The following is a 286,973-nucleotide window of genomic DNA, read 5'->3' as shown; positions in this document are numbered from 1 at the left end:
CATAGAAGAGTTTCCTTGTTCTAAAACTCCTTTGGGCTCCTGACCTAGTCATCCCTCCTTCCAACTCCTGTGTTTTTTAGCTTTTAGTGAAATTCATTCGAGTGGGTTGTACATGCTGACATGGCTTAGCAAGGATGGCAGTATTGGACATTATATTTCCTCTGTTCACTATCAACTTTTGCACTATCAAATATCTTTTTCACTAAAACTTGTTTGAAGCTCTGTCCAATCTGGGACCATCAATTTAAATCTCATGATATAACCCAGGAGGTAGACAAATGGTTTCCAACTAGAGAAAAAAAATTCAATTTAGCAGAATGCATGTGTTTAAATTTGGAATATCCCCCAAAAGCTCATGTGTCAAACACTTGATCCCCAAATGCGCAACGTCTAGAGGTGGGGCTTTGGGGAAAACATGGGACGATGAGGGCTACATTTTTTTATTTTATTTATTTATTTAAAATATGCTGAGGATCAAACCCAGTGCCTCACATGTGCTAGGTAAGTGCTGTACCACTGAGCCACAACCCCAACCTACCATGAGGTCTCTAACCTCATCGGTGAATTAACCTACTAATGGATTAATAATTTGAATGAAGTCCTGGAAGGAGATGAAAACTATAGGCAAGCAGGAGAACATTGGAGGAAGTAGATCACTGGGGTAGTCCCACAGGGACTCTATCTTGTCCCTGGCCCCTTCCTTCCTTCTCTCTCTCTCTCTCTCTCTCTCTCTCTCTCTCTCTCACACACACACACACACACACACACAATCGTTTCCCAACTGCCAAGAACAGAAGAGAAGAGGGTAAGAATGAGAATGAAAGCTCAGAAATGTTGACAAGTGCTAATAATGAAAATTGAAAAATCCCTCAAAAGGACTGATAATAATAGATTTCTCTGAATCATCTTTTAGTTTTTTATCTGCATAGAATATCATCAATAGGGGTCACATAACCCAAAAAAAAAAAAAAAAGAAAGAGTAATCACTTTTTATAATTTTCTTTTTATAGATAAATTTCTAATTCAGTCTCCAATGTGATAATTCAACATCATCTAGACTTGAGATAAATGCTTCTGTATAGGCTAAAGCTCACTAGAAAATTTAAATTTAAAATAAATAAAAAGATTTTTTCAAAAGTGTTACCAAATTTAGAATTTTTTTAAAAAAAAGTTAAAGACTTTCAAAACTATATGTTACTAAAAATAGCACTGACCCTTGATATTTATCTAATGAGTCCCCTGGGGTTGGGGGGAGGGGTTTCCTCCTTTGGAGAAAGACTAGGCCAACTCATCTGCAGCCTTTGGTTTAATTAGCTAAACTCTTCCAGATGGAAAACATTCAAAGCAAAGGAAGATTTCTGAGTCCCTTGGAATTGTTACTAAACACAACAATATGTTACACGTAAAAGAAAATGTCCGTTTTCTTTGCCTTTAAAGAGCAAATGAGGAAGTGTTTGGTAGCATTATGATCTTCAATTTGACCACTGAAAAAGATGCTTTCATCTTATCCAATATTCAACAAGCAAATATCCATTGGTCAATTTTCCCCTGTGCTAATCCCTGGAGATAAAAATAAGACAGGATGCTTGCCCTTGCAGATCTCACAGTGCCTGGCAGATTGCAATGATTGGATATCAGTTTATCAAATCCATGAGTGAATGATACAGACTCTAGAATAAGGAACTACATTCATAAAGGCCTGAACAAATTACTATAGTCAGAGGGACGCTTGGGCCTCAAGCTAGGTCTGGGTAGGCCTTGCAAAGACGTTTGTCAGGTAGGAGCAGGAAAGACTTACAAACACAGAAAATAGCCTTTGTAAAGGCTTGGAGAGAAGAAAGAGTCATGTGTTTTTAGACCAGAACTAGTAATTTGGTGTGACTGGAGAGTAATGTATATATGGAATGTGCCGGAAGGTAGTGAGACCACAAAGATTGGTTGGGGCCCATTGGAGAGGGTTCCTGAAAGCCTGCTAAGTTTAGGTTTGATCCTTTTCTATGTGTCAGTGTTTTAGAAAAGACAACAAGAGACACGATATTAGAGGATGCATAAAAGGAGAGAAGGAAGCAAAGATACCGAAGGTTAAGTGCATCATCTGTGCCAAGCACCAGGATAGATCCTTTACACATTTACATCAAATCTCACTTAATCCTCGCAGCACTCCCACTGGGTACATAATAGTGTCCTCATTTTCAGAGGAGGCACTCAGAGAAGCTGTGGAATTTTACCCAGATCACACAGCTCATAAAAGACAAAAGTAGGATTTGAAACCAAGGATTCTAAAAATCTCACTGGAGAATGAAAATACTGTTGGACCCATAAATTAGTATTGGGAAAAATGTGCCATGGAAGATAGAGAAAGTTAGTGACTATCAAGAAAGACACACAAGCAAGACACAAGGAAAGAAAAATATGACTCTACAAAAGGATATTTACAGTAAGGGAGAGACAACACAGGAAGTGGAAAGATAATCATAGAAAACCACAACATGTGTTTTTAAAATGCAAAGCCCCAGGGAGGAGAGCTCCAAGGATACAATACTGCCATTCACTCTGGCATCCTGTGCATTTGGTTTTGCTCTTTTACTTCTTTTTTTTTTTAAACTTTAAACAATTTGTTATGAGAGTTAACAAAGATACAGCTCATGATCTTGCAACGCTAATGCTCTAAATCAGAAACAGATGGTGCTTAGTTTCCTAGAAACTGCAGAATTTTGAGGACAACACTCTCTCTGCACCACACCACTGATTTCAGTTCCTTCACAGATACTAATACACGGCTAAATAATGCAGTTGCTGAGCATGGTATTGGAACATCTGCTTTTCTTGCTCGAGAATCTTTTTGAAGGTTAAAACTTTTCTCCATTTTTATTGCATTTTTTTTTCTGTTTTCAAAAGCAATTCCTTTTTGTTGTTAAAAAATTTTTAAATCCGGGTCTGGGGTTGTGGCTCAGTGGTACAGCACTTGCCTCACAAATGCGAGACCATGGTTCGATCCTCAGCACCACATAAAAATAAATAAGTGAGATAAAGGTATTGTGTCCAACTGCAACTAAAAAATAAATATTAAAAAAATTAAAAAATTTAAAATCCCAAACAGGGTGGTGGTAGAGCACATACTTTGCATATGCTAGACCTTGGGTTCAGTTCCCAGCACCACTAAATAAATAAGTAAGACACTGAACACAGAAGAAAATAAAAATCCCCTCTAATCCGTCTACCCAACAATAACCAATGTCTGGGGTTAACATCATGACAAGTCTTCTAGTTCTTTTTCTACACACACACACACATCATCATCATCATCATCATCATCATCATCATCTTAGGAAATGGGATGTACAGCCCAGTGTGGTGGGGTTGTCCTATAATCCCAACTACTCTGGAGGCTGAGGCAGGAGGATCACAAGTTCAAGGCTAGCCTTAGCAACTTAGTGAGACCCCTTCTAAAAATAAAGAACAAAAGGGGTTGGGGATGTAGCTCAGTGGTAAAGCACCTCTGAGTTAAATCTGCAGAACCCAAAGAAAGAAAGAAAATGAAGGAAGGAAGAAAGGAAGAAAGGAAGGACGGAAGGGGGGGAGGGACGGAGGGAGGGAGAGAAAGAAAGAAACAGCTTAGTACAATCTGGCAAACACTGCTTCAGCTATGTGATAAGCTTAACATCATCCATGAGAAGTCATGTAGACAGTACATACCCCTGATGTGATGGGACAAGGTGGCACAATACCTCTGTGGTCATCCTTCCATAACACCAGTCTAATCATGATTTTAAAACCTTAGACAAGGATTGGGGTATAGTTCAGTGGTAGAGTTCTTGCCCCGCTTGTATGAGGCCCTGGATTCCATCACCAGTACCAGAACATCAAAACATTAGCCGGACACAGTGGAGCACGCCTATCATCCTAGCTTCTCAGGAGGCTGAGGCAGGAGATGGCAAATTCAAGGTTAGTTTGGGCAACTTAACAAGAGCTTGACTCAACCCTTTAAAAATAAGGACTGGGGATATAGCTCAGTTGCAGAGTACTTGCCTAACATTGCAAAGTCCTGGGTTCAATCCCTAGTACCACAAAAAAAAAAAAAAAAAAAAAAGCCAGACAAACCCAATTTGAGAGGCAATCTACAAAATACCCAACCAGCAATTTTGAGAACCTCTCACGGTCTTGCAGAAGCAAAGGAGACATAATAGCTAAATGTAAACTGGAATCCTGGATAGAATCCTGGAATCAAAAAAGGACAGTAGGTTAAAAAGCAAGACAACAAGTACAAAACTCGAACTTTAGTTAATAATAGCGTATTAACATTGGCTTACAAATTGTAACAAATTTATCCTGATAATATAAGCTGTTAACCATAGGGGAAATGAGAAGTGGGGGGGGGGGGTAGATGAAGCAGCATATGGGAACTCTGCTATCTTTGCAACCACATAAACCTAAAATTATTCTAAAATTCAGAGCTTATTTTAAAACAAACACCATGATAGTCATTTTTTTTTGTCTAACGTTTGTCTTTGATTCTTTCCTTAGATTAAAATCCTGAGGGTGAAATGGCTGAGTCAAACCGTATACACATCTTTATCCACCAGAGATTATTCTTTACTGTTCTAGGGGTTTTGCCGACTCTTAAAAGATAGTTCCACCTACGTCTGTATCTCTGCATTTTCTTTGTTGTAGATTCCTGAAGGTGGAAGGAAACCTAGGAGATCATGGAGCCTAGATGCCTTGTTCTACAGTTCAGGAAACTGAAGCCCAAGAAGTGAAGTGAGTTGCCCAAGGCCACACAGCTAATTACCAGAGAGAAGTAGAACTCATCTCTGCTGAAACGTCTCTGGGTGTGGCCAATTTCCTGGCTCACAGTGGAATCAGTGATCAACAACCAATCTAGTGTCTTTTTTCTGGAGGTAGACGCTAGGGTTTACTTCCTGTGTTTTGGACACGGTTGATAGGAATTGAAAGGATATTTAAGTACATTTAAAGAATGGATTGAGATACAACTAAGAACTGCTTTACTAAGTGCTGGGGCCAGTCATTTTTCCTTTCTTTCCAATCAGAAAATTTAGAATTCCAGTACCTACTTCTGTCGGAGACCTTGGAGAAATTAGTAGCTAGTGCAGATATATCTGCGGAAGCTTTAGACAGCAATGTCATTTAAGGAAAAGGCATTTGAGTGAGAACAAAGGGCACATTTTCTGTTAAGTGGTCTGTCTTATCCCCAGAAAGTTCGTTTCCTTGCTTGTATGGTCCCTAGACAAGGAAAATCCCAGACTTGGCATGGGTAAGGAAGAAGAGGGCAATGGAAAGGAAGGGAGAGGATTGTTAGACTTCTTGGCTGGAATTCAGAAACAAATAGTTCCCGAGCCTGGCATTGTTGGGCCAGCGTCAGAACCAGCCCAAGAAGGCAGACAAGGAACATTACCGTTACTGCCTTGGCTCCACGCGCTGTTACCCTAGAGAAACTGGTGCGTAAGCAGGATCCTGGAGGGTGCAGAGAAATGTAAACAATCGTTGGGTGTGGACCTGCGATTGCCTACAGAAGCTTTGCCAGGCTTAAAATTGCTGTCATACATTTTGACTTTTTTAACTCCCAGACATTTTTGCAGGATTTGGGCATAACAAAGGCAAACTGAGACCAAACTAAAGTCTGGGATTTAGGAGAGCATTGGCCTCTGACCTCTGACCAAAGTCCTAAACCCTGCTCAGGCCAATGAGCATGTTTGCTCTGAGGTATGGAAGTGTCTTATTTTATTTTTCTGTAAACATCTTTCAGCACCTGTACCAAATTGAAACTTAGCAGGGAAAATGAGGACAGAGTAATACTTCTAGAATCTTTATTTTTAAAAATCTGTTCATTTTTATTGGTGCATTTTCATTATACATGATAGTGGGATTCATTATGTTACATTAATGCATGCATATAACAGAATTTTGATCAATCTCATTCCCCAGTATCTTCTCTTTCCCTCCTCTCCTATGCATCCTATTTTTATGATCTGAACCTTTTTACTCTTTGAAGGGTTAGAAGTGGAGAAAGATGTTAAAGAACTTTCAGGAACAGAAGAAAAATGAAAAAACTTAAACAGATCGCAAAAATCTTTCTGATATTTATTGCCATCATTATTTTGCAGAGGACAACACAGATGCGGCAGGTTGATTGGCACTGTCCATGACGGTGCAATAACAAAGAAAGTGATAGCCCTTCTGGGCACGGTGGCAAACGTCTATAATCCCAGCAGCTCTGGAGGCTGAGGCAGGAGGATTGCTAGTTCAAAGCCAGCCTCAGCAAAATCGAGGCTCTAAGTAACTCAGTGAGACCCTGTCTGTATATAAAATACAAAATAGTGGGGCTGGAGTTGCGGCTCAGTGGCAGAGTGCTTGCCTCACACACATGGGGCACTGGGTTCGATCCTCAGCTCCACATAAAAATAAGTAAATATAATAAAGATATTTTAAAAAAAGAACTTGCTTAAAAAAAATACAAAATAGGGCTGGGGACGGGGCTCAGTGGTTGAATGTCCTTGAGCTCAATCCCCAGTAGCCCCCCACCCCACCAAAAAAAGAAAATGACAGCCCTGAAGTTTTAAGATTGATCAGGATGAGAAGGGAGTGTTTAAAGTAGATGCAACCTCTGAAAGTCTGGATCTAAATGAGAATCTCTAGCTCCTTGATTGTGTGCTTTGACATGAAAGAGAAATTCTAATCTCTATACATACAAATAAAACTTTCTTACTGGATTGCTTTGATCTTGGTCTTTAAGGTTAATATTAATCCTATTTTACTGAAACAGCCTAATTGCCCCTAGTGAGGCGACCCACACATCTATTTCCTTATTGCCTCCAATTCCATCCTCGGAGTTCTTTCCACTCCTTTGAATTAAATGGTAAATGCCTTATATGTATCACATGCTGGTTCCAGTCAACTGATAGCAGCTGTCTGAATCACTGTGTTGAAATGATACCAACACTCAGTAGGAAAGGATCAGGCAACTGATTAGCAAGATGAGTAAGAGAAGCAGTGCTTTATTGCTTAAGACTATGTGTGTGCCACATTTTTATATGTCATCAGCACCTCGGTGTGAATTAATGTCAGGTCATTTCCAATGATACAAGATCTCAGTTTGATGGGTACAGCATTTATATTTTTAGAAGAAAACTCAGGACATATGATTCAAGCAAGGACTTTTTTTCTGATTTTGTGAATTAAATTATGTGCAAGCTTTTTCAAAGATACAAAAGTAACATTTAGTTAATCACGTAATAAATCACAACATGTAGAAATTTATGGAAAATATTATATGAAAGGTGAAAAAATAGTAATACTACTACTACATCTAGAATCCCAGCTGCTCAGAAGGCTGAGGCGAGAGGATCTCAGGAAAAGGCCAGCCCACTTCAGTGAGATCCTGTATTAAAATTAATAATATAAGGGGCTGGAAATGTAGCTCAGTGGTCAAGTGCCCTTGTAGTGAATCCCTAGTACCACACCACCTACACACAGACACACACACACACACTCATACACACACACACACACACACACACACAAACTCTTGGTGAAAAAATACTGAAAAGGGAAGTGAGAAGTCACTGACATGCTTCACTTAATTTACAACCTTGCTTTTTAAAGAAGCTCCTTTTGCAAGGCGCTGCTCTAGGGGTTTCTTGGAGATATTTTGAAAATGCTAGACACCATGAAAATGCCAGACACCATGTAAGGGCAACTATGAAGTTCCTTCAGTGTCATGCTGGCTTCCCCATCACTTATCAACCTTGTTGTGAAGTCTATTAAAACAACATTCTCCCAAGTTCACAAACGTTGAGGGCTTCTATATTGAGGTAGGAGAGCTTTACCCCCCGCCCCCCCAAATTTTTTTTTTGGCAGTACTAGGGGTTGAACCCAGAAGTGCTCTACTACTGAACTACATCCCCAGCCCTTTTTATTTTTTATTTTGAGACAGGGTCTCATGAGGTTGCGTACAGCTGTGCTAAATTGCTGAGGCTGACTGAACTCGAAATCCTCCTACCCCAACCTCCTGACCCTTTGGGATTACAGGCATGAACCACCAAGCCAACCCTAAAATAAAATTCTTATATGAAATATACAAAAAGAATTTATTTAGTACTCTAAGCGCGGAGTTGTAAGAAAAAAACAGTTAAGTAAATTGAACTTGTCAGCAAGAAAGGAAAAGCTCTGTAACATGACCTCAACTTTCTCCACTACTCCTGGCCCTGTTATCTCTTTTCTGCTTAAAGTCTTTGTGCTTGGATGCTCATTCACCCTTTGCATATACCTTTCATAACAATTACCATACATTACTATTATCTCTATTTCTTCTTTGTCTCCCCATTAAACTGGGAGGACCTCACAGGCAGGAAATATGAAATTTTTATTCTGTCAACAGATATTTAGACAGGTGCAGCTACTCCAAGGCTGAAGCAGAAGGATCACAAGTTAGAGGCCAACCTCTGAAACTTAGAGAGATGCTATCTCAAAATAAAAAATACAAAGGGCTGGGGGTGTAGCTCAATAGAGTACCAATGGGTTTAATACCCACACCCCCCCCCAAAAAAAAATATATATATATAAACTAAAAATACTGGTAAATACTAACCTCCCTCTCAGGCACCAGAGATAGAACAGAGAACAAGGAAGAGAAGGTCCCTGGCTGCATAGAGCCTCTGAGGGATCTTTAAAACCCAGTGCCTTGCATGTAGGAGGTGTGTAATCAAGACTGAAAGAGTAAATATGGGATAAATTAAGATCCTGCCAGGAATTTGAAATTTAGTTGCTAAGATTTTTGTTTCTTAGTACTACAGATTGAACCTAAGAGCACTTTACGCCTGAGCCATATCCTCAGCCCTTTTTATTCTGAAGCAGGGTCTCAGTTTCATGAAGTTGCCCAGACTGGCCTCAAACTTGCAATCCTCCTGCCTCAGCCTCCTGCGTAGCTGGGATTACAAGCATGTGTCATCACAACTGGTCAAGTTGCTATGTCTAATAGAGCAACACATAGGTAAAGATCAATATTAAAAAAAAAAAAAAAAGAAAATCTTAGACTGGGACATGGCTCAGTGGTAGAATGCTTGTCTAGCATATATGAGGTCCTGGTTTTGGTCCACAGCATCACCTAAAAATAAAAAATTGAAAAAAGAAACAGAAAATCTTAACTCTTGCATTATGCCTGTATCTCAAGTCATTGCTGCTATCACTAATTATTAAAAGTCACTATCAGGGGCTGGGGTTGTGGCTCAGTGGTAGAGCACTTGCCTAGCATGTGCAAGGCACTGGGTTCGATTCTCAGCCCACATATAAATAAATGAATAAAAAAATCCATCAACATCTTGAAAAAAAGTCATTGTCACTGGGCTCAGTGGCCCATGCCTATAATTCCAGCAGCTTGGGAGGCTGAGGCAGGAGGATTGTGAATTCGAAGTCAGCTTCAGCAAAATTGAGGCTCTAAAAAACTCAGTGAGACCCTGTCTCTAGATAAAATATAAAATAGGACTGGGGATGTGGCTCAGTGGTGGAGTGCCCCCGAGTTCAATCCATGGAACCAAAAAAAAAAAAAAAAAAAAGACTCAATGTCAAAATGGCAAGAGATCACATTTCCAAACACAAAGGAAATTAGATTATATAGAAGTAGAAGATGTTCACTGTGAAATAACCTTAATTTCAATGAAACGAATTATCACCTAAAAATTAACTAAGCTTCATATCAATATAAGATTGTACTACTGAGTTATTACAATGCTCCTTGAATTCAATGTTTCTAGAAAAGGGATATAAAGTCAAAGAAGGCTCAGTAGTCAGAAAAACATTGTGCTTTAATTGATATTTTTAAGAAATGGGGAAAGTGACATTAAAGCCATTTTCCCAAAATGTATGCCCATAGAATCATGGTCCAATGAGAAGAGTATTCAGCATATCATCCTATCAGCTGGACACAGTGGCGCACACCTGTAATCCCAGTGGCCCGGGAGGCTAAGGCAGGAGGATCACAATTGCTAAAGCCAGCCTTAGCAATTTAATGAGGCCTAGACAACTCAGCAAGACCCTGTCTCAAAATTTAAAATATCTAAAAAGGGGTGGGGATGTGGCTCAGTGGTTAAATGGCTCTAGGTTCAATCAGAAAAAAAAAAAGCATAGTATTCTATTAACATGTTTTCAAAGTTCTTCAGGAAATATGTTTAACTTTATTCGTCATCATTTCCATAGTTATTTAAATTACCAATTTCTTCTTTTAAGGAGTAGTTATTAAGTTAATTCAGAAAAAATCTGCTTTAAAGTTCAGTTATAGTACCTTTCACTTATACTTACCCATTAGTGGTGATCCAGAAGTCCAAGGAATTCTTAGAATACATGGTCAGATAATTTTTTTTAGTTGTAGATGGACAAAATATCTTTATTTTTATTTATTCATTCTGTGTGGTGCTGAGGATCAAACCCAGTGCCTCAGACATTCGAGGCAAGCACTCTGACACTGAGCCACAATCCCAGCCCCCAGTGTCAGATAATTTTTTAAAATGTTTTTTTCTTAAGAAAGTATCTGTAAATAAAACTTACTCAATCATCTTGGAAACATTCTGCAGTTTGTAAATGAATTCACCACCTAACCACTAGATGGCAATGTGAACCAGTTCATGTTATAGCCACACCACAGCTTATTAATAGTTCAAGAGGTATTTGAGTCTTCTAAAAATGCATACATGCTTACATTTGATTATTTAGACATTTCTCAAACACTTATTGGGTACCTCTAAGTTTCAAGAACTCTGATGGATTTTGGAGACAAGGAAAATGAGACTGTGAAACAAACCTAAAAGAGCTCACCAAAATAAAATTTCCTAGATTCCTGAGAATTGAAAGATGTTCCATCTATTTCACAACCATTTCTCTGAGAAACAAAAGAAAGGCGACTACATTAAAAATATATGTTGATTTTATGGCACATTCTTCTTTTTTTTATTTATTTTTTATTGGTGTTCAAAACATTACAAAGCTCTTGACATCATATTTCATACATTGGATTCAAGTGGGTTATGAACTCCCATTTTTACCCCGTATACGGATTGCAGAATCACATCGGTTACACATCCACGTTTTTACATATTGCCATACTAGTGACTGTTGTATTCTGCTATCTTTCCTATCCTCTACTATCCCCCCTCCCTTCCCCTCCCATCTTCTCTCTCTACCCCATCTACTGTAATTCATTTCTCTCCCTTGATTTTTTTCCCTTACCCCTCACTTCCTCTTGTATGTAATTTTGTATAACAATGAGGGTCTCCTTCCATTTCCATGCAATTTCCCTTCTCTCTCCCTTTCCCTCCCACCTCTCATCCCTGTTTAATGTTAATCTTTTTCTTATGCTCTTCCTCCCTGCTCTGTTTTTAGTTGCTCTCCTTATATCAAAGAGGACATTTGGCATTTGTTTTTTAGGGATTGGCTAGCTTCACTTAGCATAATCTGCTCTAATGCCATCCATTTCCATGCAAATTCTATGATTTTGTCATTTTTTAGTGCTGAGTAATGCTCCATTGTGTATAAATGCCACACTTTAAATCCATTCATCTATTGAAGGGCATCTAAGTTGGTTCCACAGTCTTGCTATTGTGAATTGTGCTGCTATGAACATCGATGTAGCAGTATCCCTATAGTATGCTCTTTTAAGGTCTTCAGGGAATAGTCCGAGAAGGGCAATAGCTGGGTCAAATGGTGGTTCCATTCCCAGCTTTCCCAGGAATCTCCATACTGCTTTCCAAATTGGCCGCACCAATTTGCAGTCCCACCAGCAATGTACAAGTGTACCCTTTTCCCCACATCCTCGCCAGCACTTGTTGTTTGACTTCATAATGGCTGCCAATCTTACTGGAGTGAGATGGTATCTTAGGGTCGTTTTGATTTGCATTTCTCTGACTGCTAGTGATGGTGAGAATTTTTTCATGTATTTGTTGATTGATTGTATATCCTCCTCTGAGAAGTGTCTGTTCAGGTCCTTGGCCCATTTGTTGATTGGGTTATTTGTTTTCTTATTGCTTAATTTTTTGAGTTCTTTGTATACTCTGGATATTAGGGCTCTATCTGAAGTGTGAGGAGTAAAGATTTGTTCCCAGGATGTAGGCTCCCTATTTACCTCTCTTATTGTTTCTCTTGCTGAGAAAAAACTTTTTAGTTTGAGTGAGTCCCATTTGTTGATTCTTGTTATTAACTCTTGTGCTATGGGTGTCCTATTAAGGAATTTGGAGCCCGACCCCACATATGTAGATCGGAGCCAACTTTTTCTTCTATCAGACGCAGAGTCTCTGATTTGATATCAAGCTCCTTGATCCATTTTGAGTTAACGTTTGTACATGGTGAGAGAAAGGGATTCAGATTCATTTTGTTGCATCTGGATTTCCAGTTTTCCCAGCACCATTTGTTGAAGATGCTATCCTTCCTCCATTGCATGCTTTTAGCCCCTTTATAGAATATCAGATAGTTGTAATTTTGTGGATTGGTTTCTGTGTCCTCTATTCTGTACCATTGGTCCACCCGCCTGTTTTGGTACCAGTACCATGCTGTTTTTGCTACTATTGCTCTGTAGTACAGCTTGAAATTTGGTATCGCTATACCTCCTGATTCACACTTCCTGCTTAGAATTTTTTTTGCTATTCTGGGTCTTTTATTGTTCCATATGAATTTCATGATTGCTTTATCTATTTCTACAAGAAATGCCATTGGGATTTTGATTGGCATTGCATTGAACCTACAGAGAACTTTTGGTAATATCGCCATTTTGATGATGTTAGTTCTGCCTATCCATGAACAGGGTATATTTTTCCATCTTCTAAGATCTTCTTTTATTTCTCTCTTTAGGGTTCTGTAGTTTTCATTGTATGAATCTTTCACCTCTTTTGTTAGGTTGATTCCCAAGTATTTTATTTTTTTTGAAGATATTGTGAATGGGGTGGTTTTCCTCATTTCCAGTTCAGAAGATTTGTCGCTGATATACAGGAATGCCTTTGATTTATGCGTGTTGATTTTATATCCTGCTACTTTGCTGAATTCATTTATTAGCTCTAGTAGTTTCTTTGTAGACCCTTTTGTGTCTTCTAGGTATAGGATCATATCATCCGCAAATAGTGATAATTTAAGTTCTTCTTTTCCTATCTTAATGCCTTTAATTTCTTTTGTCTGTCTAATTGCTCTGGCCAGTATTTTGAGAATTATTTTGAATAGAAGTGGTGAGAGAGGGCATCCCTGTCTTGTTCCAGATTTTAGAGGGAATGCCTTCAGTTTTTCTCCATTTAGAATGATGCTAGCCTGAGGCTTAGCATATATAGCTTTTACAATGTTGAGGTAAGTTCCTGTTATCCCTAGTTTTTCTAGTGTTTTGAACATAAAGGGATGCTGTACTTTGTCGAATGCTTTTTCTGCGTCTATCGAGATGATCATATGGTTCTTATCTTTAAGTCTATTGATGTGGTGAATAACGTTTATTGATTTCTGTATATTGAACCAGCCTTGCATCCCAGGGATGAATCCTACTTGATCATGGCGCACGATCTTTTTGATATGTTTTTGTATCTGATTTGCCAGAATTTTATTGAGAATTTTTGCATCTAAATTCATTAGGGATATTGGTCTGTAGTTTTCTTTCTTTGAGGTGTCTTTATCTGGTTTGGGAATCAGGGTGATATTGGCCTCATAGAATGAATTTGGAAGTTCTCCCTCTTTTTCTATCTCCTGAAATAGATTGTAGAGTATTGGTATTAGTTCTTCTTTAAAGTTCTTGTAAAACTCTGCTGCATATCCATCCGGTCCTGGGCTTTTCTTGGTTGGTAGTCTTTTGATGGCTTCTTCTATTTCCTCACTTGATATTGGTCTGTTTAGGTTGTTTATATCATCCTGACTCAATCTGGGTAGTTCATATGTCTTGTTTTTTTTTTTAATATTTATTTTTATTTTTTTTAGTTCTTGGCGGACACAACATCTTTGTTTTGTATGTGGTGCTGAGGATCGAACCCGGGCTGCACGCATGCCAGGCGAGCACGCTACTGCTTGAGCCACATCCCCAGCCCGTTCATATGTCTTAAGGAATTTATTGATGCCTTCACTATCTTCTATTTTATTAGAGTATAGGGTTTCAAAATAATTTCTAATTATCTTCTGTATTTCTGAATTGTCTGTTGTGATGTTGCTTTTTTCATCCCGTAAGCTAGTAATTTGGGTTCTCTCTCTTCTTCTCTTTGTTAGCGTGGCTAGTGGTCTATCAATCTTATTTATTTTTTCAAAGAACCAACATTTAGTTTTGTCAATTTTTTCGATTGTTTCTTTTGTTTCGATTTCATTGATTTCAGCTCTAATTTTAATTATTTCTTGCCTTCTACTGTATTTGCTGCTGATTTGTTCTTCTTTTTCTAAGGCTTCGAGGTATAGTGTGAGGTCATTTATTTGTTGGCTTTTCCTTCTTTTAAGGAATGAACTCCATGAAATGAATTTTACTCTTAGTACTGCTTTCATAGTGTCCCAGAAATAGCGATATGTTGTGTCTGAGTTTTCATTTACCTCTAAGAATTTTTTAATTTCCTCTTTGATGTCTTCTGTAACCCTTTGTTCATTCAGTAGCATATTGTTTAATCTCCATGTGATGTAGGATTTTTCCTTTCTCATTTTATTATTGATTTCCAATTTCATTCCATTATGATCAGATAAAATGCATGGTAGTATCTCTACTCCTTTGTAATTGCTAAGATTTGCCCTGTGACATAATATATGGTCTATTTTTGAGAAGGATCCATGTGCTGCTGAGAAGAAAGTGTATCCGCTTGATGTTGGGTGGTATATTCTGTATATATCAATTAAGTCTAAATTATTAATTGTATTATTGAGCTCTATGGTTTCTTTATTCAACTTTTGTTTGGAAGATCTGTCCAGTGGTGAGAGAGGTGTGTTAAAATCTCCCATGATTATTGTGTTGTGGTCTATTTGACTCTTGAACTTGAGAAGAGTTTGTTTGATGAACGTAGCTGCACCATTGTTTGGGGCATATATATTAATGATTGTCAAGTCTTGTTGGTGTATGGTTCCCTTGAGCAGTATGTAGTGTCCTTGTTTATCCCTTTTGATTAACTTTGGCTTGAAGTCTATTTTATTTGATACAAGTATGGACACCCCTGCTTGCTTCTGGGGTCCGTATGAGTGATATGATTTTTCCCAACCTTTTGCCTTCAGTCTGTGTATGTCTTTTCCTATCAGATGAGTCTCCTGTAGGCAGCATATTGTTGGATCTTTTTTTAAATCCATTCTACTAGCCTTTTGTCTTTTGATTGGTGCATTTAAGCCATTAACATTTAGGGTTACTATTGAGATATGGTTTGTATTTCCAGCCATATTTGATTATGTATGTTACTTAACATGATTTGTTTTTCCTCTATGATTAGTTTTTCCTTTACTGTACTACCTCCCGCTGTTGGTTTTCATTGTTATTTTTCATTTCCTCTTTCTGTAATGTTTTGCCAAGGATGTTTTGAAGAGCTGGTTTTCTAGCTGCAAATTCTTTTAACTTTTGTTTATCATGGAAGATTTTTATTTCATCTTCAATCCTGAAGCTTAATTTCGCTGGATACATGATTCTTGGTTGGAACCCTTTTTCTTTCAGCGTTTGAAATATGTTGTTCCAGGATCTTCTAGCTTTCAGAGTCTGTGTTGAAAGATCAGCTGTTATCCTGATTGGTTTACCCCTAAATGTAATCTGCTTCATCTCTCTTGTGGCTTTTAAGATTCTCTCCTTATTCTGTATGTTGGGCATCTTCATTATTATGTGTCTTGGTGTGGATCTCTTATGATTTTGTACATTCGGTGTCCTGTAGGCTTCTAGTATTTGGATTTCTTTTTCATTCTTTAAGTTTGGGAATTTTTCTAGTATTATTTCATTGAGTAGATTGCTCATTCCCTTGGTTTGGACCTCTATACCCTCTTGTATCCCAATAAGTCTTAGGTTTGGTTTCTTTATGTTATCCCATAATTCTTGGATGTTCTGCTCATGATTTCTTAACATTCTCGCTGAGCTGTCTATGTTCTTTTCAAGTTGAAAAACTCTGTCTTCATTGTCTGAAGTTCTATCTTCTAAGTGTTCTACTCTGCTGGTAATACTCTCATTTGAGTTTTTAATTTAGTTTATTGTTTCCTGCATTTCCAGGATTTCTGTTTGTTTGTTTTTTATATCCTCTATCTCCCTATAGAGTTGATCTTTTGCTTCTTGGATTTGTTTATGTAATTCATTGTCAAAGTGATCTTTCATTGTCTGAATTTGCTGTATAATGTCTTCCTTGACTCCAGATCATCTGAAGCATGTATATCCTGAACTCTTTGTCTGACATTCCATCAGCTGCAGATATTACCTCATCTAATGTTGAATTGACCTGTATTGTTTGTGGTCCTTTCTTTCCTTGTCTTTTCATACTGCTCATGATTCTTTCTAGCTTTGTGAAACTGTTGTGTTAATGTTTCTCCCCTTATTTATTTGTATTGTTCTTGTATAGCTCCAAAATCCCTCTTTTGTGGAGAAAGACAATGTTAACAGTTCCCAATATCAACAGTACATAATCTAAGCACAAGTTTTCATTATTAATACATTTATAGTTAGATTCTAAGTCTATAGATATTAGTTTTAATTATTACTTAAGAATATATTCATTAGTTTCATAAAAGGCATACCATATCTGGTGGCATATAGAAAACTTAATTTCAGACGAAGGATGTTATACTTAGAGGGAAAGGAGTGAGGGTATGAGGTTAAACTAACTTAGCACCTTTGGAGAACTCTAACCAATAGACTGGTAATTTATGGAAGAATGTATAGACTCAACCTCTTATCTGTATTTAGATAGTTACCCTATGTATAGATAGCAAAAGTTAGGAGACTGAATGTGGGATAGAGAGAATACGAATGAAAAAAAAAAGAAAAAAAATAACAAGGAAGAAAAGAGAAATAAGAGAAGGAAAAGTAAAGTAAGATAGAAATAAGGAAAAAAATGGGGGGAAGGTGGGGTATATGCAATTCCTCTATATTATATTACTTTGGTAATTCGGTTGTTCATGCACAGTTCTTGGTTTCACATATGTTGAAGTTGTGGAAGAGAGAAAAGAAAAGAGAGAAAGAAAGAGAAAAAAAAAGTCTCTCAGAACACTGTTTTCCTTGCTTCCAGTAGGTGGCGTTGTCTATTCCTAGCTTGAGCCTCTGTATTCAGGGTGGTGGGTATAGCCAGTGTGAAAGGAAATGAGCTTCTACCTGTATCTTCCCTACTCTAGTCTCTGAAGTAGAAACCAGGTGCCTGTACAGTTGTTGTTTTGCATTGATAGCTACAACCCCCCAAAAGCTTGTGGGAAATATTTTGAGTTATCACAGCTAAGGGTGCGGGAGTTGGAAACCGGGTACCTAGATCAGCTGCAGAACCATGCTGGTAGCCACACCCCCTTTGATGGGTTTTAAGGGTTGATGGGCTTCCTCCAGACTAGCACACAGGGCGGGGCCGGGGGCGGGGCCGGCCTTCCTCCTCTGGTCTGGCTTGGCTGGCGCTGGGTGGCTCGCACGTTCTTCTTTTTAAAGAAATTTTAAACTTTATTTTTTGGGGGGTCCCTGGATTTGAACCCAGTGCCTCCATACACACTAGGCAAAATCTCTACCATCCACTGAGCTACACCTCCAGTCATTTAAAAAGAAATACCGTAAGGTACATTTCAGAACTGAGAAAATACTCTGTATGGAAAACATTGTGCTAGACATGTATCTAAGAAAGTATCATGATATACTGGCTCAAAGGACACAGGTTGTGTGTACCCAGAAGTCAGTTTTGACTCAGGGAAGACATTCTTAGTCCTGGGGAGCTTCTGTGCTGCTTCCCAGCTACCTATCCTTAGGCAAGGGGAGTTTTTGTATGTGTATTTGATTCCCCAGGAAACAGACTCTGAGGCAGTGGTTTGCATGTGGGAGGCTTGCTGGGGAGTGCTCTCAGGAGCAGCACTTCTATGAAACTGAGAGAGACAGGACTGGGCAGAGAGAAATTGAACTAAAATTCAGTTGCAAGGGGACCTAAGCCAATCCTACACAGCACTGTGGAGGTTAGATGGTCCTTCAGACCTGTCCTAGATAAAAGCAAAGGGATGAACCAGAGTGGTGGTATGTGCCTATAATCCCAGCTACTTGGAAAGCTGAGATAGAAGGAGGATCACAAGTTCAAGGTCAACCTCAGCAATTTTGTAAGACTCTCCAAATAGAAATGACTGGGGATGTAGCTCAGTGATAGAGCACATCTGTGTGGTTTTGTGTTTTTTTTTTTCAGGGGGGAGCATGGGGGCTAGACCCTAATACTTCCACACTGACACACCATTGAAAGCAGAGGGCATAATCATAGGTAAGCCAAGAGCAGAAGTCAAGTTCTTAGCAGGGCCATAGGGGAAAATTTGTTTCTACATCCTTTGTAGCTTCTAGAGGTTGACCATACTCCTTGGCTCATGATCACCTTTCTCCATCTTAAATGCCAGCAATGTCAAATCTTTGACTATTCTTATGTCCTCATATATTTTTTCATGACCTCAGCAGGAGAATATCCTCTGCTTTTAAGTACTATATGATTAGTTGACTTGGAATAAAGGTCTTGAAAGTCAGGACAACAAGGAGCCCTAAAAGATTTTAAGAATAAACACAATGGTATCAGTGATGTTTAGGAACATTTACCTCATATTGTACTTGTAAAGTAGAGAGGTAGGGAGAGCGAAAGTAGAGTTGATGAGGGAGTTGTTTCAGTCATCTAAGAATGAAATGTGGAAGGCTCTACAGGAAAGTATGAATGGAAAGGAAAAGAATGTTCCTGGTATCCATTGCTGTCTAACTACCAAACAACTTGGTGGTTTAAAATAGCAATCATGTATTTTGCTCACGAATCTTGAACTGGGGATCAGAGGTGGTTACACATCTCTGATCAGTGCTTGGTGCTGGAACAGTTGGAGCCTCCCCAGGCATCCTTGCCTTCATGTGGTAAGAGTCTGTGTGGTCTCTCCCTAAAATCTCCCAGGAACAACTGAATTTCTTACATGGCAGCCGGTTTCCCCCATAGTCATGTTCCAAAAGAGAAGCAGTTGACATTGAAAGTGAGTCTATTATAAGTAATAGAATACAGCATTGCTTTTGCTATAAGGCTATTACTTATAGCAGTCACAGAGCCTTCTAGATCCAAGAGGATGCTCTCAATGGGAACAATGTTAAAATATTTGTGGCTACTTTTAATCTGCTACATAGAGACATGAGATCTGGATGTTGGGAGTATATAGAATTTTTTTGGTGAAAGAGCAATGGTAGAGTTAGGAGGTTAAAATTCTGATTGATGAAAAAATGTTTTATATGGTAGTTTCCATCAATAATACAGTATTTTCATTTCAGCAATATGAGTTTTTTTTTAATACTAGGTATTTAACCCAGGGGTGCTTTATCACTGAGCCACATCCCCAGTCCTTTTTATTTTTTGAGATAGTCTTGCTAAGTTGCTTAGGACCTCCCTAAGTTGCTGAGGCTGGCTTTAAACTTACGATCCTTCTCCCTCAGCTTCCCAATCTGCTGGGATTACAGGCATGCAACACAGAAATCAACATTAGTATCTTACCCTAAATATTGATTGTTCCTACAAGGACCCACTACTCTTCTACTGTTCCCACCCTGTTAATGGCATCAGTTGTCAAGAAAGAGACAGGAGTCATCTTAGTCTTGGTCCTATCACTCTCACCCTCATCAGATCCTTCCGATTTTACCTACAAAATATTCCTTCAAACCTACTCCTTTGCCAAGGCCCACCATCCCAGACATGGTGGCTCCACTGGGTGTTATGTTCTCCAGGCAGCCACTGCTCCCCCAAACCCCAACTGTCACCAGGACTCCTGGGCCAGGCTTCGCTCCTTCAGGCAGTGCCTAGCACACCAAGAACTTCTAGCAGCACCTTGGTGATGCCATCAGTGGCAGCAGGACATCAATGTGCAGCACAAAAAGCTGGCCAGAATCCTTCAGGGCTCCTTGGCCTACCTGAAGCAGGCATCTGCCAATATCCAGGTGCCTCTGAAGCAGGCCTGAGAGGGGTCTGGCCTACTAGGTAGCCTCTGGCAGACAGATTCTCCAAACCTGTCTCTCTGTGGACATAGCATTTTAGAAGAACTAGTTGCCAGAGAATGAGTTGGGGTTAATTTTGTTTCTACCTAAAAATTTCTCCATTTTTTATGAGCTGTTAATTACTTGAGTACTTATAGTTTGGTAAACGAAGTGAGGTTTTGTTTTGTTTGTTTTGTCTGCAAAGTTTAGACTATTAGTTTGACGCCACAGATTTTTTTCTTGTTTTTTAAATTTTGCGTGACTTTTATAGTTTTTTTTTTCCAGTTGTTATGACCTGAGAGGGAAAATTAAAATACTCCGAGAATCAGGGGTGAAGGAGTTTGGTTTTAGGCCTTTTATGATTACTACCCATCCATGGTAGTAGAGAAAAATATGTAAACTTGCTGTCTCAAGACTTTGAACTACCTCAAGAAGAGGAATCTAAAGCAACATTTGTAATGCTTCCACAGCAGTACAGAGGGCAGATATTTTGCAAATGTGTCAGAAAAAGGGTTAAAATATGCTAGGTTAGTGTGGTAATATTACAGTAGATCCTTAAGTTGATGCTGCCTTTAGTTGGGGTAAGTTTATGTGTTGCGTGGTGTTGGCTGTTTTGAGGGAGCTGTATTAAGAGCATGACATACTGGAGGCCTTACAATAATGAACCAGTGTGAGTAACAGAGCGGACCCAGTCTCCCTAGCGTGATGACTGGGACACCAGTGAAGTACGATGGGTCAAAGCATGGTCTGATTCTTCTTTTTGTTTTGCTTGCATTTTTATTTTACTTTTTGGAGAAAAGGCAGTTTACATGAAGGAAGGTTCTTGCTCATGGATTTGATTCCTAGAGATTAGGGTCTTGGTGTGGAGGGTAACCTGCAGAGTGATCCTCAGCTACTTCACCTCCAGAGAAAGCATGTGGATCCTCTTGTCTGAAGAGGTTTTCTTATTTCTATTTTATGCATCTCTTAGTTTACATTCTCTCAGCCGGTACAAACACTCCTGTGTCTTCTGAATACTCAGTAGGTCTGTGGCTGAGACTTGGTTCATTTGTCCTCTCCATACTTGAAGATCCCTCCCCACATGCCTCAATATCCACTCATGTTCCTGGCCTGGCCTGGATGCCACCTGTCCATGAAGCCTCCACTCCATTCCAGGGCACAGGACTTTAATTCCTTCCACTGTCTTGTGGGTTAGTGCCCCTTGCTGTATTGTATGCTCATGGGAACTAGGCATTACTCCCCTGGAATATAAATGAAATGGATTTTATGTGATATTTTGTACTCACTTTGCATATATGTATTACTCGTTTTGTTTGTGAGATGTGAGGATGATACTTGCCCTGTGGACCTGTGACCTGTGATGACCAGCCTGAGGCCAGCATATCCCCTTGGTTGGAATGTATAGGTCAAAACTTAAAAGTTATTTTTTACTCATAAGGGTTTAACCTAGTCATCTCACGTTAGTTAGAAGCTCTGATGGGCAGCTTTAGGTTTCTTGATTAAAAACCTAAATAAATGCCCAGCTTAGAGGTGCATGCCTGTAATCTCAATGGCTCATGGGGTTGGGGCCTATGGCTCAGCAGTAGAGCACTCACCTAGCTCGTGCAAGGCCCTGGGTTCCATCCTCAGCACCACATAAAAATAAATAAAATAAAGGTATTTAAAAAGATGTAAGCATAATATATTTTTTTAAAATCTCAATGGCTCAGGAAGCTGAGGCCCTGAGGCAGGAGGATTGCAAGTTCAAAGCCAGCTTCAGCAAAAGCAAGGCACCAAGCAACTCAGTGAGACCCTGTCTCTAATAAAATACAAAATAGGGCTGGGGATGTGGCTCAGTGGTGGAGTGCCCCTGAGTTCAATCCCTGGTACCTCCCCCTCCCAAATAAACTAAGTTTGAGGAACTCTTTCAATGATAAAAGTGTTTTTGGTGAAAAGATTGGAAACTGTTCTACTGGGTGCTTAATGAAAATGTTTTGAATAAATGAATACACAAGTTATTATCATTTTTTGTATTAGTGCAGAAGTAATCTGTCAAATAAATAACAAAATTTTCAATAATAAAAAAGAAAAAATCTGGGGCTGAGGTTGTGGCTCAGCAGTAGAGCGCTTGCCTCGCGTGTGCAAGGCCCTGGGTTCGATCCTCAGCACCACATACAAATAAATAAAGTAAGTATATTGTGTCCAACTACAACTAAAAAATAAATATTAAAAAAAAAAAGAAAAAACCGAATTCCTTCTTCTGCATTCCACTCAGGGTCTCATCAATTCTTGCCTGGACTACTCCTCATTCATTTATTCATTCATTCATAAACAACATATTTGCTGAAAGCCTCCTATGAGTCAGGTATGATTCTTGGAGTGTAGAGTCTAGTAGAGAAGTAAGAGATGAGGAATAGAAAGCAGGGAGGCAATTTGGGATGCTGTTAAAATAATCCAGATGAGAGTGTGGCAGTTTGGACCAAGATGACAGCAGGTGAGAAGGTTAAAAAATGGCTGGATTTTAGTTTTTCTTTGTTTAGTTTTTTGGTACTAGGAATTGAATTCAGGGGCCCTCTACCACTATATCCCAAATCTTTTCGTTTTTTGAGATAGAGTCTCTCTGAGTTACCAGGCTAGCCTCAGCCTCCCACGTAGCAGGGACTGCAGGCATGCGCCACCAAGCCTAACTAGATTTTAGCTATATTTCACAGGCAGAGTCAATATAATTTTTTGACTGACTGGATATTAGATAAGAGAAAAATAAGATTCAAAGATGACTAAGGATTTTGGCTTGAGCAATTGGAAAGATGTTGGTAACTGAGATAGGAGGAATAAGTTAGGAATAAGTGTTGGGGAAGACATTAGGACTTCAGCTTTGTAAATACCAGAACTTCAGTCTTAGTTAAATCTAAGATACAAAATAGGCAGTTGGATATATAAATGTAGAATTTGGAGGAAAGGTTTGGACTGGAAACATATATTTGGGAATTATCAGCATATGGCAATCTGTCATTTAAAACCAGAAGACTAGATGAGTTCCCAAGGGGCTACGTAGACAGAAAAGAAGACCAAAAACGGAACTCTGGGACACCCCAACATCAAGGAAGGGAAAAAAGAAGCAACTGGGAAAGGAGTCTAAAAAAGAAAGTCAGTGAAATAGACAAAAGTTAAGAGAGTACTGAAGCCACATGAAGAAAGTATTCCCAGAGTCAGAGCTCCTGTTGCATGTCTATAATGTCTGTAATCCCAGCTACTCGGAAGGTTAAAGCAGGAAGATCAAAAAGTTCAAAGCCACTGTTATGCATACAAACAACAATAAGTGTTGGCAAGGATGGAGGGGAAAAGGTACACTCATACACTGCTGGTGGGATTGCAAACTGGATTGCAATATGGAAAGCAGTATGGAGATTTCTTGGAAAACTGGGACTGGAACCACCATTTGACCCACCTATCCCTCTCCTCAGTCTATACCCAAAGGACTTAAAAACAGTATACTACAGGGACACAGCCACATCAATGTTTATAACAGCACAATTCACAATAGCTAAACTGTGGAACCAACCTAGATGCCCCTCAATAGATGAATGGACAAAAAAAAAAATGTGGCATATATACACAATGGAATATTACTCAGCAATAAAAGAGAATAAAATCATGGCATTTGCAGGTAAATGGATGGAGTTAGTGAAGATAATGCTAAGTGAAGTTAGCCAATCCCAAAAAACAAATGCCGAATGTTTTCATTGATATAAGGAGGCTGATTCATAGTGGGATAGAGAGTGGGAGCATGGGAGGAATAGATGAACTCTAGAAAGGGCAGAAGGATTGGAGTGGAAGGGAGGGGGCATGGTATTATTAATGATGGTGGAATGCGATGATCATTATTATACAAAGCACATGTATGAAGACACGAATTGGTGTGAATGTACTATGTATATAACCAGGGATATGAAAAATTGTGCTGTATATATGTAATAAGAATTGTAATGCATTCTGCTGTCATATACAAATAAAAAATAAAAGTTCAAAGCCAACCTGGGCAACTTACGGAGACCCTATCTCAAAACAAAACATTTTAAAATGAGACTGGGGATGTAACTCAATGGTAAAGTGCTTGCTTAGCATGCAAGAAGCCCTGGTAGGTTTGTTCGATGCACAAGTGCAACACACACACAAACAAAGAGAATTAATTTGGTCTTAGATATAGTAACATGATATGTTTGGTAATCTTGAAAAAAGCAGTTACAATAGGGCACAAGGAACCAAAACCTGATAAAAGCAGGTTTAACTGAGAATGAGAGAAAAGTGATCTTAAATTTTGTTGAGTAATGAGGAGCAGAAATATGGGTACAAGAAGAGAATGGAGGCCAATTGAGGGCTTGTTTGAAGTGGAGAAATAATGGCATGTTTATATACTTAGAGAAACAACTTGGGAGATATCAAAGATGTAGATGGACAAGAGAATTGCTAGGGCAACGTCCTTGAGCAGGTGAGGTGATCTAAGAAAGAATTAGAAAGGTTGCCTCTCCATAAACTGGGGGTCAATTCACTATATAGCAACAGGAAAGGAAGGCAAAGTGTATGGGTACAGATATTGGTACTGGGGAGAAGTGATAGATCTCTTTTGATAGCTTTAATTTTCTAAATGAAGAAGCAAGCTGAGAGCAAGGATGAAAGAGGAAGTGTTGGCAGTTAGAGGAGTTAAGAAATACTCATCTAAGGCAATAAATGGACAAGGAAAATAGAATTCGTTTTCTGGGAAGCATCAAGGACCCAATTGAGACTCAGTCCTGATGAAGGGAGAGGCATGTTAGTAGGATGTATACATCCACGTTCAACTACAGATTTGGATTGAATCGAAATTGTAGTTTTTACTGGAATACGATGAGAGTTAGGTAAAGGAGTAATTTAATGGAAGTTAAGTAGGACAAGAAGGAAACACCAAGGAAGCTAGAGATTGTGGCAAGGTGGTAGAACAAAGGATTGCAGGCGGAATGAAGGGAATGCTTTGCTGGAATTGGTGTCTTCAGCAAGTGAGGTGGAATGATGGTCAGAATAGGATGAATGAGAATGGTAGCAGCTAGTTGCCGTCACTGGTAATAAGGTTACATAAGTGCTTAAAATTGGCCATCATTAAGGAAAGGGGGGAAAGAGGAAATTAGTATTTTCCTCAATATCGAGCACTTTCTACTCCTTCAAAAACTAAGCGGGGAAACGAAAGGCAAATTCCTTTTCACATTTGCAAGTGAGTATCATTTAGGTGACCTCAGCAGGCTGCAGCATCAACGTCAAACTGAACGCGTTAATCTTCACTACACTACACATTCCTTTCGGAAAAAATCCAACAGAAAATAAAAAGTCTTTCTCTCCTTCCACCACCACACGTGTCGCTGAAGGGTAAAGGTAAAGACAGCGGGGGGAGATTTGCAGATGGACACCTAACGGCGGAGAGGCAAGAGCAAACCCGGGTTCTCGCAGAGTAACCGAGAGGCCCGGGCTCCCCAGAGGTGGTCTTTCGGGTCGGTTCAGCCCAGCCGCCCGCCCAGGTCGGATTTTTAAAATGGAAACAAGCCCTGCCCCGCCCTGCCCTGAGGCGTCCTCTGCACGCCTCCCTGCCCGGCGCTCGGAGGTCCAGCGGGAAGAGGCGGCTTCCTCAGCGCCCACCCTCACTCTCCGGGTGGAAGACCCACAAAGAATCCAGGGACCCGCCTTCCCCGCTTCAGGTCGCAGCACCTGTCAGCCGCTCCGCTCGCCCCGCCCCCGGAAGTGACGACGGCTGCGCGGCACGCCAGTGTCCCGTCGGGCCTCGCGGCGGCGGCGGGAAGATGGCGGCGGCGGGATCCCTGGAACGGAGCTTCGTGGAGCTAAGCGGGACCGAGCGCGAAAGGCCAAGGCGCTTTCGGGAATTCACAGTCTGCGGCGTTGGTACGGAGGTGGCCAGGGAGGGCGCGATCCGATCCTTCCCTTCGTTCTCCTCCAATGGGTCCCTAGATCGGTAACCCTCTCCCGGTTCATCATCTTAGGTCCACATGCCCACAGCCTCTGGATCAGAGCTTCCTTGGCATCTAACTTCTCCCTCCTTTCCCCTTCCCTTTGTATGGATTGTCAGTTCGTCACACTCTGCTTCCTCAGCGTCCTCAGTATTTGTCATCCTTCGTACCACGTGTACAGGCTGACCAGGTTCATTTTGCAGGGACTACAAATCCCGTGGCTGGAACGGTTAAATACAGTGAGAGTGCAGGGGGCTTTTTCTATGTGGAAAGCGGCAAGTTGTTATCCGTCACCAGAAACAGATTCATTCATTGGTAAGTGCTGTGTTCTCCAAACCCCATTGGAAGGTAGAATTGTCTGGTGTACGGATAATCGCGACAGTTCCCGAAGCGGCATTCCTGTCGAGTAGTAATCGACACTGAGGAAAAGAGAAAGACTGTTTTCAGTTCATATTAGAATCGGGAAAATTTGACATACAGAGTTCTAAGAGAGGCACCTGCCTGACAGTGGTAAAAACAGGGAATATAGCTTAAGGGCTAAAGCCCTGAAGACCAATTTTATAATCACGAGTCTATTATGTTTTTATAATCTTTATAGCTTCATTCTGCTGATGTGCGGTTGAGCTTTTTACATGTGAGGTACTGGGATGAAATGATGAACAAAAACTATTATTTTCATCATGCAGTATGTCATACTTGTGGAAGAATAGGTGTAGACTCACTTTTTGTGCCACAATTTCATGAAAGAAAAAAGACATTAAACTAATGACCTCAACATAGATAAGTAATGCACATTTTCATACTTGCTCTAGAGGAAAAGTGTAATGGCTATGAGAGGCCAGTGGGAACACTGAACATTGGTAGTGCAGGGAAGGATGTAGAAAATCATATTTAAACTGAGATTTGAAGGATGAAAAGTTAGCCAGGCACTTCCAGGGAGTGGGAAAGAGCAGTTCAGCAAGCATGATCACTCTATGCAAAAACCATAAAGTGGAAAGAACTTGGCAGATTTGAGCAACTGACCAAAAGTCTGTGTGGCATAAGTGCTATGGTAAAATAAAGTGATGTGAGAATGCCAAGGCTGAAGAGAGAGGCAGGACTTAGACTGTGAGGAACACTGAGGCCACTTTTAAGAATTTTTGGATTTTTATACTTAAAAACTGATCAGTCTAGCCAGGTGCCATGGTGCACACCTATAATCCCAGCAACTTGGAAGGCTAAGGCAGGAGGATCACAAATTCAAAGCCAGCCCCAGCAACTTAGCAAGGCCCTACTAACTTACTGAGATCAGACCTTGTCTCAAAAAAGAATAAGAGACCAAGAGTCTGCAGCTGCATGAACAAAGGGTTAATAATAAGAAAGAGATAGCCACGGACCAGATCAAGGCTTAGTTGGTTATTTAAGTCTTTTTCTCTGAGACAAGAGGTAGCCACTGAAGTGTTTTAAATGGATGAATGTCATGATTTAAAGTATTGCTGCAGTTACTGTGCTCAAAAGAGAGTAGGAAAGGGGGAAAGGTGGGAGTGGGAAGACACAATCCAGATAAGAGTTGATGATCACTCAGATGGTGGTGGTAGTCTGTGAGTAATGTTCTGATTGTGAATATGTTTTCAAGGTGAATTTGTTAGAATTTGTTTTTTTTAAACATTTATTTTTTTAGTTGTAGGTTGACACAATACCTTTATTTTACTTTATTTTTTTTAATGTGGTGCTGAGGATCGAACCTAGTGCCTCACGCATGCTAGGCGTGCGCTCTACCTCTGAACCACAACCCCAGCCCCATTAGAATCATTTTGCATCCTATACAGCGTATACCCCAGATTTTTGGCTAAAGCACCTGGACATTTTAGAGACACTTCTAATTGAGTTGATTAAAAGAGTGTAGATAAAATGCAACAAGTGGGTTTTATTTTTTATTTTACCCCTAATTTGTTGGGCCTGGGAATCCTCTTTTGGACAGGTTTAATTTAAAATGCCTAGTAGGTAGCCAAGAAAAAGTATTGAAGCAATAGTCAGTAATTTCATAGAGGGTTTGAACTAAAGATACAGATTTGGAAATTGTTGTCATTAGATGGCACTTAGAGCTTTATAATGAGCATGCTCACCTAGAGAGTGAATAAATCAGGCTTCTGAACTATTGGCATTTGAAGCCAGATAAGTAATTGTTGTAGGGTGTAGGGTGTTGAGCATTATCCTGGCCTTTGTCTACTACAAACCAATAACATGTCCAACCCCACCCCCACCTTACCTCCCCAGTTGTAACAACCATCTCTCTAGGTAATGCTAAGTCCTTGGGAATGCGGTAGAATCAACCCCAGTTGAGAATACTTGTGTAGAAACGATCTGAGGACTGAATCTATGGCATTCCAACAGTTAGGATGATCAGGAACCTGTGAAAGAGAGTAGCTGCCAAGGTGAGAGTCAGAGTGAAGTGGGCTGAAGCAGGAGAATCGCAAGTTTGAGGCCAACCTTAGCAACTTAGTGAGACGCTGTCTCAAAATAAAAAGGACTTGGGGGTGTAGCTCGGTGGTAGAGTGTCACTGGGTTCAATCTCTAGTACCAAAAATAAAAATAAAAATCACAGAGAGTAATGTCCCAGAAGCTAAAGGAAATATTTCAAAAAGGAGGAGAGTAAAAAGTTGTCAGATGCTATATAATTCAGGTAACGAGAGAAAAGAAAATTGACCTTTGCATTATGGATGTTTTTGGTGACCTTGTCGGGATCTGCTCCAATAATAGAGGCTTAAGTGAGTGGGTATAGGACAGCTCTTTCAAGGAGTTTTGCTCTAAGGGAAGCAGAGAAATCAAATGGTAACTGTAGGACAATGAAGACATCTTTGCTTCAAGAAAGGGTCCATTTCATTATTCTGAGATAGATGTGGCCATTGCAAGAGATAGAGAAGCCTTTAATAGTCACTGGTGCTGCTGAGAAGAAGGTACCAAGGATAAAGCTACAGGACATTTGACCATCTGTTCTTGGGGAATTGGTTCCAGGAACTCTGTGGATGCCAAAATCTGCAGATGCTTACTTTCATCCCTCATATAAAATGGCATAGTATTTGCCAGTATACATATAATCTATGTATAAGCTCTCTAGATCATCTCTGGATCACTCATGATACCTAATAAAATAGAAATGCTATATAAAAACTGTTACACTGCATTACTTAGGGAAGAAGGGCTGTGCATATTCAGTACAGATGCAGTCCTCCTCACCCCCCACCAAAAAAGAAAAATTTTCAGTTCTTAGTTGGTTGAGTTTGCAGATGCAGAGTCCATGGATTGAAGGTATAGCTATAGTTTCACAAGGGTGACCAGTTTGTGGAAATGGAAGAGAAGGAACAATGTCAGGAGGAGGAAAGCAATATGATTTAACAAATCACAAGTTTTAGTCAGTTTTCTATCACTGTAAGGGCTTGAGATTATCAACTTATAAACGGTTTAATATGGCTCACAATTTTAGAGATTCCAATCCAGGATCAGTTGGCTTTGTGGCTTTGGGGCCTATGGCACAGCAGCACATCATGGCAGGAGCAAAACTGTTCACCAATGGCCGGGAAGCAGAAGAGAAAAAGAGGGGCCAGGTCTCACTCTCCCCTTCAAGGGCTTGCTTCCAGTGGCTTGAAGACCTCCCACTGGATCCCACCTCATAGAGGTTCTGCTGCATCCCAGTAATGGCTCTCTGAGGACCAAGCTTTCAACACCTGGGTCTTTGGAAGACATTCAAGATCTAAATCAACATCACACATGCAGAATGAAGGACACAGACCAGTAGACATGTTCACGATGTTTAAAGATGAAGTATATGTAGAAGTTAAGAATAAGATGATATGACAGCTGCTGTGGTGGGTACAAAGCTAGGCACAGGCAATGAGGGTTGTAGTTTTTAATCTAAATTTAAAACCAAATTAGTCTTTTAGACAAAATAGTTTGTCTTCCCTGTTGCAACTTTAGTTTGAATAAACTTTTTTTCTTCAAATATACGTGCATTTTATTTAAAAAAAAAAGATATTGAATGCTGGCTCTGTCCCGGGTAACTTTCCTTTGTCTACGATGTCCAACTGCACATGGCAGATATGTCCGCACCACAGAGCTTACCATTGTTCATTAAAAAGCAACTCCTGGGCTGGGGCTCAGTGGTAGAGCGCTCGCCTAGTACATGTGAGGCCCTGGGTTCGATCCTCTGCACCACATAAAAATAAATAAAATAAAGGTATTGACAACTACAACTAAAAAGTAAATATTTTTTTTAAAAAGCAAACTTATTTTGAGGAGTAAATCAGAAAAAAAAACTTACTTTGATGTGTTCAATGTGTAGTTATTCTTGTGTTTTCAAAATATTTCTCTAATATATAGTCAGATACAGCGGCACATACCTGTAGTCCCAGCAACTTGAGAGGCTGAGGCAGAAGGATCGCAAGTCCCAGACCAACCTTAGTAATCTAGCAAGATCCTAAGCAATTTAGTGAGACCCAGTCTCAAAAATTTTTTTAAAAAGGGATGGGCATGTAGCTCAGGGGTAAAGTACCGCTGGGTTTAATTCCTGGTACACCCCCCCCAAAAAATAAATAAATAATTACTATTTTTGTTGGACTTTATATATTAAGGAGTAGTAGAAGAGAATACTCACATATGCAATCAATTTTGTTTGGTACTGTAGTGTATGGGGAAGCCACATTCTACTCTTTAGTAATGGATATGTGGTATTAATTTTTATCATAGTAGAGTTTAATTGCATTGGATGTTGGCCTAAATAGATGGGCTGTCAAGTTTGGAAGATTTAATAGAATTATATTGATGCTTGAATTTTGTTTTGCTTTTTTGTTAGTTTGTTTTGTTTGTACCAGGGATTGAATGTAGGGGCACTTTACCATTAGCCACATTCTCTCCCTTCTTATATTTTATTTTGAGCAGGATTTCATTAAGTTACCTTAGGCCTTGCTGTGTTGTTGAGGCTGGCTTTGAACTTGCAATCTTCCTGCCTCAGCCTCCAAGCTGCCGGGATTATAGGCATGCACCGTGGCTCTCAGTTTTTATGTATTTTAATATGGTGGCAATTTAATATGGTATATTTTAATATGGAATGTAAGAGTGGTTTGAATTTTTTTTAGGGGGGTGGTACTAGGGATGAACCCAAAAGCACTTTACCAGTGAGACACATCCCAGCCCTTTTTTAAAATTTTTCTTTTGGGATAGGGTCTCACTAAGTTGCTTAGGGCCTAAGTTGCTGAGGTTGGCCTTGAACTTGGCAATCTTCCTGCCTCAGTCTCCCACATTGCTGGGATTACAGGTATGTGCCACCATGCCTGGCAAGTGGTCTGAATTTTATCCAAAATTTCCAAATTTGAAGCATTCACTTTGGTGTGTGTGTGTGTGTGTGTGTGTGTTTCAGTGCAGCAGTTGTTGAGAAAAGCATAAACTTTTTTTAAAAAAAAAATGTCTTTTTTTTCCCCCACACAGGAAGATCTCCGCAGATATATTGGAGCTGGTGGAGGAGTCACTGGACCTAAATCTGTTGAATAATGCAGTTCGCCTAAAATTCCAGAATTGTAACATCTTACCTGGAGGGGTTTATGTCTCAGAGACCCAGAATCATGTGATAATCTTAATATTAACCAATCAAACAGTGCACAGGTTACTTTTACCACACCCTTCCCGGATGTATAGGAGTGTAAGTTGGTTAATTATAGTGTCTTACTTCTCAAATTATTCTAGCTCTCAAAAATTAAGTCCAGGAACAATATTTTTTTGGAATTAGGGAAATTTGGAGATTTGTTGTTAGTCCTCAACAAGGATACTTTGGTAGTTACAATTTTAGATAATCAGATACACATTTTAAGTTCACAAAATAGCGTTCTTTAAAAAGAAAGTTTTTTGCTATAGGCATGATGGGCACTCCTGTAATCACAGCAGCTCAGGAGGCTGAGGCAGGAGGATCGCAAATGCAAAGCTAGCTTTAGCAATTTAGTTAGTTCCTAAGCAACTGAGCAACCCTGTCTCAAAATTAAAAAACAAAAAATTGAAAAGATTATACAGCCCAGTGGTTAAGCACCTCTGGATTCAGTCCCTGACACCAAAAAAAAAGAAAAAAAATTTACTTTCTTCTGAATCTTAATTTATTTTTTATTTTATTTTAATATTTTTTAGTTTTTTTTGGTGGATACAACATCGTTGTTTGTATGTGGTGCTGAGGATCAAACCCGGGTCACACGCATGCCAGGCAAGCGCGCTACCGCTTGAGCCACATCCCCAGCCCCAATTTTTTTTTATTTTAAAAGTTGTTTTTTTTTAAGTAATTGAGAGAAACTAAGCAAAATTCAAAGTTATTGTGACTTTAAAAGATTTTTCTTTTTCATTACTCATAGGAGTTGGTAATCGAAAGTCAGATGCAGTCAATATTCACTGACATTGGAAAAGTTGATTTCAGGGATCCTTGCAACTATCAATTAATTCCAACAGTACCTGGACTATGCCCTAATTCTACCACCTCAGCAGCCTGGCTTAGCAGTGATGGGGAGGCGCTGTTTGCTCTCCCATCTGCTTCTGGGGGCATCTTTGTTCTTAAACTACCTCCTCATGACATTTCTGGTAAGAATGGGAATTGAGTATGGATTCAACTTTAATCAAGAAATATTGGGGAGGCTGGGGATATAGCTTAATGGTAGAGTGTCTGCCTGTCATACATAAGGACCTGGGTTCAATCCTCAGCACTACAAAACAAAAAAGAAAGAAATACTGGGTCTGGGTAAGCTCATTTGTAGCGTGTTTACATTCATGAGGCCCTGGGTTCAATCCTCAATACTATAACAAAAAGAAAGAAAAAAGAGATATTGTCATGAAAACAGACCTTTGGCTACTCACGTGAGGGTACACACCTGTAATCCCAGTGACTCAGAAGGCAGGCTTAGGCAGGAGGATCACAAGTTTGAGGTCAGCCTTACAACTTAGCAAGATCCTATCCCAGAAGTTTTAAAAAGGGGATGGGGATATACCTCAATGGTATAGCTACATCCTGAGTACGGTGGATTCAATTCCTAGTACCCACGGGTGTAAAAAACAGACCTTATAAAAGTTTGACACCATCATCAACACAAGAATTGCTTCTATACTGCCCCTGCATTGGTTGTTCATTGTTTACCCAATGAGTTCTTGATGCTTTACTTTTACCCAAGGGGTTTTGGACAGTGGGTGAGGAACAATAAAACATATTGGATTACAGAAAACATAAATAAATATAAGACAGCCAATTCTAAGTCCTCTAGTAGAAAGGAGAGTTATCTACTGATATCCAAGTCACCACTATCTCTTGCCTGGAGTGTTGAATTAGCTTCCTAAATGTTTCAACAGATTTCTTTACCTCTCTTCAGGAGTTTCTCAGGCAGACTGATGCATTTAAAACATTAGTTGATACATGTCACTGCACTGCTCAGAGCTGTCCAGTGAGGGTGTTTATCTCCACTCTGAATAAATTGAGTCCTTAGATTGACTTACAGTGCTCTGCTGCTGCCACTCTGACCTTGTCTTTTTGTGCTTTCCCTTCATCTCTCCCGTAGCCACATGCTTTCTTACAACTCCTTAAAACACTCAGGCGTACTTGGGGCATTTGCCTGGGATAGCCAGCTACCAGCTCAGTGTCACCTCAGTGAGGCCTTCCCTCACTACCTTTTAACATTCAAACTCTCCTCCCCAGAAACTCACCAGCAGTCTTCTATACTCTTTTCTTATTTTTTTTTTCTGTACTTGTTACCACTCTTCTTAATTTAACTTAATCTAACTCCCCCCAATGAAATGTAAATTCCATGAGTAGTTTATTTTGTTTGCTGCTGTCTCTAGCACCTAGAACTACCCAGCACGTGAAGGGCACTTTGTTTTAGCAACAGTGAAATGATTCTGCTGAGTGGTAGCAAAGGTTACTGTCTGTAAATGGCAACATGTTCCTAAAGGTGAGGTTAGAGTGACAGCAATGGGGCACGTAAGCAAAAATTAACAAAACATTTTGGGAATTCATATCTATTTTTAAAAATATTTTTATAGTAAGTGAACATAATACATTTTATTTTATTTTTATGTGGTACTGAGGATCAAACCCAGTGCTTCACCTGTGCTAGACAAGTGCTCTACAAGTACTGAGCTAGAACCCCAGCCCAATATCTATTTTTTTGATGCAATAATAATTTATTATATTTTAGGGTGATATGTAGAAAAGGTACATCCTAAAACTATCAGTACAAAAATGTAGAAGCCTGTCACCTATTATAAAGCCTTGTTTTGTTATGTCATCTTGCCTTTGGGTTTCTCTTAAGTATGATCAAGAGGTACTTTGGCTGTTATTGCAGGTATAGTGTCCGTTGTGGAACTAAAACAGAGTTCAGTGATGCAGCGATTGCTCACAGGGTGGATGCCAACAGCTATCAGGTAAGTGGTGTCTGGCAGGTAAATCAGAGGGCCTGGGGATATAATCTTTTTGCACTGGTCAGCACCTCCTGGTGTTTATAGTCTTATTCCAAGGCACACACTGCACTAAAGAGAAGAGTCTACATACCAGCACATTCTATCTGAAGAAAAATCAGACTGCAGTGTCTGTTTTATCTGTGATTGGACTTTGATAGCAGAAACTGGCTGTTTATATTCCTACAATATTCGGTTTGGTGCTCTGCCCTAATTTAACCAAAACCAATTTTGTGTAAAATTGCTGAAGTAGAAGGTTTTTGAAACTTTATAAAGGAAACAATATAAACTGAAACAATATAAAAGGAAAAGTTTTTAATTTGTTATGTAGACCCTTTTAAAATTTACTATAGTGATTGGTGTAAGCCAAAGAGAAGTGTAGTTGTCTTATTTCAGTTGTCTTTCTCCTTCTGCTGAGAGCATGTGTTTATAATTTTATTATATCTCCTGAATTGCAGATTCTAATGATCAGATTATTTACAACAATAAAATTCTAAAATTGGGCCTCATGTTTTTAGGGGTGATCAGGGGCCTTCAGACCGTGCACTCAGTCTTGCTGTTCATTGTGTGGAGCACGATGCCTTCATCTTTGCCCTGTGTCAGGACCACAAACTACGAATGTGGTCTTATAAGGTAAATTCAACACTTATAATTACAGTTAGTTAAAATGGGATTGTGAATTTTGAGAGAAGATCATTTGGCTTGGAAATTATGGTCATTTCCAGATTCAGACAGTTCATTTAGCTTTGCTTTCTGTACATTTGCCTCCCTTTTTTCTTTGTCTTTTGATTTTGAAAATTATGAACCCTACAAGAAAGTTGAAAGAGTAATACAAAATATACCCTTCACTTAAGAGCAACAAAAGTGTTTTAAAAATGCATATTGATAAAATAATTTTTAAGATTTACCAAAACAAAACAAACAGCTAGTGATTTTATCTATCAGGCTGAAGAGGTACATTTTATCTTAACTCATTAAAAACAAAAAATCTACAGCTCAGCATGATGGTGCGCACTTATAATCCCAGGTACCTGGGGGGCTGAAGAAGGAGGATTGCAAATTCGAAGCCAGCCTGGGCAGCTTAGTGAAACCCTCTCTCAAAAGTAAAGCGCTCATGTACACAATCCTAGGTTAGATCGGCAGTATCAAAAAAATGTTTTATAGAATGCGTTTTTCTAGCCTGTATATTCTTTGAATATGGTCTATTAACTCTTACCTTGGGCAGGACCAAATGTGTCTGATGATAGCTGACATGCTGGAGTATGTCCCTGTGAACAAAGACCTTCGGCTCACTGCTGGAACTGGGCACAAATTGCGACTTGCTTATTCCCCTTCCATGGGACTCTACCTAGGAATATACATGCATGCTCCAAAACGAGGACAGGTATGGAACAAATAAGATATGTATCAAGTTATTCTATATGTACTGATGTGGAAAGTAACTGGGCTCGTTGTACCAACCTAGGTGTTTCAAATGTTAAATTGAGGTAATGGTGGTTTTGGGTTATTGTGTGATTTAGAAGATCTTGAAGGGTCAGAATGAAAGGAAGTAGAGTTTAAAGGAATAGGAAAGGAAAAGTTAACCAAAACTAAACAAGAAAGCTCACATTTGGAAGTATGGGTAAAAAAGAGAATGCAATTACTAATAAGGAAGTTTAGTATTATCAAGTAGTTATGGGAAAGTTAACTTTTAAAAATAATTTTGCTCATCAACCAGATGCCAATTGTTGTATGTAGGATGTAAAGCAATAGTGTAATATAAATAAGCAGCTGTTTGTTGGGTATTGTGTGTTTGGCACCGTGCCAGGCCCTGGATGTTCATACATTAATAAAAGCAAACACTCAGACTGAGCTTACTGTGGGCTCACTGTGTGTGTTATCCATTTATTCCTAATAACATTCCAGTGAGTTAGGGTTTACCTTCCTTGCTGCTGGAGCTTTATTTCCCCATACTAGGTCACTGCCCTGCCCCAGTGTCTCCTCAGTCCTATTTGGGCTCAGACCCTTTGATGCTGCTGTGCCACTCCTGTGCAGAGGACACCCTCACTACTCTACCCTACTTTCCACCCTGCATCAGAGTTTCCCAGCATATAGTAGAAGCCATCTTACCCTGCTCCTGCTGCTCTAACCCAAGCCAAGCCAGTCCAGTCCCAAATGTAGATGCCTGTTACTTCTTTAAGTATATGGGTTTTGTGTTTTTTGTTTGTTTGTTTGTTGTTTTGTTTTTTGTTGTGGGTTTTTTTTGTTTTTTGTTTTTTGTTTTTGATGCTGAGGATTGAACCCAGGACCTCATGCATGCTAGACAAGTGCTCTATTGATGAGCTACATCTCCAGTCATTCCTTAGGCTCTTGATTCATCACACCAGGCCATATCGCCCTCTTCATGCCTGCCCTTCGCCTGCTGGTGTCCTCACTCCCTGTGCTGGGACATGCCTGCATAGGTGTTCCTTTCAACCTCTTTAGGCTGACTCCCCATGCCAAACCCCTCCACTCAACGTCACCCCTAGGCCAGCAAGAACACCTACTTTACTCTGGGCACCTAATGGTTTTAAGACTGATTGTTGAGGAACAAAATGAAAGGAAAGAGGATGTCCTCATTCTTAAAATTGTTTTCTGATGTTGAAGCCTAAAGGTATCATGTTGCTGACATGTTTATCTGAATCATATATCATTAATCTGTTCTGTGTTCCAGAAGACAGCCTTTCAAATTTTAGACTGTGCATGATGGTACATGCTTGTTATCCTAGTGATTTAGAAGGCTGAGGCAGGAGCATCATGAGTTCAAGGCCAGCCTGACAAACTAGCAACACCCTGTCTCAAATTTTTAAAAAATAAAGAGTAAAAAGAGCTGTAGCTCAATGGTAGAATGCCCCTGGCTTTAATCCCAAGTACTGCAAAAAGAAGAAGAACACACTTCTCTGTCTCCCCTAAGTATAGTCTTTGTATGTAGATTGGGGGTAGTAGGAGTATTGATCCTTCAATTGTTATTCATGTAACATTGTCTTGATCACTATCTTCACCATGTTCTATTCCAATTAGTTTGTCATTGTAAAATAGTGGTTCTCAATTTTTTTGTTCTTGGGACCCAATTATACCCTTAAAAATTACTTGAGAATCAGAACAAGCTTTTATTTAAGTGGCTTATATCTATAAATATATGCCTTTGTTAGAAACTAAAAGAAAAATTTTAAAACATGCACATATTTGTTTAAAAATATCAATAGTAGCTAGGGGCAGTGGCACATGCCTGTAATCCCAGCTATGTGGGAGCTGGGATTACAGGCTTTACAGGAGGCTTATAAGTTCGAAGCCAGCCTAGGCAACTTAGTGAGACCCTATCTCAAAATTTAAAAGGGGTTGGAGACGTGGTTCACTGATAGAGCACTTCAGGTTTCAATATGCAGTACCACCCCCCAAAAAAATAAACAACTTCATGTTAATATAAATAACATTTTATGAAAAAAAAAACATGTTTTCCCAAACCAAAAAAAGAATAAAAATTTCTAAGAATGGCATCGTACATTTTTGCAAATCTCTTTGATGTCTCATTTAATCGAAGGCCACTGGGTTCTCTTATCACTTCCTGCCTTCAGATTATTGTGGTATTTTATTTTGGCTGAAGTATTTGAAGAAAACCTGGCGTCACACAGATGCATAGTTGGAAAAACAAGCAATAGTTTAATGTTCTTTTCAGATCATTGTGGATACTCTTTATTTTTGACCAGGAATTGAACCCAGGGGCACTTAACCACTGAGCCACATCCCTAGCCCTTTTTATTTTTTATTTAGAGACAGAGTCTTGTAAGTTGTTTTAGGGCCTTGCTAAGTTGCTGAGACTGGCTTTGAACTCAATCTTCCTGCCTCAGCCTCCCAAGCTGCTGGGATTACAGGCGTGTGTCACCATGCCTGTCTTGGATACTCTCTGAAGTGATAGATTTTGAAAGATTAGTTGCAGTATGATATCCAAAACTTTTAAGTTTTTCATTTTAAAATCTACTTTTAAATCGTTGTTTTGCACCCTGGATGAAAATAACCTGTGCATGACTTTGTAATATCATTCATTGGTTGTTTGGTGTGTGTTGACTGAGTTAATACTAATCCTATAATAGTGCCACATTTTATTCTACAGTATATAAGTTACTATGTTGAGAGGTGATTTCCCCAGGTTACCTCCAGGCTCAGTTATACTCCAGAAGGACTCACAGAGCTCAATATATAGTTGAACTCGTGGCTAGGACTTATTATAGTGAAAGGATACAGGGCAAAACCAGCAAAGGAAAAGTCACCAGCTTCTAAGAGTACTACCCCATGGAGTCTCACAGGATGCACTTCAGTCCCCCAGCACCAAGTCATTCATAACATATGTGAAGCATTGGCCAGGGAGCTCACTGAGGATTGATCATGTAGGTACCCTCTGCCTAATATACTAAAATTCCAGGCTCCTGGAAGGAAAACAGACATTGTACAAAAAGTCTAGGCTCAGAAATGCATCCATCCTTACCAGTTTGAGAACCATGGGTACACTCAAAATGCAGGTTCCAAGATACAGCTAACTTTGCAAGCAAGTCTTTCTAAGGAGATCAGCTTCAGGCCTGCTATGTTAAGCCTTTTTGGTACAATTAATATCACCCTGGGAGGCTCTCAAGCTTATTGTGGTGGAAACATGAAGTTAGGAGGAGAAAGGAGATAAGGGAATGAGGGCTAAAAGGCCTCATTTTTCTGAATTTGTAATTTTCATCTTAAAACTCGAAATGTATCATTGGCAACAAATATTGTCAGTTGTTTTCCTTGAAGTGATAGGCTCACTTTATTCTTTAAATAGCTTTATCGAGATACAGTTGCCATACTGTACAATTCACCCATTAAAGTACACAACTCACCAGACAAGATGCTTATCTGTAATCTCAAAAACTCAGGAGGCTAAGACAGGAAGATTGCAAGTTCAAGGCCAACCTTAGCAACTTAGCAAAAGGCTTAATGATATAGCTCAGTGGTAGAGCATCCCTGGGTTTAATCCCCAGTATTTATATATGTGTATATATAAAAATACATACACACACATACATACATGCATACAAACAATGCACTAGTTTTGGGAATCTTTTCTTCACCAATAGGAGCAACCGGTACCATAGGGAACTTTCAAACATTTTTATCACATCAAAAGAAACCCCATAGCCTTTTAGCCCTCATTCCTTTATTTCCCTTCTCCTTGTATCTTTACACATCTGCTAATCTGTTTTCTGTCTTACAGATTTCCTTATTCTGGACCATCTTATCATTAGAAGCATATAATATGTGGTTTTGTGACTGGCTTCTTATTAACTGAGTGTAATGTTTTCAAGACTAATTCATGTTGTAGCGTGTATCAGCCCTTTGTTCCGTTTTTATGGCTGAAGCATTCTTAATCATGTGAATATGTCACAAAAAAAATCTGTCAGTTGATGGACTTTTGTGTTGTTTCTGCCTTTTGGCTTTATGAACAATGCTGCTATAAACGTGTTTGATTAAGTGTTTATATAGATGTATATTTTCATTTCTTTTTGATATATACCCAGGAATAGTGGAATTGCTGGACTTTTTTTTTCCTTTGTAATACTGGGTATTGAACCCAAGGGTCACTCAACCACTAAACAACATCCTAGCCCTTTTTATTTTTTATTTTGAAACATGGTGTCCCTAAGTTGGCAAGGCTGGCCTCAAACTTGCAATCTTTCGGTCTCAGCCTCCTGAGAAGCTGGTATTCCAAGTGTGTGCCACCATACCTGGCTCAATTGCTGGATCTTATGTAACTCTATGTTTAATTTTCTGAGGAACAACCAGAATGTTTTCCAAAGTGGCTGTACCATTTTACATTGTCACAGGTAGTGTATGAGGGTTCTGATTTCTTCATATTCTCATCAACACTATTATCTGGGTTTTTCAATCCGTCCATCCTGGTGGGTATGAAGTGTCATCTCATTGTGGTTTTTTGCATTTCTAAGCATCTTCAAGTACTATTATTTATATATCTTCCTTGGAAACATGTCTATTCAGAGCATTTGCCCATTTATTAAATAGAGATATTGATTTTGGGGTTAGGATTGAACCCAGGGCCTTGCTACACACCCCCAGCTCCTCTTTTTACTTTCTTTTTTTTTTTTTTAATATTTACTTTTTAGGTGTAGATGGACACAACACAATGCCTTTATTTTTATGTGGTGCTGAGGATCGAACCCGGGTCCCGCCCGTGCTAGGCGAGCACTCTACCACTGAGTCACAATCCAAGCCCCTCTTATTTACTTTCTTGATGGTATTCTTTGAAGTACAAGTTTTTAACTTCAATGAGGTCCAAAGTATTTTTTTGTTATTGCTTGTGCTCTTAGTGTGATACCTTAAGAGGCCTTTGCCAAATCCAAGGTCATAAAGATTTACTCCTGTTTTCCTCTTAGAGTTTCATAGTTTTAGCTTTTACATTTATGATTTTGATCCATTTGTATTTTATACATATACACACACACACACACACATATATATATACATACACACACACATACACGTATGCGTGTGTATGTGTGTGTTGTGTGTGTGTGAGGATCCAGTTGCATGCATTCAATTGTTTTGCATGTGGATATCCAGTTTTCCCATCACCATTCATTTGAAAAGATGGTCCATCCTTTTCCCATCAAATGGTCTTGGCACTGTTGTCAAAATTGCTTAACCCAAGACATAAGGTTTTATTCTTAGACTTGATTCTAGTCCATTGATCTATTTGTCTTTGTGCCAGTATCTACTGTCTTGATTACTGTTGCTATTTTGTAGTCAGTTTTGGCATCAGAAAGTCTTGGGTTCTACATTGTTCTTCTTTTTCAAGGTGGTTTGGCTGTTTATGAGTTCCTTTCGATTCCACATGAGTTTTAGAATTAGCTTGTCACTTTCTACAAAAATGTCAGCTGAAATTCTGATAGGGCTTGTGTTGGCTCTGTAGGAGATTGAAGATTTTGTCATCCTAGCAATACTGTTTTCTGATATCATGAGCATGGGATGTTTTTCCATTTGTCTAAGTCATCTTTAGTTTCTTTTTATAATGTTCTAAATTTTCAGAATGTAAGTTTTAGGTATCTTTGACCATGTATTTTATACTTTTGGATGCTGCTGTAAATGAAATTATTTTCTTAATTTCATTTTCAGGCTGCTCTTTGGAAGTTTTTAGAAATATAACATTTTTGTATACTGATATTGTATCCTGCAACCTTTTTTTTTTTTCAGTTGTAAATGGATACAGTACCTTTATTTTATTTATTTATTTTTATGTGATGGGGAGGATTGAACCCATGCCTGATGCGTGCTAGGCAAGCGCTCTACTGCTGAGCCACAATCCCAGTCCCTGTATCCTGCAACCTTACTGAACTCATTTATTAGTTCTGAAAGATTTATGGTGGAATTTTCTATATATTAGGTAATGTCACTTGCAAATAAAGAAAGTTTCACTACTTTATTTCCTTTACAATATGGATGCCTTTTATTTCCTTTTTTGTCTTGTCTTTCTATTTTGTTTTGGTTTTGTCTAAATACTCTGGCTAAATACTCCAGTACAATGTTGAAAAAAGTGGTAAGAGCTGGTATGTTTTTCTTAGTCCTGATTTTTATTGCTAAGGTGTAAAATTTGTTACGTTAACTATGAACTTTTCATAAATGCCCTTTACCATTCCTGTTGATAGTGTTTTTATCACGCCAGGGGGTTCAGTCTGGTGCCACAACTTTGATTCATGTTAAGAAACCAGTAATTTGGGCTGGGAGTGTAGTTCAGTGGTAGAGCACTTGCCTGGTGTACTCAGAGCCCTTAATTCAATCCCCAGTACTGTGAAGTAGAAAAAGAAACCAGTAAATGTACCCACTATTGCTTTTGCATCATCAGTGCAAATACTGACACAGTGAAAAGGCAAGTAATGAAGTATTATTTTGAAAAGGGGTTTAACTTCACCAAACCCCTGAAGGGTCTCAGGGACCCTTAGGAACCTGTGGACCGTATTTTGAGAACCACTGCTCTAATGGAGTTAAACTCAGATTTGAATGTAGTATACCAGGAGTATATCAAATAGAGCTGAGCCATTGCCTCTTTTACTTTGAGCAGTATAGTTCTTAAATTAATGAAGCCTAAAATTAGAGTAGGTTTTTTGGCAGCCACATAGCAGAACTAATCTATTCAGATTATAGTCAATTTGCAATTTTGGGAGTGGATACTGGAGGTGAACCCTGAAGCACTTCACTGAGTCACATGTCCAGTCTGTTCTATTTTTTTATTTTAAGACAGCCTCAGAATTAGTGAGGCTTTTCCCTTAGTTGCTGAGGCTGGCTTCAAATTTTCGATCCTCCTGCTTCGGCCTCCCAGTCACTAGGATTTCAGGCATGTGCCACCACACCTGGCTATAATTTTTTTCTTTCTTCTTCCTTTTCACAAAAGCTGGTAGTCAGTGGTTTGTTTCTGGTTGTTTTTCTTTGAATCCTGATTCTGATAATAAGAATTAATTTAGTCCCTCCCAGCATTGTGTCTTCTAAGACAGTAATAAACATCTCAGATAGGAGCCCTGCAGCACTATGGTGTGGTTCATGAAACAGTTCTGGGCCACAAATTCTTTGTTACCTTTTTGCAGTGAAATAAGTATAGGAAGTGAGAGGAAGTATTTAGAAAATGGATGTTTTTCAGTATTGGGGATTGAACCCAGGGGCACTTTATCTCACTCAGTTATACCCCCAGACCTTTTTATTTTTTGAGACAGGGTCTTGCTATGTTGCTGAAGCTGACCTTGAACTTTTGGGCCCTCCTGCCTCAGGGAGTACAGGGGTGACCACCTCACCCAGCATTTAGAAATTTATGTGGTTAGAAATTTTTCAGACATGCATACTTGAAGTTAGTTATAACTTCAGAAATTAAAAAACAGACTCATTCTTTCCCACAGTTCTTTCAAGTTTGAGAAGCACTGCACTGAGTCAGCATTTTCCATCATTTTGTGTGTGTGTGTGGCTAAAATCTATAAGAAATATTTTGGAGGCTGAAGCAGGAAGACCACAACTTCAAGGCTAGCCTGGGCAACTTAATGAGACCCTGTCTCATTAAGATAAAAGGAGCTGAGAATGTAGCTCAGTTTTAGAGTGCATCTGGGTCCTAGCTCCAAGTACCACCAAAAAAAGAAGAAGAAGAAAGGAAAAAGGGTTTCATTGCTACCTGATATATGTATTCATAACAAGACATAGCAGGAAAAGATTTTCATGAAACATATTTACCATTACTATGACACTACAATTGATGAACTAATGAACTCTAATAATTTGGGGCTTTTTGATTGTTTGGCTTATTTGTGTTTTTATTTTTATTGTTTGGTGCTAGGGATAAAATCCAGGATCTCTTGCATGCTAAAGCATGTTTTCTACCACTGAGCTGTACCTGTATATTTTTCATATTTCATATACTCATTTTTTTTTCTCAAAAAGCAATTTTCTTGTTTATTTTTAATACTTTCTTGTGACCAGTTGCCTATGTTAAAATGAAAGGGTCATCATCACTGTTAGTGCACGGTAAAAAATACGTATCTAAAATTACTCATTGAATATTATTTTTGATTTTGAAATTTTTTTTTGGCAGCAAAGTTAACTACTAAACATGAATTATTTCATAGTATTTTTTTCTTTGAGGGGGCTAGGGATTAAAACTAGGATTTCATGAATGGCCACACCTCAAGCCGTAGGATTTTTTTATATATTTATTTTTTAATTGATTGATTGATACCAGATTGATTGATACCAGAGTTTGAATCCAGTGGTGCTTAACCACTGAGACAAATCCCCAGTTATTTTTTATATTTTATTTAGGGACACGGGTCTTGCTGAGTTGCTTAGGGCCTGGCTGAGTTCTGAGGCTGGTTTTCAATTTGCTATCCTCCTTCCTCAGCCTCTTGAGCTGCTGGGATTATAGACATGCATGATCATGCTCAGTAGGATTTATTTTTAATAAAGATTAACTCACTAGTTTTGCTTTGTGTTATTTGCATATTTAAAATTCTTTCTGGTACTTTGATAAAAATATAAACTTAATAAGCTTCTGGTCATAATAAGATACCATACTTATTTATGATGGCTATTATAGGAAACAGAATAACAAGTGTTGGCAAGGATGCAGAGAAACTGAAACACTGTAAGAGGCTAGTGGTAATTGAAGTGCTGCAGCCATTGTGAAAAACTGTGGTAGTTACTCAAAAAAACAAAAACCCATAAAATTATAAACAGAAGAATTGAAAGCAGGGTCTTAAAAGAGAGAGGTTTTTACAACCATAGACATAGCACAAATTATTCACAATAACCAAAAGGCAAAGTCAACCAACCCAAATGTCTGTCAGTGGATGAATGGATAAACAAAATCTGGTGTATACCTACTATGGAGTATTACAGCTTTTGAAAGGAAGGATTAAGACAAATACTACATGACTGTGAGATAGCAAAAGTTGTTGTATTCATACAATCAAAAAGTGGTGGTTTCTGAGGGCTGAGGGATGGAGGGGATGGGGAGGTTATTGTTTAATGGGTATAGAGTTTCATTTCTTCAAGGTGAGAAGAGTTCCAGAGATTGGTTGCACAACTGTGTGAATGTATGTGACACTACTAAACTATAATTTAAAAATGGTTAAGATGTGGGCTAAGGACATGGCTCAGTCATTGAACACTTGCCTAGCATATGTGAAATTCCAGGTCCAATCCCCAGCACCACAAAAAACACCCACAAAAAATAGGTTAACCATGGAATAGACAAAGGGGGATGAAGAAAAGGGAGGAGGGATGGGATAGAGAAAGACATATATGAATATTCCACAGTGAATCTCACCATCATGTACATCCACAAAACACTAATTTATTTTTATTTATTTATTTTATATTTATTTTTTAGTTTTTTTTAGGTGGACACAATATCTTTATTTTATTTTTATGTGGTGCTGAAAATCGAACCCAGTGCCTCACACATGTCAGGCGAGCACGCTACCACTTGAGCCACATCCCCAGCCCCATAAAACACTAATTAAAAAAAAAAAAAAGAAAAGAAAGAAACTTATCAGTAAGTAGCAGAAAGATCAGTAGAGGGAAGGAAAGGGGAAGTGCTGGGGACTGAATTAGAACAGATTATATTGCATGCTTTTATAATTATATCAAAATCTTGTTGTCATGTATAATTAAAAAGAAACAATAAAAAGTAAATTTAAAAAAATATTAAGATGGTAAATTTTATGTTACATATATTTTAACCACATTTTTTTCAATAAATTGTTTGAACACTGATAACCTTTGCTTTAGAAAAGTAGCATATTGATTATTTTTTTTTATCAACTTGTATTTTTCAGTTCTGCATTTTCCAGTTGGTGAGCACTGAGAATAACCGCTATAGTCTAGATCACATTTCCTCATTATTCACTTCTCAGGTAGGTTGATTCATCTTTTTTGTATTTTCCAAGTACAACAAAGAAGTATTAACTTAAGCATAGCCAGGCAAGGTGGTATATACCTGAGTCCCAGCTGCTCGAGAAGCTGAGGCTGTAGGATCACTTGAATCAAGGAGTTCAAGACCAGCTTGATCAGCATAATAAGACCTCATCCCCACCCCCCCAAAAAAAAAGAAAGAAATGCCAGGCTTAGTGCCACACTGGCATACATCTATAATCCCAGTGACTGAGGAGGCTGAGGCAAGAGGATTACAAGTTCAAGACCAGCCTCCACAATTTAGCAAGTCCCTAAGCAACTTAGCAAGACCCTGGTACCAAAAAAACAAAACGAAGAGATATTGGCTGACCCTACTGTGTGTCAATGGGATTGTAATCTTAAAATGGAAAATTTTATGATGTATAGAAACAAATTTTGATTAGGGTTTATCAAATTCATGTAGTGGGTACCATGTTTTGTTTTTTATGCATTTATTTCTCTTTAACAGTACCAATTTAAGTTATTATGAACTACTGCCTTTTCTTTCTTATTTCCTATTTCCATTTTCTTCCTGTTTCTTTCTAGGAGACATTGATTGACTTTGCCTTAACCTCCACGGATATCTGGGCCCTGTGGCATGATGTAGAGAACCAGACAATTGTGAAATACATCAACTTTGAACAGTATGAGTCCCTTAACTCTGTCAGCCTTCCTCACCACAAGTACTTTCATGCTAGGACAAGAGAGCTGTTTAAGTCTACATTTGAAGGATTCTGACCTTGGTTTGCCTGTTGTTCTTATTTTCTGAAGTACTTTCTTTTGCATTTTGTTTTATTTTGTTACTTTTGGCTTTAGGACAAAATAGGGATACTTTGGGTTGGACTAAGATAAAGAAAATATCATATTTCTTGGAAGAGAGAACACATTCCCAAAATACTTATCATCTGGAAATTTTCTTTTTTGGAGGGTATGGGAATTTAACCCAGGAGTGCTTAATCTTTGCGCCACATCCCCATCCCTTTCTACTTTTTATTTTGAGACAGAGTCTTTCTAAGTTACCTACGGCCTCACTAAGTTGCTGAGGCTGGCTTTGAACTTGCAGGCCTCTTGCCTCAGCCTCCTGAGCAGCTGGGATTAACAGGTATGCACCACCATGCCCAATTCATCAGGAAGTGTACTTCAAAGCAAGGGCTCACCAGCTAACCTTGCTATGGCCAGTACTTCTTTGTTGTTCTTTGCGCACTCAATTTCCTCATCATGAGATGAGAAATAGATTGGACAAGCAGAGTATTTCCCAAACTTTTTAAAACAAAAAAAACTTTTTCCTCAGAAAAAAAGAATTCTAATATATAATGCAAAACTGGTATTTTATGAATATAAAGTTAATATTAATATAACTTAGTATTAATAATCTCTAATATTAAATATATTTGGCATCTAATATTTTAATGTTTAATGTTTTTATATTTGACAGTTAATATTTTTAATGTATGTGACATAAGTTTAAAATTTTATAAATTAAATTGTGATTATAAATACATTTTAGAAAATAAGTTTTAAGCAAACACTTATGTAACCCCTGAAACACTTTAGAGGATTCCCTGGAACACAGTTTGAAGACCACTGAACTAATTGAACACTCCAGGTCCCTCAAGACTAATTTTGGAATGGTTGCCCCCAGATTGACCACTCAAAAATATGAGAATAGTCCTTGTAAATGGCATTCAGAGTAGTAAAAAACCACGGGCTATAGAGCCAGAACAGAGTTAGAACCTTGATTGTACAACTTAGTAGCAGTGATAAGGCATCACATCTTGACTCCCAGTTGGAGGCCAGCCTCAGCAACTTAGTGACACCTTGTCTCAAAATAAAAAAGGGGTGGGCAAATAGCTCAGTGATAAAAATGCCCTTGGCTTCAATCCTTAGTACCAAAAAGAACGCGATCATAAGGCATACATGAGAAATATCTGGAACTGCATCTAGCATAATATCTAGCAAAGAACAAATTCTGGCTATTATTTGTAGATTTGTGTTTAGAATTTTAATTTCAGGAAGGTGCCTATTAAAAGTAATTAAGAACACATTTTCAGGGGTTGGGGTTGTGGCTCAGTGGTAGAGCACTCGCCTAGTGTGTGTGAGGCACTGGGTTTGATTCTCAGCACCACATATAAATAAATAAATTAAATAAAGGTCCACCGACAACTAAAAAGTATTTTTAGGAAAAAAAAATTAAAACCCAGATTCTGCTAAGAATTCCTCCTCCTCCTCTTTGTGGCAAAACATACTTATTGTTAATAGAATTGATCAGGCAGAATGGTTGATTGCAGGGATTCCATTGATGAGGCCTTCCTTGCCCAGATGTTGCCAACAGCATAAATTTATTTTTGTGTAAACTTGGATTTTTGTCTGTAGTAATGTTGCAGGTCAGTGGAATCCAGTTTTTATGCAGCCTTTGCCAGAGGAAGAAATTGTCATCAGAGATGATCAAGACCCCAGGGTAAGTAACACTAAAGTGTAATGTTAGGGAATGATTTATCCTTATTATTTTAAGAAGAACCAATTGTATTAGAGCTCTTTCAGCTGCAGGTGACTTGAACTGACTAAAGCTAAAAAGAGAAAGGATTGACTTGTGCAGCTAAAAGTTGAGAACAACCAGGTTTCAGTGACTTCAAGCCTTGGTCTCTCTTCTTTATTCTGCTTCCCTCCTGGTTGGGTATATTCTCAGTATGCCCCCTCTCCTGAGTGGGCTTGCATTCTGTGAACTTAGCAGCCCCAGGGGGAAAGAGCAGCGTCTCAATTCTACAGACTATATTCTTGGGGTGAAACTCTGGTCTAGCTTAAGTTGTGTGCTACTTCCTGATGTAGTCACTATGATCAGAAGCAGTAAGATGTTCTGGCCTACAATGGGACACAAGTCCAGCCTGGGCTTTGCCATTGCAGGACTGGTGAGGTCAGTTGAGTATGGGCAGGGGAGGAATGGTTCCCCCCAAAAAAGATAAAGAGATTTGTTAATAAATTGAGGGGAAAGGATTCTGCATGGGCACAAATGGTAGGTTTATTACATCTGTCATTTTATGTGCACATAACCTAGGATAAAGATAATAAGATAATTTTTTCTTTTAATTTGGAGTATTTTTAATTGACACCAATTCTACATATTTGTGGAAGACATTGTGATAATGATACGTTTATATAATATGTAATTAGCATTAGGGTAATTAGCATTTCTACCTCCTTAAATATTTACCATTTATTTAGAAATAAGATAAATTCTGATAGAACTGTTCACTAGGAAAATAATAATTTTAGAAGATAAAACAATAAAGAACACAAGAGTCTCCCCATTTTTCAAAGATACCCCCAGGATAAATGAAGGAAAAAGCTTTTTGTTGCTGCCTTAGTGTTAAAATGTCATTAAAGCCTATGGACCTAAGTCTGAAACAATGACTATTGTGTAGGAGTGAAGACACCCACTTTAACTATCTGAAATTGAACATCACTAAATTTTTAATTCCAAAAAGTTATTAATTATTCCTGTTAACTACTAGTATTTGACTTTGTCGGAAAGTCAAAGTCACATGCTGATTTTTGTTATCTTTATTTTTCTCCTTCATTTTGGTCATTTTATCTACCTGAAGCTCAGTAGAAGGAAAGAAACGAATGAAGGTCAATCAGATTCACCTCTTCTGAGTAAATGTGGTTCATGAGACTGAGTCAAAATATCAAGCAACATGAAATTTTTCCATTTATTCTCTCTACTTCATTGTCCCATTTCTGTGAGCTTTTTACAGTTTGTTTTATTTATATATAATGCCTATTATTATAGTTTTCTTTATATGTGAGCCATAAAAAAGAGTACTTTTATAGATGGTGCAGAAATCAACCTAGTTTAATTGGTCTCTTACCAATGCATATCGCCAATAAATTGGATTTGCCTCTTTCATTTAAGATTGGCACTTGACATGCCTTGTTTTCCAATGAAACCCAATGAAGAACTATACAAGGGCACACCTTTTTCAGTATAATATGCCATGTTTGACCCAAAAATGTTGTCATTTTCACTTTAGTGCCCTTCAGGGAGAAGGGCCAAATGTCCATTTCGTATACTGGAAATTTAGACTTTGCTGTAAATATTTTGGATTCTACAACATTTTGCAAATTTTATCTTTTTCAGAATGATGTTAATTTTTTTTTTTTTTATGTTCTAACAGGAAATGTATTTGCGGAGTCTATTTACACCAGGACGATTCATAAATGCAGCTTTATGTAAAGCTTTACAGGTTGGCAAGAAAGTGTTTAATGTTTACTTAAAACCTTATGATTTTATTACTACTATATTGTATAATTAATAATTATTCTTTTTTGCTTTGCATATATTAAAAACTCAACATTTTTTTGTAAATACTACTGTAATTTTTTTTAAATGTTCTTTCCATTAAGTAAGACTTCTAGCAGAGAGGTGGGAATAGGAAGCGCTTTCCCAAAAACTAGTGAATCATACCAGAGGTCTAAAGAGATATTTGGACCCACACTATTGTAAAAAGGTACCTCCTACACTGCATGTAATCTCTATACTTGAAAGAAATTCAAAGTGGTTTTTAGTTAGTTTCAATTACACTCTGTTGTTACCCTTTTGTTACTATAGAAAAGGTGTGACTTGGTTCATTTCAAGAAGACTCAAAAAATTTTAACTTCAGCCTCACAAGATTAAAAAGCTGCTTAATGCTTTAAAAAGCATTCTTTAAAGTTACATAGCTTCCTTCAATTGAGATTTAACTTTATGGATTTAAAAAACAATAATCACTCATAGGATTGAAAGATAACCTTAGAGTGTCCTACTCTGACTTTCTACTTGAAGCAAAAATGCCTGAGACTTCTCTGAGAGGCCTCTGATTGTCTTCCTCCCTTGACAAGTTTCTTACTAGTTCTTATGTGAGTTATTATTCCCAAACTGTCTTCTAAAAGTTCTTCCAAGAATTGGATTGAATTTGTTTTCCATCCTTTTAGTGGGTTCTTTATTTTGAAATTTAGAATGAGGGTCGGGGGTTGTGGCTCACTGGTAGAGCGTTGCCTAGCATGAGTGAGGCACTGGGTTCAATTCTCAGCACCACATATAAATAAATAAAATAAAAGTTCATCGACAACTAAGAAAGAAACTCAATAAAATGCGTGCACACACACCTGTAATCCCAGTGACTCAGAAGACTGAAGCAGGAGGATTTCAAATTCAAGGCCAGTCTCAGCCACCTAGAGAGATCCTCAGCAACTTAATGAGATCCTGCCTCAAAATAAAAAATAAAAAGGACTGAGGATGTAGCCGAGTGGTAAAGCACCTCTGGGTTCCATCACCAGTACCAAGAAAAAAGAAAAAGAACCTTGACATGTTATCTTTCTTTAGACTAAACACAACATATTAACTTTAGCTCAGGTGATACTATTTCTAGGCCCTTGACTTTTCTTCTAGGTATATTCATTAAGAATTTTCTTCTATCTCTGATAAAACTTGAGGATGACACAGTTACTTTCTCCTCAGGTGTTTTTTCTTTCATCTCATTAGCACTCCTTCTTCATTAATAAACTTTGTGATTTTATTACTGCTATATTGTATAATTAATAATTATTCTTTTTTGCTTTGCATATATTAAAAACTCAACCACTTCTCTTGTTATCTCTTAGACAATGAGACATTAAACCATCTTTAAGTCATTTATCAAATCAGTCCTGTAGAGTTACACCCACTATTCTAGCTCACCTTGTGCCAGTCTTTTTTTTGGCACTGGGGATTGAACCCAGGGATGCTTAACCACTGAGCCACATCCCTATCCCTTTTTATTTTGAGACAGGGGCCTTGCTAAGTTGCTGAGGCTGACCTCAAACTTGGTGATCCTCCTGACTCAGCCTCCTGTGTTACTGGGATTAAATCTTGCCCAGAAGATTCGTGTATTTTTCTAGTTTATTCTAGAAACAGTTTCACAATTGCTATAATATCTTTTCAGAAATTATTTGCCTAGTGTTAAATGTAAAGAATACTCTAGGCATGCCTTTTCTCTATTATATAGTTGTACATTGCTTCAGTATTTTTGTGCTGGAGTATTTTTCATCTATTTTTGACTGTAATACTCTAAAATGTCTGTTAATTTTAGATTTTCTGCCGAGGAACTGAGAGGAATTTGGATCTTTCGTGGAGTGAACTAAAAAAAGAAGTTACATTAGCTGTTGAAAGTGAGGTGAGATTTCCGGTAAATAAAAAAATTTTTTTTCATCTTTATATAAGAAGGGCACTGAGGAGTTGTCAGAATTGTTCACTTGACCTTGTTTAGTAGAAAGTATAAGTGTCTAAACCTTATAATTAGAGAATTAGATGTATAGTTGTATAGTCTCTGGCATTTAATGTATAAAGAATATTCCTTTGGCTATAGCTAGTAAAATCATATTGGATGATTATGTTGTTTGATCCCAAATGGTACCAAGAGTTTAATTTTGTTTCTACTTTGCCAGCTCCAAGGAAGTGTAACAGAGTATGAATTCTCCCGGGAGGCATTTCGAAATTTACAACAGGAATTCTGGTGCAAATTCTACGCCTGCTGTCTTCAGTACCAAGAAGCTCTCTCCCAGCCTCTTGCCCTACATTTGAATCCTCACACAAATATGGTGTGCCTATTGAAAAAAGTAAGAGAGCTGAAGCATACACAAGAGCTCTTTTTTAGATAGTTCAGTGGGTCTTCAGAATATTTGTTAAGTGTATTTATCTTTTAGGATTTTGTGTTTGTAATTTTTTTCCCTTAAATTATACTTCATTTGTATTTAATAGTCTTCTTCATTATTAACTATACTTTTTGTGTTTTGTTTGCTTTTTCTATTTTATTTATTTACTTTTTAAATGTTTTTCTTATGCTTTGTAGTTATATATTGAGGTTCATTTTGACATTCATGCTTGTAGGTAATACAGTTTGCTTCATTTCAATCTTCAGTACTTTAACTTTCCCTCCCCCCTTATTTGTTTACATTGAAGTAATTGCAATCTTAAGAGTTATAAGAATAACAAAGAATTTCTTCATACCTTTCACCTAGATTAATCATGCTAAGCATGTGTTCTATACTGGGCTACATCTGCTGCCATTTGCTCTTCATTTTATATTTTATATTTTTTTCTTCCTGAGCCTCTTGAGAATTGTAGAAATCATGTCTCCTTATCCTTAATATTTTGGTGTGTATCTAAGAACAAGGATATTGTTTTAAATTAACTATGATAAAATTTAAAACTTAGGCAGTTTGATATTGATATAATATTATATAGTTTATATTCAACTTTTGCCAATTGTGCCCATAATTGTTTTTGAGTCAAAGTCCAATCCAAGATCTTACATGTATTTAGTTGTATTTCTTTAGCTTAATCTTAGACCTCTTATCAGTCTTTGTCTTTCATTCCATTGACTTATTTTAAAAAAATTTTTTAGTTGTTGATGGACCTTTATTTTATTTACATATCGTACTGAGAATCAAACCAAGTGCCTCACACATGCTGACCAAAGTACCCTCCCATTAAACTACAGCCCCAGCCCTCTGACTTTTTTTTTTTTTTTTTTTTTTTAGTTGTAGATGGACACGATACCTTTGTTTTATTTATTTTTATGTATGGTGCTGGGAATCAAACCCAGTACCTCATACGTGTTAGGCAAGTGCTTCACCACGGAGCCACAATCCCAGCTCCTCCACTGACATTTTTTAGAAGGCAATACCTTTTGTTGTTTTATAGTGTCCTTCAATTTGAATTTGTCTGGTGTTTTCTCACAAGAGTCACACTTCATATCTCAATTTTTGTTCCTGTTGCAATGCTGGGAATCAAATTCAGTGCCTCATGCATGCTAGGCAAGCACTTTACCACTGAATTATACCCAAGCTCCTTTCAATGTTTTTAAATGTTTTAAATTGACAGATAAAATTATACATATGTACCATGTACAACATGATTTGTTGCTCCACATGATACATTATAGACTATCACTTATTTTATTCATTCAAAATTCACTGAAACAAATATAACTGAAAGATTTGTGTTTCCAGGGGTACCTGTCTTTTCTTGTGCCCTCCTCCTTAGTGGATCATCTATATCTCCTGTCTGATGAGAACCTTGTGACAGAGGATGAGACAACCATTTCTGATGGTAATAATAATTATTATGTCTATATTTGATTCCTTCATACGTGAACCCTATCCTTTATTTCACTGCATGCAAAATTCGATTGCCATTGTGACTTGTCTTGGTCAGTTTACCTCGTAGTAGGTTTTAAACTGAAGAGGTTGGACAGGCTGGAGCTCAGTGGCAGAGCACTTGTCTAGCATGTGTGAGATACTGGGTTTGATTCTTAGCACCACATAAAAATAAACAAAGGCATTCTGTCCATCTACAATTACAAAAAAAAAATTTTAATTAAAAAACTTTTAAGAATTTTTTAAAAAGTAGAAGGGGCATCTTGACCTCAGATACCTTGGCATTTAGACCTCAGATACCTTGGCAACTAATGCTAATACTGATTTTTAAATTTTTTGTAGTTGTAGATGGACAGAATGCCTTTATTTTGTCTATTTTTATGTGGTGTTAAGGGTCGAACCCAGTGCCTCACACATACTAGGCAGGTGCTTTGCCACCGAGCTATAGCTCGAGCCCACTAATACTGATTTTAACATATTATTGATAGTTCTTATATTTTTTAAGATGTTGATGGACCTTTTTTATTCATTTATTTATATGCAGTGCTGGGAATCAAACCCAGTGCCTCACACATGCTAGGCAAGCACTCTACCACTGAGCCACAACCCCAGTCTTTGATAATTCTTTGGCTTGAGGCAGGAATGTTATTTTTATTAACTTCCTCTTCTTCATAGATGTGGATGTCGCTCGGGATGTCGTATGTCTTATAAAATGCCTCCGGTTGATTGGAGAGTCTGTAACTATGGATATGTCAGTTATGATGGAAATGAGTTGTTACAACCTACAGTCTCCAGAAAAGGCTGCAGAACAGATTTTGGAAGATTTGATCACTAATGACGTGTAAGGAGAATTTAGGCTAAAGTGTATTTCCTAATGGAAATTCAGCAATTTTTAGTGCCAACATGAGGTTTTAGATGTTCAAGTATCTACAAAGTAATGGCTTGAAGTTAGTGATTATACTTGATTCCAAACAGGTATTATCCCCTTTGCAGTGCTGGGGTTTGACTGAAGACCTTGAACATGCTCTAAGCAAGTGCTCTACCACTGACTTACATTACATCAGCAGCCCCTGTTTTCAGGGGGTTTTTGTTTGTTTCTTTCTTTCTTTTGTTTTTTTGGTACTGGGAATTGAACTCAGGGGCACTTAATCGCTGAACCACATCCTGAGCTCTATTTTGTGTTTTATAGAGGCAAGGTCTCACTGAGTTCCTTAGCACCTCACTGTTGCTAAGCCTGGTTTTGAACTCATGATCTTCCTGCCCTAGCCTCCCAAGCCACTGGGATTACAGGCATGCGCCACTGCACTCGTCCTAGGAACAGACTCATTAAATATGATGCACCTGTTAAAGTGAGCTACATATTCATGAAAAAGAAAGTATTTTCCTTATGTTCATTTTATCTGTGTTTTGCAGAAAGGTGAAGAAAAATTAATATGTGAAGTGGAAGTATCTTGTAAGCCAAAATGATGATCTCCACTCCTTTATTATGGGGCTGGTTTTCCTGTTTCATAGAGCATTTAGCTTACAATACATACATACAGAGTGTAGGTCTTATGTCTTCTCAGTATTAATCGGAATTTTCTAATTTTCCTTGTAGAGAAAATGTGATGGAAGATATCTGTAGTAAACTGCAAGAGATTAGGAACCCTGTCCATGCCATTGGACTTCTTATACGGGAAATGGATTATGAAACAGAAGTGGAAATGGAAAAAGGATTCAATTCAGGTAAATGACAAAACAACAAATGTGTCTCTTGATTTCGAGAAAAGAGTGATAACATTTAACTCCATTTTTCTTCTTATTATAGCTCAGCCTTTGAATGTTCGAATGAATCTTTCCCAGCTCTATGGTAGTAGCTCAGCGGGGTGTATTGTGTGCAGAGGCGTATATAGAATTGCTAGTACTCGCTTCCTGATCTGCCGAGACCTCTTGATCTTACAGCAACTACTGATGAGGCTAGGAGATGCAGTAAGTACTGTTTGAGGGAACACTTACAAAATCTAAAACCTGACAGAGATCTGGAGGCATACAGCAGGCTGTTGAGCTTAAAAAGTAGAGACTTGTCTTTCTTCACTGCTTTATCTCCCATGGTTGACCTTACTAGGTGCTCTATAAATATTTGTGGAGTTAAATATAAATGAATGTCATAATCTAAGGTTACAGAATAGGAATATATGTGAAGCAGATTGCTTTGTTATTAACCTTTGAATGTATAGTAATACAAAATTTTCTCAGATTGGTGGTCCCAAAAACTGGTATTATAAGTATTACCCTGGGTGTGATAGCAGAATACCCTTTAGTGTGGAGGAAAGAAGAAAAGAAGAACAATTTTTTTCTTTCTTTGGGCCAGGGCTTACCCTAAGCACAATTTTGAGGTTATAAAGTTTGCCTCTGTGGTCCTCCCAACTCCATTCTGTGCTTTCTTTTCCATCTTAATTCTTCTCAGACTACTAGACTTCAGTGCCATCACAAATCCTGATTGCTCCACCTACTGGATGTTCTAAACTAAAAATTACTTTTCTGCCCATAGTAAAGTATATGTGTCCCCACTGCCCACCCCAGTGCTAAGGAGCCAACCCAGAACCTCACACCCCATTTGTTTCTGAGTCAGTAATCTCATTTGAGCCTGGCAATCTGATTAAAATTATCCATGTTAATGAATAAAGAGCCAAAAAGCCAATAGGTCTCCCCGAAGTAATATACTTTAAAATCAGAATTTATTAACTCAAATGCATTGCTATTATTAAAATTTCAGGCCAAAATAAGAACAAACTTTTAGCCGGCACAGTGGCTCAGGAGGTTGAGGCAGGAAGATCTCAAGTTCAAAGCCAGCCTCAGCAAAAAGCAAGGCACTAAGCAATTCAGTGAGACCCTGTCTCTAAATAAAATACAAATAAGGGCTGGGGATGTGGCTCAGTAGTTGAGTGCCCCTGAGTTCAATCCCAGTACCCTCACTCAAAAAAAAAAAAAAAAAAGTTAGAAACTTTTAAGAACACCAAGGAAAAAAAGGATCCTGTCCTGAGAGTATGTCACTTGGGTTAACCCTTATTAAGTTCTTTGTGATCTGTGTAAATACTTGCATTTCTTCACAGTGTTTTTTTTTTGTGTGTGTGTGTTTCTGGGTTTCTAATCTCTTGCAGTTTACTACAAATAATAATAATAACCTTCAGCTGTTCCTCTCCTCAGTATATATCCAAAAGATTTAAAATCAGCATACTACAGTGACACAGCCTCATCAATGTTTATAGCAACACAATTCACAATAGCCAGGCTGTGGAGCCCTTCAACAGATGAATGGATAAATAAAATGTAGTGTATATTTACACAATGGAATACTACTCAGCCATAAAGAAGTATGACATTATGGCATTTGCCAGTAAATGGGTGGAACTGGAAACTATCATGCCAAGTGAAATAAGCCAATCCCAAAAAGTTAAAGATGGAATGTTATCTCTGGTATGCAGAAGCTAATTCAAAATAAGCAGGAGGTGGGAAGAATTAAAAAAATAAAAGAATGATCAGTAGAGTAGTGGAAGGAAAAATAGGATAAGGGAAAGACAGAATGAATCTAAACCTACTTTCTTATGTACATATATGAATATACCACAGTGAATCTAACCATCATGTACATCAATAAGACACTAGTTAAAGAAAATATTAATAGCAGATCAATGGAGTGGAGGGAAGGGGGGAACCATTGGGAGGGAAGAGGGGAGGGAAAGTACTGGAGACTTAAATAGAACAAATTATGTCCCATGTTTGTATGATTATGTCAAAATGAATCCTAATGTGTAGCTAAAAACCAATAATTAAACAATTTGAAACAAGAAAGAAATAATAGCCTTTTCCTATAAAATATATATAAGCAAAAATAATAAAAATTCATCTGTATCTTCTACCCAGTAATAACCACTATTGACATTTTTATTTTTTATACTCTTTTTTTCTATGCAAATAGTTTTTTGGTTTTATTTGTGCAATTAGGATATGTCCCTTAATATTTTTTGTAACTAGTTGTTTTCATTTTTCCATTTTTGTAAATCTCGTCGGTCTTCCCACATTATTTTGTATTTATACTTAGTGCAATTTTAATGTACTCAACCATTTCTCTATATGACTACTGCCAGGTTTTCCCCGATATGTATAACTTTCTGTACATCTTTGGTTTTATCTCTAGAGTGAATTCTAAGAACTAGAATTGTTTGGTCAGAGTCTATGCACACTTTTAGGTTTTAGAAGTTTTGCCAAATCTGCCTGTACTAATCAGACCCATTTTTACCTAACACCAGCAACATACAAGGAGATTTAGATTTCCCTGTTCCCTGTAATTCTGAGCCCACAGATTTAATCAAAGTTTCTTTTCATCATCAGCTCCCATAATTTAGAAAAGATGATGATGATGATGATTATTATTATTATTATTATTATTTTGGGTCTGTTTATATCTGGGAAGGCGTTTTTCCATTGCTATCCCAGAATGTAATAGGTAAAATATTGTGCCCTTTGTAGCTATGTATGCTATTTTATTTTACTCCACCTGAAACTTGAGAGTTACCATGACTAATTGTGTGGTGACCATCTCATCCATTATGCATAGGTGATTTGGGGAGCTGGCCAGCTCTTTCAAGCTCAGCAAGACCTGCTTCATCGGACGGCTCCCCTGCTGTTATCCTATTACCTCATTAAGTGGGGAAGTCAGTGCTTGGCAACTGATGTTCCAGTGGACACACTGTGAGTTTCCTTTTCCTAATTATTTTAAAATAAATTGTGAGTTTAATTATTTTTTCTGTTTTTCTTTAATTTTGTTTTGTTTATTTTCTTGTTTTCCTTGGTAGTGCTGGGGATCAAACCCAAAGCCTAGTGTTTGCTAGGCAAATACTCTACAACCAAGCCACATTCCCAAGCCAAACAAACACTTGCAAATTTTTTTTTTTAAACATGTTGTCAAATAATTTGCCTTGAAGATAATTTTCACTTTTTATTTTGCTGTACTGGAGATTGAACCCCTGAACTACATCTCCAGCCTTTTACTTTTTATTTTGAGATAGGCTGTCACTAAGTTGTTTAGGCTGGCCTCAGACTGGCAATTATCCTGCCTTGTCTCCCAAATATTCTTTTTTTCTTTTTTTTTAATATATAGATATTTTTAGTTGTAGGTGGACATAGTACTTTTATTTTTATATGGTGCTGAGGATCAAACCCAGTGCCTCACACATGCTAGGCGAGCACTCTACCACTGAGCCTCAGCCCCAGCCCCCCAAATATTCTTTGTTAGCTGGGATTATAGGCATGCACTACCTTGCCCAACTCAGAAAATTTTTAGATGCTCCATTTTCTAAAGGTTGAAAGCAATTTAAAAGATGAAAATAAAAAATGCACATCTTTATTACATATGTGTTTTATAATAATGCATGTGTAACATACAGATAAATCATGTTGAAGGCAAAGGAATGAGATGAAGCTAAAAGGAAAGTTAGATCATACACGGAAACATTATGCTGAACTTTTTTATAACCAAAGGAAGAAAAAAAAATCTAATAATACAAGATTCACTTTTCCTTTGGTCCTCCCACCACTCAACACTCTGTGGTACAGGCATTGAACCCAGGGCCTTGGGTGTGCCAAGCAAGCATTCTACCACAGAGCTATATCCCCGGCCAAAGATTCGGTTTTTTGGTAAGATGAACCATCCTGCTTGCTGTGGCTCATCGTTGAATAATATAATGGACAATAATCTAAATCCTTTGGTTTTTCGCTTTTTCTTTGTGCTTTCAAAGAAGCTTTTATATACAATTTACGGTGTCCCTTTTAGGAAAACTTGTGGACATAATGTTTAGCATGGGAGAATTACTAAGCTGTCCTTTTTTTCTTTTCTCACAGGGAGTCTAATCTCCAACACTTGTCAGTACTGGAACTAACTGACTCTGGTACTTTAATGACAAACAAGTTTGGTAAGAACTGTGTATACATTTGATTTGGGTTTGGAGGTTTATTGCATATTTATTAATGTGTTCTTTTGCCATCTTTGCTATGGAAATGTTGGTCATGCTTTTTGCTTTCACTAGAGGGCATGAGAAGCTGTGGCCTAAGACCTGGTTGTAGCAGAGTCTATGAAGCTCTGATCCCATAGATATACATGGTAAAAATAAGAATAAATTTTAGTAAGGTAATTTAAGATCACCTGTCCAGAGACTCTCTCACTTGCATTAGCCCTTAATTTAATCATTTATAAATTTACTAAGTTAATGGTAGCTTTTATAATCTAGTCTTAGTTAACAAATTAAAAGGAGTCCTCTCTCATCCTTGAAAACCATTACTCTAGAGAATTTATTTTGTACTGTTTTGGAATAAAACTTGAAATCTTAGGACTGATTGTGTTTATTATATGTAAGTCCTAGGGAAGGCACTTTCAGGTGGTGAGATCTATGAAAATTTGCAATGTTGATTTAATAGTCATTATCATTGCTTTTATTTATTACTTCAGTTTACAAATTGCTTTTGTTTATATTGCTACCAATTACACCCATGGTGCATTTTCTGTTTTGAAATGATAAATAATCTTTGTTACAAATATATAGTGAATTCATAGACTATCTTAATTGAAAGTTTATATTACCATTACAAGTTTATGATTGTAGCATTTTCTTTTCAAGTATCTAGCCCTCAGACAATTGTGGAGTTATTCTTCCAAGAAGTTGCAAGAAAACAGATTATATCTCATCTCTTCTCTCAACCAAAGGCACCTCTGAACCAAACGGGATTGAATTGGCCTGAAATAATTATTGCAGTTACCAATTATTTATTGCAGCTTTTGTATCCTTTTCTTTAAAAGTTGAAAGTTGTCTTCTATCTGGTTTAAGCCTCTTTTTCTGCCTGTGTAATAGTCTTTTAGTTTTGTTTCTTTGTTTTTTTTTTTGTTGTTGTTTTTTTTTTTCAGTGGTAGGAATTAAACTCTGGGCCTTATACTAGGAAGAGCTCTGTCACTAAACTACATCCCCAGCCCAGCATCAAGTTTTTTTGTCTTACTTTATTTTGGGGTGGGAGAGTAGGGAAGGGATTCGCAGTACTGGTGATTGAACCTAAGGCCTTTTGTGTGCTAGGCAGTCACTACTACTAAGCTACATCCCCTTCCCTGGAATGATTTTAATGAGGTTGAGTACTTACCCTACTAGCACAAGATTATAATATTTATTTTGAGATATCCCCATTTTTGTTTTATATTTTTGATCAGGAGTTGAGTGAGATTTTATTGGTGCACACACATTTTTTTTTAATACTTTTTAGTTGGACCTTTATTTTATTTCTTTATATGTGGTGCTGAGAATTGAACCTGGTGCCTCGCGCTAAGCAAGTGCTCCACCACTGAGCCACAACTCCAGCCCCATTAGATCCCTTTTTTTTTTTTTAAGTTGTTGATAGACCTTTATTTCTTCATACGCGGTGCTGAGAATCGAACCCAGTGCCTCAACATGCCAGGCAAGTGCACTACCACTGAGCCACAGCCACAGCCCCTCTAGATCCCTTTTAAGACATTCACTCAGGTAAATATTTGTTGAGTGACTCCATATACCAGTCACAATTTTAGGTGCTAAGTGTCCACTGGTCTGCTATATACCAGCTGAATTGCGGTTCACCGTTCAGGGATGAAGTAAACTGCATCCCTTATCCTATAATAAACTGAGTTCTAAGCTAATGATAAGATTCATATTGTACAGTCATGTATTGCTTCACAGTGGGTCTGTGTGCTGAGAAAAGCATTGTTAGGTAATTTCATCAATGTATAAATAGCATCGTTTGTTCTTAGAAAAATTCAGAAAGCTACATATCACCCTAGATGGTAAAATCTTATGGGTCCACCATCATATATGTGGTCTGTCATTGACCTGATCAAGATATCTTTTCATACTGCATGGCTATTTATAATCTTTTCTTTTTGTCGAATATTAATGTTACATGGTAATGTAGGAGAAACGTATGTTCTCATTCCTTTTTTGCATGTTTGGGTTGTAGGGGTTTTTTGTTGTTTTGTTTTTTGTATTATGGTGCTAGGGATAAAATTTGGGACCTTATAAATCATAAGCAAGTATTATACCACTGAATTATATCCCCCAGCTCTTTTTAAAAAATTATACTATTTTGTGGACTTTCATGACTTTTGATGCCCAAAATATATGGTTAAATTTCACCAAAAAAGTAAAAAAACCTCCTTATCCAGTGACTAGATGGCCTAGCAATCCTGGTTGTCTCTTTCTAGAATGTTTGATGGGAAATTGTCAGTATGTACAATTGCAGGTGAGTTCATTTTAACATTTCGGGTTTAATCACTCTTTTGAAGAATGGGATTAATGGAATTTTTTCCTTTGTGAATGTCGTTTGCATTTTAATTGGACTGTTAGGAAGAACCACAAAAATTGATTTTTGTTTTTGTTTTTTTTTTTTTTTTTTTTTTTTGCAGTACAGGGAATTGAACTCAGAGGTGCTTTACCACTGAACTATATTCCCAGCCCTTTTTATTTTTTATTTTGAGACAGAGTCTGGCTAAGTTGCTAAAGGTAGCCTCAAACTTGGGATCCACCTGCCTCAGCTCCCTGAAATGTGGGATTACAGGTGTCCACCACAATGCCCTGCAAAACTTGAAAAAAAAAATTTTTTTTTTGGTACTGGGAGTCGAATTCAGGGCTACCACTGAGCTACATACCAGCCCTTTTTATTTTTTGAGGCAGGGTCTGGCCTCCAACTTGAGATCCTCCTGCCTCAGCCTCCCAAAGGCTTGGCACCCAGCAAAAATTAAATTTGATTTCATTAATATTCACTCCAAAATTATATTCTCTACTTCTCTCTTGGTAGTATTATTGGTAATATAATTTTTTCTCATATCTTTTTGGTTTTTTAAAATCCTCTTTATTAGTTTCTTTTTATATAAAACAAGCATATCACTGTCTTAGTAGAAATCCTTTATTGTACTTTAGTCATTGAACCAATAAATATTAAAAATTGGAAAATTTCTAAGATGTGAAACATGTATATATTTACATGTGTGTGTTACTGGACTCCTCTTTGCTTGTTTTTATTTGTTTATTTTTATTATTATTTTGTTTTGTTTAAGACAGAAACTTGTTCTGTTGCCCAAGTTGGTCTCAAACTCGGGCTCAGGTAATCCTCCTATTTCAGTCTCCCAAGTAGCTACGACTACAGGTATGTGCCACCACACCCAGCTCTTTTATATGTATGTGTGGTGCTGAGGATTGAGCCTAGGGTCACTTTATCACTAAGCTACATCTCCATTCCTTTTAATTTTTTATTTTGAGACAGAATCTCACTAAATTGCCCAGGCTGGCTTCAAACTTATAATGCTCCAAGTCACCATGCCCAGCTGTCTATGCTTTCTTAAGGTGTCTAGCCTAATATAAGAATGCATTAACAGAATTAGGCTTCAGTCTCCAGATTATTTCTAGAAATAAAACTTTTGTACTGATCAAATAGTGTCTTCTCTCCTTCTATGAAGAAATGACTGTCTCCTTAAGTAGTGTTTATTTTCTAATCAAAAACTACCTTTTATGTCCTTAAGGATTATATTCAACTGCTACATCCCTGGTGTCAAGTCAATGTTGGTTCCTGTCGATTTATGCTGGGACGTTGTTACCTAGTTACAGGCGAAGGACAAAAGGTAAAGTGCATTTGAGTGGTGAATAACCTCTAGTGCAAGGAGAATGTTTTAGTTTTCATCTGGATTATGGGGTGGGAAGCACAGAGTCCTCCACAAAAGGGTTCCTTAGCGTATGAGTACTGTACTGGTACCAGTGAAGGGCATAATATCAGGACTGGTTAGCTTCTTACACTCAGGTTTTATTAGGGTTTAGGAAAATAAGACGAAACATTAAGACCTTTCTGCCCCAAAGCAAAATAAAATTTATTCATTAATCACATTTTCATGTATCTGTTTGTTTGTTGTTTGCTTGTTCATCTTTTTTTGTTAAGATAATGTTTATATTTTTAATTTTTTCCCCTGATATCCTATTTTGTAGATTTTAAACGTGCAGAAAAGTTTGAAGACTTTCACGGTGAATAGTTATACAGCCACCACTCAAATTCTGTAGTTGTTCACATGCTGCTACAGTTTGCTTTATTACTTATCTATCCATTGGTCTTCTTATTAAAGTTTACCTTTTAAATTAATAGCATTTAAATTAAAAGTGAGAAAAATTTAAAGAAATATTAAATGATGTATCAGAATTTATATGTGGCAGAAACTGAGTAGTAGTATACTATCTTAAATACTTTCTCTTTTGGCTTTCCTTAGCATATGAACCTGATTTACATCACTAAAACTTTATAGGTCACTTTGCATTTTTTAAATTTTTTCCAGGCTTTGGAATGTTTCTGTCAGGCAGCATCAGAAGTGGGCAAAGAAGAATTCTTAGATCGCTTGATCCGCTCAGAGGATGGGGACATTGTATCCTCCCCCAGGCTGCAGTATTATGATAAGGTACAGTGCTGTTGTTTGGCTCTTCTTATATACTTATATAGAAATACATCTAAGATATATTGCTTTTTTTTTTTTTTTGTACCGGGGATTGAACTCGACACTTGATCATGGAGCCTTTTTTTTTTTTTAATTTTTATTAGTTATTGATGGACACGTATATATTTATTTGTTTATATGTGGTGTTGAGACTTGAACCCAGTGCCTCACACATGTTAGGCAAGCACTCTACCGCTGAGCCACAACCCCAGCCCCCGCTGAGCCATTTTTAATATTTTACGTAGAGTCATGGTTTCACTGAGTTGCTTAGTGTGCTTTTTTTTTTTTTTTTTTAGTTGTAGATGGACACAATATCTTTATTTTACTTATTTATTTTTTAATGTGGTGCTGAGGATCGAACCCAGTACCTCACACGTGTGAGGCAAGAGCTCTACCACTGAGCTACAATCCCAGCCCCCTGCTTAGTGTGCTTAGCACCTCACTTTTGCTGAGGCTGACTTTGAACTGGCAACCCTCCTGACTCAGCCTCCAGAGCAGCTGGGATTACAGGCATGTGCCACCACACCTGCCCAGCTGCTTTGATATTTTTTAAGAAAAATACTAAAAAACTTAATTGTTCCCAGAACTTCTAAGTGAGAAGAAGATGGACTTGCCTAGACAAATTGAGAAAACCTGCTGGGCACAGTAGCACATGACTGGAAGGAATCCCAGCAACTCAGGAGGCTAAGACAGGAGGACTTTTGCCTCAGTCTCCTGAGTCTCTGGGATTACAAGTGTATGCTGCCAAGCCCAGCTTATGGCTCTTTTACAGGTGATCATTTGTCCATCTTAAAGCAGGCATCAGAGGGAAGAGAGAGCATCACAACAGGAGTGAGGGTGTAACACCTTCTCTTGTCCATCTGATTTCAGTAGGTTATTTACCTGGTTGGATAGATTTACATGATATATTGCTTAATTTTGATGAAACTCACCTTTACAATGTAGATTTAAAATATTCATGGAGGCTGGGCGTGGTGGTGCACACCTGTAATTCCAGTGACTCAGGAATCTAAGGAAGGAAGGTTTGAGGCCAGCCAAAGCAACTTAGGGAGGTTCTAAGCAATTTCAGGAGACTCTGTCTTAAAATAAAAAGGGCTGGGGATGTAGCTCAGTGGTAGAATGCTTGCCTAGCATGCATAGGCCTTGGGTTCAATCCCCGGTGCCTCAGAGAAGGAAAAAAAAAACAAAACTCCTTAGGGCTTTGTTACACTATGATGTTCATTTACTATGCTTTAAATTCATCAGCAACATAAACAGTTTATAGGAAAAGTTTATGCAGATTGAGTATCCCTTAACCAAAATGCTTGGAAACAAAAGTGTTTCAGTTTTTTATTCCATTTTGAGAAAGTGTCTGGGATTTATTTAACTCAGGGGTGCTTTACCACTGAGCCACATCACCACCCTATTTTGTGTTTTATTTAGAGATAGGGTCTCACTGACTTGCTCAGCACCTCGCTGTTGCTGAGGCTGGCTTTGATTGATCCTCCTGCCTCAGCCTCCCAAGCCACTGGGATTACAGCGAGCACCACCATGCCCAGCTCAGATTTTTTTTTTTTTTTTTTTTTAATGTTTACATATACATATGAGATATCCTGGGGAGGAGTCTAGGTCCAAACACAAAATTTATTTATGTTTCATATTATACCTTACACATATAGCCTGAGGTAATTTTACATAATATTTTTAGTGTTTTGTCTGTGGCCCCTCTCATGAGGTTAGATGAATTTTCCATTTGTGGTAGCGTATCAGCCCTCAGTTTCAGATTTTGGAGCATTTTCAGAGTTTTGGATTAGGGATGCTGGTTCTATTGTAAAACTGTGTTTGTTCTTTCATTTAACAAATATTCATTGAGAGCCTACTGTGTATAAGGCACTGGTTTAGGCACTGAGGATAAGGTTCTAAGTACCACCGCTACTCCCTGTCCGCTATTCCCTGTTCTCGTGGTACTTAAAATACAGGTTGGAAAGAGACTAGACAAATAATATAATGTCAGGCAGTGATACGTGCTCTGAATAAAAGTAAAGCAGATCAACGCAGTAGGCCAGGAAGTGTTCAGTTTGTTATGAGAATATCTTTGAAACTCCATAGTGGTAGGCTCTCGGGTCCACATGCTAAGATTTAAGTCCCAGATCTCTAGACTACGACCTTACACAAGTTCTTCATCTGTAAAATCATTCAATTATTGTGAGGGTGAATATGATTAATACCTACCAAGGGTAAAGCTATTCCTGGCAAGTAAGTACTTTTTGTATCCCCAGGTTTGTTGGTTGGTTGGTTGGTTGGTTGGTTGGATGGTTGGTTGGTTGGTTAGTTGGTTGGTACTAGGGACTTAATCCAGTGGTACTTTACCACTAGGCTACATCCCCAGTCTTTTTTATTTTTTTGATACTAGGGATTAAACCCAGGGGCACTTGACTACTGAGCCATATCCCCCTCCATTTTTTATATATTTTTTTTATTTAGAGATAGGGTCTTGCTAAGTTGCTTAGGGCCACACTGAGTTGCTGAGGCTGGCCTTGAACTCAAGATCCTCCTGCCTCAGCCTCCTTAGCGGCTGGGATTATAGACATGAGCCACCATGCCTGGCCTTTATTTTTTAATTTTGAGAAAGTGTCTTGCTAAGTTGCTGAGGCTGGCCTCAAACTTTCGATTCTCCTTCCTCAGCCTCTTGAGTTGCTGGGATTACAGGCAGGTACCACTGTGCCCAGCTACCCCCAGCTTCTTATTGAAGGTATGTGAATATAAGGATATAGACACATTCATATCTTTGGGGGATATTTCATTACTTTCTCACACTGGCAAAACAAAAGGACAAAGCTGGATGTGGTGGGGAGTCAGTCCTATAGGCCCAGTACTCAAGAGCCTGAGGCAGGAACATTACTTGAGCTTTGGAGTTTGGGACCAGCCTGGGTGCCATAATGAGACCCCATCTCTTAAAAAAAAGCCCAAGTCAGGTGTGGTTGTTTATGACCATAATCTCAGGGACTTGGGAGACTGAGGCAGGAGAATCACAAGCTCGAGGCCAGTCTGAGCAACTTAGTGAGGCCCTAAGCAACTTAGCAAGACCCTGTCTCAAAATAAAAATAAAAAGAAGGCTGGGAATGTGGCTTAGTGGTACAAACAGCCTTGGGTTCAATCACTGATGCAAAAAAAAAAAAAAAAAAAAGCCCAATATTTAATCCCTCTATTATTTATTAATAGTGGTTGGTTTGTTCTATAAAGAACATGTTAAGACTATCTCTCTTGGGCTGGGAATGTGGCTCAAGCGGTAACGTGCTTGCCTGGCATGCACGGGGCGCAGGGTTCGATCCTCACCACCACATACAAATAAAATAAAGATGTTGTGACCACCGAAAACTGAAAAATAAATATTAAAAAATATTCTCTCTCTCTCTCTCTCTCTTGCTTTCTCTCCTCCTCTCTCTCTTTAAAAAAAAAAAAGACTATCTCTCTTAACTTTATCTTTCTCTGTTCCAACCTAACACAATCAAAATTATCTGTAACTTGTGAGCCATTATTCCAGTGTTATTATCTGGAAAAACAAATAGATTTTATAACGGTCGAATCTAAAGAAAAATCTTAATATTAACCAAATAATCCTGTCCTTTTTATCAGCACCTTTTTTCTGAATGGTTCTAAGGATGGAACCCAGGGCCTCAAGCCTATTAGGCAAGGCTCTCCCACTGAGCTACCTCCCTAGTCCCCTTATCAGTGCCTTTAATTTAATCTTTACTTACCTAATGATGTTTCTGACTAATTTTGAACAATAATTCAATTTGGAATACCACTGCCATATTAATTTTAATGAAAATTTCTTGAATTTCTCTTTAGGTTTTACGTCTTCTAGATGTTGTTGGATTGCCTGAGCTGGTTATTCAGTTGGCTACATCAGCAATAACTGAAGCAGGTGATGACTGGAAAAGTCAGGTAAAAACTATTATTTGCTTTATTTTTCTTGAAGGTTGTTCTGGACATTGTATTTTAATTTTCATTGCCCTTTTTTGATATTTGATCTAAATTTGATATTTAGGCTACTTTACGGACATGCATTTTCAAACATCATTTGGATTTGGGTCACAACAGCCAAGCATATGAGGCCTTAACCCAAATTCCTGACTCCAGCAGGTAATCTTACAGTCTTTTTAACACAAGGCAATTTACCAGCCCTGTTTAACCCACTATGGCATTTTACCCTTATAACCCTTTCTTTTCTTCCAGGCAGTTAGATTGTTTACGGCAACTAGTGGTAGTTCTCTGTGAACGCTCACAGCTACAGGATCTTGTAGAGTTTCCTTATGTGAATCTGCATAATGAGGTAATTTTATGTATCCGCTGATGTCTAGAAACAGTTCTGTTGGTTGTCACGATTGCTACTAACATTGATGCCTCATTGTTTTTCCTACATTAGGTTGTGGCAATAATTGAATCTCGTGCTAGAGCTGTGGACCTTATGACTCACAATTACTATGAACTTCTCTATGCCTTTCACGTCTATCGCCACAATTACCGCAAAGGTGAGCAACTGAACAAAGACACTTGGTATTGGAGGCTGCCTTATAAGTTTAATAATATTTTATCAAAAATGTGTGTTGGGCTTATCTAAGTTTTAGTTGTGTTTAAGTACAAGCTTCACTTCATCCTTTTGAAGATTACCTGTTAGCTTTGAAGATGTATTTATATACTTACCCCATTCTAGAACATTCTCAGATTATTTCCAGTGAGATGGCATTCTATGTGCATTTTCTCTCCAGTTATAAAGGAAGCTTGAGGGACTTGGGTTATGGCTCAGCGGTAGAGCGCTCACCTTGCATGTTCAAGGCTCTGAGTTCAATCCTCGGCACCACATAAAAATTAAATAAATAAATAAAGTTATCGTGTACAGCTACAAAAAAAATAATAAAATAAAGGAAGCTTGAGCTTTCCCACTAGAGATAGTTTGGGGTTTTGTTTGTTTTTGTTTTTGTTTTTAACTAGTTTTGTGTGTGTAGGCTATTTTACCCGAGGCTTCCTCTCTTTATTTTAGTTGTTGGAGTAAAATTCTGCTACTTAGGTCATCTAAATATAATAGATAGGGCTGCGGTTGTGGCTCAGTGGTATAGCACTTGCCTAGCACGTGTGAGGCCCTGGGTTCGATCCTCAGCACCACATAAAAATAAATAAATAAAATAAAGATATTGTGTCCAACTACAACTAAAAAATAAATTTAAAAAAATAAATAAATATAATACATAGCATTCTTAATTATAGATGGTTGAAATCTCACATCTCTTCAATTTTATGCAAAACCCTTAGAGAGTTGTAAATTTCACAGAGGTTATTGAATGATTTCCTAGTAAATTTTTTTATTAATGATATCCTACTGCATTCTGAGTGATCTCCTAGTGAACTTTTTTATTAATGATCTTACTGCATTCTTCTCTCTCTCCTCTCTCTATTTTATTTTAATTTTTTTGGTACCAGGAATTGTACCCACGAGTTTTTAACCACTAAGACAAATTTCCAGCCCTTTTTAATATTTTATCTAGAGATAGGGTCCCACTTAGTTGCAAGTGCCTCATTAAGTTGCTGAGGCTGGCTTTGAACTTGCAATCCTCCTACCTCAGCTTCCCAAGTTGCTGGGATTACAGGCGTGCACCGCCGTGCCTGGCTCTCTCTTTTTAATTAAATGATATCCTAGTGAATTCTTATTTTTCACTTTCTTTTTTTGCTGGTAATTGAATCCACAGATTCATACATGCTAAACTTATACAAGCTGAGCTATACCTGCAACCCCTCAACTTTTTAGTTTTTAAGATCTTTCAAGTCTACAGAAAAACTAAATATTAGTACAGTATCACCAACCCATGTATCCTTCACCCAAATTCAACAATTATTACTATTTTGCCACATCTTTTTTCCTATCTTCCTACCTTCCTTATTTCCTTTCTCTCATTTTCTCTACTTATTTACTTAATTATTTGTTTATTTTTTGCTTATCACTTTGAGAGTAAGTTATGGATATCATGTCTATTAACACATAATTAGTCCAGCTATTTCTCCTAAAGACATTCTTTTACATAATGTTAATGCGATCCTCAAATTAAGAAAATGTGACTAATTTAGTTTGGTTTTATTTATTTGTTTTTCTGGTGGTACTGGGACTCAAACAAGTACTTTATTCCTAAGCTACATCTCCTCTCCAGCCCCTTTTATTCTTTATTTTTGAGACAAAAATCTTGGTAATTGCCCTGACCAGCCTCAAACTTGGAAACCTCCTGCCTCAGCCTCCTGAGTAGTGGAATTATAAACATGTATTACTGCTATTCTTTAGATTTTTTTTTATCATGCAGGAAAAGAAATAATTAAAGATCTCTCATTATCTGCTTGCATTGTAATATCCATTGTATCAACCTGATTAGGACCAATTTAGCAAGATTAACTAATGTTCAGGTCTTCTGAAGAGAGACTGTACTTCTTTCTTTCTTTTTCTTTTCTTTTTTTTTTTTTTTTTTTTTTTTTTGGTGGTACCAGGGATTGAACTCAGGGGCACTCAACCACTGAGCCACATCCCCAGCCCCATTTTGTATTTTATTTAGAGACAGGGGCTCACTGAGTTGCTTAGTGCCTCCCTAAATTGCTGAAGCTGGCTTTGAACTCATGATCCTTCTGTCTCAGCCTCCCCAGCTGCTGGGATCTCAGGCGTGCATCACTGCACCTGATGAGAGAGAGACTGTACTTCTAACATAGTGTCCTATGTATTACAGGAGCTCAAAAAATATTTGCTGTAAAAATTTTTTTTTTAAATAGTGCAGTTTTTAGGGCTGGGGATATAGCTCAGTTGGTAGATGCATTTATTTAATGGGTCGTATATGCCCAGTTCCTTGTGTTGTATAGTTCCTGCATTTATTGCTATTGCCTTTGCATGCACAAGGCCCTGAGTTCAATCCCCAGCACCACCAAAAAAAAGAAAAAAAAAAAACTTTTTGTTTTGGTTTTTATAGGGTATTTTTAATGAAAACAAAAAAGTATGATTTTTAAATGCCCTGGAGTCCCACACTATCCTAGAATAATGTATTTTTTAGTATCTCATTCAATGTAATGAATGGTGTTTTGTAGCTCAGTAAAGACATGGGATGTGAGCTAAGGTTGTGGCTGAGTGGTAGCGCACTTGCCTAGCATGTATGAAGCACTGGGTTCAATCCTAAGCACCACATAAAAATAAATATATAAATAAATAAAGTTATTAAGAAATTCCACCAGAAAAAAAAAGACATGGTATATAGTTCAATGCGTACCTAGTATATTCGAGACCCTAAGTTCAATCCCTGTTACTGTCCCCTGCCCCGAAAAAAAAGCTAGATTACATTTGGTATGGGGGTGTATCTAAAAGCCAAAAATTCATCACAAAGAAATGATAAATACTTGAGGTGACAGATAATGTTAATTTGCCTGATTTGCTCATTCTACAATGTATGCATGTATGGAAACATCACAATATACCCCATAAATATTGTCAATTAAAAATAAACCTTGGGCTGTAGCTCAGTGGCAGAGCCCTTGCCTAGCATGTGTGAGGCACTGGGTTTGATCCTTAGCACTGCATAAAAATAAACATAAAATAAATGTATGCTGTCCATCTACAACTACAAAATTTTAAATAAATAAAACTTTTTAAAATGTGAAAATTTTAAAAATAAGATCAACAATAACATTTCCCATATTTTTCAAACTGTGTTGAAATGCACATAGCATAAAATTGCCATCTTAACCTTTTGTTAAGTGTTCTCATGTGTATACACCACCATGCCTGGCCCTCTGTGTGTATCTCTAAGGAAACATTTTTTAAATTCTTATGTCTAATTTATTATTGCCTCATAGCTGGCACAGTGATGTTTGAATATGGAATGCGTCTTGGCAGAGAAGTTCGAACTCTCCGGGGACTTGAGAAGCAAGGCAACTGTTATCTGGCTGCTATCAATTGTTTACGGCTTATTCGTCCAGAATATGCATGGATTGTGCAGCCAGCATCTGGTGCAGTGGTATGAGAACTTTCCATTTTGGAATTTGGGGATCATTTAATCTTTAGTTTTGTCCTTGCAAAACTATTATCTTATTTTGCATCATTTCATTTAAAATTTCTGCAGAGGTACTTGTAAACTTAAACTCTTTGCGGCAATTCAACTATAATAGAATACTGTCCCTTAAATTCCCAAGTTCAGAATTTTTGTAGGAAGACTTATTGTAGAGTGGCTTTGGAGTTAGCCTTGACTGACTTCAGGCAAGTTCTTTAATTTTTTGTTATTTGGTTAACCTCTTGCATAAAATAGGGTTGATAGTATCTACCTTGTAAAGGATTATTTGGGTATTAAAAGATAATTTGATCCAGGCAGTGGCCCATGCCTGTTATCCCAGTGCTTAGGAGGCTGAGACAGGAGAATTGCAAGTTCAAAACCAGCCTCAGCAAAAGCAAGGCCCAGTCTCTAAATAAAACACAAAATAGCCCTGAGGATGTGGCTCAGTGGTCAAGTTCCCCTGAATTCAACCTCCAATACCAAAAAAAAAAAAAAAAGATAATTTGAGTACATTGCCTAAAACAGTGATAGTGTCTGGCCCACAAAAAGTGTTTAATAAACAATTGCTTTTATTTCAAACATGTTTATTAATTCAGTTTGCAATTGTTTTAAAGAATACAAACCTTTGAATTTTTCCCACCATGCTCATGGGTCACATATGCCCAGATCCTTGTGTTGTATAGTTTCTGCATTTATTGGCTATTGCCTGGGATTTTCAATAGAAATTATAACTTTGGAACTAAGGAAAGCCATGTGACATATATGGAGATCAAGTCCATGTCTTTGGACTCAGTAATGCTTATAGTAAAGTGAGCCAGCTTGGCAGATGACTCCATTTGATAGCCACAGCACCTGTGTAAGAAGAGTTGTGCTGGGTGAAGTAAAAATAATTTCTATTGAAAAGATTTAAGCATGTAATCTCTAAATCACTGTTAATGATATCAAAATAAAAATACCAATTTTCACAGTTTAATCTTTGTTTTGTCTTATCAGTATGATCGCCCTGGAGCATCCCCTAAAAGGAATCATGATGGAGAGTGCACAGCTGCCCCAAGTGAGTCAAGGTCTCATGCTGATCTTTACTGAACAGTAGTTATATTGTCAGTAGATCTATAGATGGTTATATATAATATAGACAGTTATAACTATATGTTATATACTATAAATAATATACAATAGTGACATTAAAATATGGCAAAATTCCTTCTTTTTAATTTGTTTTCAGCCTTTAATCTGCTGAAGGTTATCTGGTATGGTAGCCCTTTGAAAATGCTCTATGGTACTATGAGAAATGAAAATGCTTAAAAGACAGTGTTTTTGTTGCCTGTTGTATTTAAATCAGCTTAATACCATTTTTTCCCTCTGGTTCCTTTAATATTACCAGGGGGGCATGATGTCTTTCATTAAGAGCCTGTGCTGTAGATTTGAACACACCTGGTTTTAATTCTGCCTCTCTCACCTTGGCCATGTTCCTTTCTTGTTGATAGAGATGGTAGTATTTCACAGTTGTAAGACTTAAATAAAGTTACATGTAAATAACTGGTAAGCACCTCCGACCACAGCTGTTGATTAGAGTGATTTGACTTGACTCAGCAGTACAAGTGAAGCAAGGATGTTGCTAATTTTTTAAATTAGCTTTTACTGAGGCCCAACTGAATGTTCACTTAATGTTTAGTGGAAAATGACAACAGTACCTTAATCTAACAGACAAATCTTTTGTACTTTGGGAACTGAAAGTAATTTTCTTTTGATTTCTAGCCAATCGGCAAATTGAAATCTTAGAACTGGAAGATCTGGAGAAAGAGTGCTCCTTGGCTCGCATTCGTCTCACTCTGGCTCAGCATGATCCGTCAGCAGTTGCAGTTGCAGGTAAGAATTTAAAACCTCTAATGTGTCAGTACAGTAGTACACTGTAGGGCTAGGCAGTGTGCTGGGTAGGTACAGAGTGAAGGGTTGTTAACTCTGAGATATTCATCGACAAAGCAAAGCAGATACCCTTGGGTGAACTAACTAGCCATTTTCCATTTCCACAGGAAGTTCTTCAGCAGAGGAGATGGTTGCTCTCTTGGTTCAGGCTGGCCTCTTTGACACCGCCATATCACTCTGTCAGACTTTTAAGCTTCCCTTAACACCAGTCTTTGAGGGGCTTGCTTTCAAGTATGTAAAAACTTATATTTTAATAGACTTGATTTTCTAATGCAGAGATATTATCCTATTACTTAATGTGAGGCAGTGATCACAAACCAGTAACCTGCCTGTAAGCCAGTTAGTTAGATTGGTACTGTAAGCCATTTATGTTTAAAAGAAGTGAGTTTTTTGTTTTGTTTTGTTTTTAATTATGCAATAAGTTTTTGCTGTGACTTTTTAAAAATTTTTTTTTAGTTACAGTTGGGCACAATACCTTTTTTTTAATTAATCTTGGAGGGGCTGCTCAGCAGTAGAGCACTTCCCTAGTAAGTGCGAGGCACTGGGTTCGATCCTCAGCACCACATAAAAATAAATAAAATAAAGGTATTGTGTTCAACTACAACTAAAAAAAACATATATATATATATTTTTTAATGTAATCATGGGGCATGGGGTTAGAAATGATGGTGGAATTGATGGACATCATTATCCAAAGTACATGTATAAAGACATGAATTGGTGTGAATACACTTTGTATACAACCAGAGATATGAAAAGTTTGTGTTCTGTATGTGTAATATGAATTGTAATGTATTCCATTGTCATATATAAGTTAAAAAAAAAAAGTAATATTGATTTATAGCTTCTCATGAGAAGTCAGAAGAGCAGACCAGCCTGAGTTAGGTAATGGTATCCACTGTAGATAAGGCATATTTGTATTCTTTTCGTTCCTTTAAGACATCTGTTGACCCCCTCTTCGGCGTATTATAAGGCACCATATCTCACCATAATTGTTGCCATACCATTAAGGCACATTTATGAGTGTACTATGCATCCTAATTTTGTATCAAAGACAGTTTAGTAATAAATGAATTGTAAGCATATTAGTGTGACTTAAAAGAAATAGCTTTGCATAATGATTGCACCCCATTTTCTGCAAAATAAATTGGCATAAAATGTGATGATTGTGCAGTAAAATACAGTATTGCTGGGCTGAGGTGTAGCTCAGTGGTAGGATTGCTTGCCTAGCTTATAGAAGGACCTGAGTTCTGTCCATAGTACCCCAAAAATAAAAATTTTGAAAAGTTCTTATTTAATTGACCTTATACCTATTAGTAAAGTGGTTTGTGAATTAGAAATATTTTTAAACATTCAGAATTTGTCATCATTAATTTTCTCCTGGAAGTAAAGTATCTCTGACACCTAATTGGTGGCCCCTTATGGGTCATCCAGTTATGTGGCTTTGAGAAGGAAGAACTAATACTCCAGAAGTAAATTTAGCAATATACTAGAGCTAAAGTTGTCTTCGTATCTCTAGTTTTAGTAGCAAGGTGAAGTGGTTGCACTTCAGCAGTTAGTTTACTGGTGAGGAACCGTTTTCATTGCAGATGCATCAAGTTACAGTTTGGAGGAGAGGCAGCACAAGCAGAAGCCTGGGCCTGGCTGGCAGCCAATCAATTGTCCTCCGTCATCACTACTAAAGAATCAAGGTACATCCCTAGTGTTCTTCTGGTTCTGGCTGGGTTTACTCTTAGTCAGCAAGTTGGCACATACCTATAGTCCCAAGCACTAGGAAGGTCATTTGAGCTCACAAGTTAGGGACCAGTCTGGGCAAAATAGCAAGGCCCCCTCTTGAAAAAGGAAAGTATTCTTTAAGGCAAAATTATATATTTACTTGGCTTTAGAACATCATGTTCATTTTTTTCCCCATTCCTTCCATTGGGCTAACACTGCATTGCTGACATCACAGTGTCCCCTTATAACTTGTTTCTAGCTAATCTTTAGCAACCCCGCCAACCCCCATTGTCTATTATACCTTTTTTAGATCTTCTCTCTCCATGTACTTTTCCAGTGCACCCAGTGATGTACCTGAATGTACATCAGTTTCTTCTTCACAATCCTCAAATAATCTAACCCTCAGTAAACTCTTTTCTGAAATTAATTTACACTTGTATTATGCATCTTGGCATTTTAGAATGGTAGAGAATATGGACATTGTTTTAATTTCTGATGCTTTAACAGAATACCTGAGACTGGGTATATGTAACAGCAGAATTTTATTTGGCTCACAGTTCTGGAGCCTAGGAAGTTCAACGTCAAGGTGCCAGCATCTGCTCAGGGCCTTCTTTCTTCATCATTCCATGGCAGAAGGTAGAAGGACAAGAGAGGGTTAAGTGTGCCTTTCCAGCAAATTCTACACTCCCAATAACTAACCCACTCCCACAATAAGGACATTAATCCTTTCCATATGTGAGAACAGAGCCTCTTATTAGGCCCCACCTCCCAATACTATCCCATTGGGGATTGAGTTCCCAACACATGAACTTTGAGAGACTGTTCAATCCATAGCAGCAGTTCTCTAATATTACTTTTCAACCCCTAAATTAGCACATCAGAATTGCTTATTAAAACAGATTATGAGATAGCACCCTATTCTAAGTCAGAACTTCTACATGATTCTAATGTTTGTTCAAGTTTGGGAACCACTAAAAAAAAAAAAATCTGAGCCAGTTTGCTTCCCTCTGCTGAAATCCTTAAACAAATTAAATTAATTGTAGAGTAATATTAATATGTGGTTAGTGGAGCCAGGCACAGTGGCGCACACCTGTAATCCTGCAGCTCAGGACACTGAGGCAGTAGGATCATGAGTTCAAAGCCAGCCTCAGCAACATCAAGGCACTAAGCAACTCAGTGAGACCCTTTCTCTAAATAAAATACAAAAATTGGGTTGGGGGTGTGGTTCAATGTTTGAGTGCCCCTGAGTTCAAACCCCAGTACCGCACCCTCTCTCTCTCCCCCCCCCCCCGCCGCCCCCCCGCAAAAGTGATTAGTAGGAGAAAAACATAAGAACCAAAATCTAAGTCATCTAGGTTCCAGTACTATTCAAAGTCATAGTGAACCTAAGTGTATTAGTTACCCTTCTAAAGGTCTTTCTTTGTAAATACATACTATAAATAGTACTGTAAATCACTGTTAAGAATATGAAACTCTTGCCAGGCTCAGTGGTACACACATGTAATCCCATGTGACTGGGGAGGCTGAGGCAGGATGATCACAAGTTGAAGGCCAGCCTGGGAAATATAGACTCTGTCTTAAAATAAAAAATAAAGCCTAGCATAGCATTTATGCTTGTGATCTTAGCAGCTTGGGAGGCTGAGGCAAGAGGATTGGAAGTACCAGGCCAGTTTTAGCAATTTAGCCCAACCCTGTCTTAAAAAGTTAAAAAAATTAAAAAGGGCTGGGGATGTAAATAAATAAAAAATAAAAGGGCTGGGGTTATAGCAGCAGTAGAGTGCCCCTGGGTTTACTCCTTGGTTTTAAAAATAATATTAATAATAATAATCTGAAACTCTTCACTAACCAGGGATAGACTTCAAATTTTTTTTAAATCTAAAAGTCGGGCTGGGGCTGTAGCTCGTGGTAGAGCGCCTCCCTTGCATATGTAAGGCACTGGGTTCAATCCTCAGCACCACATAAAAATAAATAAATATACTGTGTGTTTATCTACAACTGAAAAATATTTTTTTAAAAAAATCTGAAATTCATTTGTCCTTTTTGATGTTTTCAAGTGCTACAGATGAAGCATGGCGACTATTGTCTACTTATCTAGACAGGTACAAAGTGCAGAATAACTTATATCACCACTGTGTAATCAATAAGCTCTTGTCCCATGGAGTGCCTCTGCCCAATTGGCTTATAAACAGTTACAAGGTATGTAACATCTTAACTTCTTGAGATTAAGAACCTGCTCTTTACCATTCTAAATAACTTCATGAGATAATTTTTTTTTAAAAAAAGGTTTGATAATTTATGGAAATATACTGAATTAAATACCGTGGGCAGTTTCTCAGTCATAGCTAAAATCACTAACAACAATGCCATACCATGGTTTTTAAAGTTCCACAGGTTACTAATTAGATAAATGCCTGCCTATATGCTAAATGAATAATGAGCATACGTTCAGAATAATAAGTATATGTAGGACATAGTTTCTACTGTTAACTCAAAACATTCATGTCAGTATGTAGAGTAGTTTCAAATGCAACAGTTTGTTTAAATTGGTATTGTCAAAATTGAGTTTGTGGATGATCTATGAGTCTGGTTATCTTACCATAAAGAAATAACCTTTGGCCGGATGCAGAGGCACATGCCTGTAATCCCAGTGGCTTGGGAAGCTGAGATAGGAAGATCGCAAGTTCAAAGCAACAGTGAGGTGCTAAGCAACTCAGTGAGACCCTTTCTCTAAATAAAATACAAAATAGGGCTGGGGATATGGCTCAGTGATCAAGTACCCCTGAGTTCAATCCCTTGTACCCAAAAATAAATAAATTTAATTTAATTTTTAAAAAATAAAAGAGAGGCTGGGATCGTGGCTCAGTGGTGGAGAGCTTACCTAGCAAGGGTAAGGCACTGGGTTTGATTCTCAGCACCACATACAAATAATAAAATAAAGGTCCATCAACAACTAAAAAATACTTTAAAAATAAACAAATGAATAAATGAGAAAGAAATAACTTTGGGCTGGGGATAGAGCTCAGTTGGTAGAGTGTTTGCCCCACAATCACAAGGCCCTGGGTTCAATCCCCAGCACCACAAAAAAGGAAAGAAAGAAATCACCTTGCCAGACACAGTGGCCCACGCCTGTGGTCCCAGCAGCTCAGGAAGCTGAGGCAGGAGGATTGCACTTTCAAAGCCAGCCTCAGCAATTAGCAAGACCCTAAGCAATTTAGTGAGACCCTGTCTCAAAGTAAAAAGGACTAGGGATGTAGCTCAGTGATAAAGTGCTCCCTGGGTTAATTCCCTAGTACCAAAAAAACAGAAATCACCTTAGGGCTGGGGATGTACCTTGGTGGTAGAGTTGTCACCTAGCAGCACCATCCCCAGTACTTCAAACGAAGAAACAAAAGAAAAACCTGAGGCAGTCTAAACTTTATAAAGAAAGAAGTTTAGGGGGCTGGAGATGAGGCTCAAGTGGTAGCGTGCTCGCCTGGCATGCGTTAGGCACTGGGTTCGATCCTCAGCACCACATAAAAATAAAATAAAGATTGTGTCCACCTAAAACTAAAAAATAAATATTAAAAAGAAAGAAAGAAAGAAATGTATCTGGCTAACAGTTTGGGATGCTGAAAATCCAAGGATATGTAGTGCCATCCATTGTAGGGCACCATGAGTGCCCTCTTGGCAGTGTCACATTGTGCAGATATGCCATGGTGTGAAAGGGCTGGGCTCACTTTTAATAATTCACTCTCAAGAACTACTGTAATCCCTCTAGGTAGCACCCTTGTTGATCTAAGGACCACCCCCGAGGCCCTATCACTTAAAGATCCCAACATTTCCCAAAGTCACCACATTAGGGACCAAGCCTCCAACATATGAGTTCTTGAGGGACAACCATAGCAGATTATCTGCATCAAGAAGAATTTAGGAGCTCAGGTTGTGGCTCAGTGGTAGAGTGCTTGCCTCACATGTGTGAAGCACTGGGTTCAATTCTCAGCCCATAAATAAATTAATTAATTAAATTAAATAAAGATCCATCAACAACTTAAAAAAATATTTTTGAAAAAGATAATCTGTAGTCTAAAATAAGGAAAGCTGATTTTAAGTTAAAAAATAGAGAAAATAAGATGATAAAAGAAATAATGTAATCAAATCAGAACATACAAAACATTTAACATAATTAATAGCATTCTTCTCTCAGAGGAGACAGAACCAATTAGGTATAAATTTAAACTGGTGATTCTTTGAACGACTTTTGCATTTGTCATTTATATATGTTTTGTTGTTTTTTTTCTTGTAGTACTTAAGATTGAACTCAGAGGAGTGCTTTACCACAGAGCTACATCCCTTTTTTTTTTTTTTTTTTTTGAGATGGTGTCCCACTGAGTTGCTGAAGTTAGCCTCAAATTTGCAGTATTCCTGTCTGATGTGTCTCGGTGGTAAAAGCACCCTGACTTCAATCCCTAGTACCAAAAAAAAAAAAAAGTAAGTGCCAGGGAATCAGACACTCAGCATCCTTTGCTCTGTGCTTGGGTAAAATGGAAGGAGGTATACATTCTAAATCACTGAATTTTTAGCTGGGCTGGTGGTACATACCTGTAATCCCAGCAACTCGAAAGGCTGAGGTAAAAGGATCACAAATCTGAGGCTAGTATGAACAATTTAGCAAAATGAAAAATAAAAGGGGTTGGGGTAGCTCAGTGGTAGAGTACCCTTGAATTCAGTCCTAGTACTAGCCAGCAGGGAAATATCACTGGCTTTTTACAGAAAGTTGATGCTGCTGAGTTGCTTCGTCTATACTTGAACTATGACCTTTTGGAAGAAGCTGTGGATTTGGTCTCTGAGTATGTGGATGCTGTATTGGGAAAAGGACATCAGTACTTTGGGATTGAGGTAGGTACATATAAATATTTCTTTTTAATTCTGTATTAACATATCAAGTAAGACAAGGATCTGAAAGTAAATTCAATGTATGTTAGTCTGACCTTTATTGTTTGCAGTTAAATAAATATTGGCCCTGTAGGTATATCTAATTTCCTGTTTATAAAATGGGGATACATTTCTTTTTTCTCCATTAAAAGAATGTGGCTTTTGCACTAAGAGTATAGTTCAGTGATAGAGCACTTGCCTAGCATGCATAAAGCCCTGGTTCAGTCTCCAGCACCATAGAAGTAAGGGGGCAAGGAAAGAATGTGGCTTTAGTTAGTATTTGGTGTTTTGTGTAGAGGGATTATGCCATCTCTACAGGGTTTTCTTTTACCTGGTACTTGGGATTAAACCCAGGATGCTTAACCACTGAGCCACATCCCCAGCCCATTTTATTTTTTATTTTGAGACAGAGTCTGACTAAGTTGCTTAGGTCCTTGCTAAGTTGCTAAGGCTGATCCTGCCTGGGATTACAGACATGCCTCAACATATCCAGCTCTACAAGGTTTTCTTATTTAATCCTTACAACAGCCTTATCGATAAGAGGCTGTTTTATTCCTTATTTCTTAGAACGTCTGATGAACCAGGCACAGTAGTGCATACTTGTAATCCCAGCAACTCTGGAAACTGAGTCAGGAGATCCCAAGTTCAAGGCCAGCCTAGGCAATTTAGCAAGACCCTGTCTCAAAATAAAAAAATTAAATGGTGTGGGGAATCCGGGCATGGTGACACACAACTGTACTCTCAGTGGCTCAAGAGGCTGAGGCCAGAGGATCACAAGTTCAAAGCTAGCCTCAGCAATTTAGCAAAGCCCTAAGCAACTCAGTGAGACCCTGTCTATAAATAAAATATTTTAAAAAGGGGGCTGGGGCCAGGCGTGGTGGAACATGCCTGTAATCCCAGTGCCTCAGGAGGCTGAGGCAAGAGGATCAAGAGTTCAAAGCCAGCCTCAGCAAAAATGAGGCGCAAAGCAACTCAGTGAGACCCTATCTCTAAATAAAGTACAAAATAGGACTGGAGATGTGGCTCAGTGGTCGGGTGCCCTTGAGTTCAATCCCCAGAAACCTCTGCCCACCAAAGGGTGGATGGGGCTTGGGGATATGTCTAAATGGTTAAGCGCTGCTGGGTTCAATCTCTGGTACCAAAAAATAGAGGGTGGGGATATAACTCAGTGGTAGAACACCCCAGGTTCCATCTCTAGCATCAGTAAATCAGAAAACAGGCCCAGAGGTTACACATTCCAAATCTGAAACAGATTATGAATAGATGAGCCAGGTCTAAACAGGTCTGGCTTATTATAGAAATGAGTTCTTAAATTATCAAGGAAGTATTCAGAACTTTGAAAGTTGAGCTTTCCTGTCCTTTTCCAGTTTTGTTTTTGCTTTTAGTATTTTGTTTTCAGATAATTTGAATTTAAAATTTTAAATTAAATTTCACACTGAAATAGAGAATAGTTTCAATTTGTCCATCTCGAGAAGAGTTGTTAAAGTGTATTTATCCTTAATAGACCTTAGGGCTCCTTTAAGATTGAGTTGAAATAAATTTTTAAATTTATTTGATTTAACTGAGAAGGACAGTTTCCCCAGTTGAAAAGAAATATAGGAGGATCTTAACTGGTAAAAAGAATTAAGTATTTAATTCTTTTAGAGTCTTGTGGACCTATTATTCAGAAGAAGCAGTGCACTTTCAGATTTTTTTCAAATAATATCATTTTCCTTTCAGTTTCCACTGTCTGCAACAGCCCCAATGGTGTGGCTCCCATACTCCTCTATTGATCAGCTTCTCCAGGCTCTGGGAGAGAACAGTGCCAACAGTCACAACATCGCAGTATGTAAACTCTTTAATGAGTTGTCTTCTGTGAACTCCTGCAGTAGCAAGCTATACTTAACAAGTTGATCTTCAATTCCTAAGGACTAAGAGGGACAGCAAAAGCCAAATATTTATCCCTGTTAACATGCTGTTCCAGTCCCTTTATAAATAAGGTCAATGATTTAAGCAACTTTTCCAAAAAAATAAAAAATAAACTAATGAGAAACCATGCATTAATTACACAGAGACAAACTGCATTCAGTCCATTTTTAAAGAAGTTTACAGGGTTGGGGTTGTGGCCCAGTGATAGAGCACTCACCTAGCACATGTGAGGCACTGGGTTTGATCCTCAGCACCACATATCTAACATCAGTCTTTTTTAATCCTGGAATCACTCTGTAACGATTTTCTTCTTTTCCTTTACAGCTGTCCCAGAAAATACTTGACAAATTAGAGGACTACCAGCAAAAAGTTGATAAGGCAACACGTGATTTATTATACCGCCGGAACTTGTGATGGGGATTGTTACTAGCCTTTGAAACCACTTGGTGCCTCTTAGGGCTTAAGACTACTCTACCAGGAACCCTGTACTCAAGGCTGATTTTCCAAACTGTAAATGATGTGTACAACACTCAAGTCTGCATCCTGCACAAAATAGGAGGGCAGAAGAGTCAGAGGACCTGTGCTTGCTGGTGGTGCTAACACAATTTCTGCTTTTCAACCTTGGTCTCTCAAACAGCTACTTTTGTATATGATTCACAGCTTTTTTAGAGTTTATATATTTTTTTAAACTATTGAAGACATTCTTTATCTGCAAATTAAGACCTACTCTCACGTTCCAAAATAGCTGATGGTTGTTGGTTTGTTATAGCTGACCACCAAGAGCAGTCACTGCAAATATTTTAATTCTTCCCTATCACTTTTTGTATTTCAATGGAATTATTTTGGTCCAGAACTGACATGTATTTTCTGTATTGCAAACGGAGGCTAATGACTTTATGTACTCTTTTCATTATTTATTGTGGAGTTTTTGTATGATCTTCAATAAAGTATTAAATAATTTGCCTAGTTAAGCCTAAAATTACGACCAGATGTTTAAAGAAGGTATCAAACTTTGAGTCAGGTGTGGTGGTGCATGCCTATAAATCCAGCACCTGGGGAGGCTCAGGGGCAGGAGGATTGCAATTTGGGAGTCCAGCAAGACCCTACATCAAAATAAGAAATAAAAAGGACTAGAATGGGGCTTGGGATTTAGTTCAGTGGCAGAGCGTTTGCCTAGCACTCGCAAGGCCTGAGTTCGGTCCTCAGCCCTGGATAAAAAGCGGGGACGGGACTAGAATGTAGATCAGTGGTGGAGTACCCCTGAGTTAAAGCACTAGATTGCAATAAAGAAAAAAATGTGGGGGGGCTGGGGTTGTGGCTCAAGTGGTAGAGCACTCGCCTAGCACGTGTAAGACACTGGGTTCAATCCTCAGCACCACATAAAAATAATATAAAATAAAGTAAAGATATTGTGTACATCTTTTAAAAAACCCTTAAAAATAAAATAAAGATATTGATTGTGTCCACTAAAACTAAAAAATAAATATTAAAAAAAAAAAAGGAAAGCGTAGCTGGGGATGTAGCTCAGTGGTAGAATATCCCTTATTCTGTCCCCAGTACTGCAAAAAAAGAAAATATTATATTTTGAATCAGGTTCTGAAGCTAAAGTTGGGTAGACTTTTAGCTAAGAAAACAAATGGAAGTCAACCATGTAAAAAGCAATAGATTTTTCAAGTAAATTCTAATAATGTATAGGGCCAGAATGTACTAGATTGAGAAGCTTTCATGCCTATAAAATTTTAAGACGGTCTAAATTGCCCAAGCTGGCCTTGAACTTGTGATCCTCCTGCCTCAGTCTCCTGAATTGCACCACCACACCCAGCTATATACTTAAATTGTGTGAGTTTTTGCATGGTATTGTTGGTAAACTGAGATGTGTTTCTTTTTTTCATTTTAATTCTATCATGATTAATATGAGGCATTTGGTGCAATTAGGGATTGAGAGAGCCCTTGAACTCCCAGCTCTCTAAACTTAGGGTTTTTAACCATAGTAAGACACTTTGACCTAGATGTACTTATTTAACCCATGGCCTAAAAAACATTGGACCCTGTCATAGCATCTCTGTGGAGAGCTTCAAGTAGTGAGAGACTGGCTGCTCCAGAAATCTATCCAGTGGATTGCTGATCAAAGAAGGTATGGCTTCATGAGACCTCTACCAACTTTTCCTGTCCCCATATTTTTTTAGTTCAAGGCCTAAAACCCATGCTGGAGCCAGTCTAGTTTTTCTATTTTTCTTCTCTTTTTCATTTTGATTCCTACCAGAGCACAATGTGTATGCAACCTCCATTCCAATTTTCTGACCCTTTGGAGTTTGTGTTTTTGTTTGCTAGACCTTGCGATTTTTTTTTTTTTCCTGGTGCCAGGAAGAGTGAATCAAGGGGCACTTAACCACTGAGCCACATCCCCAGCCCTTTTTTATAAAGTATTAGAGACAGTGTTTCACTGAGTTACTTAGGACCTCGATAAGTAGCTGAGGCTGGCTTTGAACTTGTGATCCTCCTGCCTCAGAGCTGGGTGCAGTGGAACACTGCACTCAATGGTTCTGGAGACTGAGGCCTGAGGATCCCAAGTTTGAGGCCAACCTCAGCAATTTAGGAAGGTCCTAAGCAACTTAGTGAGACCCTGTCTTAAAACTAAAAATAATAATAATAACAAAAAAAAGTGCCCTCAGAACTGAGCATGGTGACACAAACCTGTAATCCCAGTGACTCCAGAGGCTGAGGCAGGGGAATTTCAAGTTCGAGGCTAGCCTCAACATTTTAGCAGTTTAGCATGACACTGTCTCAATAAAGGGATATAGTGGGCTGGGGTTGTAGCTCAGTGGTAGAGCACTTGCTTAGCAGATGTGAGGCAATGGGTTCGATTCATGGCACCACATATAAATAAATATACTTTTCAACTAAATAAAAGGCTCATCAACTTTTCTTCAGGTGTAGTTGGACACAATACCTTTATTTTTTATTTATTTATTTTTACGTGATGCTGAGGAACGAACTCGACATCTCGCATGCGCCAGGCAAGTGCTCTACTGTTGAGCCACAACCCCAGCCCCCTTCATCAACAATTTTTAAAATATTTGGAAAAAAGTGGGGATATAGCTGAGTAGTAAAGTAAAGTAGTAAAGTCCCTGGGTTCAATTTCCCAGTACTTAAAAAAATACTTCCATTATTTTACTCACTGGGTATAAAAGTGCACATCTGTAATCCCAGTGACTCAGGAGGCTGAGGCAGGAGAATTGCATGTTTGAGGCTAACCTCAAGAATTTAGCAAGACACTGTCTCTAAAAGGGCTGGGATGTGACTTAGTGGTTAAGTGCCCCTGGGTTCAATCCCTGCTCCTCCTCCAAAAAAGGCCAGTGATTTGGTGAAGCCCTGAACAACTTAGTGAAACCCTGTCCCCAAAAACAATAAATAAAATGTTTTTTTAAAAAGGGGGGAACCTGCCGGGTGTTGTGGTTCACGCCTGTAATCCAGCGGCTCTGGAGGCTGAGACAGGAGGATAGTGATTTCAAAGCCAGCCTCAGCAACAGCAAGTCACTAAGCAGCTCAGTGAGACCCTGTCTCTAAATAAAATACGAAATAAGGCTGAGGATGTGGCTCAATGGTTGAGTGCCCCTGTGTTCAATCTCTGATACCTACCACCACCAAATAAAAAAAAAAAAGGAAACCTCTTTATTCCAGCTAAAATGTTTGCTTCTGGGTTTGGTTATTATCTCATTCTCTAGATTTCTCCCTAAAGTCAGATAAAGAAAGGGTGCTGGGGTTGTGCCTCAGTGGTAGAGTATTTTCCTATCATGTTTGAGTCACTGGGTTCGATTCTCAGCACCGCATATAAATAAAATAAAGGTCCATTGACAACTAAAAAATATTAAAAAGAACTTCGTTTGGGATTGGTAACTGTAACATTAGGATGGGTAACTCCATTTGGATTGGGTCTTCCTGTGGGCCTACACTCAGTCCAATGATCTCCTATAATTTTTTTTGTTGTTGTTGGTTTTTTGTTGTTGTTGTTTTGTTTTTTTGGTACTGGGGATTGAACTCAGGGGCACTCAGCCACGGAGACACATCCCCAGCCCTTTTTTGTATTTTATTTAGTTGCTTAGCGCATCACCATTGCTGAGGCTGGCTTTAAACTCGGGATCTTCCTGCCTCAGCCTCCTGAGCCTCTGGGATTTCAGGTGTGTGCCACCGTGCCCAGCTCTCCTATAAATATTTTTTAACAGAACAAAATCTTAAAACCTGGCTACAATCACCAGCTCTGCAAGGAAAAAAAAAAAAAAAAAAAACTGACTACTGCTTGATCCTGCTGTTAGCCACCTCCCTCCTTTAGTATCTACCAACCTTTGGCAGATAACCACATTCCTGTCACTAATGAGAAAGTAAATGGAACTTATAGTCTATTGGTAACACATTCTAGAAAACATAGTTAAGCTGATTTACCTCACTCTGGAACACTTTTACCACTAGTATATAGTTTATATTATAGGAAGTCATAATGTCCTTTGATCTCCCCCCCCCCATTTATGATACTAGAGATTAAATCCAGAGGCACTCAACTATTAAGGGATATCCCCAGCCCTTTTCATTTTCTTTTTAAATTTTAAGACAGGATCTCCCTAAATTACTAAATTACTGAAGCTAGCAATTGAACTTGTGATCCTCCTGCCTTAGCCTCCTGAGTCTGTGGGATTGCAGGCATGCACCACCACGCCCAGCTATTTTCCTTTAATTGTCACAGTTCTCTCCAATTATATGCATAGTACCTAAAAACATAGTCATGTATTATGGCTTTTTGCTCAAATTAAGGAGAGACCTTAATATAGGTAACTCATTAATCCTTTTTTGTGTGTACAAATAGCTCCAGCTAAAGGCCAATTTATTGTTCAAATAACCTATGGAATAAAAATAGGTATTTCTTTCAGTAAATCAGGCTTCATGGTTTAAATGAATTTCCATAAAACACATGAGGTCACGTAATGTGGTGTAATAAATCTGGTCTTTGTCACTGGTTCCTGGCACAGAACTTCAAAAACCTTTGGAATTTCCTGAATGATGGGAATTTATTAAGCTAATAAAGTGACTCCTGGTGAGCCCCTGACTAACTTGAAAATTGGGGCTGGTCCCCTGAAGACCAACTGCAAGATTAAAAGGTAGAACTTTGGGTTAGGCCAACCTCTGGGAGGACAGGAGAGCTGGGGATTGAGTCCAGTCTTGTAGCCAATGAATTCAATCACGCTTATGCAATAAAGTCCCGTTAAAAACTCTGAACACCATACTGTAGTGTAAACTTTCAACTTGGTGAACACATTGATGGGCTGGGAGGGTGACACACCCCGACTCCTCAGGGAGGCGACATGGAAGCCACACTCCTACAGCTTGCCCTATTTATCATCCTTTCCATAGAAATTATTTTTACTTCACTCAGCACAGCTCTTCTTCCACAGGTGCTGTGGCTGTCAAAGAAATGGAGTCATCTACCAAGCTGGCTCACCTTACTACAAGCATTACTGAGCCCAAGGACATGGATTTGACCTCTATATAAGTCACATGGCTTTCCTTAGTTCCAAAGTTATAGTCCCTACTGAAAATCCTTGGCAACAGCCAATAAATGCAGGAACTATACAACACAAGGAACTGAGCATATGTGACTCATCAGTGTGGTGGAAAAACCTCAAAAGTTTGTGTCCTTTAAAAACAACTGCAGACTAAATTAACAAACATGTCTGAAATAAAAGCAATTATTTAGGGGCTGGGGTTGTGGCTCAGTGGTAGAGCACTTGCCTTGCATATGTGAGGCACTGGGTTCAATTCTCAGCACTGCGTATAAATAAATGAATAAAATAAAGGTGTCAACAACTTAAAAATTTTTTAATCAATTATTTATTGAGCACTTTTTGTGAGCCAGACACTGTCTCTGTTTCAAGAAATGTTCTCAAAATTATTCCCTTTAATACTCAAATAATCCTTTACAAGATCGATACTATCAACCCTATTTATTTGGTTAACCAAATAGCAAAAAGATGAAAGGATTTGTCTGAAGTCAGACTTCTTAGCACTTTTCTGAGTTCTGCAAGTGGTTCTAGTGAGTTATGGAAACTAAGGAAGTCTTGGAAGCTCCAAAATTTATACCAGTCAGAATTTTTATTTCACTGAATTCAAAATTCACAGAATTTTTATTTCACTTTTTTTTTTTTAATTTCAAAAAGTGTGGGGTGGCCTAACAACAAGTCCTTAAACCTACGGAGTCCTTCTCTCACTCCAGGTAGTTAAAGTCAGAATTGAATTGTACTGAAGTGCACCTATTTGTGGTGAAACCAAATAAATGATAAGATTTAGATACAACAACCACAAAGTTTCATTCTACAGTTGAGACTTACGTGCATATTTCACCATCAGGGTGATTTCTTGCTGAAGTTTCAAAAGCCAGAGTTTTCATTTGGGTTTAGGAAGTTCAGCTGTGGATATCAAAATATGAGTGTGACTAAGTATGTTTGAAAATACATGTTTAGGTGGGGTTGTGGCTCAGTGGTAGAGCACCTACCTTGCACATGTGAGGCACTAGGTTCAATCCTCAGCACCACATAAAAACAAATAAAACAAAATAAAGGCATAGTGTCCACCAACAACTAAAAAAAAAAAAAAAAAACCATAAAAAAAGAAATACATTTAGGGGCTGGGGTGGTGGCTCAGTGGTAGAACGCTTGCCTAGCATGTGTGAGGCACTGGGTTCGATTGTCAGCACTGGATATAAATAAATAAAAATAAAGGTCCATTGACAACTTTAAAAATACATTTAAATAAAAAGAAAATACATGTTTATTCAAATGATCTTCCCAGCTTTCACTTGTCAAATGTCAGCCAGGATAACTTGGTTTTACTGAAACATCATAACAATCAAAAAAACGAAGATGCGGAGGGAGAACCTTAGTAATTCCAGAGCCCCATTTTTCTTCCAGTTGTGTGTGTGAGATGCAGGGGCTCTGACCCAGGAAACAGATTCAGGGTTCAGCAGGTAAAGCAGATGCAAGATGCAGGCTGGTAGACATGTTTTATTTGTGGCCATAGCCATTAGCCAGCCCCAGCCAGTTCCATTTTAGCTCCCCTCCTTCCCTCCCCTTGGCGCTTTTTATATGCAGGCCAAACAAAGAAGGCACACTGCCAAGAGGGTATACGTAAGGGGCAGAGGCACACATGCTCACGAGTTAATATTTATGACCTTGAGACTGTACACTGAATCACAGTGTTTCTGGCCTTGACTAACCATAACAGTTCCCAGCTCTGGCCACACACTAAAAACATAGCCTGCCAAAAGTCTCTGTGAGGGAGCCTAACTACAGCCATTTGGGGGCTTGCCCCAACAGTGTGTGTGTTGTTCTGGGGATTGAACCCAGGGACACTCTACTTCTAAGCAACAAGGTCTCACCAAGTTGTCCAGGCTGATCTTGAACTTGCCTTCCTCCCTCAGCTTCCCAAGTAATGGGATTACAGGTGCACCACCACACCCAGCTAAAGGCTAAAGAATTAAAAAAAAAATAGTGGACCCTGCATCCCCCACAATCCTAGCCCATCTTATTCAAATTCTTTTATTGCTTTAATGTTCTCCGGATGTATCTATTAATTAGTCAGGGTTTAGAGCCCCTGTTATACACATACCAGTCATGTCCAAAAATGTCTGTTTTCACCAAGGAAAACAGATTTTTCACGAATCTATACATTTTAGTTTAGTACAATCTCAATTTGGTTCTAGGTATCCAATAGTATCTGGATATTCGCGTAAACATAAAGCTCAATTAAGTAGTAATAGTTCCCCACTGTTTATTTTCTTTCAGGCACAATGCAAAGAGCTAAAGCTATGACCTAATTTAAACCCTACAATAACTCTATGGATAATGTTGTTTTTTGTTACCTGGGATTGAACCCAAGGGCACTCAACCACTGAGCTACATCCCCAGCCTTTTTTAGTTTTTATTTTGAGACGGGTCCTCGATAAGGTCCTGAGGCTGGTGTCAATCATGTGATCCTCCTTGCCTCAGCCTCCCAAGTGGCTGAGATTACAGGCTATAAGCCACCACATTCAGCGTGGATACTATTACCAACACACTTTAAAGTGGCAGAAACAATTTTAGAGATGTTAAGAGATTTGTCCAAGACAGCATCTGGAAGGTCCTGGAGCCAAATTTGAATCCAGATGTTTGGCTTCAGAATTCCTACAAAGTTACATGATTTTACTTCCTTTCTCTTCAAGAAATAAATTTAAAAATTGCTGACTAACAGCTTCAAAATAGCAAATTCTGTCTTGCTGCTAATTGTTTTTAGAAATCTTTCAAGTCTCTAATCTCAGGACACCCTAATAACCCAGATAATCCCTCCCATAGGTGAGAAAAGGAAAGAAGTCTTGAAACTTGATTTCAAGTTTGCATATATTTGTTTAAAAACATTTGCTGGTGGGTTGGGGTTGGGGTTGTGGCTCAGTGGTAGAGTGCTCGCCTAGCATGCACGAGGCACTGGGTTCGATCCTCAGCACCACATAAATGTAGAATAAAGATATTGTGTTCACCTGAAACTTAAAAAAAAAAAACCAAAAACATTTGCTGGTGCGTCTTATGTTCCAAAATGTATATTTCATACACAAGGAAAAAAACTAGAAAAGTCAGATGCAAAAGTTGGATTTTGCATTCAACAACCAATTTGGGTTAACAGTATCTACCCTATAAGGTTGTGAGACCCTAGTGTGATAATGGACACCTATGATCCCAATGACTTAGGAGGTTGAGGCAGAAGGACTGGGTTTGAGTCTAGCCTCAGCAATTCAGTAAGACCCTAAGACTCTGCCTCAAAATAAAAAATAAAATATATTTTGGGGATGTAGCTTAGCAACAAAGTGCCTCTGGGTTCAATCCCCAGTGCCCCCCCCCAAAAAAAAAAAAGTTGTAAAATGCTAAAGTGCTTGGTGACTGACAGAGTTTACGTAGTAAATGCTCAATAAATGACAGATGATTTTAGTATGAGTAGAAGCTGAGCTGCTGGGGATATAAAAAGCAAACACCACTGGTGTTTCTTAAGATCAATTTAGAGGGCGAGACCAGTATCAACAGCAGGGTATCAATGCTAGGAAGGGGAAGCCTGACACTGAAGCCCAGAGATGTAAGTTCAGAAGGTTTTATCTGCACTGGATCTTGAGGAATGAAGACAATTTTCTTATGTGATGCACTAATTATTCCAACTCATTAAAGTGTGAAAGTTGAGAGCTGAGAATGGGAGAAGAGTGGAGAGGCTGAGCGGCACAGCCAACTCCTCTCCTCTCTCTCAAGGCCCACCCACCACCTGCTTGCCACCCAGAACACCTTCCACCATGGCCACCCCCCCAGTTCCCACTTGAACAAAGGCATCAAGTAGGGGTATATGTCCCTCCCTCAAGTAAGAAAGCCCAAGCTATATATATCTGGATTGATGGCCCTGGAGAAGGACTTCACTGTAAGACCCACACACTGGACTCTGAGCCCAAGAGTGTAGAGAGTTGCCTGAGTGGAATTTTGATGGCTATAGTACTTTTCGGTCTAAAGGCTCCAATAATGACATGTATCTTGTACCTGCTACCATGTTTCAGGACCCTTTCCCCAAGGATCCCAACACACTGGTGTTCTGTTAAGTTTTCAAGTATAACCGAAAGCCTGCAGAGACCAATTTAAGGCACACCCATAAACTGATAATGGATATGGTGAGCAACTAGCATCCTTGGTTTGGAATGGAGCAGGAATATACTCTCAAGGGCACAGATGGCCACCCTTTCCGTTGGTCTTCCAATGGCTTTTCTGGTCCCCAAGGTCCTTATTACTGGGTGTGGCAGCAGACAACGCCTACTGCAGGGATATCATGGAGGCTTGTTACCAGGCCTGCTTGTATGCTGGAGTCAAGATTACGGGGACAGGGCTGGGGATGTGGCTCAAGCGGTAGCACACTCGCCTGGGATGCGTGCGGCCCGGGATCGATCCTCAGCACCACATACAAAGATGTTGTGTCTGCCGAAAACTAAAAAATAAATATTAAAAAAAAAAATTCTCTCTCTCTCTCTCACTCTCTCTTTAAAAAAAAAAAAAAAGATTACGGGGACAAATGCTGAGGTCATGCCTGCCCAGTGGGAATTCCAAATAGGACCTTGTGAAGGAATCCACATGGGAGATCATCCCTGGGTGGCCCGTTTCATGTGAAGACTTTAGAATGATAGTTACTTTTGATCCCAAGCCCATTCCTGGGACTGGCATGATTCAGGCTCCCACACCAACTTTAGTACCAAAGGCCATGAGGGAGAGATTGTTCTCAAGTACATGGAGGAGGCCATCAAGAAACTAAGCAAGCGGCGCCAGTACCACATTCATGCCTGAGCTCCCAAGGGGGCCTGGACAATGCCTGGCGTCTAACTGGATTCCACAAAACTTCCCACATCAATGACTTCTCTGCTGGCATGACCAACCATAGTGCCAGCATCTGCATTCCCCTCGCTGTCAGCAGAAGAAGAAGGGTAACTTTGAAGACAGTGGCCTCTCTGCCAAGTGCGACCCCTCTTCGGTGACAAAAGCCCTCATCAGCATGTGTCTTCTCAATGAAACCGGTGATGAGCCCTTCCAGTACAAAACTAAAGGGACTAGACCTCAGCCATCAAGCCTCTCCTCGTTCTGGAGCCTACTCCAGCTCTCCACCCTCATCTCTTGTCCTGCTTGTCCGGGCAAGGTTTTTTTTGTTTTGTTTTGTTTTTTAATTCCTTGTGCCCAGTTAATCTTGCTTTCTTTGGCCAGGACAGAGGTGTTTTTTCTTTTTTCTTTTCTTTTTTTTTGAACCCAGGGCCTTGTACATGAGAGGCAAGCATTCTACCAACTGAGCTATATCCCCCACCTCACTGAAGCTTTTTTTTCTTTTTTTTTTATTGGTTGTTCAAAACATTACAAAACTCTTGACATATCATATTTCATACATTCAATTCAAGTGGGTTATGAACTCCCATTTTTACCCCAAATACAGATTGCAGAATCACATCGATTACACATCCACATTTTTACATAATGCCCTATTAGTAACTGTTGTATTCTGCTACCTTTCCTATCCCCTACTATCCCCCCTCCCCTCCCCTCCCATCTTCTCTCTCTACCCCATCTGTTGTAATTTAATTCTTTCCCTTGTTTTTTTTCCCCTTCCCCCTCACAACCTCTTATATGTAATTTTGTATAACAATGAGGGTCTCTCTTCCATTTCCATGCAATTTCCCTTTTCTCTCCCTTTCCCTCCCACCTCATGTCTCTGTTTAATGTTAATCTTTTCCTCCTGCTCTTCCTCCCTGCTCTGTTCTTAGTTACTCTCCTTATATCAAAGAAGACATTTGGCATTTGTTTTTTAGGGATTGGCTAGCTTCACTTAGCATAATCTGCTCTAATGCCATCCATTTCCCTGCAAATTCCATGATTTTGTCATTTTTAAGTGCTGCGTAATACTCCATTGTGTATAAATGCCACATTTTTTTTTATCCATTCATCTATTGAAGGGCATCTGGGTTGGTTCCACAGTCTAGCTATTGTGAATTGTGCTGCTATGAACATCGATGTGGCAGTATCCCGGTAGTACGCTCTTTTAAGGTCTTCAGGGAATAGTCTGAGAAGGGCAATAGCTGGGTCAAATGGTGGTTCCATTCCCAGCTTTCCCAGGAATCTCCATACTGCTTTCCAAATTGGCCGCACCAATTTGCAGTCCCACCAGCAATGTACAAGAGTACCCTTTTCCCCACATCCTCTCCAGCACTTGTTGTTGTTTGACTTCATAATGGATGCTAATCTTACTGGAGTGAGATGGTATCTTAGGGTGATTTTGATTTGCATTTCTCTGACTGCTAGAGATGGTGAGCATTTTTTCATGTATTTGTTGATTGATTGTATGTCGTCCTCTGAGAAGTGTCTGTTCAGGTCTTTGGCCCATTTGTTGATTGGGTTATTTGTTATCTTATTGTTTAATTTTTTGAGTTCTTTGTATACTCTGGATATTAGGGCTCTATCTCACTGAAGCTTTTTAACTTGCTAGTGGGAAACAGAGCCATGCTCCTCCTCCTCAGGCGTGTCTGATAGGCATGGTTGTGAGATGCAGCATGTTTGGGGGGAATGGGTGGGAGGCTGGGTGGGGGTACTTTTTCTTCAAGGTAGCTGAAAGAGGAGGCCTGGAGAGGTTAGGTTAATATTCCCCCTTGTGGTGGAAAGCTCTATTTCTTAAGGTATAAACCAACTGCAGCACTTCCCTTGCTTGGGGCTGCATGTCCTCCCAGGGACACAAGGCTCAGTAAACTGATAGCTCACTCTATCTTAAAATAAAAAGTTCATAGTGATTGGTCCTTCATTTATAACACAAAACAGAGCAGTATTTTTATATTTAAATATAAAACCAAAAAAATTATGGGTGTGTGGGTATTTTTTCCTGGTCCCTGGGTGTTAAACTTGAGGCAAATATTTTGGTTTAGAAATAAAGGAAATTCTTTACAGCAGGGGTGGGGAGTGTTGTACTGGAAAAGTTGGTTACTAGGAGCTCTTAGCTTCATTACCACTTAAGAGTTGCCCTGCCCTGTCCACCCTTCTTTAGGAGGTGACCCTGGACAGCTACCAAGTGGATGCACATTATTGGTGGTCACCTGAGCCCAGTGGCGAGGTTTAAGATACATGTAGTTGTCCACTTGGGTTTTGGGGAGCGAGTTGGCTGGCCTATATAAACATGTTCCTGACAGGAGGTGTTGGGTTATTTTCTGGTGAAACTAGCATGTCACTAAAGTGGGCTTTTTTTTTTTTTTTTTTTTGGTATCAGGGATTGAACTCAGGGCCACTCAACCACTGAGCCATATTCCCAGCCTTATTTTGTATTTTATTTAGAGACAGGGTCTCACTGAGTTGCTTAATGCCTTGCCATTGCTGAGGCTGGCTTTGAACTGGTGATCCTCCTGCCTCAGTGTCCTGAGCTGCGGGATTACAGGTGTGTAGGCCTTTTGATATATTATTATTATGTTTTTAGTTGTTGATGGACCTTTATTTATTTTTTTAATATTTATTTTTTAGGTGTAGATGGACACAACACAATGGCTTTATTTGTATGTGGTGCTGAGGATCTAACCCGGGTCCCGCCTGTGCTAGGCGAGTGCTCTACCGCTGAGATCAATCCCAGCCCTCCCGATCTTTATTTTTTATTTATTCATTTATATGTGGTGCTGAGAATCGAACCCAGTGCCTCATGCATGCTGGAAAAGCACTCTACCCCTGAGCTACAATCTCAGCTCCAATACATTACATTTTTTAAAAGCAAAACAGAAGTTAGATTTTAATCAGATTTATAGGGTTTTTAAGTTTAATTCTTCAAAAATTTCTCCTTCACTTTAGCTGTCTCCTTCTACTCTTCTCTTGGGGGAGTTGGGGGCAGGGCTGGAGTAAAAATACTTGATAGGTTGTATCCTAGTGTCTTTTCTCCCAGTGTAGAATATTCCTTTCTTTGTTAAGATTTCTTAGGGGGGTTATTCCTTTTTTCTTTTATAATAAACAAACCCCACCTCTATCTTGCATTTTCCCTACTGTTCCCTGGTTTTTGTGCTAGTCACAGCAGGCCAGCTCTGGTTTTTCTCTTGCCATGGCAACTTCTAATTGCTCAGAGAGAGGTAGGTGGGAAGTTTAATCAGTAGCCTTCTCCAGAGAGGACAGAGATCAGGGAATTGATAGAAGGGCCACAACTGTGTTTTCATGATTCAAGTTGGCCTTTTAGTCACTTGACCTGAAAGCTTTCTGCTTCTACAGATCAAGTAAGAATTTAGTAGGCTTCCTACTATCTCAATTCCAGGAACACAGTGATTAACTAGCCAATGCCAAAGAACTAGATGAGTTATGATACTCTGATTGTTGCTTGGCCTCTGCTGTTCATTATAGTGTCTACACCCACCTTGTCTCTAACAGCTGAATGCCACCATTTAGGCCCTGTCATTCCAAGATTCAATTATTCACACTGTTTTTTTTTAAATATATATTTTTTAGTTGTAGGTGATCATAATATCTTTATTTTATTTTTATGTGATGCTAAAGATTAAACCCAGTGCCTCACACATGCTAGGCAAGTGTTCTACCACTGAGCCACAACTCCAGCCCCCATATTGTCTTTAATAATTTTTCCAAGTGAGGGATTGTTGTTCCCCTGTAAGAACCAACCTACAAAGAGCAAACATGGAGCTCTTTAGGGATGTTGGGGCTTCTCTGGCAAATCTATTTGTCAATCTTCTGGATCCTTTAATATGGGTAAGGAAGTTTTGGTTTGTTTGTTTAAATGGTACCAGAGACTGAACCTAGGGGTGCTTAACCACAGATGCACATACCCAGCCCCCTCCCCCCCCTTTTTTTTGAGACATCTCACTTTGTTGCTTAGGGCCTCACTAACTTGCTGAGGCCAGCCTCAAACTTGTACCCCTCCCAAATTGCTGGGATTACAGGAATGCTGCCCCATGCCCCCTGAGGACTGAGACCAGGGGTGCTTTACCACTGAGCACACTCTAACCCTTTCTATTTATTTTGAAAGGGATCTTTTTAAGTCTCATAGGCTGGCCTGAAATTTGTCATCTTCCTGCCTCAGCCTCCTGAGTCACTGGGACTATAAGTCTATGCTATCACATTCTGCCCCAGCCTCCACTTTTTTTGGGGGGCGGGGAGTAACAAGGATTGAACTCAGGGGCACTTGACCACTGAGCCACATCCCCAGCCCTATTTTGTATTTTATTTAGAGACAGAGTCTCACTGAATTGCTTAGGGCCTCGATGTTGCTAAGGCTGGCTTTGAACTCAAAATCCTCTTGCCTCAGCCTCCTGAACCACAATTACATGTGTGTGCCACCCAATGGGCCACCCAACCCTTTTTTAAAAATTTTATTTTGGGATAGGGTCTCTCACTAATTGCTCCAGCTATCCTTGATCTTGCAATCTCTCAGTCTCTGGAGTTCCACTTCCTTAAACCTTTAAATGCCTTCCACTATGGTTAAGAAAGTCTGGGGAGGCTGAGGCAGGAGGATGGAGTGTTCAAAGTTAGCCTCAGCAATTTAGAAAGGCTCCAAGCAACTTGGCAAGACCCTGCCTCACAATAAAACATATTTTGACTCAGTGGTTAAATGCTCCTGGGTTCAATCCCCCATAACAAACAACAATAACAAAAAATTATAGAAAAAAAAGAGGGGGCTGGGATGTAGCTCAGCAGTAGGGCATCCCTGGGTTCAATCCCTAGTATCACAGGGGGAAAAAAATTCTTTCCAGTATGGTAACCCAAAGGAGATTTGCCGCAGTCTGGCTGGGCACAAAATCACGAGCCACTCACAGCCTTGTAGATTCAAACAGCAACTCTTTATTCCCGAGCTCACACCAGCACTCTACAAACACGTTCTGGGGGAATTCACATTCTGGGCCCAAATCACGTTCTGGGCAAAATCCCAAAAATACTCTCTGAATCCCACGATACGCCCTATTCCCAGCAGGGTACACCTTAAACCTGGAACCGCCCTAAACCGGGATTGTCCTAAACCCAATCCGCCCTAAACCCGAACCGCCCTGGTCCTTGAGCAAGGTCACCTTACATGCAATGACACTGCAAATGACCTGGGTCATGCCATGCATCATTCTTACTTAGCAATGGCCCTCAGCAGAGATTAAGTTTTTCCAACTCATTCACAGTGGGCCATTCTTTGATTCCTGTTTCAGCCAACTAACCAAACTTAGCAGTTTTCCTAGCTCCTTTTGTTGCAACTTTAAATGCAGAATCTGTTTAATGCGCTCATAGCAACAAATTTTTTTTTTAATTTTTTTTTTTTTAAGGAGAGAGAGAGAGAATTTATTTTTAATATTTATTTTTTAGTTCTCGGCAGACACAACATCTTTTGTTTGTATGTGGTGCTGAGGATCGAACCCCGGGCCGCACGCATGCCAGGCGAGCGCGCTACCGCTTGAGCCATATCCCCAGCCCATCATAGCAACAAATTTGACCTAAACCAACTTCAATATGCTTCCACATTATCCCATAGCTTTAATATTCATATTCCCCAAATTTCTGCTGATATTCATGAGAAAACTTAAGCAGTTCTTTTGCAGTATAGTGCACCTCCTCCCTGTTATATTTTATTTGGTACTGGGGATTGAACCCAGGGGCTCTTAACCCAGTCCTGTTTAAACATTTTATTTAGAGACAGGGTCTCACTGAGTTGCTTAATGCCTTGCTCAATTGCTGAGACTGACTTTGAACTCATGATCCTCCTGACTCAGCCTCCTAAGCTGCCTGGATTACAGGTGGTGCTACCATGTCCGACAGTCATATTTTATACCTGAACTTTAGAGGTCTGCTGGGGATAGTAGAGGTCTAAAAGCAGTGAGGGTGTTAGGGATGGGTCCTCAGAGGCATCAGCACTTTCTTGCTTGGCAACTGCTTCATGGGAAGCCATTACACTTTCGGGATGCCAAAGCTTCTAGGGTGGGGAGGTCACTTTGAAGCCAGATTTAAAATTAGGTAGTCAGTGTAGTTAGGTAAATCGGGTCTAATATCATATCGAGTGAAATCTAAAATGGAGGCCATGCTGATAATGATTCCGGGAAGCACAGGACAACTCATGGAATGTTAATGAAGTCCCAGAAAGGCCCTAGGCCAAAGTCCACCCCAAAGAAATGTTAATGGAACCCAGGAAACAGCCCCCAACAGATTTGGAGATAGCCCATCCCAAAGAAGTGATAATGAAGTCCTTCCTGCCCAGATTACTTGTTTGGCCCACCTGTGTCCCAACCCTTCCCCCTTACACTCCATCACCAAAACTATAAAAAGGGGAGACGACCGCACTTCCATGGATTCCACCTCTTGGGTCCCCTTCTTCCTCCGGGAGAAGTCTTTTCTGCTGTCCTTTAATAAACTTCTAATTTCTACTCTGACCTTGCCTCGGTGTGCTTCTTTGGTGTTATTCTTCAACATTGGGGAAGCAAGGACTCGTCACAGGTCAACAGCGGTAACATATTGGAGGTCCCACCGAGATTCTTCTACACTGAGGTAAGCCCTCTCCACGCACCCCATGTCTGTCTGAGGTGCATCTTTCTCTTTCTTTCTGGAGGGTGAGGTGGGCACCCGATGGCTACTTAAATGCAATTAGTGCAGCCGCCACTCTTCAAGACTCGGGTGAGAGGTTTCCCGGCCTAGGCAGCTCTCAATCACCTGTTCAACACAGAGCAGGCATGTTGGGTTCTGCCAAAGCCGCTTCCAACTTTTCTGTCTGGGCCCGGAGAGCAATTCGCGTGAGTACACAGTGTCCCGAATCCCGATCTGCCTCAGATACGTGGAGGTGGAGGAAGGATTTTGGAACAACTGCGGAATTCCGGTCTGGGCTACACTCAGATGTATTCCTAAGGTTCCTTTCTCTTGAGCCCCCTCCCGACAGCCCTCAGGGGTATCTAAGGTGATCGGTAGATGAATGGCACTGAGGGAAAGCCCCAATTACATTTGCTTCCATATGGGCTACGCAACACTCCCAAATCCGCATCCATTCCCTCCTGGATGCTCCCCTTCCTTCGCAGGTCAGAAATGTTAGCAATTCAGGTTGTAGGACTGAGAGAAAGGCATGGGATAATTAGTAAAATCTGCCCAGGTTCCCTAAGGTGCATAGGTAACTTTCACTAGTCTGTTTTACCACCCAATGTTTAAAATGTGCTGTGTTCTTTAAGCTGCTAGAGAGGCATTTTTAGAATCAACTCCTCTGGTAATCTCTCTGATAGAAAGTGCTAGCTTACAACCAGTAGATATCCCTTAACCCTTAGGCGATTCCTTTAGTCTACGGAGCAAAGGCAACAAAAGAGTGCATGATTCTCTTTTGCAATGGGTTTTTAGTGGCTGGGAGGATAAGCAGTAATGCCCTTAAGTCTGTCTGAATCCTCCCAGGGTCTCTGGCACAGGGCAAACTGAGATCCTAGCACTTTGCTAAAGGGGACCAGAAACCCCTTGGCAAAGCAAGGTGAGAGACGGGTTTTCTGGACCATTTAGGAAGCTCAAGCTTAGGGAGACGTCCCTAATGAGAACAGTTTTCTCCGGCGCAGCGTGGGCGCCTGAGTCCTGTTTTCTTCTCACTCAGATGTCGCGACCCCTCGCCGGCAAGGGAAAACACGACATAGGATTCTTCTTTCAGCAGTTTATTCAGGCCTTGATTCATGTATCATCTTCTAGTGACCCCCCGCCGAGCGCCCAAGCACAGCCTAATAAAGCCTCCCGCATACCAATCCCAAGCTGCCAAGTGGACCTTTCTCATAGGGTGGGAAGGGATTGCATGCCAATTCTCCATATTAGGAGTTGTTTATCACAGGCCACAGTGGAAGCCGGGGCCATCTTCTAATGGCGGCCATGGTCTAATTAGAACGGCTCACCACACTCAGATGGGAGCTTCTCTCTCTCCAATACGCCAGGTGCACCACTAGCCTGCATATTGAAAAATTGGGATAGATTTGACCCTCAGACGCTCAAGAAAAAGCGCCTCATTTTCTTGGCCTGGCCTCAATACAAACTCTCTGGAGAAACCTGGCCACCAGAGGGAAATATCAATTTTAATACAATTTTACAGTTTGATAAAATTTACAAAAAAAGGAAATGGTGTGAGGTGCCGTATGTTCAGGTTTTCTTTGTTCTAAGGGAAAATCCTAAATTATGCCAACAGTGTAAAGTAGACTTACCTATGATGTCTGCCATGAAGAGAAAAAATCTTGGGGACTCACTGAGGAAAAAGAATCAGGAGGACCCACAAAATCTCCATCTGCTGGCCTCTCTGCGTCTGCCCCAACAGGCAAACCAAATATATTACCTCTCCAGGAGATGCCAGGAGAATTTGGGCAGATCAAAGTACATACCCACTTCTCCCTTCAAGACCTAAGGCAGATAAAAACTGACTACTGGAAAGTTAGGAGATATGCCAGATTGCCTGGGTTTGGACCTAACCAAAGGAGCTAATCCTATAAGTAAAAGGAGAGACTGAGGGACTCCCAGTAGCTGCCAAAGCCATTTCACTTTGGGGAACCTCCTCATTCCTTCCCTGCACTGTAAGGATTACTCCACCTCTGTCTACTTAAAAAAAAAAAAAAGAAGGGACACTGAATGCAGTAAAGTGACGTCACACTGAGACCCTTGATTTTACACCTATAGTTGCCCCTATGTGAGAACATCTGGTCCACTCATTGGGAAATCTATGGTGCCACTGATGTAGAAGTCATAATTAAATGGGAGTTAAAAACCTGGAGAGATTTTTTTCTTATCTGGCCTGTTTTAAAGGTTATTATAGATTGTTTTCTGGGGATAATCTAGGCTAAATGTGTGTCTAAAAGATGATGTTTCATTGTAACATCTGGTATCTAAATGAGTTTGAAGCATTGCATAATCTTGCAGTTAAAAGTTGGGTTTAGGCAATTGTTTACTTTGTGATTTCAGATAGTTCATGGTAGAAACTTAAATACTTAGGATGGAAAATTAACGAACTCTACTTCCAAGTTGGCAAGTAACTCCCAATCATTTAGTTTTATTTTTTTCATCAATTTTTGAACTAGGTAGGCTGAGAAGATTTCACTAGGTGTACCAGTGCATTAATTTGGGCAAGGATAGTAAATTATGATTTGGTATCTGTTCCTCTCAGTGTGCAAGATTTAGGAAAAAAGTGTTGAATTGGAACGTTGGTCTGGCTTATTGAAATGACATTGAATAGCAACAGTCTTGGGAATTTTCAAAGCTTAATTTTGGATATACATGGTAGTGTGTGGTTCTCTTTTAAAATTTTTTTCAGGTGATTTAATGTAACTTAATACTACTTTAGGAACTTCAGAACAAAGAAAGTGGTTTAATGATCCTGAAGAAATTTCTTCTGATGGTAGCCTTTATATCATTAAATAAGATCCTATTTTCAGTTTTGTGTGAGCAAGTTTTTCTAGTGTAGGAAGATGTAAAGGTATGAAATTTTGAGAATTGTATCTTAAACTTGTATCATAATTTTCAACATCCAAACCTGAAAATTGTGCCTTATGGCCATGAGGCTTCTCCTCGAAATTCCAGCTTTTCTTGCTCCTTCCAGACCTCAGGCAGGATTTAAGTTGAAATGCAAATAGAAGAAGCCTGGAGCTCAGAAGGAGACAGATCTGAGGCCCAAGGAAAAAAAAAGTAAAGGTGTCTTTTATCTGAACTCAAACTAGATTAAACCAAAGAGTAAATTGTATGGCATTTACTAATTACTGGCCGGTCAATTTTTTCCTAGGACTTTTGCCTTTTCTTAGATTCTGTATTTTTTTTGAGCTCACGATTTTGATCCTACAGACAAGTTAATGTTTTTCTGATAAGTTCTATTTTTGATCAACTGGAGTTTTTTTTAAACATTGCAATGAGATTTCACCTGAGAAAAGCTACAAGGCCTTTACTATTGTGTTATGTGTTACACTTGTGTTACGTGTTGTATGTCGGTATGTCTGTATGTGTGTATGTCCATATATCATGCAGTGATATGACAACTGATAGATATGAGGAGCACTCATGAAAAATTAAAAAAAAATGGATCCAAATATCTTTGATTCACATGATTCAAATGGTTCAATTTAAATGAGGTAAACAGATAAAAGTAAAGACGTCTTTAAAATTAATCTTATAAGTTTTTCTAGGTGTTCAAAAAAGGCCCTAATAAAATGTTGATGTCTATGAAATAATCTGCCTAAATTCAAAAATTTACAAGTATTGTTTCAAAATGTGAACAGAAGGAGATTAACAGATGAAAAAGAGAAATTAAAAGTTTCTAGGTATGGATTTAACAGAGGGAAAATGTGTTTCTGGATAAGAGTCTATATGATTAAGTAATTAAGAGGGTTTAAGTAAGTGATATAAAGAAGGTCTGTGTAAGTTGGTTATAAGTGTAAGTTTTTGAGCAAGTAATCTTAAAGAAATTAAACAGCTGGTTAAACAAGTGCTGTTGTTTTAGAGAATTGTGCTATGTTATTTCTTTAAAAGCTAAACTTGGTTAATATAAAAACATCAATGTAATTGTGGTGCTATTAATGTGTTCATATCTTCCAGGTATACAAGTCTGTAAGGTAGAAGCTTTAGAAAGAGCATTATATCAAGCTGTGTTCTAAAGTTATATGGTAATTTTAGGCTTAAAAGAAACATGTTGGAGATTTATTTATATCATTTGTGTTCTATAACTGGACTTGTTATCAATAAGTTATGTAAAGTTCTATGTTACTTTTTACACTGAGATACAATTTAAATGTATTTTTAAGTTAATGAGAGCCTAATCTATGTAAAGGTTTTATTGCAAAACACAAAAGTACTTTGCTACTTTTCTACAAAAGGTTAAAAGCTTTCAGCTTTTCTTTAATTCATGTTTTAGGTGTGATATTATATTGTGTTAGCTAAAATTCATGTGAACTTGAGCAACAATTTATGTAGGCTTTATAAAATGATGTTTAAAAAACAAAGATCAGCTTCAGAACTATAATACTTAAGATTTATGAAGAACCCCACCTTACCTGAGATAAGGCTCTGTGTCCCATCTCACTGCATGTGAAAGTGACTATGAAAGAAGTAGGCCAGATTTCAGTACATTTAAAGTTGTGTCCAAAAGTTGGTTTTTGTCAAGATTACTAGGATCTCAAACAGAGGATTATAATGTATAACTCTACCAAAATTCAAGGTAGCTATTGCATGAACTAAATATGTTTTTACTCTTGATAATTTTATCTTGTAGTTTTCTTATAAATGGTCTAAAGATTGCCTGTTAATGTTTTGCAGACGTACTGATTTAAGAACACACAACCTGGGTTAATTTAAGATAAGGAGTTATCACCTACAGGATAGAGAGATAGACATTAAAGCCCAGTACTCTTAATATAAGGCTGTTGAAACTTCTTTGCTGGATATTTAAGATTAAGTTTTAAAATTAAAGTTAAATTAAAAGGGCCAAGAAAACCAATATTTGGCTCTTGCCCTCTGAGTCAGTCTAAATCCAGGGAACAGGAGACTTCTCCAAAGAGCTTTGCAACTCTGGGCCACATAACCTCCTGATCAGGGAGATTAATGAGACCAGTGGAGGACAGAAAGCCAATCAGTGCATTTGCTGTGAAGAGGAGGGTCATCGGAAAAGGGAGACATCCCTGATACTTCCAAAGGAAGCCACATGGTCAAGCAAGGCCTGGACCCATCCTAGCGCAAATGGCACTAGCGGAACTGAGAAGCTGCTGTAAAGTTCCCCCAGGACTCCCAGGGAAACTCAGCTGACTGTGAACAACAGATAGAAACAAAAGTCAGTTTGACTTGCTTCATCTTAAACACTTAGCAAATACAGTCAAAGCCAAAACACAGCTATTCCTGGGCATTTTAAATGATAATAATAGTTAAATGTAACTTCCAAGAATAAGTAAACTGGAGGCTGCAAAAGAGATTCTCAGAAAGGAATGCCTGATAACTATCAAAAAGAACTGCCAGAATAGTTTTTAGTTTAAAGCCTACAGCTATTTCTAACCTACACAGGTAGGCTCAGTGTTTACTAATATGGTTATCCAGCCCTAAGTAACAGAATTAAAGATTTCTCTATTAGACACAGAGGTCATACTAGTAAAAGGATTTTGCAAGATCAGATGACATTAAATTATTAAACTGTATCTTAAGGGAAGGACAACTGTAACCCTAAAAGTTAAATGTTGTGTTTACATCCCTGACAATTCTGACAATGTGACAAATATCCTTAAAGATTTACATGCTCAGATAGAAGCCATGTCCTCAGCAACTTTGTCATGGAAACAATATCTTAGCTCCTGGTTCTCTGGTACTTCCTGGTGGAAAACATTGTTAGTCTTTGTCTTTGTCATCATACTCATTGGCATATTCCTGTGCTGTGGCATTTATTGTTGCATCAATCTGGTTCCAGTACTAATAAATTCTTGTTTCTCTTATAGACTACCCATCACTCAAATGGCCTTCCAGCCTATTACTTCTCAATCGGACTTCTATCATGGACCATTCGATAGAGCCGATTTTTAAAGGGGGACTCCAAACTGCTTGCCCCACACCGTCCCTTTTCAGCCTGAAGAAGCCAGAAGGATCTTTGCCCCCTTTCCTTACAGCAGTAAGGAGTTCCCCAAATTAGAGGGGGGAATGAAGCCAGATTTAAAATTAGGTAGTCAGTGTAGTTAGGTAAATCCGGTCTAACATCATATTGAGTGAAATCTAAAATGGAGGCCATGCTGATAATGATTCCGGGAAGCACAGGACAACTCATGGAATGTTAATGAAGTCCCAGAAAGGCCCTAGGCCAAAGTCCACCCCAAAGAAATGTTAATGGAACCCAGGAAACAGCCCCCAACAGATTTGGAGATAGCCCATCCCAAAGAAGTGATAATGAAGTCCTTCCTGCCCAGATTACTTATTTGGCCCACCTGTGTCCCAACCCTTCCCCCTTATATTCCATCACCAAAACTATAAAAAGGGGAGACAACCGCACCAGTCAACAGCGGTAACAACTTTTGCAGGCAAACGCGATTCAATGGAGCCCAGCCTGGTGGCATACGTCTGTAATCCAAGCAACTAAGGCTAAGGCAGGAAGATCACAAGTTTGAGACCATCCTGAGCAAATTAGCAAGACATCCCCGCCCTCACCTTAAAGAAAAAAAAAAGAAATAACAAACGTGTGGAATAGATATACTAAGGATATGGGAGTATGATGGAAGCAACTTGAAGCTGGATCAGGTCAAATGATGCAGTGCAGTGGTAGAGTTGAGCACCACTGGGTTTGATCCCTAGAGAGGGAGGAAGGGAAAAAAAAACTCAATGCGCCTGATATTGTGAGGGTATTTCAAAGAGATCCAAGCATCTGGATCTGGAGGTAAGGGAGGGAGGAGTATTAATGTAAGATTAGTTAAGAGGATGAGGTTACTAGTGGAACCAGATTGATAAGGCTCCTTCAACCCATAAGAACAGTTTCGGTGATTTGCTTCCAGGGAGGACAAGGTCGTTCTTTCCAGCTGATAAGCAACACAATACAAGACACCATCTTTGTGGTCTTAAGAATTTGCAAAAACCTAAGAGACCCATTATCATATTTAATGTTCACTGCTATATCTGGTTACCACAGTAACCAGAGGAAAACTTGAAACGAATCCAAAAAGCAACACAGTTTTCTAAAGGACAAACAATGAACAGGTAGCCGAGAACAGTCACAAGATGGAGGACAATAGAGTGAAGAAAAGACTCCGCAAAAGCATACGGATAGAACCCTACCTCTGTGGGGAAGTCACTCTAAATGTAGGCCCTTCTGCACTATTGGCTCGACTCCCACTCTTTTTCTTTTTCCATTGGCTACCGGTTTCTGACCTGGGTCAAAACAGCCAATCGCCTCGTTCCGTACAAAAAGCTCGTCCTATTCGCTGGGAAGGAGGAGCCAAAAGAACGACCGGGGGCGCTTGCGCAGGCGCGCGCCCCGCCGGTTAAAAGCGGATCCCGGCCGAAGGCGGTGCCGCGGTACATGAATATTGATTACGCATCGCCGCGCCGAACGCCCGCCCCTTTCGGCTGCCCACGCTCGCAGCTCGCGCTCGGGCTCGCGATGGGGAAGAAGTCCCGGGCGGTACCCGGCCGCAGGCCCATCCTGCAGCTCTCTCCGCCAGGTCCCCGCAGCAGCACGCCGGGCCGGGATCCGGAGCCGGAACCTGACACCGAACCGGATTCGACGGCGGCGGCTTCTAACCAGCCAGCCCCGCCGGCGGCGGCAACGACGTCGACGACACCCGCGGTGACTGCCTCCGCGGCCGCGGACGACTCGCCTTCAGAAGGTAAGGGTGCGCCTATTTGGGACGTCCGAAACTCAAGCGCGGGGCTTGCGGCCTAGGCTTCTAGGGGCGCTTCCTGGACCCCGTAAGGGAGAGAAGCCCGGGCGGGCGAGTCCACCCTCTCGAGGCCCGCCTGTTCGGGGACTGCGGGGAGGGCGGCGGAAGAGGCCGGCAGAGCTGTGCGTGATCAGCCCGGGCCCATCCCAAGGCGCCATTGTATGTGGCTGGCGGAGGGCTTTCCCCGGGAACGTTTGAAATCCGACTGAGGCCTAGGCACCCTGGGCTCCCAGATGTCCCGGGTTGGGTTTTGATTACGTAAAAGGGTAGATGGGAGTTTCGGCGTCCTAGGCTAGTGACGGTGGAACCTGGCCTTTTCTACACGTCACCTGCGGCCTTTGGTTGTTGTTTTTTTTTTTTTTTTAATTGAGATAGAAACTCTTTAGAAATGAATACGCCCTTTTTATTATGCCAAACAAAGCGTTAGTATCCCCAAACTAACAGGTATCCCAAAAATTCCTGGAGAAGTGGGTTCCCAAGTACTTGTGTGATTCTCCCTGGAATGGTACTTAGATTAAGAGTAACTGTATGACGTCGGCACACAGGAAGGAGCCGAAGAAGCCGACCATTCAGGTATTAATAAATCACGTTAAAAAAAACTCGTGCAGGACATTGAGTAGCGATGCATGTTGCAAAAACCTCATGAAAGGCTGGAGATTTATTTATTGTCTTTGTGTCTGAATTTTGAAGTATTGCGGATGTAATTTTTATATGCAGTATTCACATTCTTAAAGTTGAAGTCACTAGGCATTTGGAAGGTTCTAGTAATGACTGTTTTTCATCTGCCACTTATTTGGGTCATTGATGCACCCTGTTTTTAAGTTGATGGAATCTAGACCAGAAACGGCAGACCTATGATTGATTTGTCATCTCTGGTGTTTTTCTGTTCCACAGGCTAACTGCAGTTGTTTTCCTTTTGTTCCTTTTTAAAATACAGATGAACAGGAAGTGGTGGTGGAGGTTCCCAGAGTTGCTCAGAACCCTCCAAAACCAGTCATGACTACCAGACCCACAGCTGTTAAAGCAACAGGTATAAATTGTTTTGTTTTGTTTTGCATCTGTAGAATATCTTAAGTTAGAATGCTTTACTGAATTCTTTGTTGCTAATTTCTATTTCTCCCATAAAGTGTAATTTAAAATCTTTCTGGGTCTGGGATGTAGCTTAGTAGTCGAGGGCTTGCCTAACATTTGCAAAGTCCTGGGTTTAATCCTCGGTGTCACAAACAAACCCTTTCTGTTTGTGAGGGCTTATTGGCAGCTACTCTTTTTCTTTTGCTGTGTTGGGGCTCTATCCCAGGGCTTAGTGCATGCTAGGCAAGCACTCTACCACTAAGTCACATCCCCAACCTGGTAAATATATCTTAAGCAATGCAAAATTTATGTTTTATCTCTGTACCCGGATAATTTGTACTACTTTTTCTTCGAATTTTTTTTGTAGTTAGTTTTCTAGCCCTTCTATTAACTTGGTGTTCTTTAGGGACATTTAGACACCAAACATATTTTCATATTGTTCCTTTCCTAACACTGCCTTGATTGGTATTCTAGCATCTACTCTGTGGATCTGAAAATGGTTTGTATTAAATATTTTTTAAGCACAAGGAATATTTGCTGCAGTGGTTTCATAAACAAACTTTCATGGTAGCATTCGTTGTAAGACTTTTGAGACAATTAATTGGGCCCAACATCATTCATGTATAAATGGATCTTATAATCATGAGTTATTTTGAGTATCAAACTGAATAATGTATATAAAATTGGTACACTATAAGTGCAAAGATGTTAGTTTTTTCTACCTTATATAGTTTGAGAGATTAAAACATGTTTACTATCAAATATTCTTTAGAGCCATGCATGGCAGCACATACCTGTAATCCCTCTGGAAGGCTGAAGTAGTATATCATCACAGACTGGAGGCGAGCCTAGGCAACTTAGCAAGACCCTATCGAAATTAAAAAGGGCTGGGGATGTGGCATGTGTGTAGAGCACTTGTTTACCATGTGTACAACCCTGGGATAAATATTCATTATCTCAAAAAAAAATCTATAATTGGTAATAATTATATTTTTTAGTTTGGAATATGTCTTGTACTATTTGACACCTAAAATAATAGATATTTATGCCTCCCTCATACCATCTGTCACTTAAGAAAACAGTGTGGGGGTTGGGGTTGTAGCTCAGTGGTGGAGCACTTACCTTACACCTGTGAGGCACTGGCTTTGATCCTCAGTACCACATACAAACAAACAAACAAATAAATAAAAGATATTGTGTCCATCTAAAACTAAAACTAAAAAAAAAAAAAATTGAAAGAGAACAACATTGTGGGTTGGAAAAGCTAAAACTTGGTTATGAAATTTCAGAGCCATGTAATACCATTCTCCCTAACCCCCTTTTTATTTTGACACAGGTTTTCACTAATTTGTTGAGGCTTGCCTTGAACTTAGGATCCTTCTGCCATACCATCTCCTTATTAATTATAGGTGTGGCCACCAGGCCAGGCAAACAAGAATTTTTCTAAAGGACAGGACTTGTCCTGAACAGTTTTGAAATTGCAAAGTTTGTGTCTCTGGTCCTCCTACCTCTGTTCTGGGCTTCCTTTTCCATCCTGTTCTCAAACCACCAGACTTTCTTGCCATTGTATAGTCTGGTTGTCTCATCCACTGAATGTTTCATGTGAAAAATTACCTTTTTGTCACAGTCATTCAAGGCTTCTAAGAATTGTGAAGATGTATAGAATTTAATTTTTTCCCAGGAGCCATCTAGGCACCGAGCTTACTTTTTTTTTTGGTGGCGGGCAGGGCTACTGGAGACTAAACTCAGGGGCACTTAACCACTGAGCCACATCCCCAGCCCTATTTTGTATTTTATTTAGAGATGGTCTCACTGAGTTGCTTAACGCCTAACCCTTTGCTGAGGCTGGCTTTGAACTTTCCATCTTCATGTCTCCTGAGCTGCTGGGATTACAGGCGTGTGCCCTATTTTTTTTCCCCCAAGATGATTTTGGTTAAATTTTATTATTTATTTTTTTGTGGTACTGGGAATTAAACCTAGAGGTGCTCTACCACAGAGCTACATCTCCAGTCCCATTACATATATATTTGTATATTTTATATATATTTACATTTGGGAAGAGAGTCTGGTACTTTCACACTGAAAACTACAGTATATGCATGGGAAATTACCCAGGAAAAAATTTGGAATGATCTCTATTAAATTAGGTCAGTAGACCACTATGGTAGTCAATAGTATTAAGTATCTTTGAGAAAGGGGTATTTAACGTGGTTCTACAGATGATCTGCAGGGGTCCATGAATTCTCCGAAATTGCATACTCAAGAGTGGGGGGGATGTTGTTGTTGTTTTTTTTTTTTTTTTCGTTTTTTGGTACCAGGGATTGAATCCAGAGGCACTTAACCACTGAGCTACATCCTGAACCTTTTTTATTTTTTATTTTGAGATAGGGTCTTGCTAAAATGCTGATGCTGGCTTTGAACTTGTGATCCTCCTGCCCTTTTTTTTTTTTTTTAATTTTTTAATTTAAAGTTGGACACAATACCTTTACTTATTGTTGTAATTATTTTTTAATGTGATGTTGATTCTCAAACCCAGTGCCTTGCACAAGCTGGTCCCAGCCTACCAAGTATGTTTTTTAAGAGAGGTTCTGTAACGGTATGTTGCTGTTAAGTTTCTATGACTCAGGAGTTACAAAGCACTGAGAAAGCAAGGAAATGGTAATAATGAAAATATAAGGCATAGTTACTATTTGAAGCCTATCTAGAAGGAAGGGTATGTACCTGAGAAGTAATTTACTATCTGCTATAGTTATTGGATTTGCAAATTGGGTGGCACTGTGATTTCGTGAATATACATTTGGGTTTTTGTTTATTTTCTTTTGTTTTTCTTGGTATTGGGGATTGAACCCAGGGTCTCGCACAGCTTTTGCTTTATACCAACCTACAGCCCTTTTTATTTTAAAACAAAGTGTCCCTAAATTGCTGAGGCTGGTCTCAAACTTGCCATTTCTTTTGCCTCAGCATCTCACATGCCTGGGATTATAGGCTTTCAGGTGTCCCTAGCTTATTTTGATTTTTGCTTTGTTTGGCGATTGAACCTAGGGGCTTTACCTGGGAGGCAAATGGTCTGCCACTGAGCTACATCTCTAGGCCTATGTATTTTGTCTTTGTTTCCCTTTGCTGGCATAAAACTTTTAAAATTCTTGGAATCTTCAAAGTGATAAAGTGTTGTTTTTTGGTGTTTTTTTGTTTTTTGCTGTGCTGGGGATTGAACCCAGGGCTTATGCATGCAAGGCAAGCACTCTACCAACTGAGCTATGTCCCTAGCCCTGATAAAGTGTTTTTGTATGCTAACGAGTTTATTAATGGGGGTGACAGGCCCTAGATAGCTTCAGGAAAAGTGGGGCCAACCACCAACTTATAGAGAAGGGATATGGTCTGAAGGCTAAGTTGATCACCAGTGGTATGATTTAATCATACCTATGTGAAGAAGCCTCCATAAAAGCCCGGAAGAACTAGAGCAAGTCTAGAAGTCTCAGAAGGCTGAAGCAGGAGGATTGCAAACTTGAGGCTAGCCTATGCAATTTAGGGAGAATCTGTCTGAAAAAATAAGGAAGGGCTGGGGGTGTACTTCCATGGTAGAGCACTTATCTAACAGGCATAAGTACTGGGTTCAATGGGGTAGGGGGGTGGCGCTAGAGAAAAGGTAAAAGAGAGTTTCCAGATAGTCCAACCTGTGGGGGTTTCTGGAGAGTGGAAACCCTGGGCCCCTTTTCCCCTACATCACTCTGTGTAGCTCTTCATTTATGTCCATTATGCTTTGTAATAATAATATTTTGTGTGATAAACCAGTTCTGGGAGCTGTTCCTGCACAAAAATTGAACCAAAGTTTTAGGTAAAACCATCTGGGGCTTGTGGTTGGCTTTGAAAATATGAGGGTCAGTTTTGGGATGGAACTCTGAACCTGGGGAGTCTCATGTTATTACTTATAGGTACAGTGTCTTGAGTTTAATTGAATTAATTCGAGGACACTTGCCACAGAATTGATTGCTTGCTTGATGTGTGGGGAAACACAATACATCTGATGTCAAAAGCATGATTTGAGAGTGTAATGGGAGAAACCGAGTGTTTATTCCTATACTCCCTCCTGAGTTTTGCTCAGCCTCTGTTTATTAAAAGGTAAGCAGGTTGAGGTTTGAGGAGTCAGCAGTCTTAGGAAAAAACTGCTAAGCACTGTGGTTCTGAATAATGGCCCTGCTTTCTAAGATTTTAAGTAGCAACAAATCTCAATAGCAGTCTTAATACTTATTCTTATGAGAGTTTTATTTTTCTAGGATGAAGCAATGTTACATGGCAATATTGTGAGCATGTATCTTTGGTTTTATTTTATTTTTAAAAAATATTTATTTAGTTGTAGATGAATACAACATCTTTATTTATTCATTTTATGTGGTGCTGAGGATCAAACCCAGTGCCTCACTCATGCAAGGCAGGCGTTCTACCACTGAGCTACAGCCCTAGCCCTGGTGTTATTTTAAATCCATGTCTCTTCCTTCATGTGCTTAATTTTCAAAGGTTTAATTAGAATGTACATGCATTTATGACTTGGATGTTTTGGGGAGCGGACAGTACTAGATACTGAACCCAAGGCCCTCAGGTATAATAGTCAAGTATTCTACTGCTGAGCAATATATTCCTAGCCTGCCACCTTAAAAATTTAAAAAAAAAATTTTTTTTAGATGTTGATGGATCTTTATTTTATTCATTTATTTATGTGTGGTGCTGAGAATCGAACCCAATGCCTCACACATGCTAGGCAAGCACTCTACCACTGAGCCACAACCCCAGCCCCCCCCCCCTTTTTTTTTAATTTTTAAAATTTTGAGACAAGGTCTTGCTGAGTTTCTTAGCCTGGGGTCCTCCTGCCTCAGCCTCTGGAGTACGCTACTATACCCTGGCCTAAATTCTGGCTAAAGATGTATCGTGTATTTTTTTAGATACTTCCTAGGTACATATTGGCATTTTGGTTACTGAGATTTTCTTTTTTGTTTTTAGGTGGTCTATGCTTGCTTGGTGCTTATGCTGACAGTGATGATGATGAGAGTGATGTTTCTGAAAAACCAGCACAATCCAAAGAAGCAAACGGAAACCAGTCAGCTGATATTGATAGTACGCTGGCCAATTTCCTAGCGGTTAGTGGTGCTTTTGCTTGATTTTTTTAGTTATTAAAGGTATTCTGGGACCAAATATGGTTAGCATTCTTGTCAGTCTTGGTGTTTCCCTCTCCTTTCTCCTTCTTTACCTCTGTCTTGCTCTCTCCCTCCCTATCTTTCTCAATAAGAAGCTTTCAGTAGAATGGGAAGGAAGGAGAATGTAAGGGTTTGAGGAGCTTGAGTAATTAGAAGCAGTTTTGAGCTGATAATGTGCATGTAGGATTTTTTTTTTCCAGTGTTCACCATTTTTTCAAGTTTCTGGTTTCCATGTCATTGATGTATTTGTTGCTCTTTTCATTATGCAGGAGATTGATGCCATAACAGCTCCTCAGCCTGCAGCTCCTGTGGGAGCTTCTGTTCCACCTCCAACTCCACCTCGACCAGAGCCAAAGGAAGCAGCAACATCTACCCTTTCTTCTACTACATCAAATGGAACGGACTCAACCCAAACACCAGGGTGGCAATATGATACCCAGTGTTCACTAGCAGGAGGTAAATGCGACTAACCCTTTGTTTGCAGAAATCTTTAAGTGTAGTCTTTAAAGTGTTCTAGACATTAGCATTCCTAAGACTGAATGCCCAGATCCTTAGGCCCAGATTGTAGGATTCTGGCCTTTTAAATACAGTATTTGCAAGATAATAATAGATAGAGGATAGTGATCTCTGAGAATTTGTCAGATCTAATTTCTAACTTGGTAATTGTTTGCCCTTTTAACCAGTAGCATATTATGCCAGGAGAATAATAAGTCATTTTAGAATATTTGGGGGTTCAGAGTACTTTTTTTTTTAAGTTGTAGATGGACACAATTCCCTTATTTATTTTTATGTGGTACTGAGGATCAAATCCAGTGTCTCATAGGGGCAAGGCAAACATTCCACCCCTGAGCTATAACCCCAGACCTCAGAATATATTTTTTGTTTTGTTTTGATACTGGGGATTGAACCCGGGGGCACTCGATCACTGAGCCATATCTTAGCCTTATTTTGTATTTTATTTAGAGACAGAGTCTCATTGAGTTGCTTATCATCTTGCTTTTGCTGGCTTTGAACTTGCAATCCTCCTGTCTCAGCCTCTTGAGCAACTAGGATTATAGGTGTGTGCCACCGTGCCCGGTTCAGAATACATTTTTGAAGTAGCAAAGTGACTTTTTTTTTTTTTAACTTTTTTATGCAAAGGTAGCTAGCTAAATGTTTGTTGAGAAAATAATTCTAAAGACTGAATGCAGTGGCACACTTCTGTAATCCCAGCTACTCAGGAGGCTGAGGCAGGAGGATTGAAAGTTCAAGGTTGGCTTTAGTGATTTAGTGAAGAAGAAAAGAAAAGGGAGCTGGGGACGTAGCTCAGTGGTAAGTGCTCTTTGGTTCAGTCCCCATCACCACTAGGGATTAAACCCAAGAGCGCTGTGTCTTTGAGCTACATACCCAGTGATAGGGTCTCACAAAGTTGCCTGGGATGGCCTCACATTTAATAATTATCTTGCCCAGCCTCACAAATCACTGGGATTACAGGTGTACATCATTGCCTCCATCTTACTGAGGAAATAATAACTTGATGTTAGACCAGTGGTTCTCAGTTATGTGTGTGTGATATTGCACCCAAGGGACAATTGACAGTGCCTGGAAATAGCTTTGGTTATCAGAGCCCAGGATGCTGCTAAATCATCTACCTAGGACTGCCCACACAACAAAGACCTAGCAACTGAAAATACCAAGCTTTTTTTTTTTTTTTTTAATTTATTTTTTTAGTTTTAGGTGGTCATGATATCTTCATTTTTTAGTTTTATGTGGTGCTGAGGATCAAACCCAGTCCCTCATGCATGCTAGGCAAGCACTCTACCACTGAGTCACCATCCCAGCCCCTAATAGTACCAAGTTTGAAAACTTAAACTATTAGATTGTTATGGCTTTAGAACTAACTTGATGTAAGTAAGATCTGTGGAGGGGTTTGTATTTCTTAAAATTTGTTTTATTTTCCTTTAGTGGGAATTGAGATGGGAGACTGGCAAGAAGTTTGGGATGAGAACACAGGATGCTATTATTATTGGAACACACAAACAAATGAAGTAACTTGGGAGTTACCCCAATATCTTGCCACCCAGGTTCAGGGATTACAACATTACCAGCCCAGGTAAGAGGAAACTTAAATTACCTTGAAGGAAATTAGTCTTATTGTTTTTGCCTTCTCTTTCTCTTGCTAAATTTTTATTTTTTTAATTTTTTTTTTATTTTTACAGTTCTGTAACAGGTGCTGAAGGTAGTTTTGTGGTAAATACAGACACGTATACAAAGGAGAAAACAATTCCTGTTTCCAGTAGTAAAAGTGGACCAGGCATAGCTAAACGAGAAGTTAAAAAGGTCAGTGTTGTAACTTAGCCTGTTTCCTTTTCTTCTAGTCTAATAAACTTGATGTGGATTATATTTACAACACAAATGCGTTGTTTTAGTTTTAATTAAATCTCTTTCTGTGTGTTATTTAGCATTTACAGCAGTTAATTCAGTTCAGTGCTTCTTTCACGGTGTTAGTGTGCCATTGAAGCTCCTTGGGTCTTTAAGAAGAATTCAGGACCAGCCAGGGAGGCAGGGCTGCAGTCTCCATCCCCACTTCAGATAGAATTGTTCTATTAATTTAGGATTCCATGTAGGATTTTTTTTTTTAATGGAAAGATCAATTATTTTACAAATTAAAAACTACTACAGATTGAGTATTTCTTATCCAAAATGGCTGGAACTAGAAGCATAACAGATTTAAGAGTATTTTTTGATTTTGTGGTTTTCACATATAAATAAGGAGATATCTTGGTTATCGAACCCAAGTCTAAACTCAGTTCATTTATGTTTCGTGTATACCTTATGTAATAGCCTTAAAAGTAATTTTACACAATATTTATGTGCCTGTGTTTTGACTAACACCACTTGAAGTCAGGTGTGGAGTTTCTGTTTGTGGCATCATAGCACTCAAATTTTCAGATTTGGGAGCAAAAGTTAGGGATGCCTAGCCTGTACTAGTGAAACCTAAGTATTTTAAATCACCATCAGGAAGAAAAGGGAGTTGTATTTTTTAGAGTGAAAGTGTGTTCAGTTACAACTAAGCTCAAATTTTAAAATGGTGATTTTTTTTATTTTTTTTGTATGACAAGTACCTTTTGATAATGAAGATTGAACCCGGGGGTATTTACCACTGAGCTCTATTTTTTATTTTGAGGTAAGGTCTTGCTGAGTTGCTGAGGCTGACATCAAACTTGTGATCTTCATGATTCGGCCAGGTGTGCACCACCAATCCCGACTCAAAAAATACTTTTGCTAGGCATGGTGGCGCAGACCTGTAATCCCAACCGCTCCGGAGCCTTAGGCAGGAGGATTGCGAGTTCAAAGCCAGCCTCACCAACGGTGAGGCACTGAGCAACTCAGTGAGACCCTATTTATAAATGAAATAGAAAAGACTGGGAATGTGGCTCAGTGGTTGAGTGCCCCTGAGTTCAATCCCCAGTACCCAAAAAACCCAAAAACAACAACAAAAAAATACTTTAATGGGTAGGGATATAGCTCAGTAGTAGAGCACTTGCCTCGTGTATGAGACCCTGGGTTCCATCCTCAGCACTGCAAGGAATTAAAGATAGTAAATAATAATATTTTTAATCTTTATAACTCTAGGACAGAGGTGTAGAACAAGTATTTTCCTGATCAGAAATCAACAGTTTTAAGCATAATTACACATTTCACTTTGGAAATATTTCATGTTTTTCTAAATTGGCTTTCACAGCATACCTGTGAGGTTTTCTCATCTTACAGAAGAGCAAGGTGAAGATTTATTCAGTTATGTGTTGAGCTAACAAAATACTGATCTTATTAAGTCTGCCTGTGCTTCATATTTGTCCTTTGACTATCTGAGAATTAGGGGTAGGATATATTTGAGTCCTACTTAGAATAGGTTTCTAGTTCAACCATTGCCTTTTTAAAGTAACAATGTTTCCATTATGTACATTAATCTATTGGATATAAGTGCTTTTTATGAGTATCCAGTGAACAAAAATAAAATTATTATGAACTGTTGATTATATACCTGGAGAGATTTCTTGAGAATTGAGACTAAATGATTTTATTCTTCATAGGAAGTAAATGAAGGAATCCAGGCTCTCTCAAATAGTGAGGAGGAAAAGAAAGGGGTGGCAGCCTCCCTGCTTGCTCCTTTATTGCCTGAAGGAATAAAAGAGGAAGAAGAAAGATGGAGAAGAAAAGTAATTTGTAAAGAAGTTGAGCCAATTTCAGAGGTGAAAGAAGCTAGTACAATAGTAGAAGAAGCGGTGACAACGGTAAAGCCACAGGAAGTTATGTTGGACAGTATAGAAGACCCTTCTCAGGAGGATCTTTGTAGTGTTGTTCAATCTGGAGAAAGCGAAGAAGAGGAGGAACAAGATACCCTTGAGTTGGAGCTCGTTTTGGAACGGAAGAAAGTAAGATTCAAAGGTTTAAAATACATTTTTCCCCTTAATATCAGATTTGGGGATCATTATACTCAATAGCCATTACTGGGTGGATTGGTATGTTTATTTTTCTCACTGTATCTAGTATGTTAGGTTAAATTATTGCAGTAAAAACTTTAGTTTTAACAATAAATGATCTTTGTAAAATAGCAGAATTGAGAGAAGTTTTTTAAATTTATGGTACTTTACCTTTTTTTTTTTTTTTTTTAATCTTTGTTAGTTGTAGTTGGACAAAATTCTTTCTTTCTTTCTTTCTTTCTATGTGGTGCTGAGGATGGAACCCAGGGCCTCACATGTGCTAGGCAAGCACTACCACTGAGCCACAATCCCAGCCCTCAAAATGAAATTTTAAAAGGACTAGGAATGTAGCTCAGTGTTAGAACTCCCCTGGGTTCAATCCTCAGAACTGCAAAAAAAAAAAAAAGAATGTAGTCAAGGCTATCACTTTCACGACTTACAAATGCTTAAATGTTGGTAATGCATTAATGATGCTAATTTTATCATCATACACTTTGTAGGCAGAATTACGAGCCTTGGAGGAAGGAGATGGTAGTGTGTCAGGGTCTAGTCCACGTTCTGATATCAGCCAGCCAGCATCTCAGGATGGAATGCGTAGACTTATGTCTAAAAGAGGAAAATGGAAGATGTTTGTTCGCGCTACCAGTCCAGAATCTACCAGCCGGAGTTCTAGCAAAACTGGACGAGAGACTCCAGAAAATGGAGAAAACGGTAATTTATGCTTCATGTTCAACTTTATTTGTTTAATTGTTTTTGTGGTGTTGGGAATCAAACCCAGGGCATGTGCACATAAGACATACACTCTATTACTGAGCTATATCCCCGCCCACATTAAACTTCACAATTTAACAGCTTTGAGGGGAATCCCTTTTTTAATCTCCCCCCCTTCCTCTTTAGCCAAAAAATGGAGATTTTGTTGTTGTTGTTGTTGTGGTTGTGGTGCTAGGGATTGAACCCAGGGCCTTAAGCATGCAAGGCAAGCACTCTACTAACTGAGCTATATCCCCAGGCCGCGAAATAGCATTTTTTATGCTTTAGTGAAAGTGCTGGGAAGTAATCTCCTTCCATGTCTCATTAAGAATCTGAGGCTGTCATCCATTGAGTGGGAGTTACTTCTCCCTCAAAAGCATAAAATAAGGCTGACCCCCCCCCCCTTTTTTTTTTATTCGTTGTCATAAAAATTGGAGGCCCTAGGTTCTCCTTTGCTTACTCTTTCTAGTTGATAAGCAAGGAAGATAGGACTACTACCTCTTGCCCAGCCTGTGTGCAGTTAAGTAGATAGTTTGATCCTGTCATTAGGAAGTTATCTTTATTCCATGTAGGGTGGAAGAAGTTCTACTACATTTTTCCATGCTGATAGCTTTGAATAAAGTTAATTTTTTTTCTTTTCTTTACCAATTTGCATGTCATCCTTGTACAAGGGCCATGCTAACCTTCTCTGTATTGTTCCAATTTTAGTATATGTGCAGCTGAAGTTAGCACAAGTTAATGTTTTAATGTCCATTTGACCCATAATTCTGCAGTACAATTTAGTGGTATGATCTGAACACCAAACTTTTTCAGTACTTTTATAGATCATGGTTAAAAAAAATAAAAACACTGATGCCCAACACAGTGGCACACTCCTATAATCCCAGTGGCTTGGGAGGCTAAGGCAAGAGGATCACAAGTTCAAGGCCAGCATTAGCAACTTAGGCCCTAAGGAACATAGCAAAACCCTGTCTTAAAAAATAAAAGAACTGGTGATATTGCTCAGTGTTTAATCGCCGGTGATAACAAATGTGGACATTCTTATTTGACTTTTTTTTTGCTAGTCATCAGTATAAAAGAACATGAAGTAAATTTCTAAAGTAATTTCCTTTATTCTCATCCCCTATCCTGCGATAGTTTATTTTATGTATATATTTCTTTTTAGACTTTTTCCTCTTCCTTTATATACACATTCATAGTTGTATATGTATGAATATGTTCATGTTTGCATATGTACATTTCACCATATATGGGACTATGTCATATAGATTTTTAGGCAATAATTGTTTCACTTAAGGTCTTAAAAACCATTGTTTTTAACCACTGAGTGCTATAATTGTGTTCATAAATTTTCCTTATCTGTATTTGTGTCGATGTTTTACCTTTTTTTGGCAGGGGGTAGATGGACACAACACTTTTATTTTATTATTTTTATGTGGTGCTGAGAGTCAAACCCAATGCCTCACATTGGGTTTAGCTCAGTGCTATACCACTGAGCCACAATCCCAGCCTCCATATTTTTTTCTTTAATTTTTTTTTTTTTTTTTTTTAAAGAGAGAGAGAGAATTATTAATATTTATTTTTTAGTTTTCGGCGGACACAACATCTTTGTTTGTATGTGGTGCTGAGGATCGAACCCGGGCCGCACGCATGCCAGGCGAGCGCGCTACCGCTTGAGCCACATCCCCAGCCCGTGTATTTTTTTCTTAAAAAAATAATTCTGGGCCAAATGTGGTGGTGCATACCTGTGATAACAGATACAGGGAGGTGGGACTAAAGTAGGAGGATTGAAAGTTCTAGCCAAACTGGGCAACTTAGCAAGACCCTGTCTCAAAATAAAAAATAAGCCAGGTGTGGTGGCAGGAGAATCGTGAGTTCAAAGCTAGCCTCAGCAAAAGTGAGGCACTAAGCCACTGGTTGAGACCCTATCTCTAAATAAAATACAAAATAGGGCTGTGGGATGTGGCTCAGTGGTTGAGTGCCCCTGAGTTATCCCTGGCACCCCCCCAAAATAAAAAGGACTAGGGTTGTAGCTCCTAGACAGAGCCCTTGCATAGCAGATTCAAAGCTTTGTGTGATCTCGAGCACTGCTAAAGAGTAATGGCATATTTGTGTTGTCAAAAATCCCTACAGGCTATTCAAATAACCATCAAAGGTAAAATTATGAGCCAGGTGTTGTGGTGCATGCCTGTAATAATGTGGCTCTGGGGGCTGAGGCAGGAGAATCAAGTACAAAGCTAGCCTTAGCAGTAGCAAGGAGCTAAGCCACTCAGTGAGATCATGTCTCTAAATAAATAAAATATAGAATAGGGCTGGTGATGTGGCTCAGTGGTTGAGTGCCCCTGAGTTCAATCCTCAGTACCCCCAAGAAAAAGGTAGAAGGGGAAATTTTGTATTTTTAGAGTGGAATACTAAACAGCAATGAAAAATGAACCATGCAGTTCATTCTTTTTAGCAACACTGATTCAACTTAAAAATAATTTGAACCAAAAAAAACCACAGAATAATGCAAATGTTGATATTTTGTGTATAAAGTCAGAAAATACGCAAAAAAATGTTTTTCTTAATTATTTGTTTATGATGAAATTAAAGAACGTAACAACTGATACCATCAGGGTAGAGGTTATGTTGCTCATGGAGGTGATGGACATAGGGAGCTTCAGCGGTGCTAGCAGTGTTCTATTAAGCTGGGTTGTAGTTACTTGAGTGTTGTTTGGTAGTACTGGGGATCAAAGTCATTGATTGATTGATTGATTGATTGCATGGCAGAGATTGAACTCAGGGGCACTCGACCACTGAGCCACATCCCCAGTCCTATTTTGTATTTTGTTTAGAAACAGGGTCTCACTGAGTTGCTTAGTGCCTCGCTCTTGCTGAGGCTGGCTTTGAACTGGCAATCCTTTTATCTTCGCCTTCTCAGCTGCTGGGATTACAGGCATGTACCACCGCACCCAGCAAAACCTTTTTTTGTGTGTGTGGTGGTGGTAGTTATTGAACCCAGGGCCTTGTGCGTGCAAAGCAAGTACTCTACCAATTGAGCTATATCCCCAGCCCTAAAATCATTTATTTTTGAGATAGGGTCTCATAAGTTGCCCAGGCTGTATTTGAATGTACAATTCTCCTGCTTCAGTCTCCTGAGTGGCTTTATGCCTGGCCTTGCCCACTTTATTTATTTTATTTGTTTATTTATTTTTTAGTTATAGTTGGGCACAATACTTTTATTTTACTTGCTATTTTTTATGTGGTCCTGAGGATTGAACCCAGCGCCTATGCTACGTGAGCACTCTACTGCTGAGCCACAACCCCAGCCCCTTGTTCTTTAAATTGTATGTGTTATACACATTTACTAAGGGCTTTCACAGTAAGCATTCTAGTATATTTTAGTGTCACTACAACATAGATAACGTTGTGTATTGCTAGGTCAAGGCATGTGTCCATTTTAATGCAATAGATCCTGCCTAACTGCCCTCAGAAACATTCCAGTCTTATAGTGGTGCCTAGAATTGTTCAATTCTTGTACCTGCCACTAGATGTAAGATTTCTAAAATGTGATTGTATTATAAGTTAATAAGTGGGACTAGTAGAAAGGTTTTGTTTTGATTTGAAAATGTAACTGGGCATAGTGGTGCACCACTGTACCTGGCATGTTTTAGTCTCTTAAAAGCTATTCAAAATGATGAGTTTTTTTGTTATTTGTCTTTGTTTTAGTTTGATTGAACCCTGCAGTGATTTACAACTGAGCTACATTCCCAGCCTTTTTTGAAATTTTGTGTTTTGAAGCAAGGTCTTCATAAGTTGCTGAGGCTGGGTTTGAATTTGCAATCTTCCTGTCTCAGGCTTTGGATTTGCTGGGATTATAGACACATATATCCACAGATCTTCCCTGTGTTAAATATTTTTAAAAATTACAAAGCTTAGTTAGAAAGAAAAATACCCAAGAGGACCCAAATATTAAGTTTTAAAGCTGTTTTCTTTTTTGGTAGTACATTTATTTTCATTTTAAGACAGGGTCTCATAAGTTGCCCGGGCTGCACTTGAACTGGTGATTCTCCTCCCTCAGTCCCTAGAGTAGCTTTATGCCTAGCTTTCTTCTTTTTTTGGGGGGGGGGGGGGGCAGAGAGAATTTTAATTTTTTTTTTTTTTTTTTAGTTTTCGGCGGACACAACATCTTTGTATGTGGTGCTGAGGATTGAACCTGGGCCGCACGCATGCCAGGCGAGCGCACTACCGCTTGAGCCACATCCCCAGCCCAGGCCCTAAGCAATTTTTGAGATCTTATCTCAAAATAAAATGGGCTAGAGATACAGCCCAGTGGTAAATTGCCCCTGGGTTAAATTAAATCCCCAGTACCCAAAAAGTAAAATATTATATGTATGGATATAGATTTGTGGGTACATATGTTACAAAGCAAAGATAAGAGAATTCATATTTTCTACTTCATTTAAGTTGGTGGTAAATCTGTTCTGTTTTGAAGATTTTCTGCTATCAACAGACAGCAACACCAACCAGAATAGGTGGGTCCAATAGGTCTTCTGTAGGAGTTGGTTTGCTTCTCAGTGTGTTTTGTTTTTGTTTGTTCTTACATTGACACAATCTTACTATATTGCCCAGACTGTCTGAAACTCAAAACTCAAGTGATTTTCCTGCCTTAGCCTCCCAAGTAGCTGTGGGACTAGGTGGACACCCCTGCTCCTGACTAATTTATCTACAGGTCTTAAGTGGCTCAGGAAGGAAAATGAGTGGTTGACAATTAATTTGCTTTAGGGGGCTGGGGTTGTGGGTCAGTGGTAGAGCACTTGCCTTGCATGTGTGAGGCACTGGGTTCAATTCTCAGCACCACATAAAAATAAAATAAAGATGTTGTGGGGGCTGGGGATGTGGCTCAAGCAGTGGCGCGCTCACCTGGCATGCGTGCAGCCCGGGTTCGATCCTCAGCACCACATACAAACAAAGATGTTGTGTCCGCCGAAAACTAAAAAATAAATATTAAAAAAAAAGATGTTGTGTCCACCGAAAACTGAAAAATAAATATTGAAAATAAATAAATAAATAAAATAGAGATATTGTATCCACCGAAAACTAAAAAATAAACATAAAAATTTTTTTCTGCTTTAATTTTGAAAGCTTCTCCCTGCCCTACCCAAGTTGGTAAAGAATTCTTATGTATCCCAGGTTTGTTATTCATCTTTTGTAAGCAATAGAGTACTGAAAGAAAATATTAGAAAAGATAGGTAAGGAGAAAGGGAAAGAAGAAACTATAGGCTAATGTGGTAGAACATATTTTATTCATAGACACTTTTTAAGAAAAGATAAAGTTTTGGCTTCATAAAGGCAGTAGGTTATATAAAGATAGTGGCAAATTATTGGAATTTCAACAAGTAAAGAAAATGGGCAAAGAACAGAAAATCAATTCTTTGAGTTATTTCTGCTACAGGGAGAAATAAATGTGTTATGGCGCTCTTTGGCGTTGGTTCTTTTGGTTTAATTTCATGTTTTCTTTTTTAGCAGTTGGTGCTGAAAATTCAGAAAAAATAGATGAAAATTCAGACAAAGAGATAGAAATGGAAGAATCCTCAGAGAAAATAAAAGTACAAACCGCACCTAAAGTAGAAGAAGAACAAGATTTGAAAGTAGGTATATTTCTTAATGTAATTTAACAATTTTTTTTTTAAGTCAATGATTAAACTACTTTGTATTATCAAGTAACAAAGCTTTACTATCTCTAAACCTAAATTTTTCACTTTATTTGGTTAAAAAGTCATAAGGCTATAAGGAATTACAGGATTGGTGTGGTGCTGAGAACTTATCTGAAAATTCAAAGTGCTTAATTAGTTTGTAGCTAATCCTTCTATGAAAGGAAGTAGCAGCTTATCAGTGTTGGCTTCTCGGTTCTCAGTAGTTCTCAGGATTAGGGATGTAGCTTAGTGGTACAGTGCTTGCCTAGCATGTTGAAGGTGCTAAGTTTCACTCCCAATACTGAAAAAAAAAATGTATATATGTGTCTTTGGAAGTTCTTTTTTTTTTTTTTTTTTTTTTTTTAGCTTTGGGTGGAAACAATCTCTTATATTTATGTGGTGCTGAGGATCGAACCCAGTGCTTCATGCATGCTAGGCGAGCACCTTACCACTGAGCCACAACCCCAGTCCCTCTTTGGAAGTTCTGAAAAGACTAAATGTCAAATTTAATCTATGCATGAAAGACTTGTCTTTAAACAAAGGCACATTTGCTTCTAATTCTATAATTGGTTGAATATAGATATGGAGGGCCCACTATATTGGTGCTTTAAGTGTAGTGTGTTGGAAAAACCATTTAGTGTATTCTTTTGTCTTTTTATAAAGAGTTTAATCACCAGTTGGTGTTCAACCATGTAGAAGATGTTTAAGAATTTATTTGAGAGGTTAGGGTTGCAGCTCAGTGGTAGATCACTTGCCTAGCATGTGTGAGGCCATGAGTTCAATTCTCAGCACCACACATAAATAAATGAATGAATGAATGAACAACTAATAAATTTTGGGGGAGTACTGGGGGTTGAACTCGGGCACTCAGCAGCCCCATTTTTTAATATTTTATTTAGAGACAGTGTCTCACAGAGTTGCTTAGTGTCTTGCCATTGCTGAGACCAGCTTTGCACTCGCAATCCTCCTGCCTCAGCCTCTATTTAAGGTTTTATTCTGTGGCTAGTATAAGCAGTTAGTAATGAATAAATGAAAATTTGGATAATAGAATTATATCATTCAGTATCTTTTTCTTAGACTTCTTGATATAAATGACAAAATTATGTATTTACATCTGTTACATATTTATAGGTACTATAGTGCAATGTTATGTTAAATGTATACAGTGTGATATGATTACCACAAAGCAACTAAGTAACCTACCCATTACCTCACGGATTTTTCTTTTTATTTTTTTTAAAGAATTTACCATTTATTTAAATAGTTTTTAAAGTGGTGCTGAGGATCAAACCCAGGGCCTCACTCATCTTAGGCAAGGACTCTACCACTGAGCCATAACCCCAGCATAGGTTTCTTTCTTTATTTTATTTTATTTAAAACAATTTTGTTGTTGTTGTTGTAGATGAACACATACCTTTATTTTATTTATTTATTTTTATGTGGTGCTGAGGATCGAACTCAGTGCCTCACACATGCTGGGCAAGTGCCCTACCACTAAGCCACAACCCCAGTCCCGAGGTTTCTTTATTTTTGAGGGTTGAGTGGTAAGAACATTTTAGATTCTCTCAATAAATTTCAATTAAATAATACAGGTTTCTGTTTTTTGTTTTATCTTTTGAGTTGCTTAGGCCTCAAACTTGTGATCCTCCTACCTTAGGAGGCACTGAGATTATGGTTATGCACCACTGCACCTGCCTAATAATACAGTATTAACTGTACTCACCATGCTGTATTATTAGATTCCCAGAACTGATTTATGCCTGAAAGTTTATATTCTTTGACCAATATCTCCATTTCCCTGTTGCTTCAGCCTCTGATAACCACAATTCTAATTCTTTCTATGATTTCATCTGTTCTTAAGATTAGGATCTATTTTCAATTATTAAATTCCTTGTTTATTAGTATGTATTATGAAGTGTGAGTAGGTTAGTATTTGATTTCTACAGACCTGTCATTATAATATAACTGTTAATATGATTTTTTTTTTACTATAAATTAGAATTTTATCTTCTGTACAACTAGAAGCTGCTGTTCAAAGATTAGGGATGTAGCTTAGTGGTACAAATTATCGGAATTTCTTTAAGAAGTAAGGAAATAAGATTTCACATGATAAAAGAAATAATGCTGATTCTATTTTTTTTTTTTTTTTTCCTTTTTTTCCCCCCTTTCTTTCCTGCATTGCAGTTTCAAATTGGAGAACTGGCAAATACCCTGACAAGTAAATTTGAATTCCTAGGCATTAATAGACAGTCCATCTCCAACTTTCACGTGCTGCTCTTACAGACTGAGGTAATTTCAATGTTTTTGGTTTCAACAGTGTTTGAATGATAATTCTGTATTAGGAATCTCTCTAGTTTTTTTTTTAAATCCTAAAGGGCTTTTTTTTTAATATTTATTTTTTAGTTGAAGGTGGACACAATATCTTTATTTTATTATCGAACCCAGTGCCTCACGCATGCCAGGTGAGCGCTCTACCACTTGAGCCACATTCCCCAGCCCCTAAAGGGATTTTGTTGATTTTTTTTTTTTTTTAATGGCTTCTGGCCAGGAATGGTGGCACATGTGGCTTAGGAGGCTGAGAGAGGAGAATTCAAAGTCAAAGCTAGCCTTAGCAACCGCAAGGCACTAAGCAACTCAGTGAGACCCTATCTCTAAATAAAATACAAAATAGGGCTGGTGATATGGCTCACTAGTCGAGTACCCCTTAGTTCTGTCCTCAGTCCTTAGTACCAAAGAAAAAACAAAACAACAGAAACAAAAAACAGCTTCTGCTTTTTAAAAGTTAATATGTGCACTATAGGAAACAAAACCAAAAGCAAAGAACAAAGTCATCCAGTCACAAGTAGCTTAGTTGATCATGTAGTATAAGATCCTGCTTATACAGCATTCCATTTGGTGTGATTTGAGATTGTAGTGTGTTTTGTGCTTTTCCACACATCATAAATATTAACCAGTTGACAATCCCAAAGCTACATGAGTTTTTTGATAACCAAGAATTCACTGTAATCCTGTGTAATTCCTAAATTTTAGTGTCTTGTTGTTGTTGTTATTGCTGTTTTTCCTGTGGTGGTAGGGAGTAAACCCAGGGCCTGTGCATGCTGTACCAGTGAGCTACTTCCCAAACCTTAAATTTACAGTTTAACCTTGATTTGTATTCATCAACCCTAGAAATAGTTTATTTCTAGGCAAAAATGTAATTAGAGGGTCTAGGGTTGTGGCTCAGTGATAGAGCATTCACCTAGCATACATGAGGCACTGGGTTGGATCCTCAGCACCATATAAAAATGAAATAAATATTGTGTCCGCCTACAACTAAAAAACAAACTTTTTTTAAAAAAATGTAATTAGAATGTGAATACTAAGAGTTTGTTCATAATTATGATACTTGGAGCACCATCAGTGGGCATATGCTTTTTGTTTGGTACCAGGGATAGAACCCAGGGATGCTTTACCAATGAACCACATCCTCAGCCCTTTGGTTGGTACTAAGGAGTGTGAACCTAGGGGCATCTTCACCACTGAGCCACATCCCCAGCTCCCCACTTTTTTTAAAACATTTTTTTTTTAGTTGTTGATAGACCTTTTTTTATTTATATGCGGTACTTAAAATCAAACCCAGTGCCTTACACATGCCAGGCAAGTGCGCTAAGGTTGTGCTCCAGCCCCAGCCCCCCCAGCTCTCACTAAATCTCACTAAAAAGATTTTTCCAGCAAATAAAAATTATATTTATAATGGTTAGATGGGGCCTTGTAATTTTTTTAAAGTTTTTTTTTTTTTGTGTGTGTGTGTGTGTGTAGTTAATTTTTTTTTGTGATGCTAAGAATCCAACCCAGTGCCTCACATGTCCTAGGGAAGCACTCTGCCACTGAGCTATAGCCCCAGCTCTAAGTCCATATTAAAAATACTTTATAAAAAAACTGGGAATGTGACTCAGTAGTAGAGTGCTTGCCTGGCATGTTGAGGTCCTGGGATCGATTCCCAGTACTGCAGAAAAAAAGAAAGTACTTCATAATCATTAAAGCATATAAATCTTTCAAAATAAAAATTGAGTCATATTTGTTATCTGCATACTTTTCATGATGGTAGGGTAAAATTAGGGAAGGAATTCCTAAGGAAACCGACTGATTTTCTTAAGCCTGAATCTGTTCTGCTCTGCCCTTTCCTTTCCTGTCTCCTCTCCTCATGTATCTTCTCTCTTCTTCTCTTCCCTTTCCTTCCCCGACTTCTCTCTGCCTGTGGTCTCCCCCAGCCAATAACTGAACCTTTAATTTTGATTACTAAGTTACGTTAAATTGAAAGAATCATCTATTAAGGTGGGTGGGAGTTAACGTGCTGGGGCTGGGGTTGGGGTTGTGGCTCAGTAGAGCACTTGCCTAGCACATGTGAGGCACTGGGTTTGATTCTTAGCATCATATAAAGAAAAAAACCAATAAAACACATAAAATAAAGTTAAAACAATTTTTAAAAAGAAAAGTTAATGTGCTGGGCATGGTGGTGCTTGGGCAGATGAGGCAGGAGGATTGTAAGTTCCAGAATGGCCTGGGCAATTTAGTGAGTTCCTGTCTCAAAATAAAATGGGATGGGGATTTAGCTGAGATGTACAGCATCCCTGGGTTCATCCCCAAATCACAAAAATAAAATAAAAATTCAAATCATTGGGGTAATCAGTCTTAATAAAATCCAGAGAGGAAGACAGAACTACTCATTTTTAAAGATAATAAAAAGTTAGCAGTATAAAAATAAACTAGAGGGGGCTGGGATTGTGGCTCAGCGGTAGAGCGCTCGCCTAGCACAGGCAGGACCCAGGTTCGATCCTCAGCACCACATAAAAATAAAGGCATTGTGTTGTGTCCATCTACACCTAAAAAATCAATTTAAAAAAATGCTTAATAAATAAATAAACAAACAAAAAATAAACTAGAGGGGCCGGGGTTGTGACTCAGTGGTAGAGCGCCTGGCATGCATGAGGCACTGGGTTCGATCCCCGGCACCACATAAAAGTAAGCAAATAAAATTAAGGTTTTAAAAAACAAATGGGGCTGGGCATATAGTTCAGTTGGTAGAGTGCTTGCTTCACATGCACAAGGCCCTGGGTTCAATTCCCAGCACCACAAAAATAGAAAAGGGAAAAAAATGAATTTAAAAATAAAATTAGAAGGGCTGGGGTTGTGACGCAGCAGTAGAGTGCTCACCTAGAACTTGTGAGGCCCTGGGTTCGATCCTCTGCACCACATAAAAATAAATGAATGAATAAATGAGTGAATAAATAAATGAATAAAATGTATTGTTCTCAACTACAACTAAAAAATATTTTAAAAAAATAGAATCAGGTCCCTTTTTTTTTTTTCCAGAACACTACAGTGCAAATAAGAGTTTGATACCAAATCGGACAACTTAGACCTTTTCTCAAAAGGGGGGTAGGGGGTGTCTTAAGGATGTAGCTCAGTGATAAAGTTCCCCTATGTTTGATCCCTAGTATGACAACAACAACAAAAGATGGGATTTCTTATTTTCTTTGGTCTGGAGTGTAGCAATACTGTCTCAGAGTAGAATATTTATGTTCCTTTTACCTCTGTCTCCTGACATAATAAATGTTTTTTTTTTCTCCATTGATTCTAGACTCGAATTGCAGACTGGCGGGAAGGGGCTCTTAATGGAAACTACCTTAAACGAAAACTTCAGGATGCAGCAGAACAACTAAAACAGTATGAAATAAACGCCACTCCTAAAGGCTGGTCCTGCCACTGGGACAGGTACGCACTCTTCTCCCCTTTTCACCTTTCACCTTTGACATCTCAGACATGATTTGTGATCACCACCACCTGACGACATGACAGCCTGTCTGGAGACTGAAAGCAGCTGCAGTTAGCGATGCTGGGCAGGCAAAGCATCGCAAGCAGAGTCTGGGCCAGCCACACATTGGAGAAACAAAAAGCAATGTTTAAAGTGTTCCATGTAACGGATTTTTTCCCAAGATTGGACAAAGCCGGTTTTTACTCCAGAGTGTTGCACGGAGTAGGGCGGGCTTGGGGGTTAAGCGCATGCGAGAGCTCTGTGCGCTTTACAGGACCTCTGGAAGCAACTACTCCTGATTAACCTCGGTGAAGTTAAGGAAAACTTCGTGGCTGAAGATGTGAATGAAGAACAAGATTACTATCCTCTGCCAGCAGGTCAGATGAAAACATTTCTTTTTATATTTGGCTTTTCTTGATTTTTTTTTTTTCATTATTTGAAATCTTTGCTCTTTTATTTTTCAGCTCCCAGATCCTCTCCCTCTCTTTAGCTTTCACTGTGTTTGATATCAAGAATATGAAATGTGAATTCCACGGTCCAAGAGGGGAAGAGTCACCTTTCACAAACTTCGTTGTTCTCTTCTTTGGAAGGGAAATTAGTGTTCTAGGCGATTGAGTCCCTTCATTAATGAAACTTGGAACCCTGTTATGTATTGGCAAAAAAACAAAAAAAGATGTTGTCTAAGTCATCTGTTGGAGTGAGAGGGCTCAGGGCTGTATTCACAGAGCTGCTGGCAGTGCAAAAAGCTTTGAATTATCCTTGGTTCTCCATCCTCAGTTGTCAAAGCTCTTTGTTGCCTTTGTGAATAGCAGTCCATAAGAAGAGGTTCGTCCCGGTGAGAGCAGACTGCTGTCCTGGGACAGGACCAAATGAATGTGTCTTTGTAGGAGAATGGATTTTAAAACATGTGTTTTCTTTCTTGTGATTTAGGGATCATAGACGATATTTCTATGTAAACGAACAGTCGGGCGAGTCTCAGTGGGAGTTCCCAGATGGTGAGGAGGAGGAGGAAGAAAGCCAAGCACAAGAAAATAGAGACGAGACTCTTCCTAAACCAGCCTTGAAAGACAAAACTGGCACTGATTCAAATTCTACAGAATCCTCTGAGAATTCAGCAGGTGGGCTGATTTACTCTATACTACTTGGACACAATGATTTTAGACAAAAAGACAAATATTATAAAGGAAATTAATTTGTACCATAATATCGCAAATTGAAAAAAAAAGTGAAAATTATATTTAAATAATGCATGTATTATACTGAAAGAAATTACAGCAGCCAGGTGCGGTGGCACACACCTGAAATCCCAGTGGCTCAGGAGGTTGAGGCAAGAGGATCTCAAGTTCAGAGCCAGCCTCAGCAACTTAGTGAGGTCCTAAAGCATCTCAGCAAGACCGTGTCTCTAAATAAAATACAAAAAAGGTCTGAGCCAGGTGTGGTGGTGCATGCTTTTAATCCTAGTGGTTGGGAAGGCTGGGAAAGGATTATAAGTTCAAAGTTAACCTCAGCAATTTAGCAAGGCCCTAAGCAACTCATTGATACCCTGTCTCAAAATAAAAATATAAAAGAGGGCTGGGATGTGGTTCCATGGTTAAGCACTCCTAGGTTCAATCACTCCTAGGTTCAATCCCTTGTACCAAGAAAAGAAATTAAGGCAGTGACTAGTTGCAAATGAGAATACTATATATTAGATGCCCCAAAATGAAAAAATGAACTATTATAATTGAATTTTAAAAGAACCCACATATCAAACATGACATGTTATCCCTTCAATTAAGTACAATTTCATTTACCTGTTAAATAACAATATTTTTAAAATACACATTAAAAATTTTCCTATAATCATTCTGTCATACCCCAGAGAAAGCTGTGCTTCTCCAAAAACAGGAATGGTAATGACAAGGAACTAGATAATTAAACTGTCAATGTCTGTGTAGTATGGTGATATGAGATTTGTTCTACATTCCAGCAGATCACCTAGTCTATTGATTTTGCAACTCATTTCTCAACTCCAGTAGTCTTATTAGGTATCATTGGTACAAATCAAAATGGTAGGAAGAAATGCTATGAAACTAGTACTGTATTAGAATCAGAAAAGCAAAATTTTTGATAATGAAAAAGTGCAAACCATATTCTAAACAATCAAATAGGATGACTCTTCCCATTAAAGGTACCTTCCAAGAAGTTTGGTTAGTTATATATATATACTTCCCCCCCCCCCCCCCCATTGCTGGGGATTGCACCCAGGGCTCTCTGCACAGCTAGGTAAGCGCTCTAATACTGAGCTGTAACCCCAGCCCTTGTACTTCTTTTCTTCTTAATAAGTAGATTTTCATAGTTCCTCAATTAGTCTGCAGCTCTAATTTGCTGTTTTGTTTTTTTTAAAGAAAGAGTGTGAGAGAGAGAGAGAATTTTTTAATATTTATTTTTTTAGTTTTTGGCGGACACAACATCTTTGTTTTTATGTGGTGCTGAGGATCGAACCCGGGCCGCACGCATGCCAGGCAAGCGCGCTACCGCTTGAGCTACACCCCCAGCCCCCTAATTTGCTGTTTTTTAAAAAAAGTATTTTTATTATAGATGGACACAATACCATTTTTTTAATTATTTATTTTTTTATATGGTGCTGAGGATCAAACCCAGTGCCTTACACGTAGATCTACCACTAAGCAATGACCCCCAGCCCCTTTAATTAGCTCTTAAGAAGAGCTATAATTTTTGTTTTTTCGTACCAGGGATTGAACCCCAGGGACATTTAACCACTGAGCCACATTCGCAGCCTTTTTTTCTATTTTATTTAGAGATAAGGTCTTCACTGGGTTGCTTAGTGCCTTGCTTTTGCTCAGGCTGGCTTTGAACTCCTGATCTCCTGCCTCAGCTTCCTGAACCACTAGAATTACAGGTGCATACCACCGTGCCCAGCTCAAGAGCTATAAATTTGATTGGTACTTTACAAAAGAAGATTTGTTTTTCCCTCAAGTGAATTTTTCTTGAATGACAAAAATGAATAGTGAAATAGAGACAAAACGATGATAATAACCTTTTGATCGTAAGCAACTAGTGTTTGTGTGTTAAAGTGTCATATGAATGCAAGAGGCTATGGAATGGTTTCTAAAGTAATAGTTCTTTGAAAATAAAAAGAGATGGAATTTGTTGGTGACTTAGGAAGTGAAGAGCTGATTTTTTTTTTTTTTTTAAGTTGTAGATGGTCACGCTACCTATATTTTTACTTACTTATTTTTATGTGGTGCTGAGGATCAAACCCAGTACCTCACACATGTTAGGCAAGTGCTCTACCACTGAGCTACAACCCCAGGTTGATTTTATTAACTTCTTAAATAACATATCGAAGCCACATAAGACTTCAGTGGTCATTTTAAAATGGTTTTATTCTACTTCACATTTCAAAGTGTGGTTTCTCATGTTACAGAATATTTCACTTCCCTTTTTTCATGATGAGATTTTCTTATGCATACTTTGCCCCTCTTTTGATAACAGTGATAGACATGCTTGGTGTAGTGTTTGTTTTTTTCCTTTGCTTTTTAGTAATTAATGGACTGAAGAGAGTTGATAGTTCTACTGGTGGTTCCATTCCTGATCATGGTCTAATGTCCTTTTTTTATATGTTCCAAAGTTAAATACTTCACAATTACCAACTCTTGAAATGTGTACACATTAAAGTTGGGTTCTAAGCTGGTTTTCTGCCTTGTTCATGTATAATACATCTGTTGGTATTATCTGGTAAAAGGTAGATCTAGTATGATAAACTTTATCTTAAAAAAAATCAAATCTTATACAAGGTCTATAGAATTTTAAAGCAATACTGATTACTATTGCTGTAAGTCTCTAAAGAGTATTTAATATACATTTGCTCTTTGTTGGCTTAGCAGTGAATAATACCACCCTTTATAAAAGCAAAATTGGGTACTTGCTTCAGTAGCACATAAACTAGAACAGTAGAACAAACTAGCACATAAACTAGAACATTAGAACAATGGAACAATAGAGAGATCACTGTGTACAAGGATGGCACGAAAATCTGTGATGTGTTAACATATTATTTTCTACACTGGGTCCTCTTCCACTCATGTGCACCTCAGCATAAACAGGTGCTTACAGGTTCTGTCTCAAAAAATTTAAAAGAAAAAATTGGTGGCTGGGTGGTAGCTTAGTGGTAGAGTGCTTACCCAGCATGTGTGAGGTTCTGCTGGATACTACAGCAGTACTTCTTTTAAAAAAAAGAAAAATTGGGGCCTATAGGTGTAGCTCAGTGGTAGAATAATTAGTAATTATGTTTGAAGCCCAGAGTTCAATCTTCTGCATCACAAAATAAAAAGAGAAATTACTGCATTCTAAGGAGCCAAGGATATTTTAAGTTTTATTTCATTTTTAATCCTTGCTCATCATTTCACTATTTGAATTTAATATCATGTTTCTAAAGATTGGATGATATTTCAAGGTATCTGACATGTCTTTCTTGCTGGGCTTATTTCACGTAGATTAAATTTAGCTGTCTTTTTAATCTGTGAAACTATAGTGTCTTGACTTATATTGCTAAACTGTCTTCTTGATTCAAAACACTAAGCATTAGTTATTCTTTGGGGGTAAATAAAAGAAGACTGCCTATAAATAGAAATTAAAATACCTAGCCTGGGTGCAGTGACACACACCTGTAATCCCAGTGGCTCAGGAGGCTGAGGCAGGAGGATCTCAAGTTCAAAGCCAGTCTCAGCAACTTAATTAGTAGGCCCTAAGCAACTCAGCAAGAACCTGTCTCTAAATTAAAAATGCCCCAAAAAGGGGGGCTGGGGATGTGACTTAGTACTGAAGCACCACTAGGTTCAATCCTCAGTACCACCACCACCACCACCACCCAAAAAAAAAGGCTAGAATTAAAAATTTGTATCCTCACACTATTCTATCCTTAACCTTAATAATTTATTTCACTTAGTTAAATTTAGCTGTCTTTTTAATCTGTGAAACTATTTTTGTATAATTTCTTGCTTTATATTGCTAACCTCTTCTTAATTCAAAACACTAAGCATTAGTTATTTAAAAGTTTTAGCACATGGTAAATGCTTTGTGCCATTTTAATCTCTCCTTGAACATCAGAATTAAATGCTTTCTTGTTTCTCTTGTTTTTCTTATTGATACTGGAGATTGTACCCAGGGCTGCCCTACCACTGAGCCACATTGTCAGCCATATTTATTTATTTAGACAGGTTCTCACTAAGTTACTGAAGTTCATCTTGAACTTGTGATCCTGCAGTCTCAGCTTCCTAAATTGCTGGGATTATGGGCCTATGCCACCATTCCTGGCAAAATAGGAAAAACACCAACTAGAATAAATTTAGAAACAAATATAAGCATCATTTTAATAGACATTTGCAGTACTCCCACCTGGGATTTCTTGAAGTTCTTTGTACTTAATCTAGAAGAGGTAATTATCAGTGTATTAGATACAGCTTGTATGATTTGAGTAAACTTACTTTGGGATTTACATATTCTAAAAATGCTCCTTGTTTATGGCTGAATTTATCAAATGTGGTTTAATCTTGTATTTACACAAGGTTTAATTAATTCTCCCTAGCTTTGCTGGAGGTGATAAAATAAACCAAAATAAACCACATTATTAACCCTGAACCCACTTTGTTTCCTTGAGTTCCTCTGCATTACAGTATGTCACCATCATAAACATACAATATCATCAAATCTGACATATTTATTTGTCCACCATTTGTCCTGTTTAGTACAGGGATGTTTAATTTTAATACTAATTAAGTCATTAATCTTCCATGTTTATTGCCTTAGTTCTGATGTAATCTTGATGTCCTGTTTTATAATGTAGGCTTCCTGATCTTACCCAGACTTCATTTGTCTGAAAGTTAGTGTATAAATTAGTATTACCTAATTCCAAGTACAAAAATTTAATGAATCATTTGAATTCCTTTAGCTGGAAAACTGTTAAAGTATTTATACACTGTACCATGTGCTGTATCTTTAAAAAGTAAATTTGGTCACCTGGATTTACCTTGTCAAGTATGAAAGCAGTATATTTTAAATGACCTTCTTTTCAATAGAGCCCTTAGTTAATCTACTTTTGACCATGAAATTTGACAAGAGACTACATCTGAATATCTACTCTATGAGAAGTGAGAGTATTTGACAGAGATTTCTAAGGTTCTTGAACTCTTGATATTTCATCAGGGATCTTGATAAAACAGAAAACACTAGGCTAGAAGTCAGTTCTGTCTCTGGTCTGGCTGCTAATGGCCATGTGATCTTGGGCAAGTCAGTTCCTGCCTGGGTTTCATTACCTTTTAAAAATGAGGAAGTTGAACTAGATGATTTTTCATGTTTCTTCTACTCCTAAATTCTATGGTTTTTAGGGAGAAAATCCCCTCAACATTCCTGGGATATATATCTAATAGTCCCATATATTGTGAAACTTTCCTATTGACGATAAAGAGGGATGGGGAAGGCTACAAGTAAGTATATCCTACTATTTTCTCTAATCTCTAAAAGTGTTTCCCAACAGAGAAAACCACAGCATTCAGTGGTGGCTTTGCAAAATTTGAGAAAAAGCTGATCCTGCAGCTTTTCAGTAGTAGTAGTTGTTTGTGGGTGGTTTTTGTTTTTGTTTTTTTGATTTGGTTTGGTTTGGGTACAAAGGGTTGAACCCAGGGGTGCTTTTGCCACTAAGTTGCCCATGCTGCCTTGGAACTTGTGATCCTTCTGCCTCAGCCTTCTGAGTAGCTAGGATTACAGTTGTGTGCCACCATGTTCACCTCTGGAACAGTTTAACTCAAACTTCAGCTATAGCAATTTCAAATCCTCTGCATCTTCAGATACTTTCTTCAGAAATCTGAGTTACCATTTACTTTGAAGACATATCCTCCTGAATTTCCCCTTATCGTCACAGAACTAAAAATTACCTCACTTATGTTGCTGTGATTTAGCAAATGAAAATGATTTATACAGAGATATGAAAGAATAGGAGTCAACAGTAACACCTTAAAAAGAATTTTTAAACCTACTAAATCAAGCCTAGTGCCATGATATATGCCTATAATCCCAGCAACTCAGAAAGCTGAAGCAGGAGTATCACAAGTTCAAGGCCAGCCTCAGCAATTTAGCAAGTCCCTGAGCAACTTGGTAAGACCCTCTCTCAAAATTAAAAATAAAAAAAGGGCTGGAGATGTAGCTCAGTGGTAAAGTGCCCCTGGGTTCAATCCCCAGTACCAAAAATAGACTCCAGGATTGTCTTCTTATGTATGTTGAAATAGTGTTTGAAATACAAAATTCCAGCCAGGCAAGTGGCACATTGTTGTAATCCCAGTGACTTGGGAAGCTAAGGCAGGAGGATCACAAGTTTGAGACCAGCCTCAGCAATTTAGCAAGGCCCTAAGGAACTTGGCAAGACCTTATCTCAAAATAAAAAGTACTTTTTAAAAAATGGTTGGGGATATGGCTTAGTGATAACACCCCTGGATTCAATCCCTGACGCGTGCGCGCGCGCACACACACACAAAAAAACCTACTGATTAGATCACCAAATTTCTCATTGAGTTATTGATGCTTTTCATTTACTTATTCATAAATATGGACCCAGAGAAGAATATAACAGCTGGGGAAAGTGCTATGATATCCATCCATTTAACTTTCCTGTGAAAGTTATTTCTGGACTAAGTTGTTTTACTATTTCAGTGAAACCAAAGTACAATAGGTGTGTAGAGGGATCAGATTCTGTTAGGAAACGGGAAGCCAGTCCTTGAAACTACTGACCATACTATCCTAGGTTGATATTGATATTTGTCTCACCAATCAGCTGAATATTACCAATGGAAAATTTGTCTTGCTTTTTTCCCCTGACTCCTATCTGTTTTCATAGGTTCTCTTTGTAAAGAATCCTTTTCTGGCCAAGTTTCTTCCTCTTCACTGATGCCACTTACTCCATTCTGGACTCTCCTTCAGTCAAATGTGCCTGTGCTTCAACCTCCATTACCCTTGGAAATGCCACCACCTCCTCCCCCACCCCCCGAGTCCCCTCCTCCCCCTCCGCCACCACCTCCTCCTGTAGAAGATGGTGAGATCCAGGAGGTAGAGATGGAAGATGAGGGAAGTGAGGAGCCTCCTGCCCCAGGAACAGAGGAGGACACTCCTTTGAAGCCTTCAGCAGCCCAACCCACTGTTGTAACTAACCAGGTAAGTAATGTCCTTAGCATTCTGGCTGGTTGTGGGGACTACAGCATGATTGGAACCATATTATTTTAGAAGACTATGTTTAACCATGGCCACCTGTCACTAACCAGAATATTTGTGTTTCAGAGTTCAGTTGATGCTACGATCTCTAGTTCTCCTTCCACTAAAGCAATAAAGAGAAAAGCTACAGAAATTAGTACTGCAGTAGTTCAGAGATCTGCTACTATTGGTAGTTCTCCTGTTCTCTACAGCCAGGCAGCTATAGCTACAGGTAAGCATCATGATTAAAGTGCATTTTTCTCAGTGTAGTGTTTCTTTGTTTCCAGTATTAGATACCATAACTTGAAGAAACTGTAAAGACTTTTTGGATTGCAAAGACTGCTTATATGTATTTCTTCTAGTTCCTAAAAGCCACCATTGAAATGGTTTGGTGTAGCCTTCCAGATTGTTTTTGTGTGTGTGTGTGCATTTGCATACATCAGTGATTTATGTGTTTAAGTTTAATTCAGAAATTACTATTTTGCTACCAGCAAATATGGCTGTTTTTTAAGGAAAAGATTTATCAAATAGTATTTTGTTTTCTGTGTTAGGTCACCAGACAACAGGGATTGGACACCAGGCTACTGGGATTGGACACCAGGCAATATCAGTTAGCCATCCAGCAGCAGGAATGGGTCATCAGGCCAGAGGAATGAGCCTCCAGTCAAATTACCTTGGACTTGCAGCAGCATCCACAATTATGAGTTATGCTGAATGTTCTGTCCCTATTGGAGTGACTTCTGCCTCTCTACAGCCAGTTCAGGCCCGAGGTGCTGTGCCAGCCACTGCCATTATAGAACCACCTCCACCTCCACCTCCTCCTCCTCCACCTACACCACCACCACCACCAGCTCCCAAAATGCCACCACCAGAAAAGACAAAAAAAGGAAAGAAAGAAAAGGTGAATACCAAAAAATTTCTTTTTATTTCAAAACACTTTTATTAAGATGATATTAATATAACATAAAATTAACAGTGCTTTAGCATTTAATACATGCACAATGTTTTGAAACCACCATCTCTATTTAGTTACAAAATATTTTAATTTCCCCAAAACACTACCTCATCTCTACCCATTAGGCAATTTCTTCCCTTTATTCCCTTCTGCTTCCCATGGGAACCACCGATCTGCTTTCTGTCAGTGAATTTATCATTCTGAATAGTTCTTGTAAATAGAGCCATGCAATTTGTGACTTTTTGTGTCTGACTTTCTTTGCTTAGCATCATGATTTCAAGGTTCATGTACATAGCATGTATCAGTGCTTCATTCCTTCTTGTGACTAAATTAATAATTCCATTGTGCATATATACCACAATTACCCATTTATTACTTAATGGACATTTGGATTGTTTCTATCTTTTGAGTGATAATGTCCATCCTAGTAGATATGAAGTGGTATTTTATCATAGTTTGATTTCCATTTCTCTAGTGACTAATGATGTTGCATATTTTTTCAGGTTGTTGTCATTATTATTACTATTGGTAATGAGGATTGAACCCAGGGATGCTTAACCATTGAGCCACATCCCCAGCTCTTTTTTAATATTTTATTAGAGATAGGATCTTGCTGAGTTGCTAAGTACCTCACTAAGTTTTGGAGGTTGGCTTTGAACTCAATCCTCCTGCCTCAGTGTCCCAAGCCATTGGGATTACAGGCATGCACCACTGTGCCCAGATTAGGTTATTATTAACCATTTGTTTATTTTCTTTGAAGAAATGATTCTTTGGAACCTTTGTCCTTTTATCATTTTTGGTTCTAGGGACTGAACACAGGAGTGCTCTACCACTGTGCTATATCCCCAGCCTTTTTTATTTTTTATTTTGAGACCAGAGTCTCACTAACTGGCTTGGGGCCTTGATAAGTTACTGAGGCTGGCTTTGAACTCAAGATCCTTCTGCCTCAGCCTCATAAGTGGCTAATTACAGGTATGCGCCACCACACCTGGCTTAATGATATCTTTTGAAGAGCAAATTATTTTTTTTTCTTATTTTTTTTGTAGCTGTAGACAGAATGCCTTTATTTTATTTGTTTATTTTTATGTGGTGCTGAGGATTGAACCCAATGTATCATGCAAGCACCGTGCCACTGAGCTACAGCCCCAACCCTGAAGAGCAAATTCTTAAATAGAGTTCATTTTCTCAGTTTCTTTTTTTTTTTTTTTCCTTTTTCTTTTTTGTACCAGGGATTGAATTTAACCAGGGCACTTAGCCACTGAGCCACACCCCTAGCCCTATTTTGTATTTTATTTAGAGCCAGGATCTCACTGAGTTGCTAAGCGCCTTGCCATTGCTGAGGCTGACTTTGAACTCGTGGTCCTCCTATCTCAGCCTCCCGAACCACTGGGATTACAGGCATGTGCCACTATACCCAGCCTGAATTATGTCTTTGTTGTCATGTCTAGAATCCATTGCTAAATATAAGGTCATGAAGATTTTTTCCTGTTTTAAGTGTTCTATAACCAGGTACATTGGTGTTTGTCTATAACCCCAAGTATTTGGGAAGCTGAAGCAGGAGGACTACAAGTTCAGGGCTAGCCTGGGTAATTTAGTAGGAAGACCCTGTCTCAAAAGAAAATTTTAAAAAGTTAAAAGAGTTATGGTTTTAGAATTTATAATTGACCATAGATTTGGGGGGTTTCTGTTTTTTTTTTTTTTGTTGGTGGTGGTGGGTTTTTTTGGTTTTTTTTTTTTTTTAATATATATATACTATACTGTGGATTGAACTCAAGGACACTTGACCACTGAACCACATCCTCAGCCTTATTTTTTGTATTTTATTTAAGAGACAGGGTCTCATGGAGTTGCTTAGTGCCTCCCCATTGCTGAGGCTGGCTTTGAACTAGGGATTCTCCTATCTCAGCCTCCCAAGCCACCACACCCAACTTTGTTTTTTATTAAGATACAAAGTAAAATTCCGGCTTCATTTTGCATGTGTATAATCAGTTGTCTAGCACCAGTTGTCAAAGAGACTATTCCTACCTCCATTGAATATTTTTGGCACTATTGCTGGAAATCAGCTGACCATATTGATTAGTATAGCTTATAGCTTTGTATTGGAAAGTATGAGTCAATATTAGCTATTTGGGACACCTTACAATTCCATACAGAGAATCACTTTTTTCATTGCTGCATTAAAAAAGCCATAAGAGAGTCCAGGGACGTAGCTAAGTGGTAGAGTGCTTGCCTGACAACATGTGAGACACTGGGTTCAATCTTCAGCACCACATAAAAATAAATTAATTAATTAACTAAATAAAAGTATATTGTGTCCACCTACAACTTAAAAAAAATTTTAATAAAGCCTTAAAAAAGCCATTACAATTTTTAAGGCCATTGGAATTTTGGTAGGGATTGCACACATAATTGGTATATTGTTCGTCAACTTCCTGACATGTGAACATAGGATTCCTTTCCATGTATTTAGGCTTTCTCATTTTTTTCAGCAGTGTTTTGTAGTTTTCAGAATACAAGTTTTTTGCTTGCTTGGTTTCATTTATCCTAGTTATTTCATTCTTTTGGACAGTATCACCAGGATTTCAGATTCCTTTTTGCTAGTATGTAGACACAGAAGTGATTTTTGTGTATTGATTTTATACACTGTGACTTTGCCAAATTTGTTAGTTCTAGTAGTATTTGTGTATTTGTGTGTGTGTGAATTCTTTAGGATTTTCTACTATTGAATAATGTCACCTAGAGACCATTTTAAACTTGGGCATTTGCCAGTTTATTAGCCCCTCTCCAGTTTTCACAGTGTCCATCACTACCTATCTTGGCCTCCATCTGAAGTCCAATGCAGGCAGTACAAAGATCAGTCCCTCAGGCAGATTGCAAGCACATCATTCTTTTCCTTTATTCATAAGGGAGGGAACTGGGAGATTTCCACTTCCTCCCAGCCACACTGGGGAGGGAATGCAACTGAGGCAAGAAAAGTGTCTCAAAGTCTCCTTATCATTTTGAGTGTGGCATTTTTTAAATTCAGTTGCTATTGCAGATCTTTGACTGGTTTCCAGAGTTCCCACAATGCTATTCTAGTCATTCTGTATTTGTTGACATGGTGTTGACATGGCTCCAGAAATTATCTGGAAGTAAAGTAAATGTTATAAAACTCAAGAATGAGGGCTAGGGTTATAGCTCAGTGGCAGAGCGCTTGCCTCACATGTGTGAGGCACTGAGTTTGATTCTCAGTACCGCATGTCAATAAATAAAGGTCCATTGACAACTAAAAAAAATATATATATATTTTTTTTTAATATTTATTTATTTTAGTTCTCGGCGGGCGGACACAACATCTTTGTTTGTATGTGGTGCTGAGGATCGAACCCGGGCCACACACATGCCAGGCGAGCGCGCTACTGCTTGAGCCACATCCCCAGCCCCTAAAAAAAATATTTTTAAAAAATCAAGAATGACAATTTAAACAGTGTTGTAAACAAATTGCTATCTCATCTGCTATGCTAATCTATAACGTATTCTCCTGAGCCACCATATCATTTACCACTTTCCATGCCTTTGTCCACCAGTTCCACTACAGTTCATTTTTTACACAATCAAATGTTTGGAATTACTTCCTTTATGAAGTCTTCTGAGGATTCTCCCAATCCTCCAATAAAGATAACTTACTTTTCCTCCGTTTATTCAACAAGTAATATTTTTAGCCAGTCTTGTTTTCACTGTCTTATAATTCTGTAAAATTCTAGAATGTTAAGATAGTACTTCATTTTTATATACCTGATATCTAAAAATAAATAATGACCTATCTCCTTGTTGACAGGCAGTTTTTCTATATTATTAACATCTCAGTCTTTCCTGAAGAGTTTTATGGGCAGCTTAATAGGAAATTAGTTTAAAGGCCAGATATGGTCGCATGTGCCAGTAATCCCAGCTACTTGGGAGTCTGAGGCAGGAGGGGGATTGCAAGTTTGAGGCCAGTCTGGGCAACTTAGACCCTTTCTCAAAAAGGGCCAGCAATGTAGCTTAGTTGTAGAGCACTTGCCTACCATGTGTGAGGCCCTACTTCAGTCTCTAGTACCACAAAAGAAAAAATAAACAAAGGAGTTCTGACCATTTACTCTTTGTTTTTCTGACTGCCATGTTCTCCTATTTAAAGTGTACTCAAATAGCCACTGCAACTCTTTGGACCCAAAGTTTCAAGTTTAATAGGGCATACATGACTTCTAAAATTTATTTTCCCATGACAGATGAAATCAGATATACTAGAAATTTGTTGAATTCTATAGAATTCAAAGTGAAACACCAGGATTATACTTAGGTCTGTGGTTTTTAAATTAGTTTGCAGAGGTTGAGAGATTTTAATCCCATGAGCTTCTTGGGATCATTATTAATCCATCTTACTTTTTATTTGGTTAGCTTCATGCTTTCCCAGAATGAACCGTGTTTGAGCTTGTTGGAAGGATGTTTGTAGTAGGATGGTTTGTGCCACAGATGAAGTGACAGAATGGAATGTGAGAATGTATATAGAGGGAGCTAAAGGCTGAGCACAATAGATGTGCACTCCTTTTCCCAGAAAATAGGAACTATCAATGACAGTCAAAGCAGGATGTGAAGGCCAGGCGTGGTGGCTCACGCCTGTAATCCCAGTGGCTCAGGAGGCTGAGACAGAAGGGTCACGAGTTCAAAGCCAGCCTCAGCAAAATTGAGGCATAAGCAACTCAGTGAGACCCTGTTTCTAAATAAAATACAAAATAGGGCCAGGGATGTGGCTCAGTGACCAAGTACCCCTAAGTTCAATCCTTGGTTCCCCCGTTTCAGGCCCCCCGAAAAAAGTAGGGTATGGAGCAGAAAACCACATAAATATAAAAAGACTGAAAATATTAAGCTTATTCTTTCACATTTGTGGAGACTTTATTCATGTAATCGATTTATAGATAAATAAATAAAACCTAGTAGATATTTTAAATTAAACCATCAAGAAAAATAAGCAGTGTAAGATGTGATCTTTGGAAGGTGCTGCTCTCAGAAGGCAGTGGCTTCTGTGCTGGTGTGACAATGATCATAAGCCTGAATGTAATAAAAGAGCAAGCCATCGGCTTGAGAATATGACTCAGTGATGGAGCACTTGCCTAGCATGTGTGAGACCTTGGGTTTAATTCTCTCTCTCTCCTTTTTTTTTTTTTTTTTTTTTTGGTGGTGCTGGGGATTGAACCCAGGTCCTTGTGCATCAATTCCCAATACCACAAAATAATAATGAAAGAACGGGCCATTTTGAATATTTATTTCTACTTTGCCAAGTACGTGTTTTATTATGAAAATTTTTAGTAAATGAAGGTAAGCCAAAAGAAAAAAATATAATACCATATTTCAGAAGTAATTTATCATTAATACTTTTATGTCATAGCTTCCCCCCACCACCAAGCTGGGGGTCCCACCCAGCACCTTGAATATACTAGGCAAGAGGCAAGTACTCATTGAGCTGTGTTTCCCTGACTTTAACCTTCCAATTCTGTAAAATTCAAAATTGTTGTTCTTGTTTCCTCAGTGTTCATTTTAAGTGATAAACAATAGAGCTGAAAAATAAAGATCCAGCTTTTCTGAAAAGAACAACAAAACCAGTTGATACCTATTAAAGAGACTGGGGTGTAGCTCAGTGGTAGAGCACTTTATACACACATACAGACACACACACACACACACACACACACATATATATATATATATACTGGGGACTGAATCCATGAGTGCATTACCACTCAGCTACATTCCCAGCCCTTTTTATTTTTTGAGACAAGTTTTTGCAAAGTTGCCTAAGGCCTCAGCTTTCCAAGTTGCTGGATTGCAGGCATGCACCCATAGCATCTCACAAGAGAGCACTTATTAGCATGGGGCCCTGGGTTCTTTCCCCACCTCTGGAGGGGGCCAGGATATAGAATAGGAATGGTAAGGGAAACATTTCTGCTGTGCTTTAATAAAATATCATACCCTGCTGGGCGCAATGGTTCATGCCTGTTATTCCAGCAACTTGGATGGCTAAGACAGGAGGATTGCGGGTTCAAAGCCAGGCTCAGCAATGGTGAGGCCCTAAGCAACACAGTGAGACCTTGTCTCTAAATAAAATATAAAAAGGGCAAGGGATGTGGCTCAGTGGTTGAGTGCCCCTGACTTCAATCCCCAGTACCAATATTTTTTTGGTATGCTTTTTCATACCTATGCTATGAAGTCCACTTATTCATTAGAATCAGGGAAAGATCTTGATCTCCTTATAGAGGTCCTATTTCCTTATTTTATGGATTATATTCCTTTTGATCTTTAACATTTATTACAGGCAAAGAAAAGTAAAACCAAAATGCCGTCTTTAGTAAAGAAGTGGCAGAGTATCCAGCGTGAATTAGATGAAGAAGAGAACTCAAGTTCCAGTGAAGAGGATCGGGAATCAACTGCACAGAAGCGAATTGAAGAGTGGAAACAGCAGCAGCTGGTTAGGTAAAAACAAACAAAAAAAATTTTTTAGTTGGGCACATGGGTTGTGGGAGTAATGGTGTTGGTCTTATCTTAGGACGGTCATATTCTTGAAATCATAGACCTCAAAGGAGAATGTACTGTCTGGCTGAGAAACTCTAAACTTCCTGATGTTCAGGTTTTTAGTTTAAATTAGATGTTTTTGTTTTGTTTGAACAGTTTTGTTCTTTTTCTTTCCAGTGAAGTAATATGTGTGTTGTTTTCACAGTGGCATGGCAGAGAGAAATGCTAATTTTGAAGCCCTTCCTGAGGATTGGAGAGCAAGACTAAAGAGAAGGAAAATGGCTCCAAACACATAGTTGAAAAAAAATTTTTTAATTGTTTTGTGTTCAGTTCAGAGTCTTAGCCAGTTTTACTATTGTCAAATAAACTATAAATGTAATGGGGGTGAGCATATGCATTTCCTGGGCAAGAGCATACATGTACAAAGTTGTCCATTTGTGAAATGTAATTTTTCTGTTTTGCTGAAGGGTGAGGCAATTGGAATTGCTTTGACCTGACTACCTTTATTCTCACACTGGCAAATTTAGCATGTTAGGTATCAGTCGATCAATCTTGAAGAACATGTGGCTCATGAGTATGGCTCCTGTAGAGGGCTTGCTGATAAAGTGAAGGATTATCCTGCCTAATAGAGGCTTCTTTCATTCCTAATGTGGCACATTCTCTGATTTCTACTCAAGAACAAGTGCAATTAAGAAGGAAGCTCTGTGTTCTACCTTGCTTGACTGCAATCATCAGGAGCTCTTTCTGAACTCTTCCTCCAGGCTGCCACCCCTGAAGTGTTGAGATCTGTAGAGTGATATACCTTGTGCTGGTGGCCACACTCTTTATATAAAGAGTAGCCCTTTCTCAATAATCCTAGAATTGATAGTCATCTTACACTCTAGGTGGCATATTTAAATTTTAATGCAGGCAGCAGTAGCAGCCGGTGTTCATATCCTTGATTTTCAGAAATTTCCCCCGAAGTATGTGGCAGTAAGTTTCACGAAGCCACTTTGTGTTAAGGCGTCTCCATGGTCTTACCGTGTTCCAAAATCCACCTCCCTTCTATGTGTGAATGTATTCTCCATAAAATTCCAGTATTTAAAAAGCAGTTTACTGTTCTGTATTTTCTATTGTGTCACAATCAGGTAAAGTCACTTTAAACTGAAGAAAAGGCAAATTGTGTTTTAAAGCTGTTTGTATTTCTCCAGTTTCTGACCTTGTAAATTTGTATATATGCACTAATAAAGCTCTTTTTATACTTGTGATTGGTTATCTTTTGCTCTTCTAAGCCTGTCATTCCATAATTATGTAACCAGAATTTAATTTTACATCAGTTCCTAAGTGTTTTTTCCTAATCAGAATCAAATATGGTGCAAGGCATGTAAAAATGTTGAATGACTTTCAGGAAAAAGTAGCAGGATCTTGAGGATGGGGGACAGGGTTAGACAAAGGCCTCTAACACCCAATAGTGCTGTGAGGCCTCAGTCCTGGAAACAATGTAATGTGGATGAAGTTTTGACCAAAATGAAAAAGGTGCTTTATTGCTTTTCTACATTAAATAATACCTGATTACAAAAGTATATAATATATACTTATGGTTATATTCCTATAAAGTTAACCAAAGAATAGTAGTTTGAAGTTTATTCCAGTATATTACTATGCATATAATTAAAATTTTTACCCAGTCATGTGTGATAGTGTGTTGGATTAATTTACCATTATGCTAATGTTGGGGTGCATTTTTGTATATAAATTTGTTTTATTTGCATAGAGTAAATTTCTATTTTATTTGCATAGAGTAAATTTCTGCAAATAAAGGCTATCAACTAGCTGTTAAAACTTTTGTCTTAACTGCCTAACAGTTTTTCAAACTTCAAGGAATTGCAGAGCACCAGTGCCTTCCTCACATCCTACAAATTGCAGCATTTAAAATTTTAAATTTGCCAAGTTGGGTATGGTTTGAGTTTTCTAACTCTCTTTGGTTTTCAATGTAGAAGATAATTTTTCATTTCTGGCTAGATGGTGGAGAGAATACAAAATGAAACGACAGGGTAAATAGGCTCCCTAGAGCAATGAATAAGTTTCCTAAACTACCAGCAAAGCATAGAAAGACTTTGAGGACTATTACTACTGCACTCATAAATCCAGTTTCAGTCCCCAGGTTGAGGCTGTGTAGTGCAACTTTTCAGTCCTAGGCATCCTGAAGAAGATATGTGGATCCATAGGAGATCTGTCTTGCCCTTATTCTATGGGTGAACAATCTGCAGCAGAAAGTCCCATTCAGCTTATTACAATTGCAACAAAGCCTGCAGTGGGTCAATAAGAGTGCACAAGTGCTGTTTCTGACTTGCATAAGACATCTTAATCATTGCTTCCTAGATACCCAGGTGAGGGAACCTTAACATTTCACCCCTTCAGGGTTACACAGGTGTCTTCTGTGAAGGTCCCTTGGCAAGGAGGGCAGAGCACTGCTCCCTTAACCCACAGCAGCAATTTAAGTCAACAGCAAGTTACTAATAACACAAGTTGTTCCTTGCAAAGATTAGACCCATCTCCATGGGGCAGCCAGGGAAGCCCACGGTTCTTGAAGGAGATCCATTGTTAGATATTCAATTTGCTGAGTTCAAGGGCTAGGGTTTGCAGTGCCTGCTTACATTATGGCACTCATGTGGTATATATAGTCAAAATTCACTGTCTACAAGAGGACATACTTCACCTTGGGAAGCAGTGTACCAAAAGCCATCTGATTTTTCAACACTACTTTCCTCACTCATTTGGTACACTTCTTCCTTTAAAAAGAAGCTAAGGGACTTGTGGATGGCATTGAAGGCTCTCCTGGGACTTTCTGTATGCAGTGCCAGTACTGTAATTTCTCTCATTAACAATGGTGGCCCCTTAGGGTGAAAATGAGGTTACTCTACCATGGAGTACATTTCATATGATGCCATTTCTTGAAAGTGTCCCAGCTGGATCACCACTCAAATAAGGTCTTTTCAACCTTTGCTGGGAGGGAGGTATGACCTTCCCCAAGTGCTTCGGCCAGTCTATTTGGTAGGTAAATATGAACATCCATGTTGTCCACATATCCATAAATATCCTTAGGGACAAGTTAGGCACGAATACCGTTTCATGTTAGAACCTGTAACTATTATAGAGCATTAGGCTTGCAGGGTCCACCCCAGAGTTCTTTTGGCCCTCTATTTTCAACATATAGGGTGCTTCTTGGTTAAGCTCTACAGCTCCGGTAGGGAGCCATCTAAAGCCATCCCGTATTGAATAATGTGTCATGAAAGATTGACCTACTGTTACACTCTTCAAAAATGTAGCTCAGTGGTAGAGCACTTGCCTAGCATTTGAACCAGTGGGTTCGATCCTCAGCACCACACAAAAATAAAACAGACTGTGTCCATCTACAACTAGAAAACAAATTTTTTTAATATGGCCCTTTATATGATTCCACTGAGGGTCAGTTGTGTTCCATGTTTGCAACCAAATCCAGTTAGAGGTTGTTGCTAGACTGATTTGCCATGGCAGTAAGTCAGCATATTGGCCCATATGTACCTAAGAGCAAAAAGGCAAGGCAGTTACAGGTACTAAAAAAGGCAATTGTCCTTCTGGCAAAATACAGGCCAATTTTGAGTCCATGGACAATATTGTAGGCAGCAATGGCTGAGCTGTCTGGTGGTACCACACCTTTAGAAGAGCTTTCATACGCCAGACAGGGTGGCACAGCTCAGGAGGCTTAGGCAGGAGGATAATGAGTTCAAAGCCAACCTCAGCAATTTAGCGAGGCCCTGAGCAACACAGCAAGACTCTGTCTCTAAATAAAATACAAAAAATTCTGGGGATGTGGCTCAGTGATTAATGTGCCCCTGGGTTCAATCCCTGGTACCAAAAAAGAAGTGCTTTTATGAGCTTCTCAGATTCAATATGTGTTAGTAAGAGGGCATTCATAATTGACCAGAGGGACAGTACAAAAGTACTTCTCAATATAATATCATTGGAAGGAGACATGGGAAAAGTACTTCTCAATATAATATCATTGGAAGGAGACATGGGATATCTGAATTTTAAGGTTGTGCTAGCAATTTCAGCACAGTATCTCTAAATCTGCAAGAGAATCACTGGTTAACAAAATATCATCAACAATGTGAAATAGACATACAGTGGATGGTTTTGGCCACCAGGCCACATCAGAGGCTACTAGGCTATGATACAGCTGAACAATGCAATAACCCTGAGGCAGCATGGTAAATGTTCATTGTTGCCCATCCCAAGGGGAAGTGATAGACCCAACCTGATCTTTTCTTAAAATTGGGAGCCATCTCACCACAAAGCCATGAAAAAATAATTTTGGCTTTACTATAAATTACTATAAATTCTGAACCTGCTTGGAATGCCTGCCCTTGCCTTGAACTCACCCATGCCTGGCTCTCTGACCAGATAACAGCCTTCTCTGAAACTTTAGTGACGCCTCACAAATCTCTCTCTGACCAGATAACAGCCTTCTCTGAAACTTTAGTGACGCCTCACAAATCTTGGCCTTCCCTGGCCAGATAACAACCCTTTTTGAGGCTCTAATGACCTTCATAAATTCTGATGTTGGGGCCAACAAAAATGTAAACTACCATTAGTGTTATGCTCCTCAGAGTATTGTTATCTGTAACCCCACTTTGTGTAACTTTCTGGGCTATAAAGCTAGGCTACAGGAAAGCTGTGGCTGCTGTCTTGTTCCCGAGGTTTTGGGAGGGAGAGGCAGCCCGGCCGGTCGAAATAATAAGCTTGCTTTAATTTGATTTTAATTGGAGTCAGTGGTCTTCTCTTGAGTCCTGGTCTAACAGAAGCAAATTAGACTTCGCTATCAGCAGGAATATCTATGAATCTATGGAAAAGAACAAAAAAAAAAAATCTATGGAAAAGAAGGCATTCGCCAAATCAGCTACAAAAGTCATTAGTCAATCCATCAAGTCAGCTGTGGGAGACCAACCTTGCACGTGACTAAGTCACTCCCTGACTGGGTGACTGAGGCAGTCAGGCAGCAGCCATGCCGCTAGACTGCCCCGCCCTTTGGGTTCAAGGGACATGGGCATGTGCCTTCCTATAGCCCCATGGGTGGAGCTATGCTCACCTGTTCCTTTGTAATATTACGTCTTGCCCTGTTTGGGATAGAATGTTCCATGGAAGTGCCTTTTGTGTGTGTCCCCTTATTTTACTGTGCCCTTGGGTGTGGCCTTCCTAGATGTCAGTCAACCTGCTGACAGCAGACATCATGAAGCTAGACTCAACCCCCTGAAACCTGACCCCTTGCCTCATTTGAATGGCTTCTCCTCAATAAAAGGGGTCGTCAGCATTTGCGGGCTCTCTTGCTCTCTCTCTTTCTGCGGACCCTTAAGGTCAGAGGAGCCATCACAGCAACCCCAAGAAAAAGGTATTTCTGTCTCTTGTGTGGTTATTTCACGCAGCCCAGTTCCCCGGGAGTGACCTCTGAGTGTTTTAGTCTCGAACAAAACCTGGCAATTGGCGTCCCTGGGTGGGCAAAAAAGTCTGAGTGCTTAAGCCACCGGGACAGAAGCCACAGTCAGCCACCAAAGGGACAGCAGCGTGTATTGGAGGACATAATATTGAGTCTACAGTCATTCTCTAGGATCCATCTTTTTTCTTCACTGGTCATACCAGGGAGTTGAAGGGACGACAGGCAGGTCACATTATGCCCAGCATATGTGATTCTCTCTTCATGTCCTTCAGGCAGTTTATGTTGCTTGGAATTGGTAAGGCTTGTGGCGGCAGCAGCACCATTGGGGGCTGCTTCACATGTCCCCTCACCATTGTCTTTATGGCACAGATACATAGGTGAAACTCTCTTGCTGTTGTCTGGAGGATGTCCACACATAAAATGTGCTCATGATTGGAGATACATAGACTGGATGTTCATGTGGGGGCAAGCAGCCAATGGCTTGCTCTTTTATACTATGGCCTCTGCATCCATTCTATATATGTAATCAGCCCCTGGAACTTACCCAGGTTACCGCACAACAGAGTATATTTGGCCCGGGTATCTACCAGAACTAATAATACTTGTACATTAGTGGGGGACCAGTGGATAACCAGTTCCATGTGGGGCCAATGGGTATGTTACCCCCCTCCCTATTTAAACTTGAAGAAGGTATAGTCCCCTTCCTCCAAAAAACCTTGGGAGACTAGATAATCCTCTAGATGTAGGGGACATGCCTCTGTAGGTGCATTTTTTTTTGTACTGGGGATTGAACTCAGGGGCATTTGACCCCTAAGCCACATCCCCAGCCCTATTTTGTATTTTATTTAGAGACAGGGTCTCACTGAGTTGCTTAGTGCCTCACCATTGCTGAGGCTGGCTTTGAACTCACGATTTTTTTGTCTCAGCTTTCCAAGCCGCTGGGATTATAAGCATTTGCCACTGCATTCAGCTCCAGGTCCACCTTTGGATTTTGCTTCTTTACATGGAGGAACTGCTGGTCCCTATTCAACTATTTTCATAATTGTAGCAAATATGTGTTTGGCTTGCCATCTATTTTGTCTCTATTGACTTCCTGCTTCCAAAAGTTCTATCCACATTTGGGTTCTTGTTCCTTTTTTAAAAAAAATTTACTTTTTAGTTGTTGATAGACATTTTTTTCTTTCTTAATATATATATATATATATATATATATATATATATATATATATATATATATATTTTTTTTTTTTTAGTTTTAGGTGGACACAACATCTTTATTTTGTTTTTATGTGGTGCTGAGAATCGAACCCAGTGCCTCACGCATGCTAGGTAAGCGCGCTACCACTTGAGCCACATTCCCAGTCCAGACATTTATTTTTTAAATTTATATGTGGTGTTGAGAATCGAACCAGTGCTTCACACATGCCAGGCAAGTGTGCTACCTACTGCTGAGTCACAGCCCCAGCTCAACATTTTTTTTTTTTTTTTTTTTTAATATTTATTTATTTTTTTAATTCTCGGTGGACACAACATCTTTGTTTGTATGTGGTGCTGAGGATCGAACCCGGGCCGCACGCATGACAGGCGAGCGCGCTACCGCTTGAGCCACATCCCCAGCCCAACATTTTTTTTTTTTAAATGGGCTCTTGTTACCTTAATGGGTCTTTTTCTCATCAGAAGAGGTACTGAAGGGGTAGTCTTAGCAGTGGTTTGGACCCCCTTTTGTTGGCTTCAATCCTTCACTTTCCCCAGGATGACCACAATAATGGTTTCCTCATTAATAGGTGACCCACATAAGGAATTAAGATGGACATAAGGTCCCAAAAGATGACAATGGGGCATTCTGTGATATCAGGTCCTCATGCCAGCTATAAACTGTTCATCATTTGGCCCATGAGTATTCAAGTTAAACATGGCCCATCTCATCCCCAACACTCGCAGTGCCTGGACCAGGTATGCACATGATTACCATTTACTTATGGTCTCTGGGACATCCCCCACATTTGACCAAACAGTGAAGATAGCAGTCATTACCCAATCAAATAAAGAGTGGTATCCTTGTTCACCCCTGTGGCATTGACTTATGTAATCTCTGCTGCAAGGAGGGGTGAGTAATTATGGATGGTAATTTCTCCATTTCCAAGGCACTAAACATAATACTATCCCCTCCTAAATCCCAGAGGCATTAATAACCAAGTGGCCAAGGGTTTTCCTGGCGTCTGTCTAAATTGCTTTCCCAAGTCTGCCAACTCTGCTTGAATAAATGGTTGGTACATGGTAAACTTGGTTACCTGGGCCAGCTCTTCTGGCTGTTAACCCGAAGCCACCTGCTGTTATTGTTTTGTTTTCTGCATTACCAATGGTTGGATCCCCCTCTTCTTACTCCTTTAGCTCCACCAACACTATGGGGAAGGCTGAGGGTTATTTTTCCAAGGTACAGAGGTTCTCTTCTATTGATTGCATTATAGATTCCATGGTTTCTTTTTTATCCTGTAAGTCTTGCATCTTCTTGGTAACCTCCCATAGACTGTAAGGAACAACCATCCAATGGGCCCAGCAGTCAAACACACTACATTTTCCCATGCTCTCTCCCACCTGGTGTAAGACCTTTTTCAACCCTACGGGGGTACCATCAACCTCTGCCCATTCCTGTGGAGGGGCCCAGGTAGCCAGGATGTTGTAGGCTACTCAGAGACCAGGTCTATCAGCAGGAAACAGCACTTGTGTCAGCACTGGCTCAGCAGATCCTTATTCAAAGGCTGAACCTTTAGTGCAGGAGGGCATAGTCTTAGTCTTGTTAGTTTTCCTTTACATACTAGTTCTTTGTCTCCCATATAAGGTAATATACATTCCTACTTGGGCATTCTATTTCTATACTACAGAGTAGCAACAATGTTATAACTGAGTCCAGGAAGGCTCACATTGAATCTGATAGTTCTGACACAGGAAATCAGGGAGCTGAAACTCCAGACATCAGTTCTTGTGTTCTGATGAAAAGAAAATTTCAAGTCAGACACCAAAAGTCATGCAAGAGAACTTTATTATAGGTGAAAGTAAAGTAAAAGCAAAGTGAGACTTAAGCAGAAGGCACCGGCAAGAGAGAGAATGGGCCCTCTCCAGAGAATGACAAAGGAGACAATGCCATCTCCATTTATCACTGGTTCATGTTTACCAGAACTGGGAACCACCTTGTGTATTCTTTGTCAATCGGGTGTTCAACTCCTCTATCATGTTGGACAGTGGAGTTTGGGGGCCTTAGTTGGTCCTCTCTGGAACTGTCATGGTGGCCATGCTAGTTAGGGGGGCCATGTTACTGTGGGTGCTGGGGTCAATAGCTGGTCAGACATTACCTTCATGAGCCTGCACTGAAGGAATCTTCCTTCCCAGACAATTTGAGACACTTATAGCTATAATTCCTAGTTTTACATCAACATCAATCGACCCTGACAAGAGTTAGTCCCATCAGCCGGGAGTGGTGGCACAGGAGTTCAATCCTGGCACCAAAACAAAACAAAACACCCCAAGAGTTACTCCCATCAATTCTTTTCTCTTGACATGATTTCCAACTAGCTCCCTTGCTTCTGTTTATTTTATACAAATTAACTACCACCCTTTGCTTTCCTGCACCCACTGTCTGACAGGGTCACAGCATGGGGGATGCTGCAGCAGGGCCGCACCATCTGGAAACCTGAACCATGGGGAATGTTAAGTGTTTTGTTTATGAGACTCATGATATGGATAATAGGGCATATGTCAATCAATAATAAAAGTATATACTGCCTGAGATTGCAGGAAAATTCCCAGAATGAGACTAGGATACAATTAAGACATGCCTCAGGTGTGTTTCAATATCTCTCAGGATACAAACAATAGTGTTATTCCTCAAGAAATTCACAGGGAACTGATTGCAAATCGAGGTTCCTGAGAAAAGCTTAACAACTTACACTAATCTCCCTGTTCTAAAGCCACAACCTGTGCAACACACATTTTCCCCCCCAACAGACCCTCCTTTGCCTTACCCAGGAATTCATGATGCGAATGGGAAACACATAGTTAAAATTAATGGCAAATAGGTTGAGGTGCAGAGCCTGCCCTTTAGTTAAAGATTACAAAGACAGAAGAATTGGTGTGCTTTGACAAAGGATCAAAGTAACTCTTTAAGAAAGCAGTTAAATAGATGATATGAAAAAAGGAAATTACCTTGGAAAGTAAAAATAGAATAATGTAAAATTAAGAGATATATTTTAGCGGCACTTCAGAGTAGTAGGCTTTTAAGTAATAGACTTTCACTATTTTAAGTGTGTTTTACTGGGACTTTAGATTAGAAGAAAGCTTACCAATAATCATAGATATGCTTTAAAGTTAAAGGTTAATGAAAAAAATTATAGGTATGCTTTAAAGTTAAAAGTTAATAATAGATCAGGAGACATGTAGTCTAGTTGCATAGCCTAGCACCTAGTGGTTGAGGTGAAAATGTAAAAGCTTAATTATGATTGGCAAAGGTTATAGAAAAATATTTTAAACAATGTACTCAATATCTTAGGTAATCAATATGTGTCATAAAAGATTGTAACTCTTGAAAATTATGTAAATCAAAGAAGTTTCGGGCTTTGAGGCTATCCATTAACTACCTGAAAAAATACCTGCAAAAGATATAAAAATAAAGGCCCCTCTAAGGGCAGCAGATCCTTCTGGAGGCTGCTCCTAACTTGCAACCTATTGTCCTATCTCTTCTTTGGCCGATGCCACTCATTCTTCAGAACCCCTGGATCCCTGATGGGGCTGGACCCCGGCACTTTGTAAGTTGTTTAAAGACCCTAAAGTGATTTAAAGAACACTTGCGACCTTGCCTGCATTCCACCGCTCACTGCTAGTTACTACCTAACAGCCCCATGTTATCTTTTTCTTTGAGAAAATCTTTACCACAAGGAGCTTCGGCCACAGAATACCACATGCTCGTGGCTGGCCACCCTTCTACACCTTCCTCCATAGGTGGAGCGGGTTCCATACCCGGCTGCTGCTAGTCCTGCCAACTAGGCTCAACTGTAGTGCAACCGCTCAACCCCAGGCAGGCTGACTGAAGATGTGCGTATGCCGAAGTCCAAAGGCCGAGCCACAGGGAGACCTGACATGCCTTTATTCGATGGGTGGGCAATCCACTGAGAGGAAAGCCCTGTTCAGTTTACAGACAGAATTACAACAAAGCCGGCGGCGGGTCAAACAAGCCACCCTGCGCTTGTATAAGAATGCGCATGCGCCGTTTTCCTGCCTTACAGGAGGCATCTCAACCATTTCTTCCTAGTTATCCGGGTGAGCGAGGCTGATCGACTCCATTTTCCTTACAAGGTGTAAAGTAGGAGAGAGGAAGAATGAATGTCTCTGGTGTCTGCCTTGCCAGCGGCCCACCTTCTCGGGTTTCCCGCGGGCGCTTTCGGGCGGGGCCTAGCTTCCGGAAATGCCGGCACTCAGTCCTTCCGGTTGCCGCTGGCGGTTGCTAAGCTACGCGCGCCCGCGCAGAAAGCGGTGGCAGGTGAACCCGGTTGCTGGGACTGCCGAGCTTCTTGCCTTGCGAGCGGTGGGCTTCCGCCTCACCCAGGCTCCTGCCGAGAACTTTGTCCTGCTTCCCTCCTCGACCCTTCAGGAGGCCCCTGATCAGGTGGCTCTGAACCCCTGCTCCGTTCTCAGGACCCACTCTCGACCCCTGACCTTACTTTTTCAACCGCTCCGAGACTCCTGCACCGCGTCCCCTGTCCCCGTTTCTTTCAGTTGCCTGGGGAGTTCTGGTGGAGGATCTCCCCTATCAGGGAGACTGAAGCATGGGGCCCGCCGGGGTCCCCGTGCCTCCGGAAGAGGAGGCGGGAAGATATGCTGTCGCCCCTGACTGCTCAGGTGCGCCGCCCGGCCTCGGGTGGGAACGTCGCCTGGTTCTTGTTTGAGAGGCTGGGTTGGTTGGGGTTCCTGAAGTCGGTCCCAGTGGGAGCCGGAGAGGGGGAGGAGCGTGTGACCCGGCAGTAAGCACAGTGCTTTGACTTTTCCTGTTCTGGTTTTTAGCTTCTCCTGTGTAATCAGCTGCCCTTTTGGAAATTAGGCAGGGGTTGCGACTGCATGCGATGCCACTGACTGGCTTTCAGCATACCATGCAGAAGTAAGATGTTCCCGGCATTGGAAACCGAGCGAAAGCAAGAGGTCGGTACACGCCCCCTCCAACCCATCCCCGCAAAACTCCACAGAAATCCAACCCTAGATCAGAAGGTATATTCTGGTGATACCTTTGTCCAGCTGAAGATCTTGGTCCTCAAGGTAGAATAAGTAGCATGGATTTCACTTGGTTTGTTTACAAAGGCCCTCAAGTACACTGTCCTATGCAACAAGGCTTGTGAGCTTTCCGTGAGGAATTCAGTGTCATTTGAAAGGGCTTTCCTGACTTAGATGGCTTTTCCTTTCACAGACTCTTCCTGATCCCTATGAGGACTTTATGTACCGTCACCTCCAATACTATGGCTACTTTAAAGGTAATACGTTCCCATCCAACATCACCTTTCCTGGGTTCAGGAGGTGAATTGTTTCATTAATTGGAAGAGTTGTGCTTGGATAGACTAGTACGTCGTTTTTCCAGTCCACTAGTGAAAAGTCCTCCCCCAATGATCTTCTATGATACCTCTATCAAGTGAGAGACTTGCTTTATACAAAGGTCTATTTTAAGCTTTCTCTTTTATTGGTGTGTTTGTCTATCCTTGCCACCAATTCCACCATCTCTTAATTACTATGTGAAGTTAAAATACTCCTGATATCTGGAAAGGCATGTTCTCCCACCTTGCCCCTTGTACTTACTTATTCTTCAGAAGTGTCTTGACAACCACAATTCTTCTTCTTCTTTCTTCCTCCTATCTTCTCCTCCTCCTCCTCCTTTTTTTTTTTTTTTTAACTGAGGATTGAACCCAGGGACACTTAACCACTGAGCCACATCCCCAACTCTTTTTAATTTTGAGACAGGCTCTCACTAAGTTGTCCTTGAACTTGCAATCCTCCTGCCTCGGCCTTTCAAGTTGCTGGGATTACAGGTGTGCCCTACCATGCCTGGCTTGACTGTTTCATTTTCTAAGTGATTATTCATTTGTCAAACTGAATTTCTGGTTTACCAGATTCAGAACATAATGCCCTCAGGGCAAGTGTCTTCTGGCTTCAGTGCTTTGCTTCCATCATGTTAACCTGCCTTCACTTGGATTTGGCTCTCTTGGCAACTTTTGCAGCCACTGTTCTTTCTCCCTCCCAAGTCCTTTCTCATTCCACTATACCATAATGCTTCTCTAGTCTCCTCACTCTCTCATTTCCTCTGTGGTAAATAGAGATAATCTTGCTTAATTCACATAAATTGGAATGTGAAAGCTCTTTTAAAAATGGAATAAATAAAGGCCCAAGGTAATAGGCAGCAATAATAGTAGTGGTGGTTTAGGTATTGACCTTGATGTTAGAGGTGATGAGCCAGCCTGCTAACAACTTTAATTAAACCATTTATTCTTAGCCCAGAAAGGCAGTTTACCAAACTCAGCTACACATCAGCATGTTCAGAAGAATAATCCTCACTACCTACTGAATGTCTCTTTTGGAGAAAGAAATGATTTGATACCAGATACTCTGCAAAAGGAGAAACTTCTGTGTGAGTAGTAATCAGTGTGGGTGATCCCCAGAATGTTTCTGCCTTGACAACTCCTCCAGAAATTCAGGAAAATGTGGCCTTATGTGGGGAGAGGCCAAGGAAGGGGCTTTGGCTCCTATTTCTGACCTCACTCAAAAATGTTCTCTAGATCTACTTTGGTTTACAGATTTAAATTAAAAAGCTGTATGTTGGGGCTGAGGTTGTGGCTCAGTGGTAGCTGTGAAAGGCCTTGTGTTTGATCCTCAGCACCACATAAAAATAAATAAATAAAATAAAGGTATTGTGTCCAACTACAACTAAAAAATAAATATTTTTTAAAAAATAAAATGCTGTATGTTCTAAATTTTCTTAAAATGTCAAAAATATATTAAGATTCTTTTATCAAGAGAATATATTAATTTTTGCACACAGTTTTGGTGAGTGTGCTTATAAGGCTCTGTGCATAAGAGTAGAGGAAACCAATTCCAGCTAGCTTAAGTAAAAGCAATTTTTTAGGGGGTATTTTCATCTTAAATCTAAGGTCCAAAATGCAGTTGAATTTTTCTCTCAATATATATCCAGCCAGGGCTGGGGTTGTAGCTCAGTGGTAGAGCACTTGCCTAGCACATGTAAGGCACTGGGTTGATCCTCAGCACCACATAAAAATGAATTAATAAAACAAAGGTATTGTGTCCAACTACAACTTGTCTTCTTCATAAGCTGCCTTGTTTTTCTTTCTTTCTTTTTTTTAAATATATTTTTTTTTAGTTGTCAACAGGCCTTTATTTTATTTATTTATATGTGGTGCCAAGAATCGAACCCAGTGCCTCACATATGCTACACAAGTACTCTGCCACTGAGCCACAATCCTAGCCCTTCATAAGCTCCCTTTCAACCGTACATATCAGTCCATGCTGCCATCATTTTTCACTATTGAAACAGCCTACAAATTGCCTCCTGGCTCCTCCTCATTCCATGCTGCACCCTCCCAATCCATCCATCCATCCATTTTTTTTTTGTGATGCTAGGGATTGAACTCAGGGTTTTGTGCACGTGAAGTAAGCACTCTACTAACTGAGCTATTTCCCCAGCCCTTCAGCAAGTTCTGAGAGTACTGTTTTGCTGGGATGAATGTAAAGTCTTGCCCATTAGGTAAAAAAAAGGATCTCTTTGTGACTTTGATTTGTATTTCTTTCTTCTTCTTCTTTTTTTTTTTTTTTTTGTGTGGTGCTGAGGATTGAACCCAGGGCGTTGTGCATGCAAGGCAAGCTTTCTACCAACTGAGCTATGTCCCCAGCCCACTTTGATTTACATTTCTATAATTATGAGTGAAATCCAGCAGCTATTACCACTTTTTCATTGCCTTTTCTCCCCCATTAAATTATGATACAGTTAAGAAATGTAGCTGGCCAGGGTGGCGCATGCCTGTAATCCCAGTGGCTTGGGAAGCAGGGACAGGAGAATCATGAGTTCAGAGCCAACCTTAGCAACTCAAAGTGAGGCCCTAAGCAACTTAGTGAGACCCTGTCTAAAAAAAATATAAAGGACGACTGGGGATGTGGCTCAGTGGTTAAGTGTCCTTGGGATCAATCCCCAATACCAAAAAAAAAAAAGATAAAAAGAAAGAAACGTGGAAGCCCAACATTTGGGTGAGAAGGAATGAGGTGAGGGACAGTGGGCAAAAAAGAGAAGGACAAAGACCTTAGGACAAGTTGTGCCTTCTTTCTCTTTCTATGGCCTGTTTATCTTCAGCTTGCATATTCAGATAGAGGCTGTAAGCAGAGGTGTTTCATGTCCTTCCAGACCAGGAATTTCAGACTCTTTGGTGGGAATGTGTCTTCACCTCCTGCTCTCCCTGCCTAAGCCAGGCCTGGAATTCACATCTGATGTGAACTGAGAGGCCTTCAGACTGCAGTTTCTGCTTTCCTCTTCTTTTCTTTCTTTGTCTCTTTTCCTCCCCGGCCTTCCTGAAAGCTTTTTTACTCTCATTCTTCTCACCACCTCTCCCTACAAGCTCTTCTCTCTTCTGCTCCTTTCCATCCTCTTTATTTTCTAAGCCACTTTGAACTTTCAGATGAATACATCATGGGCCTGAAACTTAATTTATAGGTTGTTTCACTGTAATTAATAAAGTTTTATGCTAGTTGGTGAATTGAAAATTCTGTCATTCCAAACAAAATAAAATAATATGACATATTAAATATCCTTTTATTTGTGTAACTTACTGTTGAAATGTCTTGGACTTAATAATTAAAATTTTTTCTAACTTACTCTGAAGCTTTATATTAAAACATTTAAAGGATTATGCAGAATTTTAATATAACATTTTATAATTTCAAATCTATCATCCTGGATTAAGTCTCCTTCTTAAAGGATAAATATTATCATTAGCACTAGACATATATGCTAATATTTTAATATAGTGCTTAGAATTACTTAGCTGGTATAGATGAGCAATAAGGTTTCCAAAGAGAAAAAGAAAGTTGTTCATGCATTTCCTCTTCCCTTTGACAGATTCACTTATGTTGAGTTCACCACTTCTTAGGAGCAGACAGCTTCTTTTTGATGAGTTGGACCAAGTAAACCCACGTCTTCGAGAACCTCGAGAACTCTTTGCCTTTTTCTCTAGCAAAGGGACACTTCAGGCTCCAAGATGGCCAATAGAATGTGAGGTCATCAAAGAAAGCATTCATCATATTGGTAATATGATTTATGTGTGGTGGTCTTGCTGTTTTGCCTGACTTTATTTCAAGGCCTTAGAATTTAAAGTCCTATACGCTGAAGTATGAGACAGGACAGAGTCAACATCTATAACTTACCCTGAAATGGTTAAGCTCTGGGAAACTGATATATTTCACCATTAAAAACTTACATCAAGGGCTGGAGATGTAGCTCGTTTGGTAGAGTGCTTGCCCCTCTGGGTTTGATCCTCAGTACCACATAAAAATAAATGAAGATTTAAGAAAAAAAAAGTTACATCAAATTGTAAACTAGAGTGGAATAGATATAATTGATGAAAGATATATACTCCAGAATAGTTTTTACTGTTTTTAAATATATTTTGAGTTTATTTGAGTTTTGGGGGGGAATGATAGGGTCTTTTTATGATATTAGTAACCATAAAGATGATGTAAGCACAATCTTTTCTTTTTTTATATTTTTTTAGTTGTCAATGGACTTTTTTTTTATACCTTTGTTTTATTTGTTTATTTTTAATGTAGTGCTGAGGATCGAACTCAGGGCCTCGTACATGCTAGGCGAGCACTCTACCACTGAGCCACAAGCCCAACCCCATCAATGGACTTTTATTTGTGCATGGTGCTGAGAATCGAACCTAATGCATGCCACATGCTAGGCAAGCGCTCTACCACTGAGCTACAACCCCATACCAAGCACAGTCTTTTCTTGTGTGTGTGATACTGGGGATTGAACTCAGGGTCTCATGCATGCTAGTTAAATGTTCTACTACTGAACTCTACCCCCAACCCACAATCTTTTGCCTCTATTTTATGAAGCATTTACAGAAGTGGCTTGCGTGAAAAAGGAGACTTCTAACTACTAGAATATTTAATCTACCAAACAATAAATCTGTGCTTTAAACTTCTGGATAAATAATTGGTTGTTTCATATTTTCTCACTGTCTCCTTATAATATTCATTCGATTAATGCATGTTAGCATTCACCATATGCTAACCTAAGTGCTTGGTGCTAGAACTACAATGATGAGCAAGTGGAGGTACCGAGAGCTTATAGACTAGTGGGGACATTGAGCATTTACTAGGTAATTGTATGGAGTTATGTCCCTCTAGGGACAACTACCAGCCTGGAGATCACTTCAGGTTTCCAAAAGGAGTGCACATGAAAGCTGAAATCTGAAAGATGATTTAGAAGTGACCCTTTTAACTGGAGAGAGTTAGATAAAAGTAGTACATGTGGAAGAAACACAAAGAACATGGCATGTTTTAGGAACCATGGGCACTGAGCATGAGAGACAAGAGATGAGAAGCTGAAAATACTTGCAGGGACCCACTCAGTATTCTCAACTAGGGATAGCACTGCTCTTGGGGTGTTTGGGAATGGAAGAGGGCATTTTGATTTGGTACAACGACTAAGAGAGCTAAAATCATCATGTACTCTGTAGTTTTTATATACAAGTCCAATTTGATCTGGCCAGACAATAGGATTTTGCTATTCCATATATAAAAAGCAAAAATGAATGGGTACTAAACAAAGATAGAATTCCTAAAATTTTTTTTCCCCCAGTGCTGGATATTGAACCCAGAACTTAATGTATGGTAAGCACATGTTCTACGACTAAGCCACATCCCCAGCCTTCATATGGGAATTTGGAACTTGACTCTAAGAAGTACAGAAAAAAAAAAACTGGGAAACTAGAATTTAATAATCACATTATTGCAGTGCTAACAATTCATATCTATTTATTTATTTATTTTGGTACCAAGGATTGAACCCAGGTGCGCTTAACCATTTAGCAACAACCCCAGACCTTTTTATATTTTTATGTAGAGACAGGGTCTCTCTGAGTTGCTTAGAGCCTCACTAAGATGCTGAGGCTGGCTTTGAACTTGTAATCCTCTTGTCTCAGCCTCCTAAGATGCTGGGATTACAGGTGAAGCAATTCTTAAAAAAAAAAATCCTAGCAGCCAGGTTTGGTGGCACATGACTACAATCCCAGCAACGCAGGAGGCCAAGGCAGGAGGATCACAAGTTCAAGGCCAGCATCAGTGATCCTACTGAGGCAAGACTCCATCTCAAAATAAAAAGGACTAGGGATATGGCTCAGTGGTAAAGTGCTCTTAGGTTCAATCCCCAGTATCCACCCACCTCAATTTTTTTCCAAAGGAAATTTATTACCAAGTATCTTATAGTTAAACTGAATTGCCAAAGCCTCAAAGAAATTATCATCTGCTGGGTGCAGTGGTATATGCCTGCAATCCCAGTGACTAGAGACTGAACAAGAGAATTGCAAGTTCATGGCCAGTGTGGGCAATTTAGCAAGACCCCTTCTCAAAATTTAAATTTTTCAAAAGGCTTGGGGATGAAGCTCAGTGATAAAACACCCCTTAGTCCAATCCTGAATGTACCTAACACACATACACACACACACACACACACAAAAGAAAAAAAAAAGAAGAAAGAAATTAGCATCATCTTTTACTGAGTTCTTTTTCTTTTCTTTTCTTTTTTTTTAATGTTTCTAGCTTTCATCCCATGTGAGAAATCTTTCTAATTCAGTGCTAATGTAAATGCTTTGTTTCTTCTGAAACAAATAATAGAGTTGTTCCTTTATAGTAATAAAAAGGATATAGCTGGCCCCATTTTCCTGATTTCAAGGAAGTACAGAGCTATTTTGAAGAGTTGTTGTAGCAACTGTATTGACCTTTCAGGCTTAAGTATTCCATTTAAAATTTATTATTTCATTGTATATGCTTTTTTGTGAAAAGTTTCCTCATATATTTTTATGGAAAGAAGCAAGACATAATTAATTTACAGATAAGCTGGAAATTTGGGATAAGAATTTGGTTTGATTTGATCAAACTAGTCATTTGAATAATTGATATTTTTTATTAGTTCTGATAATACCTTGTATATTTCTTATTTTGTGCTTTTTAAAATGCCTTATTTCAGAGTGGGTTCCACCTCAGCCAGAATATTTCTATCAACCTACAGGAAATGAAAAGGTACCAGAAATTGTAGGAGAGGAAAAAGGCACAGTTGTCTACCATTTAAATCCAGGTATTGAAAAGTGAATGATTAATCATGACAAAGTTATAGTAATAAACTTATTTCCCATAATTGAAGTGATTTTAAAATCCTAGTTTACTAATGGATAAACTGCCTTTACCAGACCAATGTAAGTGGGAGCCCCAATAGTCATGACTCAGTTTTAAAATTTCAATAGTTTTTTTGAAATGATGGCACATTGTACATTTTCTTAGTAGCTTGAAGTCCATTTTATAGTTTCTCTCTTATTCCCCCTGGAAATCAGACACTGAATTACATTATGGGGAGCTTGCCCTTCTTTTCTCTACTTCCTGAGTATACTTTAGTGAGTATTTTGTTGCTTTGTGTATGTGACAGTCACTTAGGATGTGGTTGCCTACATAAGTTGTAGGCTTCTAAGGACAGAATCCATGTCCTTCATAAAAATATGAAGAATATCTGCTGGGCGCAATGATGCAGGTCTGTAATCCCAGCAGCTGGGGAGTCTGAGGCAAGAAGATAGCGAGTTCAAAGCCAGCCTCTGCAACTTAGCAAGGTCCTAAGGCAACTCAGGAAGACCTTATCTTAAAATAAAAAAGAAAAAGCTGAGAACTGGCCACAGTGGCTCACGCTTGTAATTCCAGCAGCTCTGGAGGCAGAGGCAGGAGGATCACCAGTTAAAAGCCAGCCTCAGCAATTTAAGGCCTAAGTAACTTAGTGAGACCCTGTCTTTAAATAAAATATATAAAAGGGCTGGGGATGTGGCTCAGTGGTTAAGCGTCCCTGGGTTTAATCCCCAGTACCAAAAAATAAAGAATGGCTGGGATGTAACTCAGTGGTATGGTGCTCCTGGATTCAATCCCCAGCACTGAAAGGGAAAAAAAAAGAAAAAAAGGAGAAGATGGAAAAGGAAAGCAGAAGATTATAACCAACAACAACAAAATACCTTTTCTTTTCAAGAACACCTGTTAGATTTCCCAGGATAGACATAATCTAAGCTACAAAGCAGGTCTTAATACATTTTAAAAGAGTAAAATAATACAATATCCTATATTTTCTGACTACAACAAAATTAAGTTAGAAATAAACAACATAATAAAATCTGGGAAACCCACAAATATTTGGAAATTGAACTACGTTTTTTGGGGGGGGCATGCTGGGGATTGAATTTAGGGGCACTTAACCACTGAGCCACATCCCCAGACTTATTTTGTATTTTATTTAGAGACAGTGTCTCACTGAGTTGCTTAGCACCTTGCTTTTGCTGAAGCTGGCTTTGAACTCACTATCCTCCTGTCTCAGCCTCCCGAGCCACTGGGATTAACAGGCATGTGCCACAGCGCCCAGCTCGAAATACATATTTCTAAATAATCTATGTGATAAAGGAATCACAAGATTCAGGTGCACTGTTGTAAACATGTGATCCCAGCAACTTGGGAGACTGAGGCCAGAAGATCACAAGTTCGAAGCCAGCCTCCGCAACTTAGTGAGACTCTAGGGATGTATCTCAGTGGTAAAGCACGCCAGTTTGTTTACCCATCTACTGTCCCCATCCCCGGTTGGTGGAGACCATGAGGACAGAAGTCCTCGTTCGTGGTTTGGCATGCTCATGGTGGTACTGGGGAGAGCAACATGGGCCTCATCCTCAAAACTCTGTGGTTGTGATTTCTTTTGTCTGTCTTAAACTCTGTGAGGACCCAGAGCAAAGACTGGCTTTTATTTCTCTCCTTTGGTTGGAACAGTTTTACCAAGTGGCATCTGACAAAACATTTAAAGACATACAACTGCCTATTGCCTCTTGGGGCAAGGGATGGCAGATGGGGCAAGCAACAAACAGGCCCAAAAGCCTGGGGAGGAAGAGATGAGGAGGAAGATTTTTGGGAGAGATGAAGTTCTGGAAGTGTTACCACATAAGTCAAAGAATGTGATGTGCATAGGCTCAACCCATTCGGAAAAGACCTGAGAAGATCCTTGGACTTGCACCTCTGGTTGGGCTTTGGGCTTTGTGTGGGAAGGAGGTAAAGCCTGAGGTTACAGGCTGGGTTAGTATTGAGGAGTGTACTGCCTCAGAGCCAATCTGGAAAGACTAGGAAAGATTTATGATTTTAATTTTTTTAAACTTGTTTGTTTGTTTACAGTACTATGGATTGAATCCAGGGGCACCCTACCCCACCTCCCATACCCTTCTTTTTTTTTTTTTTTTTTTGAGACAGGGTCTTGTTAAGTTTCTGAGGCTGACCTCAAACTTAAGATCCTACTGTTTCAGCCTCCTGAACTGCTGGGATTACAGGCATGTCCCACCACACACCTAGTTTTTCTGTGTTTTGTTTTTTAACTCTAGGTATTTAAGGATATCTCTGTCAGATCATGGCTGACCACTGATTGAATGAATCAAAGATTTAGTGATGAGCTGCGGTTGTGGCTCAGTGGTAGAGCACTCGCCTCTCACGTGTGAGACCCTGGGTTCGGATCCTCAACACCACATAAAAAATGAATAAAATAAGGATATTGTGCCTATGTATAACTAAAAAAAATTAAAAAAAAAAAAGATTTAGTGACTACACATAGCAAGGAGTAACATCATTCTCAATGGTGAAAGACTAGAAGCGTTCCCTCTAGGATCAGGAAAAAGATGAAAATATGCCCAGTTTACTACTTCTATTCAAAATTGTATTGGAAGTTCTAGAAACAATTAGATCAGCGGGAAAAAAAACACCTAAAAAATGGAAAGGCATTCCATGTTCACAGATTGGAAGATTTAAATTTGTTAAAATGGCAGTATTACTCAAACATCTACAAATAAAAATCCTTATCAGAATTTCAATAACTTTAAAGAAAAATTTCCAATGGCCTCTTATGCAAAAATGGAAAAGGTGACCCTCAAATTCATATGGAATTGCAGGAGTCTGTATTAAAAAAGAAATGATAAGTTGGAGGACTCACACTTCCTAATTTTGTAATATGCTACAAAACTGTATAGTAAAGGCACAGGATTAGCATATAGATCAATGAACTTGAATTGAGAGCCCAGAAATAAATCTATACATAAATAGTCAGTTGCTTTTCAATAAGGGAAAGAATAATCTCTTTAATTGTTGATTCTGAAACAATTGGATATGCACATGCAAAAGGATGAAGTTGGATCTCTCCTTCATACATGTAAAAAAATTAAAATGAATCTTATGACTTAAGAGGAAGTGCTAAAATTATAAATATTTTAAGAAAACAGTGTAAGGCTGAGAATGTAGCTTGGTAGTAGAGCAGTTGACTAGCACGCAGGAAGCCCTTGGGTTCAATTCCCAGTACTGCAAAAAGCAGATGTAAACTTCACCTTGGATTTGGCAACACATTCTAAATGTAACACCAAAGACATTCAGAGGGTTGGGGATGTAGCTCAGAGTGGTAAGAGTATTGACTAGCAGGGCAAGGCCCAGGGTTTGATCCCAAACACTGAAAAAAAGGGGCATGATTCATAAAAGGAAAATTGATAAATTGAACTTTATCTAAATTAAGAACTTTTTACTATTTATTTATTTTTTAATATTTGTTTTTTAGTTTTAGGTGGACACAATATCTTTATTTATTTTTATGTGGTGCTGAGGATTGAACCCAGTGCCTCATGCATGCTAGATGAGCATTCTACCACTGAACCAAGACCCCAGCCCCAACTTTTCACTATTTAAAAGATATTACTAGGGCTGGGGTCGTGGCTCAAAGGTAGAGTGCTCACCTAACATGTGTGAGGCCCTGGGTTCAATCTTCAGTATCACATAAAAATAAATAAATAAAATAAAGGTATTATATCCAACTACAACTAAAAAATAAATATTAAAAAAAAAGATATTATTAAGCCCCCACTGGCTGCTCTGAAAAGCCATCTTGCATTGTTCCTGGGTCCAGCTCCCCACTCGCCACAACCACCTTCCCGGCCTGCGGACTCCGCAGCTTTATCGCCAGAGTCCCTGAACTAGTTTCCTTTTTAACCCACTGCATCGGATCACCAGCATGCCCCACCATGTCAGACGGCTGTGGACACCAAGGACTTAAAGGAGAAGGAAGTTGTGGAGGAGGCAGAGAATGGAAGAGACGCCCCTGCTAATGGGGATGCTAATAAGGAAAAGGAGGAGCAGGAGGCTGACAATGAGGTAGATGAGGAAGAGGAAGACGGTGGGGAGGAAGAGGAGGAAGGTGATGGTGAGGAAGAGGATGGAGATGAAGATGAGGAGGCTGAGGCAGCTACGGGCAAAAGGGCAGCTGAAGATGACGAGGATGATGATGTTGATACCAAGAAGCAGAAGACCGAGGAGGATGACTAGACACCAAAAAAGGAAAAGTCAAACTAAAAATAAAAGGCCACCGTGACCTATTCACCCTCCACTTCCCATCTCAGAATCTAAACGTGGTCACCTTGGAGAGGCCCACCCGCCCGCCCACCACGGGCAGTGCCACCCGCAGTGACACGCGCTCTTCACCACCCAACCAAAACCACAACGTGAGTTTGCAACAGGGGAGGAAAAAAAGAACCAAAACTTCCAAGGCCTTACTTTTTTTCTTAAAAGTACTTTTAAAAAGGAAAATTTGTATTTTTAATTTACATTTTATATTTTTGTACATATTGTTAGGGGTCAGCCATTTTTAATGATCTCGGATGACCAAACCAGCCTTTGGAGCGTTCTCTGTCCTACTTCTGACTTTACCTGTGGTGTGACCATGTTCATTATAATCTCAAAGGAGAAAAAAAAACCTTGCAAAAACAACAACAAAAAATTCTTATTCCGAGCATTCCAATAACTTTGTGTATTTACTTTAGCTGTACTATAAGTAGTTGGTTTGTATGAGATGGTTAAAAAGGCCAAAGATAAAAAGGTTTCTTTTCTTTTTTTCTTTTTTTTGTCTATGAAGTTGCTGTTTATTTACTTATTTTTGGCCTGTGAAACAATGTTGTCCAACAATAAACCAGAATTTTATTTTGCTGAGTTGTTCTAACAAACAAAAAAAGATATCATTAAAAATGAAAGGCAGGGGCTAGGATTGTGGCTCAGCAGTAGAGCACTCGCCTCCCACCGGCGGGACCTGGGTTCCATCCTCAGCACCACATAAAAATAAAGGCATTGTATTGTGTCCATCTACATCTAAAAAATAAATTTAAAAAAAATGATAGGCAGGATGGACTAGGTTGTGGCTCAGTAGTAGAGCACTCACCTAGCATGTGTGAGGCCCTGGGTTTGATCTTCAGCACCATAAATAAATAAAATAAAGGAATTGTGCCCACCTACAACTTAAAAAAAATGATAGGACAAAAATAGTTGCAAATCAACTTCTTTTGTTTCTTTTAGGGCACCAGGAATTGAACTCAGTGACAGTCTACCACTTAGCTATATTCCCCAGCCCTTTTAATTTTTTATTTTGAGACAGAGCCTTGCTAAATTGCCCAGGCTGACTTCCAGCTTACAATCTTCCTACTCAATCTCCTGAGTAGTACCTGGAATTACAAGAGTATGACACCATGCTTGACATTAATTGTACCTTTTTTTTTTTTTAAGCAAGCAAGCCACAGAGACTCAATTCTCCAAAGAGAAAGGGCCCCAGAACTGGGAATCTGCAGGGGAGTTTTGGCCTGTTCTATTTATGGTCTCTGGAATTTCTTCCTTTCCTTATCTCCTCTCCTTTCCATGGTCTCCTCACTATTATTGATTGGTGCCCTCTCTGTCCATATGTCTGTTTTAGTTTTTCTTTTGGATTCCCACTTAGGAGCATAGGTACAGAAGTATCTGTCTGATTGGGTCCCCTCTTGTGTCCACGTCCCACTTCAGAGCATAAATATGGAAATGTCTGTCTGATTGGGCCCCAGCTTATGTCCATGAGTATTTTCATTAAGCAGAAAGTTGATCTCATCAGAAGACCCTCTTCATGCTCCTTTGTTCTGGCCATGCCCCCATCCTCCTCACTTGCCATCTTGCCCTGGCTGCCTAAGTCCTTCTATATCTCTCTCAATCCCCCATCTCAGAGGATACCCAGCTACTGTTGGGAGTTGGGGCAAAAACCACCCTAGCCATTTAAGGCTGACAAGAGGTATCATTGAAATAACTGGAATATTCTTCTGAGGAAGGTTTAGGACAAGTGGGAAGCAGCAGGCTGATCAAGGGGTCTATCCTAGTCTAGAGGGATGTCCACTGGGGACTCCATTTGTAGCACCATCTGAAGTTTAATTGTCTCTTTGAGTCAATGGTTTCTATCCAGGATGAGTCCCCAGTTGAAAATTTAAATATTATTGCTGTTAACCTAGGGTAGTGCTGACCAGGTAGAGGGGTTCAGTAAATATGTGCTGAATGAATGGATTCTGAGTGGAACCTGACTTAAAGATGTCTCTTTATCTACAGTGCCCACTGAAGGTTCCTATTTCACCAGTTCAAGAGTGGGAGGCAAACGAGGAGTTATCAAGGAACTTGCTGTCACATTGGAAGGACCAGAAGATGATACTCTACTCTTTGAGTCAAGATTTGAGAGTGGGAATCTGCAAAAAGCTGTCCAAGTGTGAGTAACCAGGAATTTCCCAATAGAATGATGATTGAGAGCCTTAGAGGTATCTTCAGGAATGATTTCTGGAGTGAGGAATGTTTGCTAAAAGGGGTGATGAGAAATGGTTACAAGGGTGGAGAATTCTCGCTGGGACCTGCACAGGCGATGGAATGGAGGTTCCTCTTGGTGGAATGGGCTAGCTTTGAAATAAAAGCTAAGAAAGACAAAACAGCAAAAAAAGTACAGAACACGAAAATAATTTTAAAAAGCAGGCGTGGGTCAGACTAACTGATCTTTTCCACATTGAAAAGAGCAATGGAGCCTGTGCTTGCTTTATTTATATGGGGGAACATCAGAGGTTTTCCATGGAATGTTTATTGCCAAATAAGATAGGAGGTGGGCTGTCCAGTTTCCAACGGGTTACTCCCAATGCCAGAGTTATGAGAGAGGTCTTCCTAGTAGAGCAGAAATAGAGGTCACATGCATTGGGCAATCCATTAAATGGGAGGAGCCACAAACTAGTTTGCACTGCCAAACCTAAATCCCCCTGCCTCAATACCCAGTGAAGACCCTCAAGTAATTCATGGGTGGCTCCCTGTAGAGAATATAATAATTATGACTCCTGTTTTCCCCCCAAAATAAAGCATTTATCTAAATTGTTTCTTCTAAATCTGGTATGGTAGTGTACACTTGTAATCCCAGCTACTTAGGAAGCTGAGAAAGGAGGATTACAAGTTCAAAGCCAACCTCAACAATTTAGCAAGACCCTGTCTCAAAAAATAAAAGGACTGGAGATGTAGCTCAATAATAAAGCACCCTTGGGCAAAATTCCCAGTACCCCCCACCAAAAGTCCTATAATCAGACCTCCCGGATACAGTAACTAGTTTTGTGTATATACCTTAATATTTGTGTGTGTATAATATACACAAAGTGTATATTTTTAAAATTAAAAATTGGATAATGGTGTAATGTTTTACAAATTGCTTTTTTTCCCATTTGATAAATTTTAGGTATTTTTCTAGGGGAGTATCACAGATATGCCTCCTTGGTTTTGTTTTTGTTCTATTTTTTTTTTTTTTTTTAAGTGCTAAGGATGGAACCCAAGGCCTCACGTACTAGGCAAGTGCTCTATCACTGAGCTACAACTGCAGTCCTGCCTCCTTATTTTTAATAGTGCCAGCTGGGAGCTGTGACATGCACCTATATTCCCAGCTACTCAGGGGGCTGAAGCAGGAAGATCACTTGAGCCCAAGAGTTCAGAACTAGCCTGGACAACTAGTGAGAACTCATCCCAATATATAACTAGTGAACATTATCCTATTGTATGGATATTCCATACCTTGCTCTAAACTGGTATGAATTATGTTTATAGTTTTGCTTAATCACTTAGCAGAATTAACACATTTATGCATTATCTTTTTAATTATGGTGGTTTAGGGGATGAATTCTAGAAATAAAATTGTGAGGTCAAAGGGTTTGAACACTAGTTTTTGCCAAATTGCCCTCCAATATGATTCTGTTTCTCATCTTCAATATATAAGAGTGCTTCTTTTCCAAAGCTGGGATGATGAGCAGATAAAGGGGGAAATTGCATCTTTTTTTTAACTTTGAACAAGTTTTGGGGGGCTGGGGTTATGGCTCGGTGGTAGAGCGCTCGCCTTGCATGTACAAGGCCCTGGGTTCGAACCTCAACACCACATAAAAATAAATAAATAAATAAAATAAAGTTATATAAAAAAAATGTGTACTAGGCATTAAGGGCCTCCCATGTGCTAAAAATACACCATACCACTGAACTAACCTCCAAAACACATCTTATTTTGATTTGCATTTCTTTTATTATCAATGTGTGTGAATATCTTTTTATTTTTTAATTTTATTTGCCATTTTTATTTCCTCTTTTTCAAGTTAGTCTTGCATCTTTTATACAAGGTGAATGCATTCCATGGGTGCCCCCTCATCTTGAAATAATTGATGGCTAGTGATAAAAATAACACCGAGGCTTATGGGTCTTCTCCAAAGTGTGAGCTCTAGGATAAACAGCTAGTAACCAAAAGCGGGCTCTGACTCCCCTACCTTTCAGTATGTTTCAGAGAAATGTACTGCAGTAGTTAGAAACTGCTAGTAGACACTCTAGAAAGCTATCAAGAAGCCAAAAGAGGGGCTGGGGATGTGGCTCAAGCCAAAAGAGGGGCTGGGGATGTGGCTCAAGCGGTAGCACGCTTGCCTGGCATGCCTGCGGCCCGGGTTTGATCCTCATCACCACATGCAGACAGGGATGTTGTGTCCACCGAAAACTAAAATATAAATAAAATTAATATTGAAATTCTTTCTCTCTCTAAAAAAAAAAAAAAAAGAAGAAGAAAAAAGCCAAAAGAATTTTAAAAAATCCTGAGTAACAGTGAGTTTGAAATTCTTCCTTCTTCACACCAAACTTTCCTTCCCCAAGTTTCTGCTTGTCTAATTATGTGGGTTGGGGTTAGGCAAATTAGAAAATAAACATGATATAGAAGGTTTTTCTGTTGTAATATGATGTTTTCTCAAATTTATTTTTGAAGGGAGTGTGAGATTATAGAGATAATCTTCTGTTCTCTCCATTACAGAGACACCTACGAGTATGAACTCACCTTGCGAACTGACCTCTACACCAATAAACACACACAGTGGTTTTATTTTCGAGTTCAAAACACCAGAAAAGATGTCACCTATCGCTTCACCATTGTCAACTTGCTGAAGCCTAAGAGCCTGTATACTGTAGGCATGAAACCACTCATGTACTCCCAATTGGATGCCAACATCTACAACATTGGTTGGAGGAGAGAAGGAAATGAAATCAAGTACTACAAGAATAACACAGACAATGGGCAGCAGTCTTTCTACTGTCTTACGTGGACCATTCAGTTTCCACATGACCAGGACACTTGCTTCTTTGCACACTTTTACCCATATACATACACTGATTTGCAGTGCTACCTCTTGTCAGTGGCAAAGAACCCCATCCAGTCTCAGTTCTGCAAGCTCCGAACTTTATGCAGGAGCTTAGCAGGAAATACTGTCTACTTGCTCACCATCACCAACCCATCCCCGACCCCTCATGAAGCTGCTGCAAAGAAAGCTGTGGTCTTGAGTGCCAGAGTGCACCCTGGGGAAAGTAATGCCTCCTGGATTATGAAAGGCTTTTTGGATTTCATCCTTAGCAACTCCCCAGATGCCCAGCTCCTTAGAGATATTTTTGTCTTCAAGGTAGTTCCCATGTTAAATCCAGATGGCGTGATTGTGGGGAATTATAGGTGTTCATTGGCTGGAAGGGACTTGAACAGGCATTATAAAACCATCCTGAAGGAGTCTTTTCCTTGCATCTGGCACACGAGGAACATGATCAAAAGGTGAGACCTTTTATCCGTTGGTCTTTCTGTGAGTGCTGAGCCTTTTGTCATATACTCTGTCTTATGGGGAATGAGGTCTCTTTTAAAAAAAAAAATATTTAGGGTCTGGGGTTGTGGCTCAGTGGTAGAGTACTCGCTTAGCATGTGTGAGGCCCTGGGTTCAATCCTCAACACCATATAAAAATAAATAAATAAAATAAAGGTATTCTGTCAAACTACAACTAAAAAATAAATTAGAAAAATAAATAAGTGAAATAAAGGTATTGTGTCCTACTACAACTAAAAAATATTTTTAAAAATTTATTTTTTAGTTTTAGGTGGATACAATATCTTTATTTTACATTTATGTGGTTCTGAGGATTGAACCCAGTGCCTCATGCATGCTAGGTGAGCACTCTACCAGTGAGCCACAACCCCAACTCCTCTCTTTTGTTGTTCTGTCATTAGATATGGCTTTGGATGGTTTTTACCAGTCCCTTTGACGTCACATGGCTTTGTCAGATCTTTGGATGTAAACTAAATATGCAACACTTTGGCTAGAGTCTTTTCATTTAGAAGTCAAACAACTGAGTGGAAAAGATCAGAGGTCAGGGAAGTTGTGGGTCTTCATGATGAAACTTGTATATTAGGGGCTGGGGTTGGGGCTCAGCAGTAGAGTGCTCACCTAGCACATGTGAGGCCCTGGGTTCGATCCTTAGCACCACATAAAAATAAATTAATAAAAAATAGGTATTGTGCCCAACTACAACAAAAATAAAATATTAAAAAAGAAACTTGTATAGTAACAATAGTGGCTAATAATTAGTGCTTATGTATGAAGTGACAGTATGTTAGTGCTTTACTTATATGATCCGTTTAATCTCCACATTAATGAGATCCTTTAGGATTAATATCCTGTCTTGTATATAATGAGGAAACTGAGGACCAGAAATGTTAAATGACCTGAACAAAATCATACAGCTAGTGAGTGACAGGGTGTATATTTGAACACAGTCTCTCTGGTTCCACAGTCTGAGTCCCTTATTACCATTTTATGTTACCTCTCATGAAGAATAAAAAATCAGTCAGCACTTTTCAGGCCTGTGTAAAAGCAGTCAAAGGTTAAAATGTAATAGTGCCCACCTTAAAGGAGTGAAAATGCAACGGATAAGAATGTGCAAATGAAGCTGAGTGCAGTGGCACACTCCTACAATCCCAGTGACTAGGGAGTCCAAGGCAGAAGAATCACAAGTTCAAGGCCGGCCTCAGCAACTTAGTGAGGCCCTTAGCAACTTAGTGAGATGCTGTCTCAAAATAAAAATAAAAAGGACTAGGAATGTAGCTCAGTGGTCAATCCTAATACAAAAAAAAAAAAAAGAAGTAAATGCACACCTTCTAACCATACCTGTGTGAACAGGTGTGAGTAGTGTTGGGCTGGTAGAGTAACTAGGGGCATGTGTGTGGGAGTCAGCTTGGCCTGCGTTTGAGACATTGTTTCACTATTGGTGGGATCTATGATCTTAGCCAGATGATTTAACCTCAGTGAGCTTTAGCTTTCTCATCTGTAGAATGGTCATAATAATACCTGCATTGAGTGGTTACTGTTAGGATTAAATGAGATGATCCATGTGATTTATTTAGCATAGTACAAGCACCTTGTAAATGTGTACGATTATTGTTATGACCCTCTTCATCCAATCATCATCATCATGGAGAAAGTGAGCATGTTTGGGAAGTTGGAATAAGTGTCCTGAGTGATCCAGAGACAAAGAAGGGCTTGTAGGAAACGGGCCCTAGAAAGTCGAAAGCAAAGGCAATCTGTGATTCCCTACAACTGCAGTCTCTCTCCCTTCCTCACGTTCTTCACAGTGGGCTTCTTTTAATAGGTTTTCTCCACTTCTTGTCCACTTATCCAGGTCTACCCACTACTTTTTCATTATGAGTCCTTCTCGCAAGGGCATATATTATTTTTATTTTATTCTTTTTCCATAAGAGGAATTGAACCCAGAGTTGCTTTACCAATGAGATACATCCCCAACCCTTTTTATTTTATTTATTTAGTTAGTTATTTTGAGACAGAGTCTCGCTGAGGGTTTTTTTTTTTTAATATTTATTTTTTAGGTGTAGATGGACACAACACAATGCCTTTATTTTTATGTGGTGCTGAGGATCGAACCGGGTCCCGCCTGTGCTAGGCGAGCACTGTACTGCTGAGCCACAATCTCAGCCCCTCGCTGAGTTGTTTAGAGTCTCACTAAGTTGCTGAGGCTGGCCTTGAACTTGGAATCCTCCTGCCTCAGCCTCCTGAGTTGCTGGGATTACAGGCATGTGCCTGAGAGCATGTTTTCAGAAATGGATGGGGATAGTGTCCATTGGAGGCCACTAGCAACTGAAATTTTCTGAGGAGGGAAGGTATCAACAGCCATACTCCTAAAAGAATCCAGATGATCCTGGATTGTTTGCATGCATTTGGAGGTCCCCTGAGTCCTTTGTTTGCCCTCTCAACAGACTTCTTGAAGAAAGAGAGGTTCTTTTATATTGTGATTTTCATGGTCACAGCCGTAAGAATAATATCTTCCTGTATGGCTGCAATAACAACGACCGGAAGTACTGGCTTCATGAGCGAGTCTTTCCTTTAATGTTAAGCAAAAATGCACCAGATAAGGTAAGCACATGAGGTAATTTTCTGTCCATTAGACTTAGGTACAAGGGAGCTTACTGCTTCCTAGAAGTAGTGTTTGGTAAATCCCAGCAAAATAGATTTAGGAATTGCTCTGTGTCCATCAGTCAATGGAGGAAAAAATGTGATATATCCACACAGGGGAATGTTATTTAGCAATAAAAAGATTAAGGTGCTGATACTCTAGGGTAAGGAAGAACCTTGAACACATTAAGCTAAGTGAAAGAAGCCAGACACAAGAAGCCACTTAACATATGATTCCATTCTATGCAGTGTTCAGAAGAGGCAAATTTAGAGACGGAAAGTGGTTCAGCAGGGCTGCTGGAGGAGGGTGGAATGGGGCATGACTGCCATTGAGTAGTGATTTTCTTTTGTGCATGTGTGTGTGTGCATGCAATGCTGGGGATTGAACTCAGGGCTTCGCTCTACTACTGAGCTACATCCTCAGCCCTTGAGTTTACCTTTGAGGTAATGAAAATGTTATAAACTTCAATTATGGTAATGGTTACACAACTCCGTAAAACATTGAACTGTGCACATTAAATGAATGAATTTTATGATGTGTGAGTTATATCTTAATAAAAATGATTTTTTTTAGCTTTTGGTGCTGGCAACAACTCGGGGCCTCATTCATGCTAAGCTTATGCTGTACCACTAAGCTACACCCCCAGCCCAAGCTCAGTTTTTGAAATTTGCTCTTGATTATTCCACCTGGGCATTAGTTAAAACTCTTGTGGGCAAAGTTATCTATCACCTTTAATCCTGTGGTTGGTGAAGTAAGCCAGTATTCCCAGTTGTCCTAGGAACCCTAGTCCAGCAAAATGCACATTGGTGGAGGGGAAGAAGAAAGGGAGGAATGGGCAATTAAGACTGAAAACAAAAAAAATGCACTCTCTAGCCTTTGGAGGATCACAGTCCATGTGCAGTGCTCTGAGTGGTCCTGCAGAGGAATTCTGTTAAGTTTTGTTCACCCTCACCTCCCTGACTGACATGACCACAGAACTCCTCCTCCCCCACCCCCTTAAGACTATTGACATCTCCCAGAATTAATGTTTTATCGAACATACTTTAGGAAATAATGTATATAGACAACCAAGGAAGCCATTCTTGTTTAAAAAATGAATTTTTGATGTTAATGAATATTTGTCAGTTTATAATTAACAGAGAATTTGGATTTCTCTTTAGTTTTCTTTTCATAGTTGTAATTTTAAGGTCCAAAAGTGCAAAGAAGGAACAGGAAGAGTAGTGATGTGGCGAATGGGAATCCTAAACAGCTATACCATGGAGTCTACCTTCAGTGGGTCTACCCTAGGTGAGCTCTCCTTTGTAGATCATGAGTCACCCACAGGGGGAAGCCACACACAGCACCTGGGGAGATGAAAGGCCTGGGATTGCTGGGGAGATAGTGATTTAGAGGATTTCCTTGTCTGGCCCTCTACTGAGTTTGAGTACTCTGCATGTGAATGCGCAATACAATATTTGAAAGTATTGTATTGTTTAGAAGCATATTGATCTAGAATCAGAGGTGGTATTTTTTAAAGTTATTCATAAATTAGATTTCCATTCAATCCTTAAGATATAATAAGAAATGTTTGTGGATTTTTCTCCAGGCAGTAAAAGAAACATTCACTTTACTATTGAGGACCTGAAGTCCCTGGGTTATCATGTGTGTGACACCCTTCTGGATTTCTGTGATCCTGATAAAACAAAGGTAAAAATGTTTTTTCAAGAAACATGGTGCTTTTACTGTGATCAGTTTCAAAGTCAGTACAGTGGGATTACATGTGTTCTTTATTTTCATCTTAATATTTTTTGAAGCTTTTATATTTAAGGAAAATTTAAAAGCCCCAGCCTGCAGTGTTGTCAACAAATGGTAAGACCTCATCATCCTCTAGAGTTGGAGACTGTCCTTTGGCACCCCTTTCCCTCACTTCTGGCCTTGCCCATGGCAGCACCAGTTCTTACTTTCCTTTCTCCTATTTTAGAAAAAGAGCAACTTGGTACAGGTATTTCAGAAAATCAGTGTCCTTGCTCTTCTCCCAAAGTAATCCGTCTTTTGTGCATGGGTGGACTTTATCCTCTTCTTCCTCTCCCCTCAACTGTGGGTGTTCTCAAGCAGCCCCCTTCTAAAACACAAAGACTTTCTTTGGCCATGTTTCGCCAGTGGGTTATTTCTATCTCCCTAACTCATCTCTCATACCCCTTCTGAAATGTTGGCTTGGTGTGCACCATTCTGGATACAATTGTTTAATTAAAAAAATAAAAAATAAAAGGAAAATCTGGGGGTTAAGGGTGCAGCTCTGTGATGGAGTGCTACTTGCTTCTCATGCACAAGGCTTTGGGTTTAACCCCCAGCACTGTAAGAGAAAAGTAAAATTTGTCCACAGCATGGCCTATTTTAATCTCTCTCCTTTTTTTTTTTTTTTTTTTTTGGTGCTGAGAATTGAACCCAGGGGTGCTCTAGCACTGAGCTAAATCAGCCCATTTTGTTTTTATTTTGAGATATAGTCTTGCTAAATTGCTGAGGCTGGCCTCAAACTTCCCATCCTCCTGCCTCAGTCTCCTGAGTTGCTGGGATTACAGGCATGCACCACTGTGCCTGGCTTTAACTTTTCTTTTTGATTGGTTTTTTTGTTTGTTTGCTTGCTATGCTGGAGATTGATTCTAGAGCCTCCACAAGTTAGGCAAGTGTACTTGGCTATGCCCCCAGCCAAGTCATCCTTACCATATGCCAAAATCTAAACAACTCCATTCAAACTTTTTCTTCTTTGCAGCTCAGAAAAAATGAAATAAGTCAGACCATTTCATTATTTAAGAAGTTGGCCATAGCCAGAGAAAAGAGGCTAAAGGAGTGCTTGTATTTTCTGCCCTAAAAATACTTCTATTTCTATAGCTTATGGAATTTATCTGTTAACCTGTCCTTAGTAGTAGAGGTTGCAATTTAACTCATCTTTTTCCCCCTTTCAGCATATACTCAGGAAGTATTTGATGAATAAATACATAGATGATCAAAAGTAGTTCTTTTTTCACTGTCACAGTTTACTCAGTGTCTAGCAGAACTCAAGGAACTCTTACAACAGGAAATCCACAAGAAATTCAATGAACGTGGAGAAGAAGTGAATTTAGAAGGAAGTTGGAGTGACATCTCTTTGTCTGATATTGAGTCCAGGTAATAAATTTCAAAGAAAAATAAGTTTTATATATATATTTAGTTGGTTTTGAGCTTCAATAATAACAGAGGAAATCATATCCTCAGTTCATGGCACACTTAAATACACTTTATTTCTTTGGCAGTTACAAACTGAGCACATGTCCATGCCAACCTCTGTTCTGGGCCCTAGAAATAAACAGGGAGTTGAGCACACAGTTTATGGAGGGCGTTGGAGCAATCATAAAGCCTTTGCTCTTGACTCCATGGGATATAGGAAGTCTTCAGAAGGTTTTGAGTAGAGGAGTGTCATGATCTGACTTAGGTTTTAGTTTCAACAGGAACACTGACTGCTCTGTGAAAAATGGACTGTGACGCTCTCTTGCAACAATATAGGTGAAAGGTGATGGTGGCTTAGACCAAGGCAGTAGTGTGGTTGAGGGAGAGGTGTGTGAATCGTGACTGTACTGGGATTCTAGATTGAAATTACAAACATTAGAATTTGCTCATGATTCCCCCCACCCAAGTTTGCAGTCACTTTAATTTGGTGCTCTTAGGAGAGGGCAGAATGGCAGTAGTGAATAGGGAAGGTGGTGCTTCCAGAGCCACCCCTCTGGGGTCTAGTCAGTCCCATCCTCCAGTAACTGAATATCATTGGGGCCAAAGCAACAATATTCTTCCTCCTCCAAGATTGGGAGGCTGTTGGCCTCTTGGTGTTTCACAAGCCTCTCAGTTTCCCAGCAGGCCCACTCTTGCAACCCATAGTCAGGCAGATAAGTCACAAAGGAACTGACAAAGACCAGGATGATAGAGAAGCCAGAGAAGATCACCTGAGTGTTCCAGAGACTCACAGCAGGACCTTTGTCATAACTATGGGAGTCTGGATTCTTCTCATAGAGGTTTTTGTCCTCAGGATCTGGGTCCTCCCGCCAGTGTGTGGTTATTTCTGGTGTCCTCTTTCTCACTGAAGCAGATGGGACAACCATAGCTCTGGAGGAGCTGGATTCCCAGCAAACGTGGACACTCAGTCTAACCTCCATGAAAGATAGTGCTTCTAACTAACCAACCACACACACACACATACACACACACACACTCACACACGTATTTCTTTTTCTTTTTGGTTGTGCTGAGGATTAAACCCAGCGTCTTGCACATGCTTGGCAAGCACTGTACCACTGAGCCATGCCGCCATGGTTTCCACCCTCCCTTTTACACTCTGCTACTGCCACACTGGCTTTCTCACTCTTCCTTAGGCTTGCCAGGCCCTCTCCAGCTTCAGAGACTGAACTAATAATTAATTTTTTTAATATTTATTTTTTAGTTTTAAATGGACTCAATATCTTTATTTTACATTTATGTGGTTCTGAGGATTAAACTCAGTACCTCAAGCATGCTAGGCGAGTGCTCTACCACTGAGCCACAACCCCAGCCCCTGAACTAATAATTTATTATGCCTAATTCCCCAGATATCCACATGACTAATCCCTTCACCTCTTTCAGGTCTTCACTTAATGTTACCATTCTCAACGTGGCCCACATTCCTTACTCTCATCCTGCAACTTGCTACCCCTATTCCCACTTCCGTGCTCTACTTTTTTATATATATATATAGCATTTATCACCTCCTGTCATTTATCATTTTAAAATCTTTATTGTGTCAGTTGTTTCTTGTCTTTCTCCCTAGTAGGCAGTGGAGATCTTTATTTTGTTCACATGTGTCTCATGTGCCTGGAATGAGGCCTGTTCTGTACCTAGCAGAGGGAGAGTTCAGTGAATATTTGTTGAATTAATTTAGGATGCAGGATCTCACTTCTACCCTATAGTATCCTCAGCTCTTTCAAGAAGCCCTCTGTGGGTGAGTATCTCACAGTGTGCAAGAATACCTTCTACTCCACCTTACCTGCCAGGGTGCCTTAGGCTGCCCCAGCTCCTTTAAAAGATTGCTGATGGGGCTGGGATTGTGGCTCAGCGGTAGAGCACTTGCCTTGCATGTGCGGGACCCGGGTTCGATCCTCAGCACCACATAAAAATAAAGGCATTATGTTGTGTCCATCTACACCTAATAAAATAAATATTAAAAAAAAAAAAAAGATTGCTGGGCTGAGGGCTGGGGTTGTGGCTCAGCATGCATTAAGTGCTGGGCTCAATCCTCCGTACCACATAAAAATAAAATAAAGATATTGTGTCCACCTATAACTAAACAATAAAAAATAAAGAAATAAAAGATTGCTAGGCTGGGTTTGGCGTTCTGCTGGAGTCTGCACTCTGGCCCATGGAGCACAGAGGAAAGGGCTGGCTTTCTATCGGTTCTATGTGGCACATTGAGATCTGGACCCTAAAGCAGGTTTGGCTGAGTCTCATAAATGTTTCCTTAGAAACCTTAAACCAGACCGTCAGCCAGGTAGGGTTCCCCATTAATCACATCACCCCTTCCACTCTTCCTCAGTCCTTTGCCAAACTCTCCAAACTCACTGCAACAACCCCTCTCCACTTTTAGCCTCAAAAACAAAATGTTCCTTGCATGTCAACACATGCATATAGAGCCCAGGGGAATCAGCTCAGAAATAGCCAGACTCTCCACTGCTGCTGGCTCAGTAGGGAAACTGATGAAGTTAAGAAGTATTGAAAACAGCTCGGCTCAATGGTGCACACCTGTAATCCCACAGACTTGAGAGGCTGAGGCTAAAGGATCACAAATTTGAGGTCAGCTTCAGCAACTTAACAAGACCCAGTCTTAAAATAAGAACTAGAAAAGGGCTAGAGATATAAGTCAGTGGTATAGTGCCCCTGGGTTCAATCCCCAGGTTCAGAAAAAAGAAAAAAAAAATTATTGAAAACAATTTGCTGGCTTCTTTGGCAGGAAGCCAGATAACACAAGCCTCCAGAGGGCGCCACCTGTCCATTCTTATGACTGTGCAGACAGGCAGGCTGGGAGGGTACAAGCCCAGTTTGAGTTTACTGTCTATATGTGTACATACATGATTTTTGACGCTCTTTGGGATATACTATTTCGTTAAAATTTTCTATTATCTCCAAAAGGAACTTCAGATTATTAATAGAGCAAAGGCTTGACTGGATTGGAAAAGCCTCATGAGAACAGGGAATTAGAAAGTAGATCACAGAAGACAGGGCTTTCTTCCTGCTGTCTTGCCATAGGGCTCCTCAGGTGTATTGGGGGGTAGGGTGGGAGGAGGTGCTAAAAGAATGAAAGGCTGGGCAAAAGAATGATTTCAAATCTTGTCTTCCAATGAGGTCTGACTTTTGTCCCTAAGACACTTAATATTTGGAGCCTTTATCAGAGCTATCAGTTCTAACCAATCAAACCCCAGGAAAGGCAAAATATAATGTGACATTCAAGTAAAGGACATGATGAAGGAAGGAAGAATTGATTATCTGAGACCCCATTCATTCTAGCACCTGTAAAAGAGAGGAGGGGACAGTTTCTGGAGAAGACTTTAGTCTAGATATGTGTCTAAAACTTTTGAAGGGAGAATACTGCCCTGGAGCTGGGGGTCATCAGTGAAAGAGTGCCTGCTTAGCTGCACGAGGCCCTGGTTCTCTACCCAAGGGGGGAGAAAAAGTATTTCCTGGTCTGTGGTCAGTAAACTGTTAGATTTACTTTTCTATATATTCAACACATTTTTACAGAGTTCTTGGTAGGATCCTGACTTTCAAAACTAGTACCAGCCAGACAGGAATGAATGAGGAAAAGCCTCTGCTGTTCTCTGGGGCTGCACATTGAGAATCCTGTGGCCTCACACCCTCTGCAACTTTGCGCTTTGAACCAGTATCCCTTTGTCACATGGATTGTGAACTCCTTGGTCTAGTAGGGGCTCTGCTTCACTCCTCTGACTCCTCTGTGCTAAACATACTGCCTGGCATACAGCAGGTGTTCAGAAGGAATAAATGAATGTGTTTGTCAAGAAGATTTTATAACTGGTGCATAGACAATTCAGCAAATAGTGGACTAGACATCTAATCCCACGTGGCTGGTCTGGTAAATCTTAGACATCCTGCATATGTTAATAACAGCTATTTCCCTTTCTTCTTTCCCTCTGGAACTAGCACCAGTGGTTCTGACAGCTCCCTCTCAGATGGTCTCCCTGTTCACCTACTGAACATAGTAGATGAGGTAAGATTATGTTGAGTTTTATACCTAGGAACTAGCAATCTTTAAAAAAAATCATGCCATTCCTGCATAATTTCGTGAGTTTTCCAAAAGTCTTAATATCTACAGAAAATATAGCAATAGGGCTAGGGGTGTGGCTCAATGGCTTTGCCATACCTAACATGGGCAAAGCCCTGGGTTCCATCTCCTGAACTGCAAAAAAAAGAAAGAGCAATAGGGTTCTAACTGGGTCACCCTGCCCTAGAGTCTTTTGTTTTGTCCTTTATAACTTTTTTAAAAAATATTTATTTTTTAGTTGTAGTTGATCACAATACCTTTATTTTATTTGTTTGTTTTTATGTGTTGCTGAGGATTGAACCCAGGGCCATGCATATACTTGGCCAGTGCTCTGTCACTGAGCCGCAAACCCTGCCTTTATTATAATTTTAAAAAAAAATGGAGTTGTAGATGGACAAAATGCCTTTGTTTATTTTTATGTGGTGCTAATGATCAAACCCAGTGCTTTACACGTGCTAGGCAATCACTCTGCCACTGAGCCCCAGCCCCCTTCATAATTTTTTATGCTTAATTATTAAAGCCACTTTTTGGTAACAATAAAACTGAATCTTTCCACCACACGTCTAATGATCCAGACCTGACATATTGCCATAGTCATCTGATTTTATCTTGTAAATAATAGATATTTGGTTATTGATATAAATGCCCCTTTGGCAGTATACCTGTAATAGTGGAATTCAGGTGTGTTAAGTAAAGAATAGCCTTTGGTAAGAAGATAACCATTTGCTTATTCTCTAAGCCAACAACATGAGGGCCACAACATTTTTGGGTTTTGAGTTTTTGTTGTTGTTTTGTTTCTTTGGTACCCAAAATTGAACTGAGGGATGCTCTACCACCGAGATGAATCATGAGCCCTTTTTAATTTTTTAAAAATATATTTTTAGTTGTGGATGGACACAATACCTTTATTTTACTTATATTTATATTTTTATATGGTGCTGAGGATCAAACCCAGTGCCTCACACATGCTAGGCAAGCATTCTACCATGAGCTACTTAGGGTCTTGCTTAGTTGATGAAGCTAGCCTTAAACTTACAATCCTCCTGCCTCAGCCTCCTCTGAATTGCTGGGGATTACAGGCATGTGCCACTGCACTCAGCCCCCACATTTTATTTTGACCGTTGTGTGAAGAGTGCCATGTAAGGGTAAGCATAATTCTGGAACCCCCAGTGAGCAGTTTCTCTGTACTTTCTGGAACAGTTGAATCAAAAGATGATGTCTAAGAAGAAAAAAAAGAAGCCACTTCAAACTAGGAAACAGCGAAATGAGCTGCATCAGAAAAATAAGTTGATGCCAGAGTTCAAGTTAACAGAAGATGCCTCCGTAAGAAAGCCCCGATGTCTACTCTGCTGTCTGGTTCCTGATGTTCCATAGAGGGAGCAGGAAAAAATCTAAAGTTTACTATAATCCAGAAAGAGTAGGGTGTAGCAAGTGGGGGGACTTTGTATTTTGGGTCCTCTAACTATTTTGAGTAGGTTTCAGCCATGGCCCACTGAACCTTTCCTACAGTCTGGTATAGCAAGTCTGGATTTTGACCAAGTCTAGATTTCCAGAGGAAAGAGGTGGTACTGGAAAAGAGGTGGCTAGAGCTAGTCCAGAGTGGCTGGGTAGCTGAGGGATTAGGCCTGGTCCAGGATAAGGACACTGGACAGCTCCTTCTCTATTCTGCTCCTAGATGCCACACCCACCTCCAACCCTCTGCTCTCCAAAAACAAAAATGCTTTCAGAGGTGGGAGTTTTGTTATTGTGTGCATTGGGTCAATTATCAATGAATTGATTGAAAAATATTCTCTTTTCACTTAATTTTTCTAGGACAGGGCAGAACTTGGTCCTACTCTGCAAAAGCAGTCTACCTTTTACAAAACTTTGGAGAATTTCAGATCTTCAGCAATGAAAAATGAAAAACTAAGCCTCAGTGAGGTAATATTTTTTGTTTGACTCTGTCACACAGATTCTCTTATGTCTCCAGTTAGCATGTCTCTCACAGGGTAAAGAATGCAATAGCCATTTCTGTTACCTGTACCTGTTAGTGCCACTGGAAGCAGGGAACATAAAATTTGGTGTGTGTGGTGGTAGGAGGACAACATTGACACTGCTTTGTTTGGACACTGCTGAATTCTGTGTGTGTGTTTGCATGTGTGTGTGTGTGTGTGTGTGTATGTATGTGTGTATTGCTGCGGATTGAACTCAGGGCTTTGTGCATGCAAGGCAAGCACTCCACCAACTGAGCTATATCCCCAGCCCCTGAATTCTAATATAAAATACTGGTGACTTGTGATTTCATACCAATAACATAAGAACAGGCTGTGAATTCACCATCTATCCACCCCACTTAATAGATTTTATCATGTGCATACTACACAACAGGCCCTTTACTGAATGCTGAGAATTCAACATTGAATAAAATACCAGGAGCCTTCAAGTCTGGGGGTGATATTAATAACGAATCAGGAATTTATATCAGTTGTGTGCAGTGGCAAAAAACAGAAGAGAGGCACCCAATTTTTAGTACTTGAAAGATTTATGACTATAAAATCCTTGGTTCTTTTATATATAAAAATAGGTTTTGGTACAATAGTAGCTAATTCTTAGTGGATATGGTGCAAAAGCCCTTGCATGGAATGCCACCCTACAGTTAACAGTGAGTGGTACAGTGAGATCTCATCACACTATACTGGGGAACCTCCACAGAGCATAGCCATTCCTGTTCAGTATTGAGGATGATTTGATGTCTAGTTTAATGGTGGCAAGAGCACAGGTTTTGGGTCTGTATTAAATTCCTCTTCCATCCCCACAATTTAATACAGGTTGAGCATCCATCATCTGAAATACTGTAGAATCTGAAACTTTTTAAGGGTCAGCGTGACACCACAAGGGGAAATTCTGTATCAACAAAACTTGTTTCATGCAAAATTTCTAATATTTAAAAGTATTTCATAAAATTACCTTAGTAGGGGTATGTGTATAAGGTGCATATGAAACATAAAAGAACTTATTTTTTCTTTTTCTTTTTTTGGTGTCAGGAATTGAACCCAGGGGTGCTACATCCCTAGCCTTTTTAAATTTATTTAGAGACAGGGCTTAATAAGTTGCTTGAGACTTCTCTAACTTTCTGAAGCTGGTTTTGAATTTGCAATCCTCCTGCCTCAGCCTTCTGAGCCACTGGGATTACAGGTGTGCTCACCACTCCTGGCTTAACTTCATTTTTAGATTTGGGTCACCTCCCCTAAGATATCTGTCGCATTATGTATATGCATATATTCCAAAATCGGAAAAAAAAATCTTAAATCTGAAACACTTCTGGTCCCAAGCATTTATTTTTTTCTGTTTTTGGATTGAACTAACAGGCTCTCGACCACTGAGCCACATCCCCAGCCCTATTTTGTATTTTATTTAGAAACAGGGTCTCACTGAGGTGCTTAGTGCCTCGCTTTTGCTGAGGTTGGCTTTGAACTCGTAATCCTCCTGCCTCAGCCTCTTGAGCCAACTGGGATGACAGGCGTGTGCCACTGTTCCTGGCTTCTTGGTTCCAAGCATTTCTGATAAGGAATGCTCAGTCTATATTCTGTGAGTTACATAACCAGCCAAGGACTCAGTTTTTGCATTTAAAATATTGGGATAATGATATCTTCATCATCACTTATTGTGAGCATTAGAAGTGAAGCTATAAAGTACCTGGCATGCGGTAGCCACCCAATAAACATTGGGTCCCCTTTCCTTCTTTTCATTGACTTGTTACTCATTTGTGTCTTGCCTTTCTTTTTGTGTTAGAATATCATCATGAGTAAACATGCATGACTAAAATGCACACAAGTAATATATATTCAATAAAATCACATTCACATGGAAAATTTAGTGAGGATATGTTCATTTATTTTAAACACAGTTAAATGGAGGAGAGAGAAGCACCTCCATGGACTCCAAAATGACACTGATTCTACGTAAGAATAAAGAGAAAATGCAGGTACTTCACATAATATATATGTGCATATACATATATATGTATATTCACATACTGTGTGTGTGTGTGTGCGCGCGCGTGTATAAATTGCTGGCATATATATGGTGCATATATATATATATATATATACGTACATACATACATATATGTGTACATATACCAGCAATTAAACGAGCAATTAATATTAGTTTTCAAATGTATTATGTGATTTGGAGGAATTATACTACTGACCTTCCCAGATTTGTTCTGCCTGGGTGAACATCTAAGGCAGTTTATGCCCTTAGGCTACACATCACGTGGCCACCCTGGGACTTAGTCCACATGGTACTAAAGAACTGAGAAAGAGCACCCAAATCTGAAAGCATGCTAACAAGAATTTAATTTTATTTTAACAAACATTTGTTAGGCTGCCGTTGTTTTGTAATTGTATGGCAACATGTCAGTTTAGATAGCGATAGAGAATACATAATGTAGTAGTTCTCAGCCCAAGGAGATGTCAGCAACACATGGGATGTCACCATCAGTTGTGAGGTATACCTCACAGCCAGTGTTACCACTGGTCACTCAATCTGAGGTTTGTGAATGTCTTACTCCATTTCCGTTATTATAAGACCTGAGACTGTGTGATTTATAAATGAAAGAAGTTTGTTTAGCTCACAGTTCTGAAGGCCAGAAGTCCAAGATTGGGTGCGTATACCTCTGGCAAGTGCCTTGTGCTGCATCATGACATAACAGAAAAATGGAATGGCAAGTGGGACAAGCAAAAAATGCAAAGCACAGGAGGCAGCCTCACTTTATTACAACCTGCTTTTGTGGTAACCAGTCCAGTCTCATCAGAATTAACCTGGTCCCTTTCACAATCTCTCATGCACATTTACACGTGCATATTCTAAGAGGGAGGAGAAGGAAGAGGGCATCAGCTAGTAAGCTGTCCTTTCACATAGCCCTGGGTATACCTGTGGGAAGGTGTGGCTCACACGAGTCTGACTCAAAGGTTGAGAATCACCAGGTTAACTTAGGCATATTAGACACAGAGTGGACAGTCCTCCCAGGGTGACCCTGCTGTTTTCCAAAGTCTGTTGTTTGGGAATTCCTGGGTTGATGCTCTCATTTACCTATCAGGGTCTTCTGGAGAACCTGCTTCTATGTGTGGGGCTCCTAAAGGACTATAAAGACAAGATCCTCTATGAGTGACAGAAACTGAAGAGCAAAGAAAAGAGGTTTCAATGAAGTCAAATCAGAAAATTTTCCAAGTGCTATGATACATGCCTAAACTAAACAGGAGGCTTGCAGCTTTGAGGCCAGCCTGAACAACTTAGCAAGACCCTGTCCCAAAATAAAAAGTAAAAAGGACTGGAGGTAAAGAAACTGGTAAATGAGGAACTTGTCCTTTTTCCTCATTTAGCATTCATTTCACAAGGTCTGTAGGTAACTAAATCCATATTCCAAAAATAAAACATACTAGTTAGATTGTGACAAGTAACCATGGATTAAACTAAATACAATATACTGGATGAAAGCCATCCAAACTTTAATCTTTACTTAATTTGCTTAAAATTTCTAGTGGAATATTTCTCTAACGGGGATATGGGCATATCAGATAAACAATTGAATATGTGGGGCAGCTATCTTGATGGATCAAGTTTTTCTCTTTGTGTAATGTTTCTAGACAACTTATGAAATACAGTCCCTCTGCTTCTTGGGGCAATTCAAGTGTTGCTTCTGCACCTTGACTTGGTGAGAGACTAGGACAAATGCTTAATTTACCTCTGTCCTGTAACAATGTTGACCACTTGGGCATGGGGGAAAAAACACAAATACTCGCCACTAATTCCTAGTAAGGCCAACCTGAGTCCTAATTGTAACTGTAGAATTTGCAAAAGAAAGTGAGTTCAACTCTTCTATCTTGTTTGCACAGAGTAAGAGGCCAGGTTTTACACCATCATGCCCCCAAAGAGGAAGCACAGACTCCAGCCAAGAGTCAGCTCCAGGTATGAAGCCAAACTGGCCTAGGAACAGATATCCTGTCACAAAAAGAAGCACCACTGCTATGGCAGCATACCCATCCTTGCACGTAAACACATACCCGTAGATGTGCCTTGGCTTTGCCACACAGGCACTTCCTCAGAGTCTTTGGGTCCTATGCATTCTGTAAGGGGTTGTGGTATGTTGTGCTGTGCATGCATCACACCATGATGACCTTACACTTTGTACTTACTTACACCACATGCATGTCCTCAGATGCATCGCTTATGCATTCAGTTATTTTTTCCTAAGATTTTTATTATGATGACATCTGTGCTCATGGAACTACCACACAGATAAACCTCATTTTTAACTAATAGATATGCTCTCTAAAATTAGCTACAAATCAATTTTAATAGATCAAATTCTGTTATAAACATGTTTGGGGAGTGTGCTATGTTAAAATAAGCCTTGTGTCAAAGCTTTCAAGTGATAAACAATCAGACTATATATATATCAGGTTTGCTCAAAGTGAGTTATTCCCACAGAAAGATAACAATTCATGTTTTACTCAAAATTTAATATTGCATATATTATGTTCAACAAGGTTATGTAAATTTTTAACTCGATGATTAAAGTACTTTCTCTCTAACCACTTGTTTCCTTTGATTGGTTAACTGCTTAATCTTATGTGAACAGATATCTTATTGTAGCAGTTTTTGTGCAATGGTCCCTCATGAACACCAAGCATAGTCTGCTGTTTTCAGCATGTCGTCTCAGCATGCTAGAGTCATATTAAAGAGGAGTCACTATAGCTTATTACAGGCTACCTCTAGTTTTGACTTTTCCTTTTACCTATCACTTTGGATTAAAAGTTTTCTGGCAGTGTGCAGTGGCACACACCTAGAATCCCACTGCCTCTGGAGGCTGAGGCAGGAGAATCTCAAGTTCAAAGCCAGCCTCAGTAACTTGAGAGACCCTGTCTCTAAATAAAATATAAAAAGGCTAGGGATGTTGTCCAGTGGTTAAGGGCCCCTGGGTTTGATCCCTTGTACCAAAAAAACAAGAATTATAAAATGCTGGAGACAAACTTTGTTTGAAAGTTGTTCAGAAATACTTGTTTTTGCTCCAAATAAATTTGGAAGAAATTTGTAAAAAGCATCCCAGTATGATGATATTATTTTTGGAATCAAATATCAGAACACATGATCAGTTGTTTTTATCACTGATCATGTGAGCTTTATGAAGCCAGGAATGATTGTGTCTGCTGGAGAGACTGAGACAGGAAAATCACTTGAATCCAAGAGTTCCAGACCAGCCTGGGCAATATAGACCCCCATCTCAAAAAAAAAAAAAGTTTTGAGGCTAGGGATATAGCTCAGTTGGTAGAATGCTTGCCTTGCATGCACAAGGCCCTGGGTTCAATCCCCAGCAACACACACACACGCACAGAAAGTGTTTTGAACACTAAACTTCCTAAACATGTGGCTTGCATGTGTGTTGAAGGGTTAAAAAGAAGATAATCCTATGAAACTCAGGAGAAGCATCACATCAAATAATTGCTAAAAGACTAGTATGCCTGAGCCCATGGGTTAAATTCCCAGCAACACACACACACATACATAATAATAACAACAACAATAGTAACTTCTAAAAGACCATTATAGTAAATTTCTAGCTCTGTTCAGCTCATTTGAAGTGGCATTTGTTCTAAAGCATTGATATTTGTTTGTTTGTTCTCAGAAGAGTGTGGCAAGTTTTCCTCCTCAGATGAGGAAGAAGTACCACATAGGAATTTTCATGCTATGGTATCTAGGAGCCAATGTGCCTGTCATTTCTCCTTAAGCTTTAGTAGGAGGCTAAAGGAGTGACTCTGGCTAGAAATTTTTTTTTTTTAAATATTTATTTATTTATTTATTTTTAGTTATCGGCGGGCACAACATCTTTGTTTGTATGTGGTTCTGAGGATCGAACCTGGGCCGCACGCATGCCAGGCGAGCGCGCTACTGCTTGAGCCACATCCCCAGCCCCTGGCTAGAAATTTTTGAATGTCACTTGGGCACAGTGGCATATACCTATAACCCCAGCATCTGAGGAGACTAAGGCAGGATGATTGCAAGTTCACGATCAGTCTCAACACTTTAGCAAGGCTCTTAGCAATTTAGTGAGACCCTGTCTCAAAATGTTAAGAAAAAAAGGATTGGAGATATAAGCTCAGTGGTAGACCACCCATGGATTCAATGCCCAGTACTAAACCCACACAAAAAATTTTGAACAGCAGCTGCGCGTGGTGGTCCACACCTGTAACAGGTGGCTGAGGCAGAATTGCAAGTTCGAGGTCAGCCTCAGCAACTTAGTGAGGCCCTAAGCAATTTAGAGAAACCCTGTCTCAAAATAAAAATGTAAAAGGTCTGAGAATGTGACTCAGTAGTTAAATGCGCTGGCTTCAATCCTTGGTACCAAAAAAAAAAAAAAAAAGGATTTGATAGCATTCTAACAGGCGGGCCTGCACAGTGTAAATCCATCTCAGGCTGGTGGAGAAACAGCTTGACGCATCTTCATCACACTGAGTATGAGCTAGGAGAAGGAAACTAGAGTAAAGCAGAAAATAAGCATTTTAATCAGGTCTTCAGATATATAAGGACAACTTATATTCAACAGTTTTTGATGAAGGTCAAGGGCATAGGGGAAGAACCATGAATATATTTGGTGCTTTGTTTTCTTTATAAACCAACTGTGTATTCACTAATAGAAGTAATTTCTTAAGATTCAAAATGGATTTCAGGTCAACACTTTTTTAATATTTATTTTTTAGTTTTAGGTGGACACAATATTTTTATTTTACAATTATGTGGTACGAGGATCAAACCCAGTGCCTCGTGCAGGCTAGGCAAGCTCTGTACCACTGAGCCACAATCCCAGCCCTCAGGTCAACTTTTTGAACCATGTGGACTAATGGGTGTCATTTGACCATCTAGTGGCAGCACATCCTTTTTTTTTTTTTTTTTTGGTGCCAAGTATTGAACTCAGGGAACCACTGAGCCACATCCTCGGTCCTTTTTTTCTATTTTATTTGGAGATAGAATCTCGCTAAGTTGCTTAGGGCCTCACTAAATTGCAGAGGCTGGCTTTGAACTCGTGATCCTCCTGCCTCAGCCTCCTGAGCTGCTGTGATTACAGTCATGCGCCAGACTGGCCTCTTTTCTATTTTGGGAGAAGTGACAACACATCTTGAAAGTGCCATAAATATAAATAGGTAAGGCAATGACAGTAAGCATTACACTTAAGATGTTTTTGGTGAAACATTAACCATAGGAAAAGACATAGAGGCTATTTTGAGAACAAAAATTCTAGGTTCCCCCCCCCCCCCCATTTGTCATTAAGTGCAAGGGTTTTGGAGATCTGGAGATTTTCTGGATACCTAGCCACTCTGAAATGACCATCATCACTGGCTTTAGTTATGTTGTCACCAAATTTGATCACAGCTATATTATTCTATTTTCTGTTGCCATAAATGAATACCATAGATTGGGTAATTTATGAAAAGGAAATGTATTATGGTTTGAGAGGTTGGGAAGTCCAAGGTCTAGTGACCACATTTGGTGAGGGTTGCCTTTTTATGTTTGTTTATTTATTTGTTTTATTCAGTGCTAGAGATCACACCTAAAATCTTGCATATTCCAGGGAAACACTCTATGACTAAGCTACATCCCCAGCTCTGGTGAGGGCCTTGTTGCTGATGGGGACTTAGCAGAGTCCCAGAGTGGTGCAGGGCTTTGCATGGAAAGGTAGAGCAAGCACGCCAGAGAGAGCTTGCTTTTATAACAAAGCCACTCCCTTGATCCACCTCTCAGTGCCATTAATGCTGCTTCCCTGGGGACCCAATTTCTAATACATGAGATTTGGTGAACACAGTTAAACCATAGAAGCAAGTATTGGCAAGAATACTCCACAAAATGCTCTGCTTTGCAGAAATAGAACTACAAACTTCTGTTTTTCCAAGCTGTTCTCAGACTAATTCTGGTTTCATTATGTAGAATAGCAGAGATGTTTCCAGGTCACAGAGATTTGGCACCTTCTGCATAAGATGACTTTGAAGTTACAGAGCCTACTCTGTCCTTTTTTTTTTTTAATTGTTTTGGTTGTAGATGGATGTAACACCTTTATTTTGTTTATTTTTATGTGGTGCTCTACCACTAAGCGACAACCCCAGCCCTCTACACTGTTCTTTAAATTACAAAGACAAACTGTGCAACTTGGCGAGGGTTTGTTAAATTAAATTAAACAGTGTCATTTATGTCATTTCATAGCAGATTATTCTGGGGAGGGCAAGCTCACCTCTGTTGCCAAAGTCCAACATCTTTATCCCTTTTTCTTCACCCTCATACTGTGTGATCAACTAGTAAGAAACCCCGTATTTATTTCCCCTGTTGAATGGGTTCTACCTTGGCACTGTGCAGCTGAGTCATGTGCTCTGTGAAAAACAAGCTTCCTCATGAAAGCAGGTTCTGAGAGGCATTGTTTTAATGTGTATGTTTATAAAGCTCTAGTGACAAACTGCACACCACATGTCCAGAGTTTAATTAGGGTCAGAAGAAAGGAAAATCCCCTAAGAATACAGAAAGAAATATAGGTTAAGCATCCCTAATCCCAAAGTGTGAAATCTGAAATGCTCCCAAATCTGAAATTTTTGGAGCATTAGCATGATACCACAGGTAGAAAATTCTGTGCCTGACCTCATGTTATGGGTTGTGATCAAGTTTATTCAGTGTCCCCAAGGGGGAAGAGATCCTCTCAGCCCCTCTTGCTGCAATACACAAACTTGTGTGTATGTGTATGTGATGCTGGGGATTGAACCCAGGAGACTCACGCATGCTAGGCAAGCACTGCACCACTAAGCCACATCCCCAGCATAAAGTTTTGTTTCCTGTACATAATTATTAAAAATAGTGTAATGTCATGTGCAATGGCATGCACTTGTAGTACCAGCTACTCAGGAGGCTGAGAACAGGAGCCACTTGAGCCCAGGAGTTTGAGATCCACCTGGACAATATAGTGAGACCCTGTTTAAAAAATAAAGAAAGAAGGGCTGTAGCTCAGTAGCAATAAACTCTAAGCACAAGACCCCAGGTTCAATCCTTAGCACTGCCAAAAAGAAAGAAGAAAAAGAAAAATGGTGTATAAAAGTACCTTCTTGTTATGTGCATAAGGTATATATGAGAATAAATGAACTTCATGTTTGGATTTGGTTTCCATCCCCAAGATACCTCCTTCTGTATATGTACATATACAAAATTCAAACAAATAAAATCCAGAACACTTTGGCCCCAAACATTTCAGATAATCTGTAATGCTGCTTACAAATTCTGACTCCTTGCTGGCACTTCTACTCTAAGATACGGGCTATTCCCACTAATTCATGAACTGAAAAGAATGTGTGGAGCTGGGTGCAGTGACACACCCATGTAGTCCCAGCTACATGGGAGGCTGAGACAAGAGGATAGCAAGTTTGAGACCAGCCTGGGCAACTCAGTGAGACCCTGTCTCAAAATAAAATAAAAAACAGTTTGGTGATACAGCTCAGTGGTAGAATACTCCTTGGTGCCATCCCAGTACCAAAAAATAAAAGAATCGGAACAGGGACTGATTCGGGAACTATGGAGAGAACAGTGATGCATAGCTTCCATTCCTGCCCCTGTGCTTCAAGTCCAAGTGGAGAACCAAAACTAGCATACAAAACAAGCCCATCAGACATTTTGTGAGCTTCAGAATGCAGCAGTGGGTTAAAGAGCTACCAATTTAGCAGTTAGAACCCCTGGGTTTGAATCCCCCCAGATTGGGGTGGGGAGAGGTAGGACAGTTGCTTAACTGCTCTGGACCTTCACTTCTTGACCTTTTTTTAAAAAAAAAAATATTTACTTTTTAGTTGTAGTTGGACACAATACCTTTATTTTATTCATATATTTTCACGTGGTGCTGAGGAAGGAACCTAGGGTATCCCATGTGCCAGGCAAGCGCTCTACCGCTGAGCCACAACCCCAGCCCCTCACTTCCTGACCTTTTAAAGTGAAGTGACATCCAGGTGTGGTGGTGCACACCTGTAATCTCAAAGGTTCTGGAGGCTGAGGCAGGAGGATTGTGAGTTCAAACCCAGCCTCAGCAATTTAGGCCCTAAGCAACTCGAAATAAAAAATAAAAAGTTCTTTATGTGGCTTAGTGGTTAAGTGTTCCTGGGTTCAATCCCTGGTACCTAAATAAATAAATAAAAATAAAGTAAAGTGACTATGCAGGTCACCAATCTCTAAGGTCTCTTTGTTTTCACAAAACTGTGTGTATGGGGCTGGGGCTGTAGCTTAACTGTAGCATGTGTGAGCACTGGGTTCAATCCTTAGCACCACATAAAAAAACAAAGGCATGCTGTCCATTAACAACTACAAAAATAATTTTAAAAAAAAAAGAGTGTGTATTTGAACACTCATCAGCTACTGGTCATAACACTGCAATAATGTGCCTTTAATAGGAGTCCCTCTTCAGCCTAGACCACCTAGATCTACTAACACTCAATCTCTGGTTCCTGAGGGAACAAGGTCTCTTTGATTGTTCTGAGTACACCCCCTGGCTGAGGATATAGCACAAGGCCCTGGGTTCAATCTCTAGCATCACAAAAAAAAAAAGAAAAAATAGTTTCCACTGAGTACACCCACTGCCATGTTATCTCCAACTAATTTTGTTACAAGTCACTTCATCTCATAGCCCCCTGGACTGGCCAGTCCTAGATCATTGGATTCAGTGACCAGAGCCAGTCCAGCAACCCTCTTCACAGCCCCATTCATTCCCCTTTCTCCCCGGTGGTTTCACTTCCTCCCCCATTCAGCCCAGACTCCAGGATTCATGACATCAGTCACTCACTTGCCAGCATCCCAGTGTCCTCACCTTCTGCCCTTCTGCCACATCCACCTGGTAGTTCCCCAGCTTTGGATCAGCCAGCTTCCCAACCATCTGTCATCTCTACTTTCATGCCTAGGCTGCCAAGATGGCTGCAGGAAAACATGCTATTGAGTGGACCAGGGCCACGGCACACATATCTCCTCCAGCTCTGAAATGTCTCCTCTTTTTCTAAAACTGAAATTCCCTTGCTTTTCCTCCTCCATGGTTAGGTCACACTTTCTCCCTTGCTTCAAGTCCCCTGCTTCCTCTCTGCTCCCACCTTCCTCCAGCTTAGCCCTGCTAGGAGGCGGTGGTTCACAACCAGGCTTGAGTGGGGGGGGGGGTTGGAGTAAACTGCAGAACTCTCTTTGGCAAGGTTTTTTTTCTTTTAAAGACAGAGGGAGAGAGGGAGAGAGAGAGAATTTTAATATTTATTTCTTAGTTTTCGGTGGACACAACATCTTTGTTTGTATGTAGTGTTAAGGATCGAACCCGGGCCGCACGCATGCCAGGCGAGCGCGCTACCGCTTGAGCCACATCCCCAGCCCATGCAAGTTTGTTTCTGTTGTGATGTTGGCAAAATTATTCCAAAACTGTTTTACATGTATTATATGATGGAACAAATAAATGTGTTGATGTTGTTAAGAAAAAATGTACAGAGGGAAACAAACGAAAAAACCACTATGAGAATGGATTCAGTGGAATTGGAGGTATCTGTATGAACTCATGATTTCCAAAATGTATGCATCTATCCCTCCATGTCTGTGAGGGGTCGAATCTAGGACCCTCTGTATATACCAAAGTCCAAGTATGCTCAAGTCCTTACATAAAATGGTGTAGGCTGGGGGTGTAGCTCAGTGGTAGAGAGTGTTCTTAGCATGCAGTTGGCTCTGGGTTCAATCCCTAGTATCCCCACCAAAAAAAAAAAAAAAAAAAAAGATAGCTATTACGCCCCTTTTTCCACAGATAAGAAACCTTGGATTCAGATAATTTTATTTTGTTTTGTTTATTTTGTGTGTGTTTGTTGCAGTACTGGGGACTGAACCCATGATACAGTATTTCCCTATACTCTACCCACACCCTTCCATATACTTTAAATAATCTCTAGATTACTTTATATCTAATGCAATATAAATGCTATGTAAATGTTTGCTATACCATATTGTTTAGGAAATAATAATAAGAAAGGGCTAGGGTTGTGGCTCAGCGGTAGAGCACTGGCCTAACAAGTGCGAGGCCCTGGGTTCGATCCTCAGCACCATATATAAGTAAATAAATAAAAAGAAAGGTATATGTCCTACTGCAACTAAAAAATAAATATTAAAAAAATAATAACAAGAAAAATTCTGAACATATTTAGTATAGAAGCAGATTTTTCCCTGAGTATTTTCAGTGTGCAGTTGGTTGACTCTACAGATGTGGAACCCATGAATTTGGAAGGTTAGTTGTATATGTATGAATATACAGATGTATGCACATACAAGTATATATGTGCATATGTGTTTTTGAATTTATATACATATATATATGTATATGTGTGTGTATATATATGTATGTATGTATATATATTCAGCTTTGTCTGCTAAAAGGGCCTATAAATCAAATACATCCTATTAGTAATAAGCACATTTTGCACTGAGATCTTGGTTTTTAATACCATTCCCACTGAAAAGAATCAGGGTTCATTAGAGAACTGATTGATTCTGGGACTAGAGCATTATAGATATGAGATGAGGAGCCTGAAACATGTCATTATGCCAAAAGATATAAAAGAACTTAAAAACAGGAGGCATGTCACAGAATAAGGAACGACCCTAAAGGGGCTTCTACCAGCCAAATCTGTATCATTAGGCGCCAAGAAGATTAAGGACATTAATAAATTGTAGCCTATTGAAAAAGTTGGGTATCAACGAGTTCATATTGATGAGAAAGGGAGAGAAGGTGGGGGAGAGCTCTTCATCAAGGAGAATGAATCTGGGGGTCAATGGTCAGTGTGGAGGGAGTTCTAGAGTCAGGAATTCTTCATTTTGCAACTCTCATATTAAAATGGGTCAGGCAAGAATCCTCTAACAATGCTAAATTTAGGAGGAAATATGAGGAGAAGGATATTTATATGGTTTTAAAGTGTCTCCTCAGATTGCTTATTAGTTGGAAAGGGAAAAATAATGAGTATATATAATGGACAAATTGGACAGCACCTTACCCAGGCGATCAGTGAGAAGCTAATGGACATCCTATATGTTTTGATGTGAAGCCTGAGAAGGACATATAACTTACGCAGTATTCTGGTTGGAAATGCATGCCCTGAATCTAATCATAAGGAAACATCAGACAATGGCAAAGAAGGAACATTCTACCAAGAAGAATTTACATTCTGGCATCGGGGTGCCCATGTTGAAAGGCTCTGTGATGTTAGGTTCTACCAGCTCTGTGATGTTGGGCAAGTTACTCTCCCAAAGACTGAATTTCCTCCTCAGCACAATGGAAACACTAGCAGGACCCCCCTTTCCAGGTTGGGTGGAATGGAGGAGAGAATGCTTGCATTACACTCAGTGGAGTGCCTGGCTCACAGAATCACTCAGGGATGGCGAGTGGGCAGCATTCAGTTGCCTCCCTTTCCTTTGTTCTTACAGAATAAACATGCCCAACTTGGGGTTAAGTCTAATCTCTCTATCTCATGCTTCAATTCCATGTCCCCACGTTATCTTCCCAAGCTTTCCTCATTGCTTTATTCCCTCTTCTGTCTCTGTCCCTCTCCACCAGCAACTTCTGTGAGTGCTAAAAACATGTCAACCTTCTCCTGTCTTTAAAGAAAGCAGGAAACCCTTAACCAAGTTCCTGTAAAGCTTCCATTCCTTAGTGTCTTCATTTCCTCCCTTTTTAGTTTTCACCTCCCTTAATAATAGCCACCATTGATAGTAGGCCCACTATTTCTCAAGAACTTTATTTTCCTTTGGAAGATAGCTATTATGCCCCTTTTTCCACAGATAAGAAACCTTGGATTCAGATAATTTTGTTTTGTTTATTTTGTGTGTGTTTGTTGTAGTACTGGGGACTGAAGCCATGGCCTTGTGCATGCTAGGTCAGCACTTTACCACTGAGATACATGCACAGCCCTTTCTATTTTAGCACAGGGTCTCTCTATGTTCCCCAGGCTGGCCTCCAACTTCTGATCCTGATGCCTCAGTTTCCCAGAGTAACTGGCCTAATGGATCTGTGCCACCATACCCAGCTCAGAGAAGATTTGAATTTAGATCTACCTCAGTCCAGAACTGTCCAATTTGGTAGCCAAATGAAGTTGCTCAGTGCCCAACCAGGACACATATTTCATTAGTAATTATGTATGGTATTTTCAAAAGCTACCAAGTTGGGCTGGGGTTGTGGCTCAAGCGGTAGCACGCTCGCCTGGCATGCGTGCGGCCTGGGTTTGATCCTCAGCACCACATACAAATAGAGATGTTGTGTCCGCTGATAACTAAAAAATAAATATTAAAATTCTTTAAAAAAAAGATAAAAATACTTTTAAAAAGGACTGGGGATGTGGCTCAGTTTAAGCACCTTGGGGTTTAATCTCTGGTACAAAAAAAAAAATTAAGATTGGACCTACAGAGCAGATTCTTCTCTTATCTGCCTCACTTGGAAGCCAAATGACCCAGAAGTATCTGCTATCTGCTATACTTTGTTTTCCAGAAAGGACAGAAACTACTGACATGGTTCTTGACACACTTGTCTAATCTGTCCCTTCCCCTTCTGTGAAAGCATGTGGACACCTTCAAACATGGCCCCAATAACACTGCAGAAATACAGCTAGGAGGCTGGTGATATAGCTCGGTTGGTAAAGTGCTTGCCTTACCCAGCACACACACACACACACACATATAGTATGAGTTATTATTTGTATATAGTATATAGTACAGTATTTGTATATAGTAGAGTTAATTATTTGTATAAGTTCATATTTTTATATATTAGTAGCCAATTGTCCCAGCATCATTTTGTGAAAAGTTTATCTTTTTCCCAACTGAATTCTGTTGGCACCTTTGTTAAAAATTAATTGAACATTAATGGGTCTGGGGACATAGTTTATTTGTTAGAGTGCTTGCTTTGCATGTACAAGGCCTTGGGTTCAATCCCCAGCACCATAAATAAATAAATAAATAAATAACAAACAAATAAATAAATAAATAAATAAATAAATAAATAAATAAAAATTAAACATTTTAATGGACTCTCAATTCTGTTCCATGACACCAATATTATGTCCATCTTGACATTATTTAAACTGTATCTTTTTTTAAATTTTTTTAAAGAGAGAGAGAGAAAGAATTTTTTAATATTTATTTTTTAGTTTTCAGCAGGCACAACATCTTTGTTTGTATGTGGTGCTGAGGATCGAACCCAGGCCGCACGCATGCCAGGCGAGCGCGCTACCGCTTGAGCCACATCCCCAGCCCTAAACTGTATCTTTAGTTTTCAGATAAGGTAATGTAAACCCTCCAAGTTGTTCTACTTTTGGAAAATTGTTTTGGCTATTCTAGGTCATTTGCATTTTCGTATACATTTGAGGATCGAATTGTCAATTTCTACAATAAAATGCCTGCCAGAATTTTCATAAGGGTTGAATTGAATCTATTGATAAATTGGGGAGAACTACCATTTTATCATTTTCAGTTATTCCAATTCATGAATATGGTATGTCTCACCATTTAGTTAGATCTTTAAAACTCTCAACAATCTTATGTAAATTTCAGTGTACCAGTTTTACACTTCTTTTGTTAAATTTATTCCTATGTATTTATTTTATGCTATTGTGAATTATTTCTTTAATTTCATTTTCTGATTTTTTTATTGCTAGTATATAAAAATACAGTTGAATTTTGTATATTGATCCTATATCATGTATCTTTATTAGCTAAAGTTTTTTCATGGATGCCCTTTTTCATGTTGAGGATAATCCATTCTCTCCCTAGTATGTTTGCTTCATGGTTCTCTGGATTGGACCCTGTGGCTCTCATGCATGCTTGGCAAGGGCTCTACCACTGAGCTACATCCCAGCCCCATAGTTATTTTGAATGTGTTTCATGAATGAGTATTGAACTTTGTCAAACAATTTTCTCATCTATTGAGATAATTATTATGTAGAGGGTATTTGTTTTTGAACTGGGGATTGAACCTAGGGGCACTCTACCACTGAGCTATATCCCAAGCCCTTTTCATTTTTTATTATTATTTTATTTTTATTCTTTTAGTTGTGGATGGATACAATACCTTTATTTTTATTTATTTGTCTTTATGTGTTGCTGAGGATTGAACCCAGGGCCTTGCGTGGTGTGAGACAAGCGCCTTGTGACTGAGCTACAACCCAGCCCTCATTTTTTATTTTGAGACAGGTTCTCACTAAGTTGCTCAGGCTGGCCTTGAACTTGTGATCCTCCTGCCTCAGCCTCCTGAGTAGCTGGAATCACAGGCATACACCACCATGCCAAGTGATTTTATGGTTTTGTTGTTTGTTAAGATGGTGTATCACATGAATTGATTTTTCAGATGTTAAATCAACCTTGGATTTATGTGATAAATCCAAGTTGGTCATGTTGTATAATACCTGCAGGATTCAACTTGCTAGTACTTTGTTAGGATTTTTAGATCTATGTTTGTTTAGGGATATTTGTCCTTAGTTTCCTTTTCTTGTAATATTTTTGGCTTGAGTTTCAAGGTAATACAAATCTAGTAAAGTAAGTTGAGAAATATTCATTCCTTCTCTGATTTCTATATTAATTTTTCCCCCTAATTATTTGATAGAATCAAAAGTGAAGCTGTTTGGGTCTGGGTTTTCCTTTGTGGAAATATTTTTAATTATAATTCAGATAATTTGCTTGTTATACCCTGGTCAGCTTTTCAATTTCTCCATGAGACATATATATTTGTAATTGGACCGAATACCTTTATTTTATTTATTTATTTTTATGTGGTGCTGAGGATTGAACTGAGCGCCTCGCACGTGCTAGACAAGCGATCTACAGCTAATCCACAATCCCAGCCCCTACACGAGAGTCAGTTTTGATAATTTGTATCTTTATAGAAATTTGTGTATTTCATCCAAATTATCTAATTTCTTGGCATAAAGTTTTTATGATACTTTTTCATTTCTACAGGTCTTAAATTTTTTATTTGGGGAGCTTGTCTCTTTTTTCTTTTCTTGATGACTCTAAACAAATATTCATCAGCTTTTTTTATCATTTTCATTTTCAAAGAGCCAACTTTTGGTTTCATTGATTTTCTCTATTATTTCTGCTTTCTGTTTGATCTCTGATTTTTATTATTTCCTCCCTAGTATTTACTTTGAATTTGATTTGATCTTCTTTTTGTAGATTCTTGAAATGGAAGCCTATTGATTTTGAATCGCTGTTCCTCTCAATAAAATAAATATTTAAAGCCATAGATTTTTCTTTACACACCACTTCAGCTGCATCTCAAATTTTGATATGTTGGAATTTTTGCTTTCATTCAGTTAGAGATATTTTCTAGTTTCCTTTATGGTTTTTCTTTATAACTGGGTTACTTATCATTGGATGTTTATAATTATTTGGGGACTGGGGATGTGGCTCAGTTGTAAAGCACTTGCCTAGTGTTTGTGAGGCACTGGGTTTAATCCCTAGCACTTCAAAAACAAACAAAAAAGTGAATTATTTAATTTCCAATATTAATCATAGTAAACTAATTTTTAATCATTCCAGGTTTTTTTTCAGTGGGGGTTCTGGGGTTTGAATCCAGGGGTACTTAACCACCAAGCCACATTTCCCAGCCTTTTTTTTTTTAGCATGTTGCTAAAATATTTAATATAGGTAAATACATGCTTTAAAAATTATTAATTATAAAATTAAACTTGATTTTTTTTAGTTTATCTTTTTTTTCTTCGTGTCTCTATACATGTACTTTGGATAATAATGATCATCACATTCCACCATCATTTCTAACCCATTGCCCCCTTCCTTCCCCTCCCACCCCTCTGTCCTATCTAGAATTTGTCTATTCCTCCCATGCTCCCCCTCCCTACCCCACTATGAATCAGCCTCCTTATATCAAAGAAAACATTTGGCATTTGGTTTTGGGGGATTGGCTAACTTCACTTAGCATTATCTTCTCCATTTACCTGCAAATGCCATGATTTTATTCTCTTTTATTACTGAGTAATATTCCATTGTGAATATATGCCACATTTTTTTTTAAAGATTTGCTTTTCTTACACTTTTCAGATATGGAAGGAACAGCATTTTGACCAATGTTTGAAATATGCTGAAAGGACTTTTTTTTATTAAAGAGAGAGAGAGAGAGAGAGAGAATTTTTTTGATATTTATTTTTTAGTTTTTGGCGGACACAACATCTTTGTATGCCATGCTGAGGATCAAACCCGGGCCGCACGCATGCCAGGCGAGCGCGCTACCACTTGAGCCACATCCCCAGCCCCTATGCCACATTTTTTTATCCATTCATCTATTGAAGGGCATCTAGGTTGGCTCCACAGTCTAGCTATTGTGAATTGTGCTGCTATAAACATTGACGTGACTGTGTCCCTGTAGAATGCTGTTTTAAAGTCTTTTGGGTTTCAGCCCTTTTTTGTATCTTATTTAGAGATAGGGTCTCATTGAGTTTCTTTTTTTTTTCTTTTTTTTTTTTTATTGGTTGTTCAAAACATTACAAAGCTCTTGACATATCATATTTCATACATTAGATTCAAGTTGGTTATGAACTCCCAATTTTACCCCAAATACAGATTGCAGAATCACATCGGTTACACATCCACATTTTTACATAATGCCCTATTAGTAACTGTTGTATTCTGCTACCTTTCCTATCCTCTACTATCCCCCCTCCCCTCCCCTCCCATCTTCTCTCTCTACCCCATCTACTGTAATTCATTTCTCTCCTTGTTTATTTTCCCATTCCCCTCACAACCTCTTATATGTAATTTTGTATAACTCATTGAGTTTCTTAGCACCTCGATTTTGCCTGGGCTGGCTTTGAACTCATGATCCTCCTGCCTCAGCCTCCCAAGCCACTGGGATTACAGGGAAATGCCACTAAATATTTTAAAATATTTCCAAATATTTTAATATAAATACCAATGTATTTTTTGCATGTTGTATGGGCTATTTTTTAACCTGCTTTAAGTCTTTACCTTTTGTATTTGCATTTTTCAGTCTTGTAAATAGAATATCCATCTACTCAAAACATGAAATTAGGGTGTGAGGATGTGGCTCAAGGGTAGAATGCCTGCCTAGCATGTATGAGGAGCTAGGTTTCATTCCCAGTACCACGTCCATACACACACACACACACACAAAAATCAATTATGTGAAATTTTGAAGTGGGAAACCATTGGAGCTGGGAAAAAGAAAGAAGTGAATGTAAATTTATTTTAACATTGCTCATAGTAGGAAATCAATAGATACTGTGTAAAAATAGAGAATAAGAGAATAATATAAAGTGTGGTCTTTCAAAACACAAACATAAAGCAAACAGTTCACAGAGTAAAAGTTTGTTTTTAAGCTATGAACCATTTTAGAAGATGTAAATATTTTGCTGGTTGCATGGTGCACATCTGTAGTTCCACTTACTGGAAAGGCAAGAGGATCACAAGTGAAGCCAGCTTCAGCAATTTAGTGAGACTCTCAGCAATTTAGTGAATCCTTGTCTTATAATAAGAAAGGAATGAGTATAAGGCACTCCATTATTGTCATGTATGTAAAAAACAAATAATTTAAAAAAAGAATTGCATTCCTCAGTATGGTTGCTGGATAAATGAATATCTAAAAGTAAATAAAACTTATATAACTGTAAAAAAAAAAAAGAAAGGAAGGAAAGGGAGAATATAGTATAAATACACCTCCCATTATCAGAGATCTGAAAATAACATTTTTTTTTCAGTGCAGGGGATTGAATCTAGCAGTGCTCTACCACCGCACTACACTTCCATCTCTTTGCATTTTTAATTTTAAGACAGGGTCTCCCTGAGTTGCCCAGGCTGACCTTGAACTTGTGATCCTCCTGCCTCAGCCTCCTGAGTTGCTGAATGGCCCTGTGCCCCTCTTAGATCTGAAAATAAATTTCTAAAGCACATGAACTTAGTGTAATGGAGAGGAGCCGTCATGGACGCTTTGCAAAGGCTGCTCTATTAAAGGGTCTTCAGAGGCGTGAGATAAGTTTTAGATATGCCTTAGGAAGCTTATAGAAGGAGGAAGGTGCTAGTCCAGCAGAGAGTTTCCCTGTCCCATTAGTTAGAAGACCCCTGTGGTCATTTAAAAAAATTTTTTTTCAGTTGTCGATGGACCTTTATTTATTTAATTTATTTATTTATACATGGTACTGAGAATCCAAGGCATGCTAGGCAAGCGCTCCACCACTGAGCGACAATCCCAGCCCCCTTGTGGTCCTTCTTAGACTTAATTCAAGACCCCCGTTGGCATGACTTGGGTCACTGCAGTGAACATTTTAGTTGGTGCCTCAGCAACCCTGATCCTAGAATTTCTTAACAACCACACTACTGATATCTCCAGGTATTGCCAAATGTTCCATGGCAGACTTCAATAACATTTTTTTTTTCTGTTGCACTTCTTGGGATTGAACCCATGGCCTTGGGTATGCTGGCAAGCACTCAACTACTGAAGTATATTCCCAGCCCTTGATAACATCCTTTAGTCACAGACTAATCCAACTCAGAAGGCCACCTGAACTCCTGAATTCCTGTAATACAAAACATATGCTCTATTCTTGAAGCTCATTTGGAGTAGATTTAATTACTTAAGACGGAAAGCACAATGCCAAGGCCTAGAGAAAGCCTACAGAACACAGAAGAGAATGAGAGAGAGGGGTGGGGGAAGTGGTAGGTTGAACACGAAGGAGAAGATGGTCCCTGTGTGACCCAGGGAGGAGAGGGGTGAGGAGCAGGCTTGTAGGTGAGGCCTGGCAGGAAAGAAGCAAATAGCATTTTCGTTGTTCAGTTCATCCTTGTGACAAACCCAGGACCAGCCTACTGCTGAAGCCCTGTAAACCCACAGATCTCCCCCTGCATGGTGCTCTGGAGCTCCTCAGCCTCCCTATTTGATCAAATTGGAGAAACTGAGGCTTGGAGAGGTGCAGGGACCTAAGGTCATAAAGCAAACAAGAGCAAAACTTCTGGGTTTCTGACTTCCAGCCAGGCGGCCTTCCCATTTCTACTATCTATTCCCTGTTTAAAAACCTATGGGGGTGGGGAGGCTGGAGTTGTGGCTCAGTGGTAGAGCACTTGCCTAGCATGTGGGAGGCCCCGGGGTTCGATCCTCAGCACCACATATAAATAAAGGTATTGTGTGCAACTACAAATAACTAAAATATAAACATTAAAAAAAAAACTATGGGGGGCTGGGTGTGGCAGTGCACACCTGTAATCCCAGCAGCTCGAGAGGCTGAGGCAGGAGGATCACGAGTTCAAAGCCAGCCTCAGCAATTTAGAGAGGCCCTAAGCGACTTAAAGAGACCCGTCTCCAAGTAAAATATAAAAAGGGCTGGGGATGTGGCTCAGTGGTAGAGGGCTTTCCTGGCATGCTGGAGACCCTGGATTCAACCCCCAGCACAGCAAAACAAAAGAAAACACCTTTAGGGCTCATAACCAACAGGTCCAGAACCTTTCTTCCTCAGCTATCCTGCCTTAATTCCAAACCCTCCCTGCTACACAAATTTCCTTCCACTGAAGCCACACAGCATTGCTCATGCAGTTTTCTCTAGCCTGGACCAGCAACTAGGAGACTCTCACTGAATATTGGTTGGTTGAGTGAGTGAATGATCACTTTTCTCTCCTTCAATTCTCAGTTCAGTTCTGACACAAGCACTATCAGTTCCAAACTCTAGTCCTTAGGGATTTCTCTGTTCTCTGCATGCAAACATTTACAACAAGATGTAGTCCTCAACAGCTTGGTGTCCCTAACTGGACTGCAAATTTTGCAGGCCCCAAATGAAATATATTTTCCTGAAATTCAGCTCCCAGCCCTGTGTTGGAAGACCTATGTCTAGTTGCAAGACCACACTGAGTAGCTTTGTGACCCTGGAAGAGTCATTGATCTTTCAAAAATCATTTTTGCATCTTTTTCAACAAAGAGAAGCAGGGTGCAATGGTACACCCTTGTAATCCCAGCAACCCAGGAGGCTGAGTTGGGAGGATCTCAAGTTTGAGGCCAACATCAGCAATTTAGCAAGGCCCTAACCAACTTAGTGAGATCTTGTCTCAAAATAAAAAATAAAAAGGGCTGAGGATATAGCTCAGTGGTAAAGTGCTCCTGGATTCAATCCCCAGTACCAAAAAAATAAATAAAAATAAAGAGGAAGGGCTGGAGGTGTAGCTCAGTGATAGAGCCCTTGCCTGGTATGCTTAAAACCCTGGGCTCAATCTCCAGTACTGCAAAATAAATAATAAATAAAAATAAAAACATGCCCCTGGGGTCCTTTTTTATTTTCTGAAAATCATTCTTGGGACTGCCGTCCTCGCTGCTGGGGGCATATGCCCCAGCCCCTGCACCACCCCTGCTGCTTCCTGGTCAGGGGGAAGGGGGGGCACAGTGCCTGTAATTATTAAACATGAATTTAATTTAGAAAAAAAATAAAAACAGAGAGTCACCTGCCAGCCCACTTCACAAGGTTGTTATAACAATCCAGTAGAATAATAGCATGTGTGAAGAAGCACTAGGAATTGCAACCTGTTCTGAAAATGTGACACAGGGGTCTTATCATAGGCTCAACTGTGTGGACTGATTAAAGAAGCATGAACCAACTCTTTGAAGATCTACCAAATTCAGGCATAAGTTAACTCTCATAGCAGTATTTTAGTTAAGAAATCAATACTAACTTTATCTTCTCGGTGATCATTGGTCATGTGTGTGTGTATGTGTGTGTGTATATGTATGTATATACACACACACATACACACACACACACACATACACACACATATCATAAGCCCAACTTTGGAGAAAATTGTGCCACTCTCAATTTCATATTCTTTTCCAGTTCCAAGGGAAAACATATGACCCATGCCCCAACTGAGCTGCACATTTCTTCTGCCTTATCATACCCAGTAGTTATGGAGCGTGTGTGCAATTCAATCAGGATGTTTGATAGGCCTTTTGGGTTGAAAGTGGTTCCTTTGTCTGGTCCTAGACTGTAACAGTGTAAGGTGGGAGATACAAGGAGGCTCCCTTGAGGAGAAAGCAGAATTGAGAAAGACTCAATCCAGGTATCATTTTTTTTTAAGACCCTGGATCCAGCCATGTCTGAAGCCAGTGCACTTCTGCGAGTCAATAAATTCCCTTCTTCCCACTTTTACTCCCAACCAGTTTGGGTAAGAATTTGTACCCAGAAAGTTCTGATTAAGTCAATAAATAATAGTCCTAATTAAGCCCATAAATAATAAAATTCATAGACTTTTTAGTAGGAAAAAAAACTATTTTAGCTGGGAGCTGTGGCAGATACCTATAATCTCAGCTATTAGGGAGGCTGAGTCAGGAGGATCCCAAATTCAAGGCCAGCCTCAGAAACTTAGCGAGATTCAAAATAAAAAATTTAACACCCAGTACTGCTAAAACCCTTTTTTAAAATGAATGATACAGTCCATCAAAAGATGATAAAGGCTAAGGAGAATAAAAAGGAAGGAGTACAGGGAATGCCAAGTTATTTCTAAATTTTTTTTAAGTGAAGGAGGGTTTGTTCACCCAACTTCAGCTCAAAGAGATTAAAAATAAGGTCATGGGGCTGGGATTGTAGCTCAGTGGTAGAGCACTTGCCTTGCATGTATGTATGAGGTACTGGGTTCCATCCTCAATACCACATAAAAATAAATAAATGAATGAATAAATAAATGAATGTATTAATATAAAAACAACAACAACAAGGTCATCTAGCAAGTAGAAGAACCAGAATTGAAAAATGGGAGGTCTTTTGACCTCGCCCAAGTCATACTTCCTCCCAGGCCAGGAATCTCTTAACTGGTAAACTCACTTTATCTGTCCTGGGCTTCACTATTAATGACCTTTTGGAAGTTTTGTTTTATTTTGGGTTTGTTTATTTGTTTTGTGGTACTGGGGATTGAACCCAAGGGTGCTGTACCACTGAGCTACACCATCAGCCATTTTATTTTATTTTGAGACAAGGTCTCGCTAAGTTGCAGAAGCTGGCCTCAAATTTGTGATCCTCCTAACTCAGTCACGAGTTGCTGAGATGACAGGCATGTGCCACCACAAACACCTGGAATTGTCTTGACTTCAGTAACATTATATTGTCCTAGTTCTTTCCCTTCCCAATTAGTTCTGCTACTTTTTGGCTTTTCTTCTCACCACTTGAGTCACCCGATAGAAGCCATTGTAGGATCACCATATTGAACTATATCAGGGAATGCCATTCAGATCATAGTTTTTACGAATGGCCCCATTTGGAGTTGTGCAGTGCACAGCCTGAGCAGCTGAACATAGCAGTTCTGTACCTGCTGCACTTCTCTTATCTATAATACTGTCTTCGTTTCCCTCCCCTCTGCAGAGTCTTCCCAAAACTTCTTGTGCAGCTTCCGCCCTGCACCATTGGAGAATGTAGTGGAGCAGCCTGAATTAACCATCTCCCCTTGCAAATTACACTGTGCCTCTCGTTGCCCACAGGCTTCAGTGGGACAGAGGTAATGGATATATTTTGACAGTATTAATGCACAAACCTATAAATAAAGAGTCCCCTTACTAAATTGTCTCTCTGCTTCTGATTGATGTCTAAAAGTTTCTGGAAGCCAGGCCTAATGACGCATGCCTAATCCCAGGAACTCAGGAGATTGAGGCAGGGGGATCGAAAGTTTGAGGCCAGCCTGGACAATTTAGTGAAAATCTGACTCAAAATAAAAAGTAAAAAGAGCTGGAGTGTAGCTTAGTAGTAGAGCACCCCTAGGTTCAATCCCTATAACCACCAAAATTAATGTTTCTGGATTTAGTGAAAGGCAACTTGGGAGTTTCTTGTAATTCTAAAACCTACCATTTGATTTCTTTACTTTTCTTCTTCTCCTTTTCCTCCTTCTTTTTTATATTGCTTTTTGTGTGTGTGCCAGGCTAGGTAGACATATTATATAATTCATTACCCACAACATTATTACTAAACTCATCTGTTTAAGGTTCAAGGAGGTAATGTGATCTAAGGTCACACAGTTAACTGGCAGAGGTAGAATTTGGACCAGGTCCATTAGACTTCAAAGCCCATGTACCCTCTGCTCTACAAACTGCCTCCCAGTATCACCTAGCTCTGGGGGTAGTACAGGGTGATGTTAATTTATATTTATATTTCAATACAGTTTTATTGTATTTATATTTCAATACAGTTTTGAAAACCTCCTTTTCTATGTACAATTTCAATGCACAATTAATACTCATAATAACCCTGGGAGGTAAGTAGCAGTGTTAACCTTAGACTTAGCTACACTCTCAAAAGCAAAGTATAAACTGACAGATATAAAGGAAAAGCCTGGATTCAAAAGAGTCTTAATTCCTCATTCTTGGTGCTGCTCGGCCTCAGTGTTCTTTGATATAGAACATGTAAGCTGAGGACTGAAGGGTAGGGACAGGTTTTTTTTTCTTTCAGTTTTTCTTCTAACAGTCTGCAGCCCGTCGGCACTGAAATGGTCGTTCACTGCTGTAATTAATGTTTAATGAGCACGTAATGTGTGCCAGAAACTGGAAATAACAACTGGGAGCGAAGGCCGTCGGGTTCCCCCACTCAAGAAGCTCGCATTCCAGCCGAGGGGACAGGAGACGGGGAGGTGAATTTACTAGAGTGGTCACAGGTGGTTCTGAGAAGATACATTAATAGAAGGAAGGAGTGCATGCGTGCAAGAGGAGCAACCCGCAGACCACTCATTATTCGACGTCAGCCTTATTTGGCGTTGGTTGGCCAGTCTGTAAGAATCACGCCGAATACCCCTGGCATCCTACGTAGTTGACGCCCACGGGCAGGCACCGAGGAAGCAAATCGCAGAATCCCATTCAATGCTTTTTATTCCTCTGACCTTGCCTTTGCTGTCAGGGTCACACACACCCCATTGCCACACCCTTGCTTCTCCTTCCGGACAGTTCCACACACGCATGCGCAAGAGAAACTGTCACTCCCCGTGGAGGGCGTGGGTCCCACTACACTACGCGTGCGCCCCCCGCCCCTAAGCCCCGCCCCTAAGCCCCGCCCCGCCCCCAGAGCCCGTTCGCGAGCGCCTGCCGTTTCTCAGGGAGGGGTGGTGGGCGGGGCCTGGGACGGGGCGCGCCGGTGCGTGCGTGCGCGCGCGCCGCGGGCAGGCCAGTGGAGCCGGCGGCCCCGGCACGTGATCTGTGACCGGCTCTGTCGCTTGGTGGCTTGGTCTGTCTGTCCGTCCGCGGGTGCCATCATGGCGGACGCGGCCAGTCAAGTTCTCCTGGGCTCCGGTCTCACCATCCTGTCTCAGCCGCTTATGTACGTGAAAGTGCTCATCCAGGTATGAGTCGTCCACTCCCTTCCCCTCCAGCGCCCGCCGGGTCGCCCCTGCGCAGGGCGGCTGCGGATCGGCTCCAGCCTTGCCTCGGCCTTCCACCTCCGGGATGCTGCCCCTTCTCTGTTGCCCTCTTCCCTCTCCACCGACCCGCGGAGCCCCTCTCTTGGGCCTCTCCGAGGTCTCGCCTCCCCTCCAGGCAGTGAGGCCCACTCCTCCTCCCACAGCCAACTGCCACCCTGTCCTGCTCAGTGGCACCTCTGAACTTTGTTTTTTTACCTTCCCCGAGGTTAATCCTGTCGGGTCGCCACCTAGGGATCCCAGACTCTCCCCTTCACCCCTCTGAGATTAGCATTCACCTTACCTGGCTCTCTCCCCCCACCCCGGCAAAAAATTCCCAAATGCAGGACAGGAAGTATTTGTTGAAGACAAATTTGAAATCAGAGGGAACCCGACATTTTATTATTTTTATTCGCTTTTCTTCCCTTTTTCCTTGCTACTGTTACTACTGCTATTCTGTTCAGAGATTTTAACACCAGATACTCAGATAAACACAAGGAGTTCTTTCAGAAGTGATAATGAAGTCAAATTTCGAAAGAATCCATTGAGTGCTGTCCTGCAGCAGCCCATGTGGTTCATGACAATGAAAATCACGTTTGCCAGAGCTGGAAATCAGTTCAGTTAAAAGAGTTTTGGCGAGTTTAAATATGAGCATTAAACTCCTGATGTCTTCTCTTGCCTGTCCTTAGTTTTTCATCTACCTTAAATATTTATTAAATGGTATTTTTTACTCACAGGCCGGTAGGCCAGATTTTAGCTGATGATAGATAGTATTTTCAATTGCTTTTCCAAATTTCCTCTGTATGGCCAGGTCATTCTTTTTTCTTTTTAAATTTCATTGAGCATTGACTAATTATCTTGTGCTGTAATAAGGAGGGAAACAGATTTTAGAATCCCTGTCCTCTACCTTTCCCTAAAAAATATACAGTTCACCAGGGATATATATTATTCTTGAGATGTTATTAATCCAATTATTTGTTGCTCAGTTGACTCCTGTAGATTCAGATTCCATATGTAAAAGGATATTGTAAAATAAATTATTTGAACTAGGACAAAGACTGATTGAAATGTACTATGATGTCTAAAATAGAGAATTGTCACCTTTCAGGCTAGATAGCATGAGATGACAGCATTCTCTAGTATACCTAATGTGAACCCACCACTCAATGGATCTTCAGGAGACGTTTTTTAGTGACATTCAGAAGTCTTACCTCAATAACTTGAATAGCCTTAATTCTGATTTCGTAACATCGATGGGTTGCCAAGTATCTCAGGGGTTTTGGTGAAATTCCCAAATACTGGTTTCAAAAATAGTTACATGGCAGCACTCTCTGGAATTATTTAATTGTAAGGAATCACAGCAACGAGAGCCAAAATTGAGTCCTATAGCATTATTCTCTCAAATATCCTCATAGCACTAGAAATTCTACATATATTGTACAAATAAAATGTCAGTCATTAATTGTATAAGTGACTTTCCTTAAACTGTTAATGAGTGTGTTCATTTAATATGAACCTAACTTGTAATTTTTTTCCTAAGTCAGTTACTCAGGTATGTCTGCTTTTGTCTTTTGAGTGTTTTGTCTAGTTAGCCAAATGGCAGTTGATGGATATTATCTTATTTTGTTCAAATATTTCAAATGCCCTAGATTTTCTCTAGAATATATTTTTTGAGCCTCTTCAGTAAAATGTTCCTAACACAAAAGTTTCCTTATTCTATTTTCAGTTCTCAAAAAACTGATATTGGGGCTGGGGATGTGGCTCAAGCGGTAGCGCGCTCGCCTGGCATGCGTGCGGCCCGGGTTCGATCCTCAGCACCACATACAACCAAAGATGTTGTGTCCGCCGAAAACTAAAATAAATAAATAAACATTAAAAAAAATTCTTTAAAAAAAAAAAAAAAAAAAAAAAAAAACTGATATTATTGTATTGGTCTGTAATCCCAGCTACTGGGGAGGCTGAGGCAGAAACATCGCAAATTCAAGGCTAGCGTATGCAATTTAGCAAAATCCTGTCTCAAAATAAAAAGGGCTAGGAAGTGTTTGTCAGTGGTAGAGCTCCCCTAGGTTTAATCCCCAGCACTAAAAAAACAAAAACAAAAACAACCCTGACATTAGTCTATCTTGGCTACCTGGTTTTTACTTTAAAGACTTTTGAACTAAAAAGCAACTTGTAGTTTATTGAACCCAGTCTTAATCAGTTTGACAGAACAAAAAACTGACAGAGGGGGAGGCCAGAGCGGCACGTGGGGGAGGGGAGGTGAGGTCGTGGCCCAGCGGACAGTCCCCCTCCACGTTGTCGCGTGTGGGGCTGGGGCGCTCACTTGCAGCCCTTGGGCACCTTGGGGACACTGGGCTTGGCTGCCTTCTTCAACTTCTTGCTCCGAACCACTGCCTTCTTGGCCTTGCTGCTGCTGCTACTTCTCTTGTCCTCGGTGGCAGCGGCCTTCAGGGGCTGGAGCTTGTCAGCTGCGGCGCCCTTGTTGGGTCAGGGGTCCGAGTGGCGCCCATGCTGCCGGCTTCGGTGGCGCCTGTGCCCTTGACCTGCAGTAGGAAGTGATTCTGCACCAGCGTGCACCAAGTACTTGAGGTTCTTAATAAAGGTGCTATGAAAGAATGTAAGACAGGAAAATAATTAAATATTTTTACTGTGGGTGGTTCTGAGAAGAAGATCCTGCATTACATATACTTGCAACATTCAATGAATTCTTTCCTCTTAAATAGGAAGATGAAACGATTTGAAGTAATTTTGGTGATATAGAGGAACTTCTTTCTCTTAAAAGTTGGTTGTGATTTTTATTATAATAATTAGAAAAATTTTTACCCATATAAAAAACCATAATTAAAAAAGTAAGCCCTCAACTCTTACACAAAGAAATGGCCACCATTAACTCACTTTTGGAAACTTATTGATGGATATGAAAGTATACATAAGACTTTAAATACACAGCAGTCTCTCTATATATATGAAGCTATGTGGTCATTTTTACAGTGTTCTATATATATGTCTCTATTTGTGAGTTGAACCTGATGTGCATAATCATGGGTGATCATTTTACTGGCTGCCTAGTTTTGTTTTTTTAATTATTTTTTTAGTTGTCAATAGATCTTTATATATGCAGTGTTGAGAATCAAACCCTGTTCTTCACACATGCCAGGCAAGTGCTCTACCACTGAGCTACAACCCAGCCCTGCCTGCCTAGTTTTCTATTATTTAGAGGCATCATACTTTATCTAGCTACTCCTTTCATAACCATTTAGATTGTTACTTGTTTTTCTTTCTTGTTAATAGTGGTATATTGCTTATAGTATACTTATTCACTTATCTTCTTAGAGGTATAACTGCCAGGTCAAAGATTATATACATTTTAAATATTGATAAATATAGCTAAGCTGTTATCTGTAAAAACTGCCCCCCTCAATGTCCATGAGAATCCTATTTTCAAAACCCTTGCTCACACCAAGTTTTGTTAATCTTTTTAATCTTTGCTAATCCAATAGGGAAAAAAGTACATTTTTGAGATAACATGTGTTTTATTGGTACTGGGGATCAAACCCAGGGGTACTTCACTAGTAAATTAGATCCCTGCCACATTTTATTTTATTTTATTTTATTTTTTTTTTTTTTGAGACAGGGCCTCGCTAAGTTGCTAAGGCTATCCTTGAACTTGTGATCCTCCTGCCTCAGTCTCCTGATTTTCTGGGATTATAGGTGTGTTCCACTGTAAACTATTAAGGAAACCTTGTGTTATTCAAAGATTTCTTTCATTCAACATTCTTAGTAACATAAAAATTCTCTTCCTTAAGAACATACTAGTGATTCTTACATGTCAGATATTCTTAGGCATTTAATGTGATGAAAATATTTAAATATATTGAGTATTTTTTAGGTCTTTTGCCTTGATTTTAATTCATTGTTAATATTTGAAAACTTGAGGGTTGGGGATGTGGCTCAAGTGGTAGTACATTAGCCTGGATTCTATGAGGCACTGGGTTCAATCTTCAGCACCATATAAAAATAAAATAAAAAGTTTGTGTCCACCATGAAAAAAAAAAAAAAACCCTAAAAAGCAAATATTAAAAGCAATATTTGAAAACTTGATCAACCAGCTATAATTGTTTTGAATACAGAATGTTTTCTTCTGCAAAGAGCAGTACTTTTGTGTTTTATTTACCTGAAGGAAAGCCTAAAGTAACTTTCAAAATAAATTTCTTAACAATTTTCAAACGTGGATACCAATGGCTGAAGAGCATACAGAATATTATTTCCATAATTGGGTGATAATATAGTTTTTATGAGTTATGTAAACTATATGATTGTGTGATCATGTCTAAAACTGTGTATCTCTTCTGTCCAAAGATTTTATTACTTCCTGATGTAAATATGATTTTTAATTTTATGTTTGCTTTAGATTTTATTTCAATCAAGTAAGAGTTACATACAAAGATGGCCTCACATGAAGCAGATTCACAACTTTATCATTGATCTACTGTTTATTCTTTGAACTGTCTTCTATATATAAAGTACATCTAGATTGCCTTTCATGAGAGTGCTTTTCTTTTCACTTCAATTAACATTGTTTACTGAATAACCCAAGGCTGGGACAATATGGTCCAACTGGCAATTTATTCACCAGTTTTCATTCAGCACTGAATATCTACCTAAATTGTAGGCATCCACAGACACCCAAATCATTATTTACTTTTTTATTTAATTTTTTGGTACTGGGGATTGAATCTAGGTGCACTTTACCACTGAAACATATCCCCAGCCCTTTTCTTTATTTTTTTTTAAATTTTTAGACAGGATCTTGCTAAGTTGCTTAGGGCCTCACTAAGTTCCTAAGACTGTCCTTGAATGTAGGATCCTCCTGCCTCAGCCTCAACCTCCCAATGGTTGATGTATATTGTCATTATTAAGTTAAAGATGCAAAAGAGAATAGTATACATTTTAATTTAGAGAAGACTAACATGGTTTCTTTTAAATTTAGATGTGCATAACTGTATGGCACTTGCTGCCATAACATTCAATGGTACTTTATTTTAAATTTTGATGTGGACTATATTCTATTTAGTTTTCAGAATCACATAAGTCCTTTACTTTAAATCTTTTTTTTTTAATGGGCATAGTAAGTATTTAAACTAAGTATGCTGCTAGATCTTGTTTAAGATCTGTTTATGTTTCTCAGTATACACATGGCAATATTTTTCACAATATGTGTTTGAAAATAATGATAAAGTAAATGCCCCCCAAAATAAAGTATACATAATTGTATGGTTCACATTTTTTTAAAATAAAAGCAGAAAATTAGATTGCCAGACTTTGAGTAGAATGAATAAGTTTTTGTCTGAGATTTGCCTGTGAAGCTTTTCTGACTCCTGAACCAGTTTTTCACAGCCAAAGTAAACAGAGAGATGGAACAATTAATGATTTAATAGATTTAAGTAGTATTTTATATACTTTATTTCTATTAGAATACAGGATTCTAAATAATACATGTAGCTTGTTTTAATTATTATTTTTGCAGAAGTCATTTGCATGTGAAACTTTTAAAATCAATTAAATAATACTCTAGCAAAAAAAAAAAAAAAGCTGACAGAGATGACAATTCATCACTGCTTTGGAAAACGTAAAGCGTGTTAAAAATTATGACCCTGATTTTATTCTTTGTTCAAGACCTTGCAGCCAAAGCATTCTGGGAATATTGCTTAGTATTAATGTATTTATTCCCTTACTTTTAAAGGTGGGATATGAGCCTCTTGCCCCAACAATAGGACGAAATATTTTTGGGCGGCAAGTATGTCAGCTTCCTGGTCTCTTTTGTTACGGTAAGTAACTTTGATTTATTGGGAAATGGGTGACATTGAGACTGTGGTAGGCAAAAGTTACTAAAAGAAAATATGTGGAAGGTATGTTGTCTTGAAATTTCTATGTAATCATTTCTTTGAACTAGAACTTAAATCTCTTAACTTGTGTTCCTAGCTCAGCACATTGCAAGTATCGATGGGAGGCGTGGGTTGTTCACAGGCTTAACTCCAAGACTGTGTTCAGGAGTCCTTGGAACTGTTGTCCATGGTAAAGTTTTACAGGTAAGAGGTAAATCAACTAATCTTCCTACAGGTTTTAGTTGCCTTTTATGCAATTTATTCTACTAATTAAAATTTCAATTTCAATGTAACATTTATAACTCTAGCTATAAGAGTTATATGGACATTGGATTTTAATCACTATGGACATGGCTATATGGACATTGGCCTTTTGATTATTATATTGTACATTGGTGTTCTATGCATTTTTCTGTGTATGCATTAATTTTTAAAGTTCTTTAAAAACTTATCAAACTGTACATTAATGCATGGTACCTGTTTTGGGGAAGGGGAAAGGGATGAGTGTTAGAACTTCAGCTATATCTGTGGCACTTTAAGAAGGTAACAGATCTTGAGCAAAGTGTTTAGGGTTCCCCCCAAGGGATCTGAGGCATAGCTCAGCACCCTCATACTAGGTTCCTTGAAAGTCATGGTTCCCTGGTGATGGAAATATAAGTAAGTGTATTTTAAATTTTTTCCCTATATTTGAGATGTGTGGTTTTCTTTTTTTTTGTTTGTTTAATTATGCTAGTGCCTCACACATGCTAGGCATGGATTTTACCTCTGGGCTACCCCCAGCCCATTAAATATTTTTAAAAACATCAACTCCCAGGGCTGAGCCCCCTAAATTTTAGGTTCCCACCCTGGCCCATGCTATCATATCACTCAAGGCTTCTACTACAACTGTGTGGTTAGTGCTAGATCTTAATTCCCAGTGCCAACAGGCAGAGGTCAGTGACCTGAAAAATGGCAAAGGCAAGAAGAGTGGCTTCAGCAAGTCACTGGCCCAGCCTTGAACCTGGTGTTCCTCCTAAGTTCTCACAGTGATGAGGTGCTATGGCAGCTGGAGGCCAAGCTAGACCTGTGATCACCTGGCTTGCATGTGGCCTAGGTACTTGCCAACCTGGGCTTCTTGGCCGATAGGCAACCTTTTAGGAGCTCCTCAAGCCTGAGAGGCTGCCGTGAGTGCTGCTCATCAACAATATGGGCACTCTTGGCAGCGTTTCCAAAGGCTCCATGAACCTGGATGACCTAGCTAAAGTGAATAGCTACTGGGCTCTGGACCAGCATCCTGAAGGCCTTCCTTGACAGTCCTGTTCTCAGCAGGACTGCAGTTAACATCTCATACCTCTGTGCCCTGTAGTCTTTCAAGGGCTGGACATTGTACTGTGCATGGAAGATTGCCTGTGACATAATGTTCCAGTCTTGCCACCGAGAAACCTAGCTTGAGGAGACTGAGCTATGCCCTAGGTCCCTTGGACACAGATATGCAGCAATTGGCCTGGGAAACCTCCAGAGATCCATACTTAGAAAAAAGACTGCAGGAGTTGAAGACAAAGAGGGAGCTGGTGGAGTGCAGAATGTCTGCCCAGAAATTATGGAGCTTTCTGCAAAAGAAGTGTTCAAGTCTGGAGCCCATGTGGACTTCCATGACAAATAAATGTATGTCCTTGGCTTCTTGGACCTTTTGGCCCCCACTTTCAGGCACACCCCAGGAGCCCTGTGACTTTCCACATCCTGCCATAGTGGCCCTGCCTAACACACATAAGGCACTCATGCCCACTGTCTTGGTCTCAGGGTGGATGGTGTCACCAGTTGTTAGGAGTCTGTGTTGTCAGCCTGGGTGATGAGGTGGCTTCTACAGAAGGCTTGGAAGAGAGGTTGGGTCAGGGTGTCTTGGTGTTCTCTCTCACTTCAGGAATAGAATTTTGGGATGGAAAAACAAAAGGAGCTAAAGCATCAAAGAGAGAAGTTTGGGTCTCTGTCTGTGGTCAGTTTGGGGACGGGAGGGAGCAATCTAGTGTCAAAAAACCCATGTAGGTTCGCACATGGCTTGAAAGGAAGGGAGGACAGTACTAGTTCCACATGTGTATGCCCCTTCCTTGCTCCTTCTGTTGAAGGTTATATCCTCCTCTTCCTCCACAGGGAGTCTATAAACATGGCAAAGGCATATACAAGTAAAATGTGGATTATCCTTCCCCAAAAGGGAAGAAAAGTCAAAAGTTACAAACATCAGTTACATTTGTTTCTTTCTTAGTGATCCTTTTGTTTTGCCAGCTTTTTACTTTTAATAGGAAAGCTTGTATTATCATTTTGATTGTACTGATTTCTCAGTGGTACCTAGTATAGTGTAGCTCAAGCTGAATTAACTTTAAAGGCAGCCTTAGTGTTTAGAAAGTGCTTCTGCAGGCACAATTGTCCTTTGCTATATTTATAAAGGTGTTATGAATGAAAATTCTGTATCAAAACAGTACAAAAGAAGGTTGTACAGCATGAATATGGTTGAGAATATAAACATGGGTTTTTCTAGTTGGTTATTCTGTCTCCTACTAGCACCAGGGGTAAGTTATCTTCTTTACTGTAACTCTTAAAAAAGTATAGCAGCAGGGCTGAAGCTCAGTGATAAGAGTGCATCCTAACCATGCAGGAAACCATAGGTTCAACCCCCTACACCAAACAAAACAAGCAATAGAGAGAGGGCATGTGCACAAGCAGATATATGCTCACTAAATCTCTATAATATTTTCAAACTATATAGTATATATATCACATTAAAATGTGTTTACTAACTGCTCATTTAAATAGTACTTCATACAATCTTCGGTGTATTTTTTTTTTTTTTTTTTGATATGAGGATTGAACCCAGGGTTTCTTAACCACTGAGCCATTATCCCAATCCCCTAAATATTTTATTTAGACAAGGTCTTGTTAAGTTGCTTAGAGTCTCACTAAATTCCTTACAACCTCACTAAATTGCTTAGGCTGACTTTGAACTCACAATCCTCCTGCCTCAGCTTCCTGAGCTGATGGGATTCCGTTCGTGTACCACTGCTCCCGGCTCAGTGTATTTTTTAAGCCATTAGAGTTGCCCCCAGTTCTATGGTTTTATCATCTGATAAACAAATCATGATTTTATTGGTCAGTTTCATTACTTAGTTGACTCAGATTTTTAATTCTGTGCAGGCTTTGCTGACCTTGAGAGGTTTTTTAGTTTTCCTCACACAGAGGCTCTTTTACCCTTCATTTGTTTTGCTCAATCTAGAAGCATCATTTCAGGTGACCACCAGGCCGAGTGCCAGAGTGTTAATGGGCCCGTGTTTGGGTGGGTGTTTACACTCTATCCTTTCCAACAACACCCTGCTCTGGGCTCAGTGAAAGTGTTCTCACCTCAATGAGATTTACATACGGAAAGGCAGTTGTTATCTATTCATAGAGGTTTATGTATAGACCTAACTAAAAGCAAAATTAATGCTTGAGAACAAGTTTCTTTATGTACAGGAAAACTAAGACAAACTTGAGGTAGCCAGGTACCCTGAAGATGTTTCACATGTACAGTGCAGTGAAATGTAACAGTACTTACTGGGGAGTGATATTGGCCAAATTGCATTTTTATATTGTGTGCATGTACAAATACATAACAGATTCCATCATTATGTAAAACTATAATTATCAATTTTTTAAATGTGGAAAAGAAGAAATATAATAGTACTAGTATCAAAAGCCACTTATGCAGTTTGAAGAAAGACCTATTCAGGATGAAGAAAACTAGTAATCTTTACAAGGAGTGTTCTGTATATCTGAATAAGAATTTTATTTTGTTCATGATAATATAGAAGAGATGAAGTAGACAATTTTATCAATGAGGTAAAAAACAAAATCTGGAAATGAGTGAAAATGTTTAAAGAGATCTGAAACCATTAGAATTAATTCTAGCCACAAACCCAAAATTTTGCCAAAGCACATAATTTTGCTTAATATTAACATTTCTTCTCTTGCTTTCGTTTGTTTTGCAGTGCTAGGGGTTGAACCCAGAGCTAGGGAAGTGCTCTACCACTGAGCTATACCCCCAGCTCTTGCCTCTGATTTTTTTTTTTTTAATATTTATTTTTTTAGTTTTAGGTGAACACAATATCTTTATTTTCTATTTAAGTGGTGCTGAGGATCGAACCCAGTGCCCTGTGCTTGCTAGGTGAGCACTTTACCACTGAGCCATAACTCCAGCCCTTGATTTTTTTTTTTTAAGTAATTCTTTTTACAAAATATCTCTTTTAAAATCTGATATGACTAGAAAATAAAACTTGGGGCTGGGGATGTGGCTCAAGTGGTAGCGCGCTCGCCTGGCATGCGTGCTGCCCGGGTTTGATCCTCAGCACCACATACAAACAAAGATGTTGTGTCTGCCGAAAACTAAAAAATAAAAATATTAAAAAAAAAAAAGAAAACTTATTGTCATATAATAAGAAACTCAATTGTCTGATTCTTTTCTTATCACCTAGCCCACTTTCTATTTCTGTAATATCCCACAAACAATATTTCCTCATCTGATATAGTCTGGGCTTTAGTGGTGTTCATATTGTCTTCTCCAGAAGAGGAAGAAAAATCTCACTTGCCTATTTTAGAAAGTCAGATACTAAAGGAAAACTGAGATGATTTCAGCTATTCAACTTAGCACCAGTTCTCTGTTCTTTTGTGTAGTGAAGAAAAGAGTTTTGTCCTAATGTGTATTGATTCTGCTTTTTTCCATGAGAGGGTTTGGAACCTTGAGCTGTGTTTTTTTTTGTTTTGTTTTGTTTTATGGTTTTTGTTTGTTTGTTTTTGTTTTGTAGTAGTAGTAGAGGGACAGAATGCCTTTATTTTATTTGTTTGATTTTTATGTGGTGCTAAGGATCAAACACAAGTGAAGCAAGTGCTCTGCCACTGAGCTACTGCCCCAGCCTGGGAACTGTGTTTTTACCAACTTATTTTCTGTTGAACGTGTATGTTTAGTAAATAATGTTCTTTTTGGCTTCCTATTTTTTGTTTTCTTTGAGACCATGAGGGTGGGTGGGAGGGTTTCCATGTTGCTCAGGTTAGTGTTGATCTCCAGGACTCTAGGAACCCTCCTGTGCTGGGGCTTCAGGTGTGCTCCACCATCCTTGGCTTTGTTTTGTTTAGTTTTCTGGCTGGGGTTGTGGCTCAGTGGTAGAGCGCCTGCCTAGGACAGGTGAGGCCCTGGGTACAATCCTCAGCACCACATAAAAACAAAACAACAAATAAATAAAGGTTAAATTTTTAAAAAATAAATTTTCACAGGAGACTGAAGCAGAAGGATTGTTAGTTCAAGCCAGCCTAGGCAAGACCTTGTCTTAAAATAAAAGGCTGGTGATGTAGTTCAGTGTAGAGTGCCCCTGGGTTCAGGCCTCAGTACCACAAGAAAAATAGCTTTTTCATGATCATTTGCTTGTTTTTCCAGTAGACTAATAGATTAAACTTAGCAATAATATCATCTTGGAGACTTTTATTTCCAGTTGATTAATTAGAAGTAGAAATCAATAGATTTGTAGTCTCCCTCCCCCCACAAAAAAAATCACCTATTTTATGCCAGTAGAATTTTCATTTGTCGTCTCTCACATGACATGTTAACAGCCTAATTATTCTTTCTTTGCATTTCTTCTGTAGCATTACCAGGAATTCGACAAGGTTGAGGTATGTTGAAGCTGATTTCTATGTGTGATCCCCTTTCCCTTTCAAGTTATTATTGCCATTTGGGCTTCTTTGGGGGAAAAGCCAAGTAGTTTCATTTTTATCTTGATTGAAATTCTATTTAAAACCTCCAAGATCTCCAAGATTTTTTGTTTGTTTGTTTAATTTGTAGGAGTTAGGACCTGCAAATGTACAAAAAGAAGGTTCATCTTCCTTTGACCGAGTTATCAAAGAGGTAAGAGATAATAATATTTCTTGCTATTTACCTAGCTCAAACTGTAAGTGGTGTGGCATCACATGACCTGTGTTTCCAAATGAAATTAAACCTTCAGTTTAAATTGGGCTTTCCTACATGCATGACATAAATAAGAGAGGAGCAGTGAGTGCTTGCTGCTTAGTGAGTCAAGGGAACTTGTTTTGCCCACTTGTTTTTTTTTTTGTTGTTGTTTGTTTGTTGGTTGGTACCAGGGATTAAACTCAGGGGTACTCCACCACCGAGCCACATCCCCCGCCCTATTTTGTGTTTTATTTAGAGACAGTGCCTCACAGTTGCTGAGCCTGGCTTTGAACTCTCAATTCTCCGTGTCAGACTCCAAAGCTGCTGGGATTATAGGAGTGCGCCACCACACCCAGCATGTCCACTCATTTCCTATTTAACATTGAAGAGATTTTTGCTGAAAGCACAGGATAGAAAAGGGGGGATCATGAACTGAAATTAACTTCCGTGCATGTATGAATTTGTTGGGGTGATTCCAACTGCTATGTGTTGGAATTATTTACACCCCCCCTCTCCCCATAAAGCTCTAATTAAAAAAAAAAAAGAGGTTTTACTGAAAGTCTTCTAATAGAGTTGAAAACTTATGATACGGAAGTGTTAAAATTGGGGTCAGACCCTGTATGTATTGGGTTTTATTTATTCAGAGATGCTTCTATGTTATTCTGACTCTGAAGGGTGTCTTATCACTCATTTCCCACCTCCATCTTCTGTCATTGAGGTTTCTTTTTTTAATTTGTTTTAATTAGTTATATATGATAGCAGAATGCATTTGGATTCATGTACACAAATGGAACACAATTTTTCATTTCTCTGGTTACTCCCGATGTAGCATCACACCACAGGTGCATTCATACATGTACCTAGGGTAATGATGTTCATCTCATTCTACCATGCCCCCTCGCCCCGTCTCCTTCCCTCCCTCCCCTTTGCCCAATCAAAGTTCCTCTTCCCCCATCCCCACCCCCCATTGAGGTTTCTTTCATGCTTGGCTTTCAGAACCACTTTTTTTTTTTTTTTTTTTTTTGGTACCAGGGATTGAACTCAGGGGCACTTGACCACTGAGCCCTATTTTGTAGTGCTTAGTGCCTCACTTTTGCTATGACTGGCTTTGAACTCATGATCTTCCTGCCTCAGCCGCTGGGATTATAGGCGTGCGCCACCACGCCCGGCTCAGAACCACTTTTAATTCTTAGACATCACATTGTCTTGTCTTCTATGATGTAACAACTTTTCAATAATTACTACCTTCTAAAATATTTATTCTAAAACAGACATTTCTAAAGGTCTAGATATCAGATAAATCAGATGTCTTCTGAAACTTTTTGTGAGATCGGTTTGTTTAAAAGTAGGGATATAGTGGGTTGGGGGGGTCTGGCTCAGTGATAAAGTAATTGCATGTGCGAGTATTGGGTTCATCTGTAATCCCACCAGCTCAGGAGGCAGGAGGATCACAAGTGCAAAGCCAGCCTCAGCAATTGAGCAAGGCCCTAAGCAACTTGGTAAGACCCTGTCTCAAAAAATAAAATAAAATAAATTTTAAAATGCTGGGAATATGGCGAAGAAAAAGAAAAAGGGCTAGGGATATAACTCAGTGGTAAACTACCCCTGGGTTCAATCCCTAGTAACCAAAAATAAATAAATAAATAAAATGTAGGGATAGTAATGTACACTTTTTATTTGCTTAATTTTAGTTAGCCATCCTGTCCCATAGGATCTTCTCAGAACTACCTTTAGTATAGAGGTGAAGAATGTCAACTCCATAACTGAAGGGAATGATTAAATGCAAAAATGAGTGACAGAGTTTTTTCTGGCAATAGTGAAATCTTGCCTTCTGCTAAGGATGTCATATCTCATTGTCCTCTTCTGTGCTTCTTTATTTCCTCCTTTTTGCCTCCTAGCCCCTCAACAAGATTTTTTTTTTTTTTTTTACTGAAAGTCTTCTAATAGTGTTGAAAACTTATAGTGCAGAAGTGCTAAAATAAGAATCAGGCCCTGTGCATGTTATTTACCCACCCCCCCCAAAAAATGACAAATTTGCTTTATGACACCAGGCCCTACCTCCATGTGTTGTAATTTAACTTTCCTTATCATCTCCTTTTACAGAGTCCTAAACTAAAAAGATAAATTGGGATAATCACAGCAGCTCTCAGACTGCACAGTTACAGGGTTATGATTAAAAATCAAAGCTCTTCTATTCTCATTGAGATGTTGGTGCAGATTTCATAGAGCAGTCTGACATTTGTCTAGTATAGATATAGTCTCCCTGAAATCACTCACAATGAGAGACCAATTCAGTCTAAATACAGGCCTCATAGAATATTTTAGCTGGTGGCCCTTTCTGTTTCTTTTTCTATGAGTGAAATTTTTTTAAGTATTCAGTTTGAGAAATCTGGTTTGCAGCGAGATTTTAAGTAACTATAACGTTGAAATCCATCAGTGAGAGATGTGATGAAGTGAGTATTATCCATATACCGGGCAGGAGGGCTGTGGTCCCCCTTTTTAAAATCCTGTATTGTAATATTTACCCACATTCCTTCTCACAAGAATTCAAGTATTGTTTATTTAGATTTCAGAAGTTGTATGTTGATTGTTTCTAGACAACTCGAGAGATGATCGCTCGTTCTGCTGCTACCCTCATCACACATCCCTTCCACGGTATGTTTGCAGTTGATAACTGAAATCTGATTTCTGATCTTTCTTTTACAACTTGATCTCTCCTGACCACTGAAATAGGTTGACATAGGAGTTGACCAGAGTGCTTTACATGCATGTATTTTGTTTGTTTGTTTTAGCTTTTCTCTGATTTTTCCAGAGAGCAAAGTATCTTTAGGTGGAAAACCTTTTTTTTTTTTTTCAGGGCTATCAAAATCTATCTCAACATAGTTTTAAGAATCTTTTCTCTGTGTTCTACAGTGATCACTCTGAGATCTATGGTACAGTTCATTGGCAGAGAATCCAAGTACTGGTAAGTATTTTGTTTAGCTTTGCTACTTTACATTTTTATGATTCCTTAGCATTTGTAGAACAAATTCATATGTGAATGCATCATTTGATATGTACAAAAAGCAATAAAATAAGACAAAATAGGCCCAGGCAGGCAGGGCTAGAAGTCTCCTGAGGACTGAACGGTAAATTGCAGAGCCACTGAAACCCAGTTCACCCCGAACTCTGTATCCTACACCCTTCATAGTTGATATCTACACTTTTTTCTTTAAATTTAACTATCTTTGCAGAGTGAGAAGGTGCTAGGAAAGTGCTAGGGATGGTTGTAAATTTGACTTTGTCACAAGTGATCATTGAAATTGCTTTTTTATAGCTCCAACATGATCTTAACATAATTTATCTTTCCTTCTTCTGTACCTAGTGGACTTTGTGACTCCATAGTAACCATCTATCGGGAAGAGGGCATTCTAGGATTTTTTGCGTGAGTAAATGCTATTTGTCTATATGTGATTTTTGTGTGGTAGAAAAGCTTTTTTTGAGAATGAAGACAATGAGTCTTTTTTAATTCCTATGGAAAAGGTACTTCCTGGATCATGTTAATCTCCATTTAGCCTTCTCTGAATTTTTTTTTTTTTTTTTTTTTTTTGGTACTGGGGATTGAACCCTGGGGTGCTCTACCACTGAGCTACATCCCAGCCCTTTTTATTTTTTATTTTGAGATAGCATCTCAGTAAGTTGCTGGGGAGGCCTCAAGCTTGTGATCCTCCTCCCTCAGCCTCCTGAGTTGCTGGGATTACAGGCATGTGCCACCACACCCAGCAGGAAAATTAATTTTTGAAAAACAGAAAGATTGTTTTACCATGTATTTTCTAGGGCTTTGCATTTTCTAATCTAGGGCTTTGCATATTCTAAGCATGCACTCTACTACTGAGCCACTGAGCTCTACTCCCAGTCCCAATTTGTTCATTTGTTTGTTTGTTAATTATCATCAATACTCTAGAAAATAGGCAGACAGCCATCATTAGTCATATTTTCAAAACTGAAAAAGCACTCATGCTAAAGAGCATTCATTTGCTGCCTATGACCTGCTAATGAAGGATGAAGCTGGCATTTGAACCCTGGTCTTCAGTCTGCAGAATAATTTTCTTCCCACCGATCCATGCCACCTCACTTAGGTCACCCAGACCCTGGAAACTTTTTTTTTTTAGTTGTAAATGGACATAATACCTTTATTATTTTATTTGTTTATTTTCATGTGGTGCCGGGGATCGAACCCAGTGCCTCATGCATACTAGGCAAGTGCTCTACCACTGAGCCACAACCCCAGCCCCTGGAAATAAGTTTTTTGATGTCTCTCATCTGTATATATTTGGGCATTCTCTCACTTGGCAGTTTTTCTCCTTTCTTTCCCTCCAAATTGAATATCAAATTGTTTAGTAAAACCTTATTTAAGTCTTTTCTTCAAAGTAGCTCACAAATATTTGGCTTCCCTGCTTACAGTTATTAATAGTAAAGTGAGCCATTGGCCATAGTTGAGAAGGGCAAGGCTGACCTGCATTTTAAAAATGGGATCAAAAGTCATTGGAGGTTAGCCTAAGTGCAAGTGTATCAGATAGACTGAACTAGCTGTGAGGTCTAGATTCTGGAATTGATGTCTTCAATCCGCTAGAACGTTGTGAGAAGTGTTTGAGTGGATTTTCTTTTCACTGATCACATTTTTTGGTTCTTATTTTTATTGTTTCTTCATGTAGGGGTCTAATTCCTCGCCTCCTAGGTGACATCATTTCTTTGTGGCTCTGTAACTCACTGGCCTACCTCGTCAATACCTATGCACTGGATAGCGGGGTAGGTTGTAACCTTGGTGACTTGTGCTGGTGTGGGCTTTTTCCACTTACCTGATAGCTCCTTTAGCTTTAAAGCAAGATAGGAGTTTGTTAATATGACAAACTAAACATATAGAAAAAAATGATCAGGTGAGTTTTCCAAGGCTAACAGAGATGCACCTAAAAAAGTCTCTGAGGTATGACAGAGTTTTCCTGAGAAATCCAGTCCTGTCATTATTTCATGTTGTTTATAAAGAGATCACTTTTTTGCAGAGGGTTAGTAGTGGGGATTGAACCAGGGCCTCGTACATGCTAGCCAAGCATTTTCCCTCTGAGTTATATACCAAGCCCATTTTATTTTGTGTCTTAAGACAGGATCTTACTAAGTTACCCAGGCAGCCTTAAACTTGAAATTTTCCTGCCTCAGCCTCCCTAGTAGTTGAGATTACAGGCATGTACTACTGTGCCCAGCTAAGATCACCTCTTCATTGATACCTAAATTTTTTTTTTTTTGGTACCAGGGATTGAACACAGAGGCCCTTCTCTTAACCACTTAGTCACATCCCCAGCCTTTTTTTTTTTTTAATTTAGACATAAGGCCTTGCTAAATTGCTAAGGCTGGCTTTGAACTTGGGATCCCCCTGCCTCAGTTTCCTGAGCCATTTTGATTATAGGCATCTGCCATCTTGCCCAGCAATATCTAATTTTATTTTATTTATTTTGGTACTAGGGATTGAATCCAGGGGCACTTAACCACTGAGCCACATCCCCAGCCCTTTTTCATATTGTATTTAGAGACAGGATCTCACTGAGTTGCTTAGGGCCTCACTGAGTTGCTGAGACAGTCTTTGAACTCACTATCCTCCTGCCTCAGCCTCCAGAGCTGCTGGGATTATAGGCTTGCACCATTGCGCCCAGCATTGTAAGGTTCTTGTCTATAGGGATGGAGCTTCTCCAAGGTGCCTGGTCCAAATCTGTATATAGAGGTAGTGAATTGTCTCTTGGCTATATAAACAAAGTTTTTCAGGAACTGTATTACTGGGACATGGAAAGATAGTTTACTGATCTCGTTTTCCTTTGTTTTTGGAATATTGAGGCTATTACATTTGTTCTTAAACCATCCTAATGTAATAGGCCTTTGTCAGTCTTCAATCAGATTGATCATTCTGACTGCTGTTTTTTAATATTTGTACTCAATATTTTGTGTTTTTATTCTCAAAATGAATTTTCATGTTGTCAAAGAAACTGATAATTTATATATAAAATATATTGATATGTTGGAGGCAGTTATCTTAATATCAGCTTAATATTCTGATTCATTCTAATAGAGGCTCTTTTCTTGTTCTAGGTTTCCACCATGAATGAAATGAAAAGTTATTCCCAAGCTGTCACAGGAGTGAGTTTTGTTTAATCCTATTAACCTTCTAAGAATAGTTTTGTTTTTCTTTTAAATTTGGCCTGTTTGATCACTGCTTTAAAACCATGAGATGTCTCACTGGGAAATCTCCCTCAGATTTGATAATGTTTGTCAAATGTAAGAAATGATGCAGTTGCTGCCTCATAGCAACAGTAATAACAGCCCACATAGTTTGGTGTTATTCAGCTTTCAAAGGGTAGATACTGTGTCCTGTTCATCCAACACTAGAGAACTTTACCCTCTTTAATCACTGTGGGGTCTTGGAATATTGACCTTTATGTATGTATGTATGTATGATGATGTCTCCCTGTGTTACCAGGCTGGTCTCAAACTCCTGGGCTCTAAGTGATCCTCAGCCTCCTGGAATAGCTGGGATGATAGGTACACACCACACTCAGCTAATAGCAGGCCTTTAGTTTGCATAGTCTTTGGAAAGAGCTCTTATTTTCCTCAAGGGTGTTTGAAATGCTTCCTTTGTACTGTATATAGATGTAGAATTATATTTATTTTTTTCTCTTAAATAATGTAGTTCATTTTTATTTGAATGAGAACTTAGTCTCAGGATAAGCAGATTTTGTGGCCTTTGTTAAAATAATGGTTGTAATGATATATTAGGAGGAAGAAGCTAAAAATTGTGTAACTTGGTCTCTTTGGGGATACTGAGAAACTGAAGTAGTTGATTATTATAGCACTCGGCCTTTAAGAGAAAAGAAGAGAATGAAGAACAGGAATGGCCTAATAATTTAGCTATCTTTTTGCCATTTTGCAGTTTTTTGCCAGTATGTTGACGTATCCCTTTGTGCTTGTATCTAACCTTATGGCTGTCAACAACTGTGGGTAAGTACTTTGCATTCCTTTTGTTGTTGTTTGTTTGTTCCATTTCTGGGGATAAAACCTAGGACATTACGCATACTAGGAAAGTGCTCCGCCACTGAGCTATATACCCCAACCCCTATACTTTACATTTCTTTCTTTCTTTTTTTTTTTTAACAGAATTTTTTTTTTAAATTTTAAAGAGAGAGTAAGAGAGAGAGAAAGAATTTTTAATATTTATTTTTTAGTTTTCGGCGGACACAACATCTTTGTTTGTATGTGGTGCTGAGGATCGAACCCGGGCCGCACGCATGCCAGGCAAGCGCACTACTGCTTGAGCCATATCCCCAGCCCCTAAGAGAATTTTTTAATACCTTTATTTTGTGTATGTATGTATGTATGTATTTATTTTAGTTTTCAGTGGACACACATCTTTATTTTATTTTTATGTGGTGCTGAGGATCGAACCCAGTGCCTCACATATGTGAAACGAGCGCTCTGCTGCTGAGCCACAACTCCTGCCCCTATACTTTGCATTTCTTATCTGATAATTGGCTGCCTATATGCCTGACAGGGCAGTACTGGTGGGAATTTGGGAAGTAAAAATGTACTTAATGCTAGTATTAGATTTGTAATTTTTTCTCTATATGCCCTCATGCAGCAGTATTAATTTATATTTGTAAGCAACTACCTCATATCCTTTTTTTGGAATACAGAAAGGCATAAATAGTATTTCTTAAACATTTATTTATTTTTCCATTACTGGCAGTGGAACCCAAGAGGACTCTACCATTGAGCTGTATCTCCAGTTCTTTTTATTTTTTCTTTGAGACAGAATATCACTAAGTTGTTCAGGTTGGTCTTGAACATGTGATCCTCCTGCCTCAGGCTCCCAAAATAGCTGGGATTACAGGCCTGTACCACAATACCCTGTATATTTATAAATTTTTAAAAATTGATATGCATTTACAAACTATATAGGTCCTATCCTCAAAAGGTCAAGTATTAGATTATTCTACTTACAGCAGGGAATGGTGGTGCATGCCTGTAATCCCAGCAGCTCAGAAGGCTGAGGCAGGGGGATTGCAAGTTCAAAGCCAGCCTCAGGGACTGAGTGAGGCCCTCAGCAATTTATTGAGATCCTGTCTCAAAATAAAACATAAAAAAGGACCCAGGGTTGTAGCTCAGTGGTAGAGCACTTGTGAGCATGTGCAAGGCATTGGGTTCGATTCTCAGCACCACATATTAAATAAATAAAGATCCATCAACAACTAAAAAAATATTTTAAAAAAGAAGCATAAAAAGGGCTGGAGATGTGGCTCAGTGGTTAAGAGCCCCGGGGTTCAATCACCAGTACCAAAAATAAAATTATTGTACTTTCTTTTTTTTTTTTTTGGTTCCAGAGATTGAATCCAGGGGTGCTTAACCACTGAGCCACATCCCCAACCCTTTTTTGTGTTTTATTTTGAGACGTTAAGTTGCTGAGGCTGGCTTTGAACTTGTGATCACCCTGCCTCAGCCCGAGCAGCTGGGATTATAGGCATGAACCACCTTGCCTGGCTTGATTTCCAACTTCTAGATACCAAATGATTGTACCAAGTTGGGCAGAAGTTTTGCCTTTTGTTTTGATTCAAAACCGTTACATTATGGTAGCTGACATAATATGTCATTAGCTGTGTAGAGTTTTGAACAGACTATCATGTTACCTTCTGTTTTCTGATTTTTGGAGCACCTACTTCATTTTTGCCCAGAGCATACTTGAAAAATGAGTTTAATGTATTAGTTCTTATAATTTTTTCAAGAAGTGGATTATGGATTATATTTGAGTAGGAGCACATAGTCATCAGTATTTATATCCATTGTCATATTTAGGTTCTTTGTGAAAATCAGTTTTTAAATCCCTTCCCTGTTCTTTACCATGCAGTTTCTGTGTTCTAGAGTTAAATCAAACTCTATTGTGAAACTCAAATGTAGAAAATTAGGTTGAAGTTTGGCCTACTATTTGTTGATATGGAGTCTAATTCTGGGGTTGATTTTTCTCCTCCTCTAGTATAATATGTTTCATACAACAAAAACTACCTGGGAGAGAATCTTCTACATAAAAAGAAATTTTGTAAAAGATTTGTCAGACTCTTGAGGATGTTTTGTAAAATTAGTGTGAATACCTAATCTTTTTTTTTTTTTTTTTTTTCTGTTTCAGGCTTGCTGGTGGATGCCCTCCTTATTCCCCAATATATAGTTCTTGGATAGATTGCTGGTGCACGCTACAGAAAGAGGTATTTCTTTCCCACTCTCTTGTTTTGTTTTCTTAACATCTCTGGAATTCTAGGTTAATTCTTGTAGCTCACTCTTTAACTACTAATTAGCATACCCTTTACAGTGTTCTATGTACCACTCTAGCGTAATTATAAAATGTAATGCTTAGAAATCATCAGCAGGGGAAAGGAAGAAGTAAGAATCCCTAGATGTGAACTGGAAGCCATTTGAGTGATAACATTCAAGTTACAAATAGGATCCAGATAGATAATTATCCTAATTATTCAAATGATCGCCTCCATTTCAGACAGTTTCAAACTTGCCTTTTTTGGTGTTGGGGATTGAACTCAGGGCCATTTGCATGCTAAACACATGTTCTGCCACTGAGCTATACTCCAGCTCCTCAAATTCACATTTTTTTTCACTCCTCAGAATCTCCTTATATATTTAAGTCTTTTCCCACAGTTGGGATGAGGAGACTAAACAACAAGAAATTACTGTTTATGAAAAAATTTTGTCACAAATGTTAAAAATGGGCTGGTTACTGTTTTTAACATTTGTTAAAATCTTAGTGAATGATTTTGTCCAGACTCCAGTTTATGATTTTCACTTACTGGGAGGCATGTCATTTGCAACCAAATATTTTTCATCAGTCTAAATCAAACTCTGTCAGAAACTAAAATTTTATATAGCTGAGGAGTAAATTCAGCATGGAACACTTAAAATTGCCATCAGTTTAAGGCTGTTTTTGAGTGGGAGGCACTTTTTAAAGGATTGTAGAAGAAAGTGTATAAAGACACTCTTTGTTGCATTATTTTATGACTCCAGTGATACTTATAAGAAAGGCCTTTGTTCACAGCTGAGCACTGATGAAAAGGCCTAAGGGTTGCTGTGGTTGGTTTTGCTCAGCGTGCATACACTGTATGCCACACTAGAACCCTCGAGTTATTTTCATACAGACCAATCATGAATTTTCTTTATTGGATAGTCCCCATTTCAAAATATGGCCTTTCTTTCCCCACTTTTAACTAACTTCCTACTATAGAAAGAAGGTTGAAAATGGACTAGGGTGTCAAGACACACACCTAGGGAACAGTTATCCTACAGATGCTTAACAACAGATCATCTGGATTGGGCATTCACTATATATCAGACATTAGACTTGGAATTTCCACGGAATTCTCAAAATAACCAGACCAGGATAGGTACTGTTCATTATGATTCCTTTTCACATATGAAGTTTTTTCTTTTTTTTCTTTTAATTAGAAATTTGAGCCATGCACAGTGGTACATGTCTGCAATCCCAGCAGCTTGGGAGGCTGAGGCAGAAGGATCACAAACTCAAAGCCTGCCTCAGCAAAATCGAGGTGCTAAGCAACTGAGCGAGACCCTGTCTCTAAATAAAATACAAGGGCCAAGGATGTGGCTCAGTGATCAAGTGCCCCTGAGTTCAATTTCCAGTACCACTCCACCCCCAAATTTAGAACCTTGACCATTTCATTAAAAAGATAAATGGTAGGGTGCTTGCCCAGCATGTGTGAGGCCTTAGGTTCAATCCTTAGCACTGAAAAAGAAAAAGAAAAGTACTTAACTGAGTGTTTACATTGTTCTAAGTGCTCTTCATGATTGAATAATTTAATAACAGCTATTAATAACTATTTTAATAATCCAAATCATAACTGAACATTCTCTATAAGTAAGAAATTTTTGCCTTATCGATGAGGAGAAGTTGAAGTCAGTTCTACTGTAGCTCAGGCTGTCAGAGAAGAGAATTCCTTTGGCAGTCTAGGGTTGTAGCTCAGTGGTAGAATACTTGTGGAGCCTGAACAAGGCTCTCAGTTTGATACCTAGCACCACTGGGGGTAATGGGGGAGCCCTGTTTGGTAGTGATGATCCCAGTTTTGTCCTGGTCATTTTAGTTGTGTCTTCAAGAAACATGTCCAATTGGATCTCTGCTGATTTCGTTTGACTTATTCCATCTTCATTCTATATTTGTGTTTTGTTTTTTTTTCCCCAGGGAAATATGAGCCGAGGAAATAGCTTGTTTTTCCGGAAGGTCCCTTTTGGGAAGACTTATTGTTGTGACCTGAGAATGTTAATTTGAAGATGTGGGGCAGGGACAGTGACATTTCTATAGTCCCAGACACACAGAATTATGGGAGAGAATGTTGATTTCTATACAGTGTGGTGCGCTTTTTTAATAATCATTTAATCTTGGGAAAATGGAGGTGACTGGTGTCTGCCTTTTTTGTTCTTTTTCCTAGCACATCATTTACCACTGATATTCCCCCATTAGTTATTCTGAAATGGGACATTTATTGCTCCAGATTCTTGTTTTATGTAAACTAAAGGAAAAAAAAAAAAACTTATATTTTCCTAAAGGTACCGGCAGGTTGTTGTTGATTTGAGTCTCAATTTAAGGCTTTGTAAAATGAAGAGTAGAATCCCAAGAAGAAATACTTCTATAAAATTTAAAGAATTAAAAAGGCATATTATATAGGAGGTTATGAATTACTTTTTCTGGCATAGACCATAATAAGTCAACAACTATTAGAGTTGACCTCCCATTATATGCTTCTAAGCATTTAATTAAAACCTTGTCTTTTATACTTCAAAGAAAGGACAGACAGTATGTTGCTAAATTACCGTAGAAAAATCTCTACATGAGCCATCCATGTCTATTGTAGAGGAAAAAAAAAATGTCACCAACAACAAAGAGAAAGAATGATTGTAAAGAGTAAGATTTGGAAAGAAAGTATGATGACATTTTTTCCCCCACGTAAAGAAGTTTTTGTTTTTACCTAAAATATGAAAAGCAAATAGTGTGGCAGTAGCCCCCTTCTCTAAGAGCTAGGTATTGGCCAGTCCCTAAATTCCATCACTATATGGTTTCATTATATTCGATCTTTTGTTCCTAAGTTTTTTGTTTTGTTTCCTTTTTGTTATTTTTGCAAAAGGTGAGTAGTTTGTTTTAATTCCTGATGACACCCTCAGAAAGCGTATTTGTATCTGGGAATATGGACGTAAGTCCACAGGGTTCTTAGGATATTTATCACCTCACATATCATACCCTCAGGCATGTTAATAAATATTTGGAAGAAAAATCACTTTCAAAGGAAATAAAATTCAACTCAAGCATAAAGCTCCTATTTATTCAGGGCTTTTGAAAACAGGTTATGCCCTAAAGTGAGAAAGCCTATGGTTTCACTTATTTAATCTACTGGGACTTTGCCAAATGAGTAAGCACTTAATTTGCTGCTTCTAGATTTGTCTATCAAAGTAGCAGCACCCATAATATTAGGTAACTGGGGCACATAGGGGTCTTCTCCCTCCTGCAGGGTTTAGGCTACAACCTGAAGCTCACGAGACTAGCTTAGCTCGAAATGTCTTTGGTGTCAAATATTCTGTCTTAAAAAGTAATGTAAGTTTTATATTTTATTCGATATTATCAGAATTTGTTTTAATATAAAAATGTTTTACATTACCTACTTTTTTCTCCCCCCTCCCCCCCCCAAAAAAAAAATCTTCAAGTAAAGCTGATCTAGGAAAACTTTGCCATGTTTATCCTGTGGCTTCTGTGTACATATACGTCTCCCTCTTTCTGAGAAGCATGTCTGACTGTAATAACCCACCACCAGCAGAGGGCACCAAGGCTTTGGTTTTGTCTGTGTGAATTGAATGATATGGCCAGCTGAATTCACCAATGTCTGGAAATGCTCAGTCAAAATATTTGAGTCATTTCATTTTTGCTGCATCCAAGTTATAGATTCATTAGGGCCCGGTAGCTATGGTCCTCCATAAAATAATTTTAACGTAACTGAAGTTTATTCATAGGTTAGTAAATGCAACTAGATACTCTTTATACACTCTTGCAAGCCGGGTGTGGTAGCACATGTCTATAATCCCAGTGACTAGGGAGGCCAAGGCAGGAGGATTGCAAGTTCAGGGTCAACCTCAGCAACTTCAAAGTAAAAAAAAGGGCTGGGGATGTGGCTCAGTGATTAAGCAGCCCTGGTTCAGTCCCCAAACACACACGCAAGCACTTAAGAGGACTGGGGAAACAGCTCAGTAGTTGGGCACTTGCCTAGTTTTTAAGAGAGAATCTTACATCCTGATTTTTGTCTTGGAGGGAAAGTTGCAAGTAAGAGGTTCTTTTGCTCCTAACCAAACATAACTGTTTTTCAGGTATCTCAAATGGGGATTACTTTTCCAAAGCAAGTGAGAAAGTTTTTCTCCCAACTATCTTGTCCATATGAGAGCTTCCGCATCGCTTGCTGCCTAGACAAATGTCTTGGGGAGTCCCTAGCAATGTATATGAGTTAAGTCTCCACAATGTTCTCAACTGCCATTATCCCATGGCCAAGAGACAAAGTCTTGAAGAGCCTATTATGCCATGTCTCACAAGAGAACTTCTCTGCTGTCAGGGCCCCAGATCTCTTGTCTAGAAATAGTTAAGCACATTTTTAATTGAAATTGGTATTGTTCCAGAACCAACTTGTTGCAGCGTGAAAGAATTTCTTCACTTAGATTCTGATCAGTATCACATACCAAAATGTGAGTAAAGGGCTACTTTAAAGAGCACCAAGGCAAGGAGAAGGACAGGGACCTGGGGCTGCTCTTGAAGACTCCCAGCTTCCTGAGAAGGGGTAAATCTTGACATTTATCTTTCCCTTCTCCAAGTCCAAGATGATACATGGGTGACAGGAAATTTTGTAGTACCAACCTCTGCCTCATGAAGGTAGCAAAAAAAAATGGACTTATCGCTGGTAATTCCATATTTCCATGGAAAATCTATTAGATATTACTTTTCTTTCCAGAGTGTCATGAAAAGTCAGAGGTTAGATTAAAGACAAGAACCGTTCTATCCAGTCAGGGCCCTGCCCAGCTGGCGTCAGAAAGTGGTAAGAATGTCCTTTGGCTGAAAACAAAAGAGGAGGGTGAAAAAGGAAACAGAAGCACGCCTCGCTTCATACTGCTCGCCTCCTCTGGAATTCAATGTCTCATGCTTTTCCTTCCCCCAGGATTCCACATTGAGAGTTTAAAAATGCATCTGTCAATTATTAAGTAAGTAGTTTGGGCAAAGTCCCAGTGCTAGGGGCAATGGAGGACACAGAGGCCTGTGATAAATATCCCTGTCCTCCGTGGCCCTTATTATCCACTGAGAAACAGATTTAAAAACTGAGTGTTGGAGCCAGGCTCAGTGGCAGACACCTGTAATTCCAGAGACTCAGAAGGCTGAGGCACAAGTTCAAGGCCAGCCTAGGCATCTCAACATAAAAAAATAGAAAGGACTACAGATGTTGCTCAGTGGATTTAGCCCCTGGCTTTAGTACCCAAAACAGAAACCAGAGTATTGGAGAAGTTGCATGTAATCACATGCAAAACAGTCACTGAAAAAGGATGCTCACTGAAGCTCTGAGAAACTTGCTGTGATTACTTCCTGCTTGTAGGAAGCAGCATATGCCAGGACATATTGAAACTAAGCACCGTCGGGTCAAGAGGTAAATCTCCTGTTTTGTTGGGGAATCACTGAAGACATCATGAAAGAGTGGTATTTAGTCTTTTTTTTTTTTTCCTTTTTGTGTGTGTGTGCTGGTGATTGAACCCAAGGCCTTGTGCACGGAGGCAAGCACTCTACCAACCTGAGCTATATCCCCACCCCTTGAGTTAGTCTTCTAAGTTCTAAGGATAGTGAGGACCTTGGGAGGCAGGATGGTAGAATGGGAATAATTCTATCCCTGTTGCTTATTAGCTGTGGGACCCTGGGCAGGATACTTAATTTTCAGTTTTCTTGTTTTGTTTAATTGTGTTTTCAGTACTGGGAATGAAACCCAGAGCTATATAAAGCCTTACACTCTTTTTTTTTTTTTTTTTTTTTTGAGACAGGGTATCATTAAGTTGCTGAGGGCCAAAGTTGAAGCTGGCTTTCTGGCTTTGAACTTGGCAAACCTTTTATCTCAAGACTCCTGAGCCACTGGGATTACAGACATGTACCACTGTGTGTGGCCCCTTACTCATCATGCTCTTATCTCTAAAATGAGAAATGATACATGTGGAAGTATTAAATTTAGTACAGTTTTCTGGCATGGTAATTATTTAGTATGTGGCAGCTATTATTGTTAGAGTCTTGAGAGGTTATTTTACAGATTAGCAATAACATGGGCAAAATCGAAGAGTTAGTAAAGGCATCTCTCCCAAACCTTTCTCCCAGACACCAATCCTGTATCTCAAATTAGAAACCCTGAAGATCAGTTGGTAGAGTGCTTGCCTTACGTGCACAAGGCCCTGGGTTCAGTCCCCAGCACCACCAAAATAAAATAAATAAATAAAAATTTTAAAAAGCCTCTTTCTCTCCCCCTGATTCTAAAAACTCACTGCTAGATTCTCAGAAATGTCTCTTGAATTTGTCACCTCCCTTGCATCCCCACCACCTTGGTGCATCATCTCTGCTCAGCTGTGGCAACAGCCTTCTATCTGGTCTTCCTGCCACCAGGGCAGGACAGTCAGTTGGCAGTAGATAAAGCCAGAGCTCTATAGGGGACCAAGGTATGGATGATGTCTTCAACTTTCATCTGCCTATGCTGGCAAGTGACAAAGGACAAAAACCTTTTCTGACCCAAGTTTCTTAAGATTTCTTGCCTTAACATCCTAATCCTTTCACCCCGAGCCCAAGCCACATAGTCCCAATTCTTTTGCAACCTCCTCTGCTGTGCACATTTGTGCTTCTGTGGCAGCTGCAATCTGTGTCTGTTATCTTCCACTGAAGTCTTGTGCTGGAGGAGTCAAGCTGAGAGACAGGGATATTTATAAATGGAAAGTGGGTGTAAAGTTCTGCAGTTACAAATGTTTTAAATAAGGCTAATTTCACCTCTTCCCCCATTTAAGCTTTGAAATTCCTGTCCACCCCCTCATCTCCCATCTTTCCCCAAAGCCTGTAAGTTCCTGTCCTATCTTTGGTCAGAGCCACAATCCTGAATACCATGGGGGCTAAAAGATGTAACACGAAATGAAGTGGGAAATTCATAAATTCAGCATCCAGAGACAATGATAGAGAATAAATGCATAGAGAGTAAATGCTATTGAGATACTACCTGAGAATAAAATACTTGCTAATGGCCCACTGTATGCCTCTCCTGTATTTCCCTTAGCTCCAACCCATAAAACAGCCATATAAACAAAATATCACCCCCATTTTAGTGGTAGGGAAATGAAGCTCAGAAGGGTTGACTCATTTGCCCAAGATGTAAATGGCAAAGCCAGAACTTAGACATGGTCCCCAAATTTGTAAAATTTCTAACATGCCATGCACATGCATTGAGTTTTAGGAGTTTTTCTATATAATTAGGAGAATTGATTTTAATGAAGAGTTAATATGAAACCATGAGAGAGAACACATGATTTTATTGTAACAGTGAAATGGTCAACATTGTATGGTACTGTTGCATACTCAAGCCCAATCAAACTGGCTTAATTATTTAACAAAAGGAATTTGCTGGCTCAAATAACCAATGGTCAGTGGTTAATCCAGTGGTTCAAACAAGGGCATCAGGACTCTCATTTTCTGCATCCCTTGGGTCTTCCCATCTCTATTGGGGTTTCCCCATCCAGACAGGCATTTTCCACGTGGCAAGAAGATGTCAACTGGCAACTGCACTAATGGCTTCTTAGAGCTTGTAATTCCAGAGAAAGAACAAATATCTCCTTGAAGTGCTCCAGGAAAATTCCTTAGGAGGACTCTGGCTTGAAACCCACACCCATCTGTAAACCATTTGGTGTGCCTGGGAGATGAACTAGTCTAGTACCCTGCTGCCAGGCCTGAGTCACAGATCCATTCTGAAGGGGCTAAGCAGCCCCTCTAGAACAATACATATTGAGCTGGACTGTTTTCTAACAGGAAGGGCATGGCTCCTCGAAGGAAAATTCCCTGGACAGTGTCATTTTACCCTGTCCAAAAAAAACCCAACTTGATTAGAGGGGAAAGAAAACAGTTTACCAAGAATATGTAGGGAACACATGAGAATCCATGAACTAAAATTGGCACGAGAGTTGATATACTTGGAACCTTCTATACACAGGATACTCGGTCACCCCATGAGGCAGGTAATAGCCCTATTTTCCAAATGAGGAAAACTGAAGTTCAGATTCAGTCAGTTTGCTAGTAAGTGCCAGAGCTGGAATCCAAACCTGGATGTTGGACTCCAAATCCTTGGAGCTTTGTATCTCAGCACACTGCCCATGCGGGAGGAGCCAGACGTGGAGGTTGAAACTGATAGATGAGCCCTTGGAAGCCATATCCCTGTGGGAAGACGGCTCTGAAAGCTCTAAGGGCAGCGCCGCACCACACTGGGAAACCGCCCATGCCTTGGCCACTGCAGTCTTGCACAGCTACCAGCTGGGCAACTGACAAACTTCACATGTGTCAATGACAGTTTCTTCACAGTGGGACAAAAACACTACCAAAGCCTGCTCCCCCTATCCTTGCTTCTGATCAAGGGAAGAATCACCTGGTGTCTTCAGGAAGGCAGGAATCACAGGAGAAAGCTGGATTGAGAGGGAAGGACATGTTGGGTATAGAATGAATGGATGGTTGAATAAATAAAAACCCTAGAAAAATGAATTAAGAACAAGAAAAGATCTCAAGTTTAGAGAGACTAGATAGGAAAATGGCACATGGAAACTAAGAAATTAAGGCACCCTGTTTGCAGAAAATGTGGAAAAAAAGGATACAGTTGAAGAAACCAGTGTAGCTCTGTAGAGTTTCTGACAAGCTCAGAATTTAAAAAGCAGGGGCATAAGAGATGGGAGGAAAGGTAAGGTCCTTGAAGGCTTGGAATTGGTGCAAAGACTGCTGATTATATTCAGAGCAAGAGAAGTAAGAGAGGACAGAGTTCCACTTAGGAATGAGTTTGGTTGGCAGTTATCAAGGTAAGCAAAATACTCAGCCCTTTTTTTCATTTTTCCCCAAGGAAAAACATTGCTAAGCTGAAAAGAATTAAAATGTGGTTTAAAGAGGAAACTGAAACCTCGAATAGAAGAGATAAGAGAAAACCTGGACTAGGGGTGTAGCTCAGAGGTAGAGCCCTTGCCTAGCATACACAAGGCCCTGGGTTCCACCCAGCTGGAGTTGGCTGAGGACCTAAGCACCTAGCCCTTCAAAATGAGCAGCAAATCCTGAGGTGTTGATAATTCTTTAGAGATAACATCCAGGAATCCTTGTGAGTGAGTTGAGAAAGCCAGAGTGAAAAGGAAAGGGGCCATAACTCTGACTAACTGCAAATGTCCTGACATCCAGGATAAAAAGGTAGATTCTCAAGTCTCTTGCCAGGTACATTTGAGGAGAATCCCCCCCCTCCCCCAGAATTATTCTAGAATACAATATCAAACTAAGGGTTTGAGAAGACCTAGAAAAAGAAGTAGTGCTTTCACAAAGAGCAAGATATGGTGAAAATACTGCCAATGATTATTGTTTAGAATTTATTATTTTCTGTGTTGCTGAAAACAGCAGGATGTAATTTAAAAGAAACAAGTGGAAAGACCTGTATTTTTTTTAAATCTAGGAGAATTCCTTGGACCACAGTTCCTTGTTTCCAAGTAACATTGAATTCCTCATGATTGATGGGACAGCTAGACAATGAGCTCAGAGATTGCCCAGTCGGGTGGATTTATAGCCTGTTTGACTGTTATGCCCCTGTACTACAGTGGGCTGTTCAGTCAGTACAGATCTTAGGTTCATGCTCCTAGTCTCTTGTTTGGTCAGTTCCCTCATCATCAATGGCCTTCACACTCACCATGTTTGTACACAGTGTCACTGTTAGGGGGAAAAGCTAATATTTGAATGTCAGAATCAAGCTTCTAAAATAACTTAAAACTGTGGGCTGAAACCAGCAGGATGAAATTTAAAAGAAATAAGTGGAAAGACCTGCATTTAGATTTTTTTTTTAAATCAGCTGCACAAGCCCAGGATGAAAGAAATTTGGCTTGACAGTGTTGCATGCAAAAATGACTTCAGGTTGAATAGAAACCCTAGGAACAGAGCAGCTGTTTTAACAGATAGTGCTTCTCCCCACCCCTTTTTATTTTGAGTATAAAGGGGGAAAACAGTGAAAATAAGTCTTCCATAATCACTCCCCTTCCCAAGAGGCAACTGCTGTTAACAGTTTCTAGTAGATCCTTCTAGAGGAATCTATACATATGAGCATTTTTCTTGTTCATATAAATGCTTGCATATTATACACCTTGGTATTTTTTCCACCTAACAGTGTTTCTTAGAGATTATCTCATTTCAGGGTATAAAGTGATTCTTCATGCTTTTATAAAAGATGCATAATATGCTATTGTATATATGTATCATAATTTATATAATTGGCCCTCTATGGCTAGATGCAAAGGCTGTTTTCAGTATTTTACTATTACAGACAATGCTGCAATGAATGACATGTCTTTTTGCTATTACAAACAGTTGCTACTAAAAGCAATGCTAAAATTAGTAACATGTAATTTTAAACACATGGGCATGTATCTGAAGGACATCTTTGAATCACTAAATTGAAGGACATACACATTTTTCAATTCAATAGGTGTCGTACAATTGCCCAATCGCGTCAGTTAACCACTAATGACTGTTTCTGTGCATCCTCTCCAGTAGAATGTGTTATAAATCTTACTCATCTTTGAAAATTGGTGAGGTGAAAAAATAATAATAATGATATTGTAATTTTCTTATTCTGACAGTTATTTTCTTCTTCTTTTTTAAACCTTTATTAATTTATTTGTGTGTGGTGCTGATGATCAAACCCAGCGCCTCGCATGTGGTAGGTGAGTCCTCTACTGCTGAGCCACAACCCCAGACCCTCTTTTTTTTTTTTTTAAATTAAATGTATCTTGTACCATTTTTCTATTGAGTTGTCTTTTTTAGTTAGAGCTCTTTATATATTAAAAAAAATTTGCAGTTTGTGGTATGAGTTACAGATATGTTTTCCATGTTGTAGTTTGTCTTCTATTTGTTTCTGGCAATTTTTTTCTGGGGGCGGTGCTGGGGATTGAATTCAAAGGCACCCAGCCACTAAACCACATCCCCAACCCTATTTTTTCTATTTTATTTACAGACAGGGTCTCACTGAGTTGCTTAGTGCCTCGCTTTTGCTGAGGATGGCTTTGAACTCATGATCCTCCTGCCTCAGCCTACTGAGCCTCTGAGATTACAGGCATGCGCCACTACACCCAGCTATTTCTGGCAATTTTATCATGTAAATATATTCTCCTTTTAAGTAGTAGTTAAATTAATCCATTAATTTTTTATGATTTCTGTTTTATGTCATAATTTAAGATCCTTTCTTATTTTATTTATATATTTATTTTATTTTATATATGTTTTGAATACCAGGGATAGAATTCAGGGGTGATCTACCTCTGAGCTACATCCACAGCCCTTTTATTTGTTTTATTTTGAGATGGTGTCTCACTTAGTTTCTGAGGGTCTTGCCAAGCTGCTGAGGCAGGTCTTGAACTTGTAATGCTTCTGCCTCAGCCTTGAGTTGCTGGGATTGCAGGCGTGCGTATTCTAAAATGCTTTTTAAATTGCCTGATTTCTTTTGTTGTTGTTTCATTTTTATATTAAATATTTGATCCATCTCTTCAGAATTTGTTTTGGATAAGGTGTGATGTATGGATCCAACTTTGTTTTTTTCCAGATGGCTATTTCATTGTCCCTATATAATCTATTAAGTCATTTATCTTTATTCCTCTCTGACTTTTACTAATTCCAGTATGTATTTGGATCTGATACTATATTTTATTTTCTGTTCGATTGATCCACTTCTTTTGATACATTTGAATGAATTATAGTTTTTATTGATACTTAAATTAATTTTCAAATGAAAGTGATAAATACACATTCAAAGTTCAAAGTCTGGGAAATATAAAAAGTTACACAGAGCCAGGCACAGTGGCAAACACCTGTAATTCCAGCTACTTGGAAGGCTGAAGCAGGAGGATGGCAAGTTCAAGCCCAGCCTCAGCAACTTAGCAAAACTATGTCTCAAAATGAAATTTTTAAGAAAGGGGCTGAGGATGTAGCTCAGTTACCACTCAGAGTTCTTGCCTAGCATGCATAAGGTCCTGGGTTTGAACTCCATTACCACAAGAAAAAAAATTGTACAGAGAAAAATAAATATTTTCTTGAAAGGGATAAAGGTAGTTCTCACAGGTGGCTCTTGAGAAAACAAGTTATAATGAAAGAGCTGGACCCCTGAATGACTCTCTGGCTTCCTATTTCTGATGTGATCACTTACTCCCACCATTGTGATACCCTGTACCATGAGGTCTTCACCAGAGCTGACCTGAAGCTGATATCACATACCCTTTAGCTAAACTATGAGCTAAAATAAGCCTCTTGGGTGGGGTTGTATCTCAGTGGTTGTAGCTCATCTAGCATGTTTGAGGTACTGGGTTTGATTCTCAGCACCCCATGAAAATAAATAAAATAAATCAATGAAAGTTATTTTAAATAAGCCTCTTTTTTAAATAAAGTGTGCTTATCTCAAATATTTCATTATAATAATGATTATTTCATTATAGATTAATATCACACAGCTCGTTATATTCATTTGTGTGTATGTATGAATGTGTGTGTATGTGTGTTACTGGGATAGAACTGAAGAACTCACATGCTAGACAACTGCTCTACCACTGAGCTACATCCTCAGTCCTACACATTTTTCAAGCATACCAAACAGTAATAGTAACCAACACATACATCAATTATGTCTATGAGCACTTGTAACAAACCCATGAGGCATGGATCCTTTAATTATCTCTGTTTTACATGTGAGGAAACTGAAATCATGCAATTAATGACGAAGCTGGGATTCAAACCAGAGCACTCCAATGGCAGCCTCAGCTCTTAACCAAAATTCTGTATTACCTCCCTAAGGACACCTGCCCCTGGTCCTTCTATTGTGCCTGACAAAGTCCAGCACAGCATTCACAACTTTCTTTAGGTAGCTCCTCTTTCTCGCCCTCCACTCAGGATGAATTTCCTTTCCTATTTCTCATTGCACTTTACCTATGGTTTTATTTATAGATATTCCTTAAAAATCTGAGTATGGGCTAAATGATGTGGCTCAGTGATAGAGCACTTGCCAGGCATGTGTGAGGTCCTGGGCTCAATCCCCAGCACTGCAAAAAATAAAAGTGAAAAAAAATAAAAGTGAAAATCTGAGGAGACAATGAGAAACTACCAGATATATTTCATGCTCTTCCTGTCCTCTCCCTGTCCCCTCCTCTCCTGCTCCAGAGATTACTCAACTGGATTATGTATTACTTTCCATGCCAAGCTCTGCCCCTCACTCAGTACTCCTCCTGCCGGCAGGGACTTCCCTGGACTAAACATGGGCAAAGTAATTCAAGCCCTCCACTGCCACCCCACCCATCAGAATCAGAAGGCAATGGCTGTCGCAGAGCTCTCCACGTTCGAGAAGTCTTCTTCCTTCACATTGCTGGCAATGATGCTGGGACTCAGCTGGAGCCAGGCCCAGCGTCATGGTCATGCAACTTGTACAGATGTACTGGGCATCTCAGGCCCCATGGGGCTGCAGGTGTGGTTCAGTGGTAGAATGCTTGCCTAGCATGCAAGAAGCCCTGGGTTTCACCCCCAGCATTGCATTTTTGAAATTAGTTCTGGGAATCTAACCCAGGGCCTCACACATGCTGGGAACACTCTACTCACCAGCTACCATGATTGATTTAATGCTGTGTTGCCTCCTTCTGAGTTTTTGAACAAGAATCCCCATAATTTCATTTTGAACCGAACTTGCAAATTATTTAACTGGTGTTGTTGACCTCAACATCTATCTCCACAGGGCCTTTCCGTGTGGTCTGGATTTTCTGTGTGGAGAGAGATCCAGGCAAAAGAAGTGATGACCTAACCTAACCTTTATGGGGAATGGCAAGGTCACACTGTAAGAAGAGCAAGGAGGAATGGGAGATACTATTACAATCTTTGGAAGATTAAATTTGCCACATGCAGTCATGACTAGGTCACCTCCCCATCCAGCTGCAGAAGGGACTGGAAGGATTCATTTCAGCCTTGCCTTCTAGAAGGGCTGGTGTCAGGACCTCTAACCCCTGCTGAGAAAAGGGCCCACAGAGAGTTGGGAATTTGATCTTCACAGCCACTTCTAGCTCTTCCGCTCCTGGGTCATTTATAAGGAGCCCAGTGGGATCAGAACCTGGGGCAATGGGACCAAGAGCCTGACCCAGGTGCCTAAAACGTCTGCTCTCCTGGAGGATTGGAATCTCTGGGGAAGGCAGACTCTGCCTGGACATCTGTTTCTCCCGCTGGCTTCTCTGCTTGACTAAAGATTCCTCCTCTTTCGTTTCTCCCTGGGGCATGTTGTTGTCTTTCTCATTAACTTCCCCTCAACTCTCAGCAAGGTCCCTAGACTCTGAGCTCTGCTAATTCCCCTGTAATCCTCTGGCAAACCAGGAGGCTAATTAAATTGTGAGCTTTTGCAGTCACAGTCTCCAAATCTCTTAGTCTCCCATGTCTCTTCCCTTCTTTTTCTTTGTGACTGTCCCTGCAGAGTCCAGATTCGTTTGGACATTTTTTATTGTCTTCTCCTTAATCTGCCTTCTTCTCCTCTCTTCTTCAGTCTTCTTTTAATCTGCAACTAGAGTAATATGAAAATACAGCTCTGAGCATCGCTTTCTCTCTGCTGCAAGATAAAAGCTCTTTAGCTTGCTTTGAAACTCCACACATCTTCTCTGCCATAACTTCCCTTCACAAACCCTTCTCTTGGGAAATGAGCCATGAACAGTGCCCCTCCCCAAGTCCCCGTCTATGCCATCTCCGCATTTCTCTTCATATTCTTACCTTTAATTGGACCTTATACCCCGCTCACTCTTCCATCTCCACCCCCATCTCCTCATGTCAAAACCCTACTCATTACTTAGAAATAGCCTATTTTTGCCACTTTCCCTGATCTCCCCCAGCTGAAACTGCTCCCTCTTTGAGCTCTCCTGGTATTTTGTGGCTTACTGCTACTGGCACTGATGCCTTTTTCAGATATTTCAGTTTTTTTATTTGCTTTTTTTTTTGTACCAGAGATTGAACCCAAGGGCACTTAACCACTGAGCCACACTTTTTTTTTTTTTTTTGTAGTTGTAGATGGACAGCATGTCTTTAGTTTATTTATTTTTATGTGGTGCTGGCAGCGATCAAACCCAGTGCCTCACATGTGCAAGGCAAGCGCTCTACCACTGAGCTACAACCCCAGCCCTCCCCAGCCCTTTTAAAATTTTATGTAGAGACAGGGTCTCACAGTCTCACAGAGTTGCTCAGGGACTCACTAAGTTGTTGAGTGCTGGTTTTGAACCTGTGATCCTCCTGCCTCAGGCTCCAGAGCCACTAGGATTACAGGTATGCGCCACCATATGTTCTTTTTTTTTTTTTTTTAGAAATTTCTAATATTTATTTATTTATTTATTTTTTTAGATTTCGGCAGACACAACATCTTTGTTTGTATGTGGTGCTGAGGATCGAACCCGGGCCGCACGCATGCCAGGCGACTGCGCTACCACTTGAGCCACATCCCCAGCCCCCACCATATGTTCTTTATGTCCACATCCTACTACCTTTAAAAAAAATTATTTTAAAGTTATAACAGTGCTGTGGAGCAAACCCAGGGCCTCGCACCTGCTAGGTGAGTGCTCTACCACTGAGCCACAACCCCAGCCCAACCCTAGTGCCTTCACTAAATGATCAGCTCCAAAGGGCAAGGTCTGGGGCTTGTTCATCTCAGCTTCTTCAAGAGCACCTACCTAGCACTGTGCATTAGAAGACTTCATTGTTGTCTCCTGACCCAAGGTGGAAAATGGAGCTTCAGCCTTCATATCCACATTCCAGAAAGAGGGAAAAGAGAAGTGAGGGCAAAAAGAGTGGGTCTCCCAACTGAGTTGTTCCCTTTAAAAGCACTTTCTCTGCCAGGTGTGGTGGTGCAGGCCTGTAATCCGAGTGACTCAAAAGGCTGAGACAGGAGTCAACCTCAGTAATTTAATGAGGTCCTAAGCAACTTAGCAACACCCTGTCTCAAAATAAAAAAATAAAAATAGCTGAGGATGTGGCTCAGTGGTCAAGTGCCCCTGGGTTCAATCCCAATTCCAAAATAAATAAATAAATAAAAGACCATGCTTAGCTGCAAGAGAAACTGGGTTCACTGCTTCCCTTCAAGAAGTCATTCCTTGTTTTACAGATGAAAAAATAAGGCCCAGAGAGGATCAGAGAAGGGAGGCTGCAGAGCCTAGTGATTAAAAAATGGGTTTTGGAGGGCTAGGGTTGTAGCTCGGTGGTAGAGCGCTTGCCTAGCATGTGTGAGGCACTGGGTTTGATCCTCAGCACCATATTAAAAAATAAATAAAATAAAGATATTGTGTCCATCTATAACTAAAGAAAAATTTAAAAGAAAGAAAGAAAAAGAAATGGGTTTTGGAGCTAGAGAGAACTGTGTTTGAATCCTATCCCCGACTAAACTTTTTATTCATTTGAAAAATTAGCTTAATGGTACCTACTTGGGGGGAGGTGTTAAGAAAATTAAATAGGGCAATGGATGAGAAGAACACTTAACACAATGTCAAGCTCACAGTTATTGTGTATTGTCTTAGTTTGGGTTTCCTCAAAAGCAGATTCTGAGACAAGGATTTTGGTGTGATTAGTTTATTTAGGAGATAATTCAGAGAAGCAGGGTGAGGAGTGGGAAATGAGACAAGAAAAGGAGAAAAGAAAATAAAGCATACAGTTACAAGTAGGTTTTCACCAAGGAAATCTGACTTGGTTTTGCTGGAGCATGTCTTTGCAATGGGAATTTGAATAATCCCACTGAGCCTGAGCGGCCAGAAGCCCTCTTGCTACACCCAGGCTCTTCCTACCCTTATCCTGTCATGTGCCCTCCCCATAAGCCTGCTTTTCAAGCAGGTGGCCAACCCTGAGGCCCTGGCCTCAGCTGGGCAGGGTGTCCTTGTCCCTCTCCATGCAGAGAACCTTTGAGCCCTCCCACTGTCCTTCTCAACCTTTTTCAACAGAAAATTCAATTCTGCCCCAAGGACTCTCCTCCTCCTTCACCAGCTCCCCAGAGGGATGCAGGCTGCAGACATCTGCAGGCTTTGTCTTCCTCCTTCCTTCCTATGCTTTGTGGGCATTTTCAGTCTTGGAAGTGAGCGAGAAAAACTAGGACATTTTAAACTCTTCTTTTACTGGTAACATTGTCCCATTTATCCTTCTCTTCCCTCAGCCCCTCTCCCTCAAGGCACTCAGCCTGGACATTTGTCCCAACCAAAATCTCACCTTCCATCGTCCTTGCAGCCCAAAGCCTAGCCCAGTCTCTAAGTCCTGCTCCAGTCTTCTCCCACCAAACCAGAAGGAGGCTAGTCTGTAGAGTATCCTGGGCCACCTCCAGTGTGGCCTCTGCCTCGGGCCTCAGTTTCCCCATCTGGTAAATTGGATTAATGATGCCTGCTCTGTAGACCCAGAGGATGAGGAAGGGTCTCTCGCTCGGCGCAGGCTCCGTGCGGTGCCCCAGGCCCTGCTGCTCGGCTCCCCTCCTCTCGGCGCGCCCCTCCCTCCCCGTCCCCCTTCCCGCCTCTTCCCTGTCTTTCCGCCCCTCCGCCCGACCGTCTCCCTCTTTGACTGTCCTTCTCTATCCCTCACGCCTCCGGGTCCGGGGAACCCGCGTCCCGCCCGCCGCCGCCTCGCGGCCTGAGCCCCCACCGCCCCGGGCAGGCCCAGCTCCACCGCAGCGCAGGCGGTCAGTGCGCAGCCCAGGCGCCCGCCTGGAGCGCGGAGCCGGAGCTCCATCGCGGGCTCGGACAGAACCATCCCTGTCGCCGCCAGCCAGGTGAGGGCAGCTTGGAGGAGGCGGGGGTGGGGGGGAGCCAGGTTTCGCTTTTATTGCAAACGGGGGCAGCGGGAGGCGTTGGGCCACTGGGTCCTTTTTCCTTGAACTGAGGACCTGGGCGCTTTTTCCCAAAGAGGCTTAAGGGCTTTCACTCCAGGGCCATGGGCGGGGGGAGGACTCGGGGAGAGAGGGTTTGGGGTACCCCTTTCTGGGTGATTTTTCCTCCATGGGTAAAGACTAATTGGCTGCTCCCGTGAAAGTAGAAATGCTCTTCTTGGGAGGATGAGGGGCTTTCAACGTAGATGGCGAGGAGGTTCTGGCGGGGCTGTAGACACGGGTTAGCTGGGGAGTGAGGGCTTGGGGGAAGAGGGGTTTGGCCATGTCCTCAACCCGATATCGCTGCACCTCCCCCGTTGGTTCCATGGCTCTGGGTCTGCCCAGCTCTGTTCCAGTTTTTCTCTTTGAAGATGTCTATTTTGAGCCTCACCTGGACAGAGCTAGGAACAGCCATTTCCTTCTCTAGAGCCATGCCGCCCACCTGACAGTCCCCCCTCCCGCCCCCTCCTGCCCCCCACCCCTGCTTCCTCAAGAAAGGAGGTTCAGGGGAGAGCTTTCAGAGAAGGATGGGACCTGGAGACTTGGGAAATGGGCGGTGGTGAGTAAAACAGAGGCCGGTGTCTGGCACACAGGAGACCCTTTGGTATTGGGAGCTACAGAGCTGGCAGGGAGATGGCTGGACAGGCGCTCCTGCGGAAGGACCTGCTGGGAAAGCGTCAGGGTGGGAGAGAGTTAAGCTGCTCCCAAGCTCCAAGAAGACAAAATGCTAGAGGGCTTTTTTTGTTTGCTTGCTTGCTTGCTTGTAGTTATCCTTCACACTGGATCCCAACTCTCATTCCCCTGGTCTCCTATTAAAAAAAGAAAGAAAAAAAGAGAGAGAGAGAGAAAAGACGCAAAGGAAAGGTTGGCTGGAAATACCTGTATTTAGGAGGGAAAAGTGGTGGAAAAGAAGGTACATTGAATTTGAAGTGGGGGGGGGGAACAAAAACAAAACAAACAAACAAACAAAAAACCTCTGTTCAAGGCTTCCTTTAGTGCTCCGTGGATAACCTTGGGCCAAAATGTGGCCCAAAAGAGCTTTGTAAAAGGGAATGTACCTGACATTTGTGAGGTGTAGTCTTCACCACTATAAATGCCCTCTCCTGGGTATCATAACCCATAGGGTGCCTTCTTGAGAATTAGGAAAAATACCTCCACTGGAAGGAGACAGTAGGACAGTGGCTTGGGGTCTTTTACTATAAGAATTAGAAGAAGACATACTTTACCCCAGATGCCACTCTGACAGCTGGGCAAGTGGAATGTGGATTAGAGCCCAGCTTCCACCAAACCTCAAGTGAGCATCCTGGTGCAGGAAGCATCCACAGCTGCTTATGGTAACCCTTCTCAACAGGCTGCCAGTGTCTCCAAGAGGCACAAAGCTACATGCTCTCCCAGGGCATTTCATAGAGAAACCCACATCCCAGCTTATCTTACCACTTTGCCTCCACTTCAGGGTCGCAAAGCCTGTACCCTACTAGGAATCCCACTATCAGAGAATGACTCCTTCCCTAAGCTCTTAGGGTACGACTTACTGAGTCCTTAACCCTTTATGTCAAGAACTTGATCAGATTGCTTTTCCTACCGCTAAGCACAGAAGCATCTGCACACCTGGGTAGCAGTGCTCTTTATAAACCATGGTCACACCTGCTATCTCAGAGCATTCTCTCAGCATTTACACAGAGGAAGCCATAAGAAATTTGCCTGAGATTTCAGTGTTAGTGGTAGAGCCAAGAAACCAACCCAGACTTAGGTGTGTCTACTCCATTCCACCACAACTGAGGAACAAAGCTACTGACTTCAGTCCTACCAAAGCCCTGCTGGAATTTTGCTCTTCCTGTATCCCCAGCAACCCCTGACTTTTCTCCTCCAGTGTCCAGCCTCAAGGCAGAGGAGTTGCCTTTTTTTTCACTCAGATTTCATGAGGGTGGAGTTACCTCAAAGCCCAGCTTCTTTCTCCTCCTCAATTCCGGGAGAACCCCTAGGAAATCCAGAGGTCCTGGGTGAGGGCTGACCCTTGAGTGGGTCAAAGGCCAGGAAAGAGTCAGAGAGCAGTTACTCCTCTTCCTACCCAGAAAGCATTCAAATAGTAACTGTTATGAAGGACACTGACAGAGACAGTGCCCACTGTGAAGAGCAAGCCCAGGATCAGAGAAGACCCCCCCACACCCCACCCCCACACACAAAATGAAGTGAACTAGAGTCTGAGAGAAACTCTTCTCAGTGTCTCCTGTCTCCTGTGTTACCAGAGCCCTGGGTGCCAAGAGAGAAGGAAAGGGCTGAGTCCAGCAGACAATGCTGTGGGCCTCTTCAACCACAGCATTTCTGCTTGTCTGTGGTATATATGTTCCAGACTTCACTTAAGAAAGGAGTTTCCATGCTTACCCCCGCCCTCAAAAGAAAAAAAAAAAAAGAGAGAAGTTTGGAGAATCACTGGTCTAAGTCTAGTGGTTCTGAAAATGCAGTCCTTGGACCAGCTTCATGAGCATCACCAGGGAAATTTGGGGGCTAGGCACTGGGGATTGAACCCAGGGGTGCTTAACCACTGAGCCACATCCCCAGCCCCCACTTTTTTGCAACTTATTTACCGACAGGGGTCTCGCTGAGTTGCTTGGGGTCCCACTAAATTACTGAGGCTGGCTTTGAACTTGGGATCCTCCTGCCTCAGTGTCCCCAGCGGCTGGGATTATAGGCACTTACCACCACACACGGCTATCAACTGGGAAATTGTTAAGCATATAAATTTTCGGGCCCCATCCTAAATCTAGAAAATAAACTATGTGGCTAGGGCCCAACTATGTGTAGTTTTTATTATTGTTGTTGCTGTTTTTGTTTGTCTCTTGCAGTTCTGCAGACTGAACCCAGTACGTTGAACTACATCCCCAGACCTCCATTTATTTATTTATTTAAATTTTGAGACAGGGTCTTCATAAGTTATTCAGGATGGCCTCGAACTTGCGATCTCCTGCCACAGTCACCTGAGCAGCTAGGAAGGACTACAGGTGTGCATCACCATGCCTGGCCCTGTGTTTTAATAAGCCCTCCAGGTGACACTGAACACATTAAAGTTTAAGCAGCACCATCCTAGTCATTGTGTAGGAAAATCGAGGGCAAGTTCTGGGTCAAGGACAGGGATAGGAAAAAAACCCATATGTCTCCTCCAGTCCAGAGAGCAGGATATTTGGAAGTGAGTGCTGTCCAACTCTCCTTTCCTCCCCCCTCTCTCCTCCAGGGGCCATGCTGTTGCTCCTGCTGGGCCTGCTAAGCCCGGTTGCCTGCTGGGCACTGGGCCTGGCCGCTGACCCAGGCTCCTCAGAGCTGCGCTCAGCCTTCTCGGCTGCACGCACAACACCCCTGGAGGGCACTTCAGAGATGGCAGTGACCTTCGACAAGGTGTACGTAAACATCGGAGGCGACTTCGACGCAGCCACCGGGCAGTTCCGCTGCCGCGTGCCGGGCGCCTACTTCTTTTCCTTTACTGCCGGTAAGGCCCCGCACAAGAGCCTGTCGGTGATGCTGGTGCGCAACCGCGACGAGGTGCAGGCTCTGGCCTTCGACGAGCAGCGGCGTCCAGGCGCCCGGCGCGCTGCCAGCCAGAGCGCCATGCTGCAGCTCGACTACGGCGACACGGTGTGGCTGCGGCTCCATGGTGCGCCGCAGTACGCTCTCGGCGCGCCGGGCGCCACCTTCAGCGGCTACTTGGTGTACGCCGACGCTGATGCCGACGCGCCTGCGCGCGGGCCGCCCGCGCCCCCCGAGCCACGCTCTGCCTTCTCGGCGGCGCGCACGCACAGCCTGGTGGGCTCGGACGCGGGCCCTGGGCTGCGGCACCGGCCGCTCGCCTTTGACACCGAGCTGGTCAACATTGGCGGTGACTTCGACGCGGCGGCCGGCGTGTTCCGCTGCCGCCTGCCCGGCGCCTACTACTTCTCCTTCACGCTGGGCAAGCTCCCGCGCAAGACGCTCTCGGTGAAGCTGATGAAGAACCGCGACGAGGTGCAGGCCATGATCTACGACGACGGCGCGTCGAGGCGCCGCGAGATGCAGAGCCAGAGTGTGATGCTGGCCCTGCGGCGTGGCGACGCGGTCTGGCTGCTCAGCCACGACCATGATGGCTACGGTGCCTACAGCAACCACGGCAAGTACATCACCTTCTCCGGCTTCCTGGTGTACCCCGATCTCACCCCCTCTGGCCCGCCGGGACTCGGGCCCCCGGAGCTCTGAGCCCCGACCGATCCCAGAGGAGCCCCGGAGGGCCAAGGGGCGTGCATGCCGAGCCGGACCGCGGCCCGAACGCCCCACCGGCGCGAGCATGACGGCCTGCCCAGCGCGGCTGGACTCTGCCAATAAAGTGGGCCTGCGCCGGCCAGCCCAAGAGTCTGCTCTGTCTTAAGCGATGCTTTGCCTCGGGATGGGACAGGAAAACACTGAATTCTGCAGCCCACAGCCGGAGGTGGGGATCAGGCCCTGGGAGGGTGAGAAGGTGGGAAATTTCATCTAATGCGTGTTCCTGTCCAATCCGTCACTCCGCCTGACACCTCACATTTGACTTAGACCTAGGGCCCATCTGATTCCTTTCCATGATGAGACAGCATGCCACTATCCACCCCAGGCCACAGGACTCAAAGGGAACATAAGTTCCTTCTTCCAGTAGGGTGTGGGAATGTGATGAGGGCTTGACACCTGATTGCTCTGCCTCCTGCCCTCGTAGGATAAAGAGAGTGGTTTCCTTAGGGTTGCTTTAGATAACCTAACAGAATGACTCAGGCTCCAGGAGGCCAGAACAGAGTTTTTTTTATAAGAAGAGATACACAGAATCCCAGCTACACCTACCACAGCCTGCATCAGCTAGTCTCTCTGGTTTGGGTGAGTCCTCTCCCAGCCTTATTCCTTCCTCTGAGATGTTCATCTGAGATTTGTTGAGATGGAAGATAGGACATTTGCCTTCCTTTCTCCAAAGAAGTTAAAGTTCCTCCACTGCTTCCCTCCACTCCTCCAACAGACAGAACTCAAGAAGTCCAACCTGGGCTCCCAATCCAGATGGGGAACTTGCAGGTTCAAGGGACTCCAGAGCCCTGGTCAGGCTTGAGAGGACTATCTAAATTAGGACTGGGTGCTGGGCATACAGATTCCTGTAGATTCCACAGGACCTCTCAGACTGTTAGGGTAGGAATTGGAGGCTGGAGGTTCTAACCTGAATATACTTAGGGCTGTTCCTCTTTTAGCGTCTCTTAAACACACTTCTCAATCCTGGCCCCAACACATGTACTGCCCACAAGTCCTGCCCTTAGCTGTGTGCCTGCTGTCCCTCGCATGCCTTGGGCTCTTAGCCCTATCAGGGTCTATGGAACAAGAAAGGGTAGGGGTAAGCATGAAGTGGGGTGAGTCAAGGTGCAAGTCCAGCCCATAAATCTGAGTAGGAAAAAAATAGGTGCCAGATAGAAGCTTGCCCAGGAAGGGTCTGGCGCTCAGGTTTTTTTTTTTGTTGTTGTTTTTGGGTTTTTTTGGGGGGTGGGGTGGGGGTGGTGGGACATAATAGGAGGGGAAAATGACAGGTAAAAAGGAAGGGTCAGGGGAAGGGGCCAAGGATGGAGGCCCAGGGCCCCAGCCAAGGGGGCTGGCCCTGGGGGCAGAAATCCTTACACAGGTCCCAGAGTGTTTCCTGGGCCAGGAGGGAGAAGACCTGGGCCCAGCGACCCCTTTCTTCAGCCTCACTAGCAGCATGGAGCCGGTAGACGCAGGATAGGCCTGTGAGGAGCAGATGTTCAAAGTCCCAAGGACTAAGAGGAGGCCCCTTTCGCAGGTCCTGGAGCTGTTTCAGCTGCTGCTCAGCACCCTCCAAGTCACTGGGTACTCGGTGCTGCAGGAGGAGCCTGAGTCGGCGACCTGGACGTGTGGATGCTAGTTCTTCATCCTGGATGTACAGCTGCCCCATGACATCCAGCTCCAGCCCAGCCCAGAGCAGCTGCAAGGGGAGCTATTTAAGGGATGGGCTGAAGCCTGGGGAGCCGGGTAGGGAGCATAAGCAGGCAGTAGAACTCATGCCAGGTTGTCCCCCACCCCCAGCAGGCACACCCTGATATTCCCCTTCCCAGCCTTAAGCTTAGGGACTTGTGGAAATTCCCACCCCCACAACCCAGGCTGGGAATAATGACCTCAAACATCACTTCGGGGGCCTCTGGGTCCTGCAGGCCACCTCCCACGCTGGCGCTGTCCTCGGGCTGCCCTGGGGCAGCAGAGAGGAGTCAGGCCCTTGTCATATTCCACCCTGAACACCCCAGAATCCCAGAAGTATCCTTCAGCTGCCTCATAGGGGTCCCTCCTGGATCTTCTGTCTACTAAAGTGTAGGAATGCCATCTCATGCTCCTCTCCCCCATCCCACATGGACACTGGCATTCATCCTTCCAGGCATGGATCTTGTGATCTCAAAGTGTCATACCAAGTTATACCAAAGGGTGGGCAAATACCCAGGACTCCTCCTTTAACTTGCACAATTCCCTTGGTAAAGAGCTCCACACCAACAGGTCACAAGACCCTTTTCCTCCCTTTTTCCCTCCCTATAGTCATCTGGGGATAACGTGACCTAAACCACTGCCAATGACCCTCCACAAAGGATAAGGACCTCTTTTCCTTTTGCAATTCTGGGGACTGAACCCAGGGCCTTGCATGTACAAGGTAAGTGCTCTGCCACTGAGCTACACTCTCAGGCCTTTTTAAAAAATTGAGACAGGATCTTGCTAAGTTACTGAAGCTGTTTTGGAATTTGTGATCCTCCTGCCTCAGCCTTTGGAGTAGCTAGAATTATATGCGTGCAGTTTGTGCCCAGCAAGATGAGGACTTTTTTGGAGGGGGCTACTCTTTCCTTGCTTTTCCTCAGTAGTGCATTGTGTGTAAGGCAGAGAACTGGGCAGGACAGGATGACTGTTAATTTTCCTCCATCCTGTATCATGAAGTGTGTGATTGTCCCAAACCCAGAACACATCAAGAGACCCTGCTTTGGACATCAGCTGAAATAAGCCCGGGGCCCAACTGTGACTCAGGCCAGCATTAAGTGGGGTCCACACCATTACCCACTGTAGCATACACTTCAGTCCCACAGATCCTTTGCCCTGTGAGGATCAATTGGAGCCAGCAGAAACTGCTGTCTGCCAGTAGCCTTTCTTGGCTCCTATCCACCCACCCTGAGGCCCCTGTACCTGCATGGTGCTGGGTTGTTGTTGCTCCAGGGCAGAGGCAAATGGCTACCACCAGATAAGCCAGTAACTGCGGTGTCCTGGCCATGCTGCACCTCATCCTCTGAGTCTCACTCTTCCTAGCAGCTCTGTGCTCCCTCATTTGCCTGCCACATACCACAGCTCTAACTTTCCACTGCAGGCTGCTCCAGCATTCTGTTACGCATGTCAGTCTTCAATGCAGAATAGGGAGGGACTGGCTTGTGGCCTCCATCACCTCCTGGGGCCCTTTCCACCCTCCAGAAATGGGAATCTGTGGTTTTGGCAGTAGCAGCCTGTTCCTGCCTAATGGGTGGGATGCTTAGTTAACAGAAAAAAGGGCTTGGTAGCAAACTGGCTTGACCTTCCAAAGGGGGGCGGGGGGAGATCTCAGGCAGTAATGCTACCTTACTATCTGTCCTCACCCTCGAAACATCCTGCTACTGACAGGATGCCAGCCCCTGACACCCAGTCCAACTCCACCTCCAGGGAGCTGCTTGGGTGCCAAGAGCATCAGCTGCAGAGCCCAGTACTCCAGCTGCATGCTGGGTGGGCCGCTTGGAAGGCAGAGCCTAGTGCTCTCATTTCAGGCATTCAGCCACAGGCTGAAGAGACCCTAGACCAGCTGGGGAAGCGAGTACTGTCTCCTGACAGACAAATCTGCCACTCCTTAGCGTTTTTGCCGTAGCCCTGGAGTCTCTTCAAGGCTCCAGTCTTGGTTCAGGCCAGAAACTAGGCAGATTCCTCTAGCTCAAGAATGACAAGCTATCAGGCTAGAGAGAATACAAGATTCAAGGCTCAAAAATGAGCTAAGGTGTTCCTTCAAGCTTTGACTATTCGCTCATGTAACCCTGTGGATGTGTGGGTGGGAGGAGAGTAGAATGGAGATTCCTTGGTTCCACCCAGGAATCCATCAGATGCCACCATGAGAGGCTTACTGCATTAGAGGCTTACTCCAACAGTTATTGAGACCCTCCAATTCTCACTATATGCCACACCAAAGAGATCCTGAACCCACTGGAATGTGAGCACTTTGAATTAGTCAAAATCCCTCTCAGAAGTACATACAGGCCTGCAGGTGACAGTATCTGCAACACACTATTTACTCCCATTAAAGTACACTTGTAGGCTGTGGGAGGTTACATGTCTGTAATACCAGTGACTTGGGAGTCTGAGAGAGGAGGATCAAAAATTTGAAGCCAGTCTCACAATTAAAAAAAAAAAATGGTCTGGGGATGTAGTTCAGTGGAAAAATGCCCCTGGGTTCAATCTGGACTACTCAAATGGACTACTCAAAAACAAAAAAAAACAAACAAACAACAAAGAAAACCAAAACAGAGCCAGGTATGGTGGTGCATGCTGTAATCCCAATGGCTTGGGAGGCTAAGGTAGGAAGATGGCGAGTTCAAAGCCAGCCTCAGCAAAAGTGAACTGCTGAGCAACTCAGTGAGACCCTATCTCTAAATAAAATGCAAAATAGGGCTGGGGATGTGGCTCAGTGGCCAATCCCTGATACCCACCCCCCACCAAAAACAAACAAACAAAAAAACAGACTTGCAGCTTTGGTACATTCTAAGGGAGCAGAGAAACACCTTTGCCTGCACCTGCCTTTACCTGAGTCAAAGTGTCACTCTACCCATTATTAGCACACAAGAAGTGTGGAGTCTTAGTAGGAATTTATTTACACAAACAATCATAGACAAGATGCTCTCCTTAATTCATAAGCCTTCCCTGGAGCTATTTGACTTCAGGCTTCTTGTCTCCGGCTTCAAGCTTGAGATTCTCAGGAGGCTGCCGATAGGCAGGGAAAGCCTCCCAGGGGCTGTTCAGGTCAAACTTGCGGAACTCTTGGGCCAACTCCACTGGCTCAGCCACCACCCGCTTTACTTCATCATCATAGCGTAACTGCAGGAACAAAAGACAGGACTGAGTACTGAAGAACGTCTTGTCATGGCCACTAAGGAGCACACTTTCACGGGCCATGGGCGATTCCCCCAGCCTATCATCATTCTGTCCTTGACTCCTATTCTAGCCTTTTTTGTCAACAAGTCTCCATACATATTTGTGTGACCTGTCACGATGCGTCACACTCCAACAACCTGGTAAGTGGAATTCCCAGATGGTCTCCTACCACTCATGCACTTCAGCAACATTCAGACTCCCCTGTCGCCTGCCCCACCACAGTGTGAACTCTGAACCCTTTTCTAGAACTGACTCTGCTCATCCATTCTCATAATGGAAAGCATTTGTCCAGGATTGGGAGCAGCTGGTGGCTGAAAAGAGTAAACGTAAACTGATAGACACAACTTCAGGCCTTCTGGCCTTGGTATTTCCACTGTCAGTATCTCAGAGCCAAGAGTGGTTGTGCAGGCTTGTAATGCATCTGCTTAGGAGGCTGAGGCAAGAGGATCGCAAGTTCAAAGCTAGCTTCAGCAACTTAGCAAGACCCTAAATAAATCAGTAAGACTCTGTCTCTAAATAAAATCAAAAAAGGGCTGGGGATGTGGCTCAGTGGTTAAGTCCCTGGGACCAAAAAAAAAAGTCTGAAGTTAAATGAGGCATATTGGCTCATGCTTGTAATTAACATTTCTAAAAAAGCTACCTTGCTACAAAATTTATGTGTTTTTTTTTTGTTTGTTTGTTTTAAGGCTACCTTCCTGCTAATCAGCAGTGCCACTGGAAAAAAAAATTTATTTTTTTAAGTACTTTTTGTTATAGATAGACGCAACACTTTATTTATTTATTTTTATGTAGTATGCTGAGGATTGAACCTAGTGCCTCACACATGCTAGGCAAGCACTCTATCATTGAGTCACAACCCCAGCCCACTGGAATTCTTTATAAGACTCTTGTAGTGACATATTACTGGTCCTGCCTCAGTGGCTATTCATTTTTTTGTTTTTTCTTGGTAAGGGGGATTGAACCCAGAGGCACTTAACTTCTGAGCCACATCCCCAGCCCTTTTTATTTTTTAATTTCGAGACAAGGTCTCACTAATTTGTTGAAGCTGGCGTTGAATTTTTGATCCTTTTACTTCAGCCTCCTGAATTGCTGGGATTACAGGTGTGTGCCACTGTGCCCAGTTTGGTGGCTGTTTGTGAGGATTAGACATTTAGCATCTTCCCTGCCAAATGCCTTATTGAAAATCTAGGGCAAGGAAAAATAATCCTCTACTTTCAGGAGTTGGGGGCAGACTGTTCTTTTTTATTTGCGGGCGGGGGGGCGGTACCAGGGGTTGAACACGGGAGGCACTCAATCACTGAGCCATATCCCCAGCCCTATTTTGTATTTTACTTAAAGACATGGTCTCACTGAGTTGTTAGTGCCTTGCTTTTGCTGAAGTTGGCTTAGAACTCCTGACTCAGCCTCCCAAACTGTTGGGACTACAGGCGTGCACCACTATGCCTGGCCAGATTATTCTGAAGGCTGCTTTCATCATTAAAATGATTATTATAATAATAGCTAGCATCAACTGATATTTAGCACACTTAAAACACCCAGCTTCACACATACATCATTTAATGCTCACCATACATCATTTAAGCTATTATTGTCCCTACTGTACAAAAATAGAACCATAATTAAATTAAGTACCTTGCCCCAGATTACAAAAATGAAGCTAGGATTTGAATCCAGAGCCCACCCACACAGATCCTGCCATCTCCACTATTCCCTATTCCCTGTGAGTCCCTCCCTAAGGCTAGCACCCCAATTTCAAGGCTCTTACCTCAACATAACCAGACAGTGGGAAGTCTTTCCGGAAAGGATGTCCCTCAAAGCCATAATCTGTCAGGATCCTTCTTAGGTCAGGGTGGTTAGCAAAAAAGACACCAAACATGTCCCAGATCTAGAAAAAAAGAGGCTCTCAGGCAACCAGTCCACAGGGCCTGGGGGAAGGAGCTACATTACAGCCCAAGTTTCAACCACTTCAGCAACTCTGGCCCAGAGGCAAGGCCCATCATATCCACCAACTCACCTCCCTCTCATACCAGTTGGCTGCCTTATACACAGAGACTGTGGACTCAATTGGTGTCAGCTCATCTGTATAGGTCTTCACACGGATTCGTGAATTGAAGCGCAGAGACAGCAGATTGTAGACAATCTAGGGAGAACAGAGGGAACTAGAGGATGAAGAAGGGCACAGTTTGAGGGGTCTCAGATGAGAGTCTCTGGGTAAGCATTAGCTATAAGGATTCAGGGTAGGTTAGGGTTTCACCTGTGACCCTGCTTTCTGTTTGAAGTTCAAAATGTCAAGATGTCCCTATGCTTACAACAACTTGCAAAGGCACAGGCCATAGTGTAGCTAGGCATGTCAGCATGCCTATCTTTCCTTGTGCTACTCTTTGTTTGGAAGATCTCTCTGCTCTACCTGCCCCAAATCCTCACGAGGCTAATTTCTGGTATTCTTCTCATCTGTTAAGAGTCAGCATAAATATCCTCTTAAAAGAAGCCTTTCAGACAGTGCCCCACCTGTTTCTAAAGTATCCCTCTACCATCCTATGTACTACAGATTACTACTTTAAGTTACAAACCTTTTGCTAGGTGTGGAGGATAGATACTAGATGTTCTTTCTCTTTTCCAGGGTCTGGCACATAGTAGATGAATAGAAAATACTAATTGTTAAGTGTATTGAGAATTTGTGTGCTAATAAGTCACCTACACCAGCTCATTTGACAACCACCAGACATAATACAAACAACTTTATACTTTTTTTTTGGCAGTACTAGAGATTGAATCCAGGGGCATGCACTTGCTAGGCAAGCACTCCAGTAATAAGTTACATTCCCAGCTCTTTTTTATTTTGAGGCAGGGTTTTACTCAGTTTCCTAGGCTGGCTTTGAACTTGTGATCCTTTTGCCTCAGTTTCTTCAGTAGCTTGTATTACAAGCATTTATCACCAAGCCTGGTTCTTATTTATTTATTTATTGGTACTGGGTATTGAATGCAGGGGCACTCAAATCAATGAACCACATCTCCAGCCCTATTTTGTATATTTTTAGAGACACGGTCTCACTGAGTTGCCTAGTGCCTTGCTTTTGCTGAAGCTGGCTTTGAACTTGCTATCCTCCTGTCTAAGCCTCCCCGAGCTGCTGGAATAATAGGCATGTGCCACTGTGCCCCATCTGGCTCTTCTTTTTTAATTGCCTTTCTGATAATTTCTACTGGGTTCCTTGCTGTAAGAAATTATACTTACCAGCATCCTGAAATCACTAAGATAAATCCTCCTTATCTCATATCACATCTTTTTAAAATATATATATTTTTAGTTGTAGATGAACACCATTTATTTATTTGGTGCTGAGGATCAATCCCAATGCCTCATGCATGTGAGGCAAGTGCTCTACCACTGAGCCATAACCCCAGCCCTCACATCTTCTAACCTTACTAGTTAAAAAATGTCCAAGGACAGCCATAACAGATCCTAATGAACCACATAATATCAAGTCCTGTGTGCAGGGAATGTTTTTGACATCTGAAATTGCTGGAAGCATAACAGGTGTTTTTTTTTTTTTTCTATGACTTCAGCAGTGCCTCCAGACCTGCCCCACCATCACCTACACTTATTTCGCAGATGAGAAAACTAAAGCACTGGACATGGTGGTGCACACCTGTAATCCCAGTGGCCCAGGAGTCTAAGGCAGGGGATTGCAAGTTCAAAGACAGCCTCAGTAACTTGGTGAGGCCCTGAGTAACTTAGCAAGACCCTGTCTCTAAATAATAAATAAAAACGGCTGGGGATGTGGCTAGTGAATTTACTCCCTAGTACAAAAAAAAGAAAAAAAAAAAATTGAAGCACACAACACACACAAAATCAAATAGAGTGGGTACCAGGGTGTATGCTTATAGTTCCAGCTACTCAGGAGGCTGTGGTGGGAGAATCACTTCAACCAGAGTTTAAGATCAGTCTGGGCAAAAAAATGAGACTTTGTCTAAAATAAACAGTATGTTTGAGGTCACAAAGTCAAGTGATGACAGAGCCAAGATTCATACTTAAGGTCTACCTGACTCTAAAGCCCTGGTTTAACTGCTGTGTTCTACTGAATGAACCAAACTAAAACTAGAGAGATTATGGTTCCCATTGGTAGCTGTCACCTTGAAAATATTATGTCCCCTTTCTTTTTTTCTGGGTTGAACCTAGGGGCATTTTACAACTACAGGAGCTACATTCCCAGTTCTTTTTAATTTTTTATTTTGGGACAGTGTCTTCCTAAGTTACTGAGGCTGGCTTTGACCTTGAGATCTTCCTGCCTCAGCCTCCTGAGCTGTTGGGACTATAGGACACCACTATGCCTGACTCTGTCCCTTTCTCACCCTTATTCCCCAAAACTTCTCAAATTTCCTGACTGACCTCAAAACGATTTTGCCGAGTTGGTACATCCACTGCTGTCAGGTCAGCCAAGGATTTGAACTGTGCATTGGTGTGATCTCTGAGGAAAGTCAGCACTGGGATGACTCCATCAGGATGGATACAGATCTCTAACTCATTGAAGCAGGTCACCTACAAACACAGAAGGGAGGAAAGAAAAAGGAAATATCTACAGAGGAAGCAGCTAACTTCAGTTGGAATCACTTAGCTTAAAATAGAGAAAGAAGCTCAAGTTAGGGATGGAGAAATCTATGGTTTCTTTGAAACTAGGCTGCCCATTCCCATGTGCCCTGAAAACATGATTCTTTCTCGACCCAAACCCAAACAACTGTAGTGAATATTACCTGAACTTGTTGGACATACTTGGGCAGGATTTCAGCTATATACTCTCCAAAAGCTGAGAGCTGTTTGTGGGCCACATCGTTCTGTGGTCTGACTGTGGCTGGAAGGAAAAGGCGCATTTAACAGAGTGAAGAAGGCAGCAACCAGCTGTGTATCTATTCTCTTGGGTTTGTAAAGGGTGTCATCTTTCAGCAGGAATGAGCATGTGAGCTGGGTGTGATGGCACAGGTCTGTAATCCCAGTGGCTTGGGAGGTTGAGGCAGGAGAATTGCCAAGTTCAAGGCTAGCCTCAGCAACTTAGTGACTCAAAATAAAAAAATAAAAAGTGTGTGACTCAGTGGTTAAGTGCTCCTGGGTTCAATCCCTGTACTACCTCCCCACACACCAAAAAAAGAAAAAAAAAAGGTGTAGGTGGAGAGTTCTTCTTGCAGGGTATAGGAAATAATGAAAAAAATGGAGAAAAATGCCACCTCACTTACATAATACACATAAAGACTTATTACTGCAACTGTGGTGTTTGCCACTTCTTGAAACTATTCCATGCTCTTCCCTTTCTATACTTCTGCAAACACAGCATAGTGTCAGCTGTCCTACCAGACTAGAAACTCTTCAAGGACAGGAACCACACATTTGCTTCTCTTTATCTTCTTGGCCCTTAGCTTATTCCAGGTTCTCATACTAAGAGCTTCAGGACTGACTGAAGAGCCCTCACAGATTATCTTGTGAACCCCATCTTCCTTTTTGGTGTGTGCATCAGTAAGAAAACCTAGACCTAAACCAGAAAAGTTAGGTCTTCTATTTCCCAGTCTGCTCATGTTGACTGTAACATAATTTCCAAATACTCATTCATGCAAACCTAATCACTGGGCACTCACCCAGCATAGGCTGGGAAGAATGGTTAAGTGCCTTTGGTGGCAGGCAGACCAACTTTCTCTGTGACTCTGAACAAATGTTTTATTTATTTATTTGTTTATCTTGAGATGATGGGGATCCAACCAAAGTCCTTGGGCATGCTGGACAGGTGCTCTACCACCGAGGTACATTTCCAGCCCCAGACCCTGGGCAATTTAGTTATCTGGGCTGTTTCCTGATTCATAAAATATGTTCAGTTAAATACAGTCTACCTCATAAAGCTGTTGTGAGGACCAAATAACATTATTCATAAAGGCTTGGTAAGGTGCCTGATACGCAGTGAGCGCCCAATTAACTTGAAAGCTGCTGTTGTTACTGGGCTCTGAGGTCCAAAAGTTAGGTCTTCTGCCCTCAAAGAACTGTCAACTTAATCAGAGAAAAGAGGATCCTGAAAACGGACAAAAGAGGAAGGCCACTAACAGGTCTATAGCACAGGGAGAGCCTGTCGGTTAGAAACCATGGCAATCAGGTCTCCAAGGACAAGCAGAGATTTGCCAGGAGAACACAGAAGGACATCCTAGGCAAGGACAAGTATCTGACCAAGGATACGAAGGGACCCGCTAACAGTCTGCAGAAAAGCGCTGCCCGCACATACTCACGGCGCGTGTCGGCGGAGGCGCTCTCCCTCCTCACCCGCTGCAACAGCACCGAGGGTCGTCCAGCCCCTGCACAGGGAGATATAAGGCACAGACGCGTAGGGTGAGGATTGAGAAGTTCTTTGTGCTGGAGGCTCCACTACTTCTGACCCTGACCTCAGCCTGCTGCCCGCTGCTCACCCCTGGCCACCGCTGAAGCCCCCAAGAGTCCCCGCCACCAGACCCTGGCCGCCGCGGCCGCCATGTTCCTCGGATGCAAACCAGGCTGCCAAGGGAAGGGCTCTTAGGACACGGAACCTCAAGGGCACGGACCGGAAGCGGAAATGTGCAACAAATCTTCTTCCGGGCGGTTGTGAGGTCGGAAGCAGGGGTTCCGGGCTCCGGGATGAAAGGAGGGAACGCAGGTGAGAAAACAAGACCGGCTACTGGGGAAACCGTGAGGTGAACCTAACCCTAGGCCGCTGAGGCAGAAATTGGAGACACGGCGAAGACGCTGAAGAACCGGACTGGTGAGAGGAGAAGGGATGGTTATTCTGAGTTCTACCTTCCATACCCCTCCCCCGCTCCCCGAGCCAAGCTTTTGAGGAGAGAGGGCGGGTGGGTGGGCGTCGGGGGTGGGGAGAACAGTTTCCCTAGCGACCGTTTCCCAGGCGACTCCAGGTGGAACAGACACAACACTGGGCATGGGCGTCCTCGTGCCCCTAGTTGGGGACAGCTGGGCTCTGTCTCAAGCTCTGGGACGGAGCTTTAGAGATTCATTAGGGCGAGCGGGTAAAGGAGGAACAGAAACCCAGAAAAGAGAAAAAGTGAGGCTGATGAGTGTCCCAGGCCAAGCTTCATGTAGGAGAGTCTGAACTCCATGTACAGGGGAAGAGGGAAACTAGCCCCAAGGACGTGGCGAGGTTTTTTGTGTTTTTTTTTCCCCCCAACCTGGTTCTGCATCCTCTTACTAATTTTATGCCCATGGTATTTAGATATTAAGGGGTTTGAGATCATAAGCTTTCTCCAGCCCCTTGCTTTCATGTGTTAACCTAAATCCCAAGTCTTCTGTTACATTATGGAGAGAAATAGTCAGTGTTCTCTCAGGCAAAACATCAGAAGTTTGAGCTCTTATTGATTTTATCAGGGGAAGGGCACCACAGATTAAAATGAACCCAGCTTTGGTTGAAGGAGAGGCCAGTATGGACTAAGGCCAGTCTGGACTCCCTTTGCTTTCAGTTTTTCCTTTTCCCTCTCTGAGTGGGACAATTGGGTTCACAGACTAGGGTGTGATTTCCCCAAGTTACTCAAGGTAGGTTGCTTTGCAGACAGCTGGCAGAGAGAGAAGTTGGCTACCATGGAATCACCAGAGGAGCCTGGAGCATCCATGGATGAGAACTATTTTGTGAACTACACTTTCAAAGATCGGTCCCATTCAGGACGGGTGGCTCAAGGCATCATGAAACTATGTCTAGAGGAGGAGCTGTTTGCTGATGTCACCATTTCAGTGGAAGGCCGGGAGTTTCAGCTGCACCGGCTGGTCCTCTCAGCTCAGAGCTGCTTTTTCCGGTCCATGTTCACTTCCAATCTGAAGGAGGCTCACAACCGGGTGATTGTGTTGCAGGACGTCAGTGAGTCAGTTTTCCAGCTCCTAGTTGATTACATCTACCATGGGACTGTGAAACTTCGAGCTGATGAGCTGCAGGAAATTTATGAGGTGTCAGACATGTATCAGCTGACATCTCTCTTTGAGGAATGTTCTCGGTTTTTGGCCCGCACAGTGCAAGTGGGAAATTGCCTTCAGGTGATGTGGCTGGCAGATCGGCACAGTGATCCTGAGCTCTACACTGCAGCCAAGCACTGTGCCAAGACTCACCTGGCCCAGCTGCAGAGCACAGAGGAATTTCTCCATTTGCCCCACCATCTACTCACTGATATCATCTCAGGTAAGTATAGGGAGGGGGCACATCATATCCACTTACTTCGGTATGATGTTCAGATTGTTCTAGTTCAAGACAAAGGAACTCTCAAACTTTCTGCTCTTAATTTATATTATTATCCCCGGGAGGAATGTAGATTGAAGTTGAGAATCAGTGTGGCCACAATTAGAGACAGAGTGCCTTAGAGAAGCAGCACTTTCCCATTAAAGGTAGTGGGAAATCTGTTCTGTGCTTAAGTGTTCTCATCTCTCCTGTACTTTGCCTGTGAAACTAGTTTCCTAAGTAAATTGATGATGAACCAAGAAATCTAAGATAAACTTTTTTAGTAAAAGTCCTGACCCTGCAACTGAGATAAAATCACACTTTAGGTGTGAGGGCTTCACCCTTACAACTCGTAGGTTGCTTCCATGGCAAATAGGAGCATATCAAGCCAACCATTTTAATTTTTAAAAATGAGGCAAAGGTCTGGGAGTGTAGGTCAATGGTGGGCTCTTGACTAGCATGAGTGTAGTCCTGGGTTTGATTCCCAGCACTGCCAAAAAGGCAAGGCAATTTCAGTTTAATTTCACACATATGTACACATACACACACACAGTGCTGGACGAATAAACTAGATCACATCTTTAAAGTCCCTTGCTCTGAATTTCTCTTTCAAATTGTCAGACTGTTATTGACCATGCTTTTCTTTTGACTCTTACAGATGGTGTTCCATGTTCCCAGAACCCAACAGAAGCAATAGAAGCCTGGATCAATTTTAATAAAGAGGAAAGAGAGGCTTTTGCAGAGTCACTTAGGACTAGCTTGAAGGTAAGGCAGATTTCTTAAGAATTGGGGCACCAGCCAGGTACTGTGGCACACACCTATAATCCTGGCAACTAGGGAGGCTGAGTCAGGAGGATCACAAGTTTGAGGCCAGCCTCAGCAGCTTAGTATGACCCTAAGCAACTTAGCAAGACCCCATTTAAAAAGGGGGGAGGGGTGCTGGAGATAGAGCTTAGTGGTGAAGTGCCTTTGGGTTCAATCTCTAGTATCAAAAAACAAACAAATAGAATTGGGCACCTAAATCTCCATACATTCCAGCCATCACCTGGCCTGGCCTCTTTCATGACTATTAAATAAATTGTCTATTGCTTGAAGTTGCTATGATAGGGAGAGGAGTGTTTTGATCCCAGAAGCCACCAATCTATGAGCTTCAAAAGCTCCTCAAGTGAACTACTTTCATCATTTGGTTAATAATCTTTTGTCTGAAGCACAATTTATGATAGTTTTTTTAAAAGCTGCAAGAGTGAGTGGCACAACAGATTCTCTACCTCTGCATCAAATGCCTGAAAGAGTAATTAGAGGAGTCAGGAAGACCGACGGTGATTGGAGGGGAGTAGGTTACAAAAGGATATGAGTGAGAGGCTCAGGACTTAAAGATACTTGTCTCATTGAACTGACATATCATTATAATTTTAATTTTGGCAACAGGAAATTGGGGAGAATGTGCACATTTACCTTATTGGAAAAGAGTCATCCCGTACCCACTCGTTAGCTGTGTCCTTACACTGTGCTGAAGATGACTCCATCAGTGTAAGTGGCCAGAATAGCTTGTGCCACCAGATCACTGCAGCCTGCAAGCATGGTGGAGACTTATATGTGGTGGGAGGTTCCATCCCAAGGCGCATGTGGAAGTGCAACAATGCCACCGTTGACTGGGAGTGGTGTGCACCTTTGCCCCGAGACCGGCTCCAACACACCCTGGTGTCTGTGCCTGGGAAAGATGCCATATATTCACTGGGTGGCAAGACACTGCAGGATACCCTCTCAAATGCAGTCATCTATTATCGGGTAGGTGATAACGTATGGACAGAGACAACTCAGCTAGAGGTGGCTGTGTCAGGGGCCGCTGGTGCCAATCTCAACGGAATCATCTACTTACTAGGGGGAGAGGAGAATGACCTGGACTTCTTTACAAAACCTTCCCGACTTATCCAGTGCTTTGACACAGAGACAGACAAGTGTCACGTGAAGCCCTATGTACTACCCTTCGCAGGCCGCATGCATGCAGCAGTGCACAAGGATCTGGTGTTTATTGTGGCTGAAGGGGACTCCCTGGTGTGCTACAATCCCCTGCTAGACAGCTTCACTAGGCTTTGCCTTCCGGAGGCCTGGAGTTCCGCCCCATCCCTCTGGAAGATCGCCAGCTGCAATGGGAGCATCTATGTCTTCAGGGACCGATACAAGAAGGGAGATGCCAACACCTACAAACTTGACCCTGCCACTTCAGCTGTAACTGTCACTAGAGGCATTAAGGTGCTGCTTACCAATTTGCAGTTCGTGTTGGCCTAAGGTGGTGACAGGAAGAGCAGCTGACTCCTTCACCCTCCCTTTTTCAGACTCCTCCCTAAACTCAAAATTCCCTGAGCCCCAATTCAAAGTTATGTTATTCTGGGCAGCACCTCATCTCTTCCTTGAACACATAGGGTGTTTTGTTTGGGTATTTTGAGACTGTTGATATAGAGCTGGCTGCTTGAACTGAGAGGTGGCCAGCCTGTTCTCTGCCATCCCCGCTGATCCTATGCCTCATTACAGATTGCTTAGTGTGAGCCTTTTCTCAGACCTTAGGCACAGCCTCCCCTCTTTACCTAATCAATGTAAAATAGGAGCACCTCATCCCAGGGTGGAAGGAAAGATTCCCATCCCTACTTTTTCTACAGTCTATGAAGTGGCTAGTTGATCATTTTACCACAAAGAATTAGGTGTTAAATTTTCCTTCAGGCTTTGGATGGGAAAATGGACTTAGCTAAAGGTGTATTTCACCAGCAGGGGTCAACTCTAGAATTTAGGACGTTCCTTTTATCATTTTCTCATCTTCTGTCAGAAAAAGCAACTTTGGTTTTATTTTTGGCTTACTCCAATGTGAGTAAGCTAGAAAGTAGAAAGAATTATTTCTGATTAATAGCAGAAACTTGTTTTTCAGACTCAAATATATAAGGTCTCTGCTCTTTTAAAAGCTCTAAGCTAAATCAAGAGCTAGGAACTGTTCATAGAAATAAAAGTTTTTGAAAGGATATGTGCATCTGTGTTGAATCCTGAGGGGTGACTTCCTAAGAAGAACTAGTCACATACCCATACATTTATTTTTTGGTGGGGGGTACCAGGGATTGAACTCAGGGGCACTCAACCACTGAGCCACATCCCCAGCCTTATTTTGTATTTTATTTTAGACACAGGGTCTCACTGGGTTGCCTAGCGCCTTGCTTTTGCTGAGGCTGGCTTTGAACTCATGATCCTCCCCCGTCTCAGCCTCCTGAGCTGCAGGGATTATAGGAGTGCACCACTGCGCCCAGCATACCCATATCCATATATTTCTAAATCAGCAATCCTGCCTGCATCCCATGCATTCTTTTTTTTTTTTTTTTGGTGGTGCTGGGGATTGAATCCAGGGCCGTGTGCATGCGAGGCAAGCACTCTACCAACTGAGCTATATCCCCAGCCCCCCGCCCACCCTCGTGCATTCTTTTTTACATGCTCCAGAAGTGTGAGGGATGCCCCCACAGGGCCAGTAAATTTGGGGTTCTAACAGTAGCAAAAAGCCAGAGCTGAGTATTTTTTCCTTTCTTTTTCTACAGTTAAATGTCTTTGAGTTATGATATTAAATATCTTTAAGTATAATTTTAGGTACATAATAGATTTTTGTTGAAATGAATATTTCTTGGTGCTATTAAAGAAAACAAGATTTAGGGGCTGGGGTTGTAGCTTAGTGGTAGAGTGCTTGCCTAGCACATGTGAGGCACTGGGTTGGAGCCTCAGCACCACATAAAAGTAAATATAAAAAGGTATTGTGTCCATCTACAACTAAAAAAAAAAAAATGTAGATACACTAAGTCTTCCTCTGTAGGCATATAACAGTGTTAATTTAGGAAAATAAGACACAAGAAAATTGTCCACTACTTAGCACATTTCTGTTCCGTCAAGTCTGGGCTTTTAAGCCCTTTTGGTCCTATACAACTTCTTTATTCTGTATCAAGCAGCATTGTTTAGTTCTTTCAAATCCACACATTTCAGTGTCATCTTGCTGCCCTTGTAGAAATCTCCTTGTGGAACTCTTTGAGAATTTCCATCTGGCCAGGTCTGACGTAGATGTGGGAGCGGATCTTGGAAATGGCTCTGACAGCCTCCTCTGGGCTATAGTTGTGTACCTAAAGTAGATGGTTGGGAAATCAACAGAGAAAGAAAGGGTCAGATGTTCAGATGCCCTGGACCTATGGGGGTGTTGAACGACTCCTAGAATTCCTTTTTTCAGAAAAGTCCATTTGAGCTGGGCACAGTGGCACATGCCTGTAATCCCAGTGGCTTGGGAGGCTGAGATAGGAGGATCATGAGTTCAAAGCCAGCCTCAGCAAAAGTGAGGCACTAAGCAACTAAGTGAGACCCTGTCTGTAAATAAGATACAAAATAGGGCTGGGGATATGGCTCAGTGGTTGAGTGCCCCTGACTTCAATTCCCTGTATCCCCACCAAAAAAAAGGCCATTTGAGGAGGGCTGTTAAAAATCATGCTGTGGGCTGGGGATGTGGCTCAAGCGGTAGCGCGCTCGCCTGGCATGCGTGCGGCCTAGGTTTGATCCTCAGCACCACATATAAAAACAAAGATGTTATGTCCGCCAAAAACTAAAAAATAAATATTAAAAAAAAAAATCATGCTGTATTACCAGTGTGGTACTTGAGGCTGAAGCAAAAAGATCACTTGAGCTCAAGGCTAGTCTGGGCAAGATAGCAAGACTCCATCTCAAAAAAACAAAACAAAACCCCATACTCCACGTATGATAAATGGAGAGCACTTTAATCATCTCAGTCAACCAGGCCCACAATAGTATGCCAATTCTTATGCTTCCAAACTCTGGAAAAAGGTTAAAGGTGAAGCTGAGACCCTAATCTCAAAACTGCCTAGGCCTCACCAATATCCTAAGTTCTGAGCTGAAATTTTAGAAGAATTTCTAGGATGGGCTGAGGGTATAGCTCAGTAGTAAGGTGCGTGCTTAGCATACACAAGGCCCTGGGTTCAATCACCAGAACCACCAATAGAAATTTATAGGAAAGAGTATAAAATGGGTGTTTTTGTTTTTTGTGTTACTGGGGATTGAACCAGGTGCTCTACCACTAACCTATATCCCCAGTTCTTGAGTACTGTTTATAGTCATTTACTCACCAGTCCATAGTAACACAAAACTAGGCAGATTACCACATTTCCTTTGTCCTTTGGCCTGAGGATCAAACTCAGGGCCTCAGACCTGCAAAGTTAGTGCTTTGAGCTATAGCCCCAGCCCACATGACTTAGAAAATATTTTGTAGGGGCCAGACTGGTAACAAAAATGAGTGTTTTTTATTTATTTTGAAATAAGGTCTTTTTTTTTTTTATTGGTTGTTCAAAACATTACAAAGCTCATGATATATCATCTTTCATACATTTGACTCAATTGGGTTATGAACTCCCATTTTTACCCCAAATACAAATTGCATAATCACATCGGTTACACACTCACATTTTTACATAATGGCATATTAGTGACTGTTGTATTCTGCTACTTTTCCTATCCCCTACTATCCCCCCTCCCCTCCCCTCCCATCTTCGCTCTCTACCTCATGAAACAAGGTCTTGCTGTGTTGCTTGGGCAGGTCTTGAACTGGGCTCAAGTGATTCACCTGTCTCAGTGTAACAAGCAGCTGGTACTACAGGTACATGCCACAGCACATGTTAAAATATTTTTAAGCATCCTACTGCTAGTCAGCAAATAGGTAAAATTTGGTTTGGATACTCTCTTTCTAGAAACTAATGTTCAGGGGCACTTAAACCACTGAGCCACAACCCCAGCCCTTTTTATTTTTTATTTTGAGTAAGGGTCTCACTGAGTTGCTGAAGCTGGCCTCAAACTTGTGATCTTCCTGCCTCAGCCTCCCAACTTGTTGGGATTACAGGCATGAGCCACCACACCTGAAACTCAAGAAATATTTGAAGAAACCTGAGTACTATAGACCTGAAAGTGATTAGCACTAATATTATCTATAGTACTCGAGCTTCATACCACATTTAGTTTGAGGAAACTAAACATCAGAGTCCAACTTTGTATGCTTTGGCAGGTGTCAGAGCCAAAGGTTAGCCTATCCATGAATCTCAGGTGCTTTGCATGACACCACACCACCTACAGACAGCCTATTATTGGGTAATGGCTCCCCCCAGCAAGGCCTGCCAGTAACCATACTATTGAACTTCTGGAAGTTTACTGTAAAAGAGATCAGTCCAGAAATACCTGCATCATCCAAAAAAAATACCTGCATTAGATATGCTGCAACCATAGTGGCACTTCTGGAGCGTCCAGCTTTACAATGCACGTAGACACAATGGCCCAATGACTGGTACTTGAGTGCAAAGCGAACTCCTCTGTGGAGGTTGGCCAAGGTGGGGATCCCAGTCATGTCGACTGTGCTGAGCCGCAGCTGCTCAACTCCTACTCTCTTCCACTCCTGAAATCAGGTCCACCAGCATAAAAGAGAGAATGAAAGAAACCTGATGTGGACGGCATGAATAGGGTCTGTCTTCCAAGGGACAGCAAAGCAACAGGAAATTTAAAGGTTTACTACAATGTGAATATACTCTTTTCCATTTTCTAAAAAAGAAATTTTTTTAATAGAAATGCCCTTAAAATGGCTGACTACATGGCTGGTCTTTCATCTAACAGCTATGCTGCTGATTAGAACTGTGTCCCAGATTTAAAGCTAGGCATGCCGTCTGCCACTGAGCTACCTACCCAGCCCTTAAACTTTTCTTTTCTTTCTTTTTTTTTTTTTTAGTTGTAGATGGACACAGAATATTTATTTATTTATTTTTATGTGGTGCTGAGGATCAAACTCAGGGCCTCAGACCTGCAAAGTTAGTGCTTTGAGCTATAGCCCCAGCCCCATTTTCTTCTTTTTTAAATAACTTTCTTTTGCTTATTTTCTTTTTTTTTTTAATTTGTGGATGGACACAATACCTTTATTTTATTTATTTATAATGTAGTCCTGAGGATCAAATCCAGTGCCTCCTATACTAGGCAAGCACTCTACCCCTGAGCCACAACCCCAACTCCAAACTATTTTTGTGTGTGTGTGTGTGGTGCTGAGGATTGACCAGGGTCTTGTGCGTGCTAGGCAGGCACTCTACCACTGAGCTATATCCCCAGCCCTCTTTTTTTTTTTTTAATAGTTTTTTAGTTGTTGTAGATGGACTCAATGTCTTTTTTTTTATTTATTTACTTATTTTACACATATGAGGCAAGTGCTCTACTGCTGAGCTACAACTCCAGACCCTTATTTATTCATTTATTTTTATGTGGTGCTGAGGATCGAACCCAGTGCCTCACACATGTGAGGCAAGCCCTCTACCGCTGAGCTATAGCCCCAGCCCCCTCTTTTTTGGGTACCAGGGATTGAACTTAGGGGCACTCTGACCACTGAGCCACATCCCCACCCCTATAAAATACAAAATAGGGTTGCTTAGTGCCTTGCTTTTGTTGAGGCTGGCTTTCTTTTTTTTTTAGTATTTATTTTTTTAGTTGTAGTTGGATACAAAACCTTTATTTTATTTATTTATTTTTATGTGGTGCTGAGGATAAAACCCAGGGCCTCACACATGCTAGGTGAGCGTTCTACCACTGAGCTGGCTTTGAACTTGCGATCCTCTTGCCTCAGACTTCCAAGCTGCTGGGATTACAGGTGTCTGCCACTGCACCTAGCCAAAACTACTCTTAAAGTACTCTTTAAACCAGGTGCAGTGGTGCATGTGCTTGTAATCCTGTTAATTCAGGAGGTTGAGGCAGAACTCCCAAATTCAAGGCCAGTCTCAGCAACTTATCGAGACCCTGTCTTAAGATAAAAATTTTTAAAAAGTTGGTTTGTAGACATAGCTCAGTGGCAGAGTGGAGTGCTTACCTAGCATATGAAAGGCCCTTGGTGCAATGCCCCAATACCCCCCAAACAACAACAAAAAACCCAACCTGAAAGAACCAGATGCTAATCAACCAGTTATTTAGCTGGGTGTGATGGTATATGCCTGCAATCTCAGCTACTCAGGAAGTGGAGGCCGGCCGAAGGACAGCAAGGCCAGCCTGAGCACTTTAGACCCTACCTCGAAAATAAAAGAACTGGGGATGTGGTTTAGTGGTAGCATACCCCTGGGTTCAATATCCAGTATTAAAAAAAAAAAAAAGCATGGCAGGTAGGATGTAGCTCAGTGGTAAAGGGCCCCTGGGTCCAACCCCAATACTGCAAACTAAGTACCCTTCAGATATTTGAATCTTTAGCTGCAAAATATTGTATAAAATTTGGCTGCAAAAGTTATGGGGTTAGGGGAGGTAGCTCTAGTGGTAGAGTGCTTGCCTGGCCTGTACAAAGGTTTGGGTTTAATTCCCAGCACTTCTATACATCAAAAAAAAAAGCTTTTGCCTAATTTTGAGACCTGTCTAGTGAGTGATTCAGCTGCAGATTGAGGGTACTATATTTTATCCCAAGTATATACATTTTTACCACTTTTTTTGAGGGATACATCTAAAAATAGGTTTATAATTTTAAAATTGAAACATATCTACTTGTGAAATATTATCACTTAAAAAGAAGAAATGGGAGAAATAAAGCCTCTGTTAAACTGGGCAACTTTATATTTGCTTTATGATATGCTCCAGCTACTCTTTTTGTATGTGTATGGCATAGTATTGAGGATAGAACTAAAGAGCTCACTCATCCTCAGCAAGTGCTCCACCACTAAACTACATCCCCAGTGCTTTTTCTTTTCTTTCTTTTTTTTCTTCTTCTTCTTCTTTTTTTTTTTTTTAATTTGTTCTTTTTCCTTTTTATTTTGAGATAGGGTCTAAGTTGCCCACATTGGCCTCTAACTTGCTATCCTGGCTTAGACACTGTAATCGAGCTACTCTTTATTAACCTCTTTTGTGTGTACCGAGATTTTTATGACATTGAATGAAGGTCTGTATTTAATTCTACTTATAAAATTAACAAAAACTGAAAGAGTTTTGCAGGTGTAGCTTATGCATCAATTGCATCAGAAACACCTGTAGAGTTGCTAAATACTCAGATTCCTGGACCCCACCCTAAAGTTACTGAGTCAGAATCTCTGAGGGTTGTAAGTAGGAATATGCTATTTTAGCAAGATTGCCAGATGATTTTTAGGCATATTAAAATGTGAGAACCATTGCCTTGGAGATTTCTTTTCCCTGCAATAGTGGGATGGTATAGCTCCATTTTACAAATGTCAATGCCTCACATAGAAAGACAAGCATATTTTGCAGATGTCCAGTAACTTCGGACTCCCCTTGCACCACAGGACTGACCACAGTAATGAACATTTACTGTTTTGGCTAATGACCCTCGAGGCCTTGTTGCAAAGTACTTTGGGAAATCCAAGGAGCTGTTATCCATCCTTTTTTTTTTTTTAATGTTTATATTTTAGTTTTAGGTGGATACAATATCTTTATTTTTATGTGGTGCTGAGGATTAAACCCAGTGCCTCACAGGTGCTAAGCAAGCACTCTACCACTTGAGCCACAACCCAAGCCCCATCCGTTCCTTAAAATGTTACTGGTCAGGCAATGACAAACGACTCCATTTTACCCTGAGACTCCATGTCATCTAAGAAATGCTTCTCCCATGAGAAATTTCCATCTCTGCCATCTTGATCCTGCTTAGCACACCCTGCTTAGAAACGCAAATGCTTCTGTTCTCATACAATGTAAAATTGTTGGGAGCTGCCACATAGGAACAAACTGGGCACCCCTTAGCCTTGAGCTATGAGAATGTGGAGATGTGGCAATCCATGAGCTCTGAGCGCACAAAGTGGACTGAATCCACGTTGCCCCGGTTGGGTGCGCCTCGCTCTGGTCTTTTTGCTCACTCTGCCTATGCTCCCCACACAGCTCATGAGATGGGCATGGCCTTCCTAGAGGTAATCAATTGGCTAGACTCAACCCCTGAAACCTGACCCCTTGCCTCATTTGAATGGCTTTCCCCTTTAGAAGGGTTCAGCATGTGTTCCCCTCTCGCTTTCCATGGACCCCTAAGGTCAGAGGAGCTATCACAGGACCCAAAGAAAAAGATATGTCTCTGTCTCTGTGTGATTATTTCGTGCCAGCCCAGTTCACCTGGAGTGACCTTGAGTGTTTAGTCATGGGACACAACATAAAATTGTTCTCTTTTTGGTTCCTATTTTTCTTGGACGATGTACCTTATCAGAATGATTGTATAGATATTAGTACACATTCTTCAACTTGTACTCAACTAGGCATTTTGACCCACTTCCCCTCTGCTTATGATTTTAGATCTCATGATGTTTGTTTATGGTTTTGAATCATAGCAACATCCACTTATGATTAATGTAGTTTTGGACTATAAAGGTGTACTCTAACCCTTGGAAGGGGTTGAAGAATGTAGACTTGCAGCCTGCCCTTTGGCTCACCAGATGGTGAATCCAGACCACCAGCCGGTAAATAAATGTCCTATCTTCTGCTTTAAGATAAGATCGACTCAGTGATTTATTGCAATCTCACCATAATAAAAATGTATGCCAAGAGGGGGTGGGTGTAGCTCAGTAGTAGAGGGTCCAATCCCCAGCACCATAGGCATGTCAAAAATGTATGCCATGGCTGTTGTGGTGGCACACACCTGTAATCCCAACAGCTCAGGAGGCTGAGTCAGGAAGATCACAAGTTCAAAGCCAGCCTCAGCAACAGCAAGACATTAAGCAACTCAGTGAGACCCTGTCTCTAAATAAAATACAAAATAGGACTGGGGATGTGACTCAGTGGTCAGAGTGCCCCTGAGTTCAATCCCTAGTACCAATAAATAAATATATATATATATATATATATGTATATATATATATATATATATATGCCATGACTAATTCTTACTAACATACACATGTGCACGTATGTGTGTGGTGCTAAGGACAAATCCAGGGTCACACATATGAGAGGCTAAATGTGCTCTCCCACTGAGCTACATTCTCAGCCACTAATTGTGGGGAGCCATTCTCACACGTGACTGGGCAACTCCTGGTTTGGGTCTGAGGCGCTCTGGCTAAAATGTGTTGGAGCTTTCCCGGCCCTCTCCTGGTGCGAGAGCCTGTCCGTGTGGGGGTGTGACTGACCACTGACCCCGGGGTCCAATCACTGACCCTGACCTTGGAGTGCAGCCCCCCTCAACCTTCATTGGATGGAATTCTCCCCTGAATTTCTTGTTCCCCAATAAAAGGCTGCTCCCTGGCGTGCTCCCTCTCTCTCTCTCCTGCTAGCCCTGAGTAATCCTTGCTGCCCTACCGGGTGGTTCGAGGTGGAAACCAGAGGGGGAGCCATCTCGGACCTGGTCATAGAAAAAGGTAACTGAGTCTGTGTGTTTATTTCGATCTCACTAGTTAACTTTTATGCCAAGAACCTCTTTAATGAAACCAGTGCGCTGGTCGCATGGTGGAATTTGGCGCCCAACGTGGGGCTGCGAGCAAATATTTTCTATCAGGCTCTGTACAAAAGGTGTATTCGGACCATACGTCTCACATGCACTTTTTAGTTCCTTAATGGTTTTAAATGGGATTACAGCATGAACTCTAACTCTCTGATCTTGCTCATTAACTTGCTCAAAAACTGGAAAAAGTTGAAAACCGCTAGTATCTTCCCCAGCTTCCTGTGCTTTCTTAATACCTCGCTGGAATGGGGTAAGAAAAGTCATTGTTAATTCAATACCTGTTAAATTTTGTCCTTTTAGGGCTGGGGATGTGGCTCAAGCGGTAGCGTGCTCGCCTGGCATGCGTGCGGCCGGGGTTCGATCCTCAGCACCACATACAAAGATGCTGTGCCCGCCGAAAACTAAAAAATAAATATTAAAAAAAAATTCTCTCTCACTATCTCTGTCTCTCACTCTCTCTTTAAAAAAAAAAAAAATCTGTTAAATTTTGTCCTTTTAGCAGGTAATGGCCGAATTCGAATAGCCTGGGCAGGCGGTGTTAAACGCAGCCTGTTAAAATTTCTCTGTAAGTCCTGAATTTCAACGTCTGACTCTTCTCCCTCGGACTGTGAGTCGTGGGTAGACTCTTCGCTGTCGCCATTTTGAAATTGGGCTTCTAAGCCACGTGGCGGAGAAGAACTCTGTGCCCCTCTAAGAATTTCTTCCGGATTTTCCTCCCCAGGAAGATCCTCTACCTCTTCCGGAGGACTTTCTAGGACTGCGGAGGTTTCTCCTTTATGACCTTCCTCTCTATAATCTCCCTGAGGGCTAGCCTGATCCTGCAAGTTTAAAGTCACATTCCTAACCTTTGGTTTGGCCCCTAGAGCCTTTGTTTTTCAAGGGAAAGGGAATTAACTTAGCCTATTCCATTTGAATAGAACTAATAGCTCTTTGAATGCCTTTTAATAGATCTTCAGGGGGCCACGAACTCTGGCCCATATATTCAAAAAGACAAACTTCCAGAGCCGGTCCAAGTTTTCTGAATATTCTCTATACCTCCAGGTAATTCATTAGAAAGACAAACTTTTTGTAACTTCCTTCCTAGTTTCTCCCAAGTAAGTAAATTTGGAGACTCCTGTTCACAAAACCAAGGACAATATTCGCCTACAATCTTTAAGAATTGTAATAACTGAGCTTTCTTTATCTGTTTTCCTTTCTGATTAATTATACTGTCTAAAATAGTCAGATACATTTCCTTATCCGTAGAAGTTGAATTTCCCATTTTAATTAATTTAACGTCTCTTTCCTTCAATATCTCCAGGTACTTTTGTGACTCTAAATTGTCACCACTTCCTTTATCTTTATAGCGTGCTTTTGTGGATTTTTTAAAATTGTTTTTATAAATCTTTATAAAAGATTTTTTGGGGGCTAGGATTGTTGCTCAGCGGTAGAGTGCTTGCCTAGCATGGGCAGAACCTGAGTTCGATCCTCAGCATCACATGGAAAAAAAAAAAAAAAAGAGATTTTTTGGCCTTTATGTTCTAGAAGTTTGCGCTAGGAGAGTGAGAAAAAGGGAGAGAAAATGTGATGTTTACCTGGAGAGAAATAAGTTTCAATTTTCTATTGTTTTTGTCAATACTCAGAAAGTATATACGGACCTTTTTACTACATGATTGTCCTATGAATCAGAATGGCTGTAACTCAGCCACTGGGGACAAGAGACTTTAACTGCTTGCTGCTCGGTATGGGGTCCTAGCCCCTGCGGCCAGCAGTGCTTTTAACCCTTAAGGTCAGAGGAGCCGTCACAGCAACCCCAAAGAAAAAGGTATTTGTGTCTCTTATGTGGTTATTTTGTGCAGCCCAGTTTAATTAGAGTGACCCCTGAGCCTTTTAGTTGTGAGAACAGAAACCTGGCAACTAATCACACACACACACACACACACACACACACACACACGCTCGCATGCGCGCGCACACTTTTTTCTTTTTCTCAGTACTAGGATTGAACCTAGAGATTCTCTACCACTGAGCTGCATCCCCAGCCTTTTTGAATTTGGAGACAGGGTCTTACTAAGTTGCGAAGGCTGGGCTCAAACTATCAATCTTCCTGCCTCAGCCTCCTGAATCAATGGCTTATATATTTAAAATGTGAGTCACAAATTTAAAGTTTCAAAACAATTTGTAGGTTGGGCTGGGGTTGTGGCTCAGTGGTGGAGCGCTTGTCTAGCATGTATGAGGCACTGGATTTAATCCCCAGAACCACATAAACAAAGAAACAATAAACAACATAAAGGTATTGTGACCATCTACTACTACTAAAATTATTTTTTAAAAAATTGTAGGTTGAAATTAACAGCATTTTCACTACCTATATCAGTATAATAGAGAAAGATCATTGTTTAGTAATAATAGGGCAGCATGTACTAATAACCATTATGGAAGGGTCCACAAGCAAGCATTCATATTTAATGAAAATTACATTTTGGACTGAACTTTATTATGACAGTATTTCAGAGTTCAATCCTAATCTCTAACATTTTAATATGGTAAAAATTCACCCAAATCAGAGCCAAATGAATGAACTCTTTTTAGCTTTTCAATGGATAATTTTATGACACATTTAGATGGTAAGAGTGTTGGGAGGGTGCTTTTCTTTTTACATTTGCTAGGGATTTCATCTTGAATGCCTCACAGTGCCTGACCCGTATTGAATACTTAATAAGCATTACATGGGATGAATGATGGAATGAGCAAGGCACAGTTTTTGTCTTTCAATTTCAGTCACTGATTTTTTATTTATTTATTTATTTTTAGGTACTTAGGATTGAGCCCAGTGGCGCTTAACATCCTCACCCCTTTTTTTTTTAATCTTTTTAAAGTTTTTGTTTTGAGACAGGATCTTGCTAAGTTGCTGAAGTTGGTCTAGAACGTGAGATCCTCCTGCCTCAGCCTCCTGAGTTGCTGGGATTTTAGATGTGCATCATCACTGCCTCAGGCTCAGTTACTAATTTGAAAGGCAGAAATTAAGAATAAAATTTTGTGCATAAAGGGGTTTTTGTCAACTTTACTTTTCCATCTCTTGTTTTGTTTTGTTTTGAGATAGGGTCTCAAATGTTGCCCAGGCTGTCCTCCAACTCCTCTAGCCTCAGCCTCCCGAGTGCTGGGGCTTTCACGTTTCTATCTCCAACTGCTGCAATTTGAGCTTGTAAGACCAGATAGATTCTCCTCCCAAGGAGGCAAACAAGCTTGGGAGTTCTGTCTTGAAGCATGGTCATCGCCGCGTACTTCCTCCCCTAAATTTCTCCGGGTCTCCCAGGCCTGGGGCGGTGGGCGAAGCTGGCGAGCGAAGCTGGCTGGCAGGCGCCCCCGCCCCAGCTCCTCCCCGGGGGCCCGGACCCCTCACCTTTGAGGAGTTGCACAGGAACCTCGTCTCGTACTCCTCGTTCATGGTGATCACCCCGCGCACGTTCTCCTCCTGTATCAGCTGCCGAAGCAAAGAGCCGGCTCAGCAAGGGCCGCGGGGACCCGGGGTGGGCCGGGCCGCGAAGGGGCCCGCGGCGCGGAGGCCGGGCCCCGCCGTCCCGCTCACCTTGTGCGTCATGCCCCGCAGCGGCAGCGCGCCCAGCAGCACCGTGTGGTCGATGCGGTGGTACCAGTCGCGGTGCGCCGGACCCCGCACCTTCCCGCGAAACACCGTGTACAGCAGCGTCGGGTAGAAGAGCGCCCGGGCCAGGCCGGCCTGCATCCACGCGGAGGCCGCCATCCGGCCCCGCCCGGTCCGGCGCTGCGACGTGCCGCTCGTTCCCAGGCTCGAGGTCTGCGACCGCAAGGACAACGAGGGCGAGGTCTGCGGGCAGCCTGAGGCCTCGCGGGGAGACGGCGCAGTCGCCGCGGGCTCCTCAGGAGCCAGGGTCCGGGGCTCGCAGCCCTGGGCTTGTGGGTCTTGGCCTGGGGCTCCCGGGGCGGGCTCCACGGCTCCGGAGGAGGGGCCGCCGGCCTCGGGGGAGGGACCAGGCTGTCGGCGTGAAGCAGATCCCCGGCGCGCAGCGCCCTGCGCTCCGGGGCCACTGGCCTGTGAGCCTGCGGCTTGCGAAACTGGGACCCCGCCTGTGGCCAGTGGTAGGCCTCGCCGGCAGGGGTCGCGTCCCAGATGAAGGGGCACGACCTCTGAGGGTGGAAGTGTGACCCGGCCGAAGGAGGAAGGACACTGCCCCGACCCCGGCCGGAAGGAGGGGCAGTGATTCCAGGTGCCCCCTCCAAATAAAAGGGGAGACGAGATGAGGAAGAGCCTCTGCGGTGGGGTGCTGACGCATGCCGGTGATCCTAGCGATGCAGGTGGATCTCAAGTTCAAGGCCAGCCTGGGCAACTTCTCTAAATTAAAAAAAGGGGGGGGGGGCGCAGGGATGTAACTCAGTAATAAATCTCCCTGGGACAGTACAAGAAAAGGGAAAAGATGGGCTGGGGGTTTAGCTCAGTTGGTAGAATGCTTGCCTCCCATGTGCAAGGCCCTGGATTGAATCCCCAGCAACACACACACACACACACACAAGGGAAAGGGAAAGAGAAAGAAAGAAAAGACTCATGGTCTAAGGGTTCCATTCCTAGTGTGGCAAAATCAAAGCAAAAAACCACCTTTTATAACAGCTTTATTGAGATACAACTCACGGGCTGGGGATATAGCTCAATTGGTAGAGTGCTTGCCTTGCATGCAAAAGGCCCTGGGTTCAGCAGTGGAACGCTTGCTTAGCACGTGTGAGGCCCTGGGTTTGCACCACCTAAAAAAAATAAATACATAAAATAAAGGTATTGTGTCCAACTACAACTAAAAAACAAATATTAAAAAAATTCACCCATTAAAAGTATACAGTTTAATGGGTTTTGGTTGTTGCTGGGTTTTTATTTTATTTTTGGTTTTTGTTTGTTTGTTGTACTTGGGAACAAATCCAGGGCCTTGAGCATGCTAGGCAAGAAAGCACTCTACCACTTAACTATGTCCCTAGCCCTAAAAGGTGAAAGACTTATGTAATCCAAAGACAAACCTGAGTATTCAAAGGGTTTTGGTATATTTGTAATCATCACAGTTAACTTTAGAAATTTTAATTTTGCCAGTCTGGTGTGGTGACACACCTGTATAATCCTAGTAACTAAGGAGGCTGAGGCAGGAGGATCCAAAGGCCAACC

At 40.3% G+C, this 286,973-nt stretch overlaps 9 protein-coding genes, 2 non-coding genes and 2 pseudogenes across 28 annotated transcripts; 8 read left to right on the top strand and 5 right to left on the bottom strand.

The window, feature by feature from the left end:
- Window positions 1-25,892: 25,892 nt before the first annotated feature.
- On the top strand, window positions 25,893-84,180 carry Nup160 (nucleoporin 160). Of its 2 annotated transcripts, none has more exons than XM_046458208.2 (36): window positions 25,893-26,014; window positions 26,283-26,394; window positions 31,540-31,750; window positions 32,445-32,667; window positions 34,416-34,494; window positions 35,046-35,160; window positions 35,753-35,911; window positions 45,894-45,971; window positions 46,555-46,652; window positions 48,382-48,466; window positions 50,181-50,249; window positions 52,113-52,196; window positions 52,468-52,638; window positions 54,034-54,133; window positions 54,856-55,021; window positions 55,778-55,905; window positions 55,988-56,148; window positions 58,778-58,911; window positions 60,061-60,131; window positions 60,834-60,993; window positions 62,403-62,472; window positions 63,749-63,847; window positions 64,547-64,666; window positions 68,534-68,629; window positions 68,733-68,827; window positions 68,921-69,017; window positions 69,111-69,216; window positions 72,560-72,720; window positions 73,747-73,807; window positions 74,512-74,622; window positions 74,787-74,910; window positions 76,269-76,370; window positions 78,450-78,591; window positions 81,145-81,270; window positions 83,026-83,130; window positions 83,539-84,180. In XM_046458208.2, exons 1-36 carry the CDS (start codon window positions 25,915-25,917, stop codon window positions 83,626-83,628), a joined length of 4,209 nt encoding a protein of 1,402 aa, XP_046314164.1. In that variant the 5' UTR covers window positions 25,893-25,914; the 3' UTR covers window positions 83,629-84,180. The 2 variants fall into 2 exon arrangements, with proteins under 2 accessions (XP_046314164.1, XP_046314160.1); XM_046458204.2 differs by having other exon boundaries at window positions 52,113-52,208.
- A 5,942-nt stretch (window positions 84,181-90,122) lies between these two features.
- Window positions 90,123-95,898, top strand: LOC124099986 (glutamine synthetase-like; annotated as a pseudogene).
- Window positions 95,899-107,838: 11,940 nt separating this feature from the next.
- Fnbp4 (formin binding protein 4) lies at window positions 107,839-148,025 on the top strand. Of its 2 annotated transcripts, none has more exons than XM_046458218.2 (17): window positions 107,839-108,064; window positions 109,056-109,148; window positions 114,185-114,321; window positions 114,648-114,834; window positions 116,323-116,470; window positions 116,577-116,697; window positions 118,452-118,793; window positions 119,342-119,552; window positions 125,100-125,221; window positions 127,451-127,555; window positions 130,887-131,020; window positions 131,991-132,178; window positions 138,952-139,265; window positions 139,389-139,533; window positions 139,853-140,202; window positions 146,582-146,739; window positions 146,984-148,025. In XM_046458218.2, the coding sequence occupies exons 1-17, from the start codon at window positions 107,839-107,841 to the stop codon at window positions 147,072-147,074; spliced, it is 3,072 nt and encodes a 1,023-aa protein (XP_046314174.1). In that variant the 3' UTR covers window positions 147,075-148,025. The 2 variants fall into 2 exon arrangements, with proteins under 2 accessions (XP_046314174.1, XP_046314167.1); XM_046458211.2 differs by having other exon boundaries at window positions 125,097-125,221.
- Window positions 120,214-120,323, bottom strand: LOC124102049 (U6 spliceosomal RNA). The gene has a single exon (XR_006854787.1). It is a non-coding gene; the product is annotated as a U6 spliceosomal RNA (small nuclear RNA).
- Window positions 148,026-157,737: 9,712 nt separating the features above from the next.
- Window positions 157,738-212,102, top strand: Agbl2 (AGBL carboxypeptidase 2). Of its 10 annotated transcripts, XR_006854747.2 has the most exons (18): window positions 157,739-158,122; window positions 158,285-158,419; window positions 158,682-158,745; window positions 159,756-159,890; window positions 162,384-162,569; window positions 165,519-165,626; window positions 171,974-172,127; window positions 174,717-175,499; window positions 177,987-178,143; window positions 179,344-179,470; window positions 179,769-179,869; window positions 181,197-181,327; window positions 185,375-185,441; window positions 186,696-186,818; window positions 187,308-187,415; window positions 189,382-189,459; window positions 190,579-190,815; window positions 191,375-191,497. XR_006854747.2 is itself a non-coding variant. In XM_046458144.2 (17 exons), the coding sequence occupies exons 2-17, from the start codon at window positions 158,384-158,386 to the stop codon at window positions 191,546-191,548; spliced, it is 2,490 nt and encodes an 829-aa protein (XP_046314100.1). In that variant the 5' UTR covers window positions 157,738-158,122; window positions 158,285-158,383; the 3' UTR covers window positions 191,549-192,073. The 10 variants fall into 10 exon arrangements, 9 of the variants coding, with proteins under 9 accessions (XP_046314100.1, XP_046314139.1, XP_046314118.1 ...); XM_046458144.2 differs by lacking the exon at window positions 190,579-190,815 and having other exon boundaries at window positions 157,738-158,122; window positions 165,561-165,626; window positions 191,375-192,073; XM_046458170.2 differs by lacking the exons at window positions 190,579-190,815; window positions 191,375-191,497 and adding an exon at window positions 211,907-212,102.
- A 1,581-nt stretch (window positions 212,103-213,683) lies between these two features.
- Mtch2 (mitochondrial carrier 2) lies at window positions 213,684-237,222 on the top strand. The gene is made up of 13 exons (XM_046458135.2): window positions 213,684-213,863; window positions 219,661-219,745; window positions 219,900-220,006; window positions 225,443-225,469; window positions 225,639-225,701; window positions 228,341-228,398; window positions 228,657-228,708; window positions 229,108-229,167; window positions 230,438-230,531; window positions 231,858-231,905; window positions 232,696-232,763; window positions 234,940-235,015; window positions 237,013-237,222. Exons 1-13 carry the CDS (start codon window positions 213,777-213,779, stop codon window positions 237,097-237,099), a joined length of 912 nt encoding a protein of 303 aa, XP_046314091.1. The 5' UTR covers window positions 213,684-213,776; the 3' UTR covers window positions 237,100-237,222.
- Window positions 220,751-224,818, top strand: LOC124099940 (sepiapterin reductase-like; annotated as a pseudogene).
- Window positions 229,940-230,012, bottom strand: Trnat-agu (transfer RNA threonine (anticodon AGU)). The gene has a single exon. It is a non-coding gene; the product is annotated as a tRNA-Thr (tRNA).
- A 15,391-nt stretch (window positions 237,223-252,613) lies between the features above and the next one.
- On the top strand, window positions 252,614-257,351 carry C1qtnf4 (C1q and TNF related 4). 3 transcript variants are annotated; one of them, XM_046458098.2, is made up of 2 exons: window positions 252,614-252,883; window positions 256,209-257,351. In XM_046458098.2, the coding sequence occupies exon 2, from the start codon at window positions 256,214-256,216 to the stop codon at window positions 257,198-257,200; it is 987 nt and encodes a 328-aa protein (XP_046314054.1). In that variant the 5' UTR covers window positions 252,614-252,883; window positions 256,209-256,213; the 3' UTR covers window positions 257,201-257,351. The 3 variants fall into 3 exon arrangements, with proteins under 3 accessions (XP_046314054.1, XP_058439965.1, XP_046314062.1); XM_058583982.1 differs by lacking the exon at window positions 252,614-252,883 and adding an exon at window positions 253,446-253,538; XM_046458106.2 differs by lacking the exon at window positions 252,614-252,883 and adding an exon at window positions 255,418-255,978.
- On the bottom strand, window positions 257,345-261,420 carry Fam180b (family with sequence similarity 180 member B). The gene is made up of 3 exons (XM_046458117.2): window positions 260,174-261,420; window positions 259,132-259,202; window positions 257,345-258,941 (listed from the first exon to the last, which is right to left on the bottom strand). The coding sequence occupies exons 1-3, from the start codon at window positions 260,310-260,312 to the stop codon at window positions 258,546-258,548; spliced, it is 606 nt and encodes a 201-aa protein (XP_046314073.1). The 5' UTR covers window positions 260,313-261,420; the 3' UTR covers window positions 257,345-258,545.
- Window positions 261,421-261,847: 427 nt separating this feature from the next.
- On the bottom strand, window positions 261,848-268,709 carry Ndufs3 (NADH:ubiquinone oxidoreductase core subunit S3). The gene is made up of 7 exons (XM_046458086.2): window positions 268,586-268,709; window positions 268,409-268,474; window positions 266,900-266,997; window positions 266,538-266,687; window positions 264,165-264,290; window positions 263,916-264,035; window positions 261,848-262,093 (listed from the first exon to the last, which is right to left on the bottom strand). Exons 1-7 carry the CDS (start codon window positions 268,647-268,649, stop codon window positions 261,926-261,928), a joined length of 792 nt encoding a protein of 263 aa, XP_046314042.1. The 5' UTR covers window positions 268,650-268,709; the 3' UTR covers window positions 261,848-261,925.
- Window positions 268,702-273,377, top strand: Kbtbd4 (kelch repeat and BTB domain containing 4). 4 transcript variants are annotated; one of them, XM_046458047.2, is made up of 4 exons: window positions 268,702-268,809; window positions 269,713-270,330; window positions 271,025-271,131; window positions 271,795-273,377. In XM_046458047.2, the coding sequence occupies exons 1-4, from the start codon at window positions 268,791-268,793 to the stop codon at window positions 272,653-272,655; spliced, it is 1,605 nt and encodes a 534-aa protein (XP_046314003.1). In that variant the 5' UTR covers window positions 268,702-268,790; the 3' UTR covers window positions 272,656-273,377. The 4 variants fall into 4 exon arrangements, with proteins under 4 accessions (XP_046314003.1, XP_046314013.1, XP_046314020.1 ...); XM_046458057.2 differs by having other exon boundaries at window positions 268,743-268,914; XM_046458064.2 differs by having other exon boundaries at window positions 268,746-268,914; window positions 269,717-270,330.
- Window positions 273,378-274,249: 872 nt separating this feature from the next.
- Ptpmt1 (protein tyrosine phosphatase mitochondrial 1) lies at window positions 274,250-285,720 on the bottom strand. Of its 2 annotated transcripts, XM_046458025.2 has the most exons (4): window positions 285,381-285,720; window positions 285,195-285,275; window positions 276,638-276,829; window positions 274,250-274,508 (listed from the first exon to the last, which is right to left on the bottom strand). In XM_046458025.2, the coding sequence occupies exons 1-4, from the start codon at window positions 285,552-285,554 to the stop codon at window positions 274,377-274,379; spliced, it is 579 nt and encodes a 192-aa protein (XP_046313981.1). In that variant the 5' UTR covers window positions 285,555-285,720; the 3' UTR covers window positions 274,250-274,376. The 2 variants fall into 2 exon arrangements, with proteins under 2 accessions (XP_046313981.1, XP_046313990.1); XM_046458034.2 differs by lacking the exon at window positions 285,195-285,275.
- Between the last annotated feature and the right edge of the window lie 1,253 nt (window positions 285,721-286,973).

This window comes from Marmota monax, unplaced genomic scaffold (genome assembly GCF_021218885.2).
Source record: "Marmota monax isolate L192 unplaced genomic scaffold, Marmota_monax_Labrador192_F-V1.1 WCK01_AAM20220418_F8-fsc00047, whole genome shotgun sequence".
Classification (NCBI taxonomy): domain Eukaryota; kingdom Metazoa; phylum Chordata; class Mammalia; order Rodentia; family Sciuridae; genus Marmota; species Marmota monax.
Note: the sequence above shows the minus strand (reverse complement) of the source record. Positions and strands in the feature narration are given on the sequence as shown.

Bases quoted from the DNA above. Each gene is read 5' to 3' on its own strand.
- Nup160 (XM_046458204.2), top strand. From the start codon at position 25,915: ATGGCGGCGGCGGGATCCCTGGAACGGAGCTTCGTGGAGCTAAGCGGG. The intron at 73,808-74,511 runs GTGAGTCAAGGT...TTTGATTTCTAG, and splicing joins AGAGTGCACAGCTGCCCCAA to CCAATCGGCAAATTGAAATC. The intron at 76,371-78,449 runs GTACATCCCTAG...GATGTTTTCAAG, and splicing joins ATCACTACTAAAGAATCAAG to TGCTACAGATGAAGCATGGC.
- Fnbp4 (XM_046458211.2), top strand. From the start codon at position 107,839: ATGGGGAAGAAGTCCCGGGCGGTACCCGGCCGCAGGCCCATCCTGCAG. The intron at 109,149-114,184 runs GTATAAATTGTT...TTTTGTTTTTAG, and splicing joins CACAGCTGTTAAAGCAACAG to GTGGTCTATGCTTGCTTGGT. The intron at 119,553-125,096 runs GTAATTTATGCT...TTTCTTTTTTAG, and splicing joins TCCAGAAAATGGAGAAAACG to CAGTTGGTGCTGAAAATTCA.
- Agbl2 (XM_046458139.2), top strand. From the start codon at position 158,384: ATGTTCCCGGCATTGGAAACCGAGCGAAAGCAAGAG. The intron at 165,627-171,973 runs GTATTGAAAAGT...CTTTATCTACAG, and splicing joins TGTCTACCATTTAAATCCAG to TGCCCACTGAAGGTTCCTAT. The intron at 178,144-179,343 runs GTAAGCACATGA...ATTTCTCTTTAG, and splicing joins GCAAAAATGCACCAGATAAG to TTTTCTTTTCATAGTTGTAA.
- Mtch2 (XM_046458135.2), top strand. From the start codon at position 213,777: ATGGCGGACGCGGCCAGTCAAGTTCTCCTGGGCTCCGGTCTCACCATC. The intron at 219,746-219,899 runs GTAAGTAACTTT...TTGTGTTCCTAG, and splicing joins TCCTGGTCTCTTTTGTTACG to CTCAGCACATTGCAAGTATC. The intron at 228,709-229,107 runs GTAAGTATTTTG...TTCTGTACCTAG, and splicing joins GGCAGAGAATCCAAGTACTG to TGGACTTTGTGACTCCATAG.
- Fam180b (XM_046458117.2), bottom strand. From the start codon at position 260,312: ATGAGGGAGCACAGAGCTGCTAGGAAGAGTGAGACTCAGAGGATGAGG. The intron at 259,203-260,173 runs GTACAGGGGCCT...CTGCTGCCCCAG, and splicing joins AACAACCCAGCACCATGCAG to GGCAGCCCGAGGACAGCGCC. The intron at 258,942-259,131 runs GTCATTATTCCC...CTCCCCTTGCAG, and splicing joins CCCCCGAAGTGATGTTTGAG to CTGCTCTGGGCTGGGCTGGA.
- Ndufs3 (XM_046458086.2), bottom strand. From the start codon at position 268,649: ATGGCGGCCGCGGCGGCCAGGGTCTGGTGGCGGGGACTCTTGGGGGCT. The intron at 264,291-266,537 runs GTCAGTCAGGAA...TGTTCTCCCTAG, and splicing joins CTCGGCAAAATCGTTTTGAG to ATTGTCTACAATCTGCTGTC. The intron at 262,094-263,915 runs GTAAGAGCCTTG...TTGTTCCTGCAG, and splicing joins CACTGTCTGGTTATGTTGAG to TTACGCTATGATGATGAAGT.
- Kbtbd4 (XM_046458072.1), top strand. From the start codon at position 269,089: ATGGGCGTCCTCGTGCCCCTAGTTGGGGACAGCTGGGCTCTGTCTCAA. The intron at 269,217-269,716 runs GCTGATGAGTGT...CTTTGCAGACAG, and splicing joins CAGAAAAGAGAAAAAGTGAG to CTGGCAGAGAGAGAAGTTGG. The intron at 270,331-271,024 runs GTAAGTATAGGG...TGACTCTTACAG, and splicing joins ACTCACTGATATCATCTCAG to ATGGTGTTCCATGTTCCCAG.
- Ptpmt1 (XM_046458025.2), bottom strand. From the start codon at position 285,554: ATGGCGGCCTCCGCGTGGATGCAGGCCGGCCTGGCCCGGGCGCTCTTC. The intron at 285,276-285,380 runs GTGAGCGGGACG...TTGCTTCGGCAG, and splicing joins TGCGGGGCATGACGCACAAG to CTGATACAGGAGGAGAACGT. The intron at 274,509-276,637 runs GTATTTTTTTTG...CATCTACTTTAG, and splicing joins TTGCAGCATATCTAATGCAG to GTACACAACTATAGCCCAGA.